General features: G+C 36.1%; 8 protein-coding genes and 1 long non-coding RNA gene across 9 annotated transcripts; 5 read left to right on the top strand and 4 right to left on the bottom strand.

The window, feature by feature from the left end:
- The first annotated feature begins 2,408 nt into the window (after positions 1-2,408).
- Positions 2,409-12,474, top strand: LOC121418986 (glycine N-methyltransferase-like). The gene is made up of 5 exons (XM_041613239.1): positions 2,409-2,732; positions 5,039-5,166; positions 7,844-8,097; positions 9,130-9,299; positions 9,908-12,474. Exons 1-5 carry the CDS (start codon positions 2,527-2,529, stop codon positions 10,068-10,070), a joined length of 921 nt encoding a protein of 306 aa, XP_041469173.1. The 5' UTR covers positions 2,409-2,526; the 3' UTR covers positions 10,071-12,474.
- Positions 12,475-20,382: 7,908 nt separating this feature from the next.
- Positions 20,383-25,334, bottom strand: LOC121418987 (uridine diphosphate glucose pyrophosphatase NUDT22-like). Its single transcript, XM_041613240.1, has 5 exons — positions 25,266-25,334; positions 22,486-22,961; positions 21,840-22,048; positions 20,794-20,887; positions 20,383-20,492 (listed from the first exon to the last, which is right to left on the bottom strand). The coding sequence occupies exons 2-5, from the start codon at positions 22,957-22,959 to the stop codon at positions 20,394-20,396; spliced, it is 876 nt and encodes a 291-aa protein (XP_041469174.1). The 5' UTR covers positions 22,960-22,961; positions 25,266-25,334; the 3' UTR covers positions 20,383-20,393.
- A 17,782-nt stretch (positions 25,335-43,116) lies between these two features.
- Positions 43,117-88,785, top strand: LOC121418988 (WD repeat-containing protein 26-like). Its single transcript, XM_041613241.1, has 13 exons — positions 43,117-43,656; positions 51,233-51,332; positions 77,907-77,963; positions 81,160-81,296; positions 81,795-81,892; positions 82,395-82,554; positions 83,156-83,294; positions 84,043-84,183; positions 84,938-85,057; positions 85,678-85,823; positions 86,325-86,533; positions 86,960-87,127; positions 87,953-88,785. Exons 1-13 carry the CDS (start codon positions 43,403-43,405, stop codon positions 87,976-87,978), a joined length of 1,755 nt encoding a protein of 584 aa, XP_041469175.1. The 5' UTR covers positions 43,117-43,402; the 3' UTR covers positions 87,979-88,785.
- A 10,418-nt stretch (positions 88,786-99,203) lies between these two features.
- Positions 99,204-107,364, bottom strand: LOC121418989 (denticleless protein homolog). Its single transcript, XM_041613242.1, has 9 exons — positions 106,994-107,364; positions 105,792-106,004; positions 105,147-105,395; positions 102,979-103,168; positions 102,606-102,709; positions 101,845-102,065; positions 101,512-101,601; positions 100,939-101,074; positions 99,204-100,418 (listed from the first exon to the last, which is right to left on the bottom strand). Exons 1-9 carry the CDS (start codon positions 107,070-107,072, stop codon positions 99,394-99,396), a joined length of 2,307 nt encoding a protein of 768 aa, XP_041469176.1. The 5' UTR covers positions 107,073-107,364; the 3' UTR covers positions 99,204-99,393.
- An 81-nt stretch (positions 107,365-107,445) lies between these two features.
- LOC121418991 (integrator complex subunit 7-like) lies at positions 107,446-141,537 on the top strand. Its single transcript, XM_041613243.1, has 20 exons — positions 107,446-107,598; positions 120,324-120,453; positions 121,113-121,259; positions 122,155-122,339; positions 123,244-123,443; positions 123,935-124,166; positions 124,580-124,800; positions 125,272-125,368; positions 125,781-125,938; positions 126,413-126,544; positions 127,408-127,455; positions 130,976-131,134; positions 131,956-132,150; positions 132,921-133,024; positions 133,441-133,509; positions 134,177-134,333; positions 135,181-135,279; positions 135,657-135,765; positions 136,160-136,245; positions 139,683-141,537. The coding sequence occupies exons 1-20, from the start codon at positions 107,499-107,501 to the stop codon at positions 140,013-140,015; spliced, it is 2,961 nt and encodes a 986-aa protein (XP_041469177.1). The 5' UTR covers positions 107,446-107,498; the 3' UTR covers positions 140,016-141,537.
- Positions 141,538-142,815: 1,278 nt separating this feature from the next.
- LOC121418992 (ragulator complex protein LAMTOR3-like) lies at positions 142,816-151,846 on the bottom strand. Its single transcript, XM_041613244.1, has 6 exons — positions 151,655-151,846; positions 149,468-149,502; positions 148,884-148,942; positions 147,771-147,904; positions 144,486-144,549; positions 142,816-143,277 (listed from the first exon to the last, which is right to left on the bottom strand). Exons 1-6 carry the CDS (start codon positions 151,661-151,663, stop codon positions 143,207-143,209), a joined length of 372 nt encoding a protein of 123 aa, XP_041469178.1. The 5' UTR covers positions 151,664-151,846; the 3' UTR covers positions 142,816-143,206.
- A 27,422-nt stretch (positions 151,847-179,268) lies between these two features.
- On the bottom strand, positions 179,269-181,702 carry LOC121418003. The gene is made up of 2 exons (XR_005970419.1): positions 181,523-181,702; positions 179,269-179,782 (listed from the first exon to the last, which is right to left on the bottom strand). It is a non-coding gene; the product is annotated as an uncharacterized LOC121418003 (long non-coding RNA).
- Positions 181,703-181,956: 254 nt separating this feature from the next.
- Positions 181,957-196,205, top strand: LOC121418993. The gene is made up of 9 exons (XM_041613245.1): positions 181,957-182,370; positions 183,018-183,065; positions 183,741-183,958; positions 185,490-185,579; positions 186,358-186,508; positions 187,894-188,079; positions 191,105-191,425; positions 194,035-194,240; positions 195,486-196,205. The coding sequence occupies exons 1-9, from the start codon at positions 181,995-181,997 to the stop codon at positions 195,801-195,803; spliced, it is 1,914 nt and encodes a 637-aa protein (XP_041469179.1). The 5' UTR covers positions 181,957-181,994; the 3' UTR covers positions 195,804-196,205.
- Positions 196,206-221,356: 25,151 nt separating this feature from the next.
- Positions 221,357-246,821, top strand: LOC121418994. Its single transcript, XM_041613247.1, has 3 exons — positions 221,357-222,405; positions 240,006-240,884; positions 241,252-246,821. The coding sequence occupies exons 1-3, from the start codon at positions 222,300-222,302 to the stop codon at positions 242,970-242,972; spliced, it is 2,706 nt and encodes a 901-aa protein (XP_041469181.1). The 5' UTR covers positions 221,357-222,299; the 3' UTR covers positions 242,973-246,821.
- Positions 246,822-248,937: the final 2,116 nt, after the last annotated feature.

Genomic DNA, 248,937 nt, shown 5'->3' on the forward strand with positions numbered 1-248,937 from the left:
TTAATTAATTTATTTATTTATTCGTTCATTCATTAATTAATCAATGAATTTATATATTCATGAGAGCATGATCGTTACAAACCAACATATTCTGATAGTAATCAGGGCCTACTTACTATGAGATTATGGGATTAAAAATTATAACCAACATTAAAGGTCTTCTTCTGATCCGACTTCTGACGTATGTAGGGATCTGTTTTACACGACAAATAAATTGATACCTCACAAATCCCAAGAACGCAATTATATTATATGACTGGAAAGGAGTATCTTCTCCCATATAATTTGATACCATGCAATATGTATTCTATGGAGTGATGAAAATTTTGACTTGCGCCAAAGTAGGTTGCAATGAATGAATCCAGGTGCCAATGATTTCAAAATCCATCATGGGTAATAAACATATTTGCCAATTCATTTTCAATGAAATTAACCGTGAGAATTAATACTAAAATGTGTTTGTTAAATTATGTTCGATTTTATTTATAACGGCCCAATTATTTTATGATTTGTATAATTTCATTATTTATTGATTTGTTAAACATCTAAAAGTTAAAAATAAACTGCAATTAAATCAACAAGTTTTCAAGAATGAAATGGATTACAGCGATCAATCAGTGCTGATTTCAATGTTGTTGTGCCTTGATACCAGGGGGTCGTTTCATAAAGCTGTGCGTAAGTTAAGAGCGACTTTAAGAACGACTGGTGAATCTTTCTTACGAGTTGAACCATCGCCAAATTATGTTGTATACCATTCACCACAAGAAAGGATCACCAGTCGTTCTTAAAGTCGCTCTTAACTTACGAATAATTTTATGAAACACCCACCAGGGGCGACGGGGCAAAGTACAATTAAGAGGGGGAACCGTATCGCATAATAATCGTTGAAGATCATGTGCTTACAAAAAAGTTATTATCCATTATAGACCTATACAACTACCACATTTCGTACAAATTAGCGCGAATTAAATTAATACATAATAAAATCAAATATTATATTCAACTATACGACATTCTGTATCCAACAATATAAACATTATTCTGAACTTGGGTCTTAAAGGGATACTCTAGGCTGAAAAAGAAAGTAGGGAATTCCTGAGTATAGTGGCAAATGATCCTATATTGAGGGAACAGAGGGAAGACATTGCTGGCATATATGGTTACTTCTTGATATGAGTTGCGTCGGGCAATTTGGAATTCACAAGATATTCTATACGTTTTTTTAAACGGGCAACCAATGGAGCTACTAAATTGATTGATTGGGTGTGATTTTTTTACCTGATTGCTAAGAAAGCATGAATGCTTGTAAGCAAGCAACCAGAGGACCGACGGCTTAAGGTCCGGCTCTCAAAAGGACCTGATACTGAGGATTAATGCCTTACCTTAATTGGGTTTTGTTGGCGAGTCCCTATCCTGGTCCTTGATTCCACGCCTGAGACTTAATTAGAAGTGCATGGAAGGGGCGGATTCAACTAAAGGGGGGGGGGGGTATTTACATCCACACGTATACCTTGTCGGATCATTTTCACTATGGGCTCAAGTCCTCTCTATTTTAATTCAAAGACTGAAGTTTTAAGTACATCTTAGTTTATCGGCTAACGAGATTATATGTATCTCATAAATCCTGAAAATAAACATTGTGAGCTCGAAGTGGTAGCTAAAATTCTTTTTTGACCTGAAAATCAACTAAACATTAAGCAATTTTGGTAAAAGATATGTATCTAACTGAAAAGAACACGCACGCGAGCTGCAATTTTTAATGAAGGCCTTCTATTCATACTTCATCCGTGCATATATTATCTAACTTGAAAACGGTATAATATTATCCTCTGATCTCTCTTTTTATCTCAAGCACTCAACAAGAATTTTTCTTATTATTCCCCAATTATTTTATTCACTTTTCTTCCTCCTCTCTTTCATTTTCCCATTTTCTTTTCCTCCTTTGTGTGTGTGTGTGCTGCCATTAGGGGCGGGGAGCGCTTCGCCCCATCTGGGTCCTCTATATGCATGTCATGGTCGGGGCCTAACCAAAAATGAAAGAAAAAAAAATGATAGGGGCCGCGGACCCATTAAAAATAGACATTTCATTTGCAAATTCCATCCATAGGCTCACAGGGATTTTAGTCAACATGCTTTACTCCATAATCATTCAACTTAATTACTCTGTCCTCAAGTTAGAATTAGTTGAATTGATTTATTATCGATAACTTGTCAATTTATCTTTCACTACGCCACGCCCACACAACACCCTCTTCGTGTTCACGTGGCATATGACGAAGTTAATTAGTAAACATTGCAGCAGCATGCGCAGCAGTGCAGCCCCATATCATAGAGATGTATCTCTAAGCTATATGAGCAGCCCGGGCCCCTGCATATTAAGCGTAAAATACCGATCCGTACATATTGCGATCCCTTCATTGCAACACAAGCCAACTGACACAAGCGAAGTGTGGTGTCGTCGCTCTTGCTCGAAAGCCTTTCTAATTTCATTTTCGACCTCATCTTGATTTTAGTCTTAAAGTAAAAATGGTTGATAGTATCTATCGTACTCGTTCTTTGGGAGTCGCTTCAGAGGGTATTCCCGACCAGTATGCAGATGGAAAAGCAGCGAAAGTTTGGGAATTCTACATCGGCGGCCGCAATGAAAGGACAGACGTTTATCGGAGCTGGATCACCCAGCTGCTCCGGGAGAAGAATTGCAAGCGTGTGCTTGACGTCGCGTGTGGTACTGGGTGAGTTCACATGCGCATAATTTCACGCTTTCATTTGCAATTCACATGCAATGTGCAGTCCTTACTGTGTATGAGAATGATGGGAGATGAAGTGCCCATATCGTACGCACATTTTAGAAACAATTATCTATCTAGGCCCTATGTCATATCCAATAAGTTCTCATATTTTTTAAAAAACAAGCAATATTTTAAAAGAATGTGAACCAACATTTAACAAGAACTTGAGAAGTACAAACTTTTGTCTGATCACTCAATGAATTATGCCAAAAATCTTTGTCACTTTTCAGATTTATTCTCTTGTTCGGTGTAATATGGCAATGATGACCATTAATTATAATGTTGATGATATGAAAATTGAAGTTGAAAACTTAAGTTTAGTGGAGGTGGATGCATTTTTTTTCACATACCGGTATCAAAATTTATTTTGGTTTCAAGATGCCCACCAGAATAGAAGTGTATTGTTTTCTGGTAGAAAATCATTTCTCAAGCAAGTTTAGTTCATCAGCATGCAATCACTACATGTGTAACCAATTACTTTGAAAGAAAAAAAAGAGAGGGCCCTACAAATGTGTAGACCCCAAATTTTAACAAGAATCAGTGGATGAAAGAGTTTCACTTAAAAGTCATTGATAGATGATAGTCAAATATATATATAGGCCTAAACCTTTAAAAAGCTGTAGACAGATCAGGGGGATACAATACAAATTAGACCAAAGCATTAATATGGTGAAATAAGACAAACTGGCAATACATTAACTGTAAAGAATGTGTTGACTAGCAGTTTATAAGCACTTGGCTACTATTTATAGACAGCTGAAATCTTTCTTTTTTGAGGTTTATTTTATTACATGTATATACCGTATATAAACTCCTCAAAAAAAGTTTGGAAATCTGACTTTGATTTATAACCCCTCCTCTGCTTTAGTAAATATTAATATAATTAATATCAATGAATAGATCATTTATTTCTCTTGAAAATGACACCCCACATGATATGATTATGGTTCACATGGATGTGCAGTGCCTTGAAATGTGGGGCAAGGTCAGAATAAAAAAGTTGCAAAATGACACAATATTGAAAGTCACTGTTCTCTATTCGCTGGTGATGAGTGAGTTTCTTAGCGGTTTCTTTTGAATTTGATCGATACCCCGGTAATTCCTCATCGGTCTTAGCAAATATCAATATGTAACTAATATCCATGAATAGATAATTTAATTCTCTTTAAAATGATACCCTACATGATATGATTACGGTTCACAAGGAGGTGCAGTGCCTTGAAATGTTGGGCAAGGTAAAAATTCAAAAGTTGCAAAATGACACAATATTGAAAGTCACTGTTCTTTTTCAGTGGTAATGGGTGAGTTTGTCAGCAGTTTCTTTTAATTGTTTTCGTGCACCTTAACATCAACATTATCATGGAATCAAACACACCTCTGCACAAGCAAACACACAACAAACAAACTTGCATGGGTATTTCAAACCACATATAAAAGTCTCAAACTGTGTCATCTCACAGAACCATCACTACTGTACAGAAGCAGGGACTTGATTTGAATGTATTTTTTTCTCTATGACACAGACAAGAGAAATATGTTCTGTAATTGACCCTTCATGACTATTTCTGCTTGTTTTACATCTTTTTAATGCAGACATCATCCAACACTTTTGAATCCTGCTCTTTTCGTGATGGCATGATCATAATAACAAGCAGGATATAATTTTAAAGAGAATCAAATGATCTTTTGAATGATGTCAGATATGCATTGTGTAAAATTGGGAGAAATTAATGGCCAAACTCAGATTTCCAAACTTTTTTTGCTTGTTTTGCAGCTTTCCAATTCAGACCTCATCCAACACTTTTGAATCCTGCTCTTTTCATGATGGCATGATCATTACAAGCATGGTATCATTTTAAAGAGAATTAAAGGTTCTTTTTGAATGATGTAAAATATGCATCATGTAAAATTGGGAGTTGGGAGAAATTAATGGCCAAACACAGATTTCCAAAGTCCAAACTTTTTTTGAGGGGTTTATATAAAAAAAATCCTCCAATAGAGGGGGTGTAGCCTACATTGCAGCAGGACAAAAGATTAGTGGAATAGACATTATAATGGAGCATCTGACAAACCTGCAAGTCCAATTAATGTCTATGCTATGGCAAAGACAGCAAAAATTTAGGAAATAGGTAAAGTCCATAAAAATTGTCAGATGTTGAATGACTTGCAAAGATTTCATTTTCAGATAGTGATGTTCTTCAATGTCTTCCATTTCATGTTTAACTTTTGTTTTTCTTATAATTTAACAGTATTGATTCTGTGATGTTACTGGAGGAGGGATTTGAGGTGGTAAGTGTTGATGCCTCTGACAAAATGATAATGCAGGCTTTCAGGGAACGATGGAGTCGTCGCAAAGAGGATGCTTTTGATAAATGGGGTAAGCAAAAGTTAATAATGTGTAATTTCAAGTTAAGTCTTGATGCTGGTGTCAGTTTTTTCCATAACTTTGTTGCTGCTAATCTTAGTTTAGATTCAAATAACATTTCTTTAAAATTTAACACCAACCAAGATCTTCCCTAAAATTTGCCTCAGTTTTATTTTTGTGTGGTACTGAGCAAATGTAAAAATGTAAAAAAAAAAGTGCAAATATTAAATCCTCCATTGTCTTTGGTGCTATCCCTTAGTGATTGATGGTTGTAGCAATTTCAATAATTAAACCCTATTTTGTATCACAGCATGTGTACCAACTGAGATGACATTTGATATACCTGTATCAACTTTTTCTTGTGGGTACATGTACATACAAAGATAATAAATAATGTTGTTTTTAAATAGAAATAATACATGCATCATACCAATACTGGCCATGATAGTGGAATTCCTTTTTTTCTTAAATCCAATGATGCAGGTTCCCTCATATTTCACTCCTTTAGTTTGTCTTTAATTCCAAATCGCTATTCTCTTTGATTTGAATTAATTGTTATGCCTTGTCTGATTTGTATTCTCACAAGTTTTTTGATATTGTTTTCATAATTTTGTTTGTACTTGTGAAATATGTAAAATAAAGTCAAATCAAATCAAAGCGGAAATGATATGTATACGGTATAGGCAAGATGATGAATGAGTAGAATATCACGGGTGTAAATCTAAGTCATCATACTATTCAAGTGGGGGAATGAAACACAGCTTGTGTTGATTCTGAATGATTAAAAATTCAGTGACGTTGGATTTTCAAGTGCATACTGTGCAACTCTTTCCACAACTACATGTAGCCAGAGGAATATGAATATTATTTGTTTGTGTGTGAAATAAATCTAAAGTAAGTTATTTTCTCATTTTGTACAATTTCCCAATTGGCAGTCCTGTTCATAAATGAGACAAATCATTGTTTGTGTGTAGTAAGTGAGATAGCAAAACCTAAATTAAGCTGTTCAAACATTATAGAGTTTGCCCACATTCCAAAGTCCATTGGAATTGAACATTTGTTTGCTGAATCAGCAATTTCTGTTCTAAGCTCTGTATACAGCTATTAAATTAAAGCATTGTTACTGGCAGTTCACAAGGTGATGGAAAGGCTGAATTTGGAAATTGTATTATCATTAGTCTGTGTTCTTGAGATTCTAGGCCTTTGTTCAATTGGCACATTTTTTTTACCCAATAAATTATTAAATTCACTATAATTCACATCTCTTTAAGAAAATCACCAGATACACATATTCTAGCAAGTCATTCAAGTCATGATGTCATCAATTTAACAATATTACAGAACTTTACTATTTTCTCTTCAAGTGCATGTTCTAGGCCTATTATCTTTTTTCTGCATCTCTTTGAAAAATGTATGAAAAGATATTAAAATTACCGAAGTTTGTGAGTTACACAATACATTATGACATGTATGTACATAGCACCATGAAAGAAAGATGGTATATAGACACAGACCATTAATGAAGGCTTAATACGAACAAACCAATAGCATACCACATAATATATTAAAAGGGGAATCTGACACAAATGACAAGTTAGTATTATTTTATTTTTGATTTGACGAGAATATATATAAAGTAGTAGACAAGTTGAGGCTTGAACAAAAGTCCAAAATAAGAAAGTTTCAAGTTATCAATTTGTAAAAAATAATTCCTCTGCACCCCCCCCCCCCAAAAAAAAGCTATATGTTTGCTGCATTAAAAAAAAATTATTATGACATTCACAGTCTGTGTATAAGACAGAAATTCTAGTCATACCTCAAAGTTTGGATTGAACAGAAGACAAAACATAGCCCAGGTGGAGAGTTGAACTAGAAATTGTTTCCCCATGATAAGTAAAAATAAAATGGAAACCAAAAAGAAAAAAAAGATGTGTTTTTGACATGGTATTAAAGAAAGAATTTATTATTTCCAAGGTAATTTTAATGGCGAATGTAAATTTATGTTACCAGTTAGCCATGTTGATATCGCTTATTAATATGTATGTCATGAATAGTAAAGTATTACATATATCTTATTCAGTATAAAAAAAGACTAGTGGTAATCGTCAGTGGACTACATGTATACATCACACCAACTAAAATATTTGTCTTCGCTATCTTTTCTTTTTATCTCAAGTATAGCTGCCCCTTGATTCTTACTATTTTTTATATTGTTTGTATAATGAATGAGATGAACCTCTCAACATAAATACTTATAATTTCCTTATCACCATGATATATGTTTTGAAGTGGGGTTACCATTTTTAAATTGCCTTTATTTTTTCGTGTTACATGTAAGTTATATGTTCATGGAAATTAAATGAATACTATATTGAACAAAATTTTGAACTATTATTTTGTAATATCTTGATGCATGCTCAAAGTTGAAAGAAATAATGACAATTTATATTTATAATAATGATGAGGAGACAGAGAAGAAGGAGGATGATAATGCTGGAGATGATACTGATGATGATGGTGATGATAACAATTATACAGTACTAATGATGATGTTAATATTGAATGAAAATAATGTTAAGTCCTTAACAATAATGATTTGAATGTACATAGTAGTAAAAGTAATACTAAAAAAATTGAATACAATAAGTTTCATCATAATTATTCACTGTTCATTCTAATCCACCAACAGAAATTGAGGTAGCCAATTGGTTGACCCTTCCAGAAGATCTGCCATCACAAGAAGGCAAGTTTGATGCTGTTATCTGTCTGGGAAACTCCTTTGCCAATCTGCCAGACTTTGAGGGAAATCTGTCCAACCAGCGCTTGGCCCTCAAGAATTTTGCGGATTTCCTTCGTCCCGGTGGGATGATGATCATTGACCACAGGAATTATGATGCCATCTTGGATACTGGCCGTGCCCCTGTCCACAATATCTATTATCATGTGAGTTCAGTGTTAATGTCCCCATAATTTCTATGCTTTTTTGTATGAAGGATTAGATCTCAGATTGGTTCATCATTTGTTTATTTTTTGATAGCAATATACATATGTGGGATAGTTTCAACCCACAATAAGGGATTCACAAGACTCAAACATGTTTAGAGAAGCAGTTTAAGTTCCTCATTTGTCCAATTCAATTTGAATTCTCGCATTTGTCTGAACGATATATTTCTTTCTCCTTGTCCTCCCATAAGGCCATAGCAAAGGCATGTTTCTCCTGAAAAAAAATCTGTTTTGGGGTGTGTTTCATAAAGTGTCTTATATGACTAAAAGTCATGTGCAATGTGCAGATTATGTTTAACATGTAAACTTCTTGATGAATATGTGGTAGCTCAGGCCCCCTGTGCATAATCTGACTGATGCAGTAAATTTTACATGTATATACCGTACTACTACTACATGTATACTGCACTTAAAAAGAAATTCAAGATAATCAGGTAACATATGTCTGACACTTTTCGGTTCAAGACAGACAATTTGATCTATCACTCGAAATAATTGGAACCTTTAAAAAAAATTGAACACATTTTGACCCCTCACATGGCCAAGATGACCATTAAAAATTTGACACCAAGTTGAAAATTGTTCGTTGTTATTGTCACCATTTTTATGAAAGTGAAAAATGAAACTGGGCATATTTGTTGAAGTAGATGACATATGCTGCAGTTATATTAAAGTCACATTCAAATCTTTGTGAAATCCCACCAAAGCCTCATCTTGATTTTTGGCTGCTTTATACCATGGTCACATTTGTTCTACGGCAGCCGTACGGGGAGTTGAAAACAGTCGTTTTATTAAGTTTTATTCAAACCACCTATATGTAGCTGGTACAAAAAAGTGTTAAAACGGCTGTTTTCGACTCGCTGTACGGCCGCCGTAGAACAAATGTGACCATGGTATTAGTCTGTATTGGTCTATACTACGGATACAAGGCTAGCCTTCCATTCAATGTCTTTTCTCTTTGTCTTGTGTTAGGGTAATTGTATCAAGGACATCCAGACTTCTACCCTGTACGTCAATGGTAGACCTTCCATGGTTACCCTGGATTACTTTATCGACATCAACGTTGCTAAAGAGGATATCAAGAAGAAAGGACAACTTTCAAAGAAGAAACTGGAGTTTGAGCCTGTCCAACCCATTATGAAGTAAGGCACATGGACTCTTGTTGAGCCAATTTTGATGTACAATACATTTTATTCCATGGGTTATAAAAACTATTGAAATTAATGTTTTTAAACAGCCCTGGATTATAATTTTTTAGTCATATTAAAAGGCTAAAAAATTTTCAGAACAAATATCCAAAGGAATGATAGGGATAACTTGTCTCCATTCTAATCACAATTTGCAACATATTTAGTTCACTGAATAATAAAATTGTGAAAGGATGCAATCTTCCAATTATTGCCAGACCTCAAAGTGTGAATTTTAGTTCCAAATGCAAAATTTTTGTGGGAAATTCCCATATGTTTGCTCCAGCCTATTTTGTACACAAAATGACAATACATGTTAGGTGCCTACACTGTCAGAAAACGGAAACATTAAGATGATATCTGTACGGGTTGGGTGTGTTTTCAATTGTTTATGATCATGCAAAACTATACTATGTATCAAACATAGTATTAAAGCTGCATGGAGTTTTAAATAAAATTTGGGAGCACGTCACCATTTACCCCTGTTTACATTGTTCCCTGTATTAGGCTCGTCGATGTATCCATGATTAAATTTTGATATTTCAATCTTATATTCCCTTCAGGTTCCGTCTGTCTTATTACCCACACCGGCTGAATGCATTCACCGAGCTCCTCAAGGAAGCCTTTGGTGCCGAGTGCAAACATGAACTTCTCGCCGACTTCAAGAAACCCAGTGAGGTTGCCCACCCGGCATACTACATACACTGCATTGAAAAACCATTCTAGTCCATTGTCTTACCCTACAGTAGGAGCTCTGCATATTAGAATAGGCTCTGAGACATGGATGAGGGTTAGGTTGAGCATTGGACTTGGAGTCCATGGTGGAAGTACAAAGGTGTTTTATGCAGTTTCTTGAGAGAATTGTGATTATTTTCTCGGTAAACTTGCAATTGACTTAGCTGATCACTTAAAAAGATCCAATCATGAATGTGCACTTTGGGAAGGTGTGGCAAATAAATGTTTTTTGCTATGGTTAAATGGGATCTATCTAACAAATGAAAATTTCCACTCTTTTCTACACTTATCTTAGTGATCTCAATTATGAGGATATATGCATGGAAATATTCTTTAAAATTTGATCACAGTGTCTGATCATACATGTAAGCAATCAATTATCTTGGACCCTACCTCAGACTGGCTTAAACTGGGCTAACCGATATTTGAGTCTTCCCTTTTAAAAGTGCTTGAATGTTTCTTATTATAGAATAAGTATCTACTGGATAGTTTGCAAATGAAGTACTGAGAATATACTTCTTAATTGTATTAATCGATACTGAATGGGTTGCATGTGGATATAGTCATCTTCATTCAGAATGAAGTATTCAGTTGTTTAATGCTGTATTCACTTAAGTAGAGATTGTATGCAAATTTGCTAATTTGCATGTAAAAACAGTGATTAAGAAGTTTAAATTACATCACCAATTTAGTGAATATAGTGATATATTCATTTCTTGTTCCATTTAATGAAAGATACTGATGCATTGAAAATGGTTGCAGTATGTCAAGATATTTTTTTTTCTTTTGATGTAGTTTGCATCATTTTTAGAGTTGTGCATCAAAAGTTATCGGACCAAATCACAAAATGTGGTTAATTGTCCCTGGTGGTTAAAAGCTGGCATGGTGTATCCACGGTGCACTTGCATTTTAACCTATACATAATTAAAGTGACATTGGTAGGTCATTCGGTTTATTTTCAGTTGGTCTAATGCCAGTTGGTCTAATTACCAACTCGTCTACTATCATTTGGTCTACCATCAGTTCCAAATGGTTATGAGACAAAGTGGTCATAGACGAAGTAATTATTGGTCCAAATGTATGAAATGTTGATGGGCGGAATGGCATTGTACTGAATAAAGGTAGACCCTGTGAGGATTGGACAAGTTTGCAATAGACTAATTGGCAATTTTACAGATCCTTCAATGTAGATGATGTGGAATATGTAGAAAATGTGTCCCTCTCCTCACAGCATATAATCATACTCACCAGACTCTGATAAGAATACATTTTACCTGTCAGCATAAATCTGCAGTAAGCTGGTTTGACGGTACAACCTGCAAATGGGCAGATACCTGTATATATGCAAATGTTTGTACCAAAATAGTAAATCCTACAGAGATAAAAACCTGATCTGTAGTCACAAACGTTATGCAATCCGTGTAAATATTTGCGCCACAGGGACAACCTTTGCAGGTTGAATTTTGGATATGGTGTACTATTCCTAAAAACTGGAATATGGTGTGCAATATTTGAGCAAAGTATTGCTGTATAATTACATCTATTCTAAACTTCGGTAAAAAATTGTCCTTGTACTGTTTGTTCACAGTAAGAATGTCAATTGAGAGCTTTAGTTGTAACTTTCGAACACCTTTATGAAATTGCTTTGTGTACATTTCCTTAAAAGTATGAAAAATTGCGATTGCAGTGAAACCTGTCTATATAGACCATGCAAGGGAAAGAAGAACAAGTTTTACTGTTATTTTTGAGAACTGAAGATGGAATAATGTCCAACAATGCTGCAACCATTAATTCAAAGTGATTTAAAAATGGCAGGAGCACTGAGAAAATGTCATTTATATGATAAAATGATATGATATATATCATAAAATGCTTTTAAAGCAAAAACTTACTTAGCTCACAGGATGTCATTTTCTCAGGTTATGTACCATATGTGATTTGATATTATGATATCAGTTGCTGTAATTCGAGCTTTACTAAAACAAATCTAATGTGCAATAACATTTTGCATTGTGTATTCTTAACTTGTTATTTTACTGCGTTGGGAGATATCATTTTAGACGTGTGTCTTTGTAAAGGAGTCTGACACATGTAATCATGATCAAAATCTGTAAAAAAAAAAAACTTTTGGCAACTTGTGGGATAAAAATGAGCATGCATATTTGAAGGGTAAAATTTTGTCTCATAATGTGTAAAATATATTTCTATCGGAGTATTGGTAAATCTTGAGCAACATCAGGAAGAGATAGCCAAGCGTTTAATTTCATTTTACCCAATAATTATGTATTTTATCTTTTTATCTAATATTGATTGATTTTTTTTAAGTTTCATTAGGTTCAAGGAAAAGTGAAGTGAAATAGGTAGAAAAAAAAAATATATATATATATATATTTGAGCTTGGTCTATGAGTATATTATTTGTTGTAATATATGAGCATTTTGATTCTTTAAAAGGATTTTAAAATGAATAGTAAAACATATAGGTCTTTTCATACATTTTCCCTTTTGAGCAAGACTTTTTGATATCTGCACAAAGTATGTGTTGGGTGTTTGGCATAATGGCATAAAGAGCTTTGCATGTTTAAATTATTCTTCTTGTGAGAGAGATGTGTCTTATTTGAGGCCTTTAGAATGCTGTGTGTGTGTTTGAGGTCACAAGTGTGAAGTTTGAATGAAAAGTGTGATGTATTTTCATGGCTTTCAATTTGAACATTTAATGGTGCAGGGTTTTGCTTCCCGAGAAAGTAGTCCTTGGATTAAACTAAGATTGGTATAGTTTTCTTTTAATAGTCCTGCTTTTGATAGAAGTTATGCATATTTCATTGATTATAAAATAATTTGTTTAGGCACAATGTATCAGCAGTCCATATATTATGTATGTCCTTTCTGGAATGTTTGGTTCTTGTGGGGTCCCCAGACTTTCAAAAGACTCAAATCAAATTTTAAATCACTATTTATCTTACTTTATGCTGGTAAGATAATTGGCAAACTTTATTTATGTAATTTCTTTGTTTTTGTTGTTCTCTCTCCCTTCAAGTGAAATATTATCTTAATCAGTGTAGATCTTGTGATTTGGGGTAAAAATTACAAAAATTTCTCATAAATTATCTGTTAAATCATTTGTTTTATTCTTTGGATTAAGTTCACCGAAATATACACTGTAAATATAGTTAACTTTGTTCTAACGTATTTGCTTGTATGATGAATATCAATCCATACTCAAAAGAAATTTACTGAATCAGTTTTAATGAAAAAAATGTTTTTTTGTATTTAGTTGGTTGTTTTTTTTTGCCTTTACATAGGTCCAATATTTGCCTTTTTATCCTTTTTTTCTTGGTAACGTAACAGTACAACTCTCAATTCTATATTCCTTTATGTTGCATTATTTTGTAAGTTTCGATGATTTAAGTAAATTTTGATATAACACATGTTTATTTGCTTTGTGTTTAATAATAAACAATGCAGTACTCGGATGGAAGCATACCAGCCTTATGATAGACATAAAAAATGAAACGCACTAGACAAAGAAATCAAAGGAAATGCATAATCATGAACTGATATTTCTGTGTGTTACAATCTCTTTGGCAACTTTGGTTATTGCACTCTATTAATTCTTAGATTGGCCTGCATTGGGTGAATGATTATGTTCTGAAATTTAGTTAAGTCAATTATATATTGGTTCACATATATAGAGAGAAATATGTTTAAATATAAACAAGAAAGAATAAGTAGACATATTGCATTGTAAAAATGTAGAATATAATTTAAAACTTGAGTGTATCTTCATCAATGTGCATTCCAGTAAGTAACAACTACGTATCAAGCATGTGTAAATAATGTGTACATAATGAAAAACTTTATTCTTATTGAAAAAAATGAACACTTAATAAATATCAATCATTTAGATCCACAAGATATGAATTTCAATATCTTTTGTTTATTTTTGAGAGCCAGTAGTTTATCGAAAGAGAGGGAGGGAGGGAAGGTGGTAGGCAAATGCTTGGGGATTGTATTTCAAGAAACTTTTGTGGGAAATCCAAACTAAGCAACCAAAATTATTTTTGCAACTTTAAGGAGAAACAAGTGGAATGCCTCTGGCCGTCTCACCTGCATCACGCGATTCAACGTAGCAGCAGTGCTGACTTTGAAAACTACTATAACTCGCACAAGATGTTCAGTGATACTTGGTTACTCTTATTTCCACGTTTTATGAACTAGACCAATACACTTACAGAGATAGGATGGTAATTCAACAAATACCCCCAATGTTGCCAAAATTCATTGACCTCACATGACCTTTGACCTTGATCATGTGACCTGAAACTTGCACAGGATATTCAGTAATACTTGATTACTCTTATGTCCAAGTTTCAAAAGTCAGATCAATAAACTTGCAAAGTTATGATGGTAATTCAACATATACCCCCATTATGGCCAAAGTTCATTGACCTTTGACCTTGGTCATGTGACCTAAAATGTGCACAGGATGTTCAGTGATACTTGATTACTCTTATGTCCAAGTTTTATGAACTAGACCAACATACTTTCAAAGTTATGATGGTAATTCAACAAATACCCCCAATTCGGCCAAGTTTATTGACCCTTAATGACCTTTGACCTTGATCATGTGACCTGAAACTTGCACAGGATGTTGAGTGATACTTGATTACTATTATGACCAAGTTTCATGAATCAGATCCAAAAACTTTTAAAGTTTCGATTGTAATTGTAGATACCCTCATATCAGCCAAAGTTCATTGACCCCAAATGACCTTTGACCTTGGTCATGTTATGTGAAACTCATGCAGGATGTTTGGTGATACTTGATTAACCTTATGTCCAAGTTTAATGACCTAGGTCCATATATTTCCTAAGTTATGATGACATTTCAAAAACTTAACCTCGGGTTAAGATTTTGATGTTGATTCCCCCAACATGGTCTAAGTTCATTGACCCTAAATGACCTTTGACCTTGGTCATGTGACATGAAACTCTAATAGGATGTTCAGTAATACTTGATTAACTTTATGGCCAACTTTCATGAACCAGGTCCATATACTTTCTAAGTTATGATGTCATTTCAAAAACTGAACCTCGGGTTAAGATTCGATGTTGACGCCGTCGGAAAAGCGGCGCCTATAGATTCACTCTGCTATGCAGGTGAGACAAAAAAAATAAAATAGTGAAATTTTGAAAGAAATTGGGCAAAGAATCCATTTTAAAAATATGTAAATCTCAATTTAACAAGTACACTGTGATAAGTGATCAGGACTACTAAAATTCCATTTGAAATGTATTAAAATATCTGGAATTTGAGGCTCATATTGACAGCATTGTTGTTAACTGTCCTGAAATAAGTAAATATTCTGAGTAAAAGATTTGAAATAGAGGTAGGTAGTCCCTATCCTACATTGCAGAACATTTGAGACCAATTTGAAGTCTGCATTGTTATGGTGATTAGTACTTTTGAACATTCATAACTTATTTATCATTTGTCCTATTTTGTTCAAGTTTCCGCTTCTCTAATTGTCCTTTCCGTTCAAAACATTTTTTTCTATTTGGCTTGAATTCTAAAAATTCTTATAAAAATCTTTGAATGCTTCCAACCACAGATTTAAGAGACTAATCTCCATTTGTACTGGACCCCAAATTAATGATTTTATAAATCAATGCCATTTGTGATGAAAAGAAAATCGAATAAAACAGGAAGAAATTATAATTGACTAAAATTAATAGCCTAAATAAACAAACAGTATAAGACTAGCTTTATTTGATTTTATATGGATTTATTTATACAATATCTATTTGAAAATATCAATATATATTTCTTCATCTACAAAGTAAAATAAAATATTATTGATTAAACAAAATGTGAATTATCGGTAAGCTTGGTGTCCCAGGAAAACGGAATGGTGGATTTTAAGTACTTTTGCCTACAACATTTTTTGTTTGTAACATTGGGAGTTTCAAGGCTTCTTGATCTGTATAACTAACATTTTTTACTTGAAACAATTATTTTGCTAAAGTATGTGAAATATAAAAACAAGTTATAGGAAAAATGCATAGATCTGAAATCACTTCATCAAACTCCATGATCTTGTTAGGACTCTCTTTGTTCGAAGATGCTAAACATCAATTCAAACAAAAATAAAACCATTTTGAATGCAAAGTACTTAAAATCCACTGTTACATTTCTTTCTGATACACCTGGAATACAAAAAAAAAACAGAAATCAATGATAGTAATTACATGATTAAATCATGCTTAAGTTTTAAATCACCATAATCTTTTTAACCCTCATAACAAAAAAAAAATAACATATGGCATATGGATCTTTTTAAAAGACCACTCAAAAGAAAGGAATTCATGCAGATGTGTTCAAGATATAATCATATAGATATCATTCAATTTAGGATAGTATTAATCAAAGGAGTTGCATGCAATCATATAATTTGCATTCAAGAAACCTTACTTTTTCCCTAGCTTTTTTGTTTTGTTTTAATACCAATGCCCACATGACACAAGATTAAAAAATACATTATTTACATCTTTCATACAAATCAGATATTACAAAAAATAGACATAGTTCTTATATATGTTTATACAAAGGAAATCAGCTTTTCTATAATATCTATAATGTAGTAGTATCTACATGGGCATGCACAGAGCATGCAACTGCATAATAACATACATATCAGTACATGCAAAAATATTGCTTTACATCTAAATGCAGCTAAAATTTCATTCAATGTCATAAATAACAAGGCACATTATTTGGAATGTTAAACATATTTTGCTACCGATAATTGACAAAAAAACAATGCCTGTTTACAATTACATGCAAATATTGCTGACTGTCCACAAACCAATTTTGTATTACTCCATTCTGACCCCTTTTTTTTAACAAGTTCACACCTAGAACCAATAATGCAAACAGCATTTCCATTGATTTGAAATCAGGATAAAAGAGCATTGTAGATTAAATGCCTTACTGACAGGCATAGAATCGAACCCCGGACTTTTCATGTATAGCCAGGCGCCTTAGACCACCCGGCCACAACACCTCCTACTTCTGACCTATTTTGGTAGAAGGATGCAAATGACATTTCCAAGTGAAATTTCCTTGAGAAGGTCAGAAGTACCTATTGCTAATATACTGACATCAATGCAACGTCATATGCCTTGTCTAATATATCTTTGCAGAATGAGCGCTCATGCATAAAATTTGGCCCAGAAGAAAGCAAATGAATCATGAAAAAAAAATTATAAATTTTGCTGATCACTTGCTCCTGTTTGTCATTGTATAACAGCAGGGCCCCATTTCATAAAAAAGTTTCTATGATAGCAACTGAAGTCAATCACCATGACAACAGTGAAAATTCTGTTTCTTGATTGGCTCTTCCAGTGAAAGGTGATATTCCAACAAGAGTTGCTATGACAACTTTTTTTTATGAAATAGAGTCCAGGTCTAAGACAGAAAGGTTTACAATCAAACACAATTTAATTTTCAACCAATAAGAAGTGAGCATTTCGGATTTGAATTAATTTTTTTTAGTTTCATTTGATTGCAAATCTTTCTATAATGGGCCCAGAATGTTATCAAACACCTTTCCAAATAATGATGATTTCAATAATAATAACCTATTTTGATATAGCACATTCCCTCCGAGGCCAAAACTGTTTTAACAGCACATTAGCATCTATTCATTAAAATAAGACACAAGCATAACTGTATGATGAATAAATAATGATACAATAAATAAATATCCATGATATAGGGAATGTGTCAAAAAGCTGCAAGAAAAGCTATGGATCAAATTACAAATGAAACATATTCTTGTGCTAGATCAGATTCTCAATCATTCAAATTCACATCATCTAAATTTCAAATATCTTTTAAATTCTTATTGTTAGCAAGCATTTGAATGCATATGTTATCACATATCAGACTTGAATGTGTAGTGGTTATTAAGTGCCTCTTTATCAAAACACCAGGGAATAATGAAGATAACTCAGCAAGCACATAAGTACTGGGCTTCTTGTTGCCAAAAACAAAGCCTTAATTTTAAACTGGTGAAAAATGTTTCCTACATTTGTTCACAGTAATATCGATTGTTTCTCCAAGCACCTTCATCAAAAGGTGGCGCTATATAAAATAGTTTCCAGTTAGAATAGAACTTTATAAAAAGAATGATAACTGAAGTGGCATATCATCATCATTACTCTTTTTTAATTGATTACCATCATTATCAATATCATAAATATCATCATGCTTTAATATTCATTAATATCTGATTGTCATCATCATCATTAATATCACCATCACCCTCATTATCATTACCATAATCCATTCCAAATTGCTAATTTACAAATACACAGATGGATTTGACTAATCTCATATCTTAAAGATACAACTAGATAATTACTAATCAGATAAAATTTTCGAAAGAACTCATCCTTTGATATAATATTATGCATATATTGGCGGCGCATGAGGATGACTGTGAAAATGATCTTGAGGCGCTTTTCATACCAGCCCTTCAATGATAGAAGGGGGGCGGTATGAAAAGCACCAAGAGAGTGATGATTTCCACTGTCATCTGAATACAGAGCAGTCCATATTATACTTTATTGCTAATCACATACCTCTAGCCCCAAACAGATTAAATGTTAGGACCACTAGTGAAACTCTAACCTCAATTTGCTTTGTTAAAATCACTTTGTAATTTAAATGAGCTGTACTGCTGCTGGGCAACTGATAGTTCCAGTTGGCCAGTGCGCCGTCGGCAGCGCGTACATGACCGAGCTGCCGCAGCACAGCAAAGCAGCCAATTAGCTTAAGCCACTAGATGCGCACGTAGCAACAAAACTTGTGGCCCCTCCCTCAGGGGTTGCGAGTACTATCAGAGGGTTTGATAGAAGAAATGTAGAGTAAGTCAAACCCCTGACACGATGATAGACGGAATAACGTCGCGTCACATGATGCAGTTTTGACCAATTCTTAGTGTGATGTATATGATACTTCCTAACCAATCAATTCATTACAAGGCTGCGTTGCTCTATAATGAATTAATCAAATCAGGGAAACCCTCTATTTATATGGAGGCTATTTATCTACTTTTGTTCACATCAGGGACAAGTAAATGTTTTTTTCCAGGGTTACTTTTCGAGCTTATCAGCCCAAATTTCCTACAATATATGAAAAAAACTAGACCCTTATGGGAATTTCAGGGGCGAATTCCCCCCCAGACCCATAAAATCTTTCCCCTGGTTTGCATCAAATTGTACTTTTGTATTGAATCCTATAGAAAGTTACACAAGCTATTTTTCAACTTACAAGGGCTCATCAGGGCAATTGGAGGAAAATTATTCATTCACATGGCTCTAAATCAAAAGTCAAAATTTAAAACCAATATCCCAAGATTTATCCTTCCTCCTGAAACACTCTATGGTGACAATTTATTCTTAGCTTGGTCTGTTTTCCCCTCTGTTTAATTCTAGAAGAATTATATTTTCCCCTCTGTTTAATTATAGAAGAATTATATTTTCAGCACAAAGGACAATAATTGTCCTTTGCTGAAAATATAAATTGTCACCATTAAGTAACTTCCCAAGAGTGTTTCAGGAGGAAGGATAAATTTAGGGATACATTGGTTTTAAATTTTGGCTTTTGATTTGGAGCCATAGGATTGAATCTACTTTTGATAGTACCATGATGATACAATATCTAAGGAATCAAAGTAAACTGTACACAAGGCTCCACACTAACTTTTTTGCTTGAAAGCCCGATCGGTTCACCAAAATCATCAATTTCATATTTTGGGGGGCCCGCAAAGCGAATTTGGTGGCCCTAAAACAATAGAAAACATTACAATTTATCAAAAAGTGTGAGCTTTTACAGAAATTTGGTGGCCCCACTATCACGTTGCCCTGGAACATCGGGCCACTGCTAACGTCTAACCCCGCTGTACAGACTTTGAAATTTGGTTAAATTATAGATTATTTTTTGTCTAATTATCAGTTTTTTCTTAATTATTTCGGCCTCTGGGAACTCTGTAAATACAATGAAGTAATCATTGTAATAAAGTATAAGCAACAAAACAAACAACTTACCAGGAAAAATACCACCACCTTCAGCCAAAATATTATCTTTAAAGATGAATTTCTACACATGGATAGGGGTAAACAGTTTCTTTTGTGCATGAAGAACATGAATACACTAATTGCACATAGGGAAAGAGTCAAGCATTGTGTTGTTCTTTCGTGCTTGAAGAAAATGATGAATTGGTATTTCAGTTTCTCGACCTGCCTGTCATCACCTATCTGACATGAGTGAGTTGTAGAGGAGAACACACCCTTTTCCTGATGGACACATCTCTGACCACATGGGAGACGAAGGTAAGGATGGAATATCCTGTACACACGGCAAACAAATAGAAAACACAATGCCTTGGAATGATTTGAATATTTATTTTGCTGCTCTTTTTCTTATTGCAATTCTCAGTGCAATGGCAGAAGATGAATTAGAAATATGTCCAAGAGACTTCTGTCAAAAAAGTAATTGCAAGGCAAAAAAAAAAAAAAAAAAAAAAAATGGCACTTTCATTTGATATATTGCCTGTGATGTCTCCTCTAGTTTACAGATAACAACATTACTCTGAATAAATATGTAAAGTGTGTAGAAAATTCTTTGATTTAAACGTTGAGGCTATTACCTTGATTGATACCAGCTTTAAGCTTGAAGACTCGTCTGCTTCAGCCCCGCCCAGTTGATACAATCTCTTGACCTCTTTCGAAGGGAGGTCACATCTACAAAATATGGATTGAAAACAATGATAGGTAAGAATACAGGTTTTTATGGAAGTCAAACCAGAATAAACAATTTTTAAAGTAGAACTTTCAAAAGATCTGCTTACTTCATTTCATTCTTGGTTGAAGTTAATGAAATCTGAAGACCATATATCAAACAAGCAATATTAATACTATAGTTTCCAAACTTTCTAAACAAACAAACCAGCACAGAACAAGAAGCACTACTAAACTATTTTGCTCTTTGCCATACAAGTTCTTTTCTAAAGAATCAATAGAGGACACGATTTTAGAGAAAAACAATCAGTGATGTTGTACAATTCAATTCAATCAAACTCAAGTTCTGTATTTGCCCATACTGTATGGAAACATTTTTATTTCTAGAATTGTGAAGCACAGTCGGTAATGTTTTACCTTCTCTAGAAATACAAGGTCTGTCTGATTCTCAACAATTATTGGAACCAACATTTAGCTGTAAAGAATATCTAGAGTTGAAAGTAAAAAGGTTCAAACCCCTCCTAAGTTGAACCCTTTCTAGCAATTCATGGGATCTCTATACCTATTTTTAAATATGGGTTGAAGTATTAAAATAACCAATTCATAACAGCTATGAGACAGAAATCCTCATATCTTTTTGATAATCCTAAGACAGTTTCCTTCCATTTCAGTTAATATTGAGTATGTTTGTGGGAATTTCAATAATAGTATTATGAAGTGGTATACCACTGTCTACAGAGCTCATTCAAAGGAAGCATGTATGCAATGACAAGTTGTCATTAGCTGACAGTTACCATAATAACAGAGAGTAGTGCTTCTCAGCAAATCAAACCAATTCACTGAAATATTCAGGGCAGACAACTTAGTCAGTACTGATGTCTTCCATGAAGCACCCCCTCCTATATTAGTTCAGCAGGCTCAAGATGATTGGTAGATGGTGTCATGAATAACTCACTTGACAAAGTACTCTGAGCTAGGTCTTCCAGAGCTGGTGTGATTGAGAGCCACGCCCATAAGAACAGGTTCACTTAGGTGCTCCAGAGGGATGTTGATTTCATCTCGTATCTCATTAAGAGTTGACTGGAAGATCTCATCCACCACTGCAGCAGGGTCTAAGTCACTTATGGTCATGTCATTGAGATTGGCTGATCCTCCTTTAACTTCCTGTAGTTTTAATTATTGAATAAGTATCATAAGAAGAATCGTATCAGATACAATCAAGGAATTATTAAGCTTTTGCACTTTCTTTTACTTATTTGTTTTTGTATTCATGCAAATCTTGTTTCCAAATTCAAGAAAATCATGTGCCATTAATTTTCTTACCATGGCAAGGTCAAGTAAAAGCAAACCACAACTGCCTATCATCATTGACAATTCTGATGCTCTACAATAAAAGGAATTATCAGTTTCCAAAAATCAGAAGAAATGCTAGCATAATCAAGTTAGTGCAAAGTGTGAAATGCTGTCATAATCAATATTTCATCAAAGTAATTATTGTAAATTACAAAGAAGAAAACATTTTCCAAGGTATTACCTATTAAAACAAACAGCTGAAAAAAATAAGACAATTGTTGAAGTAATAACTGGTTATTAATCTTTACCTTTGGTTCTGGATGACCTCCTGGTATATCCCATAATCCCACTGCTTCTCCTACCCTACTACTCCTCCTGATGAAGATAACAAACCCATCAGCCGTCAACACGAAGGATCCTACACCAAGGGGATCCGACATGTATGCTTGAGTCCGCCCCATATCTTTGCTCCCCAGCTGGAGAAGTTCTTCTGCATTGGGTGCCCAGTTGGTGACCTGGAATTCCCTGTAGTCTGTTAGACCAAGGTGAAAAGACACACCGCCTTCTGCTGGGTCCTCCAAGATGTCATGGAATCGAAACTTGGAGCCATTGTAAAGGTGAGGGTTCTTTGACAGACGCTGCTGCCAGATTTCTTCTAAATGTTCCTCATGTTCTGGCAGGATGGATCGATTGTAGTCTTTGCTTAGCACAACATGAATTGACTGTTTTGGGATGCCCATAGGAGACCTTGCAGTGAATAACAGGGTAACTTCAGAATCCATCTCTATAATAAAAAAAATTGTACATAATTTACAAAGGTTTTAAAATACATACACAAAGAAAAGGTAGAAGAAAATACATGTAAGTTGGAGAAGATTAAAATGAAATAATAAATGACAAGAAAAGGGCAAGATGGAGATTTCCCTTTTTTCAAATTGGAAAAAAAAAGGTAGAAGCAAAGTAATACTGAAAATGTTAAATTAGTGTGATTATTTTTCAAACAATCGTTTTAAATTTAATATTTTCCTCACTTTCTGCGTCTGTGGTGCATATTTGTGAAAGAAAAATGTGCATTTTTACAAATGATTTCTGCATCAAATTGAAATTGATAGCCATTTGTCTGTGTATAAACAGAAACAAATAATTATTGAAACTAAAACTTCTTGGAATAGATGACCTTCTCTGTATAACAGTAAAGCTAGCTAGGGCTCAAATTCACAAGGCCAAAATAAGTGCTCTTTTTGTCTGTTTTGGCCTTGGTGGCCTGTAGCATTCTAGCTACCTCCACTCATCCTAGTACAAGGTTATAAATTTATGGGCCAAATCGTGGTTTTGGGAACCACTCGTAGATTTGTGTACGCGCACTTGTGTACAAAGTGAATGGAGGTGGAAATGGGGAACCGTGCGTGTGACTGAATAAAGCACTGCTGTATGAAGTGAACGAGGGTTCCCAATATCATGATATCGATAATGCCAATTTATGATATAAATAAATGGCTACCTCATGTGTCCTGTTGTGAATAAAATTTTGAATACAATGATGCCCTTTTTAACAATGGCATTGTTGGATGTCCCCTAAAGGTGATCTTCACTTTCCCTTTCCATGAAGTGGTCATTGGAAAATGACCTTGCCCCACTCACTGATCTAACGTTAGATCTACCCCCAAAAATTAGATTATATTTATGATTGATCAATCACGACTGAGCCCTGCTTGGTAAAAAATGTAAAAATAAATACATTTTTAAAAATGCTACTGAAATTGAAAAGTCCCCATTTACTTCAATCAATGCTATCTAATGAGCAGATTTAGGCAGAAGGTTGTGGAAAGCAGCCCCTGAAAATTAAAACACAAATATTTTTTTTGCCTGATTCGGGTCCCGCAGCTCAGGCAGTAGCACTAGCCCCATGGCCAGGCACAGCGCGGCACCACCGCCACGGGACGTGACAGCGACAGGCAGCATGGGCAGTTACCCGTGCCGCTAAACGTCCCGTCCCGTACTGCGGCGTTGTCAAACACACCCACCACGCCCACCGAAGTCCACTCGTACAACAATACACACTCCAAAAGGCCAAGGACCACAGTTCTGAGGTACAGTGACGTATTGTATTACCGGACACTATCATATTTCCGGACGCACATATAACTGCGTAGGAAATCAATTTCGTACCGTAAGACTTCCGCAGTTCAATATCACAGATCAATTCAAAGAATGAGATTGCAAAAACAAGGCGAAAATATAACTTTTACCTTATTTTTCTCTAAAAATGACAGAAAATGCTTGAAATAACATATAACACAGTTTTGGCATTAACAATTGATCCCAATTGATCTATTTTCTGATTGAAATACGGACCTGATTCGCCGAATTTCAATCTCGTACGCTCCATCGATTAAATCGTCGACGGCTAGTTCTCAATGTTCCCGGTACGTACCCGGCGCGGCCGTGCGCGAGGTTTACCGTGATGGAGAGCCGTCAATGATCGACAGCGCATCGATGGAACTTAACTTGATGACTGAGTCTTACGATATGAACGAGTGCAATATCGAACGCGCAATTAAAAAAAGGAAATTAGTTAGCCAACGCAAATTTATAACAAAGATCTGATCAGAATCGTTATAAGAAAGCAAACAAAAACTTAGAATTTACTCATGAGATGATTAATCTCCAAAAAATCACACCAATTCTTTCTTACATCATTATAATCAAGAATATTTTTACCCGTCCGGCGCGCGTCCGGAATTACAATATAATTTGTCACGCACGCAATTGTTTTTCGCGGAGGGGTATGCGGCAAGTGCGGTGCAAAGAAAACGGTTGGAAAATATGAAATAATTTCATCATATTCATAATTTTCAGAATATTTGGAATAGCAAGGTATAATTTTTCTTTATTGTATTTCCTCTAGTTGTCATTTTTAAAGCACTGAAATAAAGGTGTCCGGCAATAGGATACACTGCCATACAACGTAGAAAGTTGACGATAAAATTTTATTCAAAACATCACACGTTACGTACGTGATAAAAAAATACTGAAATATTCAGATTGCTGATTTTCGTGAATATGAATGTAATATTTTCTTTCTTACCGAAAAGGTTAATTTTGTTTACGTCGTCTGCAATTTGTTACTTCTATGTCGCCCTCTAGAGTTCTCGTTTAATGGCAATATCACAATAGAAATCCGAGAACATGACATAGGGCACACATGAGTATTACAGACCCCCATTCACTCACGTGTTATATCATAGCTCATCAAAAAATCATTAAAAATCAATCCCTCGATAGATTTTGCTTTAATTCACTGACATTAGTCACAATTAACAGTACATTAAGACTTGATATGTTAATCAGGTACTTGACCAGCTCAATCAAAAGTTAAATGGCCTGAAATAAGACTAACCATAATTTCGGCCCGTTCAGGTAGGCACTTAATACTTCAGTTTGAAAGGACACTCGTAAAATGACGTCACTCTCGCCGATGAATATTCATTAGATTGTGGTCGTGTGTGTTCCATACAAACATGCACACAGAAGTGCATGCATGCAGAGAGTTATATGAGAGGAACATTGGCTCCAGAGAGAAGTTGTCAATACCTAACGTGTACTATTCCATGTTGTCCGCATGGGAGAGAGTGCATGGCAATTCGGTTAAACGAAGTTTCCGATATAAAGAGATAATTACTCTATGTACAGTAGACGTATATAATAGAGGCAAATGTCAGATCAGGGGAGGCTGGAGTACAATCAGGTTTTCTTTTTTTAAGGGAAGAATAGTGTATAATTATAGCCAATTGATCTAGGTGAGGGAAGTGAACAAAAATGTTTTTTAAAAAAGAATGGAATATACCTGAATATTATGGTGAAGCCAATTTGAAAGGAGGTGAGGCAAGTTTCAATGGAGGTTATTAAAAAAAATAAACTGTACTACACATTATAGTGAAGCCAGTTTAAAAGGAGGTGAGGCAGGTTTCAATGGAGGTTTTTTATAAAGAATAAACTGTACCACACATTATGGTGAAGCCAGTTTAAAAGGAGGTGAGGCAAGTTTCAATGGAGGTTTTTATAATTAACTGTACTCTAAATTATGGTGAAGCCAATTTAAATGGAGGTGAGGCAGGTTTCAATGGAGGTTTTTTTTATAAAGAATAAACTGTACCACACATTATGGTGAAGCCAATTTAAAAGGAGGTGAGGCAAGTTTCAATGGAGGTTTTTAAAAAGAAAAAAACTGTACTGGTATTATGGTGAAACCAATTTTAAAGGAGGTGAGGCAAGTTTCAATGGAGGTTTTTAAAAAGAAAAAACTGTACTGGTATTATGGTGAAACCAATTTTAAAGGAGGTGAGGCAAGTTTTAATGGACGTTTTCATAACTGTACTACAAATGATGGTGAAGCCAATTTAAAAGGAGGTGAGGCAAGTTCCAATGGAGTTTTTTATAACTAAATGATGGTGAAGCCAATTTAAAAGGAGGTGAGGCAGGTTTCAATGGAGGTTTTTGAAAAAGAATAAACAGTACCACACATTATGGTGACGCCAGTTTAAATGGAGGTGAGACAAGTTTCAATGGAGGTTTTTTTCAAAAGAATAAACTGTACCACACATATCATGGTGAAGCCAGTTTAAAAGGAGGCGAGGCAAGTTTCAATGGAGGTTTTTATAACTGTACTCTGAATTATGGTGAAGCCAATTTAAAAGCAGGTGAGGCAAGTTTCAATGGAGGTTTTTTAAAAAGAATAAACTGTACCACACATTATGGTGAAGCCAGTTTAAAAGGAGGTGAGGCAGGTTTCAATGGAGGTTTTTTATAAAGAAAAAACTGTACTGGTATTATGGTGAAACCAATTTTAAAGGAGGTGAGGCAAGTTTTAATGGAGGTTTTCATAACTGTACTACAAATGATGGTGAAGCCAATTTAAAAGGAGGTGAGGCAAGTTCCAATGGAGTTTTTTATAACTAAATGATGGTGAAGCCAATTTAAAAGGAGGTGAGGCAAGTTTCAATGGAGGTTTTTATAACTGTACTCTGAATTATGGTGAAGCCAATTTAAAAGCAGGTGAGGCAAGTTTAATATAGGTTTTTTAAAAAGAATAAACTGTACCACACATTATGGTGAAGCCAGTTTAAAAGGAGGTGAGGCAAGTTTCAATGGAGGTTTTATAACTGTACTCTAAATTATGGTGAAGCCAATTCAAATGGAGGTCAGGCAGGTTTCAATGTAGGTTTTTTAAAAAGAATAAACTGTACCACACATTATGGTGAAGCCAGTTTGAAAGGAGGTGAGGCAAGTTTCAATGGAGGTTTTTTCAAAAGAATAAATGTACCACACATATCATGGTGAAGCCAGTTTAAAAGGAGGCGAGGCAAATTTCAATGGAGGTTTTTATAACTGTACTCTGAATTATGGTGAAGCCAATTTAAAAGCAGGTGAGGCAAGTTTCAATGGAGGTTTTTTAAAAAGAATAAACTGTACCACACATTATGGTGAAGCCAGTTTAAAAGGAGGTGAGGCAAGTTTCAATGGAGGTTTTATAACTGTACTCTAAATTATGGTGAAGCCAATTTAAATGGAGGTCAGGCAGGTTTCAATGTAGGTTTTTTAAAAAGAATAAAGGGTACCACACATTATGGTGACGCCAGTTTGAAAGGAGGTGAGGCAAGTTTCAATGGAGGTTTTTTAAAAAGAATAAATGTACCACACATATCATGGTGAAGCCAGTTTAAAAGGAGGCGAGGCAGGTTTCAGTGGAGGTTTTTAAAAAAGAACAAATTATGGTGTAGCCAATTTAAAAGGAGGTGAGGCAAGTTTCAATGGAGGTTTTTTAAAAAGAATAAACTGTACCACACATTATGGTGAAGCCAGTTTAAAAGGAGGTGAGGCAAGTTTCAATGGAGGTTTTATAACTGTACTCTAAATTATGGTGAAGCCAATTTAAATGGAGGTCAGGCAGGTTTCAATGTAGGTTTTTTAAAAAGAATAAAGGGTACCACACATTATGGTGACGCCAGTTTGAAAGGAGGTGAGGCAAGTTTCAATGGAGGTTTTTTAAAAAGAATAAATGTACCACACATATCATGGTGAAGCCAGTTTAAAAGGAGGCGAGGCAGGTTTCAGTGGAGGTTTTTAAAAAAGAACAAATTATGGTGTAGCCAATTTAAAAGGAGGTGAGGCAAGTTTCAATGGAGGTTTTTAAAAAACTGTACTGGTATTATGGTGAAACCAATTTTAAAGGAGGTGAGGCAAGTTTTAATGGAGGTTTTTATAACTGTACTACAAATGATGGTGAAGCCAATTTAAAAGGAGGTGAGGCAAGTTCCAATGGAGTTTTTTATAACTACTACAAATGATGGTGAAGCCAATTTAAAAGGAGGTGAGGCAGGTTTCAATGGAGGTTTTTGAAAAAGAATAAACGGTACCACACATTATGGTGACGCCAGTTTAAATGGAGGTGAGACAAGTTTCAATGGAGGTTTTTTTTCAAAAGAAACTGTACCACACATATCATGGTGAAGCCAGTTTAAAAGGAGGCGAGGCAAGTTTCAATGGAGGTTTTTATAACTGTACTCTGAATTATGGTGAAGCCAATTTAAAAGCAGGTGAGGCAAGTTCCAATGGAGTTTTTTATAACTACTACAAATGATGGTGAAGCCAATTTAAAAGGAGGTGAGGCAGGTTTCAATGGAGGTTTTTGAAAAAGAATAAACGGTACCACACATTATGGTGACGCCAGTTTAAATGGAGGTGAGACAAGTTTCAATGGAGGTTTTTTTTCAAAAGAAACTGTACCACACATATCATGGTGAAGCCAGTTTAAAAGGAGGCGAGGCAAGTTTCAATGGAGGTTTTTATAACTGTACTCTGAATTATGGTGAAGCCAATTTAAAAGCAGGTGAGGCAAGTTTCAATGGAGGTTTTTTAAAAAGAATAAACTGTACCACACATTATGGTGAAGCCAGTTTAAAAGGAGGTGAGGCAAGTTTCAATGGAGGTTTTATAACTGTACTCTAAATTATGGTGAAGCCAATTTAAATGGAGGTCAGGCAGGTTTCAATGTAGGTTTTCTAAAAGAATAAAGGGTACCACCCATGGTGACGCCAGTTTAAATGGAGGTGAGGCAAATTTCAATGGAGGTTTTTAAAAAGAATAAACTGTACTTCAAATGATGGTAAAGCCAACTTGAGAGGTGAGGAATGGAATGGATTTTATGTAGAAGCAAACTTTTCCATTCCCCCAATACGTAAAAATCCCCTTCCCAAAAATCCAATTATCACTGAAATGGAATATACATAATATATTTTTTTATAAGCCAGGTTATGCAAAATAATCATGTCATCCTTTGTCAACAAGAAATCTGTACATGTCCTCTGGAGAAAAAATAATACCTTGGCCGCCTTTTAATTTCTAAGTTTTGATTTTATTAGTATTTTACTTAGCAATTTGGCTGGCTTAACAAAATGCTTAAACTTGCATGCAGATCAGATCTCAGAATTTACCTTATCCAAAATGAGGTAAATACTAATACCCATTGTGATGTTATAAATTTTTATCCAAATAGTGCCAAATGTATGAATGAATTTCTGTGCGTTTCATTTTTGGATATGCAGACTTAAGTCTAGTAGATGGCCGACTTACATTTAGGCAAAATACTTAGCCAAAAAAATGCAATTGAATACCAACGATGGATAAGTATTTTACTCTAGCAAAATACTGAGTAAAATATACTTAAAATTGTGGCTTTAAGAATAGCATTGAATACTGGGGTACCCTGTTCCTCATCATCATTATTATCCCACTACCACACCAGTTTCTGCAGCACAAAGTTGAACTTTCATGGGTTGAGTCCATTTCAAAGCAAACACTCACTTTAACTTTCTCTTACAACATGACGTCCACACACTGGCAATCACATCATTACAACACCAACCGTCAGAGTACAACAGAACTGCAGTTACCATAGCATTACCCCAACACACCACTCAATTTTTAATTCATCCAAATGAAATATGACTGTGTTGCACAAAGAAAAACTATGTAGTCATAGTAGATTTTATTGACTTGCACATTTATAAGGCTATACATATATTTTGAGCGATTGCTCTGTTGTCTTCAGTGATAGTTCGTACCCACTGTGCTTATGGCCAACTTTGGTAAAGGCATACATTGAATAAACTTTTATAAGATACAGTTTTTAAACCTTGTATATGTACTGAAAATGATGACAGAATATTTTCTTAAAAAATAACATTAAAACTGCATGACAGGTCATACAACATATTTCAACATGAACTATTTCACAATTTGCCAACATGACAATAAATACTAAGCTTAAAAAATATAGAAGCTGATATTGGATGGAAAAGAAAATCTATGTCATACAGCTTGAAAGACATTACATATGTATGCACTTAATGGTATCTATATGATCATGAAGTTCTTCTACACAGCTTGATAATGTTGATTTATCCAGTTTGGCAAGTACTGTTGTGGTTGAGGCAAAGTTAAGGGTTGTTCTGAATACTAAACCCCATTTTGTGTAACAACATGAAATCTATCAGAGTAACATGAAATAGTACAAGAGACGAAAATACTAGCAGCTAGGCAAGCTTTTTTACATAAATGTTTTTTTTCATATGCTCTTTGATATTTTTTCTCAACATAACGAAATTTGGCCAGCCACCCAAATATCAACAATAAGTTGCCAGTGAAGGTTCGTAGAAAATAACCAAAATAGTAATTCGGTTTTCCAAACGTATATTAGAACATTGGGTTATCCAAAAAAGTATTTTTTTTCTTCATACTGTCAAAATGTGAGGTTGTAAAAGTTGAAGACAAAATACAAGACTTCGATATCCGTGTTTTGCTCACTGCTAAGTAGTTGAACTACATATTACACATCGCATGCTTAAGTGAACCCCATATCTTGTTCTCTTATTTGAAGCTCTCACCAAACTTCTTCTGCATTCAATCAAGTACTAGCGAGGGATATTATTGATCAATATTATCAAGATAAATCATTTTACAGCTTAGGATGTGATTGTTCAAGATCAATGAGAATCTTTAAATCAATGTATTTACTGTTGGTATTGGGGTGTCTGGACACATATAGCAACATACTCTTGCTGTTAAAAAGAACAAGTGATAATTACAATAGTTAACAGCAAGTATTAACTGCAGTTTGAGTAAATAAAAATATACACTATAATACAGTTTAAAATACGTTTATTTTCAGTACTGGCAGGCCTAGGATCATGATAAAAGATGATAAGATACTAAAAGTTGGCAAGTACTGTGTGCTAATGGCATGCATTCTAATCAAGTTTATGCACAAACATCTACAATGACTGTTATGTGGGCAGCAAAAATTGTGGCAAATTATGTTCAGAATGATATGAGACATTTTAACAATACTGAATAAAACACAAAGGTCATTTAGTCTTGCATCAAATAGTTATTGATCAGCCTCAATGCCGATTAATGCAACAAACAATGTATCATTATTTACACAGGTTAACATTTGCAAGTATCCTAAGGAACCCTAAGTTGAATGGATACAATTAGTTGATGTTTTATGACTAACTAGATGGATTCTCAAATACATGCAGTCAAAACTTATGGCACTGTCTTTGCTAGACCAAGAATACATTATATATTTACATTTTTAACATGACCTTGCCGACAATAGAAATTTGACTTAAAACCTTCACTAACACAAGAGGTAATTTTCAAATTGATCCTTTCAAAGATTTGAGGAGATTAAAAAGTTATCAGTCAGAGTGCAGGTCCCTATGCTACAGAGCTACCAAGTCTCATGCATTATGCGTGAGACTCGAGCATTTTGGACTCTTGTTCATCCCGTCAAATCTCTGTCTCACGCAACTATCACAGCCTATCCCCATATACATTGTACACAATGTCTGTGATCTCACTCAGATTCAAAGAAAATCTCACGCATAGCTGGTCTTTGAACTTGGCATCTCTGATGCTAATGAGCTAATTGGTCAGAATCATCCAAATCCTCCCGTGGCTTGTGCTTTTGTCTTCATCAAGGTCATTGAATATTCAAAACCTCTGTAGTCACAACTATCACTTGGATGAAATATGCTTTTTGAGGACATGACTGTTATACATACCATGAACTTTGACCTCATGGGCTAATATTTCACCAGCCATATGCACAGATAAGCCATATTGGAAGTAGAACCCTCAAATGATTCTATAAGACATGGGAATAGGAGATATTTTGGGTATACAAGTATACTGATGCCTGTGACCTATGAACTGAACTACAACTATTTACAGAGATTATCTGCATTAAATGTGCATTCAGGAACCAAGCTTGAATTTCATCCTATTGACAATTGTACAGATGATGTGAAAATGAACTGTTTGAATTTATATAACGACTGCATATCTGTAATCTTGCAATATAATCAGAACCTTACCTTAATTTTGAATTTGATCCCACAAATGATTCTTAACTGAATAACAGCAAGAATAGGATATATCATGTATTTAATGAGTCATTGACTCTTAACCCCAAAATCTGATCAGATCATCTGTACTCAATTATACACACTTAGACTAAGTCTCAAGTTGATTAGAGCAACTATTCTTAACCCAAAACAGGCTGAGGGGAGGGTTGAATCAACTCCCCCCTCAACATTTTCTGCGATAATTCCACCGCGCGAATTTTGACCACGCCATTGCAGAGTTTATACTTAAAAGTCTTGCGCATCTTGAGACCAAATTTACGAAGCCCATGTACGCGGTTCTGAAATTACGCAACATTTTATAAGTGCATGTCTGACCAAAAATTGTGCCAAAACATGATTTTGTATACAAATTCAATGCAAATTGAGTTTTCTCATCTTAGTCATAAAGATATGATTATTTATACTTTAAGCAGCTGAAATAAATTGATTTTAGCATAATTATGCTTCAAAAAGGTTGTGCAATAAATCTGGTGGAAAAACAAAGCAAAACAAAAGGTTGAAAATCAGAGAAATACATAAGAAATTCATAAAACAATAAAATACAATAGAAATTGATTTCCAAAACAATTTTTTTCCAATCGAGATTGTTAAGAATGCTACAAAGAATAATTTTACCAAAACTTAGCATTCAAGGAGCTTTATTATTTAGTGAATTAGAACAAGAAGTATAATTTATGCATAAATTAGCATAATTAATTTATATAAAATAAAATCTCCTTATTTTGGAAAATTTTATCCTACAGCCTTGTTGATTACATCGCACAATACCAGCATGCAAATTATTGTGGCACTTGCGCCATCGGCAACCAAGGTCTCGGGGGGGGGGGGAATCAACTCCCCCCCCCCGGCCACTGAACAGCCAAAAAAGCCCGGCCTAGTTAGGGTTAAGTTGTCGGGAGATAAAATTGGCTAGACAAGCCAGAATAAGCGTCCTGCAAATTTTGGTTTATTTTATAATCTTGTTTATAGTTGTTAAACAATCCATATTTACATTTTGTATGGTGAAGATTCAATTTTTCTTGAAAGAGCTGAACTTTAAAGTAAAGGTTGCAAACCTGTGCTTCTACCCCTTTTGTCATTGGTGTGATGTAGTTTAATGTTCATCTTGTAATGAACTTATTAAAACAAGGTATAACTACACAATCACAGAGGGGGCCTAATACAAATCAAATATTTTTACAAGAGATACTGTTATGGAGTAATTTAGTACTGTTTCACAACTATAACATTCAGCTGCCAACTGCCTTTAAAAAATACATGTTTTACAAATATTGCATAGGCATTGAATACATCTACTAGAAAAAGTCACAAACAGTGTCCCAGGGTATAAATTAATTTCATCAGAAAGAATGCTTGTAAAAATACCAATCTTGCTATCATATAAAATAAATTGTTAATAACATGAAAGAGAAACAATCACAGATTTGATCTTCACCTGTAGTTGCATAATGTGAATGGTGACGCACCATCAAAGGAGATAATGCTTTATTAGATCTAGCCTTTTGACAAGGCAACATGACTTCATCAAGTAGTGGCTAAAATAAGGTTAGTTTGATGAAGAAGAGAGATGGCAAAACCCACGGACACATGTGAGATCAAGCAACTTCAGTTGCAAGGCCTTATAAAACTTCACTTTTACTGCTCGCTATGAACTATTCATGAGCATGCCGATTCACACTTTTGATGCCTAATGTCATGAGACATCAGACAATGAAATACATGTTATACCAGACATGGAGCCTTGTCTAAAGGCTATGTTAGACCTTGCTCTGATCATGGAAGCAAAAGTTGTACTGCTAGTAAGACAATTTACAAGATTGAAAACAACTTTCCATGTTCATTTTACTTTTCAATAAATTTATTATATATTTCTCGAATTATCTTTTGTTTATTGCTTTTTGTTGCCATTCATAGAAATCATAGTGCAAAGAAAATACAATATTTGAAACGATTTTCTATGTTTCGTTACTGTTCAATAAATTTCTTATATATTTCTGTAATTAATTATCTACTGTCGATTCATAGAAAACTTACTAAGAGAGACAAAAATTGACAAATGATTTTTATATGCATTTACTGTTCTATAAATTTCTATATATTTGTCTTATTAATTATCTTCTGTTTTATACTGTGTTGTTTTTTTGGGGGGGGAATGAGGGGTGCTGAAATCTTCTTTATAAACATATGATTTTTTCAAATCAGTATGTGTATAAATAATGATACATAAATTTTTGGCAAGTAACAGAATCTGTGTCTGTACATGAAGTCATGCTTTTTGAGCAATTTTTGGTCTTGCATGCACATGTATAGTTGCTGAAATGTTGCTAAAATCCTTTGGTCTTGTCTCACCTCCATTTAAACTGGCGTCACCATAATGAGTGGTACCATTTATTCTTTTTAAAAAACCTCCATTGAAACCTGCCTCACCTCCTTTTAAATTGGCTTCACCATCATTTGTAGTAGTTATAAAAAACTCCATTGGAACTTGCCTCACCTCCTTTTAAATTGGCTTCACCATCATGTGTGGTACAGTTTATTCTTTTTAAAAACCTCCATTGAAACTTGCCTCACCTGCTTTTAAATTGGCTTCACCATAATTCAGAGTACAGTTATAAAAACCTCCATTAATTGAAACTTGCCTCGCCTCCTTTTAAACTGGCTTCACCATGATATGTGTGGTACAGTTTATTCTTTTTAAAAAACCTCCATTGAAACTTGCCTCACCTGCTTTTAAATTGGCTTCACCATAATTCAGAGTACAGTTATAAATCCTCCATTGAAACTTGCCTCGCCTCCTTTTAAACTGGCTTCACCATGATATGTGTGGTACAGTTTATTCTTTTGAAAAAACCTCCATTGAAACTTGTCTCACCTCCATTTAAACTGGCGTCACCATAATGTGTGGTACCATTTATTCTTTAAAAAAAAAACTCCATTGAAACCTGCCTCACCTCCTTTTAAATTGGCTTCACCATCATTTGTAGTAGTTATAAAAAACTCCATTGGAACTTGCCTCACCTTTTAAATTGGCTTCACCATCATGTGTGGTACAGTTTATTCTTTTTAAAAACCTCCATTGAAACTTGCCTCACCTGCTTTTAAATTGGCTTCACCATAATTCAGAGTACAGTTATAAAAACCTCCATTGAAACTTGCCTCGCCTCCTTTTAAACTGGCTTCACCATGATATGTGTGGTACAGTTTATTCTTTAAAAACCTCCATTGAAACTTGTCTCACCTCCATTTAAACTGGCGTCACCATAATGTGTGGTACCATTTATTCTTTTTAAAAAAACCTCCATTGAAACCTGCCTCACCTCCTTTTAAATTGGCTTCACCATCATTTGTAGTAGTTATAAAAAACTCCATTGGAACTTGCCTCACCTCCTTTTAAATTGGCTTCACCATCATGTGTGGTACAGTTTATTCTTTTTAAAAACCTCCATTGAAACTTGCCTCACCTGCTTTTAAATTGGCTTCACCATAATTCAGAGTACAGTTATAAAAACCTCCATTGAAACTTGCCTCGCCTCCTTTTAAACTGGCTTCACCATGATATGTGTGGTACAGTTTATTCTTTTTAAAAAACCTCCATTGAAACTTGCCTCACCTGCTTTTAAATTGGCTTCACCATCATGTGTGGTACAGTTTATTCTTTTTAAAAACCTCCATTGAAACTTGCCTCACCTGCTTTTAAATTGGCTTCACCATAATTCAGAGTACAGTTATAAAAACCTCCATTGAAACTTGCCTCGCCTCCTTTTAAACTGGCTTCACCATGATATGTGTGGTACAGTTTATTCTTTTTAAAAAACCTCCATTGAAACTTGCCTCACCTGCTTTTAAATTGGCTTCACCATCATGTGTGGTACAGTTTATTCTTTTTAAAAACCTCCATTGAAACTTGCCTCACCTGCTTTTAAATTGGCTTCACCATAATTCAGAGTACAGTTATAAAAACCTCCATTGAAACTTGCCTCGCCTCCTTTTAAACTGGCTTCACCATGATATGTGTGGTACAGTTTATTCTTTTTAAAAAACCTCCATTGAAACTTGCCTCACCTGCTTTTAAATTGGCTTCACCATAATTCAGAGTACAGATATAAATCCTCCATTGAAACTTGCCTCGCCTCCTTTTAAACTGGCTTCACCATCATGTGTGGTACAGTTTATTTTTTAAAAACCTCCATTGAAACTTGCCTCACCTGCTTTTAAATTGGCTTCACCATAATTCAGAGTACAGTTATAAAAACCTCCATTGAAACTTGCCTCGCCTCCTTTTAAACTGGCTTCACCATGATATGTGTGGTACAGTTTATTCTTTTGAAAAAACCTCCATTGAAACTTGTCTCACCTCCATTTAAACTGGCGTCACCATAATGTGTGGTACCATTTATTCTTTTTAAAAAAACCTCCATTGAAACCTGCCTCACCTAGCTCCTTTTAAATTGGCTTCACCATCATTTGTAGTAGTTATAAAAAACTCCATTGGAACTTGCCTCACCTCCTTTTAAATTGGCTTCACCATCATGTGTGGTACAGTTTATTCTTTTTAAAAACCTCCATTGAAACTTGCCTCACCTGCTTTTAAATTGGCTTCACCATAATTCAGAGTACAGTTATAAAAACCTCCATTGAAACTTGCCTCGCCTCCTTTTAAACTGGCTTCACCATGATATGTGTGGTACAGTTTATTCTTTTTAAAAAACCTCCATTGAAACTTGCCTCACCTGCTTTTAAATTGGCTTCACCATAATTCAGAGTACAGATATAAATCCTCCATTGAAACTTGCCTCGCCTCCTTTTAAACTGGCTTCACCATGATATGTGTGGTACAGTTTATTCTTTAAAAACCTCCATTGAAACTTGTCTCACCTCCATTTAAACTGGCGTCACCATAATGTGTGGTACCATTTATTCTTTTTAAAAAAACCTCCATTGAAACCTGCCTCACCTCCTTTTAAATTGGCTTCACCATCATTTGTAGTAGTTATAAAAAACTCCATTGGAACTTGCCTCACCTCCTTTTAAATTGGCTTCACCATCATGTGTGGTACAGTTTATTCTTTTTAAAAACCTCCATTGAAACTTGCCTCACCTGCTTTTAAATTGGCTTCACCATAATTCAGAGTACAGATATAAATCCTCCATTGAAACTTGCCTCGCCTCCTTTTAAACTGGCTTCACCATCATGTGTGGTACAGTTTATTCTTTTTAAAAACCTCCATTGAAACTTGCCTCACCTCCATTTAAATTGGCGTCACCATAATGTGTGGTACCATTTATTCTTTTTAAAAAACCTCCATTGAAACCTGCCTCACCTCCTTTTAAATTGGCTTCACCATAATGTGTGGTACAGTTTATTCTTTTTAAAAAACCTCCATTGAAACTTGCCTCACCTGCTTTTAAATTGGCTTCACCATAATTCAGAGTACAGTTATAAAAACCTCCATTGAAACTTGCCTCGCCTCCTTTTAAACTGGCTTCACCATGCAGGTATATTCCATTCTTTTTAAAAAACATTATTGTTCACTTCCCTTACTTAGATCAATTGGCTATAATTATACACTATTCTTCCCTTACAAAAAGAAAACCTGATTGTACTCCAGCCTCCCCTGATCTGACATTTGCCTCTATTATATACGTCTACTGTACATAGAGTAATTATCTCTTTATATCGGAAACTTCGTTTAACCGAATTGCCATGCACTCTCTCCCATGCGGACAGCATGGAATAGTACACACACGTTATTGACAACTTCTCTCTGGAGCCAATGTTCCTCTCATATAACTCTCTGCATGCATGCACTTCTGTGTGCATGTTTGTATGGAACACACACGACCACAATCTAATGAATATTCATCGGCGAGAGTGACGTCATTTTACGAGTGTCCTTTCAAACTGAAGTATTAAAGGGGAAGTTCACCCTGAAGAAAAGTTTGTTGTAAAAATAGCAGAAAAAATAATAAAAAATATTGGTGAAGGTTTGAGGAAAATCCGTCAATGATTAAGAAAGTTATTAGAATTCAAAGTTTTGAATTTGTGACGTCATATGCGAGCAGCATTCCTACAAAGCGAATGGTAAAAAAATCAATGAAATGTCATTTTCTCAGAAAATGAAAATGGTTTTTACTGTGCCTTTTGTATATCAATAGACAAATCATTTCACACCCGATCATAAATAGAAAACAAATAAAGTTATCAGGAACCGTACAAAATTTGAAATTCATTGATTTTTTACCATTCGCTATGTAGGAATGCTGCTCGCATATGACGTCACAAATCCAAAACTTTGAATTCTAATAACTTTCTTAATCTTTAACGGATTTTCCTCAAACCTTCACCAATATTTTTTATTATTTTTTCTGCTATTTTTACAACTAACTTTTCTTCAGGGTGAACTTCCCTTTAAGTGCCTACCGCCAGTTCATCGCCAGAAAAACCAGAACTGCATTGTGGGTAATAATGATTAAAATGAAATACAAAAAATGCAGTCTAGCCTTCCCAAACACCTTGATTATGAAAGAGTATGAACATAGCATTATTTCTATCGTTTTTCTTTTGATATAAAAACATTTGATCTATTTTTAATGAATTATTTTAATCAATAAAGTCATGTGATCTTTACTTACGCCTGTCCGGCATGCTTTGCGCGCGGTTGAATTACTCTCATGTGCCCTATACTGTGGGTCAAATGACGAAAAGTTGAAAATTTTGGTCTCAAAAGAAAGAGTGAGTTCTCCTGAAGAGATTGATACCTTGCATTCAATACCTAATCTGACTAAACGTGTAAAAGAAAAGAAAACGTCTCATTAGACACCCCTCAATTTAATGTAAAAATGCAGTGTTCCATTCCTATATTTTGTGCGCTTCCTATGGTATTGCAGCTACAAGTTCTACTTGCTTGATGTCCTTCAATGGGCTAAATATGTATTGTGTGGATTTACAACTTCTTGTTTACATGTTTAATTTCGTTCGAGGTGATTTATTACCTATGTATTCGCATAAGAATAAACAAAGTAAATAAAAGAAAATTGATAACAAACAAAGATTGTAAGCATTTCTTTTGCTCATTTCGCCTCTCTTCCCTATTATAACCGTTAATTTGGAGGAAGAAGGGGGGGGGGTGTTATAGGCATCAACCCCGCCCTGCTTACAAGCCAGGAGGATGGGGGTATGTACCCCGACTCAGCACCCCCCCCCCTCCTGTAGCTTTCAACGAAGTGAATAGTATTCAAGTGCGCAATCTATGATGTTTTACATCTGACTGAGACAAGTTTATATATTTTAATGTTTTGTTCATCTTTCTTTCTTTGCGTGCTCTAAATATTGAAAATAGGAATCCTGATGATAATTAGAAGTTCTTTATCATTTTGAAGTTCCTTCTAGTACTTGTTTCATTTCACACTCTCAAACCGACCAGATCTCCTATATTGGCAGTAGAAACTCGCATTTCTGCATGATAAATGATAAGCATTGAATATACATTTGAAAGCGTCATTTCAGCATCGTAGTCGATAAATGCACTAAATGCCGAGTTACATACTTATCAAATGTTGTTAAACATAACCTATCACTTTGCATGAAACTGTTTGAAGCATTCTCACCACCGATGTCTAGCAGACGACGCCCAGCCATAGCAACGACAGTGTAGAAGTGTAGTCGCGATATAGGGCACACATGAGTATTACAGACCCCCATTCACTCACGTGTTATATCATAGCTCATCAAAAAATCATTAAAAATCAATCCCTCGATAGATTTTGCTTTAATTCACTGACATTAGTCACAATTAACAGTACATTAAGACTTGATATGTTAATCAGGTACTTGACCAGCTCAATCAAAAGTTAAATGGCCTGAAATAAGACTAACCATAATTTCGGCCAGTTCATCGCCAGAAAAACCAGAACTGCATTGTGGGTAATAATGATTAAAATGAAATACAAAAATGCAGTCTAGCCTTCCCAAACACCTTGATTATGAAAGAGTATGAACATAGCATTATGTCTATCGTTTTTCTTTTGATATAAAAACATTTGATCTATTTTTAATGAATTATTTTAATCAATAAAGTCATGTGATCTTTACTTACGCCTGTCCGGCATGCTTTGCGCGCGGTTGAATTACTCTCATGTGCCCCATAGAGTTGATAAAAAAATGAATTTAAAGGGAATACATATATAGTTCCTAGTTTTTTTTCTGATCACAGACAAAGAAATTTGGTAAAATACTTCTGTCTTACAGTATCCACTCTGGATATTATAGTCCGAATAAAAAGTTTATCAGCTTTATCGGGGCTTTATCATTGTACTAATTTCATAACATTAAAAATAGGGGCGGTCCGACCGCGGGGGGCTTGGTCCGGGGGGGGGGGGGCGTTTCATGAAAGGACTTGTCGGACGTTTTATCCGACAAGTCCCATTTTATCCGACAGTTACCATAGGAACAGTGCCTCTCAGCCAATCAAAATCATGGAAAGATGTCAGATCTGACAACTTGTCGGATGAAAATATTGATGAAACGCTCCCGGGGGGCGGAGAGTATTATTGACTGAGAATGACTGCGCCTCATCAAATACATATACAGGAATTTAATCAAGAATCTGACAGTTTATCAGATTTGAGATTGAGATTTATCCGGGATTTATCAATTTTCCAAGGAGGTGAAGCAATTAAACTTGAAAGTGCATGGGAGAGGCAGGGGAAAGGGAAACAACAAAAAAGGGCATATCTATCCCACCATTGTAAATGACAATTAAGCACATATATAAGTGTTTAAACATTTCATGAAACTATACAGTACTACTATACTACTACTACTACTACTACTACTACTACTACTACTACTACTAATACTACTACGGCTACTAATAGTACTACTACTACTACTACTACAACTACTACTACTACTACAACTGCTACTACTACTTCTATACTATACTACTACCCGCGGGAATACTTCTTCTATTATTAGGCCTGCTATATACAAAGCCCGGGCACCACCACCACCACCAACACCAACACACACCACCACCATGCACCACTGCCAGATTAGCACCCTACTATAGCTATTAAGCCAAGTAAAAAATAGAACTTGTTTTGTCTTTCCCTTGATGCCCATGATTTTGATTATTATGGCAAAGTTGAACCATGGAGCTAAGCTTGCTCCATGATTGAAACGGTAATTACCGAATCGTATACTGCCAACTAGTCCACTCACCAAATGGTCTACTTTCATTTAGTATAATGCCATTCCGTCCATCAACATTTCGTCTAACAACCATTTGATCCAATAACAGGCGCGCCAGAACACTTTCAGTTTGGGGGGGGGGCAAAATCCCGAAGGGTTACAATAATTTTGACAACGTGAGATACCGAAGCGATCGAGACGGAGAGGTTGTGGGACCCCCGGTAAGGACTATGTGTAAAAGTGGAGTATAAAAGTTGTGTTTCTAATTAAGAGCACTCAAAAATAAATTTCTTGAGAATTAAACAGTCTTGGACTCCTTTTTGCTTTTTCTGTTTCCTCCCTTTTGACCCAGACTGGCATTTCTTCATAACCAGAGTCGCAGTTCCAGCAAATGACGAGCCTGGCAAATGAAATTGTTTCAAACCAATGTAATATATGCCTTTTAAAGACTTTAAGATGACAAACATGTACGCAGCCGGTGGCCGCCGATCGAGAGGGCAAAATTCACAAATTTCACCAAAAGTGTGAACCCCATCCTTTATTCTAGAAAATGCGAAAGCTCCCCCGTCACAAACCCCTCGCTCTTGAGTTTCTTCGAAAATAAAGGTCTTGCAGCCCCACCCACCCCCGGATTAAAAAAAAATTGCATACGTCCATGAATAACAAAGGCTGGGATGAACCAGAGAACATAGCTGCCTCTCGATCTGATTAGTAACAGGTAATGGAATTTTGGAATCTAAAATACAAAAGTGCTATATCATAATGAGCTGAAATATTATCAGACAAAACTCCTGCCAATCATGCCAATGAAAGGAATCGAGGAAAACTAAAATACGGGGCTATGAAAATATCTTGTTTCCCCCCCAAAAAAATTATTTGGAGGGGGGGGGGGCAAGTGCGCTCCTGCCCCCCGCTTCCGGCGCCCTTGTCCAATAACCATTTGGTCCAATGGTCACTTCGTATAATCACCATTTCGTCTCTTTAACCAGTTGGTCTGAATAATATCCTTTCCATTTCCATTCATTAGACAAATTAGTGTGGGCTAAATTGCTATTGGACAAAGTTCACAAACTGGTTATAAGACGAAATGGTGATTGGATGAAATAGCAATTAAACCAAAGAAAGTGGGTGAACTTATTGGAAATAAACCGTTCAAACTGTATGTCACCTGTCAACCCCCTCACCCCCCCCCCTCTCTGTTTAATTTGGTCCATCGCCCCCTTGTGAACAAAAATGAATAGAGCAGCAAAAAGAATAAAGAAATATGACGTCATTCATAACATTGTACAGCTGGATTGAGAGGACAGATCAGTGGGGCTAAAAGAAGGCTTATGTGAGATTTTCGCACCGATTATATGACGGAAATCGGCCACAGGCTGCTATCCAGGAAGAGAAGAATTGTCCTGATTTCCTGCTTTTCTGTGCTGGCTCGTTTACTGCGTCCTACTCGTCGCAATTCTGGCCTCATCATCGGACTCGGATAGCGGTGGGTTGTCTCCGCCACCGGCAAAGAAACAACGCGTAGCTGCTGCCAGTGCAATGCAAGCCAATGATGTTGACTCGTCGACGAGTACCGCGGCCGTGGCACACAATGGAACTGGAGACACCATCCCCCATAGTAGCAACGGGACTGGGCCCGGCGGAGCCGCTGGAGCGACAAACCATGCCAATGGTTCTTCCTCCCCAGTATTTGATGAGGAAGACGGCTTTAAAGCCAGTGCCACTGAGCTCTCTCCCTGTGACAGGGACATAGTTCGACTGATTGGCCAGCACCTTATGGGACTTGGCTACACGTAAGTGCAGCTGTCTTGGAAAATTATTACGGGAATAACACACCATGATTGTTTACTGCACAGCAGAGCTAACATTGTCATTAACAGCTTAACACCTCTATTTACTGGATGATCTTTTGTTCCTATACTCATTATACTAGCCCTTTGTTGTTTACTATTCATTATCCTTTGGCTTTACAGTACATGTGGATCAATTTGTCATTCTTTTTGTTTTCATGATACCAGTATTCATCTTTCCACCAATTTTGTGTTCAGTTTGTCATCTTATTATTTTCATGTTTCATTGTTTCTGATTAACATAAGATCAAATATGAAATTACCCTATTGATGAATGCTTAAAGGATGATTTCATTTTGAAATTTCATAAAGTGTATTATCGCTTCTGCTCTGAGACTTTTTCTATTAACCCATTTATGAAGCTCACATTTATACAGATCACACAATGTAGTTGGTAGAATGAAATGATTTTGAAATATGGTCACTTTATTTTTTAACTAGAATCAATTTATAGCCTAGGTGCATTTTAAAGCATTTTTCTTCAAATTCATGTTCAGCAAAAGGAAATGAAAGTCTAAAATCATACCTCTCCCTTCGGATACTGAAGACAAAGAAAAGACGTCCACTGAAAACTTACAAAACCATTTACCAAATGACAGTCTACATGTACATTTACATGTAATTCTAAATCTTAATCTTTGCATTTAGAAGTATGATGTAAATAATAAAAAGTTCCAAACCTTCGCCTTGGGGCATATTGTACATTTTATTTTAGCACTTCCCATCTGTTTGTGCAGTTTGTTTTTTGTGCTTAAAAGGCAAAACAAAACAAGGGTAGTTGAAGAAAATGAATGCCAAAATAATGATTTGATTTGTTTAAGATAGAAAAAAAAACCAACAGGATAGTAAATATAAATTAATTGAATCAAATAAGGATTGAGAAAATTGTGTTTTGTCATTAATCTTTGTGTATTTCATATTCAAAATTGGAGACAATGATTTTTATTTTATTTATTTATTTATTTCGGTATAAAAAACATTGCAGCAGCCTTACGGCTGAATTGTGTACAATTTACAAGGATACAAAACACAAACAATAGTTGATAAAAATATAAGATAATGAAATAAGACATACATAATTAAACTCTGATCTATAATCAATGAATCTATGATTTAACAAATGAATTTACTAATGAATATTTTATGTTATAATTTGAAATGGTTGCTTTGGGATGTCAAATAATTATGCCATCTTTGATATAATTCATGTACCCATTAATGCAAACCAATCACATCTGTTGCAATAATTATATTATATGAAGCCAACTGGTCTGCGTGTGTTATACGGCCATTTTTTCGGTGCAAGTATAGGATTTTGGGATACAAAGTTTAAGGTAATATAATTCATAATTTTTTATTGTAAATAAAAATATCGACAAAACACTGATGAATTGCATTGGCAAACATGATAACGACTAGCGAGATATCCCGCTTGAAAACATGCATGGACATGTATTTAGAAAAGAAAAAAATCTAAATGAGGAAATGTGGGAGCTTTCGTTTATTGTTTTAGGGGTTATACACATTTATGTACCTTCCAGAAGTGAAGTTTATTATTTTCTCATCTAGTACTCATGAATATTTGATTCATTCAAATTTGTAAATAAAAGGTTGTGTACATTGCAATGATAAATATAAACCAATAACAAGCCTATATTGAATTTCAGTAAATCTGAATATTATGCATTTTCAAATTCCTAGTTCACATAAAAATGGAAAGAGTACATGTATGTTATGAAAATAAACAAGCAAGTGTTCAAGAGGTGATCTAGCATCAAATTGCAATTAAAATGTCAAAATAGAACAAGTTGGGTCCCCAAATTTGTAAAGAAAATATCTTTTCCATTTTGGTATAAACAACTGATGCATGGAACAGGTTTGAAAGTTCAGATTTGAATCTCTGTAACTCTGAGAGCGAAGTTGGCTCAGTTGGTAAAGCGTCTGCCCGTTGAACCAAAGATCGTGGGTTCGAGTCCTCCCTGGGCAGATGACTGAAGCCAGTGCGTTGTGTGTAAACGTCTCTCCCCTGTTTCATACATGTAGATGCAGGCTATGTTTCAGTGGAAAACACTCCGTCCCTCAGATAGGATGTTAAATGGAGGCCCCGTGTAGAGGAGAATTACCACCTTTGCAAGTTAAGAACCCACTGCACTATTCGAATAAGAGTAGGGGGAAACCCCGGTGTAGTGGTCCACCTGCATTCCCCAACCAGTTATCGGGAGAAGAGACCTGCTGGTTACAGTTTTGTGTGCGCGCCCTTCTTGGCGACCCAGATTGACTGGCTCCTCCAATGCACCTATATGGCGCTATACAAATGCTGTGCATCATCATCATCAACTCTTTGAGATACAATAACATACTGTATGTGTATATATATCTTGAAAGATATTGAATGATTCAAAAAAATTGAGAGAGTGTGCCGATCTGGGTCAAAGTTTGAGAATAATTAAAAAAAAAATCAAACATTTGAAAATGAAGTAAAAACTCACTGCACTTTTGAATGCTAGAACACGGATAGCCCAATCATAATTAATGTGAACTTTTACTAAAGCTCCAGGACACTCTTTACGACTTAATTATTAAATATAATGTATATTATGCAGGTTGACTGAACACGTGCACACAAGTGGATGTCAGGGAGTAGTTAATGCTGAAATGCCCTGTTAATATCACAGGATTGAAACGACTTTTTGGACTGAATTTTACAACATATTCAATTTACAGCCATAGAAAACACCCTTTTCATCTAGAGATGTGTCATTCCAGTCTAGATGATTTTCAGATTTTTTATTAAGCCAATTAAAGATAGAAAAAAGAGTTATTAAAAATGAAAGAAATAAAAAAAAATCTCGCTCACTAGCTGTCACATGTTGATAAAGAAGAAGAAATCCGGTTGCCCTATTTTGATATTTGATGATGTTTAAGTTTCTTTTAAAGTCAATATAGGCCTACATATTTATTTTTCATAAATTTCTAATGGTTTACAATTTTGACAAAGTATCCTCTGTAGGCTCTGTACATGTTTATATCTGGGGGGGAGGGTAGTTATAGGGCAGGGGTGGGGCTGAAGATAAATCCATCAATCGTTAATCAACTGAGGTGTGTGCCATCTTCCTTCATGCTTTTTGTGGACTTGCCCCACCCTTGCTTAATAATTATTGATTTCCTGCCTCTAATGCACATTTGTAATTAACAGTATTGTTGCCCCTTTTCTTGGGAAATTTCATGAGTGAGAAGTGGAACATACACATTTTATTAGTTTGTATTTAAAGGAAAGTTCACCCTGATGAAAAGTTTATTGTAAAAATAGCAGAAAAAATATTGGTGAAAGTTTGAGGAAAATCCATTAAAGATTAAGAAAATTACAAAAAAAATTAGTTTTGATTTGTGACATCATATACGAGCAGCTGCTTAGGCTGCATACATATGTAAAAATACATATGTATATAAAAATGAATAAATTTCAATTTTTTTATGGTTCATGATGATTTACTATTTTCTTCTTTCAGGAGCGGGTATGAAATAAGTTGTATGTTGATAATGATATATAAAAGGTACAATTAAACCTTTTTCTATATTTGGAGAAAATTACATTTCATTGATTCTTTTGAATTCACGATACATGTGAAGCTGCTTGCATGTGATGTCACAAATCAAAAACTGCAAATTTGGATATTATTATAGATATTTGATAGTGATTTTCCTCAAATCCTTCACCAATAATTTGTATTATTTTTTTCTATCTACAATAACATTTTTGTTAGGTGAAGCAACTTTTAAGGTTTTTAATTATTTTTAGTCGATAAAAATATATTACACCATAGATAGACATGTACTGTAGTATTTTCTCAACAAAACCCCATTTTCGGATGTGATGTTTTCTTGAGTTTTTCCTTTTTTTGTCTTGTTCAGGGATGGGATCAATTGTTACCCCTCTCTATCCATTGCTGTACATGCCCACCCTTCCACTTAAGTGTACAACATTAAAACTGTCTTAGTCCTTTTGTTTATTGTTGCCGCCTATACACCTTCCAAACAAAAAGAAAATGACAATGTGAATTTAAATCCTGAAAATACTATTAACATTGCAGATTATATTAATTGTATTTGTTTTATTCTTGAAATAATTCACTGAGATGAGGAAAATATGAAATAGTCAGTGAATAAGAAATGCAAATGAAAGGGCAAGCCCCCCCCCCCACCAAAAGGTAGAGAATGGATTGAAAGATGAAAATTTCATCAAAATTGGATGTGAAATATATTCGAAAGTTGTATTGAGGTTTCACTTATTTTCACGGTCCAAATGCACATCCTTGCTGTTATGAGGGCCCTGATGATGTCTCCCACTCATTATTTATCGAATTGTATTTTGGAAATATGATGTGAAACATAGTTGATTCTTCATTTAATATTGTTGGAATGGTTGCAGCTAATACTGTGATTTAATGAAGATGCTTCCTTAAGTTATTGTCCAATCTGCAAAAATCAGAGTGTTTTGTTGTATATTCCTAAAAATACAAAAGGAATACCGGTAGTGAATAGTGAGTGTGTAGCATCAGTGGCTCTCATACCACCCATGGATATCATGCATACTAACAAGTAACTACTGTACTTTTGTGAAACATATGTCATATATATCTTTCTTATTTTACATTCAATTACGGGGAATTTTTATTTTCGCTTGATTTTTCTTCATTTATTCAAATTCATTTTTTGTTTGGGTGGACTTCCTCTTCAAATATCAAAGATTTATTGTGATGAAATATTGGTGGGGAGTGATGTTTCATGTCTGCAGAACAATATTTTCATGCATACATACTGTAGCAATCAGCCTACTGGTTTGTATGTACATGTACAGCAAAGCAACGACGGTCAATAATAGTTTCAGACAAGACTTGTGAACTTAACATTCTTCGTAACAATGCCTTAGCTCCTCAGCAGGGTTGGGCTCAATTAATTCCTTCAATTACAATTTGGGTAATTGAAGAAATGTTCAATTACAAATACCTTTTCAATTAAATTACATTTTTGTCTTGCCTGCATAACTTAAAAAGTATACATGTATATGGACCTAGTCCATGAAAGTTAGACATAAGGGTAATCAAGTATTACTGAACATCCTGCCTGAGTTTCAGGTCACATGATTAAGGTCAAAGGTCACTGCCTTAGCCAGGGTCAACAAACTTTGGCAATGGTGGGGGTATTTGACTAATTGTCATCATAACTTTGAAATTTTATGGATCTAGTTCATGAAACTTTTAAGAGCACCAATGTATCCCTGAATACCCTGTGTGCATTTCAGGAACATGGCCAAGATCAAAGGTCATTTTAAAGAGAAATTCCAGTAGTTGCAGTTAACACTGATTTCATGAGAAAGTCTGTAAAACAAGGCTCAATTGCCAGTATATCATCGAGGATCTAGATCTGGTACAGTTACATTAATTGGACTTTGTGAAATCTTGAAATCTACGCTGAAAAATGTTCACACCGAAAATCACTAACACAGATAAGCGCACGTGGGACAATGTATTATTATTGCTTAGGGCGTCGGGCCCGACGCCCTACCCGAATCCCTAGATTATTTGCTGATTTCTCAGCAATTACACAATTTCTTCCAGAATCCTTTGGCACATGCGTTTTATTTATACAAACAGACACTTTAGTGGTCATTTCATTGGATTCTGTACGAACTCATTTTGATATCGTTACCAAAACTAGCATTTACCTTTAAGGTTAATGAACTCTGGCCGTGTTGGGAGTATGTGTTGAATTGGCATCATAACTTCAAAAGTTAATGGTTCTAGCCCATGAAACCGACATTTAAGGGTAATCAAGTATGAATGATTGTTTTGCACATGTATGTCTTAGGTCACATGATCATGGTCAAAGGTCATTTTGGGTCAATTGACATAATATTTTATTATCATATTAGTATTTTCTTCTATGAATAACTGCTGCTATATTGAATTGCATAATGCACGTGAGACTGCCAGAGGCGTTCCACTTGTTTTTCAATTTTACCAAAATTTGTCAATTTCAGTTTCAATTATTTTCTAGAAAAGTCATAAATAAAACTAATTTTCATTCGGTACTTAGTACCAGTACCACCTATTTCAATATATTTACACTTACAAAGAAATTGACAAGATGAAGGTTTAGGTTAATTCTGAACTATTTTACATGAAAAAGGGTCATGAAATTGAATCATAAATTAAGTAAGTTTATTGTAAACCAACTGAAAATTAAAAGTAATTGACAGTAATTCAAGTCAATTAGATCTATTCGATTGCAATTACAATTACTTTCCCTTTCAAAACTTCAATTACAATTGCTCAAAAAAATCTGATTAATATCATAATTGATCAATTACCTCGTAAATAATTGAGCCCAAACCTGCTCCTCAGACACATTGATGACTCAAGAATTTGAGAGATTAAGCTGAGAAATCAAGATGTGTGTGGATGCACGGCACTCATGCCTTGGATTTAGACTAACTCCTCCCATTGATTGTGTCATAGCTATTGGACTTGGCAGTTGGCTGACTGTGACTCAATTTGAGATCATAGAAGGCTGGATGTCAACTACATTGTACTAATATATGAAAGGCTTTGCAGGTGTAGTTCATGTACTTGCATCTATATCCCATGTTAACATATCATGTACATGTATACACTAGTTACATGTACATGTACACTAATATTACTGTATTCACCACTTAGAATCAATGCGAAATGTTTGTTTTAAATATTTCCTCGATAATGCTATATTATTGTCATTCTTATGAATCTAGCATTTGATTTTGCCTATGGAATGAGAATCATGCTTTCTTTTTCTCTGTTTAGATTGTGTTTACTGAGTATAAGGGTGCTGTTCCAGATATTTATCCATGGTACCAGTGTTGTATGATATAAGAATAATATCTAAAATATTTCATGCATTTTTATAGGTCTCTATGTATAAAAAGAATTATAAGTTCATCTTGTCATTGGATATATGCCTGTTGAGATTCGTTAGATGTTTACTGGTTTGTTTTTTTTTTTTTTTGCCATGATAAGAGATAATGGGATTCACGATTCATCCATTCCTGAGGCAACTAAGCAAACAGAATATTGTTTTCAATGTATTCATTTTGTTATTCGGATATTACATTGTGCATGCTGACCAAGATGCCCATTACAGAACCAATTACAGAATAAAATCAGAAACAATCACTTGTGAGCACTTGCCAAACAAAGAATTTATGAAAAAAGTGTGCTACATGTATAACACTCAGAATAATGCATGCATGTATGTAATGAATCGATGTGAATAATATGACATATATAAGGTAATCTAATGAATATATTGTAATAATACACAGAACTGTGGCAGAAGATTTTTTTATACAGCTAAGGCTTAACAAATGTGTAGTTCACTATGAAAGAGGATCTAGATGAGCGTGTACTAGGGAAGCAGATGAGCTGTGTGTTTATCCAGTTTAGTTTTCAGGCAAAGATTTTGTTTGTTTTGTCCATTGCAGGAAGACTGTTGATCTTTTGATGAGGGAATCAGGCTGTAGGCTGGAGCATGATTCAGCGGCCAAATTCAGGTCACACATCATGACTGGGGAATTCAGCAAGGTGAGTCTGATTATAAGGACTTTCATGCATCAAACAAAAACAATACTTTCATCATTACTTTGTAGAAAAATACGATTTTTATTATGATAAATCAGCACAAAGACAGAAAAACAGTGAATCATGAAAAGATCGTGAAAAATTTCACAATTTGCTCTGTTAACAAATCAAATAGAAAAATTACATTCAGCAAGGTGAGTGAGCATATGTACATGAAAGCCTGTTTGAATTATAATAAACAACAATAAAAACCTACTATTTCATTTGTTAAAAAGATAGCATGGAAAATGCTTATGCTCTTGCTTTAAAAATATATATATTTTAGTGCATTTTGATGTACTCTAAACTACTTTAGGTAGTAATGAGGAACTTTGTATAATGAAGAAATTAAAGTTTGTTAAGAAAATTTGTGAATGAGTGGAAAAAAGAGGGTCTGTAAACTTATACAGTGTACAGTAATTGACTATTCGTGTACAGTACATGTAGGCCTGTCAATGTATGATACGTACATGTATGTGCTATGGTTGAAACCCCCATTTTCAGCCTAAAATTACATTTCAGAGAATCGCCAATTCAGGAAGGCATAGAAATTGCTATTTTTCCCCGTTCCGGAGGCCCTCAAATTTGTGATTTCTCGATCCAATGCACGCCAATTATGAAGTATTCAGCCAGTCGGAGTGGCAAGCATGATCAGTGGCGAGCACGATCAGCGCAGAGCCATAGCGCCTGGTCCCCGAAACCCCCCTCCCCCATGCCTGAAAATAGCTAGCGCTGGCTCGATATGAATCTAGCAAGACGCGCACATTTTTTCCCATAGCCGCCACCAATTAGCCTATGATCCGGAGACCCCCTTTTTTATGTAGTCAGATCCAGAGCATTGTATTTTAAGCAATCATAGATCCAAGAGCTGTTCTGGAGACCCCCGTTTTAGGACCAATTTTTAGTTTCAGAGCCCCCACTTTCGACTTTGGCACGGCACTTAGGTATCATTTTATGATTTGAGGACCCCCCCCCTTACATGTACATCAGCCCACCTTTTTTTTCCTGTGTAAAGCAGGGCCTACTGTATGCTATACATCAGATTGATCCTCATATTAGGGCCAGATTATGTCAAACATGTTTCTAAATGTGGAAACTTGGAAAGATGATACCAAATGTCTAGAAATCCAAACCGACCTATCATCAAGATCATGATAGACCTGCATTGAGGGATTGTTATATTTGTAATTGCAAAACAATATGGATTGCAGGTTTTGAAATAAACCATAAAAAACTAGAATTTAATTCGTCATGCGGACGAATTAGGTGGTCTGTCATGATTTTTCATTCAGAGTCGGCTAATGTATAAAATGAATAATTTAGATATGATTGATAATCTTGATTCTAGACATCCTAAGAATAAATTTTGACCATTGCTCAATGTGATTATTAATGTTTCCCATAGACTTTACACGTAAGCAATTTTGAGAATTACAATTCCAATATTGCAAGTGAAAAACGGGCATGATCCCGGCATCTGATCAAAAAGTGGTGGGCACATTACCGAAAGCCCAGAATCTCAGCTATAACATATTAACAGCTCCGGCAAAACTGACAAGAAGAAATGGAGATATGGCTCACGAAATAGAGGAATGTCGAATCTAGTTTTGAGAAAAAGTCATGTCCCATAGAGATTACACACAAAATACATGTGATATGAAAAAAACAAATATAATCTGTTTTATCTTGCTAAATTTTAACTTTCATACCTTTTAATTATCATAAAGGATCATGTAAGAGGTGGCAAAAAGAAAAAAAAAATGAAAAAAAATTATCTTTTCTACCCCAGGAATCGAACCTCCGCCCTCGAGAAAGCAAGTCAAATGCGTTATCCATTGAGCCACGATATTCCCCATAGAGATTACACGTAAGCAATTTTGAAAATTACAATTCCAATTTTGCAAGTGAAATACGGGCATGATCCCGGCATCTGATCAAAAAATGAAGGGCACACTTCCGATAGCCCAGAATCTCAGCTACAACATGTAATAAGCTCAAGGAAAGATGACAAGAAAAAATGGAGATATGGCTCACGAAATAGAGGAATGTCGAATCTAGTTTTGGGAAAAAGTCATGTCCCATAGAGATTACACGCAAAATGAGGAAAAATGACATGCCTCTTTTCATCGCTGTTTTACGCAATGATGCGTTTCTCAAAACGAATATTCATGGTAACTGAGGAGAAAGAGTACATTATAAACTACAACAACTTGAAATTTGGGCGAAAAATGATCTATATTCGAGAAGTTACAGCCAAATTTGCATAAATTTGATGACGTCATTTTTGAAAAAATGAAATTTTTAGTTTGGGCGCCATTTTCATGACGTCACGATATAATTTAGGGACAATGGTGACATGAAATCAAATCTACAACTCATACTCTATCGATATATGAAAAAAAAGTTGGGGGTCAATGGACTATTTAAAGAGCTACAGTGAATTTACAATAGGCATGTTTTTGCCCATATATGGCCTATAGTGAGAGCTCGCGCGCACACGTGCTGCAAACTTTAATGGGTGTTAATTTCGTTATTAATGGTTGTAGAAGGTTGATCAAGGTATCAAATTGCTCAGAATTTTATTAGCAATGCAATGATATTAAAAGAAACGGTTTTTCTGCGTTGCGTTAAGGTGTAACGCGCGGAAACGCGCGCGCATATGTGCGCGCGCGCAAATTTTTGAAATGCTTAAAATGACCTGAAACGTACCCAAAAAATTTTATAGGTCATTTGGACGATTTTTTTACCTTTGGCGCGCGCGTACGCGCGCGTCATGACCTCTACATGACCTTTGATGACATTGACAGTTGACCCTTGACATGAAGTTAATGTCATGTAAATATTGTCAATTTTTGATAATTGATATTGAAGATATGATCAAATGAAGAATTTTACAAAATGGCGCGTAGATGACGTCATCATGACCATATGACCTTGAAAAGCTTATTTTGCCGTCTCTATGATAGATTCTATGTATGACGAAAAAATCAGCCAAATTGATTCAGCCAATTCCGAGAAAAGTTGGCGACAAACATAGGTGCTAAAAATAAATAAATAATAAAGAAAGAAAATTCTGACGAAATCAAGAGGTGATCTGTCGTAGACAGACCACCTAATTATATTTTGGTCTACATGTATGAATATGGTAGTGAATTAGGAGATAGTGTGTGTGTGGGGGGGGGGTTAGAAAATAATGCTTGAGACTTCTGAGCTTGCAATAAAAAGAAAGTTGAGGAGGTGATGGGGAGGAGTGGGGGAAGGGGATGGGTAATTGAAGCAACACTAGGAAGTGAATAGGAAGTCAGTATGATAGGAACTGAGAAGGGGATTGATCAAAGAGATTTTGTAGACATAGCCAGACATGGGTGCATGGAGGAAGTTTTTCAACGAAAAGGTCACTGCTAAATTGAGAAAAGGTTGATGATGTCATCTTGTTATTTTGGAAAAAAAGGGAATTAACATGAATTTACAGATTTGATAACACAAGCTTGGAATACTTAGTAATTGGTTGCCCATGTTTTCTTTTTTTTCTAACAAAGATAAGCTCCTTGCTTATAAAGATGTTGGACAATTTTTTATCTGCCATTGTATTATATTGCCTATAGGCCTAGTGAAAAGTGAGAGTATCATAAAGTGAGTGAAGATACATGTATACCCCTTGCCCAATTCTAACCCCAATTTTCCCCAATAAACCCAGCATTTACCCATAAATTCAAATTTTTTTTTTTTGCAGGGCCAAATAATCCCGTACTATAGTACCCTTTTTACACAGGATATTCTTAACCCCGGACTATCGCTAACCCCGTACTATCCTTAACCCTGTACTATTTTTTTTTCCTTTTCACACATGCCAAATTGTTATTGCTAACCCCGGATAAGGAATGCTTGCTTTTCACACACGAAACTCGCTAACCCCGGACTAGTGGTTTTTGTCGATCAAATTGCCATTTAGCCCCACCTATAGTACGGGGTTAAGCTTAGCCCACTTTCGTTTTACACTAGCGATCTTAACCCCGTACTATTGCTCTTAGCACCGCAATTGGTGGGATAACCCTGCTTTTTTGCAGGGCCAAATAATCCTGTACTATAGGTGGGGTTAGCCCACTTTGCAAAAATGCTGTGTAAAAAGAAAGTGGGCTAAGCTTAACCCCGTACAATAGGTGGGGCTAAATGGCAATTTAGCCCCACCTATAGTACGAGGTTAAGGAAATTTTAGCCTGTGTAAAAAGGGTATAGGGTTGCAAATAATAATGTATACCCTTTTCATAAACCTATCCTCCAATTAGCCGCCTAAGAGTAATGCGGATAATTCAATAAAAATTGCGTTCATAAACTCCGAAAATAAGCTGCATTATTTTTACGAGTGCCCGTCCTGAAAAAGGCGGATAATCGCCATGACAACTGGACACGCCCCCTCCGATGCGGTTGTGTTGGAAAAGGGTGACCTTGTGACCGCACCATGGCAATTATCCGCATTATTTGGAAATGCGTTCATAAACTCAAAATCTTGTCCCGATGCTGCTATTATGCGGATAATAGCAGCATCAGAGTAATGCGGATAACTCTTGTCCTCCTCCAATTTTACGACCAAATTATGCTGCTATTAGCCGCCTAATTCATTTTAATGGGGTTTATGAAAGGGGTATTAGTTACGCCATTTAGGGGGCATTTCTGAGGTTGTCAGACACGGGTGTGTAGCAGTCCATAGGTGGTTTCAAACCGCCTCGATCACAAGAATCCCTGTTAAATTACGAGAACTTTTTAAGGCTAAAAAATACCCGTTAATTATTCCTGCATTCACACCGCCCCGAAACACATCCTTCGGGATAAGTTCCCGAAGTTACGAGCATGCGCAGTGTGGTCTGATAAGCATGCGCAGTGTGGTCTGATAAGCAGGCAAGGCGCGAGATTCAAAATCACTAGCCCAGCAGCCACCCACGCCGCCGCACCCAACGACACGCTGGGCTAAAAGTTCCCGTAATTTGCTTTCACATCGCCAAAATACCTGCGACCTTGGAAAAATCCCCACGAAAGTTCTCGTAATTTCGCCAAGTACCTACTATTTAGCGGGTATTTTCTTTCGGGGAAATTACGCGTAGTTTGCTTTCACATTACCAAAATACCTGGTATTTTCTGATCGGGGTAAATTTCCCGATCAGAGAATACCTGGAACTGGCGAACTTCGAGGCGGTCTGAAACCACCTCATGTGGAGAGTGACCCCCCTTCGGGTCAGACAGAGAGCAGAAAGTGTACAATGTATTTAATCTCAAGTAGAGCATTTGGAATTGAACTCTGCCAAGAGCAACAAAGAGTGTAGGTCTACTTATGAATTTGAAGATTACATGTCTTGCAGATTCTTGCAAATGATATCCTCTATGTAATAGTCTTTTAATTCAGTCAATTTTAATGTACCGGTATTTTAAGTTGAACTTTAATGATGAAGATTTTTTTTTTGTTGGAGGTCATAGGCGGATCCAGGGGGGGGCCCGAGGGGCCCGGGCCCCCCTATTGGCGGAGCAAAAAAAAGGGGGAAAAGAAAGGAAAAGAGAAAAAGGGAAAAGAGAGGAGAAAAGAAGGAATGCAAGCATAAGAGGAGGAAGATGAGTGAATAAGATAAGGGGAAGACTTGGAAAAAATTTTTTTTTTAATCTTTCATGTCGGGATATAAAATTTTCGCTCGCGTTTTGCGCTCGCATTGCCTTTTAGGTGATATCTTGCTCAATTTAGACCTTAAAATATCAAATTCTGAAATCAATATACAAAACTTATTTCAGCTGGGAAATTGAACTTTCATTATTTTGTTTTATTTACAAATTGATTTGTTAAAAGTGTAATATTTCTGTTTTATGGTCTGAATATTAACAATTTCTGCTTGCGCTGCGCGCTCGCAAAATTTGATTTGTCAGGTACCTATCATTTTCCTGTATTCGATGAAGTTCTCAAAATATCCCTATTTAGGTCAGATTGTCAAAACGTATCAGCTAGCGCTGCACACTTGCATTTTGATTAGTGAGTTATGTATATCTCAATATTAATTCTAAAACAAACTACTTAAAATCACCATTTGATGACAATTAATCATAAATTTCTGCTCGCGATTTGCGCTCGCATTGATAGATATTAAACTCATGCATCTTATGCATAATTACATAAGTGCTTTAAATGTCCAGTTTTCAGGCCATAATATTAATAGATTTTGCGCTATCATGCTTAGAAAGAGAAATAGGAAGATGGTCATCATTTTCTTATGATGACATAATGTCCTTATAGAATATACCGGTCCTATGTCAAAACTCAAAGTAACAATAATGAAAAATATCAGCTCTGTTTTAACTGTGAACCTTTTTCACCTCACAATTTTTCCACAAAGTGCTTGCAATACAGAGCTTAAAATGACCCCTTTTCAGATCAGAATATCATATATTTTTAGCTCGCGCTTTGCGCTCGCTTTATTGATTTTCATGGTAAAAAAAGGTATTTAGAATACCCAAATTCTAGGTCGATATCTGAAACACACGTTTATTCAGATACGCAGCTTGTTCTCCATTTAAATAATTCGCCAGTTTCAGATGACAATATAAAAAAATTGTCTGCTCGCGCTTTGCGCTCGCACTATTAATGTATGAAAATTTCCAGGAGCTTAACCTTTTCATGATTTACAAAACATGAATAGAGTGTCCAGAATTTTTCCGCTCGCTCTTCGTGCTCGCATCAATAATGTTAAGTTTTTGTCTTATCCTTTCCACGATTACAAAAAGTACTTAAAATTTCCATTATTCAGGTAGATGTCAAAAATTTTCAGCTCGCGCTTCACGCTAGCAATACTTGAATGTTGAAATATGTAACGTCTTCATGGCTAAGTTCAAGCAGTCCATAACAAATACGTTTTCGATCAGCTCAAAACGTACATAAAAATTTTCCGCTCGCGCTCTGCGCTCGCCATGTAAGGAAGATCCCCACTTCCTCATCTTTTTCATGATTTACAAAACTTGAATAGAGTGTCTCGTTCAGTAGGTCTACTAAATCTCGAAAAATTTTGCTCATGCTTCGCACTCGCATCAATCGTTTAGTTATATACCTATTCTGTTATGTTACAAAAAGTGCTTAGAATTTCCATTCCTTAGGTAAAAATGTCAAAAAATTTCAGCTCGCGCTTTGCGCTCGCATTATTTGATTTTTAAAAATATGTAACGTCTTCATGGCTAACTGCAAGCAAGTCCTTAACAGTACCTTTTCCATCAGTTCATTTCTGCTCGCGCTTCACGTTCGTAATAATTATTCACTTGCATACACATCTTTTTTCAGGATTGCCCAGAATGTTCGAAACTTTTAGAAAAAAGTACATAAGATTGCCCCCCCCAAAAATAGCTCGCGCTTCGCGCTCGCATTATATAAATAAGGATTATGGTATTATATATTTATGTTTATTCATAAGAATAAAGCTAAGAAGGGACTAATAGGACTACCCCTTTAAAGAAACTAAAAATCCTAGCTAATATCATATTCGAGTGGCCGATCGGGGAAAATATGGCTGAAAAAAAAATTCCGGGCCCCCCCTATTGGCGAAGGCTGGATCCGCCCCTGGGAGGTTACTACATGTACATGTATGTATGATGATCAGTTGGTCATGTACATTGTAGTCTGCATTGTAGATCAAGTTCTTAACTTCTTATGTATTGAATTTCTAAATATAAATGAATTCAGCAAAATGATTCTGCAAATATTTTTGAATGAAGTTTAAACAGTTGTTTGCTACAACATACATGATATTTTGAAGGCATTAATCTTTCTGGGTAAGACAAGGATATTTGTCAATTTTTGTTTACATTGACATGTACATCAAGTAATTGGGATTGACAACATGTTAAATACGGTGCACGTATTGAGATCATACTGTATGAGTATAGCTCCACTGTACATCGCCTATTGGCAAGAACTTCAAGTAAATTGTGAGACAGGTATCATACAGATGAAGAATTTTTGCAATTGAGTGTAGGGAAAAGGTCTCCTTGATAGATATAAAATGAACAGCATATATACAAAATGTGAGTGCTGTGACAATATCAAGTAATATAATCAAATCCCAGCTTTGCAGTGTTCATGTAATAGTATAATGGATGGGAAAGAAGCAATGTCTGGCCTATACAGGCAATCAGCTGTGTTCTATTCAGTGAGTGTTATGACAACAAACCAATGCACAGTTTCTTTCTCACACACAAGCAGTAAGGGGTCGGTCAATTCCATGCCCAATAATATACTTCACTGGCTGACTTGGTTTTAGGCCATGATGAGGTCACAGCGAGTGCTCTTCTCTGTCATGTCTGCATGACCCTCTTTGTCTTTGACAATCCTATTGATTTTTTTCCTCCCTTGGTACACTTTCTCTTATTTTCTGTTTTCATTTACATGCATAATTCTGGCTCCTCCATGATCTTTCTTTCTTCTTCTCTCTGCCAATATCATGTTTGTCTCATTCTGTGTCTTTGTTTTCTATGTACATCCAGGGTGGGTGGGGGGGGCACTCAATGTTATTGGTGTACATGTTGTCGCACGCACCACGAACCGTCTTCTCTGCGCACTTCGATGCGAAAGTTAGTTTTGCAGAGAACGCATTAAAAAAAAAGGTTTTTTAAAACCAGCAATAAGTGCACCTACAAGGAGAGCAAATTATTTACCGGTGTCTTTGTTCGATAGTTCAGGTTCCAAAGTTTCATCCCGTATCTTTACATTTTCTTGAAGTGAATTATATACGCCACAGTGGGCATCGTAACAGAGAGGATGGTTCGTGGTGAAATGCGAGGCGCAATAGCGCACTGTATCTGCGCAGAGAGGACGGTTCGTGGTGCGTGCGACGATGTATCTATGCATAGACAGAATTATTTTCAAAAGGGTAGTTAAATACATGTGGGTATAATATGACAATAACTTCTCATAGATCCATGGTCTGATGTAAAATGGCAATGCACAGTACATGCTCAACAAATGTATTACCTCACAATGACATCCTTTTCTATCCCATGCCCATGCTTTAGGGATCACAGCAATAAGTCCAATGTTGCATGCTATATTTGAAGCAATTACATATTTTGTAGATCCTCAGAAGAAAATCATGTTCTCCCTGTTCCTAAATTGAGGTCTTTTTGTATAAAGCCTTTATAACTTGTACCTAAATATAGAAAAAATTATATACATGTACATTTTAAGAGGGAGGGGGTGTGTGGTTATGGATCTCATTATTTCTGTCATCCATTTTTTTGTATGTACAGTTAGATTAATCATTGATACATGTACATGCAATAGAAGCCACATACATGTATCTTCATTGGTAAAGAGAATGAGCAAATTATCTCAAGTTGTGCAGCACCCTATTTTACAACAGGAAGGAAAGCTGAAAGATTTCCTTTCCTAAATGTTGCTTAAGTGTAAAATGAATAGTATAAAATCTACTAAAGTGTATAACATTTCAAGCTTCCTGAGCTTGCTGAGAAAAGAAAAATGTTTCATTGGAGTTTATATTTGTTATATTTTGTGATTTTTTGTTCCCCGAAATATAAAACCTAGATAATCATTATGAGAGGATAATAGAAGAAAAATCAGTGTTATTAAAGCTACTGATCAGAGTCCAGGATCAGAATAAAGGTATTTGATGTAATTTTACAATATTAAATTTATATTTGCTTTAAAGGTACTTGTTAGTTATTGCTTCACCCAAAGACTGAATGTCAGATGAATGTCAAACATTGCATGTGGAAGATTGGAAAATACATATTTCCTCTTCAGGAGTATTTTTTCTAATTATTTGTACCGGTACTTGGCAAGATGAGAGTTGTATTGAACTCAGTTGGAATTTATTAAGGGCCCATTTTTGTCTTACAAACATATATTTCTCACTATCGGGGGGGGGGGGGGGGGGTACATGTAGCTAGGTACATGTAATAAGTCCTTTGCCTTCATTGTGTTGTTATGCCCCTGCAGATGAAGTCCAGAGGGGGCATTAAGCGTTGCCCCTGTCCGTCTGTCTCCTCACATCGTTTCTACGCAATCACTCAAAAAATATTCAATGGATTTTTAAAATTGTTGGTGTGTAGGTAGATGACACCAAAATACAGGCTAAGTTCGAATTCGGAGTCCGCAGGTCAAAGGTTACAGCTCATTAAATATGCAAGTTGGTTTCCGCATGATAACTAATGAAATATTCAACAGATTAAAAAAAAATTGGGTGTGTAGGTAGATGACACCAAAATACAGGCTAAGCTTGAATTCAGAGTCGGCAGGTCAAAGGTCACAGCTCATTAAATGTGCGAGTTGGTTTCCGCATTGATAACTTTGGAAATATTCACCAGATATTAAAAATGTTTGGTGTCTGGGTAGATGACACCAAAATACAGGCTAAGTTTGAAATCGGAGCCCACAAGTCAAAGGTTTCAGCTCAAGTTGGTCTCTGCATAGTAAGGGAATAATCAACAGATTAACAAAATTATTGGTGTACTGTATGTAGGTTTCTGCATGATATTGTGTTCAATCATATTGAATATATAATCGCATTAAGCGGGGGCATCTGTGCTGTTTGGACGCGTCAAATTTCTATCTTTATATTGTTTTGTTTTAAATTAAGATACAATCATGGCTGTAACCATGAAGAACCAATGATGCGATGGAGCTTAGCAACATTTTTGTCTCGCCTGCATAGCAGACTATAGGCACCGCTTTTCCGGCGACGGCGGAGGCGGCGTCAACATTGAAATCTTGACCAAGGTTAGGTTTTTGAAAAGTCATAACTTCTAAAGTGTATGGACCTACCGTAGTTCATGAAACTTGGACATAAGGGTGATAGTGTATCACTGAAGATCCTGCCTGAGTTTCAGGCCACATGACCAAGATCAAAGGTCACTTAGGGTCAACAAACTTTGACCATGTTGGTGGTATTTGTGGAATCATCATAACTTTCAAGTTTATAGATCTAGTTCATAAAACTTTTTTTTATGTGTTTTATTGAATCAATACTTGGGACATAAGAGTAACACTTCCCATGTTTACATGCTGCATCTGCTTTTTTGTTGCATCATGTAAACGCAATTAACTTGCATCGGCTCTCGGTTCAGAATCGGCAATTTTGCACCACCAAAGTAGTAGGTTCAGAACCGCGAGCTGATGCAGAATCGGCCTTTTACTACGTGTAAACAGAATGACGATTCTGCATCGGCAATCGGCGTGCATTTCATTTACTTTACCATTATGACGTACTTCAAAGTGCATGGATCCAGCGTTGTCTTTATTATGACGTATATTGTTGGTGTGGGTATTGTTTCACTGGAGCCGATTCTGAACTGCGAGCTGTGACAACGTGTAAACGCAGTGCAAGATAAACCAAAAGCCGATTCTGCATCGGCTTTTGGTCATGTTGGGTCAATCGACATAGTATTTTATTATCATATGAGTTTTTTCTTTTGTGAATAATTATTTAATAGCTCTTTTCAAAGTCAGCACTGCTGCAATATCGAATCGCGTAATGCAGGCAAGACTGCCAGAGGCGTTTTACTTGTTTATAATGTTACAAGATACATGTTGTGATAGATATGATAATGGATTTGTTACTTCGTCATGATGTTTGAGTGTGTGCGAATAACTCCATGGACATATTATGTTTTCTACATGTACTTTTCTTTACAATTCTGCACAATTTGCACAAACTGTTTTGAATGCATTTATCTCTTTCCTGTTTCGGGTCAAACAGCATAATGTTGCTTTGCAGCGCTGTAAACTGATGTGAAAAAGGAGTGAAAATATAAGTGCACCAAATGAAATTGATCAATCAGTTGAAGCCATGGTGCAACCGCAAGGAGCATTCTGCATTTATATAAAGAGAAGTTTCGATGTACAGTTTAAAAAAAATCAGAATAATCTGCTTATTGTAACAAAAGAGCTATCAATTTTTATGCAATTTAATTATAGCTGGATGGTGTTTCAGAAAGCTGCTCATAAGCTTTGTAAACTTGTATGTTATATGACTTTACAGTTATTGCATGACTGGTGACCTGTTCTTAGGTTAAGGTGCCATATCAGAGCTGAGATTGTTCTTGCCACGTTTTGTTTACTGTACTATTCCTTTTGGAGAAAAAAAAATTATCTTTTTTGCGACTCACTAGTTAAAGACAAGAAGCTGTGATCATTTAGTTTTAGGTCATACCAAACTAGACTTGATGTTTAACGTCATGAAATGTGAAGTCATGTTTCTATTCCGCCTCGTACATGTAATTGGGATGGAAATCAAAAGGAACGTGTCGGAATGAAGCATGAGTGATGAGGTTGCCAATTTGTAGTGCTCCTGGTTGTGAATATTTTATGAGCGACTGACGGTATCTCATTTCAGCTGCATCTCCCTCTCCTTACCAGGTACTTTCACACTTTCCCGATCAGGAAAAAGTTCCCAGTGTTTTGTCAAAAATATTCCTTTATAGTACTTAAAAAAATAAAAATAAAATAAAGATAAAATTTTCCAAGTTTGTACATACATGTACTCACTACTCATGTTCAGTTCAAAAGCCAAATAAGAGAACTGAATTCCCTTAACTCATTGAGTGCTTCGTGCACGCTACGTATCCTACTATAACATGCCACACTCGTGCTCGCACGCCTACTATTGATTGCTTTGTGCTTGCATTGTTTCTACCCTCGCCTGCTTCGTGCATGACTGCGCACATTCGGAATTACAATCATTGTTACGCCGTTTTGCATTGTATTGCGCATCGCATGCATGCCGTAATTAGCACTATTGTGTGCAGTGCGAACTCAGCTTTCTGACAGATCAACTTACTCACGCGGCTTGCATTCAAATTTTTCGAGTATTTCTACATTTTTGTCTCACCTGCGAAGCAAAGTGAGACTATAGGCGCCGCTTTTCAGACGGCGGCGGCGGCGTCAACATCAAATCTTGACCTGAGGTTAAATTTTTGAAATGACATCATAACTTAGAAAGTATATGGACCTAGTTAATAAAACTTGGCCATAAGGTTAATCAAGTATTACTGAACATCCTATTAGAGTTTCATGTCACATGACCAAGGTCAAAGGTCATTTAGGCCTAGGGTCAATGAACTTAGACCATGTTGGAGGAATCAACATCAAAATCTTAACCTGAGGTTAAGTTTTTGAAATGTCATCATAACTTAGAAAATATATGGACCTAGTTCATGAAACTTGGACATAAGGTTAATCAAGTATCACTGAACATCCTGCATGAGTTTCATGTCACATTACCAAGGTCAAAGGTCATTTAGGGTCAATGAACTTTGGCCGAATTGGGGATATCTGTTGAATTCCCATCATAACTTTGAAAGTTTATGGATCTGATTCATGAAACTTAGAAATAATAGTAATCAAGCATCACTGAAAATTTTGTGCAAGTTTCAGTTCTCATGATTAAGGTCAAAGGTCATTTAGGGTCGATGAACTTTGGCCGAATCGGGGGTGTTTGTTGAATTACCATCATAACTTTGAAAGTTTATTGGTCTAGTTCATTAAACTTGGACATTAGAGTAATCAAGTATCACTGAACATCCTGTGCGCATTTCAGGTCACATGACCAAGGTCAATGAACTTTGGCCGAATTGGGTGTATCTGTTGAATTACCATCATAACTTTGAAAGTTTATGGATCTGATTCATGAAACTTGTACATAAGAGTAATCAAGTATCACTGAACATCCTGTTCGAGTTTCAGGTCACATGATCAAGGTCAAAGGTCATGTAAGGTCAATGAACTTTGGCCATGTTGGGGTTTTTTGTTGAATAACCATCATATCTCTGTAAGTTTATTGGTCTAGTTCATAAAAAGTGGACATAAGAGTAACCATGTATCACTGAACATCTTGTGCGAGTTAGAGTAGTATTCAAAGTCAGCACTGCTGCTATATTGAACCGCGTGATGCAGGTGAGACGGCCAGAGGCATTCCACTTGTTTACAAGATATGGCTCCGCCTCTGAGAGGGAAGAGACCTAGGTTTTTTGATCCATACAAAACACTCCACAAAATCGAACTACTTGATACAACTCATATTTTAGCGGTAAAGATAATAACCAATCCATATAATGAGGACACCATTATAAGGGGTATGAAATTTCCTACAACTTTACTACACAATATTTTGTTGATAAACTAATCGTTAGAGAGTTACAAGCAATTGTAATCATGACTATTGAAAGGAGTGAATACGACTCGCGATCCAAAAATCAATGTGGCACAGGGGGGTTTTGTGGCTGGCACAGGGGATTAGCATCGGATTAGCACTGAGGCGTAGGGTTAGTAGTGTGCGTGGCATGTTAAGAGTTAAGGAAAAGTCCACCCCAACAAAAAGTTTATTTGAAAATTTAATCAATTTCAGATGTAAAATAAGAAAGTTATGATATTATCAAGTTTTGCTTAATTTTGCAAAACAGTTACATGCACATCCTGGTCGGTATACAAATGAGGAGAATAATGATGTCACACACTCACTACTTCTTTTTTATTTTATTATGTGAAACATGAAATGTTCTAATTTTCTCCTCATTGTCAAGTGAAACAACGATTAATTCCTTACTGAACATAATTATGGAATTAGCATTGTTTAATATTATATGGTGAAGTCAAGTTGGTCCTTATTGTCAAGTCTGTAAAAAATGAAATATGGTATAATTCAAACAATAAAAAACACAATAGTGAGTGATGGACATCATGGACTGACTCATTTCCATGACACTGAGTTGTGCATATCACTGTTTTTGTGAAAAATAAGCAAAACTTTAAAATGCCATAACTTTCTTATTTTACATCCGATTTTGATGAAATATTCTGCATCATGCTAGTTGGATTTTTCTCTATTTATTCAAATCAACATTTTTCTGTGGTGGACTTGACCTTTAAGTTTTAATTTTAATTTTTGAATTTACTTTAATTGGTCAAAGTATTACCTGTCTAAATTGTAAAGAGCTTTGACTTGTATTACATCATGAAGATCTAGACAGGAGCATTTTAAATAGTTTGCAAGCACAGACTCATAATTGACACTTAAAGCAATAACAGGTCTTAAATCAGTGGCGTACCGTGGGTCATGGCATTGGGGGGGCACCAGCAAAAATTTTGAGTCACTAAGTGAGCGCGCGAAGCGCGGCCAGTTGCTGGGTATACTGACCTATTAGAGACATTTTAAGGACAGTGCCATCAAACGGAAATGTCTCTCACTGGTCAAATAATGCGAGCGCGAAGCGCGAGCTTAAAATTTTTTAAATCCAGACCTAAAAAAGGACATTGTAATCAATCTTTTGTAATTATGATACGTACTTGTCTCGCTAAATAATGCGAGCGCGAAGCGCGAGCTGAATTTTTTGTAAATATTGACCCGAAATAGGAAGATTTCAAGGACTATATTTTAGGAATCCATTAAGATTATACACATCTCACCGTAGTAATCTAATGCGAGTGCCAATAAGCGCTTGCTTATTTTGTTAGGATTGCATCTAAACATGCACATAAAGCACTTGTAATCATGATTAACATACCCATCTCACTAATCAAATCTTGCGAGCGCGAAGCGCAAACTGAAAATTTAGGAAATTCAGAACTGAAGAGGGGCATTTTAAGGCTTGTTTGTAGGAATCCACGAAGACCATACATAGTTTACTAACCAAATGATGCGAGCGCGAAGCGCGAGCTGAAAATTTTTGATATTCAGATTAGAAAAAGGGACATTTGAAGGACTGATTCTAGGAATTCATATTTCACCAATCCACTACTGCGAACGTGAGCACGGACAGGAAATGTTTTATATTAAGACCTTAAAATGGGGCAATCACTATAAGTAGTCATGAAAAAGAAGCATACTATTGTACATAAAACAATAATATTAAACTCGAAGTGCGAGGAAATATATTTGGCAGTTTGGTGTATGTTGAATTGCAAACGGGAGGTTTTAGTATAGCATGATTATATTTCTCGGTAAACAGACAATGCGAGCACCAGGAACAATGAAGACATAGGCCCTGAGCAAATTATGTCTCATAAAGTTATGAAAAAATGTTTCTTATGTAATATAACATAACATAATTATGATATAATATAACATTATAATGAACAATAATGTCTTCTTTCCCACTACGTCTCTCTTCCTTTCTCCCTCTTTTTCTCCTTTTCCCCGTTTTTTTTTTTTTTTTTTGTTGGTCAGCCGATTGGGGGGCACGTGCCCCCCCATGCCCCCCCGTAGTTACGCCACTGTCTTAAATAAATCTAGAGAAAGGCTTTGTCTGTGTCAAATAAGAGAGCCACTGTACATAGTGAATCTTGTCTTACTACTTCAGACTCTGCATTATGCAATATGCAAATTTATTTCTAAAAAGCCACTTGAGTTGAAAATACCAAAGTGGCAGTTTGAATTAGAGTCAAACTCAGAATTTAAAATTCTGAAATTTTTAGAATTTTGAAAATTTAGATAATAAGCATACTTTGTGAAACTGGTGATCATTTGAATGTGGATCATTGTAACAGGGAAGAAATTACACAGGGGTTTGGGATGATTTTGCCCCCATAATGTGCACAAGAGCCCTGGAAAATAAGAATCCTACTAAGTTCCCATTCTCTGCAAGCTTCTCGATGTTATGCAGATTCAGCCAGTAAGTTGGGAAAAGTAGCCCCCCCCAAAAAAAAAATTCCTGCATTGTAACAAAAGTTTATGAAATTTACATATGATGAAATATGCTCAACCTTTATGCTTGATATTACTTGAAGCCATTGATTTTTTTTCAATTGCCGTAGCTTTACTTTCTTTAGCAATTGTCTCATCTTAGCTGGTGATGTGTCATCAATCATAATTATAGTACAAAGAAAAAACATCAGTACCTTTGAAAAGATATGTCTGCCTAAATTTCAATAAATTTTCTTGAAAATGCATATTTTCTCCATTATGACTTTCAGTCATGCAAGAGTATTATGTGACCTTGTATTGGCAGAACAGTAATTTCATAAGAAGGCACTGATGGATATGAATAGTGTAGTAACCATGACAACATACATGGAATAGTTCTTTTGAAAAGAAAATGTACTGGGGTGGTATTCTGAGGTCATTTTATCTTTAAAATATTTTATTTTATCTCTTAAAATAAAATTGGTATTCTGAGATGACATTTTATCTCTAAGATAAAATTTTAGATTTTATCTTGCGTATAAATTTTATCTTGCGTATCTACAGATGATACGCAACAGAACAATGCCTGCGTACACATACCCATCGCGTATCTGGCCATTGCAACGCAGATGATGTGCTTGAGCCCATGTTACTTTGAAGAAAAAATAAAATAAACTTAAAAGAGGGTAGAGGCTATTTTATCTTTGCGACGTTGATTTCACCAGTATTTCTAGGTGAATTAACCCCAAATGGCGACATGAAAATGAAGAAAAATTATATATTTATTGAGAATAACACCTTAACGTTGTTCCTGTACAATCAGAGAGTATTTCATAAGACTTTTGTTTACTAATATTGTCTTTGAAATGATGCTTGAAAAGATGCGATATAGACTTCGAAAAAAGATGAGAGTATTCTCCTTTTTGTTAAAAAGAAATCTCCTTAAAGACGCGCAAGCGTATAGTGCAAGCGTATTTGAAGTCAATAAATTGACGCAATCTGGCCCCTATGCCACACCTCCTGGCGGAATGGATTTTAATTGGTTGAGTGATATGAGAGAGCTATAAAAGCGCGTTTCTAATTGGATATTGATTGAAAAATAGGTGTGTCTTACTGAGATAAAATGAAGATAAAATGGTTCTCAGAATACCAATTCGGAGAGATTTTAAGGGTATTTTATCTCACCGATTTTAACGGAGATAAAATATTTTATTTTATCTGAGATAAAATGGATCTCAGAGTAACTCCGCTGGTTGCATATAGTGATAGCAGCAGAATACCTTTTATAAGTACATTTTTTTCAAAGCGTTAAATGTATACATGGCACTTTACATGCTGGGCCCTTAATCCTTTGAACCCTGAATTACTTTGGATGGTCTTGGCCCTCGCCCTGAATTATTTGCAGATATCAAGCTTATCAGCAAAATGAAGAAATATATGACATTAAGGATAAATAACCTCTTATTCTAGTGATTCGAACACAGCCATGCCAGCAGCACCTTACTCCAAAGCTACCTGGCCTGGCCCGGCTGATGTTCTGTAGCTTCCGGTACTAACGATAATCTCAGATTTTGTCTCAAATCACTGCTTTGACAGAAGTAAAATTCAATAAAAGATTATGCATAGTCCATACACTACTCGTCATGTATTATCGCTAGGATCGCACAAGCCTCGTTGGTAGGGTAGTATATTTTGGTCATATTTTATGCTAAAACCTTACAACTGAAAACCAGTATTGATGAAATTATAAACTGAAGTTATCGACTTAATATCTCCAAGATGATGACATTTTTAAAAGGTCACCTGACATCTGAAACCCTTGCTTTTTGAGTCACATCATGACTTGAAGCCGCTATTCTGGCATTAAAGTTATATGCACGGTCATGGTGAAGCCGGGTTTTCCGGCTTTTCTGGTTCAAAGGGTAAAAGGGAATTTCATCCTGATAATCTTGGTTTTGGTAAATGCAGAAAAATAGAGAAACATAGAGGTGAAGGTTAAACAAAAATCCATCAACGAATAACGGTATGTTCCTTTTAAAATTTTAGTTAGCTGAGCTCTAAAATGCATCAAATTTCAGAAGAATAAAGAATGAAAGAATGACACCTTCCTTGTACCTGAGAATTAAAATTAGATATTTTTTTTTCCAAATGGTATTCTCTTTGTATGTTATTGCTTTTTTTAATTATGTGTTTTTTAATTATGTATCTAATCACATACAATCGCAATATTTACAAGTAACTGAAAATTAATAAAAACTGTTCAAAAGTAAAAAAAAAAAACTTCACAAAAACAAAGGAATAAGAAAATAATAAAGAGGTGACCTTACAGAAATTAATAGTATTGTATCAGAGTAATGAACCCCATCACCCCCCAAAAAAACTTGTCGGTTTCAGTGCCGAACATTTCTTACAGGAATTTGTGGGAACAGATAGAGGGGATTACAGGTCTTGTGTAATAAATTTGCATACATGTACATGTATAATCACATAAAGCATATTACTGGTGTTAGACAACAAATAGAATGGAAAGGGGGACAATATCTGTATCGAAAATGGGAATCATATATGAAATCGCCACTTCTTAAAATGTACAGTAAGTTTATTTCTTTTCTTGGCTTGTATATTATTGCTTCATGCAAGGGATCGTATTTGAGAGATACAGCTATGGAAAATCTCCTCCGGACAGTCTCTTCTGAGCCAAATTACCCTTCGCTGCCGTGTATTTTCTCATTGAGGCATGCATGTAGTTTGATTACAGCTTCAAGTCAATTATTGATCCTTCATAGCTTGGCTGAGTGCATTCAGTGCAGTCGAGCAGTTTAGTTGGGTCAGTTGGTCATTTGAACTCTTGAACTTGATAGCATATATCCCTGGATAGATCTTGTCTGTAAATCACTGTGCCATTGAGTGTTACAAGGATGTGATAGCATCCTCTTGCACATTATCACTTCCTACGGATGCTGAACACCCCTCCCCCTTTCCCCTTCCCACTCTCTTTACAGTATCTAGGCCCTTTTTATAATCCCTTGACTGCTTGAGGCCCTGCACGAGACCTCTCTGTCCTTCTTTCTTCAAAACATTGATACATGAACATTCACCCTTAATGTGCGTACACGGTACATAATGTATAATGATATGTGATCATTAATATTTGACCAGTGATGGTAACATTGTCCTTGTTTTGACATACAGTAAAGAAAGGTACTATAGATGTATGTGTTGGCTCTATATTTTGCTATTTTGATAGTTGTTAAATCGTCCTGTGATTTGTTATTTCATTATTTTTTAAATTTGTATTTCTAGAACTTCATTAATCTGATTCCAATAAAGAAGATCAATTGTTTTCTCATTAAACCTCCTCACTGATGCTTGTAAATACCGAAATCTATTTTTTCTGTCCATGTTGTTTGCATTACCAGTATGTACATGTAGGTTTAAAAAAAAAAAGTATGTAGGTTTAACAGGGGTTGAAACCTTCAGTTCCATGTGGATTTTCGTCCATCATGTAAAATGTAAGCGTGCATTGCGAAAATGATGACATGCTTCTCATATTCTTCGTGAAATGATGCTTATTGTACTATTATGTCCAGCATGAGCTGTGACTGGAAATGAGTTAGATGCGATGTGACATTCAGACAATGTTGATTATGGTGACATTTCTGTATTCCTATTTGCTTGATGACATCCATATTATGTTGATGGCAATTCAATGTGTCGCTGATATTCGTACTGTGAGCATGTCTTTATTGAAGTCTGCCTTGTTGGTGAAATTCATGACATAAATGCCTTAGAAATTCACCAATTCTGTTCAAGACATAAAAGCCTTCAATGGGCCAAATACTGTGTGGGTCACTTTCCATTGCTTGCAAATACGACACGGCACAACATTAGTAACGAGAGTCGATGATGATTTACCTGTATGGGGAATCAGGTTACATGTCAACCGTGCTTCTCGTGTTCTGCCTCCATGCATGTGACATACCTGTGGAGATATTCAATTGGCAACATGTTTGAGGTGGAGCTTGCTTCATCAAAAATTCATGCAAATCCGAGCCTCTGTTTGTATCTTCAGAGGCAGCTGTGTTCTATTATTCTACTCTGAGGTGAAGCACATCATTTCCCAGTCTGATTAAAGGACAAGTCCACCCCAACAAAAACCTGATTTGAATAAAAAGAGAAAAATTCAACAAGCATAACACTGAAAATTTCATCAAAATCGGATGTAAAATAAGAAAGTTATGGCATTTTAAAGTTTCGCTTATTTTCATCAAAATAGTTATATGAACGAGCCAGTTACATCCAAATGAGAGAGTTGATGACATCACTCACTCACTATTTCTTTTGTATTTTATTATATAAAATATGAAATATTTTTATTTTCTTGTCATTGTCATGTGAAATGAAGTTTCATTTCTCCCTGAACACGTGGAATTCCATTATTTGAACATTTTGAGCCTCAGGCAATGAGGTCCTAATCATAAAATTCGTAAAAATTGAAATATTGTATAATTCAAAGTCAAACAATAAAAAACAAAAGAAATAGTGAGTGAGTGTAGTCATCGACTCTCATTTGGATGTAACTGGCTCGTTCATATAACTATTTTGTTGAAAATAAGCGAAACTTTGAAATGTCATAACTTTCTTATTTTACATCCGATTTTGATGAAATTTTCAGCATTGTGCTTGTCTGATTTTTCTCTATTGATTCAAATCAACATTTTTCTGAGGTGGACTTGACCTTTAAAGATTAAATGCTACAATTTTTAAAGTGATTTTAAATTTTCATATTTTGCTTGTTCGGCATCACTTTTATGATATTTCAGCAGTGGTAGGTAAAAACTAGGAAGTAAGAAAAAACTATTTTGTGAATATTACCGCCGGTAACCACTGAATGCCGTATATGTATTTTTTTTTCAGAAATGAAAATATATCTACATGCTAAAGTTATGATAGAATATAGGCCAACAGTTGAGGCCAGAAGTTTACATAAACCCAGGAAATTCAAAGAAAAGTTTACACTTGCCAGACATAATAAAAGTTACTGTATCTTTTAAAGTGTTTGTTCTATCATGACGATTTGATATCAAACAAATGAGTCTGCCATACCCGTTCATCACATTGCTTTGTCATCAGGAGCTGAAAAATATTTAGGTGTCATTTTTTTCTCAAAAAATCTTCATATTTTCGACAAATTAAAAATGAAATCTTGACAAAAACATTTCATATTTGTGCTAGTTACTTCTCAACACAAACATTTCAGATTACACCTTTTTGTTCAGTGATGACATATGATAGAAAATGTAATATAAATCATAGGTTTGACATAATATATATTTCCTAAAACAATGTTTAAAAATATAATAACAAACAATAGCATACATTTGGCACGAATATTACTTTTTTTCAAAGAAAATTCTTTCATTTTATACCAAATTTGTCATGGCAGTATTTATATTTTTGAAGATATAGTAATTTTACAATGTTTGGCAAGTAAACAAATTTCACTGAATTCCATGGGTGTATACATTTGGCTTCAACCTATATAGTTAAAATTGATTGATGTACATGTAGGCCTATGAATCTTGTCCTAGTCCATAAATAATTGCACAAGATAAATTGCATCATGAATGTGTTGTGTTGACAGATCTTCCTTTAAAAACAGTTATTGTTGGATATCTTATTGATATCAAGAAAATATAATTGTAATTTGAAATTGAATATTATTCCTAGAATTGAAATATAAATAAGCAATTTAATCAGTTAACGTATAAACTTCTAAATAAGAATAATAATATCCTGATTTTGTGTTCACATATTTGCCATTCATGAAAGTTAATTTTAATGCACTATCACACATTTTGTCTGTTTATTTTTGCTAATCAGTAGTAAATATTGCATGATTATTTATTGGTATTATGAGGAAATCAGTTACTCTAATTACAATAAATGTAATATAGAGATTCTAGATTAGAAAGAATGCTGGCCCATTCCTCTAATCAACTATTAATTAGTATGTATAGCATGGCCTTTATTACATTCTTGCTTCATTATCATCTACTATCTGCACCACTACCTCTGTACAATATATCCCCAATTAAACTCTCATTGGGATATTCAGTAAAAGGTTAAATTTTTTCCCCTTACATGTATATTGGTGATGATGAAAGCTCCCACTTTTATGTGTTTTTAACTGCCATACAGGATAAAATAAAACATCCCTGTTCATACAATGTACGTTCTTTTACCGATACCAAGTTCCTTGGGATTCAAAATATCTGTTAAATATTTATTACTTTGGATTTGTTCTTGATGGGACATTTGTGTAACAGGATAATTGTTGTTTTGTTGTCCATTTTGGAAATTCATAAAACACATTAATGAAAATATACTTACATCAACACACATATAGAAAAAAAATATGGAGAAATATCCAACATACATGTAGTTGATACAAATTAAATGTTGTGGAAAATGAATCAACAAAGAAACCCAAGATGAGGGATTTGTTATTCTAATTTAATTGTTGTATTGATATTACATTTTTATTTTAAATTCCAGTTGTTATTAGCAACATGGTTGTTCTTTAGACCTTCTTCCATATCCGAGCTAGAACTGTTCTTCTCTACAGTATGTTCTTACTCTCTCATTCCTGGAAACAACATTTGATGAATAGCTTTATCGCTTATGCTTTTGGGTGGAAAATCACATCAATCAAAATGCCCCTTGTGGTTTGATGTTATTCTGGATGGAAAAAACATTGTTTTGTTTGTATGCACAGAAGTAGTTTTGAGACTTTCATTGAAATCATCGTCCCTCTAGATTTTATTTTATGCTATTTTTAGTGACAGACATATTTGATGTGTTGAAAAGCTACATCATTCACTGCTTTTATTGGTCCTGATAAGTGTACACCCATCATATACAAATTTCAGACTGCAGTATCATTGTTGCACTGGATAATTTATAGTCAGTCTTTCTCACTTGAGTGTTGTAGTCCAATTTGCAGACACCATAGTCTTGGATTCTTGGCTCAACACTATGAATCCAAACACTATTCTCATTTCAATTTAAGTATTGTGTCTGGTGTTGGTGTCACATGATCACCAACAGCTTTCATTACACTGTAAAAAAATATTAGGTAAAATTTCAACCAGCATGAGAGTAATTATGCGTCCAACCAATTCTGGGCAGTATTTTACCCAATGCGGGAAGCATCTTGCCCAATATGGTTAAAAAATAAGCAGCAATTACTTTAGAATGGGAAGAAATCATCACACTGGATTAATAAAAATTCCCAATGTTGGTTGGACACTTAATTACCCTATTGGAGCATTTTTACCCAATATTTTTAGAGTGTACTGAAAACTGAATATCAGCAATAGCTTTCATCACTGAACAATAAACACTAGACCTGAAGCTTTTAACACTGAACTTAAAATTCACATGACGGTGGACCAGGTGTATTGCTCTCTCTCTCTCTTGCAAAATAATAAAACAGCAATATTGAGGAACTTATTAATATGAACAGGGCTAATGCCATTTATTGCCAGTTATGCCATTTCTTCAGGTTCATTTGGAGCCTGCATTCTGTCACAATGATTGAAAGCATCTCCCTTCCCCGTTTACTGTCGATTAGTTTCATCCATTTATCCAAATCATGAGGGTTATCAATGTAGTAGTCTTGTCATCAAGACATTGTTTTGCTAGAATTTATCAAAGATTATTTTGATCCATCAAAAAGATAAATAATTATGAGAAGCATACAGTACACAGCAAAAACTGTGATGTTAACCGGTGTACATAGAGGACCACACCAGTTATTTTACACCGGTGTTAAATTGATGGTGTTAGTTTTACACCTATAGGTGTTATTACAACACCTTTTGTTGTTACATTTACACTCTTTGGTGTTATGTTTAAGCTCTAGGGTGAACATGTAATTTTAACACCTCAGGGTGTGGTCCTCCATTAACACCAATTGGTATCAGTTTTAACACCGCAGTTTTTACAGTGTATGAATTAGATAAACAATGCAAATTTTGGAAAACTGTTGAAAAAATATTCAACAGTGTTGGTGCCCCCCCCAAAAAAAAAATGAGCACCACCTCTACCCTCATTTTCAATGAAAACATATCAATTTGTTGTGTACAAAAAACGCTCCTCTTATAAGGCATAGAAATGGGACGTTTAACGCACAGTCACTAATACGCGCCGCTGTCTTCGCATCGTGCAGGCAGTCTACGTGTATAGTGGCGGGCTGCTACATTGCGATGCAGGGGTGTTCAACTTACATGTACATATCGTGAGCGCACTCAGCTGCGTGTTTTCACTTCTCTAGCTTTCTCTCCTTTTCTTGTCATTTTTCCTCGCATTACTTGTTTTCATATATTTCCCTCTCACTTTCCTTGTTTTCTCACTCCCTTCAGTTTTGTAACTCTTCTTGATCACTTGCATTCATTGGCACACCCCCCGATCAAAAATGGTATGGTCCTATCCAACATACACTCAAGTCGTCGCTGTACCTGTACGAATAATGAAAACGTGCAAAATTCTTCACGCGCTGCGTTGCCTAGCTATGCGTGTGTACTGTGTACACACAATGCCATCGGCTGAACCCGCCAAACTATAGTGACCAATTATTGCAAAAGCTTTTGCAAATGTGAAAAGTGACAGAGGTTTTTTTTATCCAATCAAAATCATTTTTAGGTATTCGCAATCTACAGCATTTTCTGCAAAATGTCTTTTTTTGATAGGGTCTATTGTGACGTATATATTTTTTTACAACAATGTGAAGTCGCACCAAACGTTTTGTTTCCCGCACTTGCCCATTGGCTCATGTACAAATGGATTTCCAAAATCATCAAGAAAGGTTCCAAAAACCTCAAAAGTGACAGAACTTAATTTGACTAAAATTAAATGAAAATCATATCATGTTCAAGGTGAGAATCTGCTCTATTCTATTCTGTTTTGATAGATCACCTTGTTGACGCGTTTGGGAGATATCTTAGCAAATCCCTCGAAAACGGCGTATTTTCTATTCTCCATAGGGAAATAATTTAACACGCTACGCACTGCAAAAAAGGAGCGCAAACAAATTGATATGTGTTGGGTATATTATCTATTAAGCTCAGTTTTATTTATCATTCATCTAAAACATGCTGACATGTATTGTGTATTACTTTTATATTCTGAGAGAAACTGATTAAACAAGAAATATGATACTCAAAGACATCTAGGAATGTAGTCTCAACAGTGTCTTCTTTCATTGCAGAAAGAAAGCTCTCATTATTTTTAGAATCCTGAATGATTTGCAAGTGTAGCCCCTTTGTCTGGATGTCTATTTATTGGATTTAAAGATGGATATAAGCTCATAAATTGGTATGAGCTTGAAGCACCAGTTCCAGATAGGTCTCTGTCTGTTATAGGCAGCTAATATTACCTTAAAGGGGGAGTTCACCCTGGTGTCAAGTTGGTTGTGATGAAAGCAGAAAAAGTACTGTAAATTATTGGGAAAGTGAAAACACTCATTATTAATCTATTCCAAGAGACATGTTCCTGGATCATAATTTTATCTCTTTAGGAATTGCATTAGCTGAAGGAAATAATTGCTTTGAAACGTGCAAGTGGAGATTGTTAAATCAGTGATGAAATTAGAGTGAGAGAGATAGTGTTATACCTGCATGGTGAAAAATGAATACGAACACTGCTGGCATGAATTTGCTAACAAGCAATAGTGCAGTGACATCGCTGCACAGATAGATGATTTTTTTTCATCACTGTCTCATTTTGTTGATATTTCTTGTTGGTGTAATCACTTGAAATCATTCTTTGCTGTGCAGTAGCACTATATTCATTTATTTCTTTTCTCTTTTTTTTCTTGCAGGCTGATGAGGATCTTGATGAGTTGAAGTCACTAATGGAATGCCCACAGGGTGCTAAGGTAATCATTGTAACCTCTAATTAGTGTTACAAGGGACACATGTTTAGGGTATAAAGACAAGATAGATACAAATCAGATACCCTTTTTAGACAGGCTAAAATTTCCTTAACCCCGTACTATTGGTGGGGCTAAATGGCAATTTAGCCCCACCTATAGTACGGGGTTAAGCTAAGCCCACTTTCGTTTTACACAGCGTTTTTGCAAAGTGGGCTAACCCCACCTATAGTACGGGATTATTTGGCCCTGCAAAAAAGCAGGGTTATCCCACCAATTGCGGTGCTAAGAGCAATAGTACGGGGTTAAGATCGCATGTGTAAAACGAAAGTGGGCTAAGCTTAAATAGTACGGGGTTAAGGAAATTGCGAGTGAAGCACTTGTACTACGAATGATCGACAAAAACCACTAGTCCGGGGTTAGCGAGTTTCGTGTGTAAAAAGCAAGCATTCCTTATCCGGGGTTAGCAATAACAATTTGGCATGTGTGAAAAGGAAAAAAATAGTACGGGGTTAAGGATAGTACGGGGTTAGCGATAGTCCGGGGTTAAGAAAATCCTGTGTAAAAAGGGCATAAATGTACAATGCTCTCCATAATCGGGGTATGTTAAAGTGAAAAATGACGATGATTGTAATTATAGGAATCAGTCATTTAGTATGCTCAGATTTTCACTATTTCAAAACACATCCCTTGGATATTGCAAGACATTTAGATAAATATCTCCATAAACTACATGTATTAAACACTTGTACATGTAAGTCAACACAATTTTTAATACTGTAATAAAAAATATTTGTATGATTTTTTTACAAGGAATTGAAACTATCAGCACAGATTTTCACTATTAGAATAGGCTTCCTGTTGATATTTCATGATTACGATATTTAAGATGAAATCAAATTTTAAATTTTCTTTTCAAATCTGAAAGTGTTTTCTAAGTTTTTATAAAAGAAAAGAAAAAAAAAATTGCAGTAATTTATGCAAATCTGTATATCAACTCAAAGAACTGCAAGTGCTACTTTATTGCATTGGAATTATCTTCACGTATAATAATCATGGGCACCAGACCATGATGATGTCATCATTATCCTCAGCATGACTGTGTCATACATATTTAATTGCACAATTTGGGTTAAGCATGATAAACAGTGTTAACTCATGTGTACATTATGGCCCGTATTCTGAAGTCAGGTTTAACTTACACCACGGTCTAACTCTTTGCTAAAATTATGGGAAGCCAAAAGTATCAAGATTTACATTAAGTTGTATGTTTCTGAAGTTAACTGTGCTCTTTTCTGATTCATCGATGGTGAAGAAAATCATCTGTTTACACTCCCTAGAGAATTATGAATGATTTGAAAGGCAAATGAGCTGAAATATGATATCTCTACTGTTAGTGATTTATGTAACAACTGGCTCTCCATACTTAAACCACAACTTTAAACCTGAGTTTAAGTTAAACCTGACTTCAGAATACGGGCCTATTAGTCTTGACTCTACTCTTTTAATATGGTGAATGTGACCGTAATCATACACTGAATAAATCCAACCTGATGGAAGATTGATGTCTTCTAGGGCCCATAGCACAAAGCATAGCAATCATTATAGAAGAATAATTTACGATTGATTGCATTGACTACAATATACAATAAATCGTAAAAATCAAGCATACAGTCAGTCGCTAACCTTTGTGTCATGGGACCCACGTTACTTAAGCTCCAACAAGATCTTTGCTCTGCCCTCAAAATTCATTTTATTTATCATTAAAGATAATCTCTGTTTCTCTTGTATTGAATGTGTAGGGGAAGGTGGGGTAAGTTGTGACAGTTTTTGCTTTTTGCATGTTAGAATTGATATGATTAATAATCTTGTCGAAATAAGTACCTTGCCTTGAAATTTAATTCTTCTGAAATATTTTCCACCTATATATAACTTTCTATCCCCACACTGATAGTCATCGTGACCTTTGAAAGAAACGATGTCAAATGGCTCAACTTGCCCCATATATGGGGTAAGTTTGAGCCACCTTCTGGGGTAAGTTGAGCCACAAAAACTATGTACAAAATGTATGGGGGGAGAACCAGCATGTCAATTTTTTGTTTTAAGTCTTTTCACTTGCTAATTCTCTATAAATACTAACATCCTGTAAAAGGAAAAGAGCAGTCATGTAAATTTGCTCCTTTCAGCCTGCATTTCAATCGATTTTTATGGTTTGTTTGTTTTTTAAGATACCGGAACATGACCATAGGAAAAAATTACCATGGCTCAACTTGCCCCATGCTGTTTGGCTCAACTTACCCCAGTCCGAACTTAGTGCGATAATTTTGTATCCACACATTTATTATGCATCCATCATATAAAAGACTATGACAAGAATGAAGATCCATACCTGGACTAATAATGTTGTTATCATGTCTTTATTATATTTAAAGACGTGTGTGTTTATAAAGCACTTATCTATTTCACACTCTTTTTTACTTTTTTGGCTGAAATTCATATTTTTCCCTCTAAAAAACTAGTTTTTGTTTCAAAGTTGGAAACAATGTGGTGGGGTTAGGGGTTATGCTATGGGTCATCAATACATGACACCACCACAATGTCTGACTCATTCATTATTGGCCTGGGGCTGGTGGCTCAACTTGCCCCATGCTGTTTGGCTCAACTTACCCCAGTCCGAACTTAGTGCGATAATTTTGTATCCACACATTTATTATGCATCCATCATATAAAAGACTATGACAAGAATGAAGATCCATACCTGGACTAATAATGTTGTTATCATGTCTTTATTATATTTAAAGACGTGTGTGTTTATAAAGCACTTGTCTATTTCACACTCTTTTTTTACTTTTTTGGCTGAAATTCATATTTTTCCCTCTAAAAAACTAGTTTTTGTTTCAAAGTTGGAAACAATGTGGTGGGGTTAGGGGTTATGCTATGGGTCATCAATACATGACACCACCACAATGTCTGACTCATTCATTATTGGCCTGGGGCTGGTGGCTCAACTTGCCCCTATGCTCAACTTACCCCGCCTTCCCCTACATTATAGTCCTTCGGTATATTTTGTAACCCTCAAAATAATCTTCCTTTGATGGGAGTCTACTACCAGAGTTTTCCAGATCTCTCTGAATTTGTGCTACAATCCAGTCATTCTTTTTATAGTAAGATGTGCATTAACGTCATTTTTCCCTTCTTGCAGAAGATGAGGTTCCTGATCTTAGAGCAGAAGTTTCTGGAACTTCTTGAGGATGGGTCCATCATCGAAGCATTAGACTGCCTCCGGAAGGAACTCACCCCACTCAAATATAATACAGATCGGGTCCATGTACTTAGCGGGTGAGTTCAAGAACACTGCTAGTCATAATCTTATAGGATGTTAAAATGGTAAAATGGTTATGGGAGTGATTGTTTACCTGATTGCTAAGAAAGCATGAATTCTTGTAAGCAAGCAAGCAACCAGAGGACTCAATGTCTTAAGGTCCTCTCCGAGGGACCTGGCACTAGAAATAGTCAACGGGTCATGGTAACTTACAAACTGTTTTGGGTATGTATATTTTTTTCCAATGCTGCCTTTTGTGGGTGATTATAATTAATGACCTTATATACAGTATGTTTTTTAATTCTGTGCTCTTGTTTTCAAAAGATCTATATTTTGGTTAATAGTGATGTTCATCTTAATTCACCCATTACTCATTTCATGACTGGAGTATGGAAAGCCAATCATTTTGGACCACAATGGCTAAATTTACATAACATAGATTCGCTTATAGATCGCTTATTAGAATGCCTCGTTTATTGCAGAAAATATAAACGATGTTATGTTTTGTATTGTAGGTTCTTAATGTGCTCCAATAAAGATGAGCTGAGAGATAAAGCTAGCTGGGCTGGTAAAGGACCAGAATCCAGAGGTAAACTTATGGAGCAGCTTCAATGTGAGTATATACATGTACACTAATATTTCAGTGGTCAGCAGAGGAGGAAGTATCAAATTTTGGGAGGCAACTGTTGCCAACCATCCCCCCTCCAAAAAAAACCCCACAATCTAAATCATGGAACAGCTTAAAAGTGAGTTGACTAACATTTCAGTGGAGGGAGAGGAAGGTAAATCTGGCAACCCTGTGTTCAGGGACACTTACTAAACCAGATATTAACCCTAATTTTGATACCACAACTACTACTAATACTACAATGACCTAATGGAAGTGGGTATCTTTATGGATGGCACAAATATCTTAGATCTACTCCAGTTTAGATCTACTCCAGTTTGTGAATATTGTTATTTTCCCTAAAATTTGTGTTATGCTCATTCCTTAAAATGCAGCTAGTTTTGAGCTACTGTATGGTAATACTTGTTTAGTGCTGGAAGTGCCATATCTGAACATAAGAGTACAAGAACCCACTTTGATTACTATTTTCAATATTGTTTTTGATCAGCTTTCTTGCCGGCATCAGTGATGCTACCTCCCCGTCGCCTCTACACTTTACTTGGTCAAGCCGTTGACCTCCAGAAGACAAGGTGTCCTTTCCACAACACCAGGCTAGGGGAAGAATCCCTCCAGAATATGTCCTTACTGTTTGATCATGTGTGTAATAGGTAAGTCAATTACATGACTTGGCTAGACAGCTTATTATATTTAGGTATCCAATATAGTTGTGTAGAGTGCGTGATAGCTAGATATTTTTGTGAGCGTGAATACTATGCTTGATTTGAAACAGTGTTTTATCCGTTGCTTTTCATGTGAGTGTCTTTAAAAAATTTTCATGATACTAGTTTTCAGAGTTGCTTGATCAATATTGGTGTGGAAGAGCTTATGATTATGATACATGTATATTAGATGAACCCTTCTTTGCTAATTGAGACATTGACCTTCAAGGTAAAGTTTTAGGGAAAAAAAAAATCATTTTATAAAATTGAATAGTGGTAATTTCAATATTCGGCATGTCATGCTACTTTATACCATCAACCTAGCTGCATGCACAGTATATGATACAGGTAGCCATTCTATTTGCATTATGTATTTGATTTGATTACCAGCATGTTATATTTATAATGGTGGTCTACTTCCACAAGTGGAATACTGTTCTCCTAGGGGGCCTTTATAACAATGTATACAATCAAGTTGCAATTTAAGATATCAAAATATGATGATGGTCTTTCATACATGTATTCTATTTTTCTCCTTTTCTTCTTGTAGGAATCAGTTTCCCTCCAAGACTCATCAGGTACTACATGATCACTGTGATGAGGTCTGGTACTGTAAGTTCTCACCGGACGGCACCAAACTAGCGACAGGGTCTAAGGATATGACAGTCATTGTATGGGATGTTATCAAGGTACTCATCAAATAATTTATGTGCTGCCATGCATGCACCAGTGTCTTGAGCATCCAGTGTGCTCCTCTTTGTTTCCAAAGGGACTGTGTGTCAATTGCCTGTATGAAAAATGATGACATTGGTGGATTTCCATAGTTGAGCTCAATCTGATCACTCCCTTTCTTTGTAAGGCGGGACACTGAAGTGATCGTTAGCTTGCGTGTGTATTGGACACTTCACTACATGTAATCTTCATGAGTCTTATGAGGATTCAGGCAGAAGTGCTGACCTACTTTATCTAAAGTTTGAATATCGTACACAATCTCTCACATTGGGTACCCATTAAGTAAAGAAATACATGACTGACATTAATGCATATTTGGATGCTTATAAATGGATTAAACTTTTGATGACCTTCATGCATGTTTTCTTCAGATATACTAAAATCAGAAATATTCAAGACGATTGAAAATTATCTTTCTATTAAGCCATATTTGGAAGAATATTTCTGGCTTGATGTTTGTGAAAGGATGATATTGATGAAAAGTGTCAGATTAATTGTATTTGGGTCTGAAGTCAATTGCATTCGTTCCATTCTGAAAAGTTTTTTATCAGTCAAGAAGTAAGCCATTCAACTACATGTATCATCACACCTTATTATGCAATGAAACATAAGTCGGTGTAGACATTCTGTTTAAGATATTCTTTGAAGGTTTGCATGGTGATGCTGTAGAGGAGGCTTATGGTTCCGATATTTTTTTTTCTTCAGGAAACGTTAGAAATCAAGAGGAAAAAGACATTTGAGGGGCATGCGTTTGGTGTGTCTTTCTTAGCTTGGAGTCCAGACAGTCGTTACCTCATTGTTTGTGGACCTGAAGATTCATCGGAACTATGGGTCTGGAATGCAGAGGTAAGTATCATTTTATTTTCATCAAAGTTGTTGGCATTCTTAAAAGGGGATGACAGGAAACTTTGTCATCATCCTCATCGTTACTGTCATCATTATCACCATTATCGTCGTCTTCATCATTTTCATTGTGTACATGTATCTTCTTTGTTATTGTCAAGAGCATGAGCTGATATTATCATGATGGATGATGACATCACTGACAAAAAGTCATGAAAAGACAATTGACTAACTTATCTCTATAGCCAGAATTGTTTTACAATATTCCATTCATCACCCTACTTGTATGAACATGTACTATCTGTTTATTTTCTCTGTATGCTCTTTAGATTCTTTCTGTCCCTATTGCAGTTGAATTTCTCCCTTGATGTTTTAGAGTACTAGAACATAGGAAGAAGTCTGTGCCCATACTTTGGGCATTGCTATTTGTTTTTCATAGATGCTGACAGGACAGGCTTGGTTCTAGAACTCAATGGTCAATGAAAGAAAAATAATAGTTTGATTGATTTGTGCCCCTTTATAATCACAAGGATTTATTTTCTTTGTACAATAAGTATATTTGTTTGCTGCTCCCCATGTGATGAGCTAGATGAAAAAAAATGTAGAAATTTAAGTATATTCCATGGACTGGACTTGAATGATGACCCATGCAGGGACAGGGAACGTAAGAATGTTGCAAAGAGTACACAAGTGCAATGCACTTTCATATTAGAATACAACTTTTGACTAATCAGTTACGCATTTCTGTTTACAATAGACGGGGGAAGTAAAAACAAAGATGAGTCAGTCACCAGAAGACTGCCTGACAAGTGCCTCATGGAACTCTGACTGTAGGAGGTTTGTGACAGGAGGGACGAGAGGGCAGTTCTACCAGTGTGTAAGTTTGGACAGTATGAATCTGATCAGACATTGGCGAGTCAGTTATTCAGGTTCTCACTTTCCCCAATAGTCCTTTGTCTAAAACGGTTCATTGTTAAGCTGAAGAAATGTCTTGTATAATACTCAACCATTTCAAATATAATATAACCAAGTTTACCTTTAGCTTGTTAGTTGAGCTATTGCTCTTCATTGCCTTTCATTAACTTTTTGTTTTCTCTGATTATGTAGTACTCCTTGGGCTCTTGAGAGAGCTGGCCATTTAATTACATAAAACCACATTATTACTGTATTTTCTTTTTTTATTTCTACCTTTGTAGATATCTGATAGTTTGAATGAAACGCCTCCAATTGAGAGTTTACTCTGTTATAAGAAAAGGGCACATTGGTTTTCCTGTATTTTTAAGCTAGTGAAAATAATCAGTGCTGTCTTATTTTAATCTGGTATACAAATAACCCAAACAGTAATCTTTGTAGACAAATTGTCTTTATGGATAGGGTTCCTTTAGAATGTCCTCCCATTACAAGCCATGCTAAAGGAAAGCAAAGTTAAGGTCTTTATACGAAGGTGGTCTTTATAATTTACTGGAGGTCTACAATTCTTATTTGATATTAATGCAGGATCTGGATGGCAATGTTCTAGATACCTGGGAAGGTGTTCGGGTACAGTGTTTATGTATGAAGAAGGATGGTAAGACGGTGCTAGCAGCCGACACACATCATCGCATCAGGGCGTATAACTTTGATGATCTCACAGACCAACATGTGTAAGCTCCACTTTGATGACTCACCAATGAATTCAAATTATTTTAATAGCATTGAATAAAAGATGCTGTAATGTGAAGTTCAAAAGTTATAAACTAGTCAACTGGACTTACAAAAAGCAAGACTGACATCTGAAAACTTAATAAAAGATGCTATTGTTGTTGTGGTTCATGGTGCTTTGGCAAGCTTGTGTCATTGCACCATTTGCTGCATACAAAGGGGTCCTACTGGGATTATGTTCTTACTGATTTGGCACAAATATGAGAGGTTACCACGGCACTTTCTAGTCATGTAATTAGACTGCCACACCTGTCTCCGATTTGTGACCCCTGACACCTCCAAGATGCTACATTTGGCTCACATATCAAGATTTAATCTTTTCCAATTGCAGTAGCAAAGTTTCAGAGTTCTGAAAAAAAAGGAGTGATAATGAAAATAATTTTGTGAATAATTTTGGTTCAATGTACAGCATTTAACCTTCCTTGCCTTTTTTTCCTTCCTAGACTTCAAGAAGATCACTCTATCATGTCCTTCACTATCAGTTCTAACGAGCGACAGGCCCTGCTCAGTGTGGCTTACCAGGGAGTTCATTTATGGGATATCAAGGACAAGCTGCTCATCCGCAAGTTTCAGGGTGTCACCCATGGCTTCTACACAATACACTCGTGCTTCGGGGGCGTGGATGAGAAGTTTGTAGCAAGTGGTAGTGAAGGTTGGTCTTGTGTGTTTACATGGTTGTTGTAAAGAGTGGGAGGGTGTTTCTATTTCAGGTTTCTAGTCAAGAGGTGAAAGGAGGGTGACCAAAGAGCAAAAATTGTTTTAGAGTAGGAAGGTCAAAGTGGAGGTAGGGGATAAGAGCAATTTCATTTGTGCGACGATAATCTAGGCCCCTTCCCCTGACAACCATGAATTAAACAGGATTTAAAACCTAGGGGACTAATACTACTATCATAGTAGACTGGTTGAAATTTTATACATGTTGTTGAAAATTTATATAAAACTGATATGTTTTTGCTATAGTATTGTAATTTTTTATCTCAAATTTTAATATTCATTTATTGTTTATATTATTCACAAGTAGAGGACAAATGTCTATGTTTAAATAGAAAGTAAATATCTTGATTCCTTTCACTTTCAGATAATAATGTATATGTATGGCACACTAAGAAGGAGTTACCAATAGCAGTATTGCAGGGCCACACCAGGACAGTAAACTGTGTTGCCTGGAATCCTATTCTTCCTAACATGCTTGTCTCCGTCTCAGATGATACCACTATCAGGGTCTGGGGTCCTGATGAGTCATCAGGTAAAGCATTGTTCTCATATGATATTACTACTACTACTACTACTACTAATGAAAATAATAATGATAATGATGATAATAATTATTATGATAATAATAATGATAATAGGCATTTGTACAGTGCCATCTATCTAGAAACGATTTATTCCGAGGCACATTGTTATTATCATTACCCAGGCGTTATCTCGAGCTGCCTTTGAGTGCTCGTGCATTCAAGGAATTAATCCTGCCGGGTACCCATTCACCTCACCTAAGTAGAGTGCAGCACTGTGGATAAATTTCTTGCTGAAGGAAAACATGTTATGGCTAGGATTGGAACCCATGACCCTCTGTTTGAAAGGCAAGAGTCAGAACCACTAGACCAAGATGCACCAACATATGGGCCAGACGCCCACTCTTCCTTTTAGCAGTATTTTAAACTCATTTACTAATGAAAATACCGCAAATTTCATGAAAAGAAGTCATTTTCCCTAAGTTAAAACGTCTATTGCAGGAAAGCTGAGAATATTGTTTTACCATCCAAAATACCCTTTTTTTCTTAAAATATTGCAATTATTTCATGAGGTTTGTATCCCTGATGATGCATATAACCTCATTAACATTAGTTCAGTATTTTAAGATATGGCTCACCACTTTGATTATTTTTTGGGTGTTCAGATATGATTATCAGTATGATAATAATCAATTGTCATATCCTGCAAATTCCAATCAAGTCTCTGCATAAAACTGTGTACCCTTGGAATAAGTTGCAGGAATAGTACTTTATTACAGTACCTTTCATTTTGAAGCACTAATTTGTAATATCGTTGTTCATCCTTTCTGTTGCAGATACCGATGGCAGCACAGAAGTTTGACAGGAACCTGAAACTGAAATGAACTATAAAGACTATTACATCCATAATGGACATTCTCTAGGCTGGACTACTTGATATTACCAAGTAGAATAAAAACTACCTGATTCCAATGCATCGAGATTGTACTGGAGGGCAATATCATAGCAGAATGGAGAACTCTTCATGTTGGACACTTTTGAGGATCTGGGGGAAGGTAATATGAGAGTGCTGAGGCAGCAGACTTGTGGATAAGCAGTTTGAACATGTCCAGGAGGGATTGGAATAAATGTGTCAATTCTGGCATTGTGATGATACTGTTTGAACATTCTCTTTCTGGAAGAGCTTTGTAGCCTCATTCACTGTGGCAGGACGAAAACAAATTTGGAAAATCTCAGTTTCCTTGGCAGTAGTGTGCTTCTAGTTTGAAGTGTTAAAGGAGAGTGCACATACCAGGAAGTCATTTACGTGTTCCTCGCTAACCGTATGCAGCACCATGTCCTGTTTCCATCTCTCGGTCTCGTAAATTGGCCATCATTTTTTTTATAGTTTTAATCTTTTTTTATTATTACTTGTTCTCTGATATTTTATTACTGTGTTATTTTCCTTTCTCTTTGTACATTTTAAAAATTTAGCTAGGATTCCTGATTGTGCCATTTTCAACTCTCCTTTTTTCTCTCTCTCCAACACTCTTACATTCTCCTCCTAATCCCCTTTTGTCCTTCTCTTTTATTTACTTTGGCCCTCTTGGTCTGTCTGTCTCTGTTGCTATATGTCTTCTCTCTTTCTTCCTGACTATGTTGTGTTTAGATGTTGCATCTGTAACAGATTGTGGATTAAAAAAGCAACAACTATATGATGAGCGGACTTTTATCTGTGTCACCATGAAGGCATAAACAGTAATTGCTATGGAGTTTTCCTCTTACCAACAAAGACAGGATACAACTCTTGGGAGAGTCATTGGTAAAAGAAAAATAAGAAGTAACCATTGCATTTATGCTAATGCCTCCAAGACCATAAGTGTCAAGATTTTGACTCGTTATATGGTGGAAACTAAATAGAGCTGAAGATAAAGAACAAATGGTTTAGTGGTTAAACGCTATGATGTGCCATGGAAGAGTGCTACATAGTTTTGAACTGAAAATTGCATTGGAAGTGGATAATTGAATGGATGTACAGAAAGAATTTAGGAGTGCAATCAAGATGTATGTATGATATCTAAAGTTTAAAGATAGTGATGTGAACAGGTGAGGAGATTGGAACACAGATGTATTGGGAGATTATGCTGGATTAAGTCGCTGATGTGAATAGGTCAAAGCAGGTATTGTCCCGGTTTGGACAAGTGTGAACATTAACGCAGCAACCATATTATTTCCATATCATTGCTTTAGCTTTTTAATTGGACCTGTGAGATTAATCATCAACGGGTAAAACATTGTGAACAAATAAATATGAAGAAGAAACTGGAGCGAATCAATTTGAAATAGTGAGATCTGGTCCAAAATGTTATGATGGGAGTAAAGAGTACCCTAGCATTGATTTAAGATCTTACTCTTGCATCAAATGAATCAATGTGTTAGAGTTGTGGTAACCAAACTTGTGGATAGCGTGAACCTCTTTGTTGGAACATTGTAAAGAGTCAATGGGAGCCAATAAATTATGGGGGCATTCACTTGCATGACTTGGTTTGAGCAAGTTGCATTTAAATTTTTGACATGGTAAATCTTGATTTGAACTTGTTTGGATTAGACAAAAAGAAGCAAGTGACATATTAATCAAAATATAGTTTTTTATGAATTTACATGTTATTCTGTTACAAATTAATTACTTTTCAATGCAAATTTTCATGTAGAGACGCTGTCACGCTAAACGTCTGGTTTACCATCATGCTGTAAATGCATTGACATCTATGAAACTTGCAGCCATATTTTGTATTCTGGAGGGGGGGGGGATGTTACAGGAAATTCACACATTTTGTTACTTGCTTCCTTTTGTCAAACTATTTGTAGGACTCCTTGAACTTGCACATTCCTACTGAAAGAAAATTGAAAGTTAACATGTTCACAGCAACACATAAATCCTATAAATTATAAAACGCAATATTAATATCTAAGAAATTAGTATACATTGACCGATTTGAAGTGGATATGACGAGAGTAAATTAAAATTCATAAAATCTTCTGAAATGAAACTACTTGTTTTCTTTAACAAAAAAAATGACTTAAAATATGGACGAGTAGATGTAATGTTATTGTAGTTTACTCTATTGGTATTTTCTACACACAAGTGGTGATACATTTTTACATAAAGATTGTGAGGGCATTTTTCTTGGTAAGTAGATTCTATAGTAGAATAGGGTTTAGTGGCAAATGCATTTTTAATATTTTATTTTTTAGATTTACAGTATTTACATAGAAGTATCACATTGGTACATGAGTATACTTTTTAATGGAGTGCTACTTTTCATTTCCACTTGAGAGAACATTCTTATTATACCTATTTCTCGATATCAGATTAACCCTAAAACAGTAGCGGACCGTGACCCGGAGGAGACAAAGCATTGGGGGGGGCACTGCATTGTTTGTGAACAATGCCGTGCCCCCCAATGCTTTGTCTCCTTGGGGTCACGGTCCGCCACTGCCCTAAAATGACTAAGCCCCCTCAACGCTTTGCACTTCATTTCCGGAACACAAAAAGAAAGCTGCGCAAAATTTTATGACGTTTTTCTTTGAAGTCTCACGCAACTTTTGAGACCAAATTCGCAACGTATGGGTACAGTATCGCGACGCCACATGACTTTTTACGAAACAATTTTGTGCCGGAAATAGCTCATTTTTATACTCTGTGTACAAAGTCTATGGGAGATGAAATTTGAAAAAGGGTGATTATTTTTTATTCTAATTGGTCTGCTTAATTAATTTAGGGTTTAATTTAGCTGTTAAATGGGCTGTAATTCCATTGAAAAAAAATGAAAAACAGAAGATGAAAAATGGAGCAATACATATATTAAAAAAACAAAGAAATTCACAAGGAAAATTTGGGCTGTTGCACTTTTTCTGTGTGGAAAACTTTAAATATGATTACAAAGATGACATCTGGAGAAAAAAGAAGAAAAATTGAAGTGAAATTGGGTGTTAAATATGCAAATAAAGTTTTTCACAAATGAATTTGCACATTTTATATATAATAATTTTTTTTTTTGATACTGGCTTGCAGTTTATGCGGTAAAGAATGTGCGTGCCAAATTTTGGCGTGATCACGCTAACAGCATCTGAGATCAGAAGGGGAAGCCATCATAGGCCCCCCGTCCCCATTACATCTCAAATAGCCCAGTCCTTTTAGGGTTAAATGATAATGTGGCTTGCCATACATATGTCAGCACACTCTAGTTAGATCGTTAATCTAAAATCGTAAATCTGTATGTTGGCTGTATGACATTTTGTAATCAACTACAACTGCAATGCAAGAAGCTTGGGGACCACATTTGTGTCACAAGTCCAATAATGAAGGTCAACCAAGACTGGGCCACAAATTACTTGCCAAATGTGTTGATCTTGAATGCTAATCATATTCATAAAAAAAATTGTCCTTAATATTATAATCTTAGAAGGTAGCTCTATCCTTCTGTGCTTTTTAATTGTTAGGTATCAAAGGACATACTTTAAAAAAATAAATGATTAACTTTATTTTAGCAATTTTTTTCTAAAAAAAAACTAAGGACTGGTTTATTGCTAAAAACCTTGAATTATTTCAACCACATAGGTTTATGGAGGAAGAATTATTTGGTTTGGTTCTTTTGTAAATATGAATATATGCAAAATATTCAAGTATTTGGTTGGGAGTTGACACTCATGTAGCTCAAAAAATCTTTTCAAAAATGAGAAAGATACCCAAGGTTCCAGTGGCCAATATTGTCTTGGTTTATGAAATATCTTTTATCCCTAATCATTAGACAGGCAAGTAACATAAGAGACCTTTGTGGGTTCTTGAGGTATAATCTTTCATACTGAGAAAAGGGGAAATGTAAGGGATATGATGGTGAAGGTTGTCTGTGGTTTGTGTGTGTAGAAGGAATGCTGCAGAGGATATAATAAAGACTCTTATTCCAAAGTTTGTGATTTCATGATAGTATACTAGTTGCTTTCTCTTTTTTATGATTGCTATGCTGCTTGTTTTCTTGGACTAAAGCAATCACTTATCACTCTTTTATTTTTCTGCTGCAAGCATTTATAATAAAATTTTGCCTTAATTTACATTTAAAAGAGGAATATTTTAATAAACTTACTGAATTTCTTCAAAACAAAAATCACCCAAAAGCCTAGTAAGTACAGTAAGTAACCTGCTTGCTCGGTGACCTCACTTTTTTTTCAACAAAGTTGGCGGAGTACAGCAAGCCTACATATGCCGACTTAACCCTAGACAAGACAAGACCCCAACATTTGGTGTTTTTACAAAAGCAGCAAAATAAGGGAAACATGTTTACTGAAGGTTTGACCAAATTCCATTGGTGCATTTTCAAACTTACCAAAAAAGCTTTGAAACACATCCTGATTGGTCCTTGAGTTGAATGGTTTGTACCACTTTGCAGACTTGGAGTGGGGTTTACAGGTTTTCCCAAGGGGCTTATTTCCATTGGTCTAATGCCAAATTGTCTAATTACTAACTTGTCTACTATCATTTGGTCTATCATCAATTTGTCCATTATCCACATGGTCTAATTTCCATTTCGTCCACTCATCATTTTGTCTCATAACCAGTTGGTCCAATAGCCGTTTAGTCCATAAACCATTTGGCCTAGTTGGAAAAGTTTTAATTGGGCAAAATGAATGAAAAGAAAATTGGTATTATACTGACTGGTTATTAGACGAAATGGTCATTGACGAACTCTGGATTAAACAAAGTGATGATTGGACCAAATGGTTGTTGGATGAAATGTTGATGGACGGAATGGCATTACACCATGTGGTAAGTGGACGAGTTGGCAGTGGACCATTCAACAATTTACCCTCCAAAGGTTTCAATAATTGAAAGGCTTTATGTAGGATTAATTGAATCATCTATTCCACTTTAGCGAACACCTATGCATAAGAATCGCCTCCCTGTAAACTTAACCTTGTCAATAGTCAGAGCTGTATCTTTCGCATGGGAATCCTGCAGACGGCCTTTCATTACCAACTCTCACACTTCACCATAGACAAAACAAGGGAGAATGAGGGAAAGCTGCGATCAAAAGACACAAAAAGACCCTTTTTAATGGGATTCCTGTTAGACAAAGCTGCACAAACTTTTGACAAGGTGCCCTCCTTATAGGGGAATGAAATCTTTGGAAGTAGGCTTATGTCAAAACAGAAAATTCAAAGAATAAGAACAAAGAAAATTTGAGAAAAATAGGACAAATGAGAAAGTTATGAGCATTTGAATATTGCAATCACTAATGCTATGGAGATCCTCCCATTGGCAATGCGATAAGTATGTGTGATGTCACATGTGAACAACTTTCCCTTCGATGGACTATAAATACCCCCCAAATGTCTCTCTTTGCCTTTTCTTACGGTGATACAAACTCTTTATCCGTGATGTATTCTTTAAAAAACTGTATTACATGCCCTCCTATAGAAAGAACACACGATCGAATGATAGATGTGATAAAAGAGGCAGTTTAAGTGAAATACATACTAAAGTAATGGGGAGAGTTGTTCATAAGTGACTTCACACATCTTTATCTTATTGCCAATGTGAAGGTCTCCATAGCATTAGTGATTGCAATATTCAAATGCTCATAACTTTCTCATTATTTGTCCGATTTTTCTCAAACTTTCTTTGATCTGTTTTTTTTACTTTTCTGTTTTCACACAAGCTATCTTGATCCAAAGGTATATTCTCATTTAAGACTCGTTTTGGTTTCATGGAGCACATACAAACATAAAACCTACCATGAAGACCTCCAGTTTAAAAAGATCACTTTTGTTTCTGTTGTGTTGTTTATACAGGTTTCACTGTATCTTAGATTTTAACCCATTGCCTACTGAAACTAAGGTGTCATAGTGTAAAGCCTATGAGTATTACAGAATTTAGTATTTAACCTGTTAAATCAAAATGGCTCTACATGTATGTAACATCAATGGGTAGCCTTCACATAAAGGTATGGCAGCAGCATGATACGTCTGACAATATAACAATGTTTTACAGTCTGAAAATGTGACGATAGCTGAACATATATGTACTGTAAAAGGAAATAATGTGATCAGTGGGAGAGGATATTTTTGTACAAATGTTGTAAAGTGTAAAATATGCAGTGTTTGGTGTCTTAGAATATCAAGCATACTGCGAATGAGAGTGTCACAGTGTCTGTCTTTGTATTTAATAGTATTAATAATAAAAAAAATATGCTCAAACATACATGTACCAGACGAGGTTGTTTAATGTTTTAGATTTTTTTTTCTTCAAATGGGTATATTATTCAAAGATGACATTCTGATATCAGAATGTGTGTGAATGTTTGGTTAATACCTGTATTCTGTGAATTACATTAGGGAGTTGATTGGTATTGTTTTACTTAGAATTCAATTTTTTTTCCAGGCATTTACAATATTGTTAAATTTGCAACGGGTCATCGAAATTCAGTATTGAATTGAAAGATAGTGATTATGTACACTTCATTTATAATTATGAAATTGTGTTTTTTACTCATGGAATCCAGCTTTGATAATCCTTGAAACCACAGGCTTATAAGATTTTTTAAACACTTTTAGAGATCATGATATATTGAGCAGTCTAATTGTGTACAATATATACTTGTACATGAGCAGATCTTTCAAATGAGCAAATCTATCAGTTCTACCGGTATTCAAGGACTGCACATGATGGAATCGTAAACAAACATGTGCCTGTTTGCACTTAAGCATGACTTTTTATCAGACTTAAATCTCTTTGTGAAATGGTTAAGACTATAATGGTGTTAACTGGGCAGATTCAACCAATACGATAAGGGCCGACTCTGTTCTGGAGGCTTTTTTCAAAATCTCACCTCAATTTTTTTATTAAAAAAGATCTTTGAAAAATCACTCAAGGTGAGTTTCTAACCTGCGTCAGTGGTCTTGACCGCAGTAAACTCACAATAGTGCTTCCTTTACACCAGTCGAGCTGATCGTTGTGTTGAAAATTATGCATTCTATTCCATGAATATTCATGAGGCGTAGCCTGACTAAATAAACCCTATTGGTTACGAGTGCCAAATCGACACCAATATAGTCTTAACCTTGTGAAACACACCCCTCAAGTACTATGGGCGAAAAGAGGACAAACATGTGCAAAAGAACTGTCCTGTTACATAAATTACTGGGGAAAAAAAAGAAGCAATAGCTTTATATCGCTTGTCATTGATTACAAGTTTAATGAAATAGTCCCAATATGGACTGGGATTTTTAACCAAATGCAATGATGAAAACCCTGTGATCAACTTTCAGGGAGTGTTTCACCACTGTGTTAAACTTCATGGAACATTGGCAATGTAGTGGACCATATGTTCATGCAACAAATCATCGTAATTGATCACTTTATTTTTTTACTACTTTTGTTCGTAGAACTTTGTTGTGAAAATGGGTCGGTTTGAAAAACAACTTGTCAATACTAAGGAGATAAGATCAATATTCATTGAAATCCTTACATTTGGCTGTGAAGCTATTTTACAAATCATTGACAACAATTTTTATTAAAAAGGAAATGAACACTCTTCAGATTAGTAGCATATAGGAGGGAACATGTAGTTGATGTGTTAACAGTAGACCTTGTCTGGGAAGTATGTATTTTGAGCAATCTTTTTCTCAGTGAAGCTGAGGAAGTTTCAAGAAAAAAAAAATAAAATGAAAACTCTGAAAAGATTGCAGTCTCTTGTGTTTATTATTCAAAGTGTAAGAACCTTGCACATGACCTCATATGAATACGTTGCTTTATTATTTTACCATGTGATGTCATTGATGATATATTAAAGGGGAGCTCCACCTTGACAAATAGTTTGTTGAATTAAAGAAAAAAAAATTGAGCAAGAATGATAATAAAGAATCCATCAAAATCAGATGTAAAATAGGAAAGTTTTGACTTATTGCTCTATTTCACATACACTTCCTGGTCAGTATACAAGTGAGGGAATGAATGGCGACATCAACCCACTCACTATTTCGTACTTTAATGTATCAATTTTTTGTCCTCCATATATTGCGAGACAAAAGTATATGCATAGTGTTAATTCTTACCAAAAACACGTAAGAAATAGTTTTTGGCATGCTAAATTCTCATTTAAAACCTGTTTTGTGAAAAAATAAGGGAAATTTCAAAATGTCATATTTCCCATTTTACATCTCTTTTTATTCAAATCTAGTTTTCGTTGGGGTGGACTTCCCATTTAAAGGAAAACTGAACTCTGGGACATAGTCTCCAGTAAATGAGCATTATTCTTGATACATTTATCATGACATAAGAATATATATTATGACTTCATGCTTACAAATATGAAGACCATTCAATGTTTAATGAAAAAAACCCACAGGAAATCTTGGAAGCAATAAGCATATTGTTAACAGTCTACATGTAACTTGGTTAATATCATGTATTGAAAGCTGAGAAGTGTGGAAACAATTATCAATTTCGGGGTATATTATATAACTACATGATCAAAATTGTGTGTATAAAGTTGCCATGGCATATTAGCTCTAAAAGATGAACTAGAAAAATAGAAATGGGTCAGCAAAAATTTAAATGAATAACTAAAATCTCTTCACATGTTGGCATATTTTTTTTCAATATGGCTATAAGACTATACCTTTAATCAAACTGGATTTTGAATTACACCCCTCCAAAGTGACAAATATTCATAAATGTTATATTTCTTTATGAATGAACTGTCTTTCATACACATCTTGCTTCACAGGTAGTGTTTAAAAACTTGCAATACTCACAGAAATTCTAAAATTTCTGAATTTGGCTTTTTGCATGCATGGCACCAGCCAGTTGCATTATAATTCTACAATCATTCAAATTCATTCATAACGGTTAACTCTTCATCTTTATACGACATTGTTTAAACTTGTATTACTATAGGGAATTGTGAAAAATGAAAACAATTTCAGTTTTCCTCTACAGAATGAATTTAAAAATGAGTCAGTAAAAGCTATAGCAAGTGGTCACTGAATTCACTGATGACAAGGTATTCAAATTCAAGAGAAATATGTTGCAGAAAGAGTTGCGATTGAAATAAGAAACAAGTGGAATGCCTCTGGCCGTCTCACCTGCATCACGCGGTTCAATATAGCAGCAGTGCTGACTTTGCATACTACTCTAACTCGCACAAGATGTTCAGTGATACATGGTTACTCTTATGTCCTCTTTTTATGAACTAGACCAATAAACTTACAGAGATATGATGGTTATTCAACAAAAAACCCCAACATGGCCAAATTTCATTGACCTTACATGACCTTTGACCTTGATCATGTGACCTGAAACTGGAACAGGATGTTCAGTGATACTTGATTACTCTTATGTACAAGTTTCATGAATCAGATCCATAAACTTTCAAAGTTATGATGGTAATTCAACAGATACACCCAATTCGGCTAAAGTTCATTGACCTTTGACCTTGGACATGTGACCTGAAACACGCACAGGATGTTCAGTGATACTTGGTTACTCTAATGTCCAAGTTTAACGAACTAGACCAATAAACTTTCAAAGTTATGATGGTAATTCAACAGATACCCCCGATTCGGCCAAAGTTCATTGACCCTAAATGACCTTTGACCTTAATCATGAGACCTGAAACTTGCACAAAATGTTCAGTGATGCTTGATTACTATTATGTCCAAGTTTCATGAATCAGATCCATAAACTTTCAAAGTTATGATGGGAATTCAACAGATATCCCCAATTCGGCCAAAGTTCATTGACCCTAAATGACCTTTGACCTTGATCATGTGACCTGAAACTTGCACAAAATGTTCAGTGATGCTTGATTACTATTATGTCCAAGTTTCATGAATCAGATCCATAAACTTTCAAAGTTATGATGGTAATTCAACAGATACCCCCGATTCGGCCAAAGTTCATTGACCCTAAATGACCTTTGACCTTAATCATGAGACCTGAAACTTGCACAAAATGTTCAGTGATGCTTGATTACTATTATGTCCAAGTTTCATGAATCAGATCCATAAACTTTCAAAGTTATGATGGGAATTCAACAGATATCCCCAATTCGGCCAAAGTTCATTGACCCTAAATGACCTTTGACCTTGATCATGTGACCTGAAACTTGCACAAAATGTTCAGTGATGCTTGATTACTATTATGTCCAAGTTTCATGAATCAGATCCATAAACTTTCAAAGTTATGATGGGAATTCAACAGATATCCCCAATTCGTCCAAAGTTCATTGACCCTAAATGACCTTTGACCTTGGTCATGTGACGTGAAACTCATGCAGGATGTTCATTGATACTTGATTAACCTTATGTCCAAGTTTCATGAACTAGGTCCATATATTTTTTAAGTTATGATGACATTTCAAAAACTTAACCTCAGGTTAAGATTTCGATGTTGATTCCTCCAACATGGTCTAAGTTCATTGACCCTAAATGACCTTTGACCTTGGTCATGTGACATGAAACTCTAATAGGATGTTCAGTAATACTTGATTAACCTTATGGCCAAGTTTTATTAACTAGGTCCATATACTTTCTAAGTTATGATGTCATCTCAAAAACTTAACCTCAGGTTAAGATTTGATGTTGACGCCGCCGCCGCCGCCGCCGCCGCCACCGCCGCCGCCGCCGTCGGAAAAGCGGCGCCTATAGTCTCACTTTGCTTCGCAGGTGAGACAAAAAATTGATTGCAAGTCCCCTCATGAACAATTTATTGGTTGAAAATGAAGTTGCATTTAATTTTTGGACTTGTGTTTGATCACAACTCTTTCTGGCACAGGCCCCTGATGGGATTGTATTGCAAACACTGTTTCCTGCAATTTGATCTATTTTAAATAAAATCATTTTTATTTGAAAGGGAACTTCGGGAATTGGCAAGCCTGATGATAAGTTAATGAATATATGGGGAAAGGAGGTATGCAATGAAATTCAATATTCTCTCACACAAATATTATTTGTCAAACTTATTTCTCATAGCATAGACAGTGTTGTAGGTTAAAACCGATAACATGTGTTAATGTACATTTAGCCTCAATCCACTTTTTCAGTTAAAAATTACTTTTGCAGAGACATACATGCATGTATCATATGTAAAACAATATGTAGATACAAACTGATGGCATTGAATAACAAAACAATGGCAACTACAATTTGAAGAGGAGTGTTACACTGATCATAACAAGATCCCATATTCAAATTTAGACAAACATATTTTAAACAAGGACAAGAGGGACTTCCGCCTCTGTCATGTATCTGATTTAGATTTCTTTTCAATTGGCTTGAAGTAACCCGAAATGGGTCTGGTAATACTTCTTCTTTTTGACTGGACAAGTCCTCCACTCTTCTCCTTGAAACACTCCTTCAAGTTCTGCTGCTGCATCTCTGGACTGCCCCCATCCTCCTTCAAGAGCGTTACCTGCTCCTTACTTGCTCTGGGAGATGCCTGAAAGTGGGATGCAATGTTCCGTTTTGTTGTCGATTTTGAGGTAGAACTGCCCTTTGGCCTGTTCATTGGAAGATCGTCCTTGAGAGGGGAACGCTGGACATTGGTGTGAGGATTCTCTGGTTGATCAAACCTGACACCGTCTTCCGTAAGATTTTCTTTGTCTTGTCCAATCTTGCTACTATCATCATCCCTTGCAAGTGGCCTCTGAGGTGTGTCTTTCACATGGCCAATGTCATCACTTCTTGTTATTGCACTTGTATCATCAACACATTTCAAGGTTTCCAGCAAACCTGAAGCAGCTCCTACACTATCAACTTTCACCTTTTTCACAGTACAAATGTCCTTTACATTGACTGCAGCAATCTTTCTCTTCTGAGGTAATTCACTTTCATGATTTCCTTGCATTCCCTGACTGCATGCTGAACCTTCAATCTTGGATACTTCTGATGCAGGCACAGAAGAACTCGCTGATGCTGCAAACTTGGCTTTGCAATTGCCAACTTTGATCTTCTTGACAGTGCTGGTTTCTTCTTTTTCTTCTGAAGTCACCTTCCTCTTCAGGACTGACTCACTCTGTCCACTTATTTGCGAATCCTGAATATCTTCTGAGCTTTCGCTCTTGAGTCTTTTGGGTGATGGCACTGGGGAAGCCGATCTTGAGGGTTTGGGGGAGATGGTGACCCATTCCTTCAAACTAAACCTTCTTTTCTTTGTGCTAGATGGTGTAGGGCTGGATTGAGGTGAAAGGGGCATTTCACCAGTCTTACTTGAAGAAGCAGACCTGCAACTCTCTGAACACGACTGTGAAGGCCCACTTTCTGTTTCTGTCAAAGAGAGAGGGCAAGAAAATACAAGTCTCATTTAATACTAATGTACAACTTTCAATAAATTCAGACAAATCTATTGAAATATCTTTTCATGATTGGACTCCACCCCCAATACCCAAGAACACTGAAATAATACACCAGATCAAAAATAAGAGATAGGTTAAATTATACTCTGAAATGCAAAGTTCTTTTCTTCAGTTAATGTCCTGGAAAGCAAAACAACAAATATGAAATGATTTGAATAGTAATTAAGTATCATTATGGCTACTGGGAGTATACAAATTTAAGGCAAAAAAATAGAATGACTATAAGAGAAAATCAGGACCCGGTAACAAAGAGATGAAAATAAATATTACCATTACTATCAATTGTGCAAGATAGGTTAACACATAGCCAATAAAGAAGACCTCCAAGTGACAGATTTACATGGAGAATTGCCTTGTGGGATCTACATGTAAGTTGATGAAAGTACATATTAGTTTTTGAATACTGGCAATTCTGAACACAAGTCCCTTACCTTGACTCTCTTTAACTGATTTCCTTTTGCATCTCTTGGCCCTTCCTATGACTCTATTGATCCCATCATCATCGACCTTCTCACCAGTAGACATCTTCCATATCCTCATAGTGTTATCATCAGAACATGTCACAACCTTCAAAGATCAGATTAGAAACATTTCAATCTTTAAAATATGTAAATATACTCAACATTGTGGCAATAATGAATCATCAAGAAATTGTTTCTGACTAAAATGTGGCATTCAAGCTCCCATTCCTTATTTAAGCGCCACCTTTTATCAAGAAGATAAGTTTCTTGCTCCTTAGTGACAAAATGAACAGCAATTTATTGTACAAATTGAAATTAAAAATATACCCTACAATTAGTATTTTTCGGTAAAAATATTGGGAATCAAAGTAGTACACTCCTGTATACCTATGTAGGTAAGCCCCCTCCTCCCCCTTATACATGTATACGCTAAGGCCTATACATTTACATAAAATAGGAAGACAATAATGAATAAGAAAATCAAATTTACACAACTTTGAACTGGGCAAAAAGAAGAAATTTGAGAGCATTCTTGGATTTTACCTTTGTGAAATCTGTTGGGCACCATGTAACAGAAGTGACCTCTGCATCATGACCTTCTAAAATCACTGAAGGGGATTCAGGCTCTCCTATCTGTTTTTAGCATAATAAAAAAGACATGAAAGGCAATTAGCAAACATTAGTTATAGTATTCTACACAACTACAGATTGTTTGCTTTATTTCCAAACAGAAAGTACCATATTTATTCTTCTACAAAATACAAAATCAGCATTATTATCATTAGATGCATTATTCCATCTATTAAGTAATAGTTAATGATAGGCAAACACCAAGAAATACCATAGGGATATCACACAAAAAAAGATTTACCTTACCTTCCAAATGTAAGCATAGTTGTCACTGGACCCAGATAAAAGGTAGAGGTCGTCAGGAGAGATGGCCGCTTTTACAAAGAATGTAGAGTTGATATGACCCTGATACCTAGCAACAGGCTGTGATTGAAGCACACCACTGAGATCGTACTCATAAACTACACTGTCTGTGCAGCTTGCAAAGACCCGGGTTCGTGTTGATGTCAGCGATAATGAGGAATAGCCTACAAGGAATAAAGTTTCGTAAATTAGGTTTCAAATGCATCTGTTTCATGGTATATAGAAACATGTAAGAAATTCTGACGAAATGGCAAAATGAACATTTGAAATGTGTTCATTCCTATCAAGCATTTCATAAATTTTCATGATTTGGGTCCAACAATTGAATCTCAAGAAGTTTTTTTTATCAAGATCAAATACATCACAATTGGGAGGGGAAAAATTGTAAACTTGAATAATAAAACAACACAAGAAAAGAAACATATTTAGATTTGTCTTAGTATTTTTTTTGCAAAAACTATGCACATGTATACATTTCACAATGAACAAACCATGACAGTGGAAGATAATTACAATACAATCTAGCTGTGCATTTAATATATCTTTTCATTTTAATACAATGATGTACATCTATAAATGAAAGTCAAGTATTGGAAAATTATAGGAAGAAATAAATGACTTGATTTGGTGAAGTTCATGATGATATAGCCCTAGATAAGACACATTCATTCTACACAGATAGACTTGTACACGTCAGCTCATACCTCTCTTTCTGTTGCTTGTGCCACTGTATGGGAATTGATGTGAAGGGATAGGGGTTGATGATCCTGAAGTCTTCAGTTTACGGACATCCCAAACCTTGACGATCCTGAGGAAAGGTGGGGTGTTCAGGAAAAAAAATGACTTCACTAATCAATTATTCATCTTGAAACAGGTATCAGTCTGTCCAAGCTTCCATTACGAATTTCAAATCATTATTTTGGAAGTAATGACAAGATGACAACAAGTACTTTTTTCTGTTTTTATACTTTTACCAGTAGCTTATAGTTTTTTTTTCCTGTAAATCTAACTACCAAATTTTGATATCATATGTGAAATTAAGCATAGATAGTTTCGGAGGAATTCTTCTCTTCTTACCCATCTGCAGAGCCAGCTGAAAGTAGGACGTCCTCTTTCTGGAAGAGCACCACACTGACGCTGTAGGATGAGTTAATGGTCGGGAGGTTTGGTGCTAACTTCCTGCGACGCTTCGGCTGAGCTTTGGCTGTGGTCTGGTCAAAGTGGGCATCACTAACCCATAACACAGGAAGCAGACTTGATCCTTTTCCTGTATAACATAATTAATACAAACAAAATAGAGAATTTATATATTGATGCATCCTTAGAGAAGTTTTTCAGATTCAGTCTTCTTCCCTCCTATAGATGTACATTTGTTGTATCATGATCGTTATTCGTTGCATGCTTTAAAAAATAGTCTCTCACTCCGAACCATTTGCTCTCGTGAAGTATTCTATGAACCTGTTATTGATAAGTGAGCTACATGTACTAATTAGTACATTACTTGGAGTTAAGTGTGCATACATTTCTTGTTCCAATTTCAGGCCTAAACAAGTTCAATTGTCACCAAGGAAAATCTTGCTATTTAAAGTTTATGGAATAAAACTAGATCAGTTTTATTAATTCCTCAAAAAAAAAAACCATCAGCAACAAATCAATGTAAACACAAGTGGAATGCCTCTGGCCGTCTCACCTGCATCACGCGGTTCAATATAGCAGCAGTGCTGACTTTGAATACTACTCTTACTCGCACAAGATGTTCAGTGATCCATGGTTACTCTTATGTCCACTTTTTATGAACTAGACCAATAAACTTACAGAGATATGATGGTTATTCACCAAAAAACCCCAACATGGCCAAAGTTCATTGACCTTACATGACCTTTGACCATGATCATGTGACCTGAAACTCAAACAGGATATTCAGTGATACTTGATTACTCTTATGTACAAGTTTCATGAATCAGATCCATAAACTTTCAAAGTTATGATGGTAATTCAACAGATACACCCAATTCGGCCAAAGTTCATTGACCTTTGACCTTGGTCATGTGACCTGAAACGTGCACAGGATGTTCAGTGATACTTGATTACTCTAATGTCCAAGTTTAATGAACTAGCCCAATAAACTTCCAAAGTTATGATGGTAATTCAACAGATACCCCCGATTCGGCCAAAGTTCATTGACCCTAATGACCTTTGACCTTAATCATGAGACCTGAAACTTGCACAAAATTTTCAGTGATGCTTGATTACTATTATGTCCAAGTTTCATGAATCAGATCCATAAACTTTCAAAGTTATGATGGGAATTCAACAGATATCCCCAATTCGGCCAAAGTTCATTGACCCTAAATGACCTTTGACCTTGGTCATGTGACGTGAAACTCATGCAGGATGTTCAGTGATACTTGATTAACCTTATATCCAAGTTTCATGAACTAGGTCCATATATTTTCTAAGTTATGATGACATTTCAAAAACTTAACCACAGGTTAAGATTTCGATGTTGATTCCTCCAACATGGTCTAAGTTCATTGACCCTAAATGACCTTTGACCTTGGTCATGTGACATGAAACTCTAATAGGATGTTCAGTAATACTTGATTAACCTTATGGCCAAGTTTCATGAACTAGGTCCATATACTTTCTAAGTTATGATGTCATTTCAAAAACTTAACCTCAGGTTAAGATTTGATGTTGACGCCGCCGCCGCCGCCGCCGCCGTCGCCGCCGCCGTCGGAAAAGTGGCGCCTATAGTCTCACTTTGCTTCGCAGGTGAGACAAAAAACAAGCGTAATTGAAATTTGGAAATCTGAAATATCAGATCCAATAAGGCTTGAAATTATGTCTCTGTATTGAAAAATCATACATAAAATATGATGGCATTACTACAAGAGTTCACCACATCTTAATAATAATAATATAGAATTTGTATAGCGCACGTATCCACCTTGCTAGGTGCTCAAGGCGCTCCTATATTACCCCGGCTAAGCTAGTCTACCGATTCTGGTGCGCACAGCTTTTTGAGGAATTACTTCCTGCCGGTACCCATTTACCTCACCTGGGTCGAGTGCAGCACAGTGTGGAAAAATTTCTTGCTGAAGGGAAAACGCCATGGCTAGGATTCAAACTCACGACCCTCTGTTTGAAAGGCAAGAGTCAGAACCACTAGTCCATGACGCCCCCACTCCAAAATTGTTACTAATTCAGAAAAGGGGAGGCATGTGACAGTAAATCTTTCAAACCTTTTTTCTTGCAGCGGTCATCCCATATCATAATGCTTCCGTCTCTTGCACCCGAGGCAAAAACATGCCCATCCCATGGCCGGAAACTGACGGATTTCAGACTGCATTTATGCTGCTTGAACGTAGCCAGTCGTTTGGCGGTCTGAACGTCCCAGAGGGCAGCGGACTGATCACCTGATGCTGTCACTATGTGTGGTTCCGTGTATGACCAGGCAACATCAAAGATAGCATTGTTGTGTGCTGACCAATCTATTAATAAGCAATATGGAATATGAAAATAATTTGTGACAAAATTAAGTAAAGAAAGTTTGAATAAAAAATATTTATTTTCTATTTATCCAAAGAAATAAAAACTGATAATTTCCCACTGAAAATCATTGACCTGTGTGAATATAAAGAGGTAGTAGACATAAACAACTTCTGTCTCATTACTACATGTATGTAATTGAGACAGAAGAAGGGCCTGAACTACAAATGTTAAATTCTGTTTTTACCTTCAGGGGCTTTCACAATCGCTCTTACAATCGTTTGCAATCATTTGGTCACAATATATGTTGCACACAATCATAAGGTCGTAAGCAGTCATACCACCAATTGTGAAAGGGGCTTTAGAACCATAGCTGCTAGTACTTAAGATGGTTTTACCTTGAACCTGCTTGGCTGGTCCAGACTTGTTGGTGTTATAGATAAACACCCTACCATCCTCATCAGCTGCAGCTAGATGATTACTGATTGAAGGCAGCTCAGCAAACTTACAGGCAAATGGTGGAATCCCTTCAACAAACTCAGGGGTGGTGAAATGAATCTCATCCCCTCGCTGGCACTCAAAACGCTCTAAGCAGCTTTCCAAAGCACCGTCTGCTGAAATCAACAAAAAGATATAAAGCATTGTAAAAAAAAACCCATCCAATTATCTTGACTTGTGATACTTTCTGAGATTCATTTTATACGAATGACACTGATTTTCCATTTATCATTAAATAAAAATAGCAGTTCCTTTTTGGATCTTTACTTATCTTGTGAAAATTCATTGGATTTACCTTTGCCAAACACAATTCATGTTTTTGCTGTGTAAATTTTCTATGACAAAACAGAATTTCTAGTTTATATCAGGTTTGAAATGGAGACATTTTTACGCCGCCATTTTGTTTCCTATTGTTCTTCGCCAAAGTTACGTGATGCACGTGTCTGTAATCTTGGAGAACAATAGGAAACAAGATGGCGGCATAAACATAGTGCCAGTCTCTTCCGTCTTTTCATCATATTTTTCTGATTTTTTTATGAATTCCTGTTCAAAAATATAATCGATAGAAATGTCGGAAATGAAGTTTTATCCCATGTAGGCCTACCATACATGATTTAGGGCTAGATCTTTTAAGTTATAGAAGGAAAGTAGAAATCTCGGGGGTGCAAGTTTCAGGTTTTGTTGCCCTTCGTGCATATGAATGGAAAGACCTGGCTTTGTTGAGAGTAACCTTAAGTTAGTCATGTTAGTAAATGATTTTTACTCTCTAGAAGCTGCCTGGCTAGGTCTAGATCTACTCTAATTAAAATTGATGTAGCCCTAGTGTCCGGGCTAGTCTACATTTCTCAACTCAACAAGACTTTCAAAAAGATTAACTTCAAGTTCAAAGCTCGATAGCAAAAAACATCAAGTATTCCTACATGAACCCATGCCAAGCCGTCAGTTTTTTGATAATTGGAATATTCAGGTGTACAGTTAACTCTAGGCCTACGCAAAATTAGGTGAAAATGGCATGAATTTCATATAGGGTCCTAGGCCTAACTGACTGTACTGTAGTGAGTGTGGTAGGCCTACTTTCTCTCAAACTTGAAGTTGAACTCACCAATATTCTTTGTTTGTGATTTCCAAGCCCAGCGTCGGCGATCTCGGTGATAAGCAGTAATCAAAGTCCTGGATGACATTGTTAAACAAATGATGAAATCAGCTGGCTGGAGATTTTCTGGTAGATTTAAGTAAAATCTAAATTAATGGTTGGCGTCTAAGCTTAGATTTCCAGTTTCGTTTCACAAAAAATGCATTTCCACACTTGTTTACGTTGTATCTTCAATGCATCGAATTTGGCGCGCCTCCCGAAAGATAGTTTCAAAACCCAGACGCTTCTTAGATCTATCACAGATGAAGCAGCATACGCGATGTACGTTGTTGCACGATTCAACATCAAAACGCCTCGCTAGAGCTTAAAGATTTGAACCCGGAAGTACATGTAGACTCACCGATATTGGGTATACCCAGATATTGCAGTGGATAAATCCAAGTATCTTTGATAAATCTTACGGTAACTCACGCCAAACAACATCTCATTCTCAAGACTTGAATTTTGAAATACCATGTCAAGTGCAACTTCTCGTTTGTCAAACTTCGGTACTGATGTCGGATATGGAGAACAAGAACATGATGCAAATTCAGCTCTTCTTGAGCTTGATAAAGGTGAGCATGAGCAAAATTGCAGCACTGTAAATAATATATTTGCGCTAGTTGCCGACCGCGACCTGCTGCAGAATTAACCCAGGCCCAGGGAACGCCGGCCCGCGTAGCGGGCCGGCGCCCAGGAGCTCATGTATTTACCCATACTGACGGGACAAGGGTAGATTATGGTCAAAATATCTAGCAAGATAAATTATGAAAACAGAAATAATGCACTTATCACTATTATATGGATGAAGGTCTAAAGAGTGGCTGTTTTCCTGACATCTGGGCACAGACTGGAGTGGAACCTCAAAAAACGGAAAGTTCTCTCCTAGGCCTACCCACTCTAGGCGACACCGCAATACTTACCCGTGTTGGGAATCGTACCAGTTAGCTTGCCATAGTTCAGCATACGTGATCGACGCAAATGTATCACGGAGGATTCCATGTATCGACAGCGATGTGGACGACATCGCCATCATGATTATACTTGAATAAAGGCAACAGCCATCCAGATACATAACTTGAAACATGGTGACAGAAGTGGAATCACCGGACATATGATTTGACAACACATCGAGCCTGTAAGAAAGCCAGAGTTCGTCGAGATGTCAAGTAAGTTCGGTAGAATTTGATTGCATTTCGTGGGCAGAAGTTGACCTGCTAAGGCCTGGCCGCGCCCCCGCGGACGAGTGGGTTAGCGTAGTGAAGGAGCCGCTGAAGCCTTTCTTACCCAAGAGTGCATACCAGCACGGGAGCCGGGTCAAAAAACTTCAGCCCGAGATTTGCAAACGGTGAAGGATTATAGACTTTAACAAACTCAAGCATACGAACTATAGTTTGATAAATGATGGCTGCATCAAGCAATTTTCCAGTCCCATCACCCATGGATATGAAGGGGGATTTGAGGGGAAATTGGAAGTTTTTTCAGTCGCAATGGGAAAACTATGAAATTGCGTTAGAGCTAGATAAGAAGCCAGACAAAGTGAGAGTAGCAACTTTAGTATCACTCATAGGGAAAGAATGCTATAAGCTCTACACTACACTAGAAGAGAGTCAGAAAACGACAACCACACAAATCCTTGATGCTATGAAGAAGCATTTTGATCCTACGACTAATGTCATATTTGAACGGTACCAGTTCAATACTAGAAATCAAGGTGAGAGGGAGACAATCGATCAGTATGTGACAGCACTGAGAAGTTTGGCAGAAACCTGCGAGTTCGACACACTAAGAGATGATTTGATCAGAGACCGCATCGTCCTAGGAACCAATGATCCAGACGTAAGGGCGAGGTTGCTGCGTGGGGAAAATCTAACGCTACAAAAGGTGATAGATGTGTGCCGTAGTGCAGAAGTGACTAAACAACAACTCAAAAGCATCGAAAGTGCCAGCACTCATACTGAATCAGTGCAAGCAGTGTACAAAAAGCATGTGAAGCCAAGAAAGGCGAATTATGGTCACGAGAAGAGCCACAGCAAAGGACAGCAGAAAACACAAATGATACGGAATTGCAAGTACTGTGGTGGAGAACACAGGAGAGAGAAGACCGCTTGCCCAGCGTGGGGAAAGCAGTGCGGCAATTGCAAGAAAAACAATCATTTTTCAAAAAAATGTTTGGCAAAAGGACCGAAGCCAGTGAGGTCTCTTGATGATGAGGATGATGACCTGTCAGATGAATCCATCTACACCATAGAGAGGATAAGCAGTGTTGGATCCAATGGTAAACGATGGAGAGCAAATGTCATATATCGAGCTAATGGATCTGACAAAAAAGAGATGAACAGTCAGATTGACACAGGTGCTACAGTCAATGTGCTGAGCTACACTGACTTATGTGATGTCCTACAAGATGGAAACCCAAGGCTGGAGCACAGCAAGGTCAGACTGAAGCCATTCAAAGGAAAACTAATCAAACCAAGAGGACAGACAGCACTAGAAGTCCAGGTCAAGAATGGTCCAGTACACCTGCTTCAATTTCAGATAGTTGATGGATCAAGTCAAGTTCCAATCCTATCAGGTGACTCTAGCGAGGACTTAGGGTTAGTCACAAGAAACAACCCAGAGCGGATAGAGATCCTTAGTCAAGCAACAGAACAGCCTCTGACGAAAGAGCAGATAATGAAGGAATACAAGGATGTATTCACAGGGCTGGGATGTCTGCCTGGAGAATATCACCTTGAGACTGACAAGACAGTGAAACCGGTACAACACATGCCACGGAGGGTACCAGCAGCACTCAAACCAAGCCTGAAAGACAAGATAAGTGAGCTTGAGGAGAAGGGAGTCATAAAGAAGGTGACAACTCCCACTGAGTGGATCAGCAGCATGGTAGCAGTGAAGAAACCAGGGAAACTGAGGATTTGCATAGACCCAAAGGATCTAAACAAAGCCCTGAAAAGATCACATTATCCGATGCCTACCATAGAAGAGATCCTGCCCCAATTGTCACAAGCCAAGGTGTTCACGATCCTCGATGCCAAAGATGGATATTGGCAAGTGAAGTTGGATAAAGAGAGTAGTTTCCTGACCACGTTCTGGACGCCATTTGGTCGCTACCGATGGCTGAGGATGCCATTTGGCATTGCTACTGCTCCAGAAGAATACCAGAGAAGACAACATGAAGTAGTCCAAGGGTTACCAGGAGTAGAGGCAATAGTTGATGATCTCCTAGTCTATGGAAGTGGAGAAACCATGGAGGAAGCGATTGTCAATCACGACCAGAACTTGAGGAGACTTCTAGAGAGAGCAAGACAAGTTGGGCTCAAGTTCAATAAAACCAAGATCCAACTGAAACAGACCGAAGTCAGGTACATTGGTCATGTACTTACTGACAAAGGACTCTGCCCAGACCCAGAGAAGATCAGAGCGGTTGCGGAACTGGAAAGGCCACGAGATGTAAAGACGGTTCAACGTTTTGTAGGCTTCGTCAATTACCTTGCCAAGTTCCTGCCACATCTGTCAGAAGAGTGCGAACCACTGCGGCAACTTACACTTAAAGAAGTAAAGTGGTTCTGGGGTCCGGCACAGGAAAGAGCTTACAGCAGAGTAAAGAAGTTGGTGACAACAGCTCCAGTACTCCGGTACTACGACGTGAACGAAGAAGTTACAATCCAATGTGACGCCAGTGACACGGGCCTAGGAGCAACCCTCATGCAGAAGTCACAACCAGTTGCGTTTGCATCTAGGGCTCTGACGGAGACAGAACGAAGATATGCTCAAATAGAGAAAGAATGTCTAGCGATAGTATTCGCATGCGAACACTTTCATCAGTACCTATTTGGGAAGGAGACAGTAACTGTAGAATCAGACCACAAACCTCTACAGTCTATCTTCCTGAAGCCATTGCTGTCAGCCCCAAAGCGTCTGCAGCGGATGCTGCTAAGATTGCAAAAGTACAACCTCCAGGTCACATACAAACAAGGGAAGCTTATGTATGTGGCTGACATGTTGTCAAGAGCAGCACTACCGCTGAAAACCCAAGGAGAAGGAGGATACTACGAAATCTACACAGTCAGCCAACAAAGACAAAGAGAATTTGAAGAAATCAATCCAAGAGAGTCGGTGAACTTCACAGACAAACGGTTCAAGCAAGTAGAAGAAATGACCCAGAAGGATGAGATCCTACAGGTGCTCAAACAAGTCGTGATCGAAGGTTGGCCAGATACAGTAAACACTGTACCAGTAGAAATACGCGAGTATTGGGCTTATCGCGATGAGATAACTTCGCACAATGGTATTCTCTACAAGGCCAACAGAGTCATTATACCGAAGCGGCTCAGAGGCGAACTACTGCAAAGGGTGCATGCCAGCCATCAAGGCATGGAATCTAGCCTGCGAAAAGCAAGAGAGACAATCTTTTGGCCCAAGATGAACCATGAGATACGGGATGTAGTTCGACAATGCAGTGTTTGCAACGAACATCAGGCACAGCAGGCGAAACAGCCACTACTTCCTCGGGAAGTTCCAGACCGACCTTGGAAGACACTTGGCACAGACCTCTTCACACTGAATGGGAAAGATTATCTCATTACGGTAGATTACTACTCAGACTTTTGGGAAGTAGATGAGCTCCAGTCGACCACAAGTGCAGATGTGATTACATGCCTGAAATCACAGTTCAGCAGACATGGCATTCCCAAGGAAGTCATCAGTGACAATGGTCCACAGTACTCCAGTGATGAGTTCAAATGCTTCATGGAGGAGTGGGAGATACATCATACCACATCTTCGCCTCATCACCCCCAATCCAACGGGAAGGCAGAATCTGCTGTAAAGATTGCCAAGAACATCATGAAGAAGTGCGCAAAGTCAGGCACAGATATCTACAAAGCAATCTTAGAGTGGAGAAACACCCCCACCGAAGGAATGCAGAGTAGTCCTGTCCAGAGATTGATGTCACGTCGGACACAGACAACACTGCCAACAGCACAACACCTGCTGAAGCCGAAAGTAGTGACAGGAGTTAAGCGAAAAAAGGTAGAGAAAGGCAAGAAAGCAAAGACACAGTTTGACAAATCAACAAAAGAGCTACCAGACTTGAAGGTTGGTCAAGCAGTCAGAGTTCAATTAGCGATCAACAAAGGAAAACCAACATGGCAGCTAGGTGTTTGCATGAGAAAGCTTTCACCAAGGTCTTATGTGGTAAAAGTCAATGAACAGCTCTACCGTCGAAATCGCAAACGCATTCAGTCAACCTATGAATCTTTGCCAGCGACTCCAGATGTGTGGACCGACATTCAACCTACCACGAACACAACAGGCCCACAGTACAACAATCCTGGAGATGAAGAACAACGCGAGCAACAACAGCAAGCGACGCCATCACCGGTAGTAGCCCACACCCGCACGAGAACCATCAGGCCACCAAGTCGTTACAAGGACTATGTACAGCCGTAAAATATCAAACACAACAAATAACTGTAAATACAAAGAAGACAGAAATTGACAGTCTTAAACTTACCTGGAACGCTCACAATATATTTAACAGCGAACATATGAACAATGACGTCTACGAAACAATTAACCGCGGACAATAAACAAAGAACAATCGCGAGAAAAAAAAAAGTTTCAAGGACTGTAAGATAATTTTTTAGTGTTTATTGTCCAAGTTGATTTTGGATATGTTTTTTCCTTTAACTGCGATAGTTGATGCATATTGTGTTTTATGTTTTCCATGTTTATGTTGATGTAAACAGTTGAGTCGATTTGTATGTGGACATGCAAGCAATCGCAAAGTTTTAAACAATATTTTTGTTATAGTTAAAAAACAAAACAATAAAAAGAAAAGGAAGAGAAGGAAGAAAGGATAGATGAGAAAAAAACGATATTGATTTTAAACATCATAGCTACAACTGAACTCCATGTCAGTTAGAAAATTGCGTCAAGTACATGCAGTATTTTTATACACTGATTTTCTGGAAAAGAATTCATTTGCATCATTCTTTCATATGAAAAGGGGGATGTTGGGAATCGTACCAGTTAGCTTGCCATAGTTCAGCATACGTGATCGACGCAAATGTATCACGGAGGATTCCATGTATCGACAGCGATGTGGACGACATCGCCATCATGATTATACTTGAATAAAGGCAACAGCCATCCAGATACATAACTTGAAACAACCCGTGTTAAGAAACTGGGACTCCACTCACGCGCATTTGGGCCGCCCTAGCTTAGAACTAAGCTTTCTTTCCGTAAAAAAAATTATTCTTATGATTAAATAAATATTAATTAATACATGAATACTGTTAAATCGGTACTCACCGGTTCTCTTCTTGAATTTTCTGCCAATTTCCCACGCTGCTGGCTGCAATTCCGCGGTAAATTTCGTCGCCATAGAGAGCTGTTCATGCAACGTTATTTATAAATGGAGCGCCCTTTACGAGAGTTGTTAATGCCGCGGAGAAATCGTTAGGCATTTTGGCCTGTGTTCAAGGCGTAGCTGTTCTATTTTTTTTTATAAAATTATGTGTGAGATCAAAATCTCAGCGAGTAAACACTCTTCCAATATGGAAGAGTGTATACTCGCTGTGATATGATCCCGATAGGGAGGCGCAACACCCCCACCCACATGGGCGCAAACCCCAGGGCCGGGGGACATGTCCCCTCACCCAAAATAGTAGGGGGCACATTATGAAATGTCCCCCTACTATTTTTGGTCATGTCGTTCAAATTCGAAATGTATTTTGGAAGAGACGATCTTACTTTTGGTATGCCCCCTTTTTTTTGCTTGTTTGCTTGTCAAATTTCTTTTGGTCAAGATGACCTTCTTTAGAGGGTGATAAACCTTCTTTTTTTGTTTGTTTTTTGCTTGTCAAATTTTCCAGCCCCTGGTCCCCCTACCTTTGGGGAGAGATTTCCGCCCTTGCAAGTAGACATATACTCTTGATATTGTTTGCGAATCTGCACGGGCGTCGATCGAGGGCTGGGGATGAGGAAAAGCGGTGAGACGAGAAAAAAAATAGAACTTAGAAGGGGAAAGGCGACAGAAAAAAAGTGAACGAAAGAAAAATTAATGGAAAATAAAAGGGAAGAGTAAATAGGGAGAAATGTGATGGGTAAAATAAATTATGGGAAAAGAGGACAGAAAAAAAGTGAACGAAAGAAAAATTAATGGAAAATAAAAGGGAGGAGAAAATAGGAGAAATGTGATGGGTAAACAAAATTATGGGGAAAGATTCTGGACGCACTATTCATGTTTTATCATGAAAAGGATAAGTTATTTATCCGCGAGCAGACACTTTTTGATATTGTGATCTGAAACTGGATAATGATTTAAATAGAGAACAATCTGCGTATCTGAATTAACGTGTGTTTTAGATTTCGACCTAGAATTTGGGTATTCTAAGTAACTTTCTTATCATGAAAATCAATAAAGAGAGCGCAAAGCGCGAGCTAAAAATATATGATATAACAAAGGGTGAATTTAAGCTCTGTAATGCAAACACTTTGTGGGAAAATTGTGAATTGTGATGGATCACAGTTAAAAAAGAGCTGATGTATTTTATTTTTATTACTTTGAGTTTTTACATAGGACCGGAACATGCTATGAGGGCATTATGTCATCATATGAAATTGATGACCATCTTCCTATTTCTCTCGCATGGGAGCGCGAAATGTGTTAATTTTATGGCCTGAAAACTGGACATTTAAAGCACTTTGTAATTATGCATAAGAGGCATTATATATCTATCAATGCGAGCAGAAATCGCGAGTCGAAGTTTTTGATAAACTGTCATCAAATTAGTTTGATTTAGAATTAATATTGGGATATACATAACCGACTAATCCAAATGCTATAGCGTGCGGCGCTAGCTGATACGTTTTAACAATCTGACCTGAATAGGGAACTTTTTGAGAACTTTATGGAATACAGGAAAATAATACGTACCTGAAAATTCAAATTTTGCGAGCGCGCAGCGCAAGCAGAAAATGATAATGTTCAGATGATATCACAGACATTTTTACAGAGCACTTTTTAAAAATCAATTTGTAAATGAAACAAAATAATGAAAGTTCAATTTCCCAGCTGAAATATGTTTTGTATAATGACTTCAAAGTTTGATTTTTCAAGCTCCATATTGAGCAAGATATGCAAATACCCTAAAAGACAATAAGGCGCGAAGCGCGAGCGAAAATTTTTTATCCTAACAAATAGATTTAAAAAAAAATTATTTTCAGAGTCTTCCCCTAATGTTATTTCATTTAATCATGTTCCTCCTCTTATGTTTGCCTTTCTTCTTTTTTCCTCTCTTTTCCCTTCCTTTTCTTTTTTCCTTTCTTTTTTTTTCTTTTTTTGCTCCGCCAATAGGGGGGCCCGGGCCCCTCGGCCCCCCTGGATCCGCCTATGTTAGCGGTTGTAGGTATAAATCGCGCTCTAACGCTCTAAAACTGTGTTCTTTATCAAAAAGCTGTCTTTCATATTCATTTTGTTCGCAAAAGAATATAAAGTTAATTTCAATCATTGTATATAGTTATCCTGTTTATGATAAAAATACTTAGAAATTGGGTTAGGTTAGGGTTATCAAATTATCAGGGCAGAAAATATATATTTTTTTCTCATTTTGCGCGTCGAGCTGGCACTATTTGATCTGTGTTATTATGTTTTTGATGACATTCATTGTATTCACAACAATAATTATTAAACATTGCGCACGCGCCGTGCGCCGCATGAATTATGTAGATCAGGTGAATAACTTACCGCTACACACGAGCAGTTGCTCTATATATTCTATGTAATATAATATATAGAGCAACTGCCCATTTTTAATGGTCCATAATATACCCACTTTCTTCTTTTTTTGGAACGAGTATGAATTTATCTACTGATATACTGAATGTACAATAAAAGTCATTATCATGTATTTCTTGGCATTTCATTTACTTTGTTTACCATAATTATATCACACAGCTGTTCGCATAGGCCTACGCCGTCACAAATAACAAAACAAAATCTCACTTTTTTTCTTTTTTGGTGGGGGATAGATTTTCCATACGCATACGTACAATTTTTCAAATTATTTTTTTCTGCTATTTTCATAATAAACTTTAAATGATTTCGCCTTTGCACTATTATTTTTTTAAAGACAAAATTACATCATCATCATATCATCGTCACCAACTTCATTTTCATCTTTATCACCACTACCACCATCATTATTATCATCATCATCATCATCATCACCGCCACCATCACCACCACTATCATCTTCACCAAGATAAATCCTGCTTTTTTTCCTTCCTATTTTCCTCTTTTTAGAGGGCACACCACCACGCCCCCTTACTGGATATCCGCCTCTAACGTTTGTTGTTGTATATAAGTTGGCGGATGCCTCATGAAATGAAATAATATAAAATAAGGAAAGGGAAACTAATTAGAAAAAGGACTGAGGAGAAGAAAAAAGAAAGCCAAACAAACAAGAAAAAACAATATCAAAATTTTGTTGTAAAGTCTTCTACGTCAGTTTAATAATTATGTTTTCAATGAAATGAGAACATAAAAAAATGAAACAAGTAAGATGGGCTATACATCGTAGCAAAGAAATAGAGGGAAGCTCCGAGACAATAAAAAGGGTGAGAAAAAGAAAAGACTTTGAAATACTCACAACACGAGCATAATAAAAAAAATTGGAATAAGCAAGGACAAGTAGCTGAGGGACACCCCCCCCCCCCCTCTCTCTCTAGTTATTTATGTATCAAACTCGCATACACAAGAATTTCTTACTAATCAAAATATTGCGAGCAAAAAGCACGAGCTGACATTTTTTTAAATATTCAAAACTGATAGAGAGACACATTTTAAACAATTCATGAATCATAATAATTATACAACTAGCTTACCAATCGAATCATTCGATTGCGACAAATGATCTGAGAATTAATGCTTTTAGGAATTCATTAAATTAAAGCAAAGTATCTCAACATTAAAATAATTAAGGCGGGCGCAAGAAATCAGCTACTACACCGATAATTTTTTTTTTGACATTTGAAGTATTTTCGGTAATCATGAAAAAGATCGGATATTTCATGAAAGCTCAAATCCCGAAGAGCGGAATATTTTTATTAATTGACTTTTTAAAAAAATGTTCTAAGCCCCATTTAATATTTGATTATAAGTCGATGCATTAAAAGCTGAAAAAATAAAGTATTTTGTGTTCCTCTATCATAATTGTCTTTCTCTTTAACCCTGGTTCTTTTTTTCTGGGGGGAAGCATTTTGGTTAAAAAAAGAGAAAAAAGATATAATTGCTGGCTTGTGGACGCCCGGTGTGGACGGTGGTAGGGACACCCCCCCCCCCCCCCCGTAGTTACGCCAATATGGGACCAAATGATCCTAAATGTCCGAGGCGAAACTTGTGCAATCAAACGTTATTTCTGAATAAATTAAAGCTTGCGCTGTTCAACTTCAATCTCTTTCAGCTAAATTTGCGATGAACGCTGCGTTATGAAATATATAATTATCAACATCTGGCGAAAAGAATAACCGACCGATCACCTGACGAGAACGCGTATACGTGATCTGCATATCAGGTCCGATCGAGAGTCAGAAGTGAAGGACAACTGCCAAGAAAATCAGGAAAAAGTCGTCAAAATGTAAGTTCCCCTTCATTTCTTTCAATTTTTTGTTACTTATTGAAGCATTAATGTATCATTAAAGCAAAATTTCAACAAAAGCCTCAAATTTAGCTAGTACTTTTGTTGAAATTACAATAAATTTAGATCCACATAAATCTCTAACCCAATTTTAGCACTGATGTCGCCTATGAGGTCCATACATGTAATGTTTGGACCTCATTGGTACTAGGAGTGGGCCTACCCCCGTTTCGATCGGCCATTTGGAATTTTTGTTACAAGTCATAATCATAACAAAAATGGCCGATCGAGACGGGGTAGAAGGAGAAAACTTTTCGTTTTTTGTGGAACAACATATTTACCCAGGTTAGCTGCAGTAATCTTTTAAAAGCATATTTTGTCAATAATTAACAGATTGGTTCAAACATAGATTGACTGGAACAGCCACAGACAGATACAAAGAGCTTATTAGCTACAGATGTAACATAAAAAATGTTCTGAATCAAATGTCACAAAAAGCCAGACACATGTTGAGACCAAAGAAGCATGATTGTTCTAAAGAAGTGTGATTGTTCCAGTCATTTAAAATTTTGATGTTGATTTCCTGTAGCTTCTTTGTGATTGAGTCAATCACGTAAACTAAAGTGGGAAGTTTGTTTAATCCCATCTCATTTTCTGTAGTCTTTTGATTTAATTTAAAGTTTACATGTCATAGTAGCAACCTGTCTTTAGTAATAATCCGTCTTTGGTAGTCACCAGAATTGTCTCTGAATTTAAAAGAAAGTGTCAGAGAACCCACTTGTTCACTGCTACCATCCTGCCTGTGGGGAATCTACAGGTAGGACTATGGTATGCCAATGTTGTACAGAGCACACACTTTAAAAAGTCATTAAAATATCACTTTTGTGACCAAAATTACTAATTTCCATACAGTTGCAATTTATTTTTCATTAGTAACTTGGGAATAATTTTTGTATTCACCAGAGCGCTCAAAAACTTGAATTTTGGGCATATTTTTGTGTACGCCCTCTATTGGTGGAAAGTAATATGGCAAGAAAATTTTCATTTTTTAATCTCTATTTTTAATTAAGAAAAAATGTTGTAAACTATCAAATTTAAATAAGAGCCAAGTTGTATGAATAACAGGTGTAATGGAAACTGTCAGTGTAAAAACATCAAGCATTTGCCCCAAACAAAAAGAGAAAATTAGCCAAACATTGCCATCCTTATTTTGCCACACATGGAGATATAACTGAGAACAAGGTTATATCATAACCTTGTTCATTGAATGAGTGAGAGAACCTGTCTATAAAGACCACCTGTCTACAGTGGACACTTTTTCTGTTTCCATTTGGTGGCCTTGATGGACAAGTTGGATTGTATGTTTGAATGGTTGTCCAACTATAATTTCCTGGTATGGCATCACACTTTGTTATAGATGCATTTTATCATACGACTGCTAGATTGTAGAAGGCTGTGTACAGAGCTATGTGAATTCTTTACATTTAACAATGCCTTGTACGTAGCATTGCATCGACCTTGTGACTCTGAGAGAGTACCACAGAGATAATTTGTGAGTGATAATGACCCAACACAAGCAACTATATCAACAGCAACTTAACAACCGCAATAGCGACTTGAATTCGAATTTCACAGAGATGCCAACCCTCCCGATTTCATCGGGAGGCTCCCGAAAATTCATCCCAACTCCCGCCCTTACGATTACCGTCCTTATCCTCCCGAAATTACGATTTTTTTGCATTGATCAAATTGGATTGGAAGGACATGTATCGTCTGCTAACTTTAGCATGTAGTAACTCCATTACGTTCGCTGCTACTAAATTCTGTGTGAAAAGTAGACAAATAAGGAGCAGCGAAAAGCTGGTGCATGTGATATGCCCAACGGGAATCCACTGTGCACCAGGCCGGTAGGCCCGGCTAGCTTCGCGAGGCGTGTGCGCTCGCGGCCACTGGATTTGTCGAGTCGTGCGGTGGAATATCGGTGTGTGATTTCGGCGTATTGATGGGTTGATATTGACACGAAATGGCGGAAAATCAACAAAAGAAGACCAAGAAATGGTCTCAGAAGTATAAGACTGAATACAGTCTCCAGTACCTGTGTGTTCGGAAGTCGGAAAGAGGAATTTACCATGCATTTTGCGCAATTTGCAGCGTGGACATTTCAGTTTAGCAGGGAGGTCGTGATGATAATTCGGAAGCACTTTCGTTCGGGAGCAAACGGCATAGGCCTACGGACATTGCGATGACAAGATCTTCGAGCTCCACTAGTACCCTGTTGTCTTTATTTCACCAAGCAAGGGACCAGCGCTGAGCTTTTCTTTACTGGATTTATAGTGGAACATAACCTGCCTATAGCCGATAGTGATAATTCATCCTTATTATTGTTGTTGAACAGGTACTTCTTTTGTCCCCTCATTTTTTATTTACATGTGAAAATGCATATTTGATATTTTTAATGTTAAAAAAGTGGGAACAATGTTTATTTCAAAACATGTGAAATGCCCCAAAATAAGGGTCAGATTGCTCCAGGGAGCATCTAGCTACGCGCACATAATTTGGTGGTGGTTGCAAATCCTCCCTAATTCTGATTTCCAAAAGTTGGCATCTCTGATTTCAGCAGAAATAATGTTCCATATTTATTTTTCCTTCAGGTCTTCATTCCAGCAAAGCTGGGGAGCAATGTGAAGCTATCGTTCGGTTTCCCAGACTGTTTGAGAAGTATCCCTTCCCCATCCTAATCAACTCAGCATTTCTTAAGCTAGCTGACGTCTTTAGAGATGGGTATGTATGTGATGTGATTTTGTGTATGTTGACAACAAAGAATAATATGGAAGGAGTTAACTTTGTTAGTAGTTGATGGTGTTAGACCTAAATAAAATGTTTCTGGAAAATTTCACAGATTTCAAAGAAGAAAAGAGAATTTATTTGGAAGGAGGTTATAGTAATTGTTACTGATATCAAATTACACCGATACAATGGAACAATCTAAAATCCAATGTGTTTAGCCCTTGTCCACAAAGTGACAGTTCTGTTTTAAACAGAATTAAATTTCATAGAAGGAAATAGACTCTGAATTTTAGGACACACCAAGCATATATATTTTTGATAGCAGAAAACTGGTACATTTAGTTTACATCTGTAAATAACTAATAGTTAATGGGAGTAATAAGGAGGTCAAAGGCAGATGGACTTCTGATATTTTCAAAGGAATTGTAAGTGTTCTTTTTTTGTAGTCTATGTTCTGTACCACTAATTTATCCTTTTGGGATGCACTTCAGGTGACTGCAATCATCATTCTATTACTATTTTGAGTATTCCTTTATGTATCCATTTATTATTCACATGTAGCAAATGCAATATTTTTAGGGTTACCTGCTCTGTTGAAACTATTCTCATGTTCTCCTTAATTTGTCTCATTTCATGTCCAATTTGATGTCCAGAAACAACTTCTTGCGTCAGTGTGTCTTGAAGGTCTCTCAGCAGAGCGTGAAGCATCTTGATAAGATTCTCAATGTGGATGAGTTTGTGAGGAGGATATTCTTTGTCATCCATAGCAACGATCCTGTGGCAAGGGCCATTACTCTCAGGTGGGTGCTTTGATGTTGGTGTTAGTATTGGCGGCTGAAACATTCATATTGACTTCCGTATCTCCAACACTTAATATGAGTACACAAAAGATTCAAATAACATTATGGATTGTTTAACCTAATGAGATATATCATGAGGCTAGCTTCAGTACAACACCATCACCATTAGGTCAGCACCAATCTTGCAACCTCCCAGTATAGTCAGAGACTCCAACTCTCCTGCTTTTGGCGGGAGATCTCCCGCCGAAAGCCCATTTTCGCAAAATCTCCCGTTCTCCTGCTCGAGATTTAATATCTCCCGCCCAGGCCCTGTGTTTCCCGCTTAAGATGTGTTATCTCCTGCTTAAAACTAACTTTTCTTCCACCCAATCACCTGCTATCTCAAATTTTCATATCCAAGCCTAAATTCAATTAAAAAATACGTGTCAACTCTCTGCGCGATCTCGTACTCGTACATTTAGCGGACGCGAGCTAGCTAGCTAGAATCATCCCTCCTTAGGCCCTCCTATGGCCTTCGTGAATGATTTGATTCATTGAATTGTTAATTACTTAAGACCATCCTAAGACGTAGACTCCCACCCCCCAAAAAATAATAATAATGATAAATAAATAAATAAATAAATAATAACAACCAAGAACAAAAGAAAAAATGGTGAAATATGATTATTTTTTAATATGAAGATTGTCAAAGTCTATCACAAAGTTGGATTTTTTAAATAAACATGTCAAAATTTGTGCTTGATCTCATGTATTAATTTTTTATAAGGTTTAGATCAATAGTAAATCCAAAAGATAAAATCAATTAAGTCAATTACCTAGAATGGATTCTGATCTTCAATTGACATAGACTGTTAGTGAAAATGAAATTTCTGTAATCTTTACTTCATCTATCAAGGGTTCTTGGTAGCATAGCTCCAATCATTGCAGAACGTAAACGGGTCCATCACAGCATCCATGCTGGTCTGGATTCTCATGATCTCGTTGAGCTGGAGGCAGCCATCTTCGCTGCCTCTTGCTTTGCAGCAGAGTCTAAGACATTTGCTTCCGGTATCAGCAACAAACTGGTCCAGTTGATAGAAGGTAAGAACAAGTTCTGATGGCCAGAATGAATAGATTGTACTTGTATTTCTTATGGGTGTTTTTCTTAGTTAATGAAGAATGAAAGTAATATCCCATACCCTGAAGTTGATAGATGAATTGTATTCCTGCTTGATTTATAAAACAGGCCTGTGCTATTTAAAATGAAATAACATTGTCAGCTTCCATATGAAATTTGGAACTTTTCAGAGGTGAAGGCGAGACTTAAGGATCCAAATGTCGTCCGTCCGTCACAAATCTAATGACACATAACTCCACAACCGTAAGTCGCTTTTCAACCAAACTTGGGTGGTAGATGGACTTGGGGGACCTGCATGTTATGCTGCAGTCGGAGGTCACATGGTAAGGTCAAAGGTCATTTTCAGGTCAACGTTAAAGTTTAAATGCAATACTCTCTTATGACACCTGACTCTGCAACCGGAAGTTACTTTTCAACAAAACTTGGATGGTAGATGGACTTGGGGGACGTGCATCATGTGCTGCAGTCAGAGGTCACATGGTAAGGTCAAAGGTCATCTTCAGGTCAACATTAAAGTTTAAGTGCAAGGCTTTTATGACAAGCGTTATTCCATCCCGGTCATTTCACAATGAAGTTTTGATACAATTCTGTTGCGTGCCCTCGCAAATCACGATATTTCTGTTTATTTTCATAAGTGGGCGAGACACAAAATCGCCTTTGCCTTGTCTTATTATTTGCCCTATTCTACACTTTTCTTCACTTTCTTTTCCCCTTTATTTATTTTTTCTTCTCATTCCTTTACCTGAAATTGGCTCCCTGGCAATGTACCACAATTCCCACTCTCTAAGACATGCCGTTGTGAAATGGGCCTATGGTCAGTATTGATGTTTGGCGACTCTAAATTTGATGCCTCTTTTCCTTACACAGGTTTAGCTACACCTATTGACATCAAGATGAAGCTCATCCCTATCTTCTGTCACATGCACTATGACAGTGAGCTGTCTGGTAGCGTGCGTCACATGTGTCTCCGACTCCTGGAGTCCTATCCTGCAGAGAGTTTCCTGACTGTCACCCTAGACACCCTGACAGACCTTGCTGCTGCTTCACATATACACATCCCTGATCAGGTAACGAGGCTTGAGTGGGTATTTCAGGGTCCTTGTGTGCTTGATTTTTAGAATCAATTCAAATTGTATTTTCCAATGAAGTTTACTTCACATTGTAAGAGGTATTGACATCTGGATACATTCTTACCTTATTTTAGCACAAATCTAATTGTGCTTCACAGCAAAGAGTATCTCCTCATCAATCACTTTTCTAAATATACCCAACAAACTGGAATTTTCCATTTACCGTATTCTGAGATAAATGAGGAATGATCAACAAAAGTCATAAGCCCTTTGCCTCATATACTTATTAATTCATACTTTGTCATTCCTAGGGGGGGGGCTGGTATAAATCTCCTCTGTATAGATATTAAGATATGCATAATCTTTTCCTGGCACATACATTCAAAGATCTTTGTAATGTTATATCACTGGTCATCATGTAATATAATTATTTGCAAAATGCTTAAGCATCAGAAAATCAAAATAAACTTCATCTATCTTGCTGTCAGGTTGATCTGTTGTTAGGTTACCTTGAAAACGACATCCGACGTTCCATCAAGTCCATCTGCATCGCCAAGCTCCGGACCCTGGCCCACAAGGCACCCCATGCTTGGTCCCAGGCCAACGTGGACTCCCTGTGTCTCTTCTGCAATGCTGACCAGGAGAAGAGGCTGGTTGTTGGTTGCCTAGATATCCTCCGGGTACTGTCCTCATCGCCGGCATTCCTGACGTCTGATACCGGTGAGGAAAAGTTTGTGTTTCTTGAGAACTGATATCTGACTTGTTTCCTTCAAAATTCCCTTTCCATTTGAGTTGGCGATGATAGTGTGTGAACAAAATTCAATTGCATTGGTATCAAGTCTGTACTCGATACAGTATTTTAAAAATGTCATTGGAATACCAAAACCAATAAATAAAACTGCATGGTTAGTAAGTCTGAAAGATACCATGCATGTTTTTGAGCTATTTATGATCTGATGTGCAGGTACAGAATACGACTTAACTCCTGAACTACTTAGTCATTGTAAATTTTGCATCAAAGGCACAAAAATAAAATGTCGCAATGAAAGTATATTGTCAAAAATATTGAGGGGGTTAGGGTTATCTCTGGGTAATGTTGATAACCAAATAAAACACCTTTGATCTTATATCAGATGGCTCGGTCCGAGAACTGTGCAAGAATCTCTTGACACACTGGGAAGTATGTGTAACCTCCAGGGCCCTTCAGGTTCTCATCAGGCTCCTGTGTCGACAGGGAGGACTCGCGGATGAGAAGATGAAGGATGGCATCGAGGATGTCAGTGTTGCCATGGAGACAGTTGCCACACAGTGCCTCATGGAGGGAGGCTCAAAATCCGCTGGGAAGAGTCTAAAGGTTTGTTGGTATATTTGAGATATTACAATTTTTTTCTGATGTCGCCTATTCATTTGAATTGTTTTATTAATTGTTTTCATTATATCTCATATTCTCATTTGAGGTGACTGCAGTGGTAGACTTGTGAAATGATACCTAATTAAATTCCATGACTGTCTGCCTCTTAAAAAGAATGGTAAAAAGATCTGCCAACCATTATATTTTTGCCATGATTGTTACATTTTTTTTCAACAATATTTTTACACTAATTTAAAGAAATGTAATAATCATATTTCATTGAGAATAGTTGTTTCTGCACTTCTCTACTTCATAAAGTAAAGGCAAATAGATGTAATAAAGTTTCACAATCCCAGAGTTTGGCAACTCTCTTTGAATGAAATATCCGATAGATGCAAGGTTAGTCTTTCTAGCAATATTTGGAGATGATTGGGCTTTGTTATTGTATGTACTGTTTTCTGTTTTCTTTTTAAGATCACATTAGAAAGCATACACAGTCTGTGTAAGGCATGTCCGTCACAAACGTCCAACTTCATTGAGATGTTAGCCACAAACTTGTCATTAGCACCAGGTAAGTAAAAAACAAGATTATAGTCAATTCTCAAATCTCAAAGAATCTCGCAAAGGACTTTCATATGTCCTGCTTGTGCATAAACAAAAGTTTGAATATGTTGTAAGTTTTTACCATCTTATACTAGTCATATAAATTTGTTTTGTTAAAAGTAGATGACAGTCAGAATTGATTTCATGTTTTTTTCTCTTGCATCTTTTTTCAGATGTTTAAAGGTAGTTGTGTCATTTCCTAGCCAGCCTGGCCAAGATTTAGAGCAGGAATGTGTTTTAGGGACAATTTTAGTCCAGTTTTAGTTCCTCTGTAGCTATCATTTTATGATGTTTTAGCATACTTCCACAAGCACGAACTGCAGATTTGTATTACAATAATAAATTGTCCTCATTGTTATTTATCCTTTTTTTTTTTACAGATGTAGAGAGTAGTATTCTTATGTGTCACTGCCTGGCTAGCCTGTCTGAGATCAAGCCCAAGCTCCTGGTCCAGAACAGGGATATCCTCCAAGACCAGTTCAGTCTGGTCCTACAGAAGGAAGAGAGTGGATCAGATGGAGACCAGGGAGTTTACCTAGTAGGTCCAGAAGAGTTTCATTTATGTGGACTTGGTCTCGAGTGAAAAATTGAATATTAGAGAAATAAATGGGGAAGGGGGTGATTGGTCCTTCAGTAAGGTCTATATAATTGATCTCTTTTAGAGGTTTATAGAACTGTGGGGAGTGAATAGATCCATTTTTCTATATTAAAGCAGAATATGATGAAGAATGTTTCACATCTTTAGTTCTCTGGAAAATAACCCAAAATTGTGGGGTTTTCAAAGAAAAGTGCAAACAAAATTATTGCATGTTGAAAGGGTTGATACAGTGCATAATTTACTTATTTTATATTGTACATCGTTTTCATTTTGAATCTTAGATATTATTTCTGTTTAGGCAGCATTGGGCAGGTTTTTAGGAAAATTTCTGTATTCAGACTCTTTGTTTTTAAATGGAACATAACCATTATTTTGCAACTTTTCAACTTCTGATCTTGGCTGTTTTCAATACAGGTTGCACTTGCGGTGCTATTGCTGATTGAAGAGAAGACTTCGAAGCAGACTTTTATTGAGGACAAAGCTGTGTTTCTAGCTGAATGTAGACCTTGGGTTGCTTACCGAATCGCTAGGCAAGCTACAAGAGTGGTGGGTTGTCAATCTTTGTTTGAAAGGCCAAATGTTAACTGTCATATTGTATGGTATTCATCTTCCTTAGCAACCAGTGTCAGATTATAATCACGGGCAGTGAGCGATACCACTCTCAGCACAGCCAAAGTCACTCCCCTAATTCTCAAAGCTTAAATGATAACTTAATATTGTGGTAAACTGTTACCTGAGGAAGTTTCCCTTGTTTCAGCCTGCCACAACTTATTTAATGAAATAAATGTTTTAAGAGCAACAAAATAACAGCAATTCTGTAAAATAATCAACCTTTTTTTGTATATCTGAACCCCATTTGTCTAAAGTTTCACTTTATTTCATAAACTAAACATAACATTTGAGAGCATTACAGACTGTCATAAGTACCAGAAATCAGAGACAGAAACTTTCACGAATGTACATATTTTATGGAATTGCCCAACAGCATTATTTCACACTTGACCAATGTGCCATCTTGTAGAATATTGTGAAAATAAATTGATATGTTAAGTGGTGAATTATTAAATGCCCTATATGAAAGTAACTCAGTGCAATTAACTAAAGAGCCTCAGAAATTGAAAATATCCTAAAGATCATGAGAAGTCACTGACAATTCTCATATTCTACTGCATTCTCAGGATTTGTCTTTGTTTTGTCAGGGTTCTGTGTGAATTCCTCCTGTCTTGAATTATCTTAAGATAAAGCATTAGCATGAAGGTATTTGGTTCAGAATAATTTGATGATTACAATCAAGAGTATGCAAATTTTGATTTCACAGATAGTTACATTCATGATTTAAAATACCCTAATTATTTACATCATCGTATTGTTAAATTTGAATATTTGATTTTTATATTTAATCTCTTCAGGGTTGTCACAAAACTGCAAGTAAAATCTTCAAGAATCTAACTACACAGGTATGTCTTTAAAGTCAGTCTCAACATGGAAGCTAAATGGACTGTCAAATTTTAAGACTTAATTCAACCAATTTTTTTTATGGCAGGGTCCTTAAAAGTATGATAAAAGCCCGGTTGACAATTGCACCCATTGTGGTTCCCACACTGTTTGTGGATGGGCATGCACAGCGTTCTCGCCAGAAAAAAAATCACGCATGTCGGGGACTTGTGCTGCCACTCCTGGGGGGTGGGTGCGGGAGGGGGGGGTGGAGCGCGGAAGCGACGGCCTTTTCATCAAATAGAGACGCTAAGGAAGCCCCATTGTGGCGTATTTTTAAGCCCACACAAATGCACAGATACTTGCCGTTCAGTAGGCTTGGGAGCCAGCGCCGAATCCAAGCACTGAGATAGAAAAAACATGGAATTTGGAGCTGACAGAATGATTTACTTCGAGCAGAGGACAAACTTTCTCTGCTTGGAGCCTGCAGTGTATGCCGTGTGCATGCATGGTATGAGGATGCATCGTGTGTGTTGTGTGTATTTCTGTGACTGTACAAAGCCAGTAGAGAGCACTTGCGTTGCGTTAAGCAACACTCGTGATTGTATCATCAAAGTTAGTGTATTGGGATTTGTGTGTGACTTGTGTGAGAAGTTTTTTTTTTGTTTTCATTCCAGAACCCCCCCCACCATCATTTGCTCGCTAGTCTTAAATGGGAGTCTTGTCATATTGGAATATTGACCAGAAGTTAATAAAACACATATTATTGTTCTGTCAGTAATGAAATTAGCGATTGAACTATGGATATTTTTCAGTCATATTTCCTTTAATCTTAGTCTTTTCATTCCAAACAATCATTTTTTTAATGATGTATTTCACCTTTATCCAGTTTGCCATTTTCTTAAGTGACTGAAAACAAAGACTAGTCCCAACCCTCCGCGAGTTGTTTACATAACTTTCTTTGTCTCCGCTAGTATTGCACAATCTTGAGAAGCACATGTTTGGAAATCTGATATTCTTGCGGTGGGGGGGGGTTACAAGATTGCCGCCCTTTTCATTCTGTGTTGGGTTTGGCTGCTACATGGCCTGTGTTGAGAAATTAGGTCAGGGTAAATTTAATTGCAAAGAGAGGCTTTGGACGGCATTCATGATGGATAGTCTTTTTTTTTTAATGCATCATTTAAATAATTTCAACTTCACATTTGCAGGCTTGCAGGTATATTGTATGATAAAATTACTTTTCTCAGAATTGTACGAAAGTTCTACAAAAACTTTATCTTTTTACATTGTATTTGGACACGAATGCAGATGTTTCTTGACAAATAATGGGCTAAAAATACTAAACAGTAAACATACAGACCTCAAGTAAACCAAGTACCACACATTCAAACTTGGATCAAATCAGATATCAGTCAAGCACGGAAATCACTCTATCATCACAGCACTAAAAATTATAAACAATCACTTCGAAGAAACAATTGCCAGGGTCAAACCACGGTCAAACATGTGCTTGCGTTGTGTCCTGTGTGTGTATAATGTTTGCAGTGAGTTGATCTTGTGATGATGGGGAGAGAATTTGTGTGTGTGGTTTTTATGTCTGCAGTGAGTTGGGTCATGGATGACTGGGAGAGAATGAAAGGACCAGGGAGTCGGGAGGAGAACCGTAGCACGCGGCTGCAGCGAGCAGCTGCGAGCTAGCTGGGCGCCTTGCCACTTTCCTAGCCGTAGTAGGCCTGTAAGTGGTCTTAAGTTGGTGGGACTTCGGCGCAACCCGATAAATTAAGTTGATATCACTAAGATGAGTTCATGGAGTGTATTATTTTTTAATGAATATTTCCATTTAATTTTTCCACGCATGTCGCTGAAATTTTACGCATGGTTCCACTTGGTCTCCATTTCCGCACGCATGGTGTTTGAACCATGCGTATTATACACTGGCGAGAACGCTGGGCATGCACTTATGCATGCCAGGTTTCGGATTGGTGCCGGAGGCGCGTGCCAAAATTGTGAAATTACAAATTAGTTAACCATTCGTAAACTCTGTTCAACTTATTCGCAACATGGCGTCGCATCGAAATAAAAATTTTGTGGCACAAAAAAATAGGCACAGAAAATTGGAATTTTTAAATTTGGGCTAGATACGTCACAGAATCAGGTGTCAATGATATTTGCTGAAAGTATGTCGCGACAGTGCGTGAGCAATTACTGTGGACAAGCGTCGCAGCTATGTTAGGACAATGCATGCACTGATATAGGCAAGTTGTGATATAAAATGTCATGCACTGATATGCATTTATGCGGGCACCACAATGCATGTCAAAATGCAGGCTAAAGAATTTCAGATGAGCCTGAAGGTTTTCATGGTGGAGAAAATTTTGAATTATCTTTTTTGATAGACATAAAGAGCTATCAGACAACCAAGGTAGATAAATGGTCCTTTTCAGGACTACATGCATGGTGTTTACTGCAAACTTCATCATAGCTTGTCATTCCATCCCCGAAATAATTAGCATAACATGAGTTAGGAGTCGAAAATGCAGCCCCACTAGCATTACCAATTCATGCTGTCGAAAAAGGCCAGCATAAATAGATAATAACAAGACCAGGATACAGTGAAAAGGTTAGGGGTTAGGCATGTTGTATAGTCGTGTGTTGTACTTGGCTGTATGATAATGATGTCACGATGTTTGTTACATGTATCACTGTGTCCTGGCCTTGCTCGCTCGACTGCTCACAACCTAGGCCTAGGTGAACTTTCCTCATATACCTGTCAAGAGTTTTGGTGAAAGTTAGTTAAAGTTGATCACGTCATGTGGAAATCCTCATTAGGCTGTGAATATTCATTGATTATTTGAATGGGATATGATCCTTGACCTGTCCGGCCCTTTTCTTCAGGCTTACATGCATATTCAGATTCTTGACGATCTGGTATTTGTGGCATATTCCTTGATCACAGGTGATTGAAATACCCTGTTACTCGGTCCACTAGAAAGAAGCTTTCATGAATAGCTCAGTAAGCTATTCTTTTCAGGTGAACCTGCTACATTCACAATGGTTGATAGTTGTACACCATTGTATTGACTGCTGTATTCTTTTTTTGTGTTTTTCAATAGTCCACAGCTGCATAAGGGAATGGTCCATGGTAATGAAAGAAAATGGATTAAAGTCAATACTGCCATATTAAGCATTTTTAATATCATCATAAGAGGGGCTGGTTTATTTGATTTGAAATCATACATTGATCAAGAACAGATACACAAATGAAATGAAATACCTACCCATCTGTCTCAGCCCCATAGCAGGCTTAGTTCTTTTAGGGCCTACGTGTCAAGCTGAGGCTTACCTTGGGTCAAATCTTGCTAGGAGGACGTGTGATGTTCAGTATTAATCAATGAGAAATTATGAGCTTGCATTAATATCATGTATGTGTTGGCACTAAGCGCGACTGTAAGTCATACTTAAATCTGTGTGAAACCCCTCCCTGATGTAACTCAAGATAATTGATCTCTTTTTACTACTAATTCATTGACCTTTATTTTTCAGGTTGCTTCAGAGCATTTTTATTACTGGCTTGGTTCTTTGGAGGTCCTGAGTCAAGCAGAAGCCTACCTTATGGAACTCAAGACCGAGATTGATCCAAGCAATGCTGCTAAACTCTCCAGAGCTCTGCAGGAATATGAGAGTGGACTCGCTGTTTTAAAGGCAAGTAACATTACAAAGTCTTTGAAATTGAAATCCATACAGTGGCCGTATAAAACTTATTACTCGATCATAGGACTGATGTTTACATTGATCATTATGTAAGTTTTGTGTTAGAAGCCCTCTGGAAGTTGTAGCCATCGGTCCAAACCAAAATGTTGTTTTTGCAGCGCATGAAACCTTGATGGGCAGATTCTCCTTTGTAGAGATGTTTAAAACCCTCAAAATAGGGTGGGAGGCGTGATAGCTCAGAGGGGAGTTTCTGATTCCGACGACCCAGATTTGATTCTAGTGCTCTTTGATAAGGCATTTATCCTCAATACTAGGTCCCTCTTAGAGGACCTGTAATCACTTGCTACTAGCTTTTAGGCTCTCTGAGTAATCAGGTAAAAAGAAAATCAACAATAGTTGCATGTCAAACATAAAAGAGATACACAGTATTGTTCCCTCTTTGAAACGATATTCATGAATGTATGTATTAATTAGAGAATCTGCCAAAGTCTTTCTCTTTTGTGACAACATAAGTCTGTAGGCAAAATTTGAAATAACATTTACACAACATGTTTTACATTTTCTGGTCTGAAGGAATGCTTCGGACTTAGGCTAATGTTCTGTTATGGAAAGTCAACCAAGAGTGTACTGTGTTAGGAAATGCAAGGAACTAATGTATTTCATCAATTATAAAGTTGTGCCAATGATAACTTAATATATTTCAAAGTGTACCTTTCCTCTTGTCTGTTAATTCTTATTCACAATGTAAACGTATGGTAAGACCCATCTTTATTCTTTTAGTAAGTCTGTGTGTATATTCTTATCTTGTTCAGGCTGGAGCTACACCTAACCATCCCCTCAAGTTCCAGACAGAGTTTGCCCGTCTGAGAGCTGACTGGCTTCACACGTGTCTCGTCCTCATGACCAACCTAGCCAGCATCAGGACCTGCCCTCCACCTGCTATAGCACCAGCTGTTGCCATGACAACAGGACAAGATCTGCTGCGCTGTGGTCACATGGCTACTCAGGTATGTATGGCTCAAGGGCTTGTGAGTACATTGGTCCTGTTGCACGAATAAGGCCACAAATATGAAAATCATACACTTCATATAATATTTCTCAATCAAATGTAAAATGAATGCAGTTGTGTTACCCGAGACCAAATTTGAAACGTCAGTAGTTAAAATTTTTACCCAAAGTTATATCAAGTTGTTCACAAGATAAGCTCTTGGTCATGATTTGATTTTGTGCTCTGTTTCCTTACACTGTAGGCTTAGGTCATACGTGCAGCATTGCATTGTAATTGTCGATTTTCACATTAAAAAAATAAATCTTTCTGACAACTTTATGTAAGGCATAACAGTTTGATCTTCAAACAGTGGTCGTTCATGAAATTGTATTTATTCAGTGTATACCAACTTGCCATTGGTGCTACAGGAAGCTGCTTTGCCAAGTTCCCATGGGAGATTCTTCAACAGAAGCAGTATAATTTCATTACTTGATGCACTACATTATTTGAAAACTCAATGCATCTGTAGATCTTTAAGTTTGTTGCCAAAAATCTGGGTCCTGTTTCATAAAGGCATTAAAACTGTTGTAATTTTGCCATTATGACAACTACCATGGTAACCTTGATTCTGATTGGCTGATGAGCCTGTTACCATGGTAGTTGCCATAATGGCAAAGTTACAACAGTTGTAAGCCCTTAATGAAACAGGCCTCAGAACTGTTCATTGTGATTACATTAATTTTCCTAAAAAGAATGACCATGATATATCCTACTGCGTTATGTTTGCAGATGCAGAAGTCATCCCAGAGACTGCAATCCTTGGCTGATAGCTATGCTGATCTATACCTATCGTCATTTGATGCTGACATGGTCACTCTGAGTAGCATCAAGATGTATCCTTTTGTAATAGGGGAATGACTGTGATCTTCTCTGTTATCACCATCACCACCATCATCACCATCAATATAAGCACCAGCCACTACCCCCATCATCAAAATTCTTTGGATTGGAAAGTGAATTTCCGTGATAGTTTTTGAAATCGTTGTTTGTGGGTTAAGTGGATCAATGTTGGAGAAGAGTTCCCTTTTTTTTCCTTCATCATTTCTCACCATTTTCCACTGTGTCCATACAGCTGTCATAATTGATATTGTAATTTATACTGTTTTTTTTAGGCTTATTATATGTTTTGGGGCTAAAATAGAATGGTCTTACCCAATTGTCTAATCATTACACAATCTGGATGATTGGCAGATTGCATGGAATACTCCTCGAATCAATTTAGAATTCCTTTACTTTGTTGTAACAACAGTCTTCAGAGGCATTGTCTTCTCCTAGTGTATCTGATTGATGCCCTTATACTCAACAGTTCATCATACAGGTTAGTACAAGGTTATGACTTCTCATCTTTCACCTTTTATTTCAGCAGGTAAGTGTAAGATTATTTAGGCCACCTGTAAACTGGTTCCTTCAAAGAGATCGTGGTATTGATCTTCTGTGCGGGAAGGTACAACAACACAAATGACTTCTTGAGCCTCCATGAAAAATCCCTGTACTATCGGCTTTTGCCATCACATCGGGTTATCTCGTCCGGTTGCGGGCAATCATGTAACCAGATCATTCAAGAAAAGGGCCCCCTAAATCCCTGAAACAAGGGTCCAGCTTACCCAACCTTTTGAAAATTTGGCTAGTTTTCACAAAACATCAGGTAAATTATACCCAACCTTTCTCAAATGGTCAGGTAAACTGTACCCGACATTTTGGCAAATAGGGGGGTCTTTTTTCAAATGATCAGTTTATGGGATTGCCCGACCAGATGTTATGGCACAAGCCATACTATCCATGTTATAAGGGCCTTTTCTCCATTCCCTTGATTTTCAATGTTTTCCTAAAGGGTATCAAAAATAGTTACAGTTGGTGCATTTTTTTTCATTAAAATTGAATTCAAAATTAAAGACTGCAGTTTCAAATAAAGGAATATTTTGGCCGTATGGATATGAATAAATGAAAAATTCTTAATCTTCCCATCTCATCTTGATCCTTGACAGTGGAAAGCACATGATCCAGCAGGATCTGTTAGGATCAATCAATGCTGGTGACCATGGCAATGACCTGATGGCTGAAAGCAGTAGAGTGACCAATCAGATCCTCGCTGACCTCCAGACTGTCCTGGAAGAGACTGAAGGCAATTCAGTATCACATCAGGTAATCCACCACAATCTCAATGGCCCGAATTCACAAAGGTGGTTTTTAAAACTCACGGTTGAATCCGTGACTTATTCAGATTTCCTGTATAAACTAGGCTTAATTTAGTGCGTATCGGTTGCATTTATAAAATATTCCAATGCTGATGTGCGCTTTTGTCACTCGCTCGATACGCTCGAAATTGAGCGTAATTTATACAGGAAATCTGCATAAACCATGGACTCAATTGTGGGTTTTCAAAACCACCTTTGTGAATTCGGGCCATTCTGCCCTGATCTTGGGATCTGTTTCATGCAGCTGTTCGTAAGTTAACTGGTGACCATTTCTTGTGCTGAATGACATACCCCTGACAGATTAAAAAAAAATGCATTCAAATGCTAGTTCAGAAAGTTAATTTTAATTGGTTGGATTTCAACTTCAGCTGATGGGAATATAGATCCAAGAAAGGGTCACCCATCGTGCGTAAAGTCATTTGTAGCTTATGAACAGCTTTATGAAACACCACCCTAATATCCTCAAGTAGATATTGATGAATGAATAAGAATGTTGATATTTTAGAGAGTGTGTAGTAGTCTCGTATTTTTGGAGTCGAGCCCCATTATATGACACTTCGAGAACTGACTACATTAGGAGGGGCATGAACATTTCTTAGGTGTAGTGGTAGGTATTGATGATGAATCTCACATTAGAGAGGGAGTGTTCACAATTATGAATCTGACCCCCCCCCCCCCGTAGCTTTGAGTGATGCAGTCAGAACTTGTAATTCATCCTGAACCCAACTCTCTGGAAAGTGTATACATTCTTAATGAGCTCTCGATATTCGTTTTGTTCTTTGTTTATGATACAGCATACTGAGTGTATACAAAGAGCATCTCTAGCTCTTCTGAAGATGTCCTTTGGGTTTCCTAGATACTTCTACCAGGCTCTTCAATCCACCAGTATCAAGGTTTGTGTCTCACTGTGTCACTTGGTATTGATGTGTAACATTGTGTGTAATGGTCAAATTGTCTTTAGTAATACCAAAGTTTGACCAAATACCAAGACAGACGCATTTTTAGGGGAAAGTAGGTGGTGTATATAAAAATATCCAATACCTTGTCTTTTTATCCAGGAGGTAAACTTGGGGGTGTAGATCAAAATATGCAATTCTTTGACTAATTGGAGGTGTTCATAAAAACTGCACTTCTATGAGGTAGTTAATAATATTTGTGCAATATTTCTGTTGTATATGAGGGGATCTTTACTCATGATTTTTTTTACCTTTAGAGAGCTGTGGTTAGAACTTTGAAATTAGTTTCCTATCATTAAATTCTCTCATTTCAGCTGAATCTATCTCCATCACCCAGAGCTTCGGGTGAACCTGTATCCATAGCAACCAACACCCATCTTGCTCTCAAAGTAGAAGGTGTCATTCAGCATGGGTCTCAACCAGGTATGATATAACAAATGGTTGCCCCCCCAAAAAAAAAAAAAAAATTGAGAGATATATGACAAACTTGATATTTGTTTTTTATTAGATATTTGACACTAACGAGACTGAAATCTCTTCTTTGATTTTTTTGACCAAGTACAGAGTGAATTGTTCATAAAAGCAGATTATTTTAATGATGCATGCCTGCACAGAAACGTTGAATTTGAATCAAACCTTATCTTTTGTGAATGAAATTATTAGAGTGAAAAGAGATGTACATAAACTGATGATTGTATCTCCATTTTACTGTCTCATCAAGTATGATTACATTTAAAAAGCTTGCATTAAACTTTATGTGAAATTTGCTTAAGATCGCCATTAACTCACATTTCTTTGTTTATCAAAATTACAACAGGACTGTTTCGAAAAGTAGACCAAATTGTCATCAATGTCAACACCACTTCTTCATCCAACAACAAAACCGAGGAAAAACAACAAGAGGTAAGCTAAATTAAATTCCTTATTTGGTGTTCAAGCTCTGCAGATAACCAAAACAAAATTTCAAATTTAGTATCCCAGAATTAGGTTGTGAAATATATTGGGACAACAGAAAGGGTAGAAAAACATGCTAACCGTTCTATTTTTTAGAGTATTTGTTCCTCTTTTTTGCTTTGAATATGCCAATACCTCTTTTCTATGAAATGTAAAAATTTTTTAAAATTTTCAGTCATGGAGTATTATACACAATCCATTACACTAGCGCCTGTCCCATAGTCCCAGACCGGTAAAAATCATTGTTGGGCCAGTAACTTGTTGCATGAAAAGACCAAGTAAATTCTTGCATACCAGAACATAATTAAACTAGTGAATTATCAAGTTTTCAAGGAGAGTCATTTAAAATAATTTGACAGATCACACTACAATAGGCTGGCATACGTTGAGACAATTTTTTTAAATACTTAAAGTTGGCAGGTCTGGATAGATAACTTTTGTAGACTCAACTTACTGAAAAAAAAATTTGATAAGGTTGTGTTTTTGTCACACTTGCAAAGCAGAATGAGACTATAGGCGCCGCTTTTCCAACGGCGGCGGCGACGTCAACATCAAATCTTAACCTGAGGTTAAGTTTTTGAAATGACATCATAACTTAGAAAGTATATGAACCTAGTTCATGAAACTTGGTCATAAGGTTAATCAAGTATTACTGAACATCCTATTAGAGTTTCGTGTCACATGACCAAGGTCAAAGGTCATTTAGCAGAGATGCCAACCAGTACAATTTTATCGTATTTAGTACGATAAAACAAGTAAAATACGACAGTACGATTTTGGCCATCAAAAATACGATTTCCCGACTTTCTGTCATAGTCCTGTTTTTGTCCCATATATGTGTGTTGTGTATGTATGCGCCCGCAGGTGAGTGAGCAGTGAAGCCATATCATACATGTAATTTAAATATCTGAAAAGCCATAATCAAGTAACTTTCAATTTACGATAAGCACAGTTTCAAATTGCCAAGTGCGTGTTTTTTTCAGTACCATGAAAAGTGAGCTACGTCCGTCTTTTTTTTCCCCTGTAATACATGTACGCGCGTGCTTACAATAGCGGTAACAGTTTTCCCTCCTTCACCATGTGCAACTTCTAATGGACACATTTCTAGTCAGTTTATCACAATTATGTGATATAGTAATTTGAATTGCACAGGAGATAAATCCCTGTTCACAACACAGGATATGCGAGTCTTGTATCCTCACAGTCGCCGACTTTGCTTGTCAAAACGGAGCCTTATTAATCCAAAGTCAATAGTTGTGAATTATAGCTTTTTAATTTCTTTCGGCATGCCTTTCTTTCTTGGTGAGGGGTAGATATCAGACAATAAATCATCAAACAAGGCTCCATCTAAAAAAAAAAATAGGAGGACGCCGTGCACGTGAGTGTGGTACTTGGATGCTGTTAGCTAGCCAGTTTGAGCTCATATTCTCTGCCAGAGCTCTGGGTGAGAATTCTATCAGTAATGGCCTAAGTGATGGTGATTTTCTGTTTCAGATAGAGTTTAGATTTCATGTTAATTTTTGAAAACTGTAAAAAAAAAACTTCATGATTTCTTCATTGTGATGAATATTTAAGTTATTAATGAATACATTTTTACAGAATTTAGACTTCCAGAATGAAAGGCATTTTCTGTGAAGATCTGCATTTTCAAATAACTTGTGAAAAACTTAAGGTACATGAACCTACAATACATGTACATTTAAAAATTTACATGTAGCCTGTGGCTATGTGCTGGAATTTGAATAGACTGAGTTAGATATTGATTTAATTTCTTCAACATAATTTATATGCAATCCAAGTGCACCTCACAGTCACAATCATACACAAACACTCACCCACACCCGTGATTCTAACCATGAAAAAAAACCTTAAAATTTTTTTGTAAATTTAGTATTTGATCTGAATTCTCTCTTTTTTTATATGTTTATTTTATTCATTTATTTAGATTTTTTTGGGGGGGTTCATTGTTTGTGGTTCATTAAAGATGAAAAGTAAATAAGCCCATGTAAAGGGGATGTGGAGTGAGGGTGTCAAAACACACTTAAACATTTAAATCTGATTTCTTAGTTGTTTGAATAAGCCTATTACTTAGCATGCTATTTCTGTACTAATTGAAAATTGCGGGAGCTGCGCTTACTATAAACAAATTTGGAGTGTGGTTCACAGTTATGTTCTTTTTTTTTAATTGCCCCTTGTACCAGAAAATTGCCCCCCGGTTCCTGTAAAAAGCTCGCGATCCGGGGGCAATTTAAAAAAAAAAATTGCCCCCGGCCTGCAGCTGCTTAATTCAAGGCTTGCACTGGTCATATTGAGTTTTTGTGAAAATCTGATTTTTCACTAAAAAATATGATTTTTGAGGATATTCAGTCTGATTTTTTGTGTCAAGAGGTTGGCATCTCTGATTTAGGGTCAATGAACTTAGACCATGTTGGAGGAACCAACATCGAAATCTTAACCTGAGGTTAAGTTTTTGAAATGTCATCATAACTTAGAAAATATATGGACCTAGTTCATGAAACTTGGACATAAGGTTAATCAATTATCACTGAACATCCTGCATGAGTTTCACGTCACATGACCAAGGTCAAAGGTCATTTAGGGTCAATGAACTTTGGCCGAATTGGGGATATCTGTTGAATTCCCATCATAACTTTGAAAGTTTATGGATCTGATTCATGAAACTTGGACATAATAGTAATCAAGCATCACTGAATGTTTTGTGCAAGTTTCAGGTGTCATGATTAAGGTCAAAGGTCAATTAGGGTCAATGAACTTTGGCCGAATCGGGGGTATCTGTTGAATTACCATCATAACTTTGAAAGTTTATTGGTCTAGTTCATTAAACTTAGACATTAGAATAATCAAGTATCACTGAACATCCTGTGCGCATTTCAGGTCACATGACCAAGGTCAAAGGTCAATGAACTTTGGCCGAATTGGGTGTATCTGTTGAATTACCATCATAACTTTGAAAGTTTGTGGATCTGATTCATGAAACTTGTACATAAGAGTAATCAAGTATCACTGAACATCCTGTTCGAGTTTCAGGTCACATGATCAAGGTCAAAGGTCATGTAAGGTCAATGAACTTTGGCCATGTTGGGTTTTTTTGTTGAATAACCATCATATCTCTGTAAGTTTATTGGTCTAGTTCATAAAAAGTGGACATAAGAGTAACCATGTATCACTGAACATCTTGTGCGAGTTAGAGTAGTATTCAAAGTCAGCACTGCTGCTATATTGAACCGCGTGATGCAGGTGAGACGGCCAGAGGCATTCCACTTGTTAGAAAAAGTCATTTGTGGGATCATGATGTTAAATTGTAAAGTTCACCATTGTTTTTAAGTTTCCACCATGCTCTTTGATATAATGTAAATATTTTGCAGACTGGACCAAAGGAAATTGAATGCCGCATCACCCCGCACAATGACTACTTCAGCCGTCAAGTCCTCCTTTTGTTCCCAACGGCTGGTCTTCATTCCATCAACGTTGAGACCAGTATAGCCGATGAAGATGGTCAGCTCTGGAGGACGGGGCCCAAGACCAGTCTAGCGGTCAAGGCTTATGTTGATGGTGTGATACAGCCACAGCAGCAGCAGCAGCCATCACAGCAGGCAGGACACAGTCGTATGATAGCTGGACGTTCCACCCGCCTACCGAGTACCTCTATGGGTGGTGGGAGTAGCAAGATCAAAGACTTTGGTGAAGACATCCTGTAGGAGTCACGGATGTGTACATTTTACAACTCTTGATGTTGAGAGGAAAGAATTCCAAAGCAATTCATTTCATGGAATGATGGACCTTCTTAGCTGGAAGAAAGACAAGATAAAGTTGGCAAACTATACAACCATTGCCACATGCTATGACAGAAGTACATCTTGATATTTCCAACAATATTTTATTAGATGCAGATCTTCATTTTGGATGATTACTAAGCTAACACAAACAAGTGAAGAGGTTTCACAGTACAACATGTATTCTTTTGTGGGCATGTGAATGATCATATGCTGACTTTGGAAGCTATGAGCAAGCGTGTACTTGCTACTAACATACACCTCTTGTATGTCACTGTGAGTAGGACATTTTAAAACGATGCCCGAGTTGACTTGGAGTGAACAGCCAATCAGAACAAAAATTTGTCTAAATTTGCATTTCTTTGGACTAAATAAGCACTTATCCAGTTCTGTATATTTTGAATGATACCTTGAATTAAGTTGGCTAGAATGAAATGCCAACATTCTTCATTGTAATAAAATGATGAGAATGAAAATCTCAACCAATAGTGTATTCCTTTTTTAAATCTTTGAATTGGATTATTATATTGCTATTTGTCATCCATGACTATAAGAAACTGGTGCCTCTACATGACTATAAAAAACAAGCTGGTGCACATGTATACAGGTAAATATATCATTTATTCATAATTTTTTTTTACAAAAAATGAAATATACAGAAATTTACATCATCAATTTTAATGTATTTTGAACATCTAGATCTCTACACATACCCCATGCTCAAAATTCAATGTTTAGAGAGTTGTATAAGATTTTACATCCCTCAAAGGTTATGACTAGAAGTATGCATATTTTGTATAAAAAAAAACTAAAATCATTAGGCTATGGCAGAAAATTTTAGAAGCTTGTGATGTTATGAGCATGAAACAAGATGAGTTTTCCTATTCACAATGTAATGAAAAATCAATCTTGCTAAACATCATACTACTAGGCCTGGGAGTAAATATCGATTGATCGAATGGCATACCGCCAATCACCAATCGATTAGCAAAATTTACACTAATCGAATGTTCGGCAGATCCCGATTATGACGTTGGGATAACTTGAATACCCAAGTAATAATAACAAAATGACACATTCACAGTTACCGGTACACACCAACATGAAAGAGCTCCGAAAATGTTAATCCCATCCGACCTTGCCCTCGATACACATAATCCGTCATTGTATGCGTGCACAAAACAGAAAGTAAACACACAACCAGCTCACTTGAGCTGATTGGAACTTGAGCTTCAATAGCCAATCAAACTTTTGGGGAAACACAAGAAGCCACATGGTTCCCTTATCAGGAAAGGTCATGACTTCAGAAATAAACTGACCCCTCCCCCATCTGTGTGACGGAGAGGGAACGGAGAATTCCTTTCATGTTTCAAAACAATGCAACCTTTTTTATATCCCCCTCACACAATGAAAACTACATTCCAACAGCGCCCGCCTTTACTTACTCCACTAGTCTCCAAAAATAGACCCAGTTTACATGTAGGTTCAAATAATAAAAAAAATCGTAATTTTGAAAGGTATTTCAAATTAAATATTTTGCAAAATATTTTTTTTTTGAATACATGTGTAACATCGTGGGCAGTGCCACAAGTGGGGGCGGGGACATGGTGTGGGCAAGGGATGAAATTTTTCAAGTGAAATGCTCCACCTGGGGTCAGTCTCAAAGAATACTTCATGAATGAGTTTTTAACGTCTTTGGAATCGGCTGATTCATTCATATGCAGGGGTGTGGCATTTAGAGGGATGCATGCATAATACCAAAGTACCAGCAATATTGATTTAGGAAAGATTTTCATTAGAACAATAAACAAAGATTTAATATTTCATGTAGTTTCGTTTGATATAAAAATCATGGAGAAGGGGAAAAGGGCCTACTTTCATTTATGCTAAAGATGTGACTTTGATGGAGATTTCTTCAGGGGGGGGGGGTCACAATAATGTAGGTCACCATAAAGTAGGTCAACTATTGTGACTTAAAAGATGTGGTTCCCGACGAACAATCAAATCATTCATTTTTTCAGCAAATAATCGAATGGTAAAAATGACAATCGTCCCAGGCCTACATACTACCCTCATGTTCACTGCTGTATGCATTACTTGTATACTGTAGGAAAATGGAGCTGGTAAAACTGTTTCAGTCAACATAACGTAAATGTTAGGCTTGAGTCATTCAAAACTCAGCAATATTTGGTAAATTCTCATATTTTGCATCTTTAAATATTCCCTAGAAATTGTTTTGATGAAGTTGAAAACTATCAAGACTTTCATGGTATTGCAACATTTCTAACTGAAATCTTTGAAAGAGGTGAATATTCTTCATTTTTTCAGTAAATTTCCAATGAAATCAAAACAATTTCAAGGAAATATGGAAATTAGATTGCCATTTCATGAATATAAATATGTGAACTTTCCGCAATTTTTTCCCCCTTGGCCTTGGGTCCATAGGCGGTTGTCAAAAAATAGGTATAAACATTTGCTTTAAACTGCATTTTGACGCGGCCCTAGTAAAGTCTGATTAAGATCTTTAAATGGAAAATTCACCCTGACAAAAAGTTGCAAAAATACCAGAAAATCCATTAGTCATGTGTGGTCACCACAATGCATGCGATTGTCAAAAAGTGCTTAACTTATTATCTTTGCCTGAAATCTAAGTACTGACAAGTTCTTAGCCATAGTAATCTCCTTGTAGTCCAGCTGAATTAAACACCAAAATAATCATAAAAACATACTCAGGGAAAAGTACTCTGTGACACAATTAATAGTATAGGGGGCCACATCAATGCCTACAAAACAACACGCGTATGAAAAAAAGTGTGAAACTTTCTCATATCCATGTAAATATACAGGGTGTATCAATAAAAGGAAACTGAAATAAGATTTCTATGACCAAGAATAACTTGATGCATTGTTTAAAATAGTAGGTATACAAGCTCACTTCGCAAGAGAACAATATTAACAACAATTGTGTTTGGTGATGAGTGTCCTATATCACTTGTAAAGATATCAGTGAAATGTGAATAATTTTTTGAAAAAGGTACTAACTAGGTTTCCTTTTCTATGTGATACACCCAGTATAGTTGAACTCTACAATATTAATTACAAATTATAACTATAGCCTATACGTCAATGGCGGCCTTTAGCTCTGGAAGCAACCCCTCAAGTTCTGACTCCAAATCCATTAATAGCCCTGGAATAAGAGGAGAAAAGATGACATGAATTAGGTCTTAGGAATAAAATGTCTTCATTTCATGAAAAAAAAATCTACACCCCCTCCCCTCAAAAGGGGAGTAGTTTAGAGTGTGATATCTGGGTTTAAAGATTTTAAATCTTAGAAGTTTTAATCTTTATCACCACACTGTCTTAATTAAAAGGTATGAAACCTGCAAACAAGGTTAGCTTTGATAACAAGCAGCTTGATCTTCCAAATGCTTGCACCAGTTAGATGAGCATTATTGTACAAGTACCAAGGTTACTTTTCACATTTGGAGTAAAAATATATGAGAATTTTAGAAGTGAAAATCTACTCAAAGAGTTAAATGACCTCTATTGTTTAATACCAAATCCATTTATTAAATAAAGCACTTTGGGTGGGTGAGATGGCCAGGTGTATGTTAAGCTTTTGACTCCAACTTCTTGTTCATGCCAAGCCGTCTGTAATCTGTTTCACAACAAATACAAGGCAGAGGCAGTGCTGAGATATTTTGATAACAGGAGGGAGCAAGTTTTCTCCAATTTTCTAAATGATCCATGTAAAATAGGAGTACAACACAACTACACAACCCAGCACACTTTTGATACCGTTCTTCTTTTTACATGGCCTATTTCCTTTCTTTTTAATTTTCTGCACTTACAAATCACACTGCCTGCCCTGTACCTAGTTATTATTTCTTGTACTCTGTTAAGGCCTGGGGGTCGTTTCATAAAGCTGTTCGTAAGTTAAGAGCGACTTTAAGAACGACTGGTGAATCTTTCTTACGAGTTGAATCATCGCCAATGAACATTATGTTGTATTTTATTCATCACAAGAAAGGATTACCAGTCGTTCTTAAAGTCGCTCTTAACTTACGAACAATTTTATGAAACACCCACCTGGTCCCACTGGCCGACAGACACAAAATGTACTCATAACGGACACCGCGGACAAGCAAAATTTCGGGTAGGCTCCATCTGTTTTCATCCACTCCAGACAAAGGACAAATTGGGCAAACAGGGAAAACAGAGAATCACAGAGGACGGATGCTCAATAGATACAGAGCGTATGAAACACTCAATGGATACATAACGTTTTCCAATGGATGGCAAGATTCTTTTCCGTTTTTCCTTTCTACATCCGTAAGTACAGTGGGACCAAGCCTTTACAGACCCTCTTTCACCAGGTTTACACTGAATTCTTACCTGTGTTAGCTTTTCTTGTGGCAATCAAACTGACAAAGAGGGGCTGCTTATTAAAATGAACAACCTGCAATGGAAGTAGAAAGAAGAGAGTTACTGAAAGTGATATTTTCAAACTGAAGGTAATTCAAGATAATACTGATACAGAGAGAAAGGGTACCATAATTGTCACATAAAGAAAAATAGAAAAATATAGGATAGTGATAGATGTAGTTGCTTCTACATATTGACTGCTAAAATAAAACTATATGGCCAAAAATCATACAAAAAAAGATGATGTGAATACAAAAGACAGGTGCAGTCGTTTGTAAGGTGCTCAATGCTCAAAATTGACATTCTTGCTTAAAGATCGAAACTGAAGATAAAAGAGAAGTTGACATTTGGGATAATGCTACGGTAACTAACAAATACCTTTACGAACAATGCATTTATTACTATGTATAAAAATCCTTTGTACAGTGTTCGTAAAGTATTTGTGACCGTAATATTAGCTACATAGTACTTTTAGGCATATTTACAGCATGACAGCTGAGTATTTGTTTAAGAAAAAAAAAAACAATTTTGAGGAAAGGCTTTAAGGAGCCTCTTAACAGCCTGAATTATATATATGACATCACACTGTGTCAGGAGGATTCCATAACATTTCCTATGGCAAAAAAAAACCTAATCCTCATTCTTACATTATTCTGAGCAAAAAAAAACTACTGCAATTCTAACTCTGACCCTAAACATTCTGAAATATTAAGATCGGAGCAAATGTCACAGGAATGAACGACATGTCACTGTCATAATTATTTTTCTGATTTCCAGATTATGAATTCCATTTTTTTAGAATTGAACAGGGAAATAATGGCACTGATAATTACATGTATTCAGTGCTTAAATGGATGGAAACCTACAACTCTTCAATAGGTTATTGGTTATTTCTTTTTTTGGCTCTTATTGGGTCTAAATTGTTGTCACTACATCAGGAAAAGTTTTTAGTTGTTACACATAATCTGAATTGGACAGCTGCATCAAATAGGCAGGAGATTATATGGCAAATACTATAGAGTACCAAAGTGATGACGTCACAAAAAAACCTTTTTAGCATTTCAGCATTTTTGATACCTTATTTTTGAAGAGCATGATGAAAAACACTCACTACCAAAACTTCATGGAAATCGGTCCATGGGGGCCTTAGATATGACCTTATGAATACATAATTAGCTCCATTAAAATCAATGTATTATTGGAATGGTTTTAAAAGACTACACAACACTGTATTCTGGTCTTGTTTTCTATTTATGCTAGCAGTATTTTTTTTCGCCAGCATGAATCTGGTAATGCTAGTGGGGCTGCATTTTCATCTGGAAATTAGAATTCAGCACTACTAGGCTTGTTATTTATTCCCGTAATGCTAATGGACTGCATTTTTCACTCTTATCAGAAACATGCATTGCTGTACAGAATCATCATCCTTCCACAAAAGGACCTTACTACTGTAGATAGAGCCATTATGCTGTTGCTAGAAAATTGTTTGAGAACGGATAGAGTTCTATATTAGCCAGGGTAATTATGCTGCATATACTGTAGAGCACTTAGAGACTTTAAGCAAGTATAATTAGTATTAGTATCATTTTAATGGCAATTGGGCTGAATGAATTGTGCTTGTGCTTCAGTATACAGACAAGTGGAATGCCTCTGGCCGTCTCACCTGCATCACGCGGTTCAATATAGCAGCAGTGCTGACTTTGAAAACTACTCTAACTCGCACAAGATGTTCAGTGGTACATGGTTACTCTTATGTCCACTTTTTATGAACTAGACCAATAAACTTACAGAGATATGATGGTTATTCAACAAAAAACCCAACATGGCCAAAGTTCATTGACCCTACATGACCTTTGACCTTAATCATGAGACCTGAAACTTGCACAAAATGTTCAGTGATGCTTGATTACTATTATGTCCAAGTTTCATGAATCAGATCCATAAACTTTCAAAGTTATGATGGGAATTCAACAAATACCCCCAATTCGGCCAAAGTTCATTGACCCTAAATGACCTTTGACCTTGGTCATGTGACATAAAACTCATGCAGGATGTTCAGTGATACTTGATTAACCTTATGTTTAAGTTTCATGAACTAGGTCCATATATTTTCTAAGTTATGATGACATTTCAAAAACTTAACCTCAGGTTAAGATTTTGATGTTGATTCCTCCAACATGGTCTAAGTTCATTAACCCTAAATGACCTTTGACCTTGGTCATGTGACATGAAACTCTAATAGGATGTTCAGTAATACTTGATTAACCTTATGGCCAAGTTTCATAAACTAGGTCCATATACTTTTCTAAATTATGATGACATTTCAAAAACTTAACCTCAGGTTAAGATTTTGATGTTGATTCCTCCAACATGGTCTAAGTTCATTGACCCTAAATGACCTTTGACCTTGGTCATGTGACATGAAACTCTAATAGGATGTTCAGTAATACTTGATTAATCTTATGGCCAAGTTTCATAAACTAGGTCCATACACTTTCTAAGTTATGATGTCATTTCAAAAACTTAACCTTAGGTTAAGATTTGATGTTGACGCCGCCATAGCCGTTAGAAAAGCGCATCTCTGCTATGCAGGTGAGACAAAAATTAGGTAGTAAAGTGAACAAATCTTGTACACCAGGGTTAGAGCACGTGCACGCCATTGATTGTTGTTTGCATCAACATGAGTGCTACTTTTGACACCAAGACAAAATGCTACCTAAGGCATAGCAATAAAATATAAGGCAGGTTCATCTTCTAGTTTTATACAGGCTGCAAGCATTCCTCAGCTCTCTACCAGAATCAAACAGCACTGTATGATTATGGAGAAAAAAGTGTGCTGAAACTTTGCTTTTTTTCATGAAAATCCAGTAACTTCTGTCATGAAAAAGATTATTTTCTTCTCTATTCATTCACTCAGGTTTTAGTGATCATCAAATAGCTTTGGGTTTTTATTATTCAATGCTTCAGCTTATGAAAGCAAGGTCTGAACCTCATATGATGTAGTTTTGAATATTACAAGCAAATAAAAATGGAATGCATATCTTTCCAAGCAAACACTGGATCTTTGAGAAATTACTTCTATGGGATTGTTTATGGTTGTATTTTCCATTTTTAGCAATACATACAGTTTTATCATACATGTAGTTCCTATTTCTTGTGATTCTGCTTAAACCAAAATCTTGCAAGCAATTGTTTCTTTTTGTGCATTTGGCCCACTAAATATCACTCTCAATTAATCATACAAACAATTGTTACCTGATGTGATGAGTATGTGCATATAATACTCTTGTTGGCAGAAAGCCCTAGTTTACTGGCCTGGTCAGCGGCCATGGCGAATGTGGCAAGGAAGGCTGGTCTCATTGCATGTTCTGGGGTGGTATCAGATTTCACTACAAAAGAAAAAAAAGAGGAAAAATAGCTCCTAAACTAATCTGAGCATGTAATCATTCTTTAAATAATCAGATTCCAGGGTAATATACACTTTTTTAGACTGTAGTCCAATATCTGTAATATGCCTGTCTTTTTTTAATGAAATAGTTTTATGACATGTATTTCCTCTACTGACTGACATTCACTCATTATTTTATCACAAATTAATTTTTTAGAACATAAAATACTCTCAAAACAAAAACACAAACACATACACACAGGGGATTACATTGCTCTAAATATACAAGACCCTTAAAAGATTAAAAGCAACCACTTTGCTCCTTCTACACCACCAAATCAAAATTTTACAAATAAAGGCTAAGTCCACACAAGCAACAACTTGATCTGAATAAATGAAAATAATAATTGAACAAGCATATTATTGAAAATTTTATAAAAAATCAGATGAAAAATAATACTTTTAAGATTTATTTCTTTCACAAAACAGTTACATGCACAGTATGCAAAAATACAGGCAAAGCAAGCAAGATTATGCACTCATAATTTCTTTTGTATTTTATTACAAAGAATTTTTCAATTAATTTACAATTCAATAATGAAAAATGTGGATTTTCTCCATCTAGAACATGTCGATTCAGCTATTTTCTTTCTTACAATTCAACAAAAAGCCTTTTGTATGAACTTTACACAATTATGGATTAGTGATATTCGATAGTAACAATCAATAAATCATCATAATATGAATATAAAAGAAATAGTGCTTGTATGTCTATTGCACCCCATCTTGATCTGCCATTCTCATTTTCATACTTTAATTTTTAGCGCTTTTTAAAATCATTTTTTATTAATATCGATTTCAATTGTCCGTAGATTCTACTTTTAAAGCTAGAAGAACGGTTTGAACCACATAAAACTTTGCCAATTGGCAAGGCATTTTCAACCCAAAATTAAAAACAAACAGAACACAGTAAGACTTACCTTTAATAACAGGGACACCATCTCTATCTGTAATTACTATGGCTTCTAGCCCTTCAACCCTGAATATGATTCAGACAGAAATATGAAATCATCTTTCAAAATTTGACATTGGTAAGGTGAAGGACTTGGAATGAAGTAAAAAAATTATTCATTTCATATTTGCTACCAATCATCATTCACTTATAGGACATGTATTTCATCTTTATCATATACCGACATACAAATATTGGTCATAAAGGATGAGTTGAGGCTGCATTCATGTTGATGTAGAGGACTTTGCTCTAAACCCTTAGTCTAGCATGCCATTGTTAGTCTGCAAATTAATTATTATAGAAAGGTGAAGGAATATAGGATATTTTTGCACTTCATAAAGTTTTTTAATCAATATTGAATAAAAGAAAGATACAAGACATCTCATGGATGCAATTCATCTCATCAACAATGCATTTTTTTGTTCTTTATATCTTCCCCATCTTTAAATGTTTTGCCCTTGATCACTTGAAAATCTACCTCTTCCATTAAAGACCAACCCTGATTAAAAAAAAATCAAAATAATATTTATGAAACAGTATTTGAATACTCACATTTGCAAAAGACTCCATAGATATCTCTTCAGTTGCTGCAACCAAAAATAGCATTTGAAACAATTTTAAATGGAATCATGTGTTTAATCTTTTGAAACAGAAGCTGTTTTCATAGTTGTACAAACTTTCCAATTGTGATCAAGTGCCACAGTTTTTATTTCCTACATGTAATCAATATCAATTACAATGTCTTGCTTTCAATAGAAACACAGTTATGAATAATCAGAGTAACTGATATATCAAACTTGTACTTTAAAAGATTTTCTGTCACAATTTGCTATCCATAGTTGAACCATAGCTTTAGACAAGAGTTTAAATTAACCAGAGTTTAGAATACAGGATTTGGTGCATTAGAGGTGTGAGTCCAAAAAGTTGGATCATCCCCCAAGACAAGGATATCCTCATAAACTAAGATAAATCATGTCTCAATAAATTGAGGTTGTCCTTATCTAGGAAGGCGGTTTTTGTTTTTACTTCCACTTGTATGACATAGTAAATAAGGGAATTGTGAGTGCTAGAAATAGAATACTGCGACCTGCATTCCCCCAGTTCACTGTCTATGTTTTTTATTTATAATCTTGTTATAAACCTGGTATGTTTATATTGACTATAACACTCGATTAGTGTCGACCACATGATGACACTTGACAGGTGAATGAACTAGATTTCTTACGTGGAGAAGTCATTGTCTTAAAGACAATACCTGTAGTGTAAATAACGTCTACAGGGACGATCCTCATTTTCATACCAGCACCTTCAGGTAAATGAGAAGAGTTCCTTTTGTGACAGTCATCCAAACTTACCCTAGCCATAACCCCAATTTTTTTTTTACTTCTGGTGGCTGTTGCAAAGGGAACTCTTCCTGTGATTTAAACTATAGTGAGAGATTTTACTGTCGAGCTGAAAATGGAAAGGCGAATGTGATTGGCTGGCGAGTTTGTATGCTCAGCTGTATTACAAACATGACGGCAAACAATCGAAGAAGAACCTGGCTGATCCTCCCGGAAGGGCCACTTCCATTCACGAGTGGATACCATGCGCGACCATGGGGTCTCGAAAAGCACCCTAAACACGTAATAACTAATTTCCATATTCTGAAAATGCACACCTTAACAAGTATTGGCGTGTGAAACCCTACCCTTAACAAGTATCGGAAACAAAACGATACTCATGGCAAATATTCCCTGAAATGAACCCCCAAACAAGCCTTGTTACGGGTCCTTCGGTCGTCGGCTTTATACCTTATTTGGTTTAGTACGACCCCACCTTCTACACCTCGCGCAAATAGGACTCTAAACACGTAGTGTTGGGGCAAAAGGACATCCTTTACAAAACATTTTAATTTTGTTTTATCATCCCCGCAAATTCGACCCTAAACACGTAATTTTTCTAGCGAAATAGATACCCTTTTTTCATTATTTTTGTGTTTTTGACACCCTATTTTGAAAAGGACATCCTTTTTACGTGTTGTTTTGGTCGCGCATGGTATCCACTCGTCAATGTAAGTGGCCCCCCCCCGGGCTGATCCTGCATGTTTGTCATAAAAATTCTGTACTTTCCATAACATCATATAAGTCAGAAAGGTGGTAAGCTTCTATATCATTTGCTCTTTTACTGCGCCCCTTTTTGCCCATACTATAACGTTAAATAGGGAATTAAGCAGTAATGGCTGAGGGTGATCGAGCGTCCCCTTTTCTCCATAGACGCTGTAGTTAAGCCGCAGTCAAAGCTCCATCATTACGAGTGCAATGGCCTACATCTAGGCTATTAAATGTTAAAAAATAAGATTCAAGAATCACGATTGTTTAATTTTTAGTTTAAAATGAGATCTTACAGTTACAAAGTTAGATTTCTAACGTTAGACTAACAGAGTCTAGATGCTAGTAGACAGTCTAGATGATCGACTAGGCCTATAATATATTTTTTTAAAGTTCACAAGTGGATTTAACTTAAGGGCTGCTGGGCATAAAACAGAATTTGGCCAAATGAATTATTCTAACTCTACTTTGATATCTCAGATTTTGATGAAATTGTCTTATCAAAACAGACAAAAATGTTAATGATTGAATATTAATGTACGCTCTGCTCTGCGACGATTTAGGCCTACGGTATGAAAATTTAGGGGAACCGAAAATTTACATTACAGTCCCACGTATTTTACTATTTGTAAGGAAAATGATTACTCACCTCAACCATCTTCACGTCTATAGCTTTATTCGTCGATTCTCACAAATTTTCGAAGCACTGCTCAATCAACACTATGTATTCACTTATATTTCAATATTATTTCATTTCATAACTTAAAATTAGACATCGAATTTTAGTTTCTGACTCCACAGTATAACTAATATAAACTATATCGGTACCTCTTTCACTCCAGCCTGGGCATCGCTAGTCTCGTGATCTCTGCCGTGTAGTCTGCAACACAGACACGTAACTTTTACTTTATTTTCCTTGGCTTTGAAAGTTTGGCAAAAAAAAAAAAAAAAAATCCTCACATGTTTTCCTTTTTTTATGGGGAAGTACCAGGATGTAATTTGATTTAATTTTTGTTACGTAAAACGATTTCAGTAATTAGAATTAGTAAATCTTTGGCTCTCCAATATTTTTTTTCAGTAGCGTGAAAATACATGTAGGCCTATATAAGATAGCGGGGGGGGGGGGGGGGATGGGGGGGATGCATCCCCCCAGAATTTTAGGTGGGGGGATGGTGTGTACAATCACCCCCCCCCCAGGTTTCTGTGGGGGAAGAAGCAAAACTATACAGTAATAAAGCAATGAATGCTAGTTAAAATCAATCAATAATAATAGCAGTAATAATCATAACGTACAGCAATGACAAACATGATCAAAATTGGACTTTTATTCAGAGTCAATCATCTTATATGTATTTACAACTTGCAAGTTTTAAGTAATAACAACTGTCTTGCGTCGTCATATACATTTAAGGATCGTTATTCAGAGTTTCACCAAGTACATTTCCTTATAATAATTATGTATTTGCAAAGGAGATAAGTTCAAAATATTTCATTACAGATTTAAGAAAGTGTCGCTTAATCACTCCCTTTCAGAGCAATTGCTTTCATAACACATGAACACTGTTCAAACGAATTAATAAGAAATTACCTATACACATACACTGACCCTTTTCCCTGCTGGCCATGTCCTCAACCCCTACTTTGCAAAGGAAAGGTGAAAATTTTCAGTCTCTAAGGAGCGAATTAGTAAATGAATGATTTTGGAATGAAAGTGCAAATTTTGGATGGCCTCAGTGATATCCGAGGTTTTTTTCACTCAATATTCACTCTTTCATATATTCACTCCTTAAAGAGTGAACTGGCTAATTTTTTCAGAGTACTTTGCACTTTTCAAAGAAGGTAGAATCATCCAATATATAGACATGCCTTAATTCACGAAGGCAGATTGAATCAATCCAAAGATAAGATTAATTTATGGTCTAAGATCACAGAACAAGCCTAACTCGACCCTCAGCGTGTTCATTGTCGGACCTTTGACAAAAAACATAATCATCTCGCGCATTTACGCGATAAAAATTATCTATACAGTTTACTTCCGACAACCCGGTGAGGTTTATTTCATTTCCATACTTAATTCAATCAAGCCTTTGTAATCATGGTAATTTTAAACAGAGTGTGCTTATCATTTTAGTGTCCGCATATCTGCACGTGGATAAGAAATATAATGTTGAGCTTTTTTTATTTTACCCCTATTACTATAATTGTAATTGATATTTTTTTAGTTATTTGGCTGTTTATTTGTTTATTCCTTTAGTTGTTTAGTTGTTGATTCATTCGTTTGATCATTAACAATATCGCTACTTTTAAAAGAGTATACTACTATCATTGACTATACTAGTAAAATAAGGAATACTAGTTATTCTAGATCATGTTTAGCAGGACTGTCATGACCAAGATGATAACTAGACATCCGACAAATGACATTTCTCTTATGATCATCTTTACTCATTGTCATTAATCAAACAAAAGATTACTGCCATGAAAAATGTGCAAGGAAGTTTATTACTGGATGCCCTGTTTATTGCTGAAAGCAAAGTGATAATCCATGAGGCAGATCGTGTTATTTTGTTATCTTTAACTCGTCTGCTTTGGCCCATGATAGTTTGTTTTTATCGAGTACGTTATCTCCTTCATTCTTTATATTATATTAATTATATATATATACATATTTATATATATATATAAATATATAATTTGTATATATAATTTATACATTTATACATATACATATATATATATATATATATTCTATATATATATATATTTATACATACATACATATATATATATATATATATATATATATATATATATATATATATATATATATATATATATATGACCCAGCTAGTAGGGATCATCCCCCCAGGTCTAAGGACCTGTCTACGCCACTGCCTATATTCCCCATATATATTCATGGGATTCATGCATGACCCCCAGGAGGAAATCCTACCACACTGCCTTTACTTTATGATAAAACATTATCAGCTCGGAGGTTATTTTACATGAAATGAATTATGGTATCAAATATCAGAAAAAATAGTATCTACAAAGAATTTTAACTGTAAGAATAGGATTGGGTTTAAACAGACTATACTCAATTATTTAAGTATGAAAAGAATATACAGGCCTACACACACACCTGACCAAGGCACTCACACATATTAATTATAGGAAAGAGATTATGTGTTTACTAGCGGATACCAAATAAATATTAATCATACAATGCTAAGAGCGTAATTTACAACTTATTGAATACTTGTTCAACAGTTCGATTGTTGCCTATATTGCATAGATTGTTTTTTATCATTGGAAGATCAGATGGCAGTGAACCAATTTTGCAACGGGACATATGCAATTACTTATTTTTTATTCTTATATTAAATTATATATTATGTGCGTCCATTTGTAAAGTCTGAATTTGTTGACTCATAGTGCAAACACTACGTTTATCCCCACGTTGGAGAAAACCTTGTCGTTTTGGATCTTTAGAATGTAGCATCATTTTCTTTGATTATTTTTCTATTCTATGAGGAATACAATAGGGGACAATGACTAGAACTAAGGTAAAGCGGATGTAAAGGTGTTCCTCTCCGATCTCCACTTATTTAAAGTCTCATTTATTCACGAGATATCAAAATGTTAAAGTTAAAGAATTCAAGGAAGCATTGACTGAGTTAAGGCTAAATAACTTGGAGTAAATTGTTATAAGCCCCAAATGGGACATTTTTTTCATTTGAAGTTAATGTTGTGTTTAACCAGACTTGAGAACCTTTAACACTTTATGTTGCATTATCAGATGGAGGTTGAATCCTTTGGGGCACTGATTTCAGTTATAGAAATACAAAGGCACGTATCTCCAGTCCAGAAAATAAAGATATTTCAGACGGCTCCTGTCTTACAACTCACATCTGCGTATTAATTTTCAACAAATTTCTTCTAGCTCTGTACCTGATATCGAGACCTGATTAGTGAAATGAGCATGTATATATTATTTTGTGACTCTAGCGCCACCTTCCTTTAGAAGCACTAATAGGTCTTCATCATCATACATTCAGCTGCACAGTATGTTCCAATATGGCATTATTATTGTCTCTGGTATGAGCAGTCTTGTCCAAAGAACAAGATCATTTTTTTTCTTCATATTTTGCAGCAAATATGGAGAACCAACTTCCAGCTCAGATCGATATACTCCTTTATAATTCTCTTCAATGTGGTTGGACGAAAACCTTCCTTAAAGGACAAGTCCACCCCAACAAAAACTTGATTTGAATAAAAAGAGAAAAATTCAACAAGCATAACACTGAAAATTTCATCAAAATCGGATGTGAAATAAGAAAGTTATAGCATTTTAAAGTTTCGCTTATTTTCAACAAAATAGTTATATGAACGAGCCAGTTACATTCAAATGAGAGAGTTGATGACATCACTCACTCACTATTTCTTTTGCATTTTATAATATGAAATATTTCAATTTTCTCGTCATTGTCATGTGAAATGAAGTTTCATTCCTCCCTGAACAGAATTCCATTATTTTAACATTTTGTGCTTCAGGCAAGGAGGTCCTAATCGTCAAATTCGTAATAATTGAAATATTGTATAATTCAAACAATAAAAAACAAAAGAAATAGTGAGTGAGTGACATCATCGACTCTCTCATTTGGATGTAACTGGCTCGTTCGTATAACTATTTTGTTGAAAATAAGCGAAACTTTGAAATGTCATAACTTTCTTATTTTACATCCGATTTTGATGAAATTTTCAGCATTGTGCTTGTCTGATTTTTCTCTATTGATTCAAATCAAAATTTTTCTGAGGTGGACTTGACCTTTAACTTGAAAACAATGGCAATGATGTGACTACGGCCCAACCCCCGGGACCCACCCACTCCCTCCTTTCTTTCGCCAACGATTGTTAGGAAATCTAGTAGTATAGCAAACACACACAGCGAACCGAATTGACACATTTCGTGGTTGTTTTAACACACCCAAAAATGAAAAGGGGGTACTCTAAAACAATCTATATTCAAAATGTGATATCTTGTCAAAGGGTACATAAAATATTTCTTTCAAAAACTGTATAAATTCCTGTCAAAATAACCGACGTGAACCAGAGAATATAATGTTACCTTCCATTTTTTTGTGAATTTAATGTTTTTATTGTTTAAATAATTATTAACAATTCATTGGCATAAGTGAGATTCATTTAGATTTATTATTAGGCCTAAAGTGAATTCTATGAGTCCCTAAAAGGCAATGAGTGCAGTTTCGTGTGTGTGTGTGGGGGGGGGGGTAGAATACATACAAAATGAACATGATTGTAAGATCAAATAGTTTTTTTTTTCGTTGTGCAGATTTTCTTTTCTCCTGGCAGACATTCCCAATTTCCTCTTTGGAGACACCACGGAAATGGGAAAACAATGCAAAGGCGATATGGATTTGATTCCTTTATTTTAAAAAAATATGTTTAAGGTTAAAATGCCCCCATAAAGCCACAAATAACACAACAAATGGTATTAAATGAAATAACATGTGAATAAAGAAAGCGGATAAATGCCAAACATTTTGCAATTTGTCAAAATGAAGTACAAGACGAACGTACTATTTTGGTTGACAGCTGGTGCAGATTTAATGGGGGGGGGGGGGGGTAAGAACTCTGCATGGGTCCTCAATATTTGCAAAAATTACTTTCCTGCCATTTAGAACCCCATTCTGTTACTGACACCTGACACCCACCCCATTCTCTTTTGGAGGGAGCTAGCAAACTCAATCTTTTTTTTTCTGTTGAATATTTATTCTTTTGGGGGTATCAGATTTGATGAATAGAAGTTATAGGGCTGTTTGGGAGTAATAACTTCTGACTTCTGTTAACAAAATTGGTCAGTTTTGTGTGTCTCCCATCTAAGATCTCGTATCTTTCTTCATGGAATTAGAAATATCATGATGATCAGAGAGAGTTACATCACCAAATTTCACTAAAATATTTTGAATGTTTTGACAATGGAATTAATTAATCAAATATGTTACAATTGCATGCAAAAAAGTATTAATCTCAAGTCACATAAAAATGGTCTAGTCTTCTTTTAAATTTTGGGAATCCCTCATATGTCTGCTGTGAAGGTGACGTACACGACATTTTCTTCAGTCTTAATATCTCAGAGGGCATAGAGTTTGAGTTATAACATTGTGATAGAGTTTTGGTTCAGAATAATGTAAAGATATATAAGAATGAATTTAGTTTTGGAGGTTGGATTTTATGTTTGGCTTAACGTGCAAATTTTCCATAGGAGCAATTGTCGCCAGATAAAAAGTAATGGAACCGGCATGAATGATAATGTTTTGAAACCGAATATCTCTGTGAACTTTACCCGACACAATTAAACAAACTTTGTTTTAAAAAAGCAGTATCATCTTTCGTGTTTAGCAGTCATCTGGTGTAAAGATTATAGTGTTTATATCTTGGCAATATAGTCATCGATATATAAACATATCGATGATCTCATCACCTTTCAGTATATCACTTTTCCGTTTGTGGTTTGAAAACCGGGAACTTTTTCAGTGTGAACATAAGATAAACTTTTGAAAATACAAATAATAGCAAAAAGTTCATTTCTTGAACCTCATAGTTCCTCCTTATACATAAAGGGAATAATTCTCACCTCAAACACAGGATTATTGTTATGTCATTGGTTTTTTTTCAGAAACTTTGAAGGGATGAAATTTTGATGCGACACACAATGAGTATGAAATATACGAGCGAGAGGGCCCTCTAGGCAAAAAGGTATTTATTTTGATATAAACATGAATGCTGTTAGAAGTTATTTGTCCCATGTATAAAAGGGTCTGTGAATAGGCAAAGAAATAACTGTCAAAAGAGTCAGAGATGATAGAAAAATAATACAATGATTGAAATGTACAAATACCGTGATTATTTACAAATACATGCACTCTTAAAATAGTTGGGGAAAAATGCCCAACTTTTAATCAACCCTGGGCAGCATGTCCACATAACTATTGGTTAAAATCTGCCCAAATTAGGTAATTAAACTAATAATTGGGTAATAAATTTACTAAATTGGATAATAATTGCTCAGAACATATATACATTATTTTTACCGACATACATCACCCAACATAGTGGACGGTATGTTGCCCAACATTTTAAGTGGGTACGTGGTAAATGAAAAAGACCATGAGTAGAGATTGCAGTTTCCCCAATTAGATTGGTCTATTTTGAACTGAAACCTCAGTGAAGTATGGATTGAAATAGTCGCCAGTTAAGCTGATATATCTTTATATTCCAACGCTTGTGGTCCGATTTGTGCATCTATAATATAGTTATTTATTTAATAAATATATTTCTGTAGCCTGATAGTGGGGAAAGCTTATATGAAAAAGACATTCAAATTTTGTGACAGAGTAGACTCTATTGGAAATGATAATTCCATTAAGCTATATTTTCGTTACGTATTTCAATAAAAATGAGTAAATTTTATCGAACAAAGATAATTATTATGAAAAACAAACTTTGCTCTATAGCTGTATACAAGGTTGTCTGTACTCTCCAATTCTAACATCTCTTTAAATGAACTTTTCGTGTAAGCATTGGAATTAAATTACATTATTTTACTATGAACACGACCCAAACAAAAAAGATATATACTTTAATTTAAAAAAAGAGGCAATAATATGATAATGATAAAAAAACATTCCCTCGCTTCATTCACATGCGAATGTTTAGAAGTGTTGCCATGCTGCGCCTTTACAACAACAACAACAACAACACAAATACTCATTACACCACTGCGATAAAATGCTTTACATTAAACTGAAAATTAAGGAATGAATGAGGTGTAATATAATCAATCATTCATTTTTACGGCCGTAATTTTGTTTTATGGTGCGCTGCTTTTTTCATAGTTATGAAAACAGTAGATTCAGTGTGGACTAAATTATTTTCATGCTACCTTTACACATATTATGTTATGTATATCAAGAAAAAGCAACTTTTACTTTCACATGATAAAAAGTATCTACTATAGAAATTCAATTTTAAACACACTGAAACATTTTCAAGCATCTGAATGATTCGTCCGTATGAAATTAGCGAGGTGATCTGATGATGGTCGAACTATTTCTATTGTATGCACGTGACTGAAAGTCAACCAGAGGTTAAGGTTTGAAAGACAATACTAAGGTAGAAATAGAAGTTATTCCAATATTAGTTATGACTCATGATCAAAGGAAGTATTATCTACCGGCTTTATGGTCTCTTTCTTTTTATTTTTTACGAAATGATGTTTATTTTTCTCTGTGGAAAGGTATAGATTAAATTGCTTGTCTAGATCCTGCTGTTAGCGTTCTACAATTTTGATCTGTATGATTATAGGTCACACGATGATAAAGAATCTTCAGAGACTATACGCTTTCTCTGACACGCCATATTTATATTCATAACAGCAAAAATCATTATCAATACATTTAAGCAATATTTGAATAGTTGAACGGATTAGATTGACACATTAATATTCACGCCTTGCTATACACCGTCAAGGAACTTCTCTGATGATCATATAACCAATAAAATAATGAAGAACAGCTCTGAATCAAGTCGAAAGGAGTAATGAAAGGAATATACGGAACGATATGTTCACTAGTGAGTCTAGTAATAACAATCATAAAATGCAAAGATTCACATTCTTTCGCATGAATAAAGGGATGAACTTCAGCATTATGTAACTCTATTCATAGAATACTTCTAAACATTATGCAAGTGGACTTGACACACCGATAGATTATCACAAGTCATTATCTAAAATGTCGACTTGTTGCAAATATTTGAAGTAAACAAGTCGCTATAAGTAATTACTTCCTATAATTATATGGACTCCAATAATGTCCCCCAGCATGTTCCCTAAATAGGCATGTCATAGAGAGGGGGGATGGTAATTCATTTGATATTCCTATGATAAATGTTGTAAATTGTAAATATTGAACAATAGGCCTAATCTGATCTCGAAAGGGAGGAGGTGACATTTCGGAAAGGAAACAGGGGAGGGTATACAGCGTAGCAAGAAGGATGCAACGGCAGGGAGGAAAAAAGAATGGTTAACAGGACAACATAATATGGGAAGAAAATATGTAAAATTAGAAGTACTCATACGTCACGCAAATTAGTTATTTAAATACATTACGGTGTGGTCTTCCTTTCTCATTAGTAAACTGGTGACAGTGACGTCATTAAAGACGATTTCCATGTAATGGGTTGCCAATACTATAGCCTGATGCGGAGTAAATGTGTTCTTTTCGTTAGCATTGATGAGCCCTGGCGTTTTTTTTTCCTCAACGGGACGGGGAGTTGGAACATTTTAAAAATCTCTCGAAATACTAGAAAAATAATAAACTTAAGAAATCACCATCAGCTGATAATTCAGTATCCAGTCTTATCCCCCTCTCAACTCCTGTCTAATCTCTAATGTTTCAGAAGGGTGTATGAATGGGCATTGGCGGCGGAAGCCAAAAATTTTAGGAGGGGACAACCAAAAAAATTTTGACAAGCAAAAAAAAAAGGTTCTCAACCGAAAAATTTTAGGGGGGACGTAGGAAAATAAATTGACAAGCAAAAAAAAAAAAAAAAAAAAAAAAAAAAAGGTCATCAACAACAAATTTAAGGGGGACCGTCCCCCCCTCCTCAAATTTAGAGGGGGACACGCCCCCCGCCCCCCCCCCCCCCCGCTTCCGAAGGGTATTTGAATGGGGCTATTTTGTGCTCTTAATTGGATTCCCAGTTCAAGGGCTGGTTGAGACCTTTCTTCTCTTGATAATTGTCTCCTTTAGACGGGGCTTTACATAAACTAAGCATCAATGCTTGGCTTCGGGTACATTTAAAAAAAAGAAGAGAGAGAGGAAGAGAGAGTGGGAATTGTTACAGGCGAAAATGTGATGTTTATTCCCCGTCCCCTCCCCCTTTGAACCTCCGAAACAACTTATGATTCATCGATTGAAAGTCACCCCAGGGAAAAAAAATGATATCCTGCTATCGAGGAATTTCTTCCTTCCCGGTACCCATTCACCTCACCTGGGTTGAGTGCAGAACTATGTGGGTAAATTTCTTGCTGAAGAAAAAACAAGCCATGGCTGGAATTCGAACCCATGTCCCTCACATTGAAAGACGAGAGTCATGGGATTACGCATGGTAGAATGTCGTCCATGGTCCTTGGTTATGAAAAATCCTTGCAGGGGCGATCGATGCAAGGGTATTATAATAATAATAATATAGGTACATTTACCCAGGGAAGCCGCTTCAGTTCTGAAAACTGTTCTCCCAGCGGGCCTTGCTATTATCATTACCCCCGGCTTTACATGGGCTGCCTAGGCGCTGAAGCATTCAAGGAATTTCTTCCTACCGGGTACCCATTCACCTCACCTGAATTGAGTGCATCAAAATGTGGATAAATTTCTTGCTGAAGGAAATTACGCCATGGCTGGGATTCGAACCCGCGACCCTGTGATGCAAGGTCAGAAAAATAATCCACTGGGCCACAACGCTCCGCGTTGTATTTTGATAGGGGTATTAAATGTAACTTTATTTTGTCTTCAATTGAATAAAAGATTGGACTATGATAGGGTAGCACGATACAAAACTTGATGTAGTCTTGATGCCTTTACTCTTCTTTTCAAAAATTACTTTTTTACATTTATTTTATCAAGTACACATTTTACCCACTTAACCAAAACTTGGAAAAAGTAGTACTTGCACATGTTGTCTTCAACTTTACAAATCACTCTTTCAACCACACTTTGATTAGTGCTCTATTTATGGTTTAATGCAGGGAAAGTTTTACTTAAAGAATTAACGGTGTTCTTCAAATCGAGCACTGGTCTTAAGAGTTGATTATAGATTCATTACTAATCTGTTGTATTCTACTCTGAACTTTGACAAGTTAGAATTGCGATGGAAAAAACAGGCAGTTTCCTTTATATTTAAATTACTTCATGGACTACTTCCATCTTTCTTGTGCTCCAAAATAAGTATCAAGAAAAGTAATTATTCTCTTCGAAATTACCAGTGTAGGAATAATCTCGAAAAACCAAAAACAAATTTTATAAGGGACGGTGGTCTCTATATAGGTATTCAATTATTTAATTCCTTACCAAGTAATACCCGTCAACTGGATCAGTTCTCTTTATTTATGAAATCAGTTAACTCCATCGACTTCTAACTCATCTGCCGGGGGGGGGGGGGGCGCTAGAGAATTTCTATGATTTCTCTTCGCACTGCGGTTTTATGTAGTTTTACTTATTGTTTTTCATTTTAATTATGTATGTCTTATATTATGTATTACTGTAATATTTTAAAATATTTTCGTATTGTCTCACTTTTACATGGTTTTTAATGTTCACGGACTTGCTGAAAGCAGTCTATTATATGACTGAATGTAAGTTTTACCGTGATTAAATAAATACAATACAACATCAATTAATTCGGTCATGCGTGGCCAATTGGTACAAATATGGTATTAATAGAAAGGTGACGAGTCTCTCTTTCATATCCATGCAGAATAATTTAACAAAATTAAATATGATCTGAATATCGGCCTTCTAGATTTGGATTACCTTATTTGTTCTAAAATGCACTGTAGGCCTATAGCACGATAGAGTGAAAAGTGTTCTTTTCTTTTTATAATTATGTTAGCATTGATGAGGCCTGGCGTTTCTTCCTCAACGGGACGGGGATGTGAAACATTTTTAATATCTCTCAAAATGTTAGAAAAATAATGACCTAAAGAAAATCACCATCAGCTGATAATTCAGTATCAAATCTAATTCCCCTATCAACCACTGTCTAATCTCAAACGTTTCGGAGGGGTGTATTAATAGGGCTTTTGTGCTCTTAATGGATCCCCACTTCAAGGGCTGGTTGATCGAGACCTTTCTTCTCTTAATGATTGTCTCCTTTTATTAATAGACGGGGCGTTACATAAACTGAGCATCACTGCTTGGCTCCGGGTACATTTAAAAAGAAAGAAAGAAGAGAGAGGGGGAAAAGGGAAAGAAGGGGGGGGGGGGGAATTACGGGCGAAACTCACCCCCCCCCCTTGAACCTCCGAAACAACTTATAATGCATCCATTGAAAGTCATCCCGAAAAAAAAAGAAAATTAAATCCTGCCTGAAGGATATTAATAATAATACCTGGATTCGTAAAGCACTTTTTGGCTGAGGATATAAATGCTATTATTACTCCGTCTTTAGCTACGCTGCCTATATAGGCGCTAAGCATTCGAGGAATTTCTTCCTTCCGGGCACCCATTCACCTCACCTGGGTTGAGTGCCGAACTATGTGGATAAATCTCGTGCTGAAGGAAAACATGAATCGAACCCATGTCCCTCAGATTGCGAGACGAGAGTCATGGGATCACGCTTGGTAGAATGTCGTCCATGGTCCTTTGTTGTGAAAAATCCTTACAGGGGCGATCGATGCAAGGGTATTATAATAATAATAATATAGGTACATTTACCCAGGGAAGCCGCTTCAGTTCTGAAAACTGTTCTCCCAGCGGGCCTTGCTATTATCATTACCCCCGGCTTTACATGGGCTGCCTAGGCGCTGAAGCATTCAAGGAATTTCTTCCTACCGGGTACCCATTCACCTCACCTGAATTGAGTGCATCAAAATGTGGATAAATTTCTTGCTGAAGGAAAACACGCCATGGTTGTGAATCGAACCCACGTCCCTCACATTGAAAGACGAGAGTCATGGGATTACGCATGGTAGAATGTCGTCCATGGTCCTTGGTTATGAAAAATCCTTGCAGGGGCGATCGATGCAAGGGTATTTTGATAGTTATTAAAATGTAACTTTATTTTTTCCTCAGTTGAATAAAAGGTTGAACTATCATAGGGTAACACGATACAAAACTTTATGCTACCCCTTTGCCTTCTTTCTTACCCCTTTCTCTCTTTCCCATCTGACCCTTTTCATTGCTTGGAAAAAAAACACGGGGGGGGCGGCCGCCCCTCTTCTTCTGTGACGCTGCCCTTGATGTGAACTATTCTGGTGAAGTCACATTTGCCATATGCATGAAAAATAAACGGACACAAAAAAGGGAATTAAATTAGTGGAATTTTTGCATTTTTTAAAGGTAGGTGCGTGATATTTTTCAATAGACATGGAATCTCTAAACAGCACAGGTTTCAGAAAGTATCAACCATCTGCCAAGGTTGTACAGAGTATATACAAACTGTTGCAAATCGCACAAAATCATATGAATTAAGATAATCATAATGTACTGTAATTCAGAACAGAAAGATTTGATTGTTGGTTAGAAAAAAGGGATGGATGAATTCGAACGATTTTTTTTTTCATTACTCTGGGAGGAAGAAAAGGGAGACAACTATCGTCTCATAACACCGCTTCTGTATAACCATAGTTAGGGGATGTACAGAGTTGTTTTGTGTCTTAATAAAACAACCAATACACTATCATGACTATAAACCCAAAATGAAGACCTCGATGTTTTCTTATCTCTCATTTTCCTTTTATTGAGGGGGGGGGGGTTAGGATGATTTCTTTAATACCTGGATTTCGTAACAAATGAAATCATGTTTGAATTGAAATATTTTATTAGACGTGAATTTTCAATGAACCTAATCCAATTCAAAAACATGTGCCACGCCTGATCAACCACTGCTATAAAGATTGCGGTGATCTTTCTGTAATCAGCATTGCCTGGTAAAAACGGTTATTGAAGGGGCCTTGAGGTAAGTCTTATTCCACCATTTCATTCATCGTTGTTATGCGCATTTATTTCATTTATTCTTCCTCAATTTTGGATTTGCCTGATCTTTTTGACTGATTATATAAATTTAGGAAATTTGTGTGAAAGGAAGGAAAGGGATGGTAAATGAGATGACTTTCTATCCATTTGAACAATTTTTATTGTTTGTTTTATTTTAATTTCTGCGTTCACAATAATACATTATCAAAAGTATTTACATTGTTTGCAATATACAAATTATATTGTATACAATGTAATCATGATACATAATTAGAACAAAATGACTTCACTTTTTAATAATAAAAAACTAAAATTTATTACCGAACGCAGGAGTCTGCCATCGTGAGCGGTTAAGCTTGAAATTGATGGCGGCCTCATCAAGACGGGTGCAATGCAGGTGCAGATGCGGGTGCTGTAGATATCAGTAGAATATAATCTGAAAAAATATTAAGTGGCTAATGATGATAGTTGTGTGCTTATGGTTCTGTCCATACCTTACCAACTCGTACATCTGAGAACTTTCATCTCATAAATCACCTCTAAATCAATTAGACGTCATGGTCCAGATATTTGGAATAATGTTGCAGAAAATATTAAATCTTGTTCCACTTTATACTCCTTAAATTTTGAAGCATGGGATGATCAAGATTGAATTATATTGTTATCAAGAGTTGTTTTTAAGAAGTATAAAGTGGAACAAGATTAATATTGTCTTCAAGATTATTCCAAATATCTGTACCATGACGTCGAATTGATTTAGAGGTAATTAGCAGTCTGGGGTTTATGAGATGAAAGTTCTCAGATGTACGAGTTGGTAAGGTATGGACAGAACAATTGAACTTAATCATTCCATCAAGTGACGAAGGGAGTAGATTATAAATACACTTAAACATAATGATAGCTACTTGAAGAGTTTGCAAATCGGCAACTTTTAGTGCTTCCTGTTTGAAAAATAAAGGATTGGTGTGAGCCAAGTAATGCGATCCTGTAAAAAATAACTCTTTTGTAATTTAAAAATAGAAGTCACAATTAGCCCAAACAGCTACGATAGGTTATATACGAGAGTACTAAGGATTATACAATAGGAATAAAGTTTATGAGGTAAAAAATAAATTTCAACTTTGAAATAATTCCAACACTTCTCGAAATACACGATATTATGCATATGCTTCTTCCAAGATAAAGCTTGGTTTATGATAGCCCCTAAAGTTTAGAGTGAGTTTTCCGTTCTAGTGACGTGTCGTTCCGTCAATCTGTAAGTGAATTTGAGTATCAGAAATATGAGAATGGTGTTTTGAATATAATATGTAAAGAGTTTTTTTGTGTTCAAAGATAATTTGTTTAGCTTTAAACCACTGTGATACATTATCTATTTCATGATTTAATATATTGTTTAGGGAAGTGAGATTTTTGTGAGAAAAAATGTGTCGTCAGCGAATAACACAAAAGATTATTTATTATTTTTTTTAATTATTATCATTCTTATTATTTATATACTGCGCTTTTCCCAGAATGGCCCAAAGCGCTTACAACAAGAATAAGAAACTGTTACAACTATACAAATGATACCTTACAATCCTAAAAATCTGGATTGGAAAAAAAGAAAGGTTTGTGTCCCTTTTTTGAATGAAGCAATAGATGGTGATTTGTCTAAGAGTAAAAAGTATAAGCGATTCCAATATTTTGAAGCGGTTATGGTAAAAGTCCTATCTCCAGCCAGTTTCTTAGTGATTTTATACGTGAGGCGGAATGGGTCACTGGAGGCCCGTACACTCCTGCGAGGGGTGTCTAGGGTCAAATAATCACGCAGATATACAGTGCGTATCAAAAAAAAGTTTACACTTAGAAAAAATCCTGTAAAATTATATATTTGTAATATCCTGACGATTTTTCCACATTTTAGCATTGGTACAGATCCATTTAAGCAAATGACGATATAACTGTCGAAAAATATTTCCGCTTGAGTGAGCACCACTTACTTTTGAAAAGTTGGTGAAAAATGATTTGCGCAGAACTTTGAAATAGTTATGCGAATAAAAGTAGACCTTAATCATGAAGAACACGTGGAAATTAGTTAGTAAAATTGATTTGAAGATATCTTTTACCTTTTTAAACTTGTTTCCTTGCCCAAACACTTCAAAGAGTGCATTGCGCCCCACCCCACTCCCCCACACACCGAGTCCATCGTGACGATATTTGCTTTACACTGAGCTGTGATTTACATGAAATGGCTTAGGCTTGATTTTCATTTTGTTAATCATTGCCAAGCTTGGGAAAAGTGTGGAGAAACAAGTATTAAATGAAAAATGAAATGTAAACCAACTTTAAATGATAAAAACTTAGTGAAAAATGCTGGAGATGTCTGATATAAACTTTTGTTCAGATTCAGTTATGTCCTCAGATCCAGCTGGCTCAAAAAGGGTAAAGGTTGTGCTTACTAAGTGTTGAAATTTCAAATTTGGGCGGCAAAATTGTTACAAAATGCTTGAATGTATCCGTTTTATGTCAATTGGCTAAAAGTGCTAGGGAAATTTATGAGAAATGCTTCGCAGGGTAAGTTTGATTTCGCCCTTTCCCCTTGACACAGCGTGAAAACAAGCATTTCTGCGCAAACAGATTTCTGCGAGCTTTACAAAAATGGACAGTGCTCACTCAAGTGTAACATTCTGTCAAAATTTTTACTTTCATTGGATAGATGAGACCCAAACCCATAATTATATGTGAAAAAATTACCCACATTTTGTATATTTGTTAATTCCCATGGCTTTTTCTAAGTGTAAACTTTTTTTTGATACGCACTGTATCGGTGCCTGCTTATTAATAGACTTTAAAACTAACAAAAGTAACTAAAAAACTATACGATGTCGTATGGGCCTATCTGGTACAATTATTAATGAGATACAATATATGTAAACAGTAGAAATTATACACAGCTCAGAGAGCATAAAAAACCATGTCAGCCACGCGGGGCGACTTGCAATATTACAAAAGATAAAATATATATGATATATTAATAATGTCATTGACAAATATTAGAAATAATAGTGGACCTAAAATGGAGCCTTGATGGACACCACAATAACCTAAAAGTGAATCAGAGTCATAACCATCGAATGTGACGTATTATTTCAATTTCTTATATAATCTTGAAACCATAAGAGGGATTGACCTCGTACACCATAATGATTAAATTTTAAAAGTAAAATATCGTGATTAACTGTACCGAATGCCTTACTAAAGACACGTTCTTTGTTAGAAATTATGTTTGTTATCATAGATTGTTGAGTATTTCATAGCCATCAATCATGTCAAATAGGACGAATTTCTTAAGTAATCTTGAAATCAAAAGAGGGATTGACCTCGTACACCATAATAATTAAGTTTTGAAAGTTCTTTGTTAGCGATGGTGTTTATTATCATAGATTGTTGAGTTTTTTTCTGAAGTCATATTGATTAGAATTTAGCAGATTGTGTTTGTGAATGAATCTATAAAGTCTGTTATATACTATTTTTTAAAATATTATTCATATAGTTGGGAAGAGATAAATGGGGAGATAATTACTAATTTCATGAGGATAGTCTTTTTTGAAAATTGGATTGACTTTGGCGATTTTGAATGAGTCAGGAAAAAAACCCTTGTGATAATGATTTGTTTAAAATGTGTCTAAGAGGATTAGCAAGTGGGTAAATTATTTATTTTATTTGTTTTTAAAAGAGACAAATAATGACAATCGTCACTGAATTATCTTTTGGTAAAATATTTATTTCACTTATTCGTATTTGTTTCGCCTTTCATTCTAACATGTTGTCCAACATTTCTATTGACCTATTAAAATGTGTAATCAAGTTTGTCATTGTCGAGAACTAAAAGTTCGATGTTAAATTATATTTTTTAAGTCGCAGAGTGCTACTTGTAGTATGTTTAAGGTATTTGTCAAACCATATTTTATACGACGAATCAGAATGTAAATTTCGTGAACTTAATTCGTTTAAGGACGAATTAGAAAAATTGTATAAGCTGGAATGCAATTTCGAAACGAAAAAATCTTTAGTGAGTTTGATCAGTTTAAGAGTGAGCATAAAGGCGAAACAAATACGAATAAATGAAATAAATATTTTACAAAAAATTATTCAGTGACGATTGTCATTATTTGTCTCTTCAGTTTTGTGCTTTGGTGGTAAAATTTTTTTTTTTAGGTTAATGAGCAAAAACACGAAAAAATCAATATCATTTCCGATTGATTAATGATTAAATATCAACGAATCTTTTTAACCTTTCACATAATAATTCAAGAGAATGCTTCGAAAAACCACAAAGTAATTAATGGGAGATAATTCTATCCTACTAGATAATTAATGATTTTATGAAATATTGTCCGTCAGTAACGGAAAAATACACTTGTTTATTCTCCTTCCTCGTCGCACATAATAAAACGTGTTCAGCTATCTCACTATTATGAAATCTTTACTTCTATCTCAGGGGCAGCAGAATCGACGGGCTGGGCTTCACCCTCCACTTTTTTCAACAAATGTGGCCCCCGTTACTACGTATATAAGCAATTTTTGGTGAAGATAGCAAATGCTCATATTGCTTAACTATTTAGAAGCGTATATAGAAATTTAATGTCTACACTCACCTTAAAGGTATTGTTTAACTTTGTGAGCAGCCGATTTAAAAAATTCTCAAACCAGATGGCATGTATTAGAATTAGTAAACCCTGAAAAGCTAAAACTACAAGGCAAACCCCGATTTTGTAAATAGGTGTCTTATAGACGCCTAAATAGTACACGTAAGTGTATTGGATGAAATTAAGATGGTGTTTCTGGTCACTTTATATTTCAATTTTTGAAGCACTAAATAATTATTTTCGAATCCAATTTTTTCTGGGCTTCATTTTTGTAACATATCACAGACACAGGTGACAAGTGTGACCTTCTAGCTCAGATTTTTTGAAAGTCAAACCAATGTTAATCAATCACTTTAAGCTAATGGCTCTCCCAGTCAATTATGTAAAATATGTATTAATAAATTGTGATGTTTGTAAGAACTAATAAAATGATTTCAACTTCTGTTGTATTGATTAGAATCATTTATATTGTTCTGTTTATTTTTCTAATAAGCTTAACCGACAAATATTGAATAGAAGGAAAGAAAATGAACAAAAATAATAAAATAAAGAAATGTAAAAGAAAATGAAGGTAATACGTAAATATGATGCTAGTTCCTTTTTTTCAATCAAATCGTCTTCGAGGAAAATCGTAGCGATTGTGCGAAAAATTCCCTTAAATGGATGGTCCGGCTTGAAAATATTTATATCTAAATAAATAGAGTAAAATTCACAAAGCAAAATGCTGAAAATTCGATCAAAATCGGATAAAAATTAACGACGTTATTGAATTATAAAGTTTATCAGTTACATGCACGTCGTCATGAATATTCATTAGATGGGCTGATGATGTCATATCCCCACTTCCATTTTTCTTATGTTATTACACGAAATCATGATTGTTTCATTTGTCATATGATGTGTAAATTATTTGTCTCCATTATGATGAAATAAGTTGAGGCAATAAATAACTAATGCACTTAATCAGTTGCCAATCCAAAAGTTTGAGTTCTTGGTAGAAGACATGCATAGAACTGTTTCACTGGAATAATGCAAATTTTAAAATTTAATAACTTGTTATTAGTTATCCGATTTAAATCTCAAGTTTTTTAGCATATTGCTCTGTGAGTTTTACTCTGTTTAACAAAATATAAATGTCTTCAGCCTGGAGCAGCCCTTTACGATTCGGACGGGATAAAATTGCAAGTATGTCGTTGTCCTGAGTCCAGGTCAACACTGCTATCTTGATTCACCCATTTTCGTCGACAACGGCTGCCTTGCTATATAGGGCTTTTGACAAAAGAATCTGAATCTGGGAAGTGAAACACACACACACACACACACACACACCCACACACATATATATATATATATGTACTTGAGATCAGCAGTATGGAGAGGGCCGTAGCAAGGTCAATACCCGTCTTCGTCAAGCTTTCGGGCACATGCCCTTCATCAGGATCTAAACCAATATATAAAATACAAAATATAGGCCTACTAATAACAATGGTAAATACAATGCAATGCAATATATAACGGAGATAAGTAATTATAGTCCATAAAAATAATCAATTATACATGCAAGGTAAATGGTAAGTCAGTATGTAACGAAGTATAGAATATATAGTTACCGTATAGGGTCCGTAAGTATGTTGACAGTAAAGTTAAGTGTGAAGCGAGGTCAGGTATATATATATATATTGTGAAAGAAATGGATGAAGAGGACAATGGTAGGCGTATAAATCAAGGTTCCCCAGAACTATCTACCCTTTGGAAAATGATGCAGGGACATTTTTTTTTTCAATTTGATCTCTCGAACTGAACTCATATCTACCTGTAGACATAAGAGAAAGTTTCTCCTTGCTGGATATGGATAGCACCACCAGCCCCCCGCCCCCCTCCTCACTTGTAACCATGTAGTACCCCTTATGTAATAAACAATGCACATGTACCCCTTCAGTAACCCCATTCATAATTACATGCTCTGTCAACCCAATGTTATACCCTAATGTACATGCTCTGTATACTTTACTCAAAACTTGTGTTCTTTATACTAATCAGTCGCTGGTGATCCTTCGGGTGAAACAGTTTGTACGACTAGCTTTGTTGAGCAATCCAACCAATAAATTATATATATATATATATATGTATATACACACGAACAAGTACATGTATGTATGTACGTATTGATGTATGTGTGTATGGATGTATGTATAATGCAAATCAGCTTGCGCTTCGCGCACGTATAGATGTTTAGTTAGATGCCCGTGATCCTGTTCATGGTGTAACGAGAAGTGTTTGAAATGTCCAGTTTCAGATCAAAATGTAAAAAAAAATTCAGCTCGCGCATACCCATTCTTTTAATGGTTAAAAAAATGGCCTCGATGGTTCATGCCTTGACGACAACAATGATTTCTGGATATCACGATGGAGAATATGTCATTAATATTATTATCATTATTATTTTGTCTTTATCGTTATCATTAGTATTATTATCGTTATTATGATTATCATTATTATTATTATAATGAGAGAGAGAGAGAGAGAGAAAAAAAAGAGAAAGATAGAATGAAAACATTGGGCTGGTCCATCATTGGGAAAGCCGATTCTTCAACACCCAACGCAAGCCCAATATTATCATTATAATTATGAGTGTTATTATTTTTATTATCATTATTGTTATTATTTCTATTTCATTCGGCAGAAAAAATACAAGATACAGTTGCATATAACAATTGACGAATTGCCCTGGAACGACGGGTACAGAAAAGGTTTAATAATTTGGCAATTGCTTTCTGTGAAATATAACACATAGATGTCATGAATAGTACGATAATACACCAAAATGCTGTCTTTACTTAGAGAGGAAGACGTAGAATATATTTATGACAGTAGAATAGAAAGATAGGTGTATAAAATCAACATTAAAAAATGATGTATTACTCAAAGATAACCCGTGAGGTTCGAACTGATTGACTTCTCTAGCCCATTCGTTCTCTCTCCCATTCAGACACACCCACACAGAATTAAAAACAGCACTCCATCACAGTCTAAGGCCACAGCACACCTTACGACTGTTCGAGATCCGATTTTGGAACAAATCGCATTTTGCTCATTTTCTGAAATGTGAATTAATGGAACATATCATTATACTTCAGGTTAAATTAATTGAAAGGATACTAGTATAAGATTGTAAGCCTTTATTTTGTCGTAAATGCCAAATTAGTTTCAAATCGTAGCCAATCGGCTACGATTGGCTGCTATTATTTCAAGCTTTCAGCTTACGTTAGCTGGCCTCTGCATTTAAATTTATTTGTTATTGTTTACATGAATTATGTCTATATCTACTTAACTTCTATACAATTGTCACCTTTGTAATTTTATCATTATGTATGTTTGATGTTTTATCATTGTTATAAATTTGTAATTTTGATTTATTGATAAATGCAGAATACCTGCTTTAAACAAAATCGTACGACTGCTATGACGCCATTACGACTAGATATTAATTTGCTTTTATTCTAAGAAGTAAGAAAGATGATAGCATAGTCACAGATTTGAACATAGGTATTCGTACGATGATTTAGAACATTACACAGTAAGATATTCCAAGTCTCAATATTAGAATCAAATTCTACTACGTTTTATTCCAAAATTGAGTGGCAGACCAATCGTAAGGTGTGCGGTCGCCTTTACACACGGCCATCTTTTTTAAACAGAGGGAAAGAGTGAGCATATTGAGAGAAAGATAAATAAACAAACATAGGGCTGATCCATGATTGGAAAACCGATTCTTTGATAACCAACCCAAGCAAACTAGTTAGTGTGTCGTTTACTTGATTTAGGCGTAAAAAAGAGGGTGTGTGTGTTCATGTGTGAGGTAGAGTGAGGGTGTGCGTGCAGGGGTGCAAGTATTTCCCAGGGATGATAATTCCCAGCACGTGATTTGGCCTCACCCAACAAATTCCAGGCTCTCGTCATGACCGCGGCACCGCCGGCATCGCCGAGGGTGTCAGTATAGCAATCAGACATTGGGAGAAAGAATACGTTTAAAAAAAACCATCCAGACGGCTTTGTGGCGATTGAATACATCGGCAGCAGACGATGAACTGTTTTGGCGTACTTTGTCACTATATTCATCGATATCTTCAAATAATTACGTGAATGTATGCCAGTACAATGATGTATGAAGTCGGTGATTGTTCCGTTGGATTGGGTTCAAACTAAAGTGGGTCTCTCTTAAATACTGACATTCGTGATGAGGTTATGGTTCAACAAATGTGCAACCAGTAATGATGGTGAAAATAGATGGCCTTCGTCTTATAATGTAAAAGCTGATATTGAATATAAAGAGTGATATAAGATCCACAAACTTTGTATTTTCCACAGGCCCAATTTTCGTAACAATGCCCGATGGAGACTATCATGACTACTGACAAATGGATAAATAGTTTGTTTCGGTTGATTCTGATGGATATATTACTATAGTCCATGAGAGAAAGTACAATATTTTATCAACAATAATTCTTTAAGAAATAAATAGTTTTGCTAAGAGAGAAACAGAGATGGGGATAGAGAAGGGAGGGTTGAGAGAAATTACAGAAATGCATCAAAGAACGTGGTCTCACAATTTGGTTTCGCTATGGACAATATGCTATTCTCAGACTAACAATAAGATTTAAATTCTAAAGTTTCAAAGCTTAAAAAAAGATCAGTATTTCAAGCATAAAAGTTCAAAACGAACCAAACATGTTCACAGTTTTGATATGACAACAGTGTAGGGTGTGTAGAAATTTGATATCTTTTATTAGATATCGTTAATACATGATTATTGGCAATAACTATACAGTGCGTATCAAAAAAAGTTTACACTTTGAAAAAGCCCTAGGAATTAAAAAATATACAAAATTTTTGTAATTTTTTTTACATATAATCATGGGTTTGGGTCTCATCTATCCAATGAAAGAAAAAGTTTTGACAGAATGTTACACTTGGGTGAGCACTGTCCAGAAATAAAAAAACGTAGGGCTGATCCATGATTGGAAAACCGATTCTTTGATAACCAACCCAAGCAAACTAGTTAGTGTGTCGTTTACTTGATTTAGGCGTAAAAAAAGAGGGTGTGTGTGTGTTCGTGTGTGAGGTAGAATGAGGGTGTGCGTGCAGGGGTGCAAGTATTTCCCAGGGATGATAATTCCCAGCACGTGATTTGGCCTCACCCAACAAATTCCAGGCTCCCGTCATGACCGCGGCACCGCCGGCATCGCCGAGGGTGTCAGTATAGTAATCAGACATTGGGAGAAAGAATACGTTAAAAAAACATCCAGACGGCTTTGTGGCGATTGAATACATCGGCAGCAGACGATGATCTGCTTTGGCGTACTTTGTCACTATATTCATCGATATCTTCAAATAATTAGGTGAATGCATGCCAGTACAATGATGTATGAAGTCTATGATTGTTCCGTTGGATTGGGTTCAAACTAAAGTGGGTCTCTCTTAAATACTGACATTCGTGATGAGGCTATGGTTCAACAAAAGTGCAACCAATAATGATGGGGAAAATAGATGGCCTTCGTCTTATAATGTAAAAGCTGATATTGAATATAAAGGGTGCACTGATATACGATCCACAAACTTTGTATTTTCCACAGGCCCACTTTTCGAGACAATGCCCGATGTAAACTATCATGACTACTGACAAATGGATAAATACTTTATTTCGGTTGATTCTGATGGATATATTACTATAGCCCATGAGAGATCGTACAATATTTTATCAACAGTAATTCTTTAAGAAATAAATCGTTTTGCTAAGAGAGAAACAGAGATGGGGATTAGAGAAGGGAGGGTTGAGAAAAAATTACAGAAATGCATCAAAGAACGTGGTCTCACAATCCGGACAATATGCTATTCTCAGACTAACAATAAGATTTAAATTCTAAAGTTTCAAAGCTTAAAAAAGATCAGTATTTCAAGCATAAAATTTCAAAACGAACCAAACATGTTCACAGTTTTGATATGACATCAGTGAAAGGTGTGTAGAAATTGGATATCTTTTATTAGATATCGTTAATACATGATTAATGGCAATAACTATACAGTGCGTATCAAAAAAAGTTTACACTTTGAAGAAGCCCTGGAAATACAAAATTTGGGTAAATTTTTCACATATAATCTTGGGTTCGGGTCTCATCTGATCTATCCAATGAAAGTAAAGTTTTTGACCGAATGTTACACTTGAGTGAGCACTGTCCACTTATGTAAAGCTCGCAGAAATCTGCTTGCGCAGAAATGCTCGTTTTCACGCTGTGTCAAGGGAAAGGGCGAAATCAAACTTACCCTGCGAAACGTTTCTCATACATTTCCCTTGTATTTTTAGTCAATTGAAATAAAACAGATACATCCAAGCATTTTGTAACACTTTTGCCACCCAAATTGAAATTTTAACACTTAGCAAGCACAACCTTTACCGTTTTTGTGCCAGCTGGATATGAGGACTTAAGTAAATCTGAACAAAAGTTTATATCCGATATCTCCAACATTTTTTCACTCAGTTTTTTTATCAATTAAAGTGGGTTTACATTTCATTGTTCATTTTATATTTGTTTTTCCACACTTTTTCCAAGCTTGGCAATGATGAACAAGATGAAAATCAAACCTCAGCCATTTCATGTAAATCACAGCTAAGTGTAAAGGTTTCGGTGTGTGGGTAGTGGGCTGGGGCGCAATGCACTCTTTGTAGTGTTTTGGGCAATGGTAAAATATATCTTAAAATCAATTTTACTAGCTAAATTCCACGTGTTGTTCATGATTAAGGTATTCTTTTATTCGCATAACTATTTCAAAGTTCTGCGCAAATCATTTTTCACTAACTTTTCAAAAGTAAGTGGTGCTCACTCAAGCGGAAATATTCTTCGACAGTTATATCGTCATTTGCTTAAATGGATCTTTACCAATGTTAAAATGTGGAAAAATATTACAAATGTATAATTTTACAGGATTTTTTCTAAGTGTAAACCTTTTTTTTTTACACGCACTGTATAAGACCATATTACCGGGATGGCAAGGATGCTGACCTTGGGTTCAATAAGAATCTAGGTGAAAAACATGTTTACTAGATCATTGAATACATCTTTTTGTAGATTTAAGATGTCGTGACACACGTCTGAGCTGATCAAACGAATCACATAATAATTAGATTCGTCAGGGAGTTGATTATTGTTCTATTGAAATGTTAGATGAATGAGAAGATGTTAGAATGTAAACCAAATCGGTGATAAATGGGCTACTTTTCATAGTTTCCTTTATTGCTAAAGTAAACCAGATAATTAGTTCTTAATATCAAGAAAACTTTTAATAAGATTCATAAAACATGTGATGGAATGTTGGACCTTTTCAAAGTCATAATGTTGTCGATAAACGAAGCAATGAAGAGAACAAACGTTTGTGACAAGGCTCTGATTATCTTTATACTCATCAAACTTAAGTATATAATTCAATGCTATGAAATTACCGACTGCTAAGAATTCACTTTTTGCATTTGTCATGAATGCACCCGGGTACCGAAGAAAAGTAGAACGTTTGGTTGAAAATATCTTTCTTTAAAATGTATGTATTTGAAAAAGAACGAAACCAAATTCAATAAACTTGGCATCATTTTCTTCGTTAAAAATAAAATAAGAATTAAAGACAAAGGGAAAAGTACTTTAAACCCACTGTTCCATCTTTTGTGGAACACCCTGGTATACTACTTTGGCGCACAATATAATTAAACTAGCATACAAGGAAACAACCTGACAGTCCAATACTTTATAAAGTAAACAATATATTTGTTAAAGAGAAAACTGTCATCGATCTGAGTACGAACATCGTATAATAATAATGGGAGATAAATCAGGCAAATAATTCAAAGAAAATAAATGCTCAGTTGTTTAATGAAAGATAATCAAGAATCGAGTCATGTGCAATGTTTGTACTAAAAGAGGCGTCGTTGTCTAGTGGCTATGACTCTTGTATCTCGTTCTGAGGGACGTGGGTTCGATTCCCAGCCATGACGTGTTTTCCTTGAACAATAAATTTACCTACACTGTGCTGCATTCAACCCAGGTGAGGTCAATGGGTACCCGGTAGGAAGAAATTTCTCGATTGTCTTGAGCGCCTATGGAAAGCGTAGCTAAAGCCGGGGTAATAATATCCAGTCAGTCCGCAGCCCGTCCGAAAGTGCTCTATTTTATTCAGCGGTATGCATAGCCGTCCGTGGTTATGCATACGTAATGAGCTGTGAAGACGAACTTTCCGATCGATGTTTTTTGCTCTTAGAATCGTTTATTCCTCACAAAATTGGTCTAATTTTATAGATAAGGCTTTGAAATTTCTGATCAATTGAATAAAATGCACATTTGACGTATTTTGAAGACCGATATTTAGCTTAGAAAAAAGGATTTTTTTCAAGAAATATGTGTGAATAAACGGAGCGTATTTTTGCATAGAAATCACACTTGCGTCAAATTGATATTATAATCAATGTAAAGCGTAGATATTCTTCTTTACGACAAAAAAAAATTATGAAATTTCATGATGTAGCAAAGTCAGGAACCACAAAAAACCACGGCAATGTCCATCGCAAAATGATTGGAATTGCAGTACAATTGCCGACGCGTTCTGATTGGTCAACAGCGGCGCACAGACTTACAACATTTTATATAGCATTAAAAACCCGGAAGTGCTACGAAAGCGATCTGTGGCGACTTGCGTAGACACTATGTTTGACGTGTGCAGGGACCCTGGTTCGAACCCGACTGAGTGATTTTTTTTTCGGGGTGGGGAATATATTTTGGCTTTTTCTTTAAATCCTATTCCTCCCCCGTTCCTACCCAGCTTTATTCTCTTTTTTTACTTTCATGTGAATTTCTATTAAGGGCTGTATTATTAAATCATGGAGCTATGAATAAATCTTACTTCTTCGCAATCACTTGATTTCAGGTTCTTGATTACACTTATTTGGGCAGAGGTGGGAAGGGAAGTGAGTTAAAGGTCAAGTGCACATCAACAAAAATTCTTTGAATAGAGAAATTTCCCTTTTTTAACACAAAACAGTTATATACACAAAACAATGGTATGCAAATAGAGTTGATTATGTCATTCGCATCACATTACTTTCTAAATTTTGGTTGCATTTTATTACCGGTATATCAATTTTAGCAAATTTGTTATAAAAACTCTTCGAGTCACAATAGGTTACATTCATGGAAACTACAAATGTTAATGGAGGAATTAAAATCTCTCAAAATTTGTCAAAGAAAATGAGAAAATCAAAATAAAACATACATGTCATGAACAGGTATCAAACAAAAAAATACACAAGAAATTAGAGTGTGTGTGACATAATCAGTTCTGTAATTTGCACCTTGACCAAGATGAGCATATAATTGTTTAATGAAATTAGGCAAATTTCTAAATGTCAAAATTATAATTTTCTAAATTTTGAATCATAATGTTTATTAAATTTTCTGCAATACTTTATTTTTCTTTAAATTCAAATTACTTTTTTGTTGGGGTGGACCTCTCCTTTACTCTTTGCATGGAATGTAGGGAATGCACATTAATATTTATCCACGAACAAAATTGTCTTAAAGTGTGCAAATCAGTAATTGGACACATGTTCACTTTCCTTTCATCCAGGCCACTCCCTCACATCCACTAGGTTTACAGTCTTACAACAAAAATGATGAATTAATCATAATATCATCACACCATAGCTCCATGATCACACAACATTCACACAGTGCTTCGCAACAAATATTTCACTTCTGTTCACACATGCAATAATTACTGTGGAAAAAAACAAAGCGTAACCACATTCGAATACCGTCCACGTTTAAAAGGACAAATATATTATAACTTTTGAGAAAAAATTGTGAACATACATAAACACTTAACCTTCAGCACATTGGATAACATTAACAGAGTTGCTTGAGAACAAAATATAATTATGGGGCATTGCAAGAAACTTATGTTCAATTGCAAATCAACTACATGTTTGTGTTTAAGCAAAGGACTTACCCTTGATTTTGGAATGTGTAAATGAGTAGAAAGTTTCTTGCAATGCGCCATAAGTAACATTAAAACTGTTCTTTGGTTTTAAATTGTGTATTCTTATTTTTGTCAAGCTGTATTCCTGTCAAAGTCAGTATTCTTAGTCCTCTCCAAAACTGTGCTCAAATTTTCTTGTTTCCAATATTGATAAAGATCAATTTTCTGTTGTATCATTATCACTTCAAAATTTGCAAATGAAAAATGGCTTTGTCCAAATCAGTCCGACCATTACATGAGGATCATCTCCCAGAGTGAAGTAGCGAGCAGGGACCAGAAGTCAGCAAGTGTGCAGATCTGTGTGTAGAAGAGACAAAAAAAGAGATAAATAGTCTAAATTACTAAATAATCATTCAAAGTACATGTAAGATGCATGTAAGAGACTAATACACGTAGTATGGCAGTGAGCCCAAACTTCGGGCGTGTCCAAACTTCGCGGACGGTCATTATCTAAAAAACTTGCCAATATCCTTAAAATCTGACATCATCAATGTGAAAAGCGACCTAAAATTACCCTTCGCTGAAAGTTTCTTTAGGATTAGTCCAGTATTCATGAAAATATTGGCGAAAGATCGGCAAATTTGTCACCGCTAGCGCCCGTTTTGAGGAAATCAACAAGCATCACGATATCACCATTTTGCAAGCAGAAATCATCAAAAATGGAAGTTAAATATGGTACTAACCGATTCCATAGCATTTTGCCATCAATCTGATATAAATATTTCACTTCTTGAGCTTGAGTTTTTGTTTAAATCTCCACAAAAGCTTTGGTGCGCGAAGTTAGGTCACACTTTTTCTGAACGGTTTTCCAGCACAGCCTGCATTCGCCGATCGGAATAGAATTTTGAGATCGCGATAACGGCGAAACCCCTTGACCTACTTCACATTTTCGTCCATGATTTTATAATTTACGATCTTGCCGTCAATGTGGTAACTATTTCTTAAATTGGTTTTGTATAAATTATGAATATTTTGTGAACAAAATTGAGCCTGATGAATATTTTTGAAAAGTGCGCGAAGTTTGGACACCCCATCATACTGTACTGTCTGCGACAGCCACATTTTTTTTATTTGAACAAAATGGTTTATAAATACTACTGAGTACGGTAGTACCAAACTTTTTAGTTGACTTTAAATTGTTTATTGTCTATAGAGTAGACTGTCTAAAATAATCATCATTTCATTCTTAACCACAGCCTGTGGCAAAAATCATCATGGGACTCAACTTCGACTAGGCCTAATTAATTATTAAGAAAATGGTTAACTTTTTTTAAACATAAATCAAGAAATATCTCAATCTATAAAAGCTTCATGGAATTCGGAAACCTGATAATCATTAAATAAATTTTAGAAGACATCTACTTATTGAGCTTCGTTTATATTAAGTCTTAATTACAAATAAAAACAGGTCCACCGTCCACAGTCACATAAATAATGCGAGCCATCTGTCATCATTACAGAAGTTTCAACGTATGTAATGATGACAGATGGCTCGCATTATTTATGTGACTGTGGACGGTGGACCTGTTTTTATTTGTAATTAAGACTTAATATAAATAAAAACAGGTCCACCGTCCACAGTCACATAAATAATGCGAGCCATCTGTCATCATTACAGAAGTTTCAACGTATGGGACCAAAGAAGAAATCCTACCAACCCGCGACGCGACGAACGCAATTTTAGCATTATTTCGCGCCATCGTAGAGTGAACGCGAAGGTTACTTCCGGGTAAAACGTAAATTTCTTGATTTTTAGGGTATCATTTTCTCTAAAATAAAAATATAAGGCGAGTTTGCGTCAAATTGGTTCTGACATATTTTGAACAGTGACTTTTCTTCTTCATAAAAAACCCCGATCGAAACAATTTGGTTATGTAGCAAAGTCAGGAACCAAAAGTGAAATTCCGACTACAAAATCGTAGTTAAAATATTACTAAAATAAGCATCAATTAAACAGGTAAAAATGGTAGGTTGAAAATGTCGAAATATTAAAAATTATATATCAAAATGTAGATGAAGGCCTTGAGAATAACTTACCACAATTCGTTTCGACGTAAACTGAAGTTAGCGACCAGTACAGAGCTATAACTTCAGCCCCTCCAAATCACTGGGAAAATCAAGCCAAATTGATCGCACGTTTTCCTTCGGAGACCGCTAGAGGGCCGCTGAATAAATCTTCGTGAATATGCTCATTATCGCGCGAGCTGCGGTCTGACTGTATCAGCGTTTTGTATCCTCAGGCAAAAAGTGCTTTATAAATCCAGCTATTATTCATTTCATTATGTCTGTCTATGGTAATTCTCGAAGCGAATATAACCTGAAATCTATAGTAATGCATACCTAAAGGGGCCCAAGTACTGGAGACCCTTAGCTCCTTAGTAGTGAACATGGAAATGTACACCGTCTTTATAATGTTTCATGTTACAACACTTAAACTTCCACAATGGCATTTGGCGTTGTTTGTTCTTGCAGATTCAAACTTCTCAGAACCATTCTCAGTCAACTAAAAATGGCAAGCCACACTGCAGGCCGTTGTGTGCTGGTCTTCATGACCACCATGCTCGTAGCCGCAGTCGACAGCGCCGCGGTAACACCTGTTATCCCAAATAGCATGGACTACATCGGCGTCGGGTACAACCTAGTGATGGGAAACCCAGAAGGTGACTCTGCGAACCTTGGTGGAGCCGATCCTGGACTCCATGGGACTAGGAAGATCTTAGAGCTCACGTACCGTCAAAATAAGAAAACAAAAGACAACCGATTCAGCGTGCCGGACGAGGTGGAGTACGTGCCACGAGACACCGAATACACAACAGATGTACAATCGATCTTTTCTGGAGCGAAAAGCTACGCAAACTCTCTCAGCAACTTGGTGCAGGAATCGGGTGAGTTAATAAATCAAAAGGATCTTGCGATCTCTTATTTGGTACAAATAACTTTCGGTAACATTTTATGTTCTTGATTCATAGAGTGCCAAACATTAAAAGGATAAGAGCAAACAAAGAAAACTTCCTTTGTATTCGTTATATCGATTTCTAATTTCTCGACAATTCCTCCCCTCGTATTATGAAAATAAAGCAAGTCAACAATTAATTGATATGGGAAGCTTTCTTTCAATCCTGAGAAAATGCATTGCTGAGCATGAAAAGTATGTGTTTTTATCGTTCGCATTTTTTTGTACGACGGGTCATTGGTGGCGTATAGACATTGTTTGTTTTCTGATAGCAATTCGCAAAGCTCGTAACCCATCCTTCCAGAATAAAATTAAAAACTTATGCACTTGTCCAGAGGCATACTTGCCCCTTTGCCATATTTCTAGTAAACCGCTCCTCATGCAAACCTAATGTATCCCACATTTCTCCAGGACTGGAGGAAATCGACAGAAGGAAAAAGGAAGAAGAAAAAGAACAGGAGTAGGAAGAAGCAAAAGAAGTATAAACAAATAATCTGACATTTTTGTGCCCCCCTCCCACACGATCTTTGGTCAAATTAATGTGATTAATGTACTTTTCCCAAATTTGTCACCTAACAGCCAGTTTAAACGCCGTCTTTGCTTCGGTCAAATTTGCTGGCAGCCATGGTAAGGAATACATCTTTGCTTATTTTCACCTAGTTTATGAACGATATATGGTGTACGAACATCTCAGTGTCTTCTAGAGTTAAAACAATGAGCTGGGACCTATACAGTCATGACAGTTTGTTTATTCGGGGAAAACATTCATAAAAAAGTCAATTCATGAAAAAAATTAACAATCAGTGCAGAATAATACTGGTAACAGTGGTTCAAACGAACATAACACACTGGTCTGAAAGAAAAAAAAATCCCCTTTCAATGACAACATGATTGAGACAATTATATCCTGAAACGTTCGAAGATTATGGACCAGGGTTTAAAGAATAGAATGATTGCTCATGCACATGCAGTCAGTGCATGACACATGGTTATTAAGCATGTTAAGATTTTGAAGAAAAAATGTTTTAAAATAACAAAATGGTTAAATTTCATAATTTTCATTACTGGCCCTATCTGGTTAAGGTGGACCTAAAAACTTCGGTTTGAACTGTGCACTATTGGGGTTACGAAGTCAAATAATGTCTGTCTCATAAAGACGATTATGATCACTACAATGGATATCTTAATTTTGATTGGCTGCTGAACTTCGTTACCATGGTAGTTACCATATAGAGCTAAAGCTATTATAATTGTACGTCCTTTGTGCAACAGCACAATATTGAGTCTTCTTATCTGCTCCAGATTATAAGAAAATTGCGAAAGACCAAGAGAGTGGGGGCAATGTGTATTTCACCAAGGAGACAATAACAAACTTCGGGAGTATCAGGTACATGTCAGAACTGGCTAAAGCCGATGGCTTCAATATCACCCGCAGTTTTTACGCTGCCATCTGTGATCTACCTGCCACATACGAAGCCAATACGCAGAAATACATGGACTTCATTGATAGATGGGGAACGGTAAGTTGGGAAATGAATCGTAAATATGATTTTTTTTCTACTCGTATAGTCCGTTTGAAAAGAAAGAGCAGTGATATCAAGATTGAAATGAATCGATTGGTATATAACAGGATAATATGCAGATTAAAGCCCCATTCCTCAGAGAACAGGACCGCTAAAAGACCATGAATTCTGGTTGATCTTTTAAACCCCCATTCCACTGAGATCAAGACCGCTGAAAGACCTTTGAAAGACCATGAATTTTGGTTGATTTTTCAGAGGTCTTTCAGTGAACCTACAATGGTCTTTGAGGTCTTACACAAGTCTTGACCAATCTTTCAGTGGCCTTCGTGGTCTTCATGGGCACCAAAACTTTGTGAACGGTTCACAACAGTCTCACAACGGTATTACAGGAAAATGGTCGTTCAGTGGTCTTTCAGCGGTCTTTCGGTGAACTTTCAACGGTCTTAATAGTCTTTCAATGATCTTTCGACAGTCTCTCAAGATTTTTGCGAAGATCTCTGTAAGACTCGTGAGAGATCATTGAAAGATCATTCAAAGATCTCTGAAAGACCAATGAAAGATCTCTATAGGACTAGTCTAAGACCAGTAAGACCAGAAATATCCATCAACCTTTCAGAGTTCTTTGAGGGATCTTTCTGAGCCATTCCACAGAGATGACAAATTTCAGTGATCTTGAAGACCGCTGTAGGACTTCACAAATTTTAGGTCTTTCAGTGGTCTTTCAACGGTCTCCATTCTGTGGAATGGGGGCCTTAGAGGTCTCTCAATGATTCTACAATGGTCTTTGAGGTCTTACACGAGTCCTGACCAATCTTTCAGTGGTCTTAGTTGTCTGCATGGGCTCCAAAACTTTTTGAAACGGTTCAAAATCGTCTAACAAAGGTCTTACAGGAAAATGGTCTTTCAGTGGTCTTCCAGCAGTCTTTCAGTGGTCTTTTGATTAACTTTCAGAGGTCTTAATAGTCTTTCAATGGTCTTTCGGCAGTCTCTTAAAATTTTTGCGGAGACCACTGTAGGACTCATGAGAGATCATTGAAAGATCATTCGAAGACCAGGCAATGGCCATGGAAAGAATTCTAAAAGATCACTTGTTGCACAAAAGATCTCCGAAAGACCATTGAAAGATTCTATAGGACTAGTCTAAGACCCGCAAGACAAGAAATATCCATGAGTCTTTCAGAGTTCTTTGAGGGATCTTTCTGAGCCATTCCAAATAGACGACAAATTTCAGTGATCTTGAAGACCGCTGTAAGACCTCACCAATTTCAAGTCTTTCAGTGGTCTTTCAATGGTCTCCGTTCTGTGGAATGGGGGCCTTACTGAAAAGATGAATGACTAAAAAGTAGAAATTATGATGAATGAAAAGAGCTAGGTCGAATACGAGGAAAATGTTTTCGTTGCAAATCATTTGTCCAAATTCTTTATTCATTCTTTCACAACTAACATACAGAAAACTGTTACGAATATTCTAGGCGTATGGAATTGAGCGGGTATTTTTTATTCATACACTTACTTTCTTGTATCATAGCACGTTGTGATGGAGCTGGATGCAGGAATGCGTTCCGGTTCAACGAATCGTACAACCACATCATCCTTTATCAAACAGGCTTCAAAGCAGGTAGATTTATTTTGGATATGTTCCCTCACTCTTGAAACATTTTTGATGACTAAAATCTACTGTCTTCAAAGAAAGGAATCACACAAACTAGCCACCATCATTTTCATTGTTTACAGGTTTCTTCAAAATGTTTCCTATAAACAGGAAACAAGCTACAAAAGTAAATAGAAAATAATAATTATTTTTGTTTTAATTTATTTGTGGCATCGGATTAATGATTTCAATCTGTGGATTCCCATTGGGAATCAACTTGGGACAGGACCCCCTTTTGCCTATATTGAATTTCTGTTATTGAACGCTATTGCGAAATAAGCGTCTGTGTACATTATAATTTACAACGGTAATATGGATCAAATTCGAATGACAATTGTCTAAGAATATATCACCAGACCAGTCGCCTTTTTTTAGCGAAAGAAAAATGAATTGCTTATGGCTGGAACTAATGACTGATCCAATGGACCGATCGTGGTTTTGAGATGAGGTTGGATTATCAAATAACAATGATCCACAATGTTATTTGATGAAATATACAATACATCATTTTACTCAGGTATAATTATCACACACCCTTGTTGCCTTTCAACCAGTCCAAATGCCCTCGGCTGTTATATAGGAACCTCGTGCGTATATTCATACTAATGCCCTCCGTTACATGTATTATATTTTGTACTGTAATACGCACGTCATGATATTTCTGACATAATGAACATGAATCACAATTCATACTGAAACTTCAACAATGAGTGAACCAAACTCTCTTCACTCCCCCATTTAAAAGAATTCGGACAGCTTGAGCTTTGGGGGACATTACAAGATCGCCTCTGCATCGGTATCGGTTGACATCAGTAGATTCAATGCAGACAAGACCTCACAAGAAAAGTTTGAAAGTACAAGCACAGCCTTCCAGGTGGGAACTCTGGCGTTACAGGGTGAGTGGCACCCATCAGGGCGTTAGGACAATATAGACCAGGGGAGCGTTTCATCAATATTTTCATCCGACAAGTTGTCAGATCTGACATCTTTCCATGATTTTGATTGGCTGAAAGGCACTGTTCCTATGGTAACTGTCGGATAAAATGGGACTTGTCGGATAAAACGTCCGACAAGTCCTTTCATCAAACGCTCCCCTGAAATCCGATGATCTAATATCATGCATAGGTTACTGATGTTATGCCAAACTGATATAGTCTGAATAAAACGAGGAAATGCTGGACGAATTTTTCAACAATGCATGGAGATAAAAAAAAGGTTTTGACTTTTTATTTGTCCAAATTGTCGAAAGCAAAAGTGAACGTGCATCGAAGAAAATTTTAAAATGAAACTTTGTTGTCTGATCAATCGTTTGATCGCTTCCAACATACAACAAAAGTTGTACCAAAAAGTAAATTTGAACTCAAACAGACAAGGCTGTATACGGGGAAGGTTTATCGGGCATCAAGCCCCGCCCCCATAAAAATGGTGAGCACATGTAATTCAAATTGAGAACGTAATTGGCTAGTCACGTAAAATAAGGTATGTGTGTGTGGGAGTGTGAGGGTGTGTGTGGGTGTGTGTGTGAGTGTGTGTGTGTTTAACACTTGGTCATTTTCGATTCATAATATAGGAATACTACTACGAGGCTGCAGGGTTTGTCTTTGCCTTTTCGAGTCTGATGCTGAACATTATGCGAAACGTCAGTAATACGTCTAATGCAAAGATTACGCATTGTGGCATGGGCCAGCTGGTTGGCTGCTTTAAACATTTACGCTTAAAACATTAAAAAAATTGTTTGAAACAATAGTTGTTACAGTGACAGGCTTTAATAAAGTGTTTGGCGTTTTAGATAACGATTTTATGCTGTATTGAACATCCCTATTAAATAGATCATTTTCAGTCTTCAACGATAAAAGATGACCGAAAAACAGTGTGAAAGATGCAGTCTAGCTTTTGTCGTCGCTGGTTTTCATATTTGTTTTAAAGATTGATTTCAATCAATAAAAAATACTCAGTTTTTTAATTAGTTTATTTTGTGGAGCAAATTTGCACCTTACAACCAAAATATAAAAAGTAATGTGCAAATTTGCTTCCTTTTGTATCAGAATAATTGCTGGAACTAGTAATTAACGGCAGAATTGTTTATGCGAATAGATACATCCACAACATTAATTTAGAGTACAAAGGTAAGGTATTTTGGATGTTAGATTTTTCTTTTTTTCTTCCTTTATTATACAGTGCATGTATACTAGACTAACCATGGCAATATATTTTGCAGTTAATATTCTGGCTGTAGTATTTTTAAAAATGTTGGTTTCTCTTTTTCTTAAATTAATTTAAGAACCCATCAACCTGAAATTGATTGGGCTGAATGAATTACTGGCGGATGACAGATATTGGACATCACAGAAGTCTCATGAAGGAACCGTCTGCCCTGTTGGATGGGATAGGACCGCAATGTCTGCCAACCTCTTGAAGGCCTACACCGGATACATCGAATATAAGAAAATAACTCCAGCCACTCAAGGCACGTAAAAATTATAATGCCCTATGAATTCACTCATTAGGGAAACTCAATCATTAGAGATACAATTTCCTCAATCAGCTTCGAATCTTTAAATTACTTTAATTTACGCATTCTTAAATTCAAATTATTATAGAGTAAACGACGAGAATATAAGAAAAACATGCAAATGTGCGCGAGAAAACAGCGAAGTTTATATATTATTTCCACCGCGCAACCGGATTAAAAGGCGCACGTAGCGATTGTCTACTTTATTGCCTGACGAAGAATAGGAAGTGCAGTCGAAACGACGCAATTTCAGTTTGCCGCATCGTGAGACAACAGATTATTTCCTTTACCGAAGATTATTGTAGTTGATTATTTTTTTTGTTTTATATCGAATGGCTGATATTGATCTTTTTAAAATAGCCGTTTTTTTTCCTTAGTCATGTAGTACCCATTATCCCGCGGCCGTGATCTGGCAAAACTACGTATCTCCTTTTTTGCCATTCCGAGATATTCGAGCTTGAATATTTTACATTGCTTCTTTTGCTTTTCTTGGAAAAGTGGAAAATGGTATATCGATTTTTTTTGGGTTTTCCTTTGATCTGCGGAACTTGTATAAGCTATTGGCACCAAACTAGTTGATTTACTCATTTAATCTTCTAATTTTCCACTTTTTTTAAAACATACGCACTTTTGCCTGATAAAATCGATGACACACTCCGAGCTTTTTATCAGGCAAAACTACGTATGTTCTAACTTATCAGGCAAAACTATGTATGTCACAAGGTACGCGGCCGCGTGGCAAATGTTTATCAGGCAAAACTACGTATGTCACAAGGTACGCGGCCGCGTGGCAAATGTTTATCAGGCAAAACTACGTATGTCACAAGGTACGCGGCCGCGTGGCAAATGTTTATCAGGCAAAACTACGTATGTCACAAGGTACGCGGCCGCGTGGCAAATGTTTATCAGGCAAAACTACGTATGTCCTACGCATGGCAAAGTTTTATCAGGCAAAACTACGTATCTCTTAAACATTGCGAAATTATCAGGCAAAACTATCCGGTGTCTTTGCCGCGCATTTTCAAAAAAAACGCAAAGCACATACGTTACACACATTGAAGCATGCACACACAATCGGCAAACGCATGTGCAGCCGCGGCGGCAGACCATCATGCAGACAGTTAGCTGCGCGTTCGCTCTGCGGTATAATTTACGAGGGCGACCGGTAAAATGCAGAATTTGGGAGATACGTAGTTTTGCCTGATAAATCACCTTCTTCTTTTGCGGCTATTGTTCTGGCAAAACTACGTAAGTAGACTTACATAGTTTTGCCTTTTAATTCTCGTCAAAGCTTGAAAAACTACTTTTGTAAGTCGACTTACGTAGTTCTGCCTTTTAAATTTAGTGATTTTTTAGAGAATTTTACAAAAACTGGGTTTCGAATCTCCCAAAATAATTGGAGTTAGAATTTGAAATTTTGACAGATGAAAGAGCGTATTCAATATTATAAGAAACACTAAAAAACTGAAAAACGCCAAAAAATGACTTACGTAGTTTTGCCAGATCACGGCCGCCCGACCTTTGTAAAAAGTAGCGCAGTGTACAATGTGCACATGCAAACGCATCCTTTCACTTCAAACCTTCAGACATCATCCACATCAATTATTGCTTTCGACAATCGTGGGATAGAAAAACATCGCTTTTCAAATCGAGAGAGGATTCACACACACACATTCACACCCATCCTCCCAAACATCCTCACCCTCACACACCCACCCACACTCACTTGCACACGCACACCGCACACACACCCTCTCCCTCACACACAGTGCTCAGCAAATAATTACAATTAATCTTCAAAAAAAGCAAAAAGAACTGCGATTGGCTGGCGGTCAGGATCGCGACAGTTCTTCCATTTTTCAGTCCCCAGGCAAAAAAAGTCTAGTTTTTACTCGCGATTTTTCGAATTACGCTTTTTCGCGCTAACATTATTTATTTAGGCCACATATCCATCCCATCCCACTGTGTTAGTGTTGAATATACTTCTTTTTATATGGGTCATTCTACAATATTGTAATAAAAAAAGGATTAGACATAATTTCATGTAAATAAACCATCTCCATGGCTGCAACCAGAGCTAGGTGGGAAAGAGCAGTATCCCCTGAAAAATCATCTAGCCTTTGAAATAAATTTCCAATCTTCTATTTTATCTATAATGAGAACATAAGTACATTTTAGCAATTACTTCACAGACGCTATCTCTATCGCTGATAATATTTAGTCAAAGCCCTTAACAAAAAAAGCAGCCTTTGTTAAAAAAAAAAAAAGGTTAATCAAAACAACAGTGTCGATCTGGACTCTGGAAAAAAAACGACATAACTATTTTCATTTTTCGTCTGGTTTGAATCTTAAGACGATGTGCTGTCCCGGTTCATTAACTTTTGACAATGACCTCTAATCTGTCCGTTATGATTTGGCGGGCATTTGCAATATATTCTCGACGTTCAAAAAAGGCGTCTGCGAAGTGGATGCTAAAATATGCTATTATTTCTTCTAGAAAAGGTTACTTATAGAAAGTGAAACCATGTACTCTAAATTTCTCGTTCTTTCTTTTTTCTTGCAAGCAATCAATATTGTCTACGGACATCAATATCGTCACTATTGTACATTTCAAAATCCTCAATATTATGCTGCCTCGTTAAATATGCCGACTGGAGTGTTATAACAAGACATGACTGAGACATCTAGAACTTTAATTTCTTCTTGAACAGTATAATAATTCTTTACGTGTTACTTTACTTGTTACCTTACTTGTTGTTTCTTACATCAAATTGCATGTTTTTCATATGCAATCAATCACCTGAAGTTATCAAAACTAACTGAATGAAAATAGTTTCTCTTACAATTTTCCTTTTAAATGTTTTACATGTAACATTACATATAGAAATAAAAATGCAATTAATCTGGTTTGAAGTTTTACCGAGCTGTACTTTGAAATCCTACCACACTAATCGTATGTGAAACTGTCTATTCTTTACAGATCCGGAAGTTCGTGTACCTATAGTCTGGCCAGATGGCACGTATGCCTTGCCAAAGCCAGCCAGGTACCCAAGTGGAACTTGCCCTAATACAGAGTACATGACATGGAACGAAGGTGACAGGTCAATGCGATTCATGGAATTCAGTGTGAATCAATGGACGGCATCCCAACATTTGAGTGACCAAATCTTTGAGAGTGCCGCGAAGTTATGGTTCTGCGTAAAGGATGTGGAGCAGGTGTCTCCGGATCCACACGCCCCATCTTGGGACTGGATGCCCGGCACCTATTGTATCTACAAGTATGGTGCATCTTGTCCTCGAGGTAAATATCCCGTCGTATACCTAACCCCAAATATCTTATGCTTCTTCCCTTTGTCAAAATATCACAATGGTGCAGTCAAACTATGAATGAGAGTTCAGACCTATCAAAGCTATTGCACTACTTTCAAAGGACGTACCATCAATCAATTTTTATGTGATTTCGTTTGTATTTTCAATATATCATATTGATATATTAGTCTGAACGAGGTATATATATATATATATATATATATATATGTATATATAAATGTGTAAAGTTATACATGTACAACAGCTTTTGGCAACTCTTTTTTATTTAAATATTGTAAGAAATGGATGAAGAGAACAATGGTAGGCGTAGCTTAAATCAAGGTTCCCCAGAGCTATCTACCCTTTGGAAAAATTGGTGATGCCGAAAAAATGTCTCTGCCGGGAATCGAACCCGGGCCCCCAGCTTTGAACGCCGGTGCCTTAACCACTAGACCACAGAGACGGTTAGTAGCTAGGGCGAGCCCGATCCGATTGACCGTCAGATAGACAGATTTTCGACACTATACCAATTATATATTCCTTTGTCGGGTGAAGGTGAGTTTTGAACAATGACAAGCCGCCATGCCTCAGCTGGATCAAAGCTATTGCTCCGATACAGTACACATATGGGAGAAGAAATACAAATGTGTAAAGTTATACATGTACAACAGCTTTTGGCAATATTGTAAGAAATGGATGAAGAGAACAATGGTAGGCGTAGCTTAAATCATTGTAGCCTACCATTGTTCTCTTCATCCATTTCTTACAATATTTAAATAAAAAAGAGTTGCCAAAAGCTGTTGTACATGTATAACTTTACACATTTGTATTTCTTCTCCCATATGTGTACTGTATCGGAGCAATAGCTTTGATCCAGCTGAGGCATGGCGGCTTGTCATTGTTCAAAACTCACCTTCACCCGACAAAGGAATATATAATTGGTATAGTGTCGAAAATCTGTCTATCTGACGGTCAATCGGATCGGGCTCGCCCTAGCTACTAACCGTCTCTGTGGTCTAGTGGTTAAGGCACCGGCGTTCAAAGCTGGGGGCCCGGGTTCGATTCCCGGCAGAGACATTTTTTCGGCATCACCAATTTTTCGAAAGGGTAGATAGCTCTGGGGAACCTTGATTTAAGCTACGCCTACCATTGTTCTCTTCATCCATTTCTTACAATATTTAAATAAAAAAGAGTTGCCAAAAGCTGTTGTACATGTATATAACTTTACACATTTGTATTTCTTCTCCCATATGTGTACTGTATCGGAGCAATAGCTTTGATCCAGCTGAGGCATGGCGGCTTGTCATTGTTCAAAACTCACCTTCACCCGACAAAGGAATATATAATTGGTATAGTGTCGAAAATCTGTCTATCTGACGGTCAATCGGATCGGGCTCGCCCTAGCTACTAACCGTCTCTGTGGTCTAGTGGTTAAGGCACCGGCGTTCAAAGCTGGGGGCCCGGGTTCGATTCCCGGCAGAGACATTTTTTCGGCATCACCAATTTTTCGAAAGGGTAGATAGCTCTGGGGAACCTTGATTTAAGCTACGCCTACCATTGTTCTCTTCATCCATTTCTTACAATATTTAAATAAAAAAGAGTTGCCAAAAGCTGTTGTACATGTATAACTTTACACATTTGTATTTCTTCTCCCATATGTGTACTGTATCGGAGCAATAGCTTTGATCCAGCTGAGGCATGGCGGCTTGTCATTGTTCAAAACTCACCTTCACCCGACAAAGGAATATATAATTGGTATAGTGTCGAAAATCTGTCTATCTGACGGTCAATCGGATCGGGCTCGCCCTAGCTACTAACCGTCTCTGTGGTCTAGTGGTTAAGGCACCGGCGTTCAAAGCTGGGGGCCCGGGTTCGATTCCCGGCAGAGACATTTTTTCGGCATCACCAATTTTTCCAAAGGGTAGATAGCTCTGGGGAACCTTGATTTAAGCTACGCCTACCATTGTTCTCTTCATCCATTTCTTACAATATGTATATATATATATATATATATATATATATATATATATATATATATACCTTATTCAAACTTTGGACCTAACACTTCTTCTTGTGGGTTCCTCGAACTAAGAGCAATATCCATTGTAGACCAACGTAGTTCAATCTTAAAATCATTTTGAGTTCACATCTTTCAGGTAAACAAGGCAGTAATCATTCTTTAGACATGGATGAGAGTCGGTGTCTATCACATTAACCTTTACATGTTTAGTTACATACATATCGAAATTTCATCCACGATTTTTTTTGTATAAATCCTGCTAAGGTACCACCAGATATAGAGACAAGTACGTTGTGAAAACCGGTTTACAAGTTTTTATCTCGCCTGCCTTTAGGGAGCAAGAGGTGCATGACGTGGGCGCCGCTTTCCCAAAGGCAGTGTTTGACAAGACTTCAGGTGACACAAACTAGGTCTGATTGCCTTTTGGTTCAACAAACTCTGATCATGTTGTGGTATCAACAATTTTCAAGGTGATAAAGTAATGTTAGGTTATGAAGGCAAGCTTGCAGGTCATTTGGGATCAATAAACTTCAAAGATGTCGTGAATATATTTATGTACACTATTTCAAATTTCATTACAGAGTTCACAGAGGGATACCTGAAATATACTGAGAGGGCAGAGAACAATAACATCTTACAAAATGGTATGTTGCCAGAAGGGATATACAGGGAGACGTCCTCTCAGTTCTACTTTTGTTGCCGGAATGATGCCTCCCCCATGCATCCCATTTACCTTCCTACCGAGACGAGCTTTTATCTCTTCAGATACTCCCAAACGTGTCAACAGGTAAGTCTCCAGCGACGCTAATGAGGAAACCTAGATCGGACCCAAAAGTAAACTTGACAAATCATATACCAATTTAATTACAAAATACAGCAATGCAAAGTTTATGCATTTATCATCGTTTCTCGGGCGAGTATTATACTATGCTGGAGAGTAGCTAAGGACCGTAAAAATCACGTTGTGATTAATTACATATAGGTTTGTACTCAGAAAACTGGGGAATTTTTAGTGCTTATCACATTACGCATTTGATTTTCTTCAAATAGCGTTTTCTGCATGCATAGATTTGTTTAATCTATACAACTTTGCATGAGGTTATTTTCCTCTTATTTGGGTCAGCTTATATCTGCATTCAGTTTGTAGGCAAACCTTCATAACCCTTCTGACACAGTATCACATTACATAATTCAGGCCGTTGAAAATCTCACAAAGCCAGTTGCAGAAACCTGTTCATTTTTTTTGTAAGCAAAATGCTAAGATGACAAGTGGTGAATAGAGTTTCTATTATTTTGTCCGTTTCACTTTTAGCTTCACGTTGGGGTCTTTAATGTTTGCCATAAAATCCGGACCAGAAAAGGGACTATTAGAAAGCAATGGCAACACATAGAGCATACGACAAATAACCAAGAGTGACTTTTCCTGTTTACATGGCCAATTTTGTCTATAATGTCAATAAAATCCGGGAGAAGGAAAGTGGTTCCCCTAGTCACTCCCCTACCGAAAAGGGAAGTTTTCTTTTGAAATTACATTGTTATTCAAGTTACTCAAAAACTAACTTCTTAAATCGTAAGTTCCATAAATACATAGCTCATGTGATCACATGGATACCAGGAATAAAACAGTACCATTCGACACATCCCAGAAAGCAGTACTATTCTGCAACCTTTTGCCCTATGAATTTTTAGATATAAAAACTAGGAAAATCTCGAATTGGTCGATTATCCGTCTTCATTTTCTATTACACCATAAAGTAGTTGATCTTCTTTAATATGAGACCAACTGGATATGATTATGGCATTGATGAATAATGGGAAGTATTATCATGAAATGTCGATTGTGAACAGTTACAAGAAAGGGTCGGCAATTCTTTGAATTATGCTCTCAACAATTGAGGTTTGTATCAAAGTTTGGTCATTTAGCATTCTTTAAATTATAGCCTTACCGAAGATTACAAAGTGAAACTTTATGGTAGCCGTGATTCTAGCAAAATAGTGTAGGATGCATTCGAAATTAAAACTTTTTCTACAGGTGCATGGGATGACTGTTAAGGAAGAAACTCTGAAAATAGACACTGCGTATATTAACAACGCAGACGAGAAGGTTGGAGCGTATCCTCAACCCAATAAAGATAGCAACCCAGCCGCCAAACACACAATCGAGACTACTTACTGCTACTACGAGCCAGACACCACTGCAGGAGCCGCAGCAAAGAGAAGGGAGGAGTTAGAAGCAAACAAGAAACAGGCGATCTTACAAACGTCCCATGACGGGGCCAAAGAAGAGAGACGGTTCTCTGGTAGGGAAGAGGTCCTGAAAAAATTTCTGGATTTGCTCAGAGAGGAGTAGAAATGACAAGACATGTGGGTTTCGTTTTCCTGCGACCATAATACAAACGAATTAGAAGGCACTTAAAGCCAACTAGGACCTGTGCCTTTTGGGGAGAAAATGAGGGAGGGGCTCCATATAGTAGAAAATTATCCTACGGAATTTTACTATATACCATAGACGTTAAAGAGGTGAAGGTTACCCGAACTACAAGTTGGTTTTAATCAAAGTATAACAATTAGAGGAAATATTTTATTAAGAGAGATTTGATTTTTGTAAATATTACGTCATATGCGAGCAGCTCACCATAATCATGTCATGCAATATAGATTTCATCAAATTCATTTCTCCAATGTCACATTATGAATCAACGTATTTTCTTATAGGGGATGGGGGTAAATAATGAGTGTCAGAGGATACACCACCTGACAAATAAAACCATTTTGGGGGAAAATGGCACTTTAGGCATTAATTATCAAAAGGCGTATTAAGGGGCTACTCGTCTGTGACGCCACAAAATGAACATTTAAACAAAAAATAAGATAAAAACTCAATGCTCTATGACAAACTTTCATGAAAATATTTTTTCAATATTTTTTATTTTTAATAAGACCCACTTTATTGTCAGGGTGAAGTATCCTCCATGATAATTCAGACCATCGTTCATATTATGATGACGTCAGACAATCTTACCAACCGCTCTAAATTTTAATTCTTATTTTCCTTACTGGTGATGGATGTACGACTGCTGTGCGGTCTGCATTTTTATGTGTATATTGAGGACTTTGAAGCAGCATACTATATATATATATATATATATCATGTGTTTCTTTGAATCGTTTAATACACTGTCGGTGATAAAGGTGAAATGTATTTTTCTCAGCCAATTCATACTATAATGTTGTAGTGACCAATTTAAGTTTGGTAGTTATCTTTACATTCTCAAATCTTGTTGAGCATTCATTAACAAGCGAATGACTTTTATTCTACTGGGGACAACCCGATTCGAACTATGCAATGAAGTACCGATAATTTAATGTATTTGATTTAGTTTATGATATCCCTATGGGCTAGCCTTCTCTATACACCCTGCTGAATAAAGTATTTGCTTATTTCTTATACTGCGGGATCAATAGTTAAAAGAAAGAGTGTCCCGTTGATCCCGGATCTGCCTTTGGAAAACAAACCTTATTGGTTATTCACGTAAAACAAACGTTCCTAAATATCTTCTACTATTATTCCAAGAGTTTATTTTCAGGATATTAGTAATTGATCATGCAAAATCAATTTGAATATTTGTTTTGTTTTTATTTTGCCTTTACTAACAGTGTATCTATATCTTTAATGGAATTGCTCATGTCACTCTATATTTAGTAATGTTTTCAAAGTATTCATGTTTGCTAAAGAAATTGCATTTTTATTCAGAAACTATATTCTTTGTTTTATGTATTCTTTCTTTTAGATTATCACGATTAAAAGGATATTTGAAATATATGCATTAAGATGTGAATATACAGATTCTACTTGAATTTCTTTCAAATTGACGCATAACTGCAAGAAATGACCCAAAGACCTGCATGTGGAACTTTATCGAGACATTACAATGCATTATACTTAAATCCAATTTCATTCAATAATCAATTTCTATAACCAAGCAAATTTATTGGAAAGAATATACAGGTGGGGGGGATGATGATCCGGGAAAATCATAAAACTTTGCTCCTGTACAGAGTTATTTTCTTTTCATCGTTGATAACCTTATAAAAAAAGATGATTCATATATTCTACATTATTATGCACTTTATACTCAAAGTGTTATATGCTAGTTATAGAAGTCATTCACTTTCTGTACTTATATAGGTGCTTATTGTATTACAAATTCAAAATTTTCTTTGTAAAATCTAAAGAAGATGCCTTTGTTGATTTTGAAGAAGAAAGCAGTGCATTTTGTCAAAATAATTGCATTATTGGTACAATATACATGTACTATAGGGACAATATAGCATACGGTGTTCTTTGTGCTCCAAAGTATTCGTTTTATCTTGCAAAAAAAGCAAAGAAGTAAATAGCAAGGGTGAATGAAATAAAAAGTGCAAGCGCAATAGCTTATAAGAGTAATTATTTGAATTTCTTGATTGTAATATGAAACACAGTGGTTCGTGTTTTACAATCTGGGGAACGTTTCATAAAAGGACTTCTCAGAGGTATTAGACGAGAACTTCTATTTTATCTGAGAGTTACCATAGTAACAGTGCTTCAAAGCCAATCAAAATCAAGGAAAGTTGTCAGATCTGACAACTTGTCGAACGAACATGTTGATGAAGCGCTCCCCTGGTTTTAACCCTAAATCTCCCGGGGTATTTCGATTCTTGTCATTCCCGGGGGGGGGGCATTATGCCCCCCCCTTAAGATCTCGGCCGCCGATCGCGCGATCGACGCAAAAATTTGCACGCTGGTAGTGTGCGATGTAATCTACAAGGCTGTATGGTAAAATTTTCCAAAATAATGAGATTTTATTTTATATGAATTAATTATGCTAATTTATGCATAAATCATACTTTTTGCTCTAATTCACTAAATAAAGCTCCTAGAATGCTAATTTTTGGTAAAAATTTTCTTTGTAGCATTCTTAACAATCGTAATTCAAAAAAACTTTGGTTTGGAAATAAATTTCTTACGTATTTTATTGTTTTATGAATTTCTTATGTATTTCTTTGCTTTTTACTTTTTGTTTTTTATTGTTTTTTCAATGGGACTTGTTCCAGACATAATTCTGATCATAAACAAGGCAAAATCAATTAAGTTTAATCAGTAAAAGTAGAAATAATGATACATTTATGAATTTTGGCTAAATACGCAATTTGCATTGGCATTTGTATACATGAAATCACGTTTATGAGCAATTTTGGGTCTGACATGCACTTGCATAATGTTGCGTAATGTCGTAACCGCGTACCCGGGCGTCAAAAATTTGGTCTCAAAATTTGCGCGAGACTTGAAAGTAAAAAGTCAGTGAGCTGCGAGGTGAAAAAATTTCGCGCAGCAGATATATCGCTGTTGAGGGGGGGGGGGCATTATGGCCCCCCGGGAGAATTAGGGTTAAAATCCCCCATGTTAAAGTTATTTGCGTGCATATGTGAATCATTTTGGCTGCTGATGGTAAACCCTTTGGGTTTCGACTACAAATGAAAAATTAAACCACAGTAATGACAAACAATAAAAAGAACCCCGGGCCATTGTTCTTAAAATATGATTGATAAGGAATACGATGTGCATTTGTTGGAGATGATGAAGGAACATACATGTGTTTCTTTTACAATCAATGATCGGCGGTGAAATACAAACTTGAAATTTTGAGAGTTATCAACAAGGAGAAAATTAGCGAGTGTGCAATAGATGAGAGAGAAATAGAAGAGATAGATTGGTGCTTTTGATGGAGACAAAGAGGAGGAAGATAGAGAGAGGGGCGGGGAGAACAAAGGGAAATTGACATTGTGAACATATAGATAAGAGGTATATGGAAAGAGAAACAGAGAGGGAGCAATATTAGAGTGAGAGGGAGAGAGAGGGGAAAAAGAAGGGGAGAGAGGGAGAAAGAAAGAGGGAGAGGGAAAGGGAAAGGAGAGAGGGAGAGTAGAGAGAGAGAGAGAGAGGGGGTGTAGTGATGTGCAATCATACCATTTGTTGGAAATTACACATTATACATGTTTCCATGCGTATAATAATATATACATTTCAATTAGCAAAGGGGATTAATCGGGGACCAGAGAGGGATGGGAGAGAAAGATTTACCATGATGTTTTTTTTTCTTTCTAGGAGTCTGGATCACATTGGGTCACATCGTTTCCCATTGAGCTAAATCCATTGTGCTCATGATACTGGTTACAAAAAAAATAGACATCCCTGGTTAATTCCTTTGTGACTCCTCCTTCCTTTTAACAAAAATGGAAAGACAAGAAGTTAAAAAGGGAAGAAGCAAATTAGAATTTTTGAATTTTGACACTGAGGGCACCAAAATTAATAGCAATGATGATAATAAGAATGAGGAAAAAAAACTTACCTGGGAATGATTAATCATTCAGTTTTATCTGATTTAATATGATTTTTTTCATTTTCATTCTATAAGATTAAAATGCTGAATGATTTTTTTTTTTTCTAACAAGTGCACACCAAGTTACCAATAATGCACATAGCATTTCCATTTATTTGAAAGTAAAAGAGCATTGTACATTGAATGCGTTGCTCACGGATATAGGTGCCGCGGCCGGGATCGAACCCCGGACTTTCTTTGTATATAGCCAGGCGCCTTAGACCACTCGGCCACGGCACCTCCCCTGACCCAAACGATCGATTAGCATCATTTTTAACATTATTCCTGACCAAATTCTCACCTCTAGATTAGTCACAAACTTAAAGGATATTCCTATCCTTTTTGTTTGAAGCTATAAAAGCCTTCAGGGTTTTTCCGACGTCATTCCTTTGTTATGCCTGTGACAATAACATACATAATCCATCACGGAAATGTCATTCTTTGGGAGACGATGAGAAAATCAAACATTCATCTACATGATTTTTTAAATCGAATTAGCAATGGGAAGAAGACAGTGCCTACTCTGGGAACTGGATTATAATCATGTCGAATATGACGAAGAGTTATGTGCACATAACTTAACTATTGTGCTGACATATTTATTTTCATGATTTCGACATACATGATTAGTGGACATTAATGTCATCCTCATGCATGGACCAGGGGCCCATTGCAGAAAGAGTTGCTGCAATCAATCGCAACTCTAAAAATCATGCGCAACTTGATTTTCAACCAATCAACAGCGCACATTTGGGACTTGCGATTGATTTTTTGACTTGCGTTTAAACGCAACTCTTTCTGCAACGGACCCCAGGTCAGCTAAAGATTCCCGAGAGCAATCGCCCTGCAGTATCGATCGGATGACGGTCTTGATCAACATATCTTTTAAAGAGGAAAATCTGTTTTCGAGCTCAATTCTGTCCAAAACATCACATATTTGCATTCAGATTGTATCGCTTTTATTGTGATAATTCAAAATGAAACGAATCGAACTGTATCAAATGGAGTAAAATACGAATGAAGCGATAAAAAAAAATAGAAGAGAAAATATACAAAATAAAATATATTGAGATTATAAAAGAAAGAACAATACTAAAAGAATGTGTCCTCAACGTCATGAAAACAACTTAAAGGCTCATTATACTATCAAAGGAACTATGTATACCTACAACAGAGTAAGCCTGCACTGTGGAAAGACTCCTAATCGGATGATATCGACTGTTCTTCAAAAATGACTTCACAGACATAATTTTATGCATAAAAAGTTATTAATTTTGCAGTTTCTTCAACAGTTGATGGGCTGTTTGAATACTTTTTGCAACTTACCTACTTCTTTGTGAGGCCAAAGTAGTATTGACTGTATTGATGGAGATGCAAAATGGAGGGTCGAATACAGATGCTACATTTTGTTGTTGTTTTTTTAAGCCGAGGGAACGTGAAGAATTTTAATGAAAAATTAAACTTATTCCAATATCCCGACGTGGGTTTGGCATATAAATAAGTGCAGTATAAAGAGGATCCGTAAAAATTTTCATGTTAAAATAACACTATTACATGTATCTATTTTTCTGGATGAGTTGGGGTCAGCCCCACGCCTTTAGAATGTACCAGTGCCAAGGAAATTTCATGAAAGAGAGAATCTCATTACGGGACAATTTCGGGAGGACAACTCACATGATTATTATCCCTTGGGGCGAATCTCCACCACCAGGCATTCCCGGTCGGAGCTTGCTCGAGCACTTCATACCGCAATGACAACTCCCCGAGGATAAACAACTCCCGCCTGTCACCGGGGGAGTTGTCCTAGAACGCTTTTAGGTAAATCTATTAGCTAATTTTGGAGATCTTTAGCTGAAGTAATCAATTGCAAAACAAAACGAAATCACACAAATTGATTATGATTTCAAACATTCGTTATCATTACATTATACGTAGAAAATTGCCCGGTAAAAATGATTTTTGTTTCCATCTCGCTGATATACAATATGTATTCTGTTCGAATATCTTATCCTATACATGTAAATGCAAATCCGGGGATGTGGTGTCAGTAACTAGGTCAATGAAGAGAGGCAAATGAAACTTTAAAAACGGAAATGATTTATTTTATAATACAGCTAGGCAAACAAAAAAACCCCAGAAGTTTAAGAAAACAAAATATCTGCAATAAATAGTGAGTTGGTCGTCATAATTTCCCGATCCCTGAAATGCAAAAAAAAAAGTTTCCCAGGGTCCACACGCCGTTTACAGTACTGACTACAAAGGAAACCTGCTATGAACATAAATTTAGTTTTGATATTGGTAATACGGTCATAGATGGCGCTTTATAAAGCTTTTGTTGTTTACAATACGCACAATTTCACACACGACTGGTAACTGGTCCCATGACATTTGCACCGGCGACAATTGCTCCGCTTGATATCCCACACACTAATCGAATAACCAACTTCAAACCTTGGGTTAACACTATACCATACCCCAAACCTAACATAAAACCTTAATGCAACCCAAACCGTACATCCTAGACGAAATTAAAAGTGGAGCAATTTTCGCAGAATATATCGTGTTCTACCTGCATGGTTGCTAACATCGATCATTTTTATTCCATTAAATATGAGCTGAATTTGAGATCCAATCTTTGAAAATTAGAGCTCTCATTCCCAATAAGCATCTTAATTGAAACTTCAGTATATTTTCAAAGTTTGGCTATGCACTCTGATTATGCAATTATGTTAAAGCATGGATGATTTGGAATATTCAATTTTAGCACAAGAAAGGGTGCGGTATTAATTTCACGTTCTGTTTGCTTTCACCTTAAACGCCTTATGGCAGTCGTTTCTACCTTAATTCAAAATTTGAAAGACATTATTTTACTGAACAATGTTATTTATCAAACTTTAAAACGAATCCATATGAGCAAAAACTTGTGAAAAATTACTGTTCTAGCATTTAATCAAAGTTGAACGAAATACCCGAATGAGTTTTTATTATCATTTTTCACAAAATGTAGATATCAATAAAGCTGCCCTTTCTCATGCGCGCTCTCTCTCTTTCTTGCTTTTGTACCTCATTATTTTATAAAAACCTTTCTTTAACCGGGCATCTTTAAAGTTCACTGCGGTTCCTTTCTACGCTTAATCATCCCTCATATCCCAGTTGCGCAAAGGAATATTACCGTTAGTCAAACCAACCCCTTATTCCTCTTTGATTAGTCTGTTAGATATTTCAAAAAAAAGATCATGTTGTTATTGTTAATAGATTCCCTGGCGATTAAACTACTTCGGAATCCATAGATTTCCCGCGGAAATCGACGAGAAGTTTCGCTTGACGCGTTGAAGTTTTTTCTTTGCATGTTATCGCTAACCCGGCTATGTTTCCTCATATTACCTACTCTTATTAGTACCATCCTCTTAAATTACTCTACTTCTTCAGTTTTGTTTTAAGGTCTTTCAACGTTCATATTTTGCTTTAGATTTCTTTACCCTTTTATGAAAGTATCGCGTGACCTAAAATCAGTCACTTTTAGGCTAAGCGATTCAATTGATAATGGTGTAGAAACGATTTTCTTTCTGTTTTGACATTGGTTTATAAAATGTGTTGCCCTCTTTATAAACGTGACCTGATAGAGATCCACTTTTAAGGACAATGTATTTCAAGAAGGGATGGGGTGAAACTGGGACATGACACAAATTATTTGAGATCTAAGAACATTTTTTCAGAAGTTCATTTCGTAAAATTTGAATTGAGAGATTATGTTTGATTATGTTCATGTTTGAAACTTTCGCTCTCAATATTAACTTTTTATGAAAATTTAAATCCTGTCAATAAAAGAATGAGATGGATAGAAAAATTAGGTTTTTCATTTCCCGCCACTTCTGATCGTCTGCCAAGATGCGTATGGCACTCTTCACCTCTTGCCTGAATCTTTTCCTGAGAGCCCATCGTGCCCTTGTTTTCTTGCTGTCCAAACATCCGTCTAGATGGATACAAGAGAGGTAATATCTCTCCCCTTGCTTCCTTCTCTGTCATTGTAATCTATTTGATTGAGGTGGAAGAGCGTCTGATGACGCAAGATGGCGGTCGTGAAATTGAACTATACAGTGAGAGATTCGCTTCAGAGTATATTTTTTTGCAGCAGACCTCGATTCCGAATTCGAGAAACCTGCTTAACAAACCGTAGTGGTCCAGATGATACTAAATTATTCCGTGGAAGATTGATCATCGTTGCCACAGCAGCAAACGAAGTAGGATTTCTCCTTAAACCCCCATCACACTTATTCAGAATCAAGCAGAATTGGCCGGAATGAAAGGACTATTGTTTGACCACCATTTGGTCATTTAAATCTACTTCGAACACCGTTCGAAATTACCCCTCGAATGTTTTGAACATGACCAAAACCTTCGGGACGGCCAAAAGAAATTACAAAAATATTTATGATGCACTCAGAACGCAGTCAGAATATTTAGAATGCGCCGAGAATGTCCAAGAATATAGCACGAATTATCGATCTGACTCCATTGCGGTTCATTTTGAATAGTGTATGGTTGATTCACCTGGTCAATTTACTGAATTTCAACACCAGTTTGGTGAATAAATAAGTTCCTCTCAAAAATTTCTAGATCTTTTACATATTTGTTCCGTTCCAGCTTCTGCTTGATTCCTGCTGATTCCGAGTAAGTGTGATGGGGGCTGTACCAATAGTTGGTACACTGTCCAAAAAGGTTGGGTTGCAAGTCGTTGAGGCAGATCAATTGACAGTTCTGTCAGTATTGATTTGACTCCTCGACTTGCCCGCCCCCTCAAACACAAACGCACTTTTTTCCCACAAATTGATATTCATGATGCATAGAGCATTTTCATTTATTTGATGTACAATAAAACAGCAATGTGGATAAAATGCCTTGCTAAAGGCATAAATGCCGTGCCGGGAATCGAACCCTTATCCTTAGATTTGCAATCAAGCGCCGCGCCTTAGACCACGTGGCCACGGCACCTTCACATACACGCACGCACCCTCACACACACAGGTGGAAATTCAAGGCTGTGTAACCATTGCATTGTGATTCGAACTCAAGACCCCATTTTCAGGATGGGTAATCTACCAAAATTGTATTGTGAACGACTACGGTATGCTGAGCAGGTTTCTCAGTATCACCAAGATAACCCACCCTGCAGTGGGTTTCCTCTGCCTCTATGCAGTATGTTGATCTTCAACTACGAAGGAGACACTATTACAGAAGAAGGAAAATAAAAAACCCTTCTTCACTCCGATACGTAGAAGAGGTCGGGACTGTGACCTGATTGTGAGACCTCTGATGAAAAAAAAAATATTGCGCATGCAAATGGGAGAATGATGAATGAAATAATTGCAACGAACCATGATAAAAAAAAACATAATTATAACTAAACGAATTCATGAATGCATGGAGCTAATCAGAAGTCAAACAAAACTTAAAGAGAAATGAAACCTTTGGAACAGGTAGGCTTGTGTCGAAACAGAAAAATCAAAGAATAAGAACAAAGAACGTTTGAGAAAAATCGGACAAATAATGAGAAAGTTATGAGCATTTGAATATTGCAATCACTAATGCTATGGAGATCCTCCAATTGGCAATGCGACAAGGATGTGTGATTTCACATGTGAACAATTTTCCCTTTGATGGACTATAAAATACCCTCCAAATGTCTCTTTTTGCTTTTTCTTATGGCGATACAAACTCTTTATCCAAGATGTATTCTTTAAAAATCTGTATTACATGCTCTCCTATGATAAAAGAAGCAATTTGAGTGAAATATATACTAAAGTAATAGGGAGAGTTGTTCACAAGTGACATCACACAACTTTGTCGCATTGCCAATTTGAAGATCTCCATAGCGTTAAATATCGCAATATTCAAATGCTCATACCTTTCTTATTATTTGTCCGATTTTTCTCAAACTTTCGTGATCTGTTTCTTTGATTTTTCTGTTTTCACACAAGCTATCTTGTTCCAAAGGCTTCATTCTCCTTTAAGTAAAGCGTCACTGAAAGGACAGAAGGAGGTCAGTTGGGAGCGCACATTCGGGATACTTAATTACTCATCTACAACATTTACATTTGTTAGAAACATTAATTCATTCGCAAACTCTGCAGAAAGAAAGATTCATGAGGCATTAAAGATCCAGGGTCTCTGATACACAAAGCAGGAAACTTCTACGCATCTCACTTTCTATACCGAGATTTTCCAAGAATATCATTAATTGAAATCGGACGTTGTATTGCCAGGCGTCTCAATCCCCTCCGACATCTTAAAATCAAGAGACTAGCCTATGTACGGTTAAAGGAATATTAAAGTTACAAGATGAAGCGAGAGGGAGTGTGGCTTGGTGGTGGTTGGGGAGCTTTTTCTTCTCATAAATGACTTATCTAGGCCTCCTTTCTTTCCTCTTCAGACAGTCCCATAGATCGCTTTGATTTCTCTATTGTATCCCATCATGCCGTACTTATGTTTCCGGAAGGTCTGCTTAGGAGAAGAGCATTTTCCCAAGCGCATTTATTTTAATTGTCATTTATTCAAAGTCAAATACTACAATACCGTTGTAGTACGTTAAAGTTCGCCCTGCCATAAAGGTTATTGCAAAAATAGCATGAAATAATAATAAATATTAGTGAAGGTTTGAGGAAAATCCATTAAAGATTAAAAAAGTTATTAGATTTTTTTTATTTGTGGCGTCATATACGACGGCTGCCTCATATGTTATGTAATATAAAACGTATTAATTCCAATTTTTAACAGTTCATGATGTCTTAAGATTTGTCTGTAAATATACTAAAGGTGGGCAAAAAACATTTTCATTTTTGTCAGCTGAACTTCCCCTTGAAACATATAAAATTGTAAATTTTCGGTGTGTTTACCGTTCTTGCCATCTGGAACATGGATCCACACTCCTGACTTTATGTTTTAAATAAGTTAAGCCTCAATCAGGGAGTATATAGCGAGAGAGCCATTTTCTAAGAAAAATATCCTATATTAGAATAACAAACATTTCGGAGCGCTTTGGACAACGGACAGGTTTAGAGTTAAAACTTCAATTTTATGGAATTAGTATTTATATTCGTGGAGGGTGAAGACCAGGTGATGTATATAGGGAGCTTAATTTTAAGAAAAAATAAGTTGCAAGCAGTTAACTATTTTGGAGGAGATTATTGACTTCCTATACTCACACTTTAAGAGAGCTTTAATGTATTCTGCATTTATATGTTATTTTGCGATGGAGCGTTTAGCGACCAAGCGAAAAAAAAATCGAATTTGATTAGTAAAAACTTTGATTTTAGAGCACTTTACGACATGATGAACGGAATACTGCATTATACGCATATAAAACCCGCATGTATATATGTATATTTTCCTTTGTGGTCGAACATTTTTTTTTTTGGGGGGGGGTAGTCCCCAAAGCCCCCCCCCAAAAAAAAAAATGGGTCACACTTTTCATCACAAAATAAACTTTTAATCAATCGTTCAACAAGATTCTTAAGACTGATATAGGATCGAATATTTGAGGCAATTTAAGACCAATTGAAGACGAATATTGAAGATGAAAGTCATGCTTTCGTTCTGGTTGCAAATTAAATCTTTCATCGAAGCTGGTCTCATGGTACATTGAGATACGTGACACCGCACATGAACGCTAAATGAAAAATGAACAATGCATTTTCACCAAAAAAAATCAAGATTGAAATGTGCATAGACTGAAGATAACATAATCATTACATTTCCCACCTTTCCTCCAAATTCTGTATCCAATATCATCCCCCGAATTACATATGGCGGGGTAGGACTTCGTGCTGTGCCCATTATGCATGTTGGCAGGCGATTAGCATGAACATTGTTCCGGAAATTGTACAATTTTTTCGACTTGATTCGCAGGATATGAAAGTTGATTACTTGTGTCAGATAGGCTATAGCCATTGCCCATGACCTCCACGGGCACTGCCCCCTCATTGGTCGAACGGCCGTTTGCAATCATTTTTGTTGTTATGCACACGGTGACAACGGTGGTAACGGTTGCAAATCGTCACACTGCGCTATTGGTGGATGCCCACAACGATATACAGAAATCGCCAAAGGTCCATGTTATAATAATTTGTTCCTGAAAATTTGTATTGAGGTAGCAAAAAATTGAAGACGAAATGTTTCCCGACTTGCACTTTTAACAAGCATCAGCACAGATTCATACACTCCAAAGTAAGAGCAATATCCGAATTCATTTGACAATCGAAATGTAAGAATTTTCTTGACAATCTAAACTCAAAGTCTTGTTTTATTTATTAATTTATATATTTATTCCATGTCATCTTGGTAGAATAGGCATAAAATTGTAATTAGGTCTCTAGTTAATTAAATTATCCAATTGAAATTGAAACACATTTCTAATCATTTAAAAAGCAATATTACAAACCCAAGAATATATCAGGTCTTATATAATAAAGGAACATTGTATTTTTTTGAGGGGGGGGGGGGAGAATACAACTGACATTCAAGGTTTTGTTGTTATTTTTTTAAATTGATATCGGCAACAGCAACAAACAACAATTATGCAGTTTTCGCAGTGACATTTTGCGTTAAGATTCAAGCATGAGAGATTCGACAAGGCAATATGTCTCTTTTTCATAGAATCTGATTCAAATAACATATTTCAATCCCCACAACACATTATTAGCCCTTCAGGGATGAGTCTTTTAAAGAGTAAGGTAAACTTAAAATATTTACGTGTAGACAATTTCTATTTCTTGTTGCAGTTCATTTGATGATTACAAAGAGAGTTTGAGGTACGTTTTGAAAATGAAATGATGAAAAGATAAACCTATTTACTGCCACGTTCGAAGTACCATGTATCATGATCGTTTGAAAAGAAATGAAATACATGTCCACCCCAGTTATGAGGAAGTTATGGTATAAACCTTATCGATTAGGGATGGGCACTTTTAACCCAAATATGCATAAAGAAGTAAATCCTGTATCTATCTCTTGCCTTATCCGCCTATAAGAGAGAATCTAAATACAGAATGCAGTATTCTACACGCATCACGCGCACACCACTTCTAATTTTTGTTTTCCGTCAGTTTATTTGTAGGACGACTACAGGTAAAGGGTTAGTTTAGAGCGAAAAGGTCTCGGCAAGGTCGCTGGCATATGTACTTGGGAAGCTGACATTCAACAAAGATGGCAAAGAGAGTTTAGATTAATTTGTAAACAGATGCTTAATTAGTATGTGCGGAGTTGGATCATTCACGAGGGTATCTGCAATCAGGGGCGTCGATCTAAGGTTTCGAATGGGGGAGGGGGTAAAAATGTACAAAATTTTGAAGCGCGCCAAATTATAACGAAGGATTTTTTCCACGAAAATGCACAATTTTATATTTTTAATGTATTCTTATGCCAACTGCAATGGTTTTGTAGTGCCTTCCAATGCGTCTCACATACTGCATTGCACATACTAGTTCAAGTTCAATACCTATATCAAAATAACATTGACATTCACCGCGGGTACCCATATTCTGAGGTGCCGGGTAAAAATGGCAGAGGTAAAGATCATTACATGCTATATCAATGATATCAGTCATAATTATTGACCTTGTATGGACTCCTATGGACGGAATGAGTATTATGAACTGATTAGATGTTATTTAGATTTTTATTTTATCATTTTAGGTCTATATTTGATCGTTGATATGATCAAACGCAAACATGTTCATGCCAAAATTATTCCATTAGTGAGTGATGAAAATATATATCTTGGCCAGTTCGTATAGTCCAACAGCACTTCATTATATTCATACCAAACGAATTTAATGTAAACATATGATATAATACCATTAACACACTGAAATAGACAAGTTCGGGATTTCTTGCAACCACTTGCATTACTTGGATAACAGAAAAATAACAAAACGTTCTGTAATAAAGGTGATTTTTCAAATTTCAACATCATAATGGATCCGAATAGATATTGATATGATACGTATACAGTTTAATGTAAATGATATAATAATAGCAACTATTGTTCAGTTTTTCAGAGCAATACCTCATTACAGCTAGAACTGTCCAAGTGGATGTCAGGTAGTGGTTCCTAAACTAGTTTCTATGATAACGGTTACCGCATGAATTTTGAAATGTGTAGCGAATCAGTGATTTAAATTTCTAGGTGTTTCTTAGATACCTTTCTATCGACCTGTTTTGAAGGAAAAATTCACCCTGACAAATGGTTTACTGTAAAATTAGCAGAAAAATATATTGGTGAAGGTTTGCGGTGAAGGTTTTATTAGGTAGCAATAAAAACATATACATGGAGGTATAGTGATTTAAGACTACAATAAGTCATGATTTACAGGGGGAGAAATAATACATTATGGTATGTCAAAATATCAGAGTGCTGAGATGAAAATAAAGGGAAGTTGCATATTTTCCTTGAATGTCAAGAAATACAAATGTAAGAGCCAAGCCTTTAGAACTAAATAATTGAACCATGAACGGTAATGAAGGGAGGAAGAAGCACAAAAATAGACAGATGAAATGACATCATGAATGTTGCACACGAGACTAATCCTAGGTGTTAGGAGTGGATGTTGTAGATGTCCTCAACTGTAAGGCAACACCGTCTAGGTCATATTGACCGTGTCTTTTGTTATCTTTAGTGTATCGACCGAGCCAAGAATACGACTTCCTTCAGGTGACTCCAGAATGCCCCTAAAACCCAAATCTAGGACGAAAGGGGGAAATGGGGTCTGTCAGCACCCCCGCCCCCTCCATGGGCATTGGGGTGTGTGGAATTTTATCTCCCATACATAAAGAACTTTGATATAAAGGAGAGAGGTGTATCTTGCAGGTGATTGGGAACTGTTAATGGGGTTGTTACATCCTAGGAGAAAGAGAGGTTTCGTTTTTTATGATATAATTTCAATGTTTATTGCTGACAGTGCTCGTTCTTTCATATCTGCAAAGATTACTTGACAATGCTTGAGGTGAAACGTTGCTTTGCTAAGATGATAGGTATATATATATATATATATATATATACATGTCGAAAATCTGTCTATCTGGCGGTCAATCGGATCGGGGTCGCCCTAGCCACTAACCCATCTCTGTGGTCTAGTGGTTAAGGCACCGGCGTTCAAAGCTAGGGGCCCGGGTTCGATTCCCAGCAGAGACATATATTCGGCATCACCAATTTTTCCAAAAAGGGTAGATAGCTCTGGGGAACCTTGATCTAAGCTACGCCTACCTTATTCTCTTTATCCATTTCTGTCACACTATACAGTGCGTCCCAGAAAAAACGAAACCGAGATTTAGCGATCATTTATCATTACTTAATCATAAATAAAATAAACAAATGACCTACCAATTTAAAGCTTAGAATCTCCTCTTTCATCTGATATTACTTAGATTATTTCTCATTCACGCATGAGTGAGCAAATACAATTTGAAGAAAGGATATCAAAAACTCATTTTGCGGGGGGTATCTGGGTTTCAAAAAGAAAAACACATTTTTGAAAAGTTCAATATCTCTTCTTTAATTTGATACCTAAATTACAGAGAATGGTCAAGAAATAACAAAGTTCTGGTCATTTGAAATAAGGCTTGAATTTCAATAATTTCATAAATTGAAGAGGTTCTCCAGGCTGGCTTTCAAACTCACTCGACACTCCGTTTTGTTGACGATCAGCCATGCATTAAATCTTTTGTTCACCATGCGAAAGCTTCTGTGGGAAACCGGTGAAAACACGTTTATCTCATGAAATTATGGAAATACAAGCCTTATTTCAAATGACCAGAACTTTTTTATTTCTTGACAATTTTCTGTAATTGAGGTACCAAATTAAAGAGCAGATATTGAATTTTTCAGAAATGTGGTTTTCTTTTTGAAACCCAGATACCCCCGCCAAGTGAGTTTTTGGTATCCTTTCTTCAAATTGTTTTTGCTCACTCATGCGTGAATAAGAAATAGCCTAAGTAATATCATATGAAAGAGGAGATTCTAAGCTTTAAATTGGTAGGTCATTTGTCTATTCTATTTATGATTAAGTTATGATAAATGATCGCTAAATCTCGGTTTCGTTTATTCTGGGACGCACTGTATATAAATATATACATACACATTGATATATACATATTTATATACATACATATATATATATATATATATATATATATATATATATATATATATATATATCTATATACATATATATATATATATATATATATATATATATATATATATATATATATATATATATATATATATATATATACATATACATGTATATATATACTTTTTGATTGCGATTGGTTTGATTCAAGGAGATGAATCTGCTGGCACAATTTGGTTTAACTTCTGAAGTTTTCCATGGCGAAGAAGAATAGTGTAGTAGGTTTCACGGTACATCATGTAACTTTCTTGGGCAAGTGTTGGTCCTGAAAAGGACCACCCAATCTCGACGTTTCGACAAGTGTGTACTTGTCATCTTCAGGGATTGCTATGTTCAGTTTATGTGACTCGACATCTGCCTTCTACCTCCCTTCTTTGAACAATATTCTATACTTCACGACGTATGTTTTTCGATAATTGAAATTGGGGTAGAAACATCGCTTGGCTCGACGGAAAATATCATACACGAACGCAAGGGAACGTAAACAAAAAATAAAAGTTGTTAATGACTTCACTTCACAAATAATAATTTTACCATTTATGGCGAGTAGCGTCCGAATATTTCCCCAGAAAAATTGATTAAAATGGCTTTGGGTAGTAATTGGTCAAAGGTAACTGTAATCCAAATAGTATACAACTGGATGCTGGCTGTTAATGAATGATTACGAAATAGCAGTTGCATTTATGTAAAACTGTAATAATGACATAAAGAAAACAGTTAAGTAAATGGATGAAACTGCACTGATTGAGAAATACATGAATCTATTTTGTTAATAAATATATCTGTACTTGGATTGATGAATAAGTAAACCAGAAGATAGCAATTACATACAAACAATGATTGATAATCGGTAAATGATAGATAAGTAAATGAATAAATAGAAATACAATAGATTACTTGAAAGATGAATAAATGAATAAGAAGGTATATAAATGAATAGAGAAAATAGTTATGAAATAAAAATTATGAACGAATGAATGAATGGATACGTTAATGAAAAAATTAATGAATTGATAGTTGAATAGATGACTATCTAAGCTGAAAGTAGCCTCTCTAATCTGTCACTACAATATTATGCGGTATATGAGAAACTTCAGAATACAAAAATGTGTATCTTTATCATTATAAACTTTAAATGCTTATGACCTTAAGATTTTTGGGATTTTATAGAACGATGAACTCTTGATCCAAAACTTGTATCCCTTTCGGCAAAGGAAGGGTAAAGGAAGAGACCATGTTGTCAGATTACATCTGGAGAATTGGAACAAATGTAACACGGTGATCTAGAGGGAATAATAGGTGTAACAAAAACTCATATCTCAACTTATCGTTCATATCACAACTAGAATGAAAGTCTTCTAGTTCGGTAGACGTCATGCATGCGCAATCAGAAATATATATCGAATTACTATTTTCAAAAAGGTAAATTGTTCTAGATTTTTGGGGTTAGCTTATACGATTTCGTTTTGTTTGTATTCCCGATCTTGAAGTTTTTGTTCTACTTCTTATTCATATTTATACTGTTGATCCCTTGTAACATGAACAAAATTGAGAATCATATGAAACATATATTACATGTATATTATTTTGAATATTGGTAAAACAGTTTGCACTTTATCAATCAGTATCAAAGAAATCTTTCCAAATGATGCCAAATGTTGAGTCTTACTCTGTTTGGCTATTTACGATGTGTTTACCTCCTTACTATCAGAAGATAGTCCTTATAACATACATTATTGTTTTTTTTTTCATCCAACAACATCTTTCGCATGAATACTCTTCTCTCTTTTTTACATTTTTTCTTACGTTTTGTACTATATTTATCTTAGTATGGTTGATATGGCTTCTCTAACTTGCCTTTACTCATTTCAATGTTATTTTCTAGTGGAGCATAATTATATTCATGTACTTGATAATATGTGTATATATGAGGTGGGTGGGGTGCGCGTGTGTGTTTGCGCGCTCGTGCATGTGTGGTGTGTTTTGCTTGATTTCCCCTGTCTCTCTTCCCGTTAAATTCACTATTTTTCCTACAAAATTTTATAAAGGCTGACAAAGTGAACTATCCTAGGGCAAGCTGCGAGTTGAAAGGAGCAGCCTCTTTTTCGACAAAATATACGTCAGCTGTATATTGTTTATTTCCACTTTGCGTTTCCGTTTTCCTAAACAAGGTCAGTGTTGTGTGAGAGCTGTCCAACTTTATAAACTTGTTCAAAACAACATCAGGTAGTATAGCAATCGTAATAGTTTTCTCAACGAATTTCCACAACTCAAATACTATTCTCTAACTTGGTTTTCATTTTTAATAGTACTTTTCTGATAACATTTACCTTTGGGCATGTTCAAGATGGAAAATTTTCATTGCTGATTATAGTGAAAAAATTAATATAGCTATTATAGAAGCTAAATAAAGTAGTTAATTCAATAGGGTCCCGTAACACAAAGGTTAGCGATTAACCGTATGCTTGATTTCCACGATTGATTGTACATTGCAGTCAACGCAATCAATCGTAGAAAAATGTTCTACGATCATTGCTAAGCTTTGTGTTACAGGCCCCAGGAGTCTCTTTTTTGTTACAATTTATTATTCTGTCGGCTACCAACGACACAATATAGAACCTCAAAGCGAAATATGCACATTTACTGATATTCAATTAATAGTTTCATTTTCATTGGACATTTCGTGGCAGTAAATGGAATTTCTTTATAAAATAAAGAAAACTTCCCATGGTCACACTTTTTTCTTCTCTTTTTCTTATAGGGAAGAGATGTACATGTAATTGAACGCTACTCTTAATAAGGGAGATATCTCACCATAAATTAGGCATGCCAATATTGCTATAGAAATTTGATGAAACCTTGATATTGAAAAATATAATACTGAATAAAGAAGGAAGACATATCCTGGAAGGGGTGCGGGCTCCATACCCCGCAACCACCGCGATTTCGCTGCAGTGTCTCTAAAACCCTATGTGAAGATTATCCACAGGCAAATTACATTCTTATATTTTCCATTCAAATATCAAAGATATGATATTTGTAGGCCTAGATATTGTTATGTGAGTAAGATATGTATCCACTTACACAAACAAATGTGAGATTATATACTGGTGCAGCATTGCAATTAATCTCAAAAGAGTTGCACAATGAAATATAATGGCAAAATTGACTGGAAGTCTCAGCCAGTTGTATTATGTTCTATAATTGACGGAAACATCTACTTAATTGGTTGCCTTTTGTGTGTTCCGTTATGTTGTCTAGTGTTACGTAAGATCATTTAGATTTTAAATACGTGATTTTATCTTGTGTTTTTAATCTACACATTTGATTCATTTCAATCGCTACTTTTTTATCTGGAAAATAAACAGCTTTGAATAAATAATTCATATGTGGAATAGGGTTTCCATTGTGCAGATTTTCGTATGGACGCCATTCTTGCATGCATTGGTGAAATCCTGCTTGCACCAAAAAAATTGACTCTTCACTTTCTAATACTATATCAAAAGTAATGTCAGGTTTAAAGGCCCCCTCACACCTAACCGAATTTCGTAAATAAACCTTGCGATGGCTGGCGAAAGGCATTTTTAAACAATTCATTTTAGTAACTGATAGTAAATCATATTTACCCTTCGTGTTTGGGTTCGTACATCTTCTGAATTAATAGCTGCGATTATTCAAATTCGCGCGGAAATTTTGATCATGTTTAAAATTTCCCGACGAATTGAAAAATCGTTGGTCATCTGTTTGAATTCGCATCTCTTATTTAGTCTGCAGTAATTGTTTGTTTATCGTTCGTGTGTTTTTGTCGCACACAGTCCCTCTTTGTGGACAGATCTCAAAATAACCCGTAACAAAGCAACGTAATGACACAACTGCCCGATCTATTCCCTCGTCTTCGTTTCTAATCGCACGTCATTTCAAACCATTGCTCACTGTTCGTTCGTCTTATTGAGTTATATCAACCCTTCGCTCGCCTTCGGCCGTTCGTTGATAACATTTGACAATAGTTACTGATCTCATGATTTGACAGAAATTTTATTTGAATTCGTTGAATTCGCGTGCATTTCGTTCATTTTTCCATTCGTCACCCTTCGTCCGCCTACATTCGGTCAGGTGTGAGGGTTTTTTACGTCAGTGCAATATACCTAAACATTCAAAGTCCGGGATATTATTGAATTAACCTATATTGCAAAGAGAGTCACTACTGTCATTTTTTGCATAAATTCCATACCGTTTCCATTGTCTTCTTCTTAAAAAAATAAACATTCGTTGTCATTTACACCATAAAAATATATAATAGGGGAGTAAATCGGAACTGTGGCTCAATAATGCATCTCATGAGTTTGAACCATAATGTCCAGGGCTCAAAATCTCGAGCATTTAAGGGATTCCTTGAATGCTCTTAAGGTACAACTGGGGTAATGGAAACATTGTATTAAATAGAAATCCAACCAAAATTAAAAACTGTTTTATTGGAAGAAGAAAAATCAGAAAAAAATTCATGGATGAAAGTTTTGGCAAAATCGGAAAAACTATGAGAAAGTTATGATTTTTTAGTTGTAAAAATTGGTAATCGCTATACCCATGGAGACTTCAAATTGGTGATGTCATAAGGCAAGGACTACTCTCCCATTTACTCCAATTTATGAAATTGGTAAATTGTCGTTTTTTTATTTTAAACTATACACATTTCTTTAATGAGGATATAAAGCTACATTGGTTATATATGGATTACGAAAAAAAAAAAACCAACACAAATCCAATAAATTAAGTACATGGCATACGGGAAAGTTTCCCTTCCCACTTGTTATACTCTACTTAACCTGTTGCCAATTTGAGATTTGAATAGATTTAGGGATCTCAATTTAAAAAAAGGCCTAACCGTTTTTATTGCTTGTCCGGTTTCTTTCGAATTTTCACCATTACGTCCAACCTATTTTTTCCTTTGTCACACGACACCAGGGCTGGATTCTACGTTTAGTGCTATAATGTTTGATATTATTGTTGTTATCAATAATACATTATTTCTATCATAGTCAACAAATTGTGTGTCCTTTTGTGTAAATAAAAAAAAGTGAAACAAACATCATAATTTATTTCATTTCATTCTAAAATAATGTTCAAACGCGTGCACATGTTGGTACTTGTATTTAGGGTTTTCCGGAGTTTTCATCGGACAGATTGTATATAAACAATCAGACATGATATGTCTCTCAGCCAATTAAAATGAAGTAAAGCTTCTAAAACTTATTTTCAGATGACAAATTAGACATTCTTGAATGAATTCTTACACGCTAAGGAGTAATTTACATAAAAAAAAATTATGGAGTTATGGGGGTTCATGTGTTAGTAAATGTGTCACACAAAACTAAATTTGTTGTTCTTTCTATAAAGGTGCTGCGTAGTAAGAAGTGATAGGGATACGTGGAGCAGACCTTGAGTTATAGACGCGGCTGCCTGATCAAGAAACCGAGTTGGTTAAATTTATTGCCTAATTCTTCTATATCAGGCGGGTCAAACTGCTTGCAGCGCACACGACAAGAAAAGGAAAGTGCGGTCATGAAATCTCTTATATCAATGATCAACTTTACACATTTCACAATGAGTATGTGCAAAAATATAATGTTATATCATAAATGCTTTAAGAGTCTGAAAAGTTATAAAAGCGTAGACCTACATTATACGGATGAAACCTGATTCAATTCAATTCAATTCTTTTATTTCATTTCCATTCAAAACATAATATAAAATAATATAAAGCAATACAAATCAAGTACAATTTTATAGGGCATTCTTACTTCGTAAAACAGAAAAAAAGTATAATATAGAGCATAAATGGAAATGAGGGGGATCCACTAAAAAGCAAAGCTTGTAAAGTTTTGCAAAGCTTGATCGTATTGGCCTTAAAACAAATTCATCATTATCGCTACTGTATAAAAAAAAGCTGTATAGAATACCATCGATGATAAAACAAAGTAGCTCTTGAGAACAATAATAGTAATTTATAATACTTTGATAAAAAAGTTTGTAAGCACTACATAAGCAATAAATAAGTTGAAGAGATAAAAACATACTGTATACAATTGTGAAGATATAATATTTACACTATCAGTAATCATGAAGATCCAATATAGTGACGCCCTTCCCCGTCAGCGAACAGACCCAATAATTTGACCACGCGAATTCTAATCGCTATTCATACCTACACGCATGAAAAATGTCCCTATACATAATTACGGAATGCATGCCTTCATTAGTCACGGAATGCAGGCCTACATTTAGTCACACTCTCGTCATGTTACATAAAACCAATAATGTTGCCTCGGATCGCACCTCCTCGTTGTAACCCGTCCCGTTGTAACATATGGTAGATTCTACGAACCTAATCATAACCAATCATCTAACCAATCATACATGAACATGACCTCATTTCAATAAAAAGCCAAGTATAAATGAAATAAAACGACTAATTCTTGCTCACCCGTAAACATGGTAAAACAGGGAAGGTTCATTCGTAAAGCCTGGCACCAACGATGGTTTTGAATTATTGTTGGAGTTTCAATAACTTTCAAACTAGGTTTTTAAAATTGTACTTTTTTATAAAGCACTTTTAGTGTTGTCTCCATGTATTGTCAATCCTTTCCTAACCACAGACCCTTGACACATTTAACAAATCCGAGGGGTAATAAAGTTGCTGCCATGTCAAGTCTCGAAAGAAAATGGAAAAATTAAGAACATGTTCCCCCGGAAGACATCGTTCTTATGTCTGATTTTGTCTCGTCTTTTGGAAGATTATGACATGTCAAAATGCGAGTTAGTAAAGTTTGACAATTTGTCTCTTGTATAAACAATATGAATTACACTGTCTACACGCGCGAAAAGATTTCGTTTTATATGGCCATGCCGGAATTGTTTAACATTTATGGTAATCATAATGATTCTTCATGCAAATTATTCATGCTTTATTGTCAAAGAAAACTGATATGAATGTATGAATGTAATTTTACAGATCGTGACATGATCTTAAAATTTGTTTTCACATAATTGTGAACAATGTATTCATGATATTGGTTGATGATTGCTATACGTCTCTCATTGTTCATCTTCCCATCTCAATCTATTTATAACTTTCATCAAGCAAGTTGATAGAAACGGAAGACCTCCTGCAAGCTATTTCCTATACACCTCGTCCCCTCTCCGCTTGATGTATTTAAGTATTACCACCCCTATTTCCGGTAAGACGAAGGAGACTAATAATAGTTCATTGTGTTTTTGTGGAATCTTATTGTTCTACATCGTTTGGTCGATTCGATTATTATTTACATTTTTAAAGATATTTAGATCTAGATTTTATTCATTTCCGTTCAACAAAATATAACATAATACGGTTAAAGTAACGATACATAGTAAAATATCACAAACCGTTCAACGACAGTATATGAAAATAACATGAACAGAGGTGAAATGCAATGACTAAAAAATGAATATCCAATTACTCACTCCATTTCGCTTATTTCAATTCCCAACATTACAAATTGGTTTCGTATATTTGTAAGTACAGATAATATCCCATAAAACTATAGCAATTTATACGTAGAAAAATTAAAGCCAAAATCATCATTCAAAGCGGAAGAAAATGGAGGAGACTACTAAAGAAAAAGATTTTGTAGGGTCCAGTCTCCTATTCAAAATATTCTTGTAAATAGTATAGAAAAAAACTAAATTGACAACTTAAGCATACAACAAGTTAAAGCATAATTAGGAAAATGCATGAAGACAAAGAGAGAAGAATTATAATCCATTCACTTGTTTCAACGTACCTTTATGTTGATGGTTCTTATTTATGTCTAAACTCTTAGATAAGCTCTGCTTTACCGACCAAGAACACATATTAGAGAAAGGACGTGTATGCTTATTCAAGTTATGAAGCCGCTTTTTCCCGATAGAAATCGGTTTACCTCAAATTAAAGAAACAATTAGCGAGCTTTTTAAATTATTATTTGAATATTTTATGTATTAATACTTAAACCTTTCGGAACCTCTGAAACAGTACATTATTGACTTCAATTCGTTTCATTATTTCACCAATGTCTTCGCCATGGCCATCACTAACATTGAATTTGAATTATGACATCTCCCTTTTTCAAACTGTGTAAACGTTACGCTTCTACATTATATACTTCCCCTGTTCCCAAGCACAACCTGTCCAAGTATTAGCAAAATAACCGTTTTACCTAAAGAACAATGTAATCTAAAATAAAAACATTTTTTTATGAATGTTGAAAATAATTACGGACAAAATGAGCATAATCACGCGAGAAGTGATTACTCCAATTTCCCTTCCCGTGTCTAATTATAAAAAGGGAGATCATGTGAGTTCTTGTTCAAGTGTTGCCTGAAGACAACTGTTCTTTATCGTAAGGCATGAGCAAACAATCGGGATATACCAACACAAATGACTATTTATAGGACTAGTATCATCAGAGTATATCACATTCTCATTTTGTAATGTTTACATATCACTTGACAAAAAATCGAATTGCCAATAAGCTTTTATTTGGTAAATAAGACAAATCCATGAAATATTTTTTATTATCATCATTCTAATAATAGTGCCAAGAATATCTTCACTTAACAAAGATTTTCCTTGAATTTCTACAATGTCTTATCCCAAACACATCTTGGGGACATAAATACGTAGGGAAAGACGATGCTCTTTATTTCTTTTTGTTGCATCCAAATGTATTTACGTTGGTTCACACTTTGATAAATCTTAAACAAACTCTATATGAGGTTGGGGTCATTTGACTCGAAACGTAATAATTTTCTTTCAACTTGAACTGTGGGCAATTTTGAGTAAAACGGAGACTTCTTTCTGAAAAAATAATTCCATTGTATTAAAACTTGAATCGACGTCAACGTCTGTATAAGGCGATAAAACCAAGTTTAGCAAGTGATCACTTTGTTCAAATGATTGTAAATCGACTGTAAAATGTTGTTTTGAATCCCTGTAAATTTTTTGTGTTACTGTGATGAGAAAATACCCTTTTTTATCCCATATATATGATACTTTTCAGTGTTCCCTTTAGACATGATTTTCAATGCTAATTCCTGGCTAATAATCGACCCTAAACTTTTTTGTGTGTATAGGGTTACACTACAAACTAACAAGTTACCAAAGTTCACCTCTTGATATTCACAGCATGCGCGCGCGTTATCACGAAGTTCAGCACGTTTCTTGCTGAGATAGCACAGGCATACTTCCGCGGCGCGCGCGGCGGATGTGAGCTCTTTAGGAATAAGGCTTTCTCGAGGATGTCTCTCAAATTGAGTTAGCAAGGCACGGATGTCATAGCCCCCCTCCGTGTCCACCTCGATTAGAGATGGGAACAGCCCTCAAACAAGCCACAGAGTAGGGCTAGCAACAGAGGCAACAGCAGGCCGCACTGAGTCAGTAGCAGAAGCCACACTACAGGTGGGACTCAACTGCAGAGAAAGTCAACAATGACTAGAATATAAACTTGGAATCTTTGCCTTTACCGTCTGCTACTGTTGGATAAGCCCCATAGGTTTCCAGACAGAGGACCATAGAACAGATCAATAGATCAGTTGGTGCTGGATATCTACTGAAACTTTGTGGATCAGGTTGTTCTGACACGGGATTGATAATTGTACACCTAAAATGCCATCTGAAGAAAATGGAGGAACTTTAAATCTAATAATCGATAATTTTTTTCCATTGTTGTAATATGTGCTTGTTGGCAAAACAAACTAAATGAAGCAATGAATTCGCAAGTGACAATAAGTGATAGTCAAAAAAGAAATTTAATCAGCCTTGAATTCAAAAGGACCTGATCAGCAGATTTAGCACATATATGATGAAGAATATGAAAATTTCAAAGCAAGTTTAGTCAGCGTGACAACAAAGGTGTAACGTAACAAGAGAGTTAATCTTCGTTTTGGAATGTACAAATTGCAACCTGCTGTCTTCGTTAATTATTTTCATATTAGAGATTAGTTCAACCAGACCTGACGGCTGATGAAGTGGACTCACTACGATACCCAAACACGCGCAGTTGCAACTAGGAGATAAGTCCATAAGACACGAGGCAGCCATGTTAAGTGTTGTTAGACATTAATATCCCCAACCTTCAACATCTGAAAAGGCTTGGAGTCAGGTCTATGACATAGTGCTATATTTTTTCCTGTTTTCGCCAAAAGTACTCTTCATAAATCACCATGCAGTACTCTGGATATATTTCCTGCCCACCATCTTGGAATTATTGCTGGTATATTGCCTTCCTTGGACTGGCTGTTTTCGGCTTCGTGTCAGGAGTCCCCAGTGGTAAGGAGACAGCTTTTGATTACCCATAACAGTTAAACCGTTGACATCCCCAAAATCATCTTTTGATTTATTAATTTTAGTAATGTCATGTATTTTTTGTTCATGGAGGATTGGCCTATATTTAGATAAATGAATATAAATCATGTCACGAACAAACAAATATAGGACTATATTTTGGTATAAGGTGTCAACCACAACAAGTAATAGACACATGCTGGTCATAGTAGAATGGAAGTTCATCCACTGGTAACCTATCATCTTTATTACATTGTTATCTGTCTTCCGTGTTGGTCAATTGTCATTTTGTCTCTAATCGATGGCGTGTTTACATAAACTTTATATTGGATATGTGTTCATGATGGAGTTGTAGTTCTTATGTAATGTATGCAATATGATAACATCAGTGAAAATTCAATTACCCTCACCCATCGTCTCACACTCCACGACTCAATGTATAATGACGAAATATTCACGAATGTTCATGCTACAGTTATGGCGACGACTACTGTTTTTATTGCTGTTTATATAGGCCTGTTATTACTTCAACTCCTTCTACGGTACCACCGTCACCGCCACCACTACTACTACTGCTGCTACTACTACTTCTACTACTGCTGCTGCTACTACTATACTACTACTGCTGCTGCTGCTACTGCTCTACTACTGCTGCTGCTGCTGCTACTTCTACTACTACTACTACTACTACTACTACTACTACTACTACTACTACTACTACTACTACTATACTACTACCATTACTACTACCATTACGACTACTTCTATTACATTTATCACTACTACACAAGTTAACACTACTGTTACTTCTGCCGACTGCTATTGATTCTGATGATGCTACACGTCTACCACTATATGGCCGCTACCACCATCGCTTCTTTTGCCACTTTTACTACTGCTTTAAACATTCCCCCTTTTAATCTTCCGACTAACAATCCTGCAAGGGTAGATTTCTTTTTTTTAATAAAGACAGTTATTGCGAATAATCGTTCTAATAAAACTATACTAGAAGAAACCATATAGTATCATTTTATAGCCATATTTGAGAATTTGACGTTTCCGACGTTAAAGCGGTTGATTTGCTTTCAGCGGGTACGTTCTCTGTGTGCGTTGATTGCCAATGTCCATAATTTGCAGTTAAAGTTTCTTCCGCCAAATTGCTATTTCCATCGTTATTCGGGAGTCTACTGCAAGTCGAGATTATCCAAGGAAGACTCGTGGGCGCTAATTGCAAACATAGAATTATGCTGTCAGACATGAATTGCCCTCATTTTACGAGAAATGCGACATGTCAGCCAGTGCTGCCTAGTTTTTAAAGGACGTATTTGGAAGAAGCTCCTTATACGATAAAAGCTGAACTTTATTCGGCTTTGAATTCAAAAGTTTTGTCATTTATCTCAGAGTATTTTGATAAAGTAAGTTGCACTCCAGTCAATGATTAGATTTGTTGGGTCTATTTACATAGAGAGAATCTATTTCATAATCTTATTGAATAATTTCTAACTTAAAACAGTTTTTCAAAGAATCTAAATTCAGGTTAAAGTTGATTCTCACTTATAACGAACAATATTTGTCAGTTTCGACATTGGATAAAACATAACAAATCATAGAGACAAAGATTAGATATATGGGGATAAACAATATCCCTTCATGCAATTTGTTATTAAATCACTCATGCATATAGACAATGTCGTCATCATAATATTTAATATTTATATTTCTTAAACTTTATGACTACAAACTCACGATCGCTAATCTTTCCTAAACTAGCGAAAATATTGAAATTGTTTATTTTGTGAATGTTCGTATGTACAAAATTCTCCGTGGTACCAAAGTAACAATCAGATGAAATACGTGACCTTAATACTTAGTTCGAACTGTCACGATTGAAACAGTGGTTTTAATCGTGGAGTAATCGTAATGATCGTATCAGAACGTGTAACATCGTATCAGTTCAGTTGAGGCAATCGTATTGAATAGTTCATACATGTTCGCGATCAGTTACGAAAGGCCAATGCTACTGTTCGTAACGGATCGTACGACAATGGGAACGAGGTATGACAATCTAACCTTTAATAAGCCGATCACTTAATGCTTTCCCAATCGGAAACCGTGGCAATCTGATCAAAATTTCAGGATAGTGATCCATTTATGGAGGAGAAAAAAGTCACAATTTTGACTATGGAACGATGCAACACAAGACAGTGCAAAGGACATTGACAAGGTGACAACTACGGAAGCTCTAATGTCAACATCCTCCAAGAGGAAGCAAGTAAAAAAAAAATTTCACGACATGGTTTCATTAAATACTTCTAAAACGCAAATACCGGAAATATATTTGAGTTTCAGAATTTTTTTATTCCGTTACTATATAGTTGGTAATAGGAAGGCTTTATCTGACTATAACACACACATGTTGTTTACAGAAGTTAGTATTGTGTGAATAACAAAATTTCAATGCGAGGGCAAAGAATAAACTTGTGACACACCCTCCTTAAAAACTATTCTATATTTTGAAACAAATGTGAAGAATGTATTCTGCTGATGAGTTCAAGAAGATTGTTTGCCAGAATAAAAAAAATCTATCGTAAAAATCACCATCCCTTGGTCCATACCCATCTTTTTCATATATTGTTTTATTGCTTGTAATTCAAACGAATACTGAAGTTCGATTGATTATAATTCATCGAAGATTCGTAGGTATTAGTTCCCAAACCTATCGGACATGAACATTCTCCAACATGGCCGTACGCAGAATTTTTTTTTTCTGGGGGGGTGTAAACATTTTCAAAAAAATAAACTCTATAGCGAGGGAACGAAGCAACCAGGCTTGTCATTTTGGCGCTTTTGCATTTTGTAAAGTGAAATAAAAGGATTTCGTGCATACTTTTGGTGAATTTTGTAGAAATGTTCAGTAAAAAAGTAAGTTATCAAAATTTCTGGGAGGCAACTGCCCCTTGCCCCCTCCCTTGATGCGTACGGCTACGTTATCCAATATGCGACATATTTGTACATTCGGGATCATCGAGTTTTACTGATAGGTAATATTCTAAGCGACATTATTTATTCAATCTACTTTCTTAACACAGCTTGCATCAATAATGACTTCTCTTCCCTTTAAAGAATTTGGGCAGCGCAGGACAGGGTTATCGGAAATATAACAGGAAATTGTCACATAAGGCAATATCCACTATTCATGGGTTTCTTTTAAACATAGCCTTGTTGAAATCAAATTACTCTCCATGAGATATAATGTCAACTTTAAAGTCTCGAGTTTAAAATTTCCATCATGAGAATAAAAGGTATAGAGAGGGGGATAGAGAGAGAGGAAGAACGAGAGAAGGAGGAGGATGGGAAGGGGGTCGTATCAATGCAAATTTCGGTTTGTATGATGTTAATACACACACTCGCACACACACCCTTACCATAAACATGACCTATTGGACACTCGCAATAATTATATTAGTAAATACTGTATATGCACAACCAAGACGACAAAAACAAATTGTTAAATTTTCGTGCTATGCATGAAACAAATTTTAATCAATAGGTAGTAATTAAAGGTCAATCAGATAAAACACAAAGTCAGGGGTGGATCATGATTGAATAATTCTTAAAGGAACGGTGTTATTATAAAGAATCGCTACAAGAAAAGAGTCTACAAGAAAAAGTCCAATTGCAGTAATTCGAAAGGAAATTTCAGACTAGACAGTGTGTCATCAGAGGCTCATTTCATACGGAGATGAGATCAAACACAACTCTGAACATCGATGGCAACTTGATTTTAAACCAATCAAAATCAGGTACATATCAGGTTTGCGCTCGATTCCCTTGAGTTGGGTTCAAAGACAACTCTTTTTGCAACTGGCTCCTGTCGGACTAACAATAGCATGGGCTGAATGAAAGGCCACGGACAACCAATTAAAGACCAAACATTGCCATGGCCCAGCCATAAAGTTATTTATACTACTAACGCCAAATATCTATGGGCCCAGCCATGTCAGGCACGTCTTAGCTTGAAATTTAGATGTAATGTTTTCTTCTTTGAGGTTTTCCTTTTTTTATCTCCACCTTACATTAACCTCAATAAGAATACATATCTTGAATACAATTGCCAGTTGGATGGCGTGTCAATAATTCATAGGGTACTAAAGGACAACGTACGAGGGCCAGATACACGTATATGCTTGCAAATTAGGGATCTAAGAAATGGAAAGTAGAATCTGGCAAACTAATTCATGCGTTCATTTGGATGTGTATCGTAAATTAAATATTGTTTCTCTTAATTATAGCTTTGAAACTTGCCGCCCATTCCACTAATATCTCAATAACGTCAGCACCTTAATTTTGCGACGTAATAAATGATCGATATAACAGGAGTTAGATGGTTAAGGGGATGCAAGTGCAGGGTTAAAAGTGAAACCGGCGACCCAGGGTTTCCCGCTTCCTCTTGGGTCAGACAAACTACTAATAATATTCATGGAGAACTCAAATTTAACAGACCAAACCAAACATTGACATTTAAAGAATAGTAAAAGTCATTGTCTTCAACATAATTAATTAGAGAGTGTAAACTTTGGTCGTGTCCTCTTGTACTTTATTTTAAAAAGCGGTTAATCAATATTGGGTTAAAAGGGAACATAGAAGTTTGTTGGGTAAAATAACGCAAAGTGCTGTGTAAATTTTACTAAACGTTGGGTGATAACATCCATATGAGACTTTTACCTAATATTTCACTCAACAATCATGCATTCCCTTTCAAAACAATATTGGGTAAAGTTTATTCAATCCTTTTGTTTACATTGTACGATGTGTGAAAGATGAAAATTCAATAACTTTTGCTACATGCAATGGGGGCACTCTCTGGTTGACAACTTTGTTCGTTTAAATTTATCTCTTCAAAAAAACTTAAAAAAGGGACATTATGCTGGAAATTACTACTTTTCTCAAATGACATAATATATGGTTTACTATTTACCACTATGACCCCCCAAAAAATCTTTTAGGATCGTATTTCAGTAGATCTGTTTTGTTGCTTTTAAAATGTTTCATTTCCTTCAAAATAATAAGAGATTAAGTTGCATGTTTACCTTGGCTTTGGTTGTTGAGAATCATATCGGTCGATATATTATGTCTGCTTTATTCTACTTTTCATAACTTTACCTACAATATATTCAGGAGCGGAAGGAGTCACCTCATGCAACTAAGATTTACAAATATTTTAATTGAATAATGACAACGGATTGTCTTAAATTCCATGTATGGGGAAAGGGAGAGGGTAAAACCCACTCCAAATCTCTCAAATTTGATTTCATATATGAAACGATTGTAATAGATGATCCACAAATAGAGTAGGTCATTAAATCAAATGATTGTTTTCTAATGTTATCAAATATATAATGTTATTATGTTCTTGGATTTGATTTATTCCGAACTAAAATTTGCGAATGAAAAAGTTCAGTACTCTCACTAATGTGATGTTCATTCTTTTTATCGTCTAAAAGCGTATATTGTAGATTTTCTTTTTATAAATGATCTTTTGAAGCACGAAAGATGAACGCTGAGGAATCAATTGAGATATTGACACGCGAGCATGACTGAAGTTCTCAATGAAATGATAGTGTGTCTGTACTTGCAATGATCTCATTGACAGGCAATCTTAATCAATCATTCCTCTCAGCTAATCACATTCAATTTCTCATTCGATTCAATTTTCGGATGCCTCGCTTTTCGCGGTAGAGGACGGCTGGGTTATGAATCAAAAGTGCTGTGTCGCTGTTCTTCCTTTATGCAATATTTGCCGATACCTCATTAGACGCACGTCGAGGCACGTGTATATCAGGATCGAGGGCGAAAAAAAACATCTGTTAGTAAATAATATTTGTTATCAGATTTATCACTGCGAAAGAAACCGAATTTGAAGGAAAGTTTCAGTAAGGTGTGCATTTTTAAAATAAAATGTTGTGTTCCTTTGGAATTTGTAGGATGATTAAAAATTATTGAAGATCAGTATGGCATGTTAATCACAATGAATAATTACACTGACAATGAAAGTTCCTGTAACTCATTTTGGCCCAGACTCTGTCATGAAACAATATTTCTACATGCATATCTTTATTTAATCTTCTTTCCATTATTGGATGGCACAACAAGAATAAGCTATTTGGGAAATCCATTCGACTGACCAATTCTTCACTAAACTAATCATTGTGTATCTTAATTTTGAATGTTTTAATCATTAATTGAATAGAACTCAAACCAAATTAACGTAATTATCTTAGTTATATCGGTTTTTAATGGAAATTCCTGAAATAGGGCCTATTGTTTTTATAGGCCAAATTGTGTGGACATACTCTAAGTGAAAAATTGCACTTGGTTCTCTTAATTCCTCAATATATATTACCTTTAGAATCACTAATTTGTCATCTAAATATTTCTTTAGCTAAAAAGTTAAGTTCATATATTTTTAATGAACTTCTATTTCAACCATATCATGAGCTTTTGCAGCGCAGTATAACTGTAAAATTACTGTCAAATGTAGTCCGAATTGTATTTTACGGTCCATATGCATACAAAAAAATCTTCTCTATCTTTTGACTGCTCTATTTGCAATGATTAAATCTACCATAATATCTTTGTTCATTGTTAGATGAATTTGAATAAAATAAAATGAAATTATTGTACATATGAATTTTGACGCGACAAGTTGGACTCAAAACTGAAACCGAAACCGTCATGCTAGGGATAGGCTAATTACAAGATATCCTCTAAACATATTCAGCTGTAGATAAATGAAGGTCAAACGAGAGACGGTCTAAAAAGTCAAGAATACCTACATGTCCAAAGTGCGTTACATTTTCACCCCTATCGTGATCACGGGCTCCTATTGCACACCTCCGGTTTGCCCCCCTCCCACGAATGTAAGGGAAATGGAAGGAATTGGAGTTCTGCCAGTTAATGTTCACCATCTGTACACACACTTCCTTCACAACGTGTTCTACCTTAGTAAGGCTCAAGTTCATTAGTGGGGGGAAAAAAAGATGCGTCCGCTTAGGTAGAATGTTTAGGTAATAATTTCAAGACCAACGCTGATCGAACGTGAATTTAAAAAATACACAAGTGCACCAACAGAACAACCTGGGATTTCGGTGTGGGACTGCACTATGCAACTTAATCCGACCCGAGAATTTCTTTCTTTTGCCATAAACAAAACATGAAAATGCACAAGTGTTATGACACAATACAACGAAGTTAAAATGAAGTCAGCCTTATGATTGGGCATGATTATTTTGAATATTTGGTTTTGCTTTTATGCAGTTTATTACTCGTTGTGCTGCGTAAATATGTTTTATAGATCTTAACCATAATATAAATGTGCATGAAATACTTATATTCGCAAAAGTCTGTCTGTTACCACAGTCATTTGGTATTTTCCAAAGTTTATTGAATTGACTGGTGTCTTACTACTCTGTGGATATCTCAACAGCAACGATGTGTTTCTGCATATCCATCTGTAACTCGTCTTAATCCCTATCACCAGAACCTGGACTCCGCTTGCATATTCGATTAATATTTGTAGCCTGATCTGTAACCAAAGAAATATATATTTCTAAGGACTGCACTGAAAGATATAGTCCAAGGATTGTGCTGAGAATGAGATATATTCTGTGCTGCAATCTTCAGAAGACAGCGATGCTCACCCCAGAGTTGGACACTAGCCAACTCACGTTCACCAACCGTATCGCATGTGCGGCTCCTGTGGATGTATTAGGCAACGTCACCACTGCTCCAGAATCAATGGCGTTCCAAGTTACGTGAATGGTACAACTCTTCTCGTGGTTAAGAAAAATCACTGTGAGCTTTAACATGAGAAAACCATACTAATCACTTGCGGCAAAAAGTGTCTATGTGTTGAGTCAGCAGATGAACTGCAATGGAAGGCAATGGAAAGACTCTTTTAATGTTGCAGTTCCCGTAGGTTTCTGCAAACATCCGTGCTCACACTGCCTTAACCGTTTGTATTAAGGAGCCGTTTCCTTTTACATTCGTGTAAATCAGAAACTGATGCTAAGAATCTTCGCAGTATCATACATGATATTCACGAGGGTTGTGACCGTATCTTCTGGAAAGTATAGACTCAAGTCATATTGGATACCTGTATTTTCATGAATCTAAACTTAACTTTATACATACTTTAATATGTTATGTAATTATTCTCTACCACATCTGTCTTTATAAGTCTACTACAGGAATCATGACAAGGGCCTACTGTATACATCTTTTAACCCGTTACAATTTCCCTGTCGGGTATTTTAATTAGCATTTCCTCCATACATTATGTGAGAGTATAGTTGGTAACGGGTAACTGTACGTTGGTGCCGTGTAACCCCTTTTCCCGCCAAATTTTAGGAGTGAATTCGTATTTTTTAATTTGGTATTTATCAGAGTTAACCTAGAAGGAATTAAGTTTGGAAATCCGCCAAACTGTCCTACCGCTGTGGGCTATAGCTTTTGTCACTGTTGATGATGCCTAAACCTTGAAGTCACAGCTCGCCTTTTGTTCTTACATCACACTTTCTTCCAAGGTCTGTAGACGCTGTCACCCTTAAAGGTTTGGATTTGTTGAGAGAGGAAAGTGTGAGAGTATTGAAATGTATTTCAGTTTGTCCGTTGAAATATTGATAAATTAGAAATTGAATAAACCAATAAATTCAAATTCAGTTTTGTAACACCGATTTGATAAAATATTGTATCTGTCATTCCGTGAAAAATATGGTATGTGTTATAATGGAAGGATGAGCAAGCAACGCATGAAGATGAAGACAACATTGCTAACTCGAGTCATCAAAACTAGCACAGAACATAGATTTCAAACAGCTGCCTCTACGTTGCCATCCGTCATCTTGAGTACTGCAACATTTTTGCTTTGTGATATGCTTTATCAGAATGAAACAATCAACTGTTTGCAGAGCCCTTGCCAAGTTTATATATGTTGTCGGGGAAGTGAAAAATTTAACCCACCTTCCTTTCGACGTCGAGAAAATAGAAAGGACATACGATTTAAAATCAAGCCTGTCAAGGAGCTACCATGGTTTAATGAAAACTCTCCATATATTCATATTCTAACTTGTAAGCACCTAGAATTATTTCTCATGATTACCTGAATTCACATCTTGCGCTTCAAAATTATTAAATTTAACCTGGTGATACTGTAATTAGAAATAAGCTTGCTTTTGTTGTCTAGACTCGCAATTAGTGTTACCACGTATTGCGCTCAGTTAGTGCTAGATAATAATTTGAGGGTTCCAATTTTGATTGTTAGTAGATTTAAACGAGCTAAATCACCTTAAGATGAACCGCAAAACCCTAGTGTACGTCATGACAAGAAGGAAAAACCGGAGTCTCGGCTTGCATGAGCTTTGTCGAGTGAAACTTGGCATTCGTAGATATCAAATACTTGCTTAGTGGTCGGAATGATGGTGTTTTTGGTACCATGTTTTTTTATACATTTATTACAGATATTTATTTGAGTTTCCATTGCATTTTGAGGTGTGCGCTGATATTTTGATAAGTTTTATTGAATATTTTGCATATTGGGATGATTTCACTGTCCGTTTTCCCGGCCCAAGAAGATAACCCACCCTTGGTGTTATTTTGAACGTATGTTGCAGTCCATCGGTGATTGCTAGAGGAAGCTACATGGTTATTTACACAAAAAACAGCAACAAACAGATGTTGGCTTTTGCCATAGCAGCAAAGGGGAGATCTTGTGATCCATAGAATGCCTATCTTGGCTAGAGTCCTGCAGTTTTTCGGGATGAAAAATTTCTTTGTCGGGAGAAATGTAGAAATATTATTACTATTATTTTTACTATGTCCTCTCTGACGGGATTATTCTCAGGTTGAGGGTATATTCATAGCCAAAATATGTATTTTGTTGCTTGTCCGGAGAGAACATTTTATTCTTGCCTTAAAGAATTCTCCATTTAAAGATATGTGAGGATCGCATTGAAAGGATAGGTCAAATCCATAAACTACATTGAGCAGCCATAATCATAAGGGGATGTGTAAATTATCAAACCAATATTAGAGGTATACGCAAGCCACCAGGTGGGTGTTTCATAAAGCTGTTAATAAGATACGAATGACTTTACGCACGACTGGTAACCCTTTCTTGTGCTATGTGATATCCCTATGTAATTGAGATATGACCTAAGAACACGTCCCAGTGGTGCGTAAAGTCGTTCGTAACTTTACGAACAGCTTTATGAAACACCCACCCGCTATAGTTTTATAACACTTTCAATAACTTTTTACCTTGTAAGCCTATATTCTTCATCTAAAAAGTGGCGTGTTTTCTGCCTACAGACCAAGCTTAACAGAATCATTTATCGTGTTTATACAGAGTGCTTAAAGAGCCTACTCTGGAGTAAGGACATAATGTATCCCTATATATATCCAGGAAGACTTTGTTAACGAAGACCAGCATAAAAAGTAATTCCACGACAAAAAAATGTAGACCACCATCCAGGTGACAGGATATTTATGTTCAATTGATTACCTCGATATTAGTTAAGATATATTGACACTGCATGGGCACAACCCATTCGTGACCTATAGGCCTATTGTTTCTTTGTAGATATACAGCATATGATTTGTCAACGTGAAAACTTGTTGGCGCAAATTTATCAATAGGGAATATGTCAATATATATTAACAAGGAGCAATTAAAAGAAGAAAACTCTGAAGGAACATCGGTTCTAGCTCATTCATCATCCTCGCGATAGTTACAACTCATGCCAGAAGAGGAACAATTTAAGAGATTAATTAAAATAAATTACTTGCTGACTGTCAATAATCACGATAACAATTATTATAATCTCGTTTTCACTCCTTATGTTTGAATGGCCTTCGTAAATGATTAAAAGAGAATTTCATAATTGATTAAAAAAATTCATAGAGGACAGTGGAAGACCACGCTGACCTCAGGATAAAAACAATACATCACCTGGCTATCACCACTTCCAAATTGAATGACCCATGAAACAAAATTAGCTTAACAATTGCTATGACTAGGGCATCTTAACTGCACTTTTACGGTCAGGATGGCCGCAAAAAGAAAAATAATCTACAAAGTCAATCGAAAGAGACCCTGATCGCAATAAAACGATAGACTGTTCATTACAACATTACCACGGAGGATCGGATATGGCATTGGCCTCTCGAATCATTCCGTCCTTCATGTCTGTGCGGTAAGGACAATTAAACAACAGAATGCGTCAGGCCGGATACACCACTGACATTGCTTCAGCAGCTCGAGACAAATGACTTCCTGGTCGTAACAACAATAGGATACATTGATACACTAAAGATAAGAGTCAGGAGGGTGACGAAATTTCAACCTTACTCTTTTACGAGCTTGTTGCTAGATGGTCAGACTCATCACTGCATATCATTCGGTGCATAGACCAAATTTTATCATTGACGCCGGTCGATTGATATCATTTTCTTTTTCTTCAGGAAATAGGGATGATTGACTAAAGGAAAATATATCAATGTCTCTCCTCCAGAATAAGAAAAACATTAAGTCATATTTCATGAAAATTTGGCAAACAATTTAGTTTGAAAGGCCTGAATTTTTCCATGTCTATGTCATCAACATGTCTTAACTGTATGCCAACCACTTGACCTATGGACCAACAGAAGATTAAGTTTGTTTTCATCTTCTCGAAGCTCTTGCTTTTGTTGATTGATAATTAATGAAGTGTCTTTGGATGTATTTTAAGATAAATTCCATACGTCAGCACCTTTGTTAATAGAGAAATGCCCCAAATCTAATTATTAATGATATTCACATTTAAATGAAAATGGGCTTTTAGATGAGACTGAATACCACATTCAAATCTGAGGGCTTCTGCATGAGTATGTTCATACCCTTTCCTTCTGTCCTGTCTGCGATTCGTCTCAAAGCAGTACACGATTCTCTGAGGGCAAGAGATAATCTCTCTCCTTAACGGACTGGATCTCCTAGGTAATGTATCCGGAGTTGGAGGAAGTCGGTGTATTGTGTTCAGAAGCTCATGCAAGTCGTGAAGGTGAATTAAGGTAAAGCCAAAATGCTACCTTGATCGGGGTTTCCGAGGCTAGGATAAAGTGATCGGACATGGCAGAGGACACACCAAGACACGTTTCACAATAACATTGATTGTAGATTTGTAGCATGTCGTGATTTTTTCCCCAACAGTCATCTGGTTGCGTAACAATGTCTGCATTTAAGACAATAAACATCCTCGTGTATGTTTGTGATTCCCTTCATCCATTCTCGAATGTTTCGCATAGACTTCTAAACCAAACATATGCTTAATGTGGTGTCTGTGGTTCAGAAAATTACTAAATCATTTTTATTTGACTGATGTGAGATCAAAAGAGTCACGTTAGATGAAATGCCTTGCAATGTATTGAAGGCATACTGAACTGTCGTGTATCGAACCCTGGACTTTCTGTGTAATCGGCTTCTTAGAGCACTCGGCAATGGCACCTCCCCACAAACCAGTTTATAATAAAACACACTCCCTCACGCACAGAGACGTACATCATCACACATTCATACATGTACCCTCAAAATGACCAATAGTGGAAATCAGTGACAAAAACAGACTTGAAAACAACAATTGGAGAGTAATTTCTTCAGAATATCTGATATCAAATCATTCTTAATTAAGGCACAAATCCCTTTTACATTTCCGATAATTTTTATCTTATTACCAAATATCTTTTTTCCTTGGGAATTGAAATGAATAATTTATCAAGAGCATGTCTCTTTTACTCTTCGGGTATTTCGAGGTTTTAGCATTCGACACTCTTATGGATTGATTGCTCTTCGGTTGTGATAAAATTGTATTTCGTGAACGAGAAAGAGAGGGAAAAGGAGGCAAAATGGTGGTTTGATGATTCAGAACTAGCTCGAAACTAAATGGTGTGGTTTGGTTTAGTATTTGTGATATCATTAAACGTGTTAACTCCCAGATGTTCATTGCCAAATTATGTGTCCATCACAAAATGCTGAAACAAAGTGGGTTTAAAGTGCAGGGTATACAAAAACAATCATACTAAAATCGTGATAATCAGGGCTCCATTTCTTTGTATGGCGGTTTTAAAAAGTCGGTAGGCAGTTGCCGTCCTTAGAGGTAAAAAGAACAAAAAGTGAAAAAAGATGGAATGGAAAGGAATAGATTGAAATAACTTTAGCATAATGCCAAAGTTACTACACTTCCCTTACGTAACATCAAGATGTAACTAAATAATCAAGTAAATTAGATAATCCTAACATTAGAAAGTGCTATGACCGGCGATCGGGGAGAGACCGCTTCCATCTTGCATGTCTTAACGAACTATGACACCCGATGTCATTCCGTCAGTAACACGATTGGGATAAATGAAGTTAAAGTTCTACAAGCATATCCCTGAAGGAGAATAAAATCATCGAAGTTCGATTGAAAAGAACAAAGTTATGAAAGTCATCAGATATGACATATTTATAAATAGATAAAGACAGAATGAATAAATAAATGTGAAACAGTTGAAATGAATTTCTCACGTACATGCAATGAGTGAACTGATTAAGCCATATCATCCACTTCGATTTTCTTGTTTTATCTCCCATTATGTCATGTACAGCGTTTGTGATCTTACAATTGGAGGAATCAATCTGGAATTCATATTCTTGAAGCAGACTATTCAAATTATATTTTTAAACAATAAAATTCGAAATCACTGCAATTCATGACAGGCATACCATCTGAGTTATGCATAATTGGATTACCGAATATCAAAACTTCCTTATTTTAATTCTATCCATGAAGCTTAAGTATTTCTTTTCTTTTACAAATAAATTTACCTTTTTAAATTAATTTCCTGGTGATGTCAGGCCGGGGTAATTTTTTTACACAGATTCTCGAAGGAGGTTAAAGAACACGGATACTGATGTAAAATTATACTCTATGCAATATATGAAGATGAAAAGATTATCTACATCAACTGCAATCAAACTTCAGAGTTTAAGTTATTGCGTGGCAACTTATTTACCATGCATAATAGGACTGCTCTTTAAGAATAGTTTATTCTTTTGATCCAGAGTATCATATATTGACAAAAAAATAAAGAAATGTGGATTAATTCAGTTGCAAAAGTGGAAAATGTTAATGCAAGTTGTCCTAATTGTATATAGCACATTCAATATTCTAATCTATAATTTCTTATACTTTGTTCTCTTTTTGTTTAACAATTTTAAGCTTAACTGTTCTATTTGACTGACGATGACATAAGTATGTTGGAATAGAAAATATATGACTGTAAATCGATTTCGACTGTAACAATATGACATTTCAAAAATGGTAATTATTAAGTCCGTACGAATAACATATACAGACTTTGTAATGATGAGATACGACTGTGCTATGATAGAAAGGATTAATGTAACTAGGATAAAACATGAAATAAGAGCAAAATAGAATGTCCATTACAAAAGATTTATATGAGCAATTAATTCTACGAGATTCTTCACAAGTTTGCATGAAAAATTCTTCGATGAGAAATCATTAAAATATTGTGGTTTTCACAAATGAGTATGAGTTTGTTACTGGTTTGGATATTCCAGGTCGTTGCACCATTAGAGGAAGCGTGCTTGTTTTGACTCCTCTCTTAAAAGCCTTTTATCGGATATACCTTTCAGAACCCTGAATCCAGGACCCTGCATGCACCCTGTGACTGCAGCTATAGCTAGACTGGATGAAACAGCGTCACTTCTTTTAAGGAAGGGAAGTCTGCTTTATCGGTTCTGGTCAGAGTTTAGCGACTGTTTCCGTGCAATACTTTGATTTTTGTACAAGCGAACGTTCCTGTATACGAGTTTAGTTCATGCAGCCCCTCCTTACCATGATTAAGTGAAAATTTAATTTTTTGAAGTTTGTAAAAAGTGTCTGTATTATATCAGGGTCTGTTGATAGAAACAAGGTTTAAAAATAAAGACCAAACATAAGAGCATACCCTTACTACAACAGCATCAGTAGCAATAGTAACAGGAAAATATTAAAAAAATAATAAGAACAGTGAAAGGCTTGATAAAAGCTGATTAAAGATACACAAAACTTTACATTTTACATTAGATCTATGATATGCAGGAGGCCAAAATATGATAAATATAATATATTGAGAGTTATCATTTGCGGTATAACATTTTCGGTTACCGGGTAAAGTTTGCCTAACCATGCTATGTTTTGATAGTAGCTCAATATATTGATTCCATGACTAAACATTTTTCATTTCAGATATTTAATAACAAAACTCGAATAGAACATTTATAATCCACACCATTGAATTCAAAGCTCTTTCAGTGCATGCTATAGACCATGCTATATAGAGAGGTTTCTTATATAACGTCAGTTGTGTTGGTGAGTCGTGACAGGAATTCGAGGAAAATGAAAAAGTACGGAAGCTTTTCATTAGAGCTGTGTCAGACTCAACTTAATCATACCCAGTATCGATAGGCAAGTTACTGATAAATTAAAGATGCCACAATACATTTTAAAATACAGATATTACCCTGTTATGGTATATCTGCAAATTATATTGCTCATTTAACAATTACTGCATGAAGTCGGATTTTCCCTTAACCTTATGATTACGTAAACAATAATTTTACGAAACCGGAAAGTAGTTGATAGATATGGCAAACATAGAACAATTAAGATTTGATATCACTGCCAAGTGCAACGGTGGATTATTAACTTTGGATTTATATATAACGGATACTCAATTAATTGTTATGCAATGAGGTTCATAACAATGAAGTTCACTTATAATATAACCCAGCTGGTTTGGTTATGATATGGATGTCCTGTATCATATAAGATCCATTGCATGCTGAGGATTCAAAAATCTCCTCATGCATGGGCAATGGGGTATTAGCCATTATACCAATGATTTAAAGAGGGGGAAATACAAGTACTTCCCCAATTCATTACCATCGTGGCCTCGAAACGGAAAGGATGTATTAATGTTTCTACGTCAAAGAAAACAGCGTTGGGAGCATGGTAAGGGTTGACAAGGGGGTCGCAATCTTACCCATTTCCATCGCGTCCTCTCATATGCATGTATTTGGCGGGTACGTCCCCACTGAGGGCAAAATTAGCTCCGTTGAAGAATATACTCATGACGTAAGTGCTAGTTTGTATCCACCATACTGAATCGTGTAAGCTTATCCTTAAAGAAAGACTTAATTCGAATCAATCGAATGGCGTTTTGGAGCCAGAAATACAATATGCCTGTATCAAAATAATCAAGGTATTCTACATTTAAGCACGCCCCTACCACTTTATATTGATGTTCTATTTAATATTTCAAAACGATTGATTATTATTATTGGTTAACGAAGATTAATAATACGGAGGTTCTTTGTTCATTTTAATATGAAATATACTTGAAGAAAATTAATTGAGTTGGAAGAACTCAAGGGACTCTCTTAAGCTTATCAGAATGGGATTAATACCGATATAGAAACGATTCAACCATTCATTTTGAATTTGTCTTCATAAATATATAGAAGCAATTTTATGTGGTTGATCATTCAGCAAAAGAAAAACTATGATCAAAGGATTCTACAAAGTGCTTCGTGTTTTTATATATTTCGAATAAGATTTTGCTAAGCACTAAATAGAATGTTGGGAAATACAATACTATGAATAAATATATATGAGCAAATAACAAGCAATTTTCATCCCGATCACAACGGAAACAGTAACTTTTTAATGTTGCACTTTCTGGTATAACTATTTGCTAAGATGTACCCCTACATCACCTCCGCATCGTCTCTTCTTTTCCTTTAAGAAAACTTTTTTTTCACTTTTCCTATTTCGTGGAATATCATGATATCAATTCATAAAAATTAATTTGAATGAGGGATAGCCTCCATTCTGACGTAAATCCATGGGATGACCAAGGGCAAACAGGGAGAGAAAAGCCACAACTGGTGGTCAGGTGGGTCGTATTCACCGCAACGGTGTGATGATGTCGATGGCATTTCAGGTGCTACGGTGATTGAAGGAAAAGCAATAACCATGTGATTAGTCACTTATGAACGGAAATCATAAGTCCCGACAGAAGGGGATAAATTCAATCAGGCTTTGTTAGAGATCGTTTTGTTAATGCAGTCACGTGGTACGAAAAGATGTCACACAGCAGTTTAGAATAAAAAAAAACAATTAAGGACGTTGTACTTTCTAACCCGTTGTGTCATGTATGTCTTAAGATGAATAACAAAGAATTTGAAAGGTTTCTAGGAATTGTTTTGCATTCAGTGTGGTTTACATGAGAACGCAAAGCAAAAAGTCGGCAAGTATTAAATATGTATGTGGGGTTGGGAGGTAATTCCATATCTTGTCATACCTTGACATAAAAGAGGAATCATGCATAATTTTGTACATATGTCTACATGTATATTATATTGGTTAACACTACAAACCATTGTTTTCTACAGTATAACTATCTTTGAAACTGTCAATGATTTATAATTTCATTGTTCTTGACAGATCCTTGTGCCGTCCGAGATCACATGGGAACAGAGTTTGTGATTGGTTTCCTGGAAGCGATGATGCCTGATGTCAGCCCTCATATCTACATCGTTGGTTCAAGACGGAGCACCTCGGTGGTCATCTATACCAAACAAGGCAATTACACGTTAAACATCACCCCTTACCAACCAGTCCAGTCATTGGACCTCATGAACGCTGCAATTGCAGGATCAGAGGCCATCGTTGTCAAGGCAGACCATGAGGTGAGCGTGTACGGCATTGATAGAGGCAACTCCATGGATTCCTTCCTAGCTCTACCGACGGACGCTCTCGGCTACGAATATTATGTCGTAACCTACGAGTTAGCAACCCGCATCAAGAGAGACGATCGTGGCTCCCAATTCATGGTGATCAGTACCGACCATGATACCCGCATCAGGATAAACTTCCGTCCTAACAACTATGCTGTCTGCAATGGACAGATCATTTACTCGGGAAGAGAAGTACCACTGACGAAGCTTAAAACTCTCCACTGCCTTGATCAAGATTATGACCTCACCGGTACGCACATTGTATCAAATAAACCCATTGCCGTCTTGTCAGGAAATAAATGTGCCAATGTGCCAAAGAATAATCGGTATTGCGACCACCTCGTTGAGCAGCTTCCACCCGTCAGCAGTTGGGAAAAGGAGTTCATCACGTCACCCCTGAAAGGAAGGTCACACGGGGATCGTTTTCGGGTCGTTGCAGCAAGGAACTTGACCGTCGTGAGGACAACGACAACCGATTCTTACTTCATACTGAACGCTGGGCAATTTAGGGAACTGGACGTGGGATCGAATTCTAGTACAGCTATTGTTGCCAACAGTCCCATCCTTGTAATGCAGTATAGTAAAGGTATGGAAAGACGTTGGGACATCGGGTATGAGATAAACTGATTGTTATGGAAACATCATGATTGGAAATGAAATACGAGTCCTTACTTAATGGCAAAAATATATGAAATGGAATATTTCTCAAAGGATGACAATGATTCGAAAGGTTATTTTCTGGGTCAGAGATGATAATCACCTACAATTTTACAATAGATATTATATCACCGTGATCAGCATTCATTCGTTGAATGTTTGTTAATGTATCATTAATTTGAAATTGATATGACGCTAATGCTTTGTGGGTACGTTCCACTACATATAAATTTTGAAATTAGTAATATGAGTCTGATTTTGATTAATTCAATCTATTCATGTTCTTCTCTACGCAGGAGGAAATGTAGATGGAACGGGAGCTGATCCATTTATGATGCTTGTCCCTGGGATTGAGCAATTCGTAAGTGAGGCTCTTATTCCTTCTATCTCTGTCGCCAGTGGCCCCGAACTTACTAATAACATCAATATCGTCATCGACTGTAATGCAAAATCAAGCCTTTTTCATGGCATATTTCACTTCCCGGAGGATAACTTTTTAAATGCTTCTCACACGACAGAGGAAATGCTGAAGAGAAAGTTTTGTATAAAGCAACACAGTCTTGTGCACAACCCTTCAGGAGTGTACTTCCTGGAAGACAGATACAGCGGGTACAATTCGTTTTCTGTTCTGGTGTATGGCTATTCATCAGGTGAGGGTAACGAAGCCTACGGGATGCCAGCTGGATTGGTTCTCCGTAACAACTCCTGCGTCCGCCGAACTCCAGCGAGACTAACTTCTACGGTTCCACCAGGGATAATGTGTACCACCTATGGTCCTCAGTTGCAGCAGATATCAAGATCAGATCACAATGTAGATGTTGTAAGTAATTTCATAAATGACCATACTGTTTCAGGAGTTCAGACGGAACCAACAACTGGACAAAACCTGAAATCTCCGACACGAGGTGGTAACTACCTTACAGTTGCCATTATTATTGGAATGTTTTCTTTTGTTATCATTACCATTCTAGCAGTTTACGTGTGTTATCTGAAAAGGAAGATTCGGCGACTGGAGGCTGAGAGGAAAACATTTGGTCAGCTTCAGCTTAGTTCCATGCTGGTAGGTCCAGATGGGTATATTGATCTCGATGGATCACAGATATCACAACGTGAGTACATGACACTTAACAACACAGACGGTGTGTGGCGTGTCGGGAAAGTACGACGCGTTGATCGTGCCATGTTTCGCAGTCTAAGTGCAACGAACGGAAAATCAACGTCTCCTCCAAATCGATGCAATGGTCAGTCCGGGAATGGAGAGGGTAGTTTTAGGGACAGAATGCTAACAGCGAGTGAATCGGCACCACAGGACATCACCACTACAAGTGGCATCCGTCGGCAACCTAGTACCAGCGAGTCTTGCGGAGGCATGAGCCAGGCTAATGGTTCAACGGCGGCTCTTATATCTATCAGTCGCCAAGGGAGTATCAGCGAAGAGCCGAAGGTAGATTCCTTCCCAATGCTACGGCCATTGGGAAGCAATCGCGCTAGTACCAAGCACACCAGCATTCACATAGACTCTGAATTGCACCCAGACCTGGTGCCATCAAGACGCCAGCGGAAACATCTCTGGCGCAGTGTGAGCAACCCGGGTACTAATCCATTCTCGGGTGCTCATGGGGACTTGAAGGTATACTACGAAGTCCCAAAGAACAATAGGCCCTTGACTACGGGCAATGTCAGCAGCAGCAATAGCAGTACTTCCCAACACTACGACCGTCCCAGGCGGCAAAGGACTAACAGCGAGGAAATCTCGCCAGCAGCTAGCATTTTCTTGACTAATTTTCCGAATTCGTTGTCATCTAGGCACGACGATGGGTATATGAGTATGAAAGATCCGCGTGCATCGGTATCAAGTCAAGCAAGTGGGTCACAGGTAGGGGATATCTCCCATGCCTCTGCGTCTACTGCTAACAGTATGATGGACAAGGCGTATTCGTCAATACCCGATGAAAATTTTAACAACGCCAACGATACCGGTGATACTGACTCGACGGACTATACAGAGTTGAACTAGTAACCCCTTTTTAAGATGTGCATTGAGGAGGCTGCTGGAAAAAAAAGCCATGGCTATACGGCTTTGTCAATTTGTACTACGTAGAATGTCGATATAAAATTATATATTGTTCACTTGAGCATGAAAATGCATTTTTTGGGGGAGGGGGTTTGTTGAGAAAGATTTGTTGAATAAACTGCCATACTGCATGATGCGAATATTCATTTTCGTCTTTGATTCGTAATGTTACGTCATGCCTATTTTAATTTATATTAGTAGGTATTTGATCAAGTCCTAACTATGTCAAAACGTGTGCAAATTATTTCCAGATACATTATGCCTAGAAATAGTTCTAATGGTCTAATTAGTAAAATAACAACACATCTGTCTAGTCACATAAAGTTGAATCGGTGATTTTTACCTTCGTGGTATTGTAACTATTTCATATCTTTATTAGATGTTGATAAAGTTTTATTTGAAAGAGAAAATTTATATTATATACAAGTCCAGTGTTTTACTATTCGTTTGTGACAGATGTGTAACTTGAAATTCTAAGTATTTACATTAAGTTTCTTGCGATCGAGTCGACTGCGTTACAGCAAATTATAATAATTTACAGTAAATGACAGGTCTTGTGATAGCTTTTAGCCAATTATTTGTTTAGGATCCGTACCGCCATTTATGATAAAAATATGTTGTTTGAGTATCATTTAAGACGCCATGCTTGTAGTAAAGCCTCAACTCGGGCTTGACATTTATAATGGTAGCTTGAAATGTACAAATTGCTTCTTCGCTTTGGTAATTTGTATTATTATATTAATTGATAAATCTATCATAGAATTTCGAACGAAGGCCTGAATAGAGGTTACACAATGCTGCAAATCATATTGTTATTTGTAGCTATTTTTATCAATCTGTAGAAGCAATACACGTTTTGTAATTGGTGCAATTTTTGTCATGTGATTCAGATTCTAGAAAAGAAGAATTGATGAAATCACACATTTTGTAATATGCTATGTAAATGTTGGCCCCTAAGTGAAGTTACTCATGAATTTCGTGCATTCATGTTAATTTTTGCAAATAGTAGGAAGTGAATAATGAAAAGTTGATTTAGAACTCGTTTATCGATTTCCATTATCTTCAATGTTTCGATTCTATTGATCAATACCCAATCACCGATTCAATGTTTTTCAGGTAAAGACGATTTAAACCATAGGAACATCATTTAAATCAATATGAACATAACTAAATAAGAAATTCGTCTTAATTTTTTTTTCATAAGAAAGAGCACATCATCAAGACTATTTTTGGCACGACATATCACACCAAGTTCATCAGTAAAAACATTGACCTACATGAGGAAATTATGTTCTTCCCATTTCATAATGAGGGGGTGGGCCTCTTAATAAGGACCATATTATTTCCATTTTAATGCACACCTAGATGTATTTATTCATACTGATTGTATCTCTGCACTGCATTAAAGCTGAAAAGCAGGAAAGTCCCTTGTTTATCCCGAAGTGCCGTACCACAGGTTTCTGTTGATATTATAGCAAGTGTTAATCTGGGACTTCTTTCCCATCAGCCATACACAAAATCATGATAATGACAAAGTGGGTTGAAGGTTGCGCTTTAGTTTGGTTTTTAGACTGTCAGGAAGTTCATATTTTGAGGAGATAAAGTGATCTCGCACCTGATTTTATTTTTGTGAACGTGATAGTGTTTCCGCGGTGTTGTAACTATATAAAAAAAATCTGCTCTGTACCCATTTTCTCATTTGACAGCAGTTTGTATTTTGAATTGTTAAGATGTGAAATTGTTCCGTTTCTGGTGCCAAATTCAACCCAACAATACTTCATTAATGCTTATCAGTACAACGAAACTAGTAGTCACTTCTGAATAAACGATCATGTAAACTCAACGAAGAAACTCGAGGAGAGGAAGGGGCTTTACCGAAGTACAAATGACCAAAAGAACAAGTCAAACAAAAATAAAAGGGTGGGGTAGTAGATTTGACATTCACCAATTAGGTATTGTTCGAATATTATTTCAGTCATACACAATCGAGTTTAAAAGACAGCCGATATATTACATATGAATTACCTTTGATTGTTATTTAATGACTTTAATCGAGAAAGAAAAAAAATCAAATCTCAGCGTTCATCATGCTTGAAATAAATTTATGATCCTTTAATTCTCAACCAAGAATGGGCGCGGTCAGAGAATAAGGCTAAAACTCTTGCAGTATCTCTATTTTTGGTTGTTATAAACCGTGGATCAAATACTCGTGTCAATCGTTTGTCGCATAATATTATCATTCCAGACATGCAGTGTGACATCCAAATACGCCTGTGATTGCTTCTTAAGCATCCTCTCCAAACCGACGATCTAATGTGTTTTGAATTCATTAAAAAAATAGATTAATGCATTATAAGTATCAGTAAATACAATCCGGTGAAAAACAGAATTAAATGTTACATTTTCGTACCATTAGGAAGGGGCATACTCACCCTGTGAGGTATATATCGTACTGATTTAATGACTTTTCAGAAAGATATCCATGAAGATCACTGACAAGGCCTATAGCTATAGCCTATAGCAATAGCTTTTTCTTGGCAATGACCATTATAACAGTGAGAAAGAACGAAAACGACAAATCAAAACACCGGGTACTATTTTAATTATCCCACTAATCGGACCCTTAAAAATTGATGGGGTTCATTTCAGTGCGGCTTTATATACCCCCCCCCCCCTTCCCACCGAGAGTACCCCCACGGGGCATGGGGAGCTGTTATTCAAAATAATAAATCTTTGGAAAAACAGATTTCCACTTTTTTCTTTACTTACACTAAACGTATTTTCATGTCATTTTTTAAAACGAATCTCTTAATCCAGCTTTGTCATCTCTAAAAATAAGGGCTTAAGTAATGCTATAGTATATCACGATTTCGTCCATCATGTCCATGTATAATGTATCTTTAAGATAAACTATTTTCCTTACATCATCCATGTAAATAGTGAGTGCGGTAGTGACCGAAATGAATGAACTTATGACCAACTTGCGTCACGAGCTAAAAAACAGTTTCTGTTCATCAGTGAGTAATGTTTAGAACGAAACAGGCATGTGTCTTCTTGATAATCTTCCACCGTACTCAACTCAATTCGGAATCCTTCACATTTCTTCCTCCTTCTGAAGATTAACGAGGTAGATCCTTACAACCCACAGACAAAATTCATGTAGACATGATTATCATGCTGATACAAACACTCTTCGTACTGTTTGCAAACCCTGGCCACGGGTTTGGACGCAGGTGTGACATTGGTTTAGGAAATGGTAATTTAGGTCGCGCTTTTCCAGCATTAATGTTTGTTCCTTTTCCCGCAAATGTTTATTATGCTGGGTTTTTTTATCGAAAGAAACCCCACCCGAGGACTATCGTATAGAATCCATGTTATTCCTTGATGAACAGAGATATAACATATCGTCTGGCATTAGTGGCCGATATAGGCAGGGACTTAGGGACGATTTTTTTAAGAGGGTGTGCCGGTTTTTTTTTAATTAACAAGCAAAATGAAAAAATGTAGTTTGTAAAAAGACAAATGTATTTTCCTTCCTAAATGAAGATGATTTTACTTCAGCATACCATCCTGATTTCTATGGGTGCTGCATATTGTGAATGTCATACGTAGCACCCTTAGAAAAATCCTGTGGGTGCTTCAGCACCCCCGGATCCTCGCTTCTTAGGGCCCTGCCGATAGGTTCTATGATGGAAACTAATATAGGGCATGGGGCGAGTAAGGAGTGTGTTGATGTGAAAAGCTGAATATATCATTCCCAAAATTTATCTTTCATTGGGTTAATGATAATTTTTGTTAGATAAGTTTTCCAGGTCAAATGTCCGCCGTGTCAGAGCAAGTGTCCGATTAGGTAATTAAAATGTTAATAGGGATTTCAAATGTCCCATTAGCCAGACTTGTATCCCAATAGATGAATAAAATGTCCTTAGAGAATTCAAATGTCCGCACAATAGAACTTATTTTCAATAGGTTAATCAAATGTCCATCTTGCAAATCAAATGTCCTAATAGGTAAATAAGATGTCCATAGGGAATTCAAATATCCGTTGAATAGCAAATGTTACATAATCATGCATAATTTAAGACATCAAGTCGTACATAGGTAAATCAAATGTCGTTTAGGTAATTCAAATGTCCATTTGCTAATGATGCTGAAAAGAGATTGATTTTTTCTTATAATGTATGACAAATGTACACAATTAAGTATCGAAATTTTGTTCAGTAGCAAAGATTATTCAAACAATAAAGTAAAAACCAATTACAATTTGGTTTATTGAAAGAAAAGGGGGGGAGGATACTTGAAAATATATTAAAACATTAACAGAAACAAACATGCTTCATAACGAGAGTGTACCATAAATCACATTTACTTAAAGGACAATGCGTTGAAATTGATTGTTATGTCTAAATATCTGTTCTCATCGATCACTCTGCTAGCCTACCATATAGGGTCCAAAACAAGGTAGTTAATGATGGAAAATATATGAAATGAATAAATAATCGTTAATAGACATGACAGAACTATTGTTTGAATTATTAGGAGGTACTTTTAATAAATCAGATTTAGTTGCATAATGATGATTTTTGTTTTAACAACAAAAACTTGAAATTGCTACCCTGCCTGAGTGAGCCTATCAAAATGATTACTTCTTATCGAGTTAGATACACCCTACCCACCCCATCTAATCAAATCGACTTAAAGTAATCAAAATTAAATCCAACATTGAAAATTATTTCGTCTAAGACGTTTATCTGAATTACCAAAATATAATTAAGAGGATTTCTAACAGCATTCAAGATTGTTGCACGTTTGCAGGTAATGCAAATGAGTGTATGAAATGTAACCGTTTTGAATTAACATACATTTTCATGAAGAGATGATTTAGCACATGGCACAAAAAATGAGGTTGTAGGTATATTCATTATAAAAATACAGACATAAATAGAAATGATTTTTATTTGTGCCTGCAAGAAGATAAATGTTTGGGATGGGTGAGAGACTGAGAAAATTTATCTATATATAAACTAATACTTTATAAGAAGAATTAAACAATAATCGTTTTTATGAGTTAAATAGGTTTCATAACTGTGCATGAGGAACAAACATTTTCAAAAATAATGAGTTTTTCATATGAATGATGAAATTAAATGCCATAGATTTATATATTCTGGGTTGGAGAAAAAAAATAGTGTAAATAATATATCCGTAGTTTGTCTGTAGATCATGTTGCGTGCCGTTCAATATGTAGTGGAAGGTATGTAATTATTTGGTAAATAACAACAGAATATGCAAGAAACTTGAAATTTTACACCCATAGAAACTATTGAAATCACTATTTGATATTTGTATACAAATATAAATAAATAAGACGATGAAAATATACAGGGCCAAGACCCACCCCCCCCCCAAAAAAAAGGAGATAAAAGATGAATAAAAAATAAATAAAAATAAGGATAAAAATCAAGGAGGTCAGCAAATTTGTGAAACGAGGGGGGGGGGCGAAATCCCTTGCCTAACAAATGGATAGATCGAGCAGGAAGAAAAAGGGAAAGGTGAGTGACAGAAAATGAAAAAGTGAAAGATGAAAAAATAAAGTTATCACGTTCGAGTCATCATTATTTCAAACCGTGGACAATTGAGATCCCTATACGACATTTGTTTTCCCAAGTGGGATATTTCACTCTCTAATTGGACATTTAGTTCCCTATGTGACTTTTGATTTCCCTAATCGGATGTTTGATTTATCTATATGGACACTTTGAACCTACGTGGACATTTTAAATCCATAATCGGACATCCGATTTCTTATTCGGACATTTGTTCGTGTACACGGACATTTGAAATACCTATTTGGACAATTGGTTCCAATCTGCGGACATTTGACCTGGAAAACCTATACTTGGAGATT

Source organism: Lytechinus variegatus, chromosome 7 (genome assembly GCF_018143015.1).
Source record: "Lytechinus variegatus isolate NC3 chromosome 7, Lvar_3.0, whole genome shotgun sequence".
Classification (NCBI taxonomy): domain Eukaryota; kingdom Metazoa; phylum Echinodermata; class Echinoidea; order Temnopleuroida; family Toxopneustidae; genus Lytechinus; species Lytechinus variegatus.

Coding starts and splice junctions, on each gene's coding strand:
- LOC121418986 (XM_041613239.1), top strand. CDS start 2,527: ATGGTTGATAGTATCTATCGTACTCGTTCTTTGGGAGTCGCTTCAGAG. Junction 8,098..9,129: donor TCCACAATATCTATTATCAT/GTGAGTTCAGTG, acceptor GTCTTGTGTTAG/GGTAATTGTATCAAGGACAT. Junction 9,300..9,907: donor CCTGTCCAACCCATTATGAA/GTAAGGCACATG, acceptor TATTCCCTTCAG/GTTCCGTCTGTCTTATTACC.
- LOC121418987 (XM_041613240.1), bottom strand. CDS start 22,959: ATGGATTCTGAAGTTACCCTGTTATTCACTGCAAGGTCTCCTATGGGC. Junction 22,049..22,485: donor GAGGTCATCCAGAACCAAAG/GTAAAGATTAAT, acceptor TTAAAACTACAG/GAAGTTAAAGGAGGATCAGC. Junction 20,888..21,839: donor AGCTCAGAGTACTTTGTCAA/GTGAGTTATTCA, acceptor CATATTTTGTAG/ATGTGACCTCCCTTCGAAAG.
- LOC121418988 (XM_041613241.1), top strand. CDS start 43,403: ATGCAAGCCAATGATGTTGACTCGTCGACGAGTACCGCGGCCGTGGCA. Junction 83,295..84,042: donor TTGTATGGGATGTTATCAAG/GTACTCATCAAA, acceptor TTTTTTCTTCAG/GAAACGTTAGAAATCAAGAG. Junction 85,058..85,677: donor GAGGGCAGTTCTACCAGTGT/GTAAGTTTGGAC, acceptor ATATTAATGCAG/GATCTGGATGGCAATGTTCT.
- LOC121418989 (XM_041613242.1), bottom strand. CDS start 107,072: ATGTCATCCAGGACTTTGATTACTGCTTATCACCGAGATCGCCGACGC. Junction 105,396..105,791: donor ACCAGCCAAGCAGGTTCAAG/GTAAAACCATCT, acceptor GCTTATTAATAG/ATTGGTCAGCACACAACAAT. Junction 103,169..105,146: donor TGACCGCTGCAAGAAAAAAG/GTTTGAAAGATT, acceptor TATGTTATACAG/GAAAAGGATCAAGTCTGCTT.
- LOC121418991 (XM_041613243.1), top strand. CDS start 107,499: ATGTCAAGTGCAACTTCTCGTTTGTCAAACTTCGGTACTGATGTCGGA. Junction 123,444..123,934: donor ATATACACATCCCTGATCAG/GTAACGAGGCTT, acceptor TCTTGCTGTCAG/GTTGATCTGTTGTTAGGTTA. Junction 132,151..132,920: donor GTGGTCACATGGCTACTCAG/GTATGTATGGCT, acceptor TTATGTTTGCAG/ATGCAGAAGTCATCCCAGAG.
- LOC121418992 (XM_041613244.1), bottom strand. Junction 148,943..149,467: donor CTATGGAGTCTTTTGCAAAT/GTGAGTATTCAA, acceptor AATCATATTCAG/GGTTGAAGGGCTAGAAGCCA. Junction 144,550..147,770: donor GCACATACTCATCACATCAG/GTAACAATTGTT, acceptor CTTCCATTGCAG/GTTGTTCATTTTAATAAGCA.
- LOC121418993 (XM_041613245.1), top strand. CDS start 181,995: ATGGCAAGCCACACTGCAGGCCGTTGTGTGCTGGTCTTCATGACCACC. Junction 182,371..183,017: donor CAACTTGGTGCAGGAATCGG/GTGAGTTAATAA, acceptor GTCACCTAACAG/CCAGTTTAAACGCCGTCTTT. Junction 183,959..185,489: donor TCATTGATAGATGGGGAACG/GTAAGTTGGGAA, acceptor CTTGTATCATAG/CACGTTGTGATGGAGCTGGA.
- LOC121418994 (XM_041613247.1), top strand. CDS start 222,300: ATGCAGTACTCTGGATATATTTCCTGCCCACCATCTTGGAATTATTGC. Junction 222,406..240,005: donor CGTGTCAGGAGTCCCCAGTG/GTAAGGAGACAG, acceptor TGTTCTTGACAG/ATCCTTGTGCCGTCCGAGAT. Junction 240,885..241,251: donor TGTAATGCAGTATAGTAAAG/GTATGGAAAGAC, acceptor TTCTCTACGCAG/GAGGAAATGTAGATGGAACG.